Genomic DNA, 223,807 nt, shown 5'->3' with positions numbered 1-223,807 from the left:
CCGCACCTCCCCGCCGCAGATAAAGGGAAAACCAGGAGTGATCAGGGGAAAAGCATCGGTGAAAGCGGCGGGGACGGGACGGGAGCGGACGGGACGGGACGGGACGGGTCGGCTCGGCTCGGCTCGGCTCGGCTCGGCTGCGTGGGGGGCACAGAGCGGGCCGACCCCTCGGGCGTTCGTGGGGAGCACCGGGCTCCCCTCCCCATCCCGGGCTGGGGGCGGGGGCGGGTGCGCACCGCCCCCTCCCCTCCGCCGCGCTCCGCTCCGCCCGGTGCTCGGCGCCTCCCCCCTCCCCGGCTCCCATGGCGGGCAGCGGCGGCCGATTCGGTGCCGGCAAGCCCCGCCCGCCGGCGGTCCGGGGCCGGCCTCCCCCTTCCCTCCGCCGCCCCCTCCGCGGCAGCCCGCCAGCAGCGCCACAGCAGGCGCGGGGCCGGCTCGCTCCGCGCTGCCTCCCGCCCGCCCGCCCCGCCGCTCCCATGCGGGCCGGCGGCGAGGCAGAAGATGGCTGACTCGCCGGGGCACCCGCGCCCCTGCCCGCCCGCGCCCCCCGCCCGCCCGCCGCCGCCGCTGCCGCCGCCGCGCTCCCCCCGGGCCCTCCGCGGCGCCGCCTGCCACCACTGAGAGCCGCCGCCGCCGCCCCCCCGCGCCCCTCCCGGCCCCCCCAGAGCACCAGCAGCCATTTCATCTCCTCCACCACCACCACCAAGTAGGCGCAAAAAATGGCAGAAATGGAGAAAGAAGGGAGACCTCCCGAAAATAAAAGGAGCAGGAAGCCGGCTCACCCGGTGAAGCGGGAGATCAACGAGGAGATGAAGGTAGGTGCCTGTGATGGGGACGGGAGCGGGGTTCCCCCCCGCACCCCCGCCTCCGAGCATGGAGATGAAATAAGAAAGGATCTCTTGTCATTTTTTTTTTTTGTAGGATGCACTGAATGTGTCTCAACTCCGCCTCCTGGGCTGCAAACAGAGACGAATTCACAGGCTGCAAATCCTGTTCATTGACCAGCTTTATTTATTTTTTAAAAATAACTCTCTCGTTGGGCTTTTAAGCTCCTCGGGTGCCAATGATGAGCCTTTTTTTTTTCTCCTCTTTCTTTCCATAGCCACCCCCTCAGGTAGCTGCGAAGCCCTTAAAGTTAGGAAAGAAAGAGATCTCTTTTAAACACTGTATTTCTGTCCTTTTTTCAATCGCCAGCTGCAGCTGTGTAATTAAATTGTCAAAGTGAAACGTTGCGGTCTGAGCCGTGCATCAGTCTGGCACTTGAGACCCCTTTTCTCCCCGTGCCCCTTTCGCCTCCTCCTCCGCTGCACCGCTTGGCTCCGCGGCAGCGCAGGGGTGTCGCTGGAAGGTGGCATGTCCGAGGGCTTTTCCGAGGGCTGCCTCTCATGGAAGCGTGTATTCACTGCGCGGAGGGCTGTCCTGCTTGATAGGAACCGGTGCCACTCCAGCTGTGCTCCGGCGGCCGCTCCAGATGTTGGGATGGCTGCGATGGCACAAACTCGCTATTTTGGAACTTCTTTTGTCATTAGGTCGCTGTTCCAGGCTGGACCGGTCCTGTTTTTTGCGCCGGTTTTCCATGTCTGTTCCCTGCCTGTTTGCTGTCTCTAATTCCCCAAAGTTGGTAACAATGTATTGCTAGACTTCAGCTGAACTTGTTGTTAAATGCGCAGATAAAGTGACTAAAACAGCATAGTCTGGCTATGAGATAAAGCTGCTGAGATTTAATTTGAATATGTCATTTATTAAAAGGCTGATTATAAGTGGAAGACTGCCTGGAAAATGTCACTCGTTCACATAGTATGTATACCATATAGGCGAGTGTATAAATATGCATGATGCCTAGTGAAAATATCTTTGCTTTCCGGAACATTGATCTCCCCATATAAAATTAAACGGGAATGCGCCGTCCCCTCCCCTCTCCCCTCTTTAGCACACCAGTAATTTCGGTTAGGTGCCCTTTCCTGCCCGAGGCAGGCGTTCTCCTTCTTGCTGCCTGTGTATTGAGCGTGTACATGGGTCTGTGTGCACTTCAAGTGTGAATGTGGACAAGAGTAGTATTAGGGGTACAAACAAAATAATGTGCTGGTGCATCTCTGTGGAAACAAACTGTAGTAGCTTCAAGTCCAGAGGAGCGAGATCTTTCTTTGTGAGATATGTGACACATCCTATTTTCGGAGAGGGCTCTGTGCAGCCACTGGAGAGTCACTGCTCATTGTAATCCCACATAGTTTTGAGGACTGCAGAGGTCTGTAGTGCAGGGCATTGGCCCCTCAGAGCATCGCCTAATGCGATCTGTATGGATTGCAGCTTTTAAGTTTCATAGGTTCTAGAATTACAAATTAGCTAATTTTAATCAAAACATGTGAAATGTTATCCTGGCTGGATATAAAGGCTGACTGTGCTGGATCCTCTAGGTTTGTTTTGTTTACTTTGGCTGCAGGCACACTCAGCGGTTTGGGAGATAGTTGTTCTTCTACAGTATAACAGATGTTTGTCTGAAAGGGTGAGGAAGAAACAAAAACAACATTGTGTGAAGGAGAAAAATTACACAATTTTAAACTAATGCTTTGGTATTAAGCACTGGCATTAACCTTCGTGTAGAGAGTTTCTCTTTTTTAATCACGGCTAACTGCTTAAGGTTAAGGAGCCTCAGTATTTCAGCTGACTTAAAAACTAAAGGTGTATAGAAAGGACATTTTGAACCCATGTAGTTTCTTGTTGAGAGTGAGACAGCTGATGGCAGAACCTTCCATAGCCCACCTTTCAGCATAAACTATGCTATATGTGCTATGCATTTTTAGTAGGGCTGTTGGCTGCTGTCATCTAAGAAGGGAAAAAGAGGGGTGAGGAAAAAGAAGTAGTTTGAATTTTTGACTGGTTGAGAAAGTTAAAATCCTGTGGTGATCGTTTACCCTTGTTCTTTACTGATGAACTGACGTCTAGTTGTTCTTAATAAACCCGGAGAATACACAAATGTAACAAATTGGTTACAGTGTGCAGAATGTTTGCAGTGAGATGACAGAAGGAGCACAATGTGCCCTTGTGTAGGTTTGTATCTGTAATTTTCAAACAGGCTGGCTGTTTCCCTTCATCTGAACTGCTTTCATCTGGACCAGTGTAAAATAAGCTCTGGTAAGTAATCACAGCAGAGCAGAAAGAAAGGAATGTATACAGCAATAGACAGCCTAAGCTGTAAAAACTGTAACCTGAGTATCAGCAGCAGATCAGATATCAAGGCTTTAAGGTAGGGGAAATGAAAGAGATGAAGGGGAGGAAAAGACGAGAGAGGGAATGGAAAAGTCAGCTTGGAAAGTAAAGGAGAAGTAGGAGGGCCCCCTCAGGGAAATTTGGCTCAGGGGTTAGGGAATTTTATCATGGTGTACAGTGACCTACTCAGGTTTCAGCCCACGTTGGATCAGATTGCCTCCCTTTGCTAGCAGAAAGAAAAAGGACTGGTGTATATGTGATTTCTTTTTTCCCCCCTTTGGATAATAAAAAGGCCATTGGTACAAGTGTCTATTTTAAGTACAGTAAATTCAAGGCACTATGAATGAGCAATAATATTACCTCATCACAGAGACTTCCTTTGAGATTTGCTGTTTGATACAGTCAGATATTTACTCGAGAAGGATCACAACACCTAACTGCTTGCTTTAGTGTTTTCCAACAGTAGTGTCACAGCTTGGTTTTAACATGACTGGATGGATATTCAGGTTGCTCGCTCTTTCCTTATGCCAGATATTGAGTTACGTTTTTGTTATCGCTAACCTAATGTACACGATGGTTATAACAAATTTTAATTTGATACAATGTTGTGTGCAAAAAGTACATGACTCTGCACAGTTTTCTGATATTACGTTTCAATGAAAAATATATTCACGAGGAAATGTTTTGTTACACTGTGACCTTTACAGCCACTCCTTTATATTTTCTAGTTGTTTTTTCTTTTGTCCTCCTTCCTCCTTCAGATGAGACTTTCCAGTGTTTCTTCCAGAGGTAGCATTCACCTCATGCTCTGGAGGAAAAGCAGATGGTTATTCTGAAATTCAGCTTGGTGTCATTTTCACTTGCTGGTGAATAACAGAACACCTCATAGATCCAAACCTATTGTCATCAGGGAACCCACTACTGTTTTAAGACCAAAATATCTGTAAAAGTTAAATTGATGAAAGCACTTGTCTAGGCACAGTGGTGGATCCCCCATCCATCTCTCCTCCCTTATTTCCATTTGTATTTCCATTTGCCATCCTGCTGCCAGGAAGCAGTGCTGCTCAGGAGGAATAGCTAGGTGCTCTGCAATGCTGTGAGGTGAGGTTACATCCAGTACTGAATTGCACTGGAAGTTCTCCTGCACAGATGAGGCACTGTATCCATGTGTCTCTAGCAGTTGAAAGATAAGCAATTAATTGATGTTGTAATTTCACAGGGATGCTCCATGTGCCCAAGGAGTTTGCTGTCCATAAATATTCTCAAGAACTAATTTGTATCTAAAACTGGGCTTTGTTCCTGGTGCCTAGAGCTTAGGGCAGCCCCATCTGTTATCATTTAATAGTAAACTGATCAGAATATCTTTCAGTTTAGTGTTTAAATAGTCCCTGTTTGGCATTTGAAAGTACTACTGTCAGAAGGAGGAAAGCGGTGAAGCAGGCGTAGCAGCCGTGCGCCTGGAGCGAGCCAGTTTGCTCAGAGCGCTCGGAAGATTCCAAGGAAACTCCTCCCTTCTCTCCTGAAAAGCAAAAAATATCTTTGGGAAAGTGGAAAAGCAGACAGACTTTATCAATTGCATTATTTCAGGAGACCAAGGTTTTTCTGTGGAGTATGCATGGAAGTTTTGTGGGATGGCTGCAGAGGGGTTGCCTGTCTGCACAGGGAGCCTCACCTGGCAGGGCACTGCAGAAATAGTGCTTCCCCAAACAAAGTGGGTTATACAGAACCAAATGTACATGGGAGGACAAAGGAAAGTAAAGCATAATGGAATTGTTCTTTCTGGTAGTGTAAAGGTCTAATCACAGAATTCAGTATGGCAACAACATAAACAAGCAAAGAATGTGTGGGCTGGGAAAAAAGATCCAAGTTTGTGTAGTGCCCCTAGAAATATTTTTATTTCCTTGATGCAGTGAAAGTGAAAAGTGAATTTGTGGGACTCTGCACTGAGTAGGTTATGCAGGCAAGGAAATGGAGTGGAGCCACTATGCTTCCTCCCAGATCTGAAATAAACATTCAGCAGTAAAACCTCGAAGAAAATGAGTCTGACAGACTCATGCTCCCCTGTGTTTCCTGCCTCCATGTTTGCCAGGCCCCATTCAGTGAAGCCAGGCCTTGCCCTCTGTGAATAATGTTCATAGAGGAGGAAAGTCAAGAGATCTAAGATGGAAAGACACGTGTGGCATAGCTTGAGAATGTATTAATTAGCAAAGATTTGGGGAAATGATGCATTGTAATGTAAAAAAATCAAACTGTAGGTGTATTGTTACGATGAAATGAATCCTGAAGTGGGAATAAATGTGATTATATTTTTACTGCCTAGCATATAAGTCAGACTCAGAAAGGAGGGAAACTGCAGTCTAGCGCGTCAACACACTCTTCTTCATCTTTCAGGGAAATAGGGAGCAAATTCAAGTAGAAATACCAATGAGCATAGCAGTCAGTTATCCTGGCTCTTCCAGGAGGGAAGGTATTTTTCTGTAGTAGAAGAGTAGAGAAATCATACAGTTAAAACACGCAAATTCCACATTGCCCCACTGTAGTGATAAGTGCTTTGGGACTTAGCAGTGGGCAAAAGCTGGGTTGCCATCTCTTGGGAAGGAAGGGCTTTGGCTGTGGTGTGTGACTGGGGACAGCGGAGCGTTTTCGGGCCGGTTTCTTTGGCAGGCGTGAGCTGGTTGTGCCGCAGCCGTAGTGAATGCTCGGGCAGTCAGCAGCTGTAATGGTGCTCTGTCAGCTAGGGAAGAGCAGGAGGTTTGGCTCCTGTGGGATGTTAACCAACTGCCTGGGTGCACTGGCAGCTGCAGAGGGGACTGGTGTTTCCTCTGTGGTCTCAAAAATTTGTGTGCTTGGTGCCTGGCGTGGCAGAATGAGCACAGAAGGACGTGGGACTGGATGTGGTTTTCTTCTCAGCTCTGATGCTGACCCACACTGTGGGTGGCACCAGGGCTCAGTCTCTGTTTTTACACAGGGGACTGAGCATTGCCTCCACACCTGGCTGAAGTTAGACTCCATGCTGTACATCTGCAATGAAATCTGTGGGTCCCTGCAGGGGGGGCTCCTTTTGGGCTCAGTGGATATAAGGGTCCCAGCTTAGCAGTATGGTTGCAGACCTGAGATTTTACTGATTATGAGTAAGGTTTTCTCTTTGCACTAGTCTTTCACATCATCCCAGCCCTTTGGCACAGCTGTGGGAGTGGGGTGGCAGCCTCATCCTGCAGATGCTCCACATCCTTTTGGGGAATGAGTCTGAAAGTAAGCATGGACTACCTTAATGTCTCTGCTGTCCTGTTCCTGCCAGAGCTTTGAATTGCAGCTCCTTGCACATCTTCCATTGTTCATCCACACCTGCCTTCATATCTCCTTCCTAGTCTTTGGCAGGTCTATGATCTTGCAATTCCTCTGGCTCCTGTCTAGCCTGCTTGATCACAGCTGTTTCTGCTTTCCTGCTTCAGTATTGAGTCCACGTTCCTGCTTTTCTCAAGCCTCAGTGTTACAATTGTCACCATTCCTTTCACTAAGTCTTTGACACTTGTGCATCTTTCAGTGATGTTCTGCTCTGCATGTACAGGTTGTGTATTAATATGCTTTCTTCCTTTCCTTAGCTTCACCAAGAACTGGTCTTTGTCTCTCTTATTTTTTTCTTTTCTTCTTTCGCCTTTCCCTGCATTCGTACAGAGAAAAATTATCTAATCATTTGTGTATTGACTATTGCCACCACACTGATCTTTACAAATCCCATCTCGTTACCATGTCTTGAATCCATGTGTTTTGTGTCTATCATTGAAATGGAAGAAGGGGAAATACATGAAAACAATGAAATCGTAGTGGTCAGCTTCAGGGCAGTGGCTTCAGCATGATCTTAGCATAACTGTCAGGGTGTTAGACATCTCTGCAAATAGGTGGTGTGGTCAGGAACATATCTGAGGGAAGGTGATGTTGTTTTTTGGATACCCATCTATGCAATAGAGTCAGTGTGGAAAAAAACACTTCTCAGGTTTGACACTCAGCTTGCTGAGGATGGGGTCATGCTTTCCATTTGCTGTGAATAGAGTGTGGTGTAATGGAGCTCTGACTGTTAGTCACTGAGAGAATGGTATTAAGGGTGACTTGCATCATTGTAGTAGGTAAGATAAATTATGAAGGAGAATGTCTTAATTGTTTTCTTCTTTTTTTTTTTTTTTAAGTCAAAGCCACTCTTTTTGGGAAATCAGGGTAAAAGGGTGCTTACTTTTGTTATTGCTGGCATGCAACCTCATTGTACTCTCATTGAAGTTAATAGAAAAGACCCCATTGATTTACTCTTTTATAAAAGAGTCAGATCTCTATGATGAGTAATTTTGAAATCCAATGTATTTTTTGTTGGTATGAGTGTTCATTTTAGTGCATCACTTATCATGGATAGTTTAAATGAGATGTGAAAGGTACTTAAATTTCGTGCCATTGCAAACCCAGCCGTCATTTTGACTACATTTCAAAGGGACAGATGCATGTATGAATTTTCAGGAAAAAACAAACATATGTACAACCTTGCTTATGTATTCCTTGACAAGTAATTAGAAATTATTCATTGTCTGAGTTGATCAGCAGTGCAAATAAAACACAAAGCATCCACAGGAGGCAAATTTAGAGCTACTCAATTAATTTGGTTGCATGGGGTTTAAATTGGTAAGACTTTGTCTATTGGTCTCTACCTTGCTAGATTAGTCTCTAGGGCTGTGTCTCCATAGTTGAAATTTAGCAGAGCAAGGGAAGCTGGCAGACCTTGCCTTTGGGCCTCTGTGGGCCCTTTCAGGTCATTTTGGATGAGCTGCAGTGGTGAGATTTGACTCCCCAGGTCCAGGTAATTTTGTTATTGGTTTCCCATGGGTTACAAACAGGGTTAGTGCATTTGGCCTTTTCAATGCTAAGAGAAAAGTTTTCTCAAAAGCTGAAAGAAAAAAAAAAAAAGAAAAAGAAAAACAACTTCTAGAAAAATTTTAAATTTTGGTAGTATTTAAAACACAATACTGCATCATTCAAATTATTTAGGTAGTTGTTAGCCGCATTTGCACTGCATTGTACTCATTGAAAGCTGTAGTAGTGGCATAACTCACATATCATACTTATAATGCTGAGTCTAGAAGCAGAGGTGGGATAATGGAATATTTCCCAGAAATCTTGGGCTGCACAGGACAGCCACAGAATTGTGACTTCCATCAGATGGTAAGGTAAAAATGCATAGGGGAAAAAACAAAAGCAAATGGATGCTTTAGGAGTCTGCTCTGGGGTTTTCTTTTCCTGAAATGTGTTTGTAGCATAATTGCAGAGATGATACTCTTGGAAGAGTACAAATTGCTTGTGTTTATTGCTTATAGCTGCTTTACAGTGCTCCTTGAGTGACAGGAACACCTATGTAATCTGGTGTGATGAATGAGTCAGGAGCAGTGCAGCGCTCCGAGGTTCTGGGACACAGCGCCTGCTGCAGCTTTGAATTCAAAAGCAATTATCATCTGATTAATTTTATTTATTTGTTTAAATGACTGGAGAATTGCTGTGTTCTATCATTAGACTTTCTCCCACTCAAAAATTTAGCTAGAGCGGTTACTTGACAAAATCTGGCAACCTGCAAATTTGACGTTCACCATTTGTTTTGAATTGGTGTTGTATTCTCCTTATTCCTTTGCCAGAGTCCTGGGAGGCAGTGCTTATCAGAGGCATTAATTTAGATGTCAAGATCTTGGAGGAATAAGAAGTTTGGAATTTGTTCTAGGAGAGTATTAATAAAAAAAATTGCAAAAAATTACAAAAACCAAATAGAAAGGCTCTGTGTGTGGCTTTTTTGTTTCAACTTATAGTTGTCAGACTACTTGAAACTCGTTGCAATAATTCGTTAGCTGGTTTCCCTTGGCAGTTTCCTAAATCCATAAGCTGTGGAGCTCTGTGGCACTATTTGGTTTCAGAAAGCTTTGTTGCCTGGCTGCAGATTTCTTAACTTACTCCACTAAATCTCCTGGCCCAGTAATGAGCATTTTCTACAGAAATATTTTTGCCTCATGACCTAGAGGACATATTTTTAATAGAAATTGAGGGTTATGACAGTCATGTTCCATACTTTACATTTCCATACAAACATAAAATGTAACCACTCAGCCGCTTGGAAATTGGTTTGAAAATAAATACGGCAAAATTGAGAAAGGTTTTCTTAAACAAATATAAGAAACATTTGTATGAAAAATGATGGTAGAATGCTGTCACAGTGAAGAATCTTTAAGTGCTTTGACTATGCAAGGGCTTAAAACTGAGAAAAAATGTCTGCTGCGATTTTATTTGATTTGGTTCATGGGCACCTCAAGGAACTGTAATTGTGTCAGTGACCTGCTCCAGCTGAAAAGACTGTAACGCAGTAAGATTGATTAACTGCTGGCTGGAAAAAAAATCTTGGTTTTCTGTTATTCTCTTGCTGCAGTCTTAAATATTTTATGGCAACACAGACAAGTTTGTGTGAGGAATGTATGTTAAAATATTTCTGACATTGAATGTCAGAGCAAAAGTCATAAATTACTCTCCTTTTCATTTTCTTTAAATTACAGACATATGAGTCTCTGTCATAATTACATGTGCCAGTCGGAGATTTAAATGCGTGTCACTTTATGCACTTGAGTTATGAAATGAACATTTGTCTTTGAGGAGGTGGGCCAAACCTGACACTTCCTCATGTAGCACAGATATGGTTCGATTTATGCAGTCCTCCCTTCCTTCCAAATGGTTATTGATTACATAAATAAGTAGGTAATTTTTCTCTTTCAGAACTTTGCTGAAAACACTATGAATGAGCTCCTTGGCTGGTATGGTTATGATAAGGTAGAACTGAAAGATGGAGAAGATATTGAATTCAGGAACTACTCAGCAGATGGGGAAAGCCGCCAGCACATTTCTGTTCTCAAAGGTAACGAGACTTCATGTTTCTGTGTTTATGTAAAGAGGGATTAATAGCTCAACCTGTCTGATTGGTGTTGATTGCAAAGCATGTTCTGCTGTGTCTTGGTTGCTTTACATAAAAATACCTGAGAGTACCTTGTGGCACAGGGAAGCTGATAGGCTATGGGAAAAGTAATTTAACAAATTTGCTATTGGTGTATTGATATATTGTTATATATTGATATATATCTTCACAAATAATGCCTTTCATGTGTCAGTTGAAAGCCATGTGTCTGTGGTATCAACAAACAAACTACTCACAACTGGAGAAGGGAAGGAGTACTTTCTTAGCAGGGTGGCCTTGAGGAACCCTTTGGCTTCCCATACTAAGGCTGGTTGGCCTGCAACTTTTTAAAATATTGAAAGATTTTTAACTGGAATATTCACACATGTAGGAACAAGTGTGAATGTTCACAAAAAGCTTCTCATCCATGTTTGTACTATACTGTCTTCTGCACTGTGGTAGAAATTTGCCGTGGATGAAATTTGTTTGAGACATTGCTGAATCTTTGTGATTCAAAATGTAAAGGCTGAGAGCCCGTTGGTTTGTTTGGTCATTGTTCTTGCCTTCTGACTCCTCAGTCTCAGGGAATGGATAGGGGCTTGTCATCAGGGTAAGGAGAAGAATAGACAATTGCTGCATCTTGGCTTATCCAACAGGAATTTCTCAAAGGTGAGGTAAAGAGAGGAGGTTCCAGCAGCTTTTATCCACTTGGAGTGCTGCTTTTCACTGTGCTCATGGACAGCAGTGTTTGGGTTTTCTTTCTGATAGCCAGCAGCAGCACTGTGTTCAGTGAGTGTTGCAGTGAGTACTGACGCCAGAGAGACCAGTGCTGAGGGACAGATGGCTAGGAAAAAGGGGAAGAAATTAGAGGTAAGGTGAAACAACCTAATTGTGTTAAAATTGAATGTTTGCAGCTTGTTAGTACTATAACAACATTGGTGATCAATATTTATTTTTCATTGAAAATGTAATGTCATTAAGCTGTCTTTGAAGAAACTTGTGCCTGTGTAGTAATACAATTAATTTGTTTCTGTTTTAATAAATGCATCTTTTACTGAATGATTACTGGCTCCAGTCTATGCTTGATCAAAATTGTGAAATATTTTTTTAACAGGCACATGATACAAATCATGTTTTATGTACCATGTATGTCAAATGCCTGTGACAGATAGAAATTTTTGGTGTATACAGTTTTTGGGAGGGGAAAAAGCATATTTCTTGTTCTGAAAGATGGGAGAAGAGGGAGTCCCATGGCTGGGAGCTATTAGAGAAATTCTTAGAAATAAGAATCCAGTGGTGATTTGGGATTAAAGAATTAGAATAATAACTGTCATCATTTTATGCATGCTTTGCTGTGATTTCAATATTTTGTTCCTTTCTTTAAATTTCTTTTATTATTACTACTCATATTATTTATAGAGAATAGGAATTCTTTTATTCTTCAGTTCATGCTCCTTGTACTGGTGAAATCACAGCACACCAAGTGTGATCACCATGCAAACAGTAGAAATGAAGTACAAGAATAGGATGCCATTGACTAAATCAGGCATACTAAGGCTATACATGACAAAATAGTCCCACCTTTTACCTTCTGCAAAAAGAAAGTGTGAGTTTGATTTTGAAAAAAGAATGGAGCGCTTCTGAAGATTACGGGAAAGTATCAATTTCTTTAAAAGGAAAAATACCTTGGATTTTTGTGCACTATTCTTATATTAGGGTAAGTAATTTAATGAAGAGATTGGTGAAAGTATGTAAGGCCATTTAAGAAATTTATGTGTCATACTGTACAATGTGTTCTTTGTGTTTTACAGAAAATTCTTTGCCAAAACCAAAATTACCTGAGGACAGTGTTATTTCACCATACAATATAAACCCAAGCTACCCAGGGCTTGCCACAGGAAATGGACTATCAGACTCACCAGCAGGGTCGAAGGATCATGGAAATGTACCTATAATTGTCCCATTAATTCCACCACCTTTCATAAAGCCACCAGCAGGTAAATCCTAATGAACATGTAAAAATGGTTACTGTTATTGACAATGTCCTGAGATCACTGGATCCCGGTGTCTTAGCAAGAGGGCTGATTTCAAAATTATTAAAATCCAGTCACAGGGTACATTAAAAATGAATGGGAGAGTGGCTTTAATCACTTTCGTATTCTTGAAAAACTCCTGCAAATGCAATGACAACAACCTTGCATTGCTTGAGACACTCCTCATGCTGGATTATGCTCTCAGCACTTCAACAGCATTTGCTTTTAGGAAAAAAAAAGCTTTTGTTCTGGTGAATAAAGCCTTTAACTAAATTAATGGAAGATTATTAAATTAAAAATAGGCTGCATGGAGGAAACAGTGAAAGAGACAAAGCCATCAAATCAGTATCATGTCTTTATATCAGGTTAACAAGCTCATACTGGGAATACTGTCTCTTGATTCCCATTGAAATCCCTGACCGCTGTCTCTCAAGGGTTTAATATGATTTTGACTCTACCCAGGAGACTGCATTGAGACGTTTTACATTTTCATTAGATTTTTATCAGGAGTGGTTTTCTAACATGCCATTCCTCAGAGTTTGCATGAAAAATGATTTATTCCCCTCTGCATGCTGCTTACTGTAATCTGTGGAAGGAGCTCTTACGGCTACACCAGGGTGATTAATTGTTGTGTTATTGTTTATTGCTCCACACGGTGTGAAAATTGGTGAATCCAGATAGGAGCAGGCAGCATCCTGCTTCCATGGAAGTCCCTGGGTGCTGTTGTGGTTGTTCTTGAGTGACCAAGGCACTGAGGAATGCAGGGTGACATACAACTCCTACCCAAGAACATCAGCTCTCCACACACAGGGCCAAAGAGGTGCCAGCAGGTGCCAGGGTGCTTCTGCAGAGGCAGAACTGCTTATAGGATCAGGTCCCAAGTCACCTCTGCCCTTCGTGACATTGTCTAAAGGTAGCTGTAAAATACTGATTGATCCCAGAAAGTGTTTGCCTGTTCTTGGTCTTGTAATAGACTACAGTTCCCTCTCCTAAATTACTGTTATGCCATTGAGTTTTATCTCTAAAGAAGTATATAATATTCTATGAATAATTTCCAAATGTTACTCAATACGTGCTCATTGCCAAAGACTTTCAATCTATTTTATATGATATTTGCTAATTACCAAAGCTATTTGGGCCCATTCCTGCAGCCTTTACACAGCTAAAGATCTCAGGCCATATGGGCTGGATCCTCAGCTGTTGTTGATTTGGCCCTAAAGCTTTAATCAAGGGCTTGTGCCATCCCAAGCTATTTTCCCCTCCAATCTGAGTCACGAATGAATCCAGAATGCTGAATTTGTGGTATGTGAACACAAGGCTATAGCATGCATTGTGAAAATTGCCAGAGTTGCTGGATTTTTATGACACCAAATAAGCAGGAGGAGATTGAACTATGAAGTAGAAAAACAAATTACTGCAACAGTAGTTAAGTGGACACAAGGGAATCTTGGCCAAGTCAACTGCCTTCTGTTCTTTGCCTGTCCACCTACAACATATGATGCTGTGTTCAAATGTACCTCCAAGGGTAATGTGTAGAGAGTGCTTTTCATAAGTCTTTCCCACCTTTAGGTTTTTAATTAATTCATTAACAATGAATAATGTTGTTGTACCTGCACAGGAGACATGAATGCATAATCTCTGCCTCCTCTGACTTTATCCCATGATCGGTAATGAGCACTAGATTACCATGACTTCTGAGCAGATGAATGTATTTATCTCATCTTTGTTTTAGAGACCAAAGCTTGGGAGGATTGGAGGGGGAGGAGAATCACCACCTTTGTGGGATTTGCAACAAGCATGGGTAGTAATGGTTTTGTTTTACCTTAGGGTGTAGGTGCCCTAGCCATGATCACCCTGAAGAGCCTGGCAAGAAACAACTGGTAGGAAAGGGAGTACAAAGGCTCCAGGAGAGCCAGTGTGCGAGGCAGTGGTCTTGGCACTGCACTCTGACACCGTTTTGTGGGCACTACATCAAAGCAGAAAACTTCAGAGTGATACAAGGCCAGACAAGAGTAACTCTGGGGATGTTTTCTTGGAGTCCCTTGCAAGCAAAGGGGGGATGACTTTGGCAACAGCACAAAGGTGCTTCTTTGACTTGAGCAGGCAAATGATTAGACTCGCATCATTAATTAATAAGGTGAAGGCTGACATTTTCAGCATGGGGGACAGTCAGGCTATGACTGACCTGCCACAAAAGCATTTATCCACGTTTGAGTGGATAAATGAAGTAAGGGAGCAGAGGAGAGAGGCAGAAAGAGGCCAAGAGCAAGTTTCAAGGTTAAAATGCTGGGCAGAAAAAGGGATCTTTGCAGCGTATTTTGTGTGGACACACAGAGGGCAAAGCTACGTTACGGGCCAGAGAGAACACCAGGTAGTGATGTACTGCAGTGACTGGGAGGCTAAGAATTAGGATGTGCCCAGAGTTTGTGAATGGTGAGAAAAGCTTTTAGATATTGTACAGGGGAAAAATCTTCAAGACTTCACTATAGCTCAAAAGGGAGTGCCCACAGGTGAAAATGATACCTAAATCATGAACCTGAAGGACAGGAAAAATGGTGCAGTCCATCCTTATTGAGCGAATAATATGGAGTGAGCACTCAGGGAGAAATTATTAAGACTTTAATTCTTGCTGTATTGATCTTGAACAGAAGGGTCAGCATGAGTAAAGAGGTGTCAGAGAGACAGGCTGAGGTATTCATTTGGACAGGAGTGTAATGGTCTGAGTAGGATAAGCAGATCCATTGAATTATTAGTTGAATAATTTTGCTGATAGGATTCAATACAGGTAAGAGGAAGCAGAGCGTGGGGCGTTCTCACAAACCTGAAGAGCAGCAAGAAGGAAACTGTGCACTGACATAGCAATTGCAGAGGGAGAAAAGACAGTCAGGAAGCCAAGGGAGGCAGGATTTCTAGGAAGGCAAATACAATTCTTTATCAGAAACAGCTATCAGTTTGAAAAAGTGGAGGAAGGGGTGCTGATCCTAAACTGTCTAGGAAGTTGCCATTGAAGATTTCAGCAGACTAGATTTTCCTTGAGTGTGCTGGAAAGCTTTGAACAAGAGTCGTGCTTGCATTCATATTTTGTATGACCAGGCTAAAACCTTGAAGAGTTGACAAAATTACCTTTCTTCCCCTCATGTCTATTTTGCAATAAAGTGGTTTTTGTTTTGGTGGGTTTTGTTTTGTTTTTTGGGGTTTTTTTGCTTTGTTTGGGTTTTCTTTTAAATTTGAAAACCAAATAATTTTGAGCAGTCTGACTAAAATTTTATCTTCAAGCTGTTCAGTTTCTGCTTTAATCAAATGAAATGTTACGTTCCAATTTGCTTATATGATTCTGGAAAGAATTAGGGTGCTACTAACCAAATAGAAACAGCTCCAGTAAAGGCACTCTCTCCTTGCTGTACCTCATAATTAAACCCAAAGAAGGTTGAGTTTAATGCCTGGGCCCTATGTGGTGCACTGAGTATCTACAGACTCAGGTTATGGTGTGTCAATGGAGGATGCTAAATCCAGTCATGGGAAGCATCCACCAGGAGAATGCAAGTTACTTGGATGGGAGGCTGTCTGCAAGAGCACTCCCCTGATCTGCAGCACCAGCCAGAGAGACCACACTGGAACAGTGCCCAAGTCAAACATCACTTTATAAGTCAGCATCAGCCATCCAGCCTGCATCTAGAAGCATGTGAGAAGTCAATGCAGCCTCCAGAGTGTTGCTGTAGGAGTCTCCTTGTGGCTAGTAAGAGTCCATCTTGCCCAGCTGGTTGGCAACTCCATTTAGAGCTGGCTGCAGATTCTCAATGATCTTCAGGGTTAGTCTTGAGTACAGCCTCTTGCAACAAAGTGATCTTAAGATTAGTTCTGCTTGCTGTTAGAAGGTTCTTATTTCCTACACAGCAATGTAAAGAAGGCTGGTGAGGTTTTTTGAATTTGCTTGTTTGGTTGGTTGATTTTTTTTCCCATTTTAAAAGTCTCATAGAAATAGTGAGGAACAGCAATGCAATAGCCTGGAATGACCCAGAACTAAAAATCTCACCACAGTTGTGTGGGGTATATGGCCTTAGTATGTAGTGTGCAAACCTTCTGTAATTCTGCAGCCTTTAATGACAGAGTAAATTTGAGAGGGCACTTAGGGTGATTCTGCCCTTTTGCTCAGGCAAGTCTGGACAACTCTTGTTACCTGGGATGAAGGAAGGCTGAAATCAGGGTAGTCAAAGAAGAATGCAAAAAATTCTTTCAATGCAGGTGAGAACAAGCTGCCTCCTTCCCCTGGCACCTGCTGGAGGCTATGGTGTCTCAGTTTTCTCATTTCTTTGAGTGCTCTTTGATTTGTTTTATCTTGTGATCCTCATGGCAGTACATTGGTTGGTCTGTCCTTTGAGCATGAGGGTCGACAAAATCCTTCCCTTTCTTGCCTCCTCCTGCGTACAGCTGATGCACGGCATGTGCCGGCTGCTTGGAGCATCCCAAACCAGCTTCCTGCAATGCTGTGCTGCCAGGGGAGGTCACTGCCAAGGGACACAGGAGAAGGGGAGGCAGAAGGCATGATGACATGCAGTTTACCGAGATTTTCACAGAGGAAAAAAGTACAAGGGAGAAATAATGCTCCCTCTCAAGGTTTTCACAACATTTGGAGAAGGAAAGGGGATGTAGATCCTATAACCCACAGATGAATGTCTCAACAGAATGTTAGGTTCTGAATTATGACTGGAGTTGTACCAGAAGTTATCAGAAACTTGTGAAGGTGAAGGAGGACTGGGCTGGAGGAATGGTATCTGATGAGGCAAAATGTCTTAAAGGAGAAGCATTTCCAGTGCTGACTTGTAAAATCAGCCTGTGACCTAGGCTGGCAAAGAAATATCAGATTCAAATGATAAAGTAAGTATTTAGTTATTTTATAGAAGGAAATCCGTAATTTTCTGTGTTATGGTTTAGCATTGCTTTAGAATTAAAATTTATAGAAGATTTTGTAAATACAAGTGCAGATGAGTAACTTTGTGCAATATATGGGAATAAGCAGAGTTCCTGCCCTACAAACATTCTGGAACGGCCTGCTGTAACCTCTCTCAATATTTAAATAGCATTGGAGGAATCTGAAAGCATGAATGTATTTAGCAGGCCACTAAAAATTAATTCCAAGATCATCTGTCAAAATTTACTGAGGAATTGGATCTATAACTACAGTAGCAAGAAGTTTGATTCCAGGCAGAACCGAGTAGCAGTTTTCCTTAAGTAAAGACCACCATTATCAAATCTAGTTAGGTCTGTATATGAAGGAGACTTTCATTTTACTATGCTCTGGATCCCTCTTCAGTATTATTCTGTGCTCTGTGCTCATTTTACTGTGCTCTGGATCCCTCTTCAGAAGATACCTGAAGGTTGCTGGACAGTGTTACAATTTCTCTAACTGTAGATTTTGCCCTCTGGTAGAGATCACTGTAACAAATCCTATAGTCACTACTCTTCAAATTATTTCTCTTGTTTTCGGTTTGAAGCATCATCAAATTTCCAGTGATTGTAGGGTTATTACTGCCTGGGTTTTTAAATGCCAGTGGTTGCCAGGATGCCTGCCCTATCTAGCCCGCTGTTGATGTCTTTTGCTCTCTCTGGAGGGCCAAATGTTTCCTTTGTGCTAAAAAGAAAATAATAAAGTCCATGTATGCACCTTAATAGCATATATTCAAGTACACAGGGAGTTCCCCCTCTGTTAGCTGAAATAGGTGTGTTTTTTGTTTGCATGTTTAAAACTTGCCTAAATGCCAGCTTTTGTGTTGTGCATTCAGTCCCTTCTGAGCTATGCATAAGAACGTGCCTCAGCTCATGCATAGAAAATGTAGGCAGGCCGTGATTCCCCAAAATGACTTTTTCAAAAGGGGCTGGGACATTTTGCTTTATTGGCAGAGCAGTGAACTTGAAGAGACTGGTCCTTAAAAGGAAATGCATTGTAGAGGCTCTGGTATTTCCATAGTGATGGCTGCAGCAAGCTTTCTATTGTCAGGCCTATATTTCAATCTTCCTCTGGTAGTGACTTTTATAAGGTGCTTTTTGTACCTTAAGTTTGTCACATGCCCCATCTGTTTAGGGGATGAGCACTTAAGGTGATATCACAAGAGAATCTGCAGCAATGTCTCAGAAGTTTTGTTTCGTCACCTTTTTTTAGTTTGAGATTAATTTGGAAAAGCATTTCGGGTGTAAGAAAATTGACTGTAATGGTGCTTCTGCCTTGCTTGGGATCAACAACCTCAGGAACTACTTGGGGATGAAAAATCTGAATGCATGCTACTTGGTTTTTTTCAATAGTGATCTGGGATTTCAGGAGCAGCAGGAGAGTAACTTGGAATTATCCAATTCTGAAATCCTGGCAGGTCCCAGTGGAAACAGTGAGCCCTTAATGTTATTGCTGCAGATGCTCAAGTTAAGTTAAGATCTTAAGTCTTTTAAAAGGAAGTTTTGCAGCTTTTCATTAGAAAGTAACAGTGAAAGCAGTTAAAATATTTAAAGTTATATATACACCAGTGGATTGAGTGCAGTTCCCAGCTCAAAGTAAAAGGGCTATTATAGCTCCCTACCCAAAAACCTAGGATCCAAGTTGCCTGGGTCAGGGGGTAGGATGCAGCAAAGAGAGAAAGAGAAGAAAGTAGTTGTGGAGAAAAATGGCTTCTGATAGTGTGATGGAAGGAAACTCATGCTAGAGATGAGTTGGTTGGCTGGAAGACATGGAGGAGGGATGAGATTCCAAAATATTTTTTGTATCAGATCATGGATACAGCCAAGTCAAGGTACAGGTTTCAGAAAGGCTCACTCAGTTGGGGTGCCATAGTTGAGATCTCAATCTCAAACACTCCATCCTCCTGGTCTTCCTTCTGCATAGCACTGCTGTGGTTGGGCACCTTTGGGAGAGATGTTATCTTCTTGCCAGAAGAGTTGACTATCTCCTGCTGAATTTCTTGCAAGGAAATATGGAAAATAAGGTTTTGAAGTACCTGCCCTTGAATCATCATAATATGCAGAATTAGAGCTGTAGCTGCATTTAGTTTCACTCAACTTTTTGAAGGTGGAGTTAAAGTTGAAAATACATCTCAGTTCAAAACAGTATTAGTAGAGTATCACAACCTAAAACTTAGTAAACTGATTCAGGATTAACTCCAGAATTGTAGGGATTTTGAGGAACATTGCACTAAACACCATAGATCATGCTGGTTTGCTTAGATAAAGAGACAGAGCTGTTCATGATGGATTTACTCCATTGTACTCATTACATTTCTTCACTTCCCCCACCTGTTTAAATTATAGCTCCATATAAGATCGATTAGTGTAAACTGCTGCTCATTGGGTTTAAGAGGAACAATTTTCTGCAGCTCCTTCACATGGGTTTGAAAGGAAAAAAATTCCAAACATTCTGCTTAATTAAGACCTAAAGAGGCGGTGCAAACTTTTGATGATTAATTGAAGCATGCTTTAGACTGATGCATATTTAGTTATTATAATGTGATAATTTTATCTTGTTATACAAACTACTCCCTTTGGGAACATGATTTAACACTGCAAACACTCCGTGTTTATTGCATTGTTCATTATGAAAAATACACAGGATAAAAACCACAAGGAGATATAACTGAACAGTATCTGTGTGGTGGGTGCAGGGAGTACTCCTTCCACTTGTAATGACACAACCCAGAGGCAGAAAATCACAATATTGTAACTCCCACAATATCTCTCCCTGTGAAGAGTTGAGAACTCAGAAAAGTAGAGGCTGGAAATTTAGATCTTGCGCAGTATGTAGAAAGAATTTATCTTTCTATTACCTGGTCTAATTAGAGAGGACAGCAATATGTATGTTCTGCTGAAAGCCCTCCTGTTACTATTCAGTTGTGTCAGTCCCATCTCCTCTTTGTCTCACCTATGAGAGTGCCCATGCTACCTGTCATAAGTGTGACAGATCTGAGAGCATGCTAAACACTTTGCAAAAGCAGGTCATAAAGTTGCAGGCCCAGATGGAGGGGGAAAAAAAAAGCAGTTATTAAGAAGTATTTTCTTTCGCTTCAATATTATCTGTGCCAGGACTTGCAAGTGATATTTTTGTACTTTACAAACATGTGTCAGCATAGCTATATGTGTCCTAAAAGTGATGGTGAATGATCTTCATCAGAAGAGCTGCTCCAGTGGGAGCTCACATGATGGATGTAGGCATGGTGTCAGGATGAGCTCATGTTACTTTAAGCAGATATGCTAAGCTAGACTACTAGCAGAAGATTGACTATGAACAAAGGAGACTATTGCCAATGTAGTAAACTGGGATAATTATTGTGGAGAAGCTTTCTTAGTGCAGTTCTAATCAGGAAAAGATTAGAATAAATATTGAAGACAGATAACCAGTCTTAAACTACTGGATTTGCAAATTTCCTACTTCCCTGTGATCTCCTAGCAGCAAGTTCTTCTAGCTGAACTCTCTAGGAACAGGGATTTGATACATTTTCCTGAAAGCAGGGCAGGAATCTGGTAAAGTGATTTTCAGAGAATTCGGCCTTGAAAAACAAAGGTCTGTGAAAAAGTGAGAGGAATTTTATCTTGAATGGAATGCAAGATATGAATTTCTGGTTTCAGATTATTCCAGCTTGCATTTAGCAGATGACAGCACTTAAACCCCAAGACTCTGTCTTTTCTTATTTCACACAGTCTTAATGTCTTGAGGCTACGCTATTGCTTCTCACTGCTGGTAGAAATACATGAAGTAATACTTCTTGCCAATGTTGCAGTCCTGAATTTTGGTCGCTAAGCTTAATACACTGTAACAAAACCTGCCTATTAGTTCTTTTCACAAGGTCTGCTCAGATCTTTACCACAGCCGGTGTGAAGAAGTAAAGCACGCAGTCAGTCAGGTTTGGACCTTTATCATTGTCCCCAGCTGTCACCCACGCCCATAGGGCACAGCTCTGTACTCCCCCAGGTACCAAGCATGGCTTCCTTTCTCTGCTGTTCTTATCATCACTTGTGGCTGAAAGAGAGGATTTGAGTTTAGACCAAGTTTTCCTCCCACTGGGCTGGACCCGACTGATGGTCCATAGAAATGTGATCATGGATGTTTTCTATTTCACTTGATGAACTGCATTACAAAAAGTTCAAGTTTGAGTTGCATCAAAAGTTGTCTTAGGCAAATGTACACTTGAGGGAACAAAGATGACTTGAAAAGTGATGTGTTAGTGTCCTGTCCCAGCAAGTGTGTACTCTGAACCCTCTTCTGAAGTGCTGCTATTTCCTGGCTGCTTCACATGGCTGTACTCAGTTAATCCTTTTGTAGCAGTGTTCTTGAGTCTATCTAATTGAAGAGGCATCTAGTTCTATTATTGCTGTTACCATGAAATGAAAGGGATTAAATTGTTTGATGACTATTGTGGGAAAGGAGTAGAATAGAGAAATAGTTTGAGTTCTTTGTGTATAGCTAGATAATTTCCTTCCCTTTTCCCCTTCCTTCTTTCAAAATGATGACCATTTTGACTAACATTGATGATGCCCCCTGGATGTCACATATCACTTCTGGAAGTACATACAGTGGCTGGAAGTAGTAGTTTGTAAACTGTTCTCTGCTATTTTTTTGACCATCAAATCTATGGACCACTAGTGAAGCCATGCTGCTTCAAGGGATTCTCTGTGAGGTGGTTGTGAAGTTCTGCTGGATGGGACATGGCAAGACAGCAACCTGACACGGAAAGTCCCTCTCTCTCTCCTCTCCTCCCCTTCCCTTGCCAGGATGTATGTTAGAGGGCTTTGGTAGAGGGAGGTGGGCTGAACCTGACTGTCCTGCATAACACCTGCAGAACAGTGCAGAGCAGTGAATAACATGGCTTTTCCATGTAAATAGCTGCTGCTGGTAGCCTGTGTAATTAGAAATAAACAATTGTGTGGGACTTTCTCATCATCTATGGGAGACTGTTCATGTGAATTAGTGAACAGAAATTGAATGACAGCTGAGGTGTTCCCCCTATCAAATCACTCATGAAAGCCCCTGAGAATCCCAGTGGTGCATCTGTGTTTCCCCTTAAAAACTGTGCCCCAGACAAGCTAACCTGCTTCAAAAAGAGCTACTTCAGCACCTACTTTGCCAGTGAACTCTCTTTCAGCTCTGTAATATTCTTTTTTCATTTATGAGAGTTCCTCTCATCAGAAAGGAAGGCTATTAGAAAGGTATCACTGGTAGATCTTCTCTTTTCCAGAGATAAAATGCTTCTTATCAGTAGGGGAATATATGTTACTGTTATCTGAAACAAGAGTCTGCTGTCTGGTTCCTTTGATTCAGAGGATCTTCTGTTGTCCTGGTACATTCAAAGGGGCAGGTTCAGTCTGTAAGGAATTGGTTTATTATGGTGCAAAAGTAGCTGAATCAGGGTGCCTTTGAAAAAGATAAGTGCTGCAAATGGCTCAGGACAAGAATGGGGGAAGAGCTCTAGGTCTGTGCTGGAGTAGTTGGCACCCTGGACAAGACCAGTCTGCAGAAAAAGTGGCATGCAAAAATCACCACGCAGCACCCTGTGTTACAGCAGCCTGGTTGATGTTATAGCCAGCTCAGGGCAGGCTTTTTCACCCTAGAGATGGCTAGTGATAATTTTGGCCAAATTGTTTTGATTTCCCTTCGTGTTCAGTATATGAAGGTGCTTATAAAACTGGCAAATCCCACTCTAAAGGGTAAGTGATACAATACATTAAACACAAATCTGTGCTATAACTTGGCCTTAAATGTGGGTTTAAAGGTAGACAGTCTGATTAAAACTAAAAGGTCATTATTTTACATTGTAGAATTTTATTTGTAGCTGTAAATCATAACACAATTTGTGGAAGGAAAAAAGTTATTAAACTGGCAGTATTTATTCCAATAAGGTGAGTAAAATGCAGCACGTAGTTCTGAGTTATGATAGTCAGGGAAAAGAGCCAAATCACTCTGCTAAAAATTAGTTTGCCAATAATTTTACAGAACGATGACAGCGTAGCTTCAAAAACAAATCCTTTATAGGGAAATAGGATGGCCGCATGACAGAATCTCTAAGCTATGAATTCTCCACAGCTCATGGACCAGGAACTGCTTTAACAATTAGTCTCCAGGGATATTTTTTCCCAGAAGTTAGACAATGGCTGCTGTCTGTAACTGAAAGGTCATTCAGTATCACAAACTGGACATAAGAACTGAAGAATTCTGTGTTTTAAGTCAGAAAGATTCCTGCAAACTTCTTGACTTGATCTGTTTAGTAGGCTTAACTATTCACTGCTGTTGTCTGTGAACCTGAGGTGGGAGTGATGACCACAAAAGGATATTGCAAAAGGATATTTACATTAGTAAATAAGCTCTGTGGTATTTTTACATGCCAGAAGGCACACATGCCACATTTGTAACACATGTTAGAGACGAGCTTGAAAGAGGCTTGTGAACTCTGCCTGAATTAAAATTTGACCAATGAGGATAATGACTGAAAAGTAACCTGGCAGATTTTGCCACAGTGCTGCAACTTCTGCCTTGTTTAAGTCTATGTTTCTGTGACTGCTGAATTCACACAAAAGCTCCCTGTTTTGTATGCTAGTAATTTCAAAATAATACAGAAAAGGGGCGTTTTATGTTCCTTCTTATTTAGAAGAGGGCTTGTGTTAGAGACCTGCCTTGGCGCAGCACCTTCTGGCTGTGTTTTATCACCAGGTTGCTGAGCAGAGCATCTCAGGGACTCACTGCAGCAGACTGTAAGTAACAAGAGCAAAACAGCAATACCCACTAAACCTTCAGTCTTGGTTACTCGTTTAATAAAGTGTTGTGCGCTCTAAAGCGTGCTAAAAAGTTCTCAAGATTTCCAGACATTTTCAGCAGTGCACAATTTTTGGAGTTAATCATCTTTTCCAGCCATTTTAGAAGCTTTGCCAGGCTGCTGAGTCTGGCTGGCACAGGTCACTGGCTGCCTGAGGATGAAGCTGGTGATCACAGGCAGGCACAGTTCTGCTCTCTGACAGTGAGGGAGTTAGCAATAAGATGAGCTGGTGCTGCTTGTGTCTAAGAGTAAGTGTTGCAGATGTCTGAGGAAGGTGTTTGCATCTCATGTAAACATTGTTCTTATATTTTTGTTGTAGAAGATGATGTGTCAAATGTACAAATAATGTGTGCCTGGTGCCAGAAAGTTGGAATCAAGCGCTATTCCCTGAGTATGGGAAGTGAAGTGAAATGCTTCTGCAGCGAGAAGTGCTTTGCAGCTTGCCGAAGAGCATATTTCAAGAGAAACAAGGTAAGAGAAATAAGGAAAGATGTAACCTACATAGACATGGCTTTAATCAGGCCCAGCCTGAGTCTCATTTAGCGTCTAATAGAAACTCTTTTCTTTTGTTTTCTCTGTTTCACCTAGTCCCACCACTTTCCATCTGTATTGTCTGTTGGACTGTCAATCCTTTACTAACCTTCTTTCTTTCAGTTTCTCTCAGCTTGATACTTGGGTTTTGTGAGGGTCAGGAAATTTAAATACTAATAAGCATTAACATAAGACTCTGAATTTGGCCTTAGAGTCTCAGGATACTTCCTACATATACACAGCTAAGAGGGAGTATCAGAGAAATAGAATAGAGAAAGGCTGTGTATGACAGTGCCACCAAGTCCCATGGCATTGGGATCATGGCCAGTAGGTAAATGCTTTTAGGGCCTAAGTCTCAGTCCCATCACAGTATTGCACATCTTTTCACTGCTGCTAGTGAGCTGTAGTTTCATTGTTTAAAAGTATATAATTTTTAATAACTTATCATTGCTACAAAATTCAGACACTATTCAATTTTTGGGTTGGGGTAAGCAATGTTGGAACATCTACAGTAATGTGAACACCCCTCCTACTCAATTTAAATTTAACTCCATCTAAAATTAGAAGCAATCCTAATATTGAATGTCTACAAAAATTGCTGTAATCACTGAAGCACAGTGCCTGAAAATGCCCTCTAGGTTACTTCAGCAGCTGTTTTTCTGCAGCAGAATTTGTAACATGTCATTTAAAGAAAAATAGAGAAGGAACCCCTCAAATTTTTAGTTGTTAAAAAACTAACTGTATCCTTTTGGTGCTGAATAGTGTGAGCCTCTGGGTAACTTTATTGTCTTAGAAATGTTTATCAGTCAGAAAACTCTTTACATTTTGGCTTCCTAAATGATGCCATTTACCCTCATCCTTCAGGACATTCCAAGCCTGTCAAGTTCAAACTGACTTCAGGTCTCTAAATCTGGTCTTTTACATCTGTCATGATAACCAATAAGTACATATGGTTTCTAGACTTAAGATGCAATGTTATAGCAAATTAACCTCCTTTATAAATTTAGGTCACATCATCCTGCCAAAAAAAAAAAAAAAGCCTGAAGAATTAGGTTGCATAAATCAGTAGAGTGGAATTTTAGTGGCAGTCTTGGAGAATCAAGCTCATAGTGTCTACTGGAGCAGACAGGCAAGTAAAAGTCACATGAGTATTCTGTGAAGAGTGTTGTTTACATTCTTTTTATCTAGAAGTGTAGAGGAGGGAAATATGTGCTCCTTAGATGCTCCTCATTTGAAAATAAATCCGCAGGGATGTATGTGCATGTGCACATGTGCACTTCTACCACATGCAGTTCTGTGTGCCTTACAGTGTGCAGGGCGCAGTCCAGACACTCTGGGCTGACAGGATGCAGATCTCTGTCAGCTGATGCTCCTGTGACTTCCAGTCACAAATTTTCATGGATAAGATCCTTCCTAGTAATGGAGGCATTGTCAGTGATCCTGGTTAAGTGATCCTGTGTGACCAGAACTGATGAATACCAGATAATTTGGGAAACCTTGGAGAGGCAGATGAAAGGACTTGATGTATTCTTTCTCACCTACAGCTCAGATCCTGAAATAAGAGATTTAGATCTCCACTAAATGAAAATAAATGTGTGTTAACATAATGCATAGGGTACTTCAACCTTCTAGTAACCCATTAGTAGTAGAATTCAGTAATAGTTTATGACCATGAATTCAATCAGTGAGGCAGTATATGAAAAAGTTCCCTTTTACCTGACTTACTATTTATTACCCTGGTGCTTTACTGGAGGCCTCCTTGTTCTTGTATTATGAGAGAGGATGAATTAGAGCTTCACATTCTCCTTGGTTCCCTTTCCTACACCTCTGTTGACTTCTGTGAGATGCCAAATATTTCCATCAAGAAAGCTCTCTGTATTCATTATTTTGTATGTGTGTATAGACAGACAGACAGACACACACACACATATACAAATATATACAAATAAATACATATACACATATATGTATATAAGCACAATAGGTGTTCCTAATATTTTCATATACCAGCATATCCCAGTGAAATGTCCTATTATTCACTAAAAAGGTTTCAAACTAACAAAATGCCATGTGGGAGGACTTGGCAAAACATGGTGAGAAAACATTATCATGTTGATTGGCTCTGCTTCAAAGCTAAGCCAGTGAGTTAAATTATCTTTTTCTTTGGACCTGTGAAACCTGGAATTTCACAGGATTTGGCTGAGCAGAGGAAATCTGTAGCTGTCCCTTGCATGTATTTATGGCATTAGATAATCTGGGGACAGAATATTTAGGAAGTGCTCTTCTTAAATGAAGACAAGCACAGTAGAATTCAGCAGACCCTCACGCTTCTGGTTTTGCACTTCACCTGTTAGTAACAGAGTGGAGTCTTGAGGAATAAGATCAAAAGAACCAGGATGCAATAGTTTCAGATTTAACTGCTGACCTTTGCTCTGTTACAGCTATTCCAACAGCGTACCTGTCTTCTCCCTGACTCTAATGCTTATTTATGTATTTTAAGGAGTTATGCCACTCTACACTTTCTCATTTTTCAAACAGAGGAGCAAAACAGTCACGTTTCACCTGCCTTATGCATGTTTTAAACAGGGATCTCTGCCACAATATAGTGTTGTATTACATTAAATATGTACAGCTGCTGCATTTCTGGGAGCTGATAGGACTTTGTGGTCACTTTAAATAAAGCTTGAGTTTCCTAATGGATCACGTTAAGCAGTCTTCCCTCCCTCCCCTAGATAAGAAGTGCTGTAATAAGTGCTTGCCTCGGATGGTAGGACTGTTTAAGCAGTAAAGAATTAGTCATCACTAATGCCTCAAAACAGCACTAAGTAATGCTGTGAATTATCCATCCCTGAATGACAATTGCTGTGTTCAGAATGAGGACTTTTGTAATCATTCCAATAAAAAAAATCTTTTCCCATACACAGGGCAAATGCACATTACAGTGCTGCATGCCACAGATTCCCACCTGGGAGAAGGCTTGGCATGACCCCACCCTGAAGTGCCCTGAAAGGGCTCCACAAAGCCCTAGGCCAGCTGGCCACTGGCTGCTCCCAACTTCTAACTCATTCTCAGCCCTTTCCTGCACTAGGTTTGGCAAGAGCAGCAACACACTGGGATAAGCTGGTGCCTTCCTGGCCTTGGGAGCTTTGAACCCAAGGAGTGAAGTCTGAGGTGCCCATCAGGCTTTCCTGTCTTTTGTCCTGCTGGAGTCTTGTCTTTTTGTGCTCTGGAAGCTGGGCCTCTGTATCCTCTGCATCCATGCATAGCCAGGGTTGTCAGGGAGCTTCATGCCTGGAATGGGAAGTTTGTAATGAAGAAGTCTGGTGCAACCTTAAGTTGCTTTTCTTATAAGAAATGCAAATTTTACTCCAGGTGTTTTAAACAGAAACATCTATCCAGGTGTTTTAAAGTCATGACTGTTTAAAATTATATCAGCCAGCAGCCTTGCCTTGCAAGAATAGAAATATGTATGTTTTGAAATTATAAAGGCTCCCCCAACAGAATAAACTTACCTAAATTGTTAGTGATAAATGAACAAAAAATTGAGGCTTTTACCCTATTCAGCAAAACCCAAAGCATTTAGACAAGATCCAATTTAGAAAGAAACCTAAAAATAACACCACTGCCACCCCCAAACAAAAATAACCCAAATCTGCATTCCTGCTCCTGTTTGTCCAGTTTGCCCAGTCAAATGCACATATTGTAATAATGTATAATATTGTACATTGAATATTGTATAATGACAACCTGTTGTGTATAATAATACCAACTAAAAGGAACCATTGCTGGAAAAGCAAGCATTTGGGACTAATGTTAGTAGTACCCAAAGATATAAGATTTGGATGCTTCCTTCTCAGATTTAATTTTAGAGGCCAACTAATAAAATTTAAGTAGCAAAGAGTCACATAAGGGCAAAAAGCACTAGACCACCAAGTTTCAGAATATGAAATTTAAAGGGAATGGTTGGACTCATCATTTGATCCACTGAGTCTGAAGCTTGAAAAGATTAATTTTGAAATTAAATTGTTTGACTCAATGGGTCAGAAAACAAATTTATTATGACTAAACAGCCAAACATAGAACTAGAACTGACTTCAAAGAGGCTATAAACTCTGCTCACAGATATATTAAAGAGTAATTTACTTGATTTGACTAAGGCTTTGGAGACATAGCGACTGCAAAGTTCTCAGGCAGTATTTTATACTTGACCTTGTCCCTGCTTCATACTGCCTCACAATTAGGAAGAAAGATAGATGTTTCTGTTTACAGAGCAGTCCAATTTCATTCATGCCAATAAACAAAAAGGCATAAATCAAAATGTAAAAGTAAGCTCTGTAGCACCAAGAAGATGTAAACAAGGATAACCTTTTTCTCCCTGTAAAGTGTAGTGATGGGCAACACTGTGCGTTAGTAGTGCAGAGAGGGAGTAGTGCAGACAGGTTTAGGGTCCTTTATCTCATCTGTGTGGCAAAAGTGAATGTGAACTATCAAATGGAGCTGTAAGAAGTCATAGACATTTATTTAGTTCTAAGTTCTGTTGCATTAGGAAACCCCTCACATTTTCAAGCTATATTTAAACATGATAAAGAGCATGCAACGTCATACAGCTTTAATGCTCTTGCCTGCATAATTTTTTGGTTAATTAATATCTATCACTAAGTGATAATATGGACATTTAGATACAAGCATGTACTATAAACTGGGAGTAAACAGCAGCTCTCATTCCCCAGAATTATTACTGAGGATTGTCAGAGAAAGTTCTCTTGATTTCAAGCTTAATTGTGCAGCCTAACAGCGCATGAGAGATATTTAACAATCTCACTGTTAAGTCAATGAGTAATGGCAAAAAAAAGCCACTTTCATCTCTTCCTTATGCATCTACAAAATTTAATTTGTAAAGTGATCATTATTCATTGAAATTCAGAAAATTGCTTGGAGCAACTTGATGCAAATAATGCCCTGACCAAAAAAAAAGAAAGCTTAGCTGTTCCTTCAGCCTCCCTTTCTATAGTTGAAAAACATGGAGCTCTGAATAGAAAATCTGTTTCTCCTAGAGATTTAACTTGTGTTAATCAGGTGTTCAGAAAGGTCAGTGCAGAGCAGGTGTCCCACCATCTTTTCATGCAGTTGCCCATATTTGGTTCTGTGGAGCTGTAGAGAAAAGCAGGATTCAATAAATGGTTCACAAAGCGGCTTCTGCCGCTGCGGGTTTGCGTAGAACGTGCGTGCGTGTATTTGTGTGTGCACATCTGCGTGTGTGTGTGCGCCTATTGCCACAGCAGCCAATTGAAAAGGTTTCCTGCAAATGCTTGAAGGTAGAAGGGAAAAAGACAACAAACATCTCCATAGCTGTGATTGCTTTGTTGAGACATAAATGAGCGCTGATGAGTGAATGCAGATGAGACGCTGAGTCTGCAGGGGAAACAGCTCAAGTGTGGGGCACAATTGCAAACTTCTTTGAGGAACTGGCTGGAGAAGGAGGGATAAGGAGAATAACCTCATTCAGAAGATGTTTTTAAAGTTTGTGGAGGGTTGAAGGCTGCATATAGTGACCAAGAACCTGGAACAGAGACTGAAATATTAAGAAAATCCTGAGGTGTGTAAAAAATGTGTGGCATTGGTCAGAAAGAAGATTGGCATCATTGTCTTGCTGTTATCAGCTGGCCTGGTTATTTACAGGATGCTAAACCCAGAAATCTCATAGAATTACTTTCCTAAACCTGAGCTAGGATTTTTCATGATTAGAAGAGGCAAATGAAATTCCAAATTAACCCACTGAGGCCATCAGTCAGAATATCTCGCCACTCACCCACAACAAAGCAAAATGTATTGCCATTGCTAACAATGAAATGGGCAGCAGCACCTGACTGATGCCACCAGTTACTTAATGAAGGGATCTGGCAAACCCAGCGTGCTTGTCAGTTTGCAAACTCAATGGACATTTTAATGTCCATCTGCTGCCATTTAATACTATAAATTTGAATCAAATTCCCATTGTCTGAATTACTAGCAGGTATCCAATCCAATTAAAAGGCGTGTTCACTTTTAATTTTAACCACCATGTCACATTACATCAGTCGTGTTGCATTCTGGCTGCTTTGGTTCTATCAAGATGAATATGCTAATTACAGCTGCCTCTTGGGGGGCAGGCATTTGATTCAAACAAAGCTACCAGTTTATGCAAGGTGTCCTCACATCAGTTTTGGACAGCTTCAACGATTGCACTTTTCCTTTTTCCCAGAAGCAAGTTTTGTTTGCATACAGATGGTACAACAAAAACCACTAATTGTGTTAGGACTTGACTGGAAATGCTTTTAAGTTTCTTGCACACTGGGTGAATGCAGTTTAGAGCAATGATTTGGATTTAAATAGGTGTTCCAGCACCTTGGTATTGGAGAAGTGAAAGAAGTTTCTACCTGCAGAATGACTGAGGGAGAAATATGGCCGGTAGTCATTTTTCTGGAGGTTACCAAAAAGCTTTACTGAGGCTTTGAATCACATAGGGTGAATTTTTGAAGGGGATAGGAGAACACTAGAGGATAACAGACATTTCGCTCCTTTAAAAAGTCTGGCAAGATAGACTTCATGGTCTGCATCCATGGCATTTTTATATCACCAAGGGATTTTTGATTAAAGAGTTTAAATCAATAACAGTGATGCATTCAGAAAATGAGCAGATATAATACACACTGGTGCTTACTTTACCTCTGAACTCCTTTGGTTCCAACCTATGTGAGCTAGCCAATTGCTCAAAAAAAGATTGCTCTCCTCTGTTTCACATCTCAGCTCAGGTCACCTTAGATTAACCTTGGCTTTGTACAAAATTAGGCACCTTTCAGCTTTGTTTTCTCATGCTCAACACAGAATGAGCATCAAGAACAGTCCTTGTTCTGACAAAAGCTCAGAGTATATCTCCAAAGTGAATCCAATTTGCACAGACTATATTTGGTGCCACTCTTCCTTTTCCTAATGAACACATCAATCATTAATACTAATATGAGCTGGGCAAATAAAGAAATGCATATTAAATGTTTGTTCAAAAATATCATGACATTTGAATAAATTATTGCCTTAATGGCATCTGTTCATTTATCAGTCAGCTCATTAACTTAGGGAAATATTGAAAAGGAGGTTGAGTATTTTTTTCACTCTATATATTTTTATTTGAAAACCAAAATTAAGCAAATATGGTTTTCCAAAATGTGTTTGGATTAGGAACAATGTTGTGAGCAGCACCATTCGTACACACTTCTGAAAGGGTGTGCGGAATACAGAAATTGGAATTAGCGGCATAGTTTAACGAGGCAAAATTCCACACAGCCAGGGTAGCAGGGTGGGCAGAAGTAAAAAACCTGAGGGGCCCAGCTGAAGGTGGAAGGTAATTTCTAGTCCTAAAGTGCCTCAGGAGATGACATTGCTGTCACATTTCGCAAGTGGCACAGTAATTTGTGCAGGTGAGGCAGCAATTCAGTGGTGTTGCGACATTTCTTGTCAGCTGACAGTCTGTATTTAATCACTATTACACTCCCAGTGTGGCGACTTTCCTCTCCATCAGCCATAGAAATCTTGCAATAAATTCAAGGATGAAACTGAGTTCAGACCAAGGGAGTAAATCACATTGTCTATCTTTTTGGCCTCTTCTAGCCAGAAAAGTTTCATCTCCTTTAGGTTTGTTTGGAAACGTCTGCTGGTTTATGGGAAGACTGAAGAAACCCTTACACCCATTAACCTTGAGTCTGGCCTTGTGAGTTTAAATGAGGCTAGGAGAGGCCAAATGGATATAACTTATAATCTGCTGGATGAACAGGAAAATGTACTACTGGGGATTGTTAGTTGAAGTCAGTTTCTTGCCATAAATCAAGCCATGCTCACTGTGCAGGCGTTAAACTTGATGGAAGAATGAGGTGGGTTTTATAGAGCAAAAGTCTGAAAATGTAAAATGTCTTTCCAGTAGAAAATAGTTTCTCCAATAATGTTTGATCACTTGGTGACCAGATAAATTCAGTTACTGGCTGTGCTCTGTCAAAACCCCAAGCATTTACAGCTCACCTATTTGAATTTAAGTTGAAAGTAAACATATGTTGTGAGTTGTCAGACTTGATAGAATTTTGTATCTAAAATAAATGTACTCATCTGCTTAGTAATACTTAGAAACAGCCATTTGATGGGTGTGGAGGTGGGGAGCATGTGTCTTCAGATGTTTTTGGTTTGTTTGCTCTCCAGCCTAAGAAGCAGGAGGGCCAGACCCTGCCTCTGTCACACAGAAGGGTGGCAGAGATGCTCCGGCAGGAGCCAGTCCATTGGCTGGGATGAGGGGGAGACATGGCTCTGTTGCTGTCCATTTATTTCAGAAGCAGAGCAGAGCATCTCTCCAGCCTTTCTCTGGGCTTTGTGAGGGAAAGGGCCCTTAGTGCGGCATGGTAGCCTGGTGCAGCTTTCCTGGAGAGCGTGGGGAACCATGAAGGACTCAACATCTCCATGAGATTGAGTGATTTTCCTCTTACCGCATGGATGGATGCAGCACTGCAGTGTCCTGTATGCCTGTGGCCCTTCTCTCCCTTGAAATTCAGACTCTCAAATGAAAAGGGAAGCCTGTTGAGTTAGAAATCAAACATCTCAGTCTCAATAACTCTTATTATTTTTAATTTAGCCCCCAGGCTTTTGCAGTTGTGGTGCACAGTGCTACTAAAAATTAGGTGGAAGAGAGCTCCTAGAACTAGAAACATAAGTCTTAAAAGATTAATCTAGAGATTAAAGCAGCACACCGACATTTAAATATTTATGGGGAGAAAAGTTTGAATTATTTAATTGTGTAGTGTTGAAATAATGGTTGACTTTGGCTATTGTTGAATGGTCCAGTCTCATGCCTCCTTTTGCAGAAGCAATTTATCAATATCACTGCCTTGATAAGGCAGCTCCCTCTGAGTTTTGACTAATGTAAAAGTATTAAAAGAGAAAGTAGCTGTACTACTGAGTTCAGTGTGTGAAGGTGATAACTTCATCCTGAGGAAGAAGGACCAGGAGCTCTGAAAGAGGAGGTTCTAAAATACCAAGGAAAAGGGTTAAAACAGACAAGTTTTAAAAAGGGGGAGAAAAGAAGCATTGAATCTCTCTGGAGGCTATTTAAGAACACCATATTAGATGCACAGATGGTATGTATACCTCTGAGCAAGGAAAAGTAGAAAGGGGAGAGTAAATCTGGCATAGTTAAGTGAAGAAGTGCATAAGCTTAAAGGGTCACTGTCAACTTAAAAATCACACTTTTACTGGAAAATTTGTTACCTACTACTGTTACAAACAACACCTATGATTACTGTAACTGAAAGATGAGACAAAAAACTCCCTGTTTTTTTGTGTACTTTCTTTGGGCCTGATCCAGACTCCATTGGCATCAGTGGGTGACATCCCACTGCTTGCAATTAGCTTTAGATCAGGCCCTGCATATTTGCCCTGTACATTGTGTACATGCAATTCAATTATTTTGCATCTGGTCTGTTTTCCTATTGTTTCTGGGGTTTTCACACAGCAAGAGAGGAAAAAAACATTTTTTTCCAAATTGGAAGTGTGGTTGTTAAATGATGGAAATGCCACCAGGGTCCTAGGCATACATGTAGCAGAAATACCAAATGTTTTGCCTTTTTAAGACAAAACGCTTCCTTCAAAACTTTTGAAGACATGATCAATCAGTTGTAGCTAAAGGTTCCTGAGGTGGAGTGCAGAAATTATCTGAAATGTGCAGGTACCAGGCAGTATAGGAAGTACAGGAAAAATGTCTCTCTAGAAAACAAAAAGCCACCTGTAAGTCCCCTGTGCCTGTAAGCCATCCAGCCATGGCTCTGACCTCCTCTCAAAAAGTGGAACAGCAGAGAAACGAAATTAAATTTCCTATGTCCATCTTCACCACAGAGGATGATGAGGAAATTCCTGTCCCAAGGACAGTAACCACAGGAAATCAGAATGTGGCCTTATAACAGAAATTGAAGTCTCTTAGGATGAAGTTATGGACCAACTACAGCAGCTCGAGAGCAGTAAATCACCAGGAGCAGATGGTGCTCAGCCGAGTGTTCCTAAGGAAATAAAAGTGTGAAGCAGCAGAGATATTGACAAGGATCTGCAATATATCATTAAAACCAGCAACTGTTCCTGAAAATTTGGAAGCCTTTTGTATGGTGCTTAAAAAAACCAAAACAAAAACAAAAAAAGAAAAGGAGACATAAGGTTACTTTCTTCTTGAGCACAGGAAATGAGAGTTCCTAAATAATTTTTATTTAATTTGCTTAACAGCAGAATAAAGTAACTTCAGTTAGGCATGACCTGGCAGGTAGTAACATTGTAAAGAACAGCTGGGATATAATTTTTATACATAGCAGCTTTTAGACAGAGATATTTAGGTAGTTATTTGGACTCAGGATCATGTTTGCTGGATAAGATTGGTTGGTTTTGATGTGTTATTTGATGTCTATGTATAGTTTGATGCTCTCCATGGAAGCAGTGAATGCAGCATACCTCAGTTCATGTTTTCATAGGAAGCTGGACATTTAAATAAGAAACTGCTTGCGTTGAAAAGGACTCAAGTTTCCTGCCAAAAGAAAAATTACTTTATAATGCTGAGGAGTGTTTTTGTATGTGCTACACAAAATTTTAATTCAATTTTCTTGAGAAAAACTCCTTGTTTTTTGGGGAAAAATTGGATTTTCCAACAAAAGGCAGATACTCAATGCACAAACCCACTCAACCACATTCCTGTTTTCTGCAGTTGTACCACATGGGCAAGGAGTAAGAGACAAGTACAGAGGTTTTGCCCAGCAACCACGGCTAGTGTGTACACACACACAGAAATCAGCTGAGGGACGCAAATTAGAAGTTCTAATGGATTTGAAATTTAGTAAAGCACTTGAAATGGCATCTCATGAAATCTTACCCTCAGATTAATTCAAATTACTTTGGATATGAACACTGTCAAGTGGCCTGAAAACAGGCTCAAGGAATAAAGTAAAGGGTGGTGATAAAGAGCAGCATATCAGGTTGTGGATAGAGAAGTGCCAGGGGGACTTTCGTGAGGTTGGTCTTGTTTCATATTTCATTAATGCTCTCCAGGAGAGAATGGAGAGCAAGTTCACAAACTCTGCAGCTGATACTGAACTAGGAGGAGTTGCAGATACCAGACAGGACAGAAAATAATTCTCTGGAGGAATTAGAAATAATGAAGAAATCCAACTTGTACTTTTCCAAAAGCAAGATATTATGTCAAGGGGGGATAAAAAAGCAACCTGAAAAAAATATCCTAGGGGAATGAGTGAAGCTAGACAACAGCCTGAAGCTGAGGATAGGAGAAGGGCAGTAAGTTGGATGATGCAGATATAATGGTAGTTAAATGGGCAAGGGTCTGGGGTGGTGGAGTGTTAGGGAGGACAGTTGGGTGGTTGCTGTAATATGGATAGAACAAGGGGTGGCAAGATTTGGAGAGAGTTTGGATATGCAGAGTTCAGTGATGAGACAAATCAAAGATGCTTTAGGGAATATGAAAATGTTAAGCCTGTGGAGAAGGAGGAGAAGGCTGGACCAGAGGTTCATCTTTTGCAGTTTTGGTGTATAATACTCTGAGGTGTTAACACTTGTAGCTGGGGCATGAAATGAGCTGGTTTGCTTGGGACTGACTAAGCTGGGAAAAGCAAACACTAGTAAACACAGTGGCTGGCACTGGCAGGGGGATACATACACCATCCTCTGTATTTTCTGTCTCCTGCAGAAATGAAAGGATAGCATGCTCGGATTCAGAAGGAGTTATTAATTCCCAAAAGTACGCTGCCCATTTTTAGACTCAACTGTTACAAATAGTTAAAGGCCTGAGTGACAAGCCACTGAAATAAACAGGAGTGCTCTGTTTAGAGTAGCAGTTGAACTGGTACTAAAATTAAATGGTGTAGTTGCAGAGGTTTGATAAGGCTGATTACTGTTAGCAGAGTGTATAACTAAACCAAGTGAAAGGGCAATAGGAACCAAATATCATGCATGAGAGATGTTGCCCGCTGTGTCAGCCCCAGATGCATCCTATAACTGTGTAGACTATAGGATATTTTTCATTCCTTCCTTCAGGTATTGGCTGTTGTCAGCTGCAATTTGCCAGATGAGATGAACAAATGGGCTGATCACTGTGGTGAGACCCATCTTCCTAATCAGAGTGGTTGCACTGCTGGCGTAGCAGGCATGAAGGGCTCTGTGACACAATCCAGATCCAGACTGACGTGTCCCGTTTGGTTGGGCAAATACATAGCTGGTGTAAACAGCCACAACTTTATTAAAATAAACAGGGCTGCTTGGATCAGCAGTAATTTTGGCCCAAAGCAGGAGCTGTAATAGCTCCATTTAGTTCTTACTGGGTCTGCAGGAGCAGTAGATGTGGAATTGTTGTACTGGGGAATTTTTTGTTAATATCACTCAAATGAAAATGTTTTGTCTCACTTTCAGTTATTCTCAAGTCTCTCTTAAAAATTTTCAGCCTTCATAATGCAGTTGTCAGGGTCGCCACACTGCTCTTGTGGAGTATTTTGAAAATGTCAATATTTTCTAGTATTTGCTGTTGGTGAAAATATGGAAAGTGTAAAAGACTTCTTATAAAAAGACTAAGGCAGAATGTGAGGTTGTGTTCAATCCCACACAATAAGGGCTGTTTTTAAAGAAGGGTCATCTAGAGCTCTAATTCATTATATCTGGACATTTCAGCATGAAATGTAATGTGTAGCAGCTTCACTATGCCTACCTAACTTTTCCAAAGAACACAGTAGAGATATTACAGCATTTCACCTAGTTTGTAAGTTGTTTCCTAAAATTGATTTCCTAAGGACAGCTTACAGCAAATGTGGTTATTTTGAGCATTTTATTTCTTCAGTCCTGAATTTAGGTTTGAATAACTCAATAGAAATTTCAGAACAGAATATGCAATAGCATGCTGACCACCAGTTTCAAAACAAAGGAAGTATTCTGGTCTTATGAGTGTCAGGGGCAATATTTCCACTGATGTCAGTAGGATGAGAACTGAATCACAAACTTCAAGCCAGTGGTGGCATTACAAGAGGAAAAACAAGGAATTTGATATTTGTGCTCTACAACTGTAACTTTTTGCTGATAAAGCTGTATAAGGTATTTTAAATTTACCCTAATTTATATTAAATAAAATAAAGCTCAGGTTTGCCACAGTTAGGCTGGATAGCTCTTTATCCTCCAGTAGCCCAGGACAGGGTGGTATTGCACGTTTTTCCTCCTTTGCCATTCTGCCTTATCCTTTCCCTTGCTTTATAATATGGAACTTTTCTATCCTTCACAATACAGCTACCAAACTTTTAACCTCTCTTTGGCTATGTCTTCCTACATTTCCTATCCTCTTTCTGCATTTTCATTGGTGAGGTTAGGATAAGGTATGGCATTTTCTGTTCCCTATTGTGCTCTGTATTTGCAGCATGTCTTACATTGTCTTAAGGATATTTTCTTAAGTTGCTTTTTTTCATTGAAAGGTACCGAGGAGGGGAGATTCTCAGTTGTTTTTTCTCTGTGCCCTTAATGGGGTTTAACTTACCACCCCATTAAACAGTCATTTATGTGCAATTGTGATTGCTGGAATGTAGGTTGCTATTATTAATTATCTTTCCATTCTTGCTGTTACATTAATCATGTGAGGAGACATGGGCGTAAGTTTGGATCCAGCAGGATGACAACTTCTTGTTCGTGGTGATCTGAAATTCAACCCGTGAAGCAAGGAATGACTTTTACAAGTCATTTTCATGTTTGCCAGTTTTGAAGGCAGCTCTGTGCCATTTTGCAGTACTCCATGCTAATTATGACCCGTGTGGATTTAGGGATTTCATGAATAATACAAGAGAAGCAGGAGCAGTTGGGGAAAAAAAAACCACGCGGTTTCACACGTTGTTTGTGTCAGGGCTTGGTAATGGATTTACCCTCAAACAGAGTCAGCACTAAGAAGACATTCTGGCTTGCAGGGCCTCACACTGTGCACCAGGAGTCGTTTCAGTTTTGCACGCACGGCGCTCTGGCTGCTCTCCCTTTGTTTCCAAATCGCGCGTGCTCTGCCGCATACGTGTGCCCTCCCATATTCCTACAGGAAATCTACTTTCACGCCCAGGAGGGGAAAAGTCTGGCGTGTTTGCTGCGTGTTCCTTCAGGAAGCAGGCGAGCAAAGAGGACGGTACAGCTGTAGACATTCTGCACGGAGATAATCAGTGCCCCAGCAGGAGCACCTTCTCCACACAGCTGTACAATTCCCTTTGCTCCCTAGAAGGCACTGCACCCTACGTGCAGTTTCCAAGCTACATTTAACACAATTGCCCATCAGCACTTAGGAAGCAGTTACCACAGAAACCCAGCAGAGACCAATTAGTCACATGATTAAATTAATTAAAATAACCCAGGGTATCTGCCATCTTGCTTCTTTCTGCTATGCATAGCACATGACCCAGGCAGAGATGTAATTGGGTAGCATTATTGTGCCTTTTAATCCTAGAATCATCTTCATACTGTACTGTAGGTGGTCTTTGATTTTTCCTTTTCCACGGGTCTACATAAATCCCCTCCCAGAGATCCGTCTTATTCCCCTGCTGCAGAGACGCTTTATTCGTTTTCTGGAGATCTGTGTTATTACACAAAAAAAATTCTCCAGCCCCCTCAATAAGCCAAGTAGTATCGAATTTACAAAACATCAGATTTAACAACAGCAAGATTTGTTATGTTTGGGATAAGAGGATTTGGAAACATTTTGAATTGCACAGCTAAGACTTTTGGAGGTCTTTAATGACAGCTCTAACAATGCTTGCCAGGGAGAGCTCTGTAATATGTATTAGCACTTGACCTGAGAATTGTAAAGCACTAAGAAAAGACTGTATGTTGTGTCTTCATTTCACAAGTAATACTGTTACTGCAGTGGGGCGCATTTAAGTGGAACAAGCTGTCTGCCTTGTAATACTTCTTCCTGGGAAAGGCAGGCAGTTTGGTTTCCTCCCTCGCTTTTGAAACTTAGAAGCGCACAGTCATATTCTAACTTAGTAAATCAGTGCTTTGTCCTTGATCGTTTGGCTGCCCTGATAATGGCACCCCCGAATATCCATGTCAACTAGGGTTTTCCTCTATTGTGTCCGTGTCATACTTCTGCATGCACACAAATCATCTCTACCTGAAGTGGCATAAAACACAGAACATTGCAATTTCCATCTCATCAGAGATTTGCTGGTGACTGCTCTAAAGCTACCTTGATCCATAGCACCAAAAGAAAGGAAAAATTAATACTATTTCTGGCCCCAGAGTAGAGAGCAGCTTGCTTCTCCAAAGCAGATTCCATACAAACAGACTTGACAAAATAGCATGCATAAATTACACGGCCCTGATGCATTAATTCGTGCCTAACAGAGCAAGTGGCAACAACACTACATCTACAATGGATGGGTATAAGATGGAAGAAATGAAGACTGTGGGTTAATGTATAAATAATCAACTGTTATGGAATTTGCAAATATTATGGAAGAAAACTAGCAGGTTTTGCGTGTGCTGTATTGCTAAAGTGCCGTGCACAAACACATTTGCCAGGCTTAACTGGCTCTGAGTAGCCTGTCAGGAAGGATGTGCACGTTTGGCAGTGCTCAGGCACAGATGCTCCATATGAGATAGGGCCTGGTTGTGAGATGAGGTCTCTATCTACCAGAGTAATGTCAGTGGCAAAAGTGAGCCTCCACTAAGTCATAGCACAGTTCCCGAGGTGAAACAAGCTTTGTGCCAGGTATAATATGGGTCTGTGGTTTTATAGACATTATCCCCAGCTGGCCAATGTCCCCTGCATCCAGGACACATGCATGCACACACACAAATTACCAGGCATAAGTGACATCAGTGCTCTGTTTCAATTTTTCTTGTGTTTTACTTGTCATGATTTATGTCATGCATCATGGGCTGCTGCAGTGTGCACAATACCTGTGGAAAAGTTGACTGTCTCGCTGTGTTTAATTTTGCTATTTTTGCAGTAAGTGACAATAGGAATGCTGGGAAAGAAATTCTTCATGAGATCACCCTGGTTTACACTGTAGTAGTCCCAGAGAAATTGGTTTAATTATGTTCCCTTAAAACTCAGGTTAACTAGAGGCAAAGCTGGTTGAAAGATTGTAGGTGCAGCAGCCATGTGCTCTTGTTTCCAGAATTAAAAAAATGTCCCATAAATAAACTCATGAAAAGAATCATAATAAGAAAGCTTTCTGCTCTGTATTTAAAGTACTGTTTCAACAAATCTGCCTGTGAAGTTCTCAAAGCTTTTCTTCCTTTATAATACAGAAGAAAAGGGTTTTTTTCAAACTAGAGTGAGAAAAAGTTTTGACTGTGTTTTCTTGTCATGCTACATAAAATACATGTGTCTGAAAGCAGAGAACAGGCTCTTCTGTAACAGCTAAAGTGACAGCAAAAGCTGAGGTGGCTGTTTTGAAGTCTCCAATATAAATAGGAAGGGGAAGGGGTTTTCTTTGATGTGCAGGAGCTCTGTGTTCTTGATACAATTTTCTTGCTATGGTTTCTGGCTTCTCTCAGGGAACAGACAGTCCTCTTTATCTGAGTATTATGGAGGAGTGAGTTGTGATGGAGATATGGGTCCCTCTCCCAGCTGTCCTTGGAGTGGGGTTCATAAATGAGAGAACAGGGACTGAAGTGGTCAGCACATAGCTCTGTGCCATAGCTGCATTTGGGAGGGATGTGCCACCCTCTTCCCAAACCTGGAGAAAGAGCAGTTCATAGGGACCCTTCTGAGGTACAGCCACTGCTGCTGGAATGCTCCAGGAGCGGACAGATTAGAGGTAGGGATTGCAGAAAACAGAAGCACTGGAGACTAAAGGACATAATGTTTTGGTTGTGGAGGTATCGGGCAGGATCAGCAGGATTTCAGGCTTCCTTTGTAAAAAGGTGAAAAAATTATATTTGGCCTCTTTGAAATAAGAAAAAGGGAGGATATAAAAGGAAACTTGATGAAGTGCAAGCAATTTTGAAATAACTGAGTGGTCCAAACACACAGTGAATTACATGTGAAAATAAATGAGAGCAAATCAAGATAGCAGAATAATGTTGGTGGAATATTTTCTGCTTACCACAATAAGCAGAACAAAGAATAAAGAGCTGTGTCATAACAATTTGATTTTCCTAGATGTTGTAAACACCTCATCTTCCAGGAAGTGTGATGGGGCTTACAGCTAGACATCCACACCTGGGAAAGTCAGGTCATCTTTAGCTTTTAGTTTGAAGGCAGGCTGAAGCGAGTAGGAAGCTTGAGCTGAGTGGCAGTAAGTGATAAGCATTTGGCTTGCATGTTTTTAAACAGGGGGAATGGATAAAGCATGTACTCCTGAATCATTTATGTATGGATTTTTTTTGTGTGCTGGAGGACACTTAAGGTAGTCTTCAGAGCCTAAGTAAATAGTCTAATGCATTGCATGAGAAAGAGTGGCAATGAAAGAGAAATTCAGTGCTCTCTCAGTCAGGAAGAAGGTAATCTAGGTGATAGGAGGTTAATTTTGGGGGATTCCTTTTTGAAAGAAATCACTGCTGCTAGTTCAGAAAGAGCTGGTGAACTCACAGCAGTCCAATATCCAGGATTCATCTATTCCTAATCTCTTCACTCATTTGTATTCCTAAAATGGCTCTGACATTGAACAAGTTAGGGCAGAAATAACCTCCTGGAGGTCATCCAGGCATTTCCCTACAATGCAAGAGGGCTTGTTTAATTTAATCGTAGTCTATGATCATAGTGTTACTAGATAAAAACATATAAAATATAGTCTGAGAGACTGTAAGGAGGTACTTCTCTTTTGGTATATTTCAATAGCTTTCCTCAACTCCTTGAAGTTCAGAAGGTTTAAAAGAATAATGAAAAGTTCACAAACTTTCCCAGATTGTGTATGGAATTGTGGGGTTGAATTCTGGTCATTCTAATCAGTTTGTCTCCAGTGATTTCAATAGAGTAAGTTTGATTTTTTTTTTTTTTTTTGGAGCAGCTGTATTCACAAGTGGACCATTGCTTTAAGCATGCTAGCATGAAGGATGTTGCTGGTGTTCTTGATTAGAAACAGCATACAATTTTGGATAAATGTCAGGTGAGAACTATCTAACTAAAAGCTGGGAACAGATTCCTAGTCAGCTGGGATAAAGGAAGGTCCAGGTGATTTTCCAGTTTAGGCATATTCAGCTTGTTCTGAGGCCATTTGGAAAGGATCCAGTTTCCATATCCTCTGTGGCTTGTATTATCATTCAGGCTTTATTTGAACTGGAGGAGGAGTCATTCTGCTGATGTCTGTTTCTCAAGAATTGCTTTGTCTGAAGGCCCAACACTTTTTACTTCTCTCAGAAGCATTTCCATTAGTCTTGATTTCCTTGTCCATCCTTGTCTCCCTCCTGCCAACAGCTTCTGATTACTCCCTTGACTTTCCCTGTCTGTCATACCTGCTCTCTGTTTCTGCCCCAGCACTTCCTACATGCCACTGACACCTCCTGTGAATTCCACAGGAAATCACAGGAAAACTGTTTCTAAATTCCATATAACTAAGGCTTTTTTCCTCCCCTGGAAGCGCTACCTTGTCTTTTAACCTATATTTATGCAAATTCCTTGTGCTAGGAAGCTGTAGTAACTGTGTGCCTGTTACTGCCCTGATATTGCCAGTAGATTCATGATACAATGGCAGCACAACGTGGCTCTGCCTCAGAAGATGACTGCCACTGCAGGTGGCAAGGGGCAAATGCCAAATAGGTAATGCTTTTATGAATGTGCTTTCAACAGATTCTTAGTGGTGTTATTGTTTTCTGTAGAAAGATGACTGGTCCCCTGAGGAACAAATAGTGATTCATGGGAAAATTTTATTTTATGAATGTGATCTGTGGATTGTCATGCCCCTTATGCTTTCCAGCTGTCCCTTTTGCTTCCCTCTGGTCCCAAGCACCATGGCTGTACTTTTCACAACTCCTCCAGTCTAAATCCTGACCCCTTTGAAAGTCAAAGGTGGAAGTCAGATGGTTGCAGAAGGGCAGGATTTTAGCCCAGCCACTGAGCACATGCCAGTCCCACATTGTAGAGGGTGTGTGTGGCTCTCTCCTGGGGTGAGGCAGCAGTGTAGCAGGCTGAGTTAAGGGAGAGCTTGCCAGCAAGAGCCAGAGGAGAGGGTGAGGACACTAAACCAAGACATGTCAATGTTGTTATTGCTGCTTTTCTGAGCTACTTAAAACACCGCATGTCCTCTGTCAATTCCACTCAGATTAAAAACCATGATGGAATGTTCCTTTTTGTGCTTCTGAATGGGAAATCAGAGATTACTTAGACACCTAATATGTATCTGAAAAGATAAGTGGTTTTTTTTCCTCTCCTTTGAAGAGTATTGCAAAAAGAAACAGTTGTCATGAACTATCTATAAAATTGTTTCCTTCTCAAGAGAGTTTATTACCCTTCATCTTTCATCATCCTAAAATATTTACAGGTAGCATCTTCATTACCTTGAACATGCCTGCATGGTTGTACAGGCACACAGTGCACAGATGCTTAGGAGAGAGTCTCCTTAGTGCCCAAAGACAGGGATTTCTCATTTACTGTTTTCATTTCACTGCACCAAGCTGTGGAGCTGCAGCATAAGCAGCTTCGGACTTACTCAGCCTGCGATATTCAGCGACACACAGAGTTTTGACTGGTCACATTACATGTCATGTTAAGAGCCTTTTGTCTCCATTCAAGCTTTCTGAAACAAGACAAATTATGATATTTTCCTGTTAATTTCTGTTAATTTCTTTCCTTAATGAGTTTCATTAAAATCAAAGCTTCCGGAAGACTGAGCCATGACAGCTGTCTAAAGACTGTTTCACTTGCTATGGGCTGTTTGGGCTGAATAATTATTTCAGCTTTGTGAGGATTATTTCTTTAAATAAGAACAATGATTCTCTGTTTGGGAAGAGGAACAAATGCTTGGAGTGGTGCAGTATAATTTCATAGCTCTGTCTTGTAGTACTCAATGGCTTTAGGAATACCTGGGAAAAACACATCTCTCTCTGTCTGACATGTTTCTTAATGATTTCACTTAAGGATACAAAGGCAGCTATTTCAGCTGGCAAGAGAGAGAGGGTTTTGGCCTTTAATGAAGCAAATCAATTCTGCAATAGAGAGAAGGGCTTATTCTTTGCTCTTGCATTGCTGTGAATGTGACTCAAGAAAGAAAGAAAAATCAAGTCTTTCTGGCTTACCATTCATAAAATATTCCTATAAGTTGCAGGACTGATATTTTGATAAGATTATGGCAAATATTTCAGTTCTTTTATGTTACCAGCACTGTAAAATGTTAGAGATGCATTGTGTTTTCCACAGCTATTGCAATTAAAAAGACAAGGCTTTTACGAGATAGTTCAGTCTCTTTCCTGAACTGACCAATTTTTTTTTGACATGGAAATTCTTAAATCAAGGGGTGGGAAGATGGGAATTTTACAGTAGCACACTACTTCCCAGTCTGAACTGGACATTCACCACCTGTTTTCACGAGCTGTTGCACCAAATTCCTTGTCAGAGTTGCAGAAAACCCGGCTGGTTTGACGGAGCTCGTGTTCCTATTGTGAGTCTCAGATTTCAACACCCAAATAGTAGATTTTTGTTTGGGGAAAGTGAGCATACTCTGAGATTTAGGGACACCTTCTCAACTTCCTAAATCCTTGTTCCCTGACCCCAGTTTCTAATCCTCTGTCCTTCCTGGTGCTGATTTTATCACACTACTCTTATTCCTTGAAGAATAGAGGCTAGTGACCTCTGCTTAAAATGAGATTGTAGTTAAGAAAGTGGTTATTTAGAAAAACAGCACCTTCTTGTTTAACAAAGGAATTCTGCATGCTCTATGTGCTTCCTGTGTTGACCCAGATGGATCTTGTCCCTGTCAGTGTGCCTGGAGAATGACCAGATGCCTTCCTACCTCAGTAAGAATCATCAGGGTAATGGTCAAGAAAGCCTGACACGCAGATTTTTTATTACCAGGAGTGAAAATCTTTGAAAGGACACGGCTTAATTTTTGAGTCACAGGTTGATTTTATAAGACAGATAGCAAAGCACAACCCTGTCTGGCCTCAGAAAGCCACTGTTATAATGGAAAACAAAGCCGAGCGTATCTGATGCAGTAACTGTCAAAGGGGGAGTCTTTTGGAACTGGTCTGAGACAGCAGTCACTGCCTGATGGATACTCAGGACACAGTAGGGGTCAAAGTGTTTAAGGTAATTGTGAGCTGGCCAGCTGACAGCTGAAGATGTGCAGTGAATTTGCAGCTCGGACAGTTTCACAGGGAGGAGCCTCTCCCACCAGCAAACAGCTGCATATCAAGCAGAGGTGGGCTTCTGCCACTTTGTTTTGCTTTCTGATGTAGAAGAGCTGTAGCAGTCAGAGAGGTGCATGCTCTCATCAGGAGAGGAAAGACACCCACAAAGGCACTTGAAAGCCAGGTGGATGGTCCTTCACCACATGGGCCCCTTCTTCCATGGAGCACCCACGAAGGGAGGCACCCTACAGGAACACCACATCTGGGCAGCTCTGATGCAGATGGGCATTTGTAACCTGTCATCATCCCAGCTCTGGAATGAGGGAAAGTGTTTCCTTTGCTCCTCTTGCCAAGCCTGAAATTTCTGAAAGCACAGGACAAAATTAAGCAACCGATTTCCCTGGGGAAAAAAAATGGACCTTGTTTGCTTAACTTATACCCGGTCTTCTGAAAATCCAAGCTAAAGTGACTTTGTTAGAGGGAATTGCATGGGCTCTTGACTCCAACACTGTTGTATGAATCCAGAATCACACCAAAATTTCCTTCTGTCATGTCTTAATTGCTGTTGTGACATACAGTATGGGAAATTTCAGCAAGAAATTTCGGTTCCTCTTAAAACTTTCCTCTAAAGAAAAATGAGAAATAAATGAAAGGAATGAATGAAAAATATTAGCATTGTAAAATCAGTCACAATTAGACACTTTTCCCAGGAGACATGCTGTCTTTCTGGTGACTTGTTGGTTTGTTTTGCTTCAGTTCGGTTCTTTGCCTCTCTCTCTTTACTGTTTGATGACGTTTTACTGCAGAGACTTGATCTCCAACCATGAAAGCTATTTCAGATTTGCTGAGAACCCCACAGCTTCTGTGCCCTGGGAGCCTTGGAATGAAAGCCTTTGAGTGCGTGATGGGCTTGGCTCTGCCACTTTCTGCTCCATAGCTAAAAGTAGCTGGCATAAACATTTGCTGCCTTTCTTATTGAGTGGCGGCTTTTAGAAATGAGCCCATCTCCTGCATGTTACATGTAGCAAACGTAAAGGACCTGGGTGCTCTGTTATCAGAGAATTGTAGTATGGTTTGTTTTGGAAAGAAATTTCAAGAACATCCAGTTCCAGCTCCCCTGCCATAGGCAGGGACACCTCCCACTAGACCAGGTTGCTCAGGGTCCAGCTCCAACCTGGCCTTGAACACTCACAGACAGAGAAGGGGCATCTGTAGTTTCTCTGTGAAACCTGTGCCAATGCCTCATCACTCTCATAATAAAAAATTTCTGCCTAATATCCAGTGTAAACCTACCCTCTTTCAGTTTAAAGACAATCCCTCTTCGCATATGGAGAGGGGATACCCTTGGAGGGATGTTTAGAGTTTACACAAGTGTTGGTCACTTTTGCACATTAATTGCACTGCCCGATGCCCAGCCTGGCAGACAAATCCCAGATTTCTGTGCTTTCAGCCTCAGTGGGAGAATCTGGAACCCAGTTACTTTTAGCATATATTGTGCATGGATGTCTAGCTGCCTCTCAATGATGTGGGAGCACTTAATTGAATGTAATCCATGAAAGATTTATTCTCCTGATCAGCTTACTTGTGATTTTAGACTCATCAAATTCCAGCTGTTGCTTAAATCCTTTCAGCCATCAAGCCTGTCAAATTTTTTGTGAGTATTCCAGGTCTGTTCCCTGCCACAGCCTAGATATGGGTCTCCTATTAGTCTGTTTTGCATTTAAGTCAGTCCAGAATGACACAGGTTTTCCTGGTGTATATGGGGATGAGCAAGGATGTGGGGGGAAAAAAAAAGCGCAAGTTCATCTGATCTAGTTGATCCAACAAAGCTGGTTTAGAAACTCCTCTTCCTGTAGAACTTCTGCTTCCTGCAGTCATCTGTCTACAGCAACAAGCACCTGGTGACCAAGAGTGAGGAAAAATGATAGGAAAAGGAAATAAAAACCACATAGGCTTCTGTGAGCTCTTGCAGCATTTGACCAGCCACAGCCACGTGTGGCAGCTCCACCCTTTTGTGAAGCAACTGTTGTAGCTGCTTCACAACAGTTGTAGTTTTAGGATGTTTAGGATGTTAATTAACTTTAAAGTTTCTAATTACTTCGTGTGAGTGATGGAACTAAACCTAGAGATTCATGTTCATACATGCATTTATGCACACAGTGCGGCTGTTGTATCTTTTTCTCAGAACCAGCTAAAAAGAAATGGCATATCTTGGCACAGCCAAGAGTTTTTCTTCTTTTCCATTACTACATTCTACTTTCCATGTCCCAGAAAGACATAAATGTTGCCACATTCCACCTGTTACCAGGCAAGCAAGAGACTGGTTTTGGGTATATTATTATATTATTGAAGGTAATTTTGAAGGTCCTTTACAACTAGTAAAACTGTAGTATTAAAGTTTATAAAAAATGTGTCCAAGGCTAGTATTTTTTTTGTAATACCATTTTTAATGAAACATGTTTTAAAGGTCCTGCTCAGGGTCTAGAGAAATTAATTTCCTAGTATCTCCAGCTGCCCTTTCCCTTCCTGTTCAAATGCTTTAGGGAAAGTCTCTTAGTAGCTGGCAATATTCTAGCAAGCTCTCATTCCAGAAGTGCTGTTTTCTAGGATGCTCATTTGTAATTGTCTGAATTCCTCTGTGCAGCACTGCGTTCCTTAGATTGAGAGAGAAAGATTTAAACCCCTGCTGAAAGCCATCACAAGAGTGATGACATTTCTGGTTGCTTCACATATCTCTAGGAGTGCAATCTAAGTTGATTTCCTGGATGACCATGTAATTGAACTCAGAAATGCAGGTAAAACTGAAGAAAAGAAAACTAGGAGTCAGAGTGAAATTTATTTCTATTGTACTCATTATATGTGCATGTTTTCCTGTGGATATTTGTGTGTTTCAAATCTAGTTGTCTCTTTTTGGCTCAAATCAGGACATTCAAAGTTGTTGAATTTCAAGAGTGCTGAACTTTCTCACAACAGGCATAGATTCCTAGAATTTTTTTTGTGGTATGAAGAGACAGCTGGAAGGCCAGAAAAGCTGTGACCTCCTGGCTTTCAGAAGCCCTTCAATGATAAGCCTTTCCTAGAGCATGTATAAGAAGAAAAGCTAATCTGTGTCTGGTACTCTCAGGAGATACACACCTGTGTTTTACCCTTCCCTCTCAGCCAAAGTGTGGCTGTGTTTGCTGTAAAAGTCAAATGCAGCTCCCATCTCTGAAGTCTCTTACCCATCTCAGAAGCAATTTAATGACCCTTTTCTGGAGGCAGAAATGATAGCCCCAACTCATTTCCATGGGTTACTGTCAAGGTTTGAAAACAGATCCAGAGTTCCCATTTCCAAAATCAGTTCCTAGAGTCTGACTGCAGGGAGGCCTGGGTGTCTGGAAACTCCAGCTGAGGTCACCCTGCAGGCCAGACTCATGGCTGCTGGCATCGAGGCCATGGCTGCTGGAACTGCTCTCATATGGGAGTGCTTGTGCTGCTGTTGTTAATAGCTGATGAATGTGCCCTTCCAAGAGGCATTACACTCCTCCTGGAATAGTGCGTGGTTTTGACCTGCACATCACCCAGCTTGGTGACTTGTTCTGCAAAGAGTTATTTTTTTAAAAAAAATTTTTGCACATTCGTTGAACCTCTAGCTTTTTACATTGTGAGAGACAGTGGATAGTTAATGGATAGCTACTTTTGCTACTTTTGCTTGGGTAACAAAAATATGGGAGCAAAAATATACCGAACTTTTTGGTATCATAAAAATACAGCGTACAACATAGACTACTGTCACATCCATTGTCTCTCTTCTTATTTTAAGTGAGTAAGTCCTTGTTATTGAATATCTTATGTAAGAGCTCTTCCAAAACTCTGATTGCCTTTCACTGATACTATTTCCTCTGGTGCAAACCATGGCCAGGTTTTAAGGAGCAGTCTCCCATGAATTTAAAATAACTTTTGAAAAAGAAAGTTTACCCAGTGTGGACATGCAATTAAAGCCAATTGTTGAAAACGAACTAACATCAGCAGCTATTAGAGCTTGAGGCAAGAGCTTGTTATTTTTCTCTTCCCTTGCTTCTCTTTTATTTTCATATATTTGATAGGAGGAGGGGTGTTTGCTGTAAAATTAAGGGCCTTAAATTGCTCCTTCTTGTCTGTCTTCCCCCCAAAGTGTGACAGTCGTGTCCCCCTTCACTGTGGAGTAGTCAGGGTGTCACTGTTAGGGCTAGGGAAGAAGGCAGAAGGCACAATGCAGTGTAAAAGCCATGGAGCTGTGCTCCCACAGGAGGAGGCAGACTGGCTAAACGTGGCTGGGGGTTGTGTTTCATCCCCTGCAGGGTCAGCACCTGGCTGCAGGACTCCTCCAGTGACATTTGGGCAGCCCCCAGGGGCAGCTGAGTCACGAGGTGCCACCATGCCAGTGCTAGAGGAAGGAAATCTCCTCACAGCTGAGGGATGTGGTAGCAGCTGGATGAAAGCTCCCTGTGGGATGGCTCCTCCCTCAGCTCCCACTGACAGGAGGGTCAAGCTCCCCTTTTCCCTTGGGATCAGGTGGGGTCCTGCCTGAGAAAAAGAAGTTTCTGTGAGGAGCAGAAAAGGGTGTGATTCCCCTGGGGAGTGCCTGTGGAATGCTCTCCCACCATGAGGTGCTCTCCACATCCTCCAGGAAGCCCACCTTGAGAGCCCAGGCAGTGGAGGGGCTGGACAGGAGGGATTTTCCTCTCTAGCTGTGGAGCTCTCACAGCGTCTGTGGGAAGCAGCACAGGTCAGCCCTGAGAAGTCCAGCACTCAGCAGCATAAGGAATTCATTCCTGTGGGATCAGGAAGCAAGTGTGATGTCTCGAGTCATAGCTTTCTTGTCAGGGTAGTTCCTCTGTGTCCTAGAAGTGGCGTCTCACCTGCATTTTCCTCTTCTGTTTTGCTTACTCACCACACTTCCTCTGCCTACATGCACATATGGAGTCTGTCAGTAGGTAGGGAAGGAGATGTACTACCATCTCACCTAACTCAGCACTTCACAGAGATACATGTAAAACATCCATGGACACAGAGGCCAAACTCACTTATCAAACCTTTTACACACCCATTCCCACTGCCCTCAGGGCAGGTCTGTATATCTGGAAGGACTGGTAGCCCATTGCTCCTCAGATTCTCCGCAGGAGGGTGATACTGGCTGCTGCTGGGGACAAGCCTGAGCTCAGGCAGTTTAGATTTGACCCAGAGTGGCCATTCTTTCTCAGATTTAGATAGAGAGTCCCTGTTTCAAGGTTGTGCTGAAAAAAAGCCTAACCAGACATCTGCTTCAACCAGCACCTGAGTTTCCTGCCAGGTGTTTCCACTACCTTCAGCCCAATTTGCAGGGGGAGTAGAGAATGCAGGACTGATCCCAGCTTGAAAGCTGCTGTGCTGGGTGAGGAAGAGAGGCACAATTGCTTTTTGGCTCCTGCCTACCCGCTCCTTGAATCCCTTCCTAATGCAGGCTGCCTGCAAGCACAGTGGGGCACCAGGGGGATGATTTGCCTGTTTGCTTCAGTCACTGGGATTGGGAGTCATTGTCCTAGAGCAAACCAGCGATGCTATTTGTGACCCATGGCAGGGAAAGTCCAAAACATGAAGTTAGGGCTGACACTCCCTCTCTAACTTGAGCCGCTGTGCTTTTCATCACGATGCCAGGAGTTGTCAGCTGTAACTCCGTCTTTTTTTGGCTTGTGTCACAACCTAATAAGTTATAGGCCAGCTTCTCCTGTCGATGTTTTTGCTGCACAGAAGGCTTCACATTTTGTAAGCTTTTACAGCACAGCTGTGCTCAGAGATAAAACAGAATGTGTATACAGTACAGTATGCATTCAACTGATGCACTAGATTCTTCCCACCATATGTATGGAGTGGTGTGCATTTCACTCCGATACCTCACTGCCAAAACTGCCAGAAGCAAATAAACAAATGGCGGAAGAGAGACACCATATGAGGCAGTGCCAGGCACATGACCCAGACTTCCAGAAAGAGACCCAGGCTGCTTTCAAAGGTTTATGGTGCACCAATTTTTCCAAGCCTCACCTCCTGCCGTGTGAAATGTTCTGTCAGTGTATGCAGGTTGTTAAGGAGCGCTCACAGATTTCCCCTTCCTGCTCAGCAGCCGATGGTGCGGCTTCTTGTGCTCAATACTCTCATTTCACCTTTCTTCCATGCCAGTGATTCCTCATCAAGTTTCTAAACTGAGAGAAGGGAACAATGGAGATGTGCAAAACACTCTAATTCTGGAAGGAATGCTACTCTAAAAAGACAGAACACATGTAATTAGGATAATGAGATTAATAATATTAGTAACAATTTAACGGTTAATATATAAACAATGGGAGACAAATGGTTGTTCCAGCTCCTTCCCCACAAAAAAAGTCACTAAGTTGCATTTCACAGCATCGATGGTGAAGATGCCTGTAATAAACTGACACAAACATTAATTACATAGTTAGATGTAAGTAATTTAGATGGTAATTCTGTTCCTGGAACTCACACTCTGAATATGAAAAGATGATTCCTTGGCTTCTTTTCTCTCTGACCAGGCTGTTGCTAACGAAAAGATGATGGCTATCACCACAGTCCTCCTCTTGCTAGTTAGTACTGGGAAACACAGACAGATTTTCCTGTCTACTGGCCTCAATCTTATGTTAGGCTGAACATCTGTCACTACCCCAGTGGTTATCTTGCTAGCTCTGGCCTTTTCCTAAGCTTAACTTCACTCATGATTGTGTGAAAGGCAAGTAGGTGCTTTCTTCACTTTAGAGTATCTGTAGGCACAGAGAGAAAAAGTGTACTAAGAACAACAGAGGTGAAGCCCATTCCTGTGCTTTACAAAACAAATGCAAAGTGGTCTGGATGCAGTCAAGAGAATTGGGCCTTGAATTTTGATGGAATAAATTAGAGAATAGAAAATTATGTGAAGTTTTTCAGATAGCAGCAATATTTAGTAGAGTAAGTGTGCTTAAAGTGTTTATTTAGAGCTGGTTCTTTGCTTGATGCATTTGTACTTCCATGTAGAGGTCATAATTAGAGTACCAGTTTCCTCCAAGCCTTGCTGCCTCCTACTGCAATATACACTGGGAGCAAGACAGACTCCACATCTCAGCCAAACAGTGGGGAGCTTGTAGAGCTGTGACAGTGGATGATAGACCAAAGGCCATAGTTCTGCAGGTTTCTCCAAATTCTTTTTAGACAGAAACATCCTTTCAGCTGAGCCCTAAACTGAGATGGATAACTCCCTGTGCTGGAGACAGAAGAGGCAAGCATTCAGTTCACAGCCCGGGGGTGCAGAAACATCAGGAGTGCTTTACTCTCCAAATATTGCAAAGCCTACCAGGCTGCCTAAATTCTAGCCCTTGAATGGAGGCCTCAGGGGCACTCACGGTGCAAGGGTGTGATTTTGACAGTTCCCAGTTCTTCAACTGTGATACTGGCTTTGCAGAGGAGTGCCTATCTGCATCTTTTTTTTCCCCTGTTGAAGCAGTACCTCTGTTTTTGAGGAAAATGAGACACACCTGTGGCAGCAGACCTATGGCATAGGCCAGCAGCTGGATTTCAGCAGGCCCAGCAACACAATGGGTGGCACATTAGAGGTGACACTGAATAGTCCACAGAATAGTGAGGAAACATTAAAGGAGGTCAGGGCTGCAAGCAAGGCTATTGGCTAAGTATTTGCAATATCTACTGGCAAGTAGGAGCTATCTAAGGGGCAATCACATAAGAGCCTGGAATAAACACATGGAAGTTTTGAAAAGCTGACAGTGCCACCATGAAATGGTAGGGGTGGCATGTAAATACTTGTACATATGCCTGACGAGACATCCGTGCTAACTGGGAGTTTGCAGAGTCTGGTGAAGCCCTAAGGGATGCTTTTCAAGACAGGAGCTGAGAGTGAGAAGTTGAAAAGAGAATCATCGAATCATTAAGGTTGGAAAAGACCTTTAATGCCATCAAGTCCAACTGTCAAAATTGATCAGCGAGTCCAACCATCAAAATCAGGATTACAGGATTACATGGCAAAACAGGCAGACTTTTGCTGTCTGGTAAGGGGCCAGGTGAGTCGGGGCAGAGCCATTTGAGTGAATGCAGAAGACAGAAAAATATGTTTCTTTCTGTTCCTTTTTCAAGTGGAAGCATACCCATTTTTAAGTTTATCTTTAAGCATCAAAGTAGTATAATTTTTTCTTCTGTAATAGCAATGCACAGAGTTGAAAAAAAGGTGTAGTCTGATAAAACTTTGGGACTGAAGTAAACTGCTGGGAACAGTTAGAAGGGGATTACTTTAGATTCAGAAACCTGGCCAAAGATCTACTTGCAACCACTCCCTGTGGAAGATGGTAGTGAAGGGAGCGGGGAGGATGGAGGTGTTTTTCAGCACATTTCATCTTATTGTGACAGAAAGGAGAGCTCAGAATGGGACTTCTCAAATCCCAAGGCAAGTTGGGAAAATAAATTATAGTCGGTTGCCTCCCGTTGCCTAAAAAGATCTGTGTGCTCTGAGCTTTCTTGTGAGTTTGAAGAGATAGTTTCCTGGTTTTAGACATGATATATGTTGTTGGAATCCCTCCAAATGACAGAGGGTTGCAGTGGGCAGTAGAGAACACAGGCATGCCACTGTGATTTAGGAATAACTTTCTGCCAGTGTTGGGAGCAAGCTCAGAGGTGTTTGGGTTAGGTCCCATTTGTCAGTGGGAGCATGGCATCCCACATGGTCATGACTTCTTCTTGTTTAAAATGGAGTGGGAATCCTGGAAAAGGAGGGGTACTTCATTTGGACTATATCAGCTCAGTGCTCTGTGAAACGTTTTTGAAAGTAAAACTTTGAATAAAAGCCTTGAAAAAAGGTGGCAGGAGATGAGGAAGAAGTGCTGTGCCTGGTGTTAAACCCAAAGGCAGTGGCAATATTGTGACCTCAGTCCCTGACCTCTACCCGGGCTGCTGGGAATTAAAATGAATGGCCCTCACCACAAGGCAGGTTTTGCTTTTTTCCTGGTTGTATGTGCCACTATCCCACCTTTTATTGCAGCCATTCATCATTGGCAGAAAGACTGGGAGATGATATTAAGGTTGTAGAATATGTCTTTTGTATCAAAGCTTCCCGTTTCTTTTCACCCTCTACTTGCCTGTTCCCTGGCCTATATTCTGTTCCTGTTGGGTTTTGCCCCCCTCTCCAGACCAGTCATCCCTTGGCCCAGCTCATAAATGATTGCTTTAATAATATTACAGCCCCTCCATTTTCACGTGTGAATGACCCAAGTGACATGTGGCTTGTAATCAGACCAAGAAGAGATTTCTACCTTCACCCTTTAAAAGGCCACAGAAAATACAGAGAATAGGATCCTGCCTGTCTTGCAGAGGCCCCAGACAAGCATTTATGGCTGTTCAGTAGCTTGTAGACACTGCCTGTTTGAGGGAAAGCTTTACCAGCCACACCTGGCCATTGTTTTTCCTTCTCTGCATTTATTCAAAGCTTGGAACCATGTGTACACCACAAAGATGGGAATTGAAGAAAAAGAGTACATGTAGAATTTACTAGCTGTTTAAGTCTTATTGTTGCCTTCTGTATCGATCAAATCCCTTGCCTCTTAATTGGATATTGACTGTTGTGAGGCAAATAAGGCAGGCTGTCAGAGGGGGGAGGGATGGGGCACGAGGTTTGTCTTAATGGTATGTTGATCATGACTAGTCTATAAAAGCCAGCGGGAGAGGAGTTCATTAAACCAGCCTGCAATTGCTTTAAAAAAATATACTCTGAGTCAAGATGATTAATCATATATGTGACACTGCAATCAGAGAAAATCCGCATTGTTGCTCTGGTATTTACAATGCAAAAGCTTGAAATACGCAAATGCATGAAAACAAATTCACTAGGGACAGCTATCTGCTTGGTCTGTGAGCCTTAGGTAACCCTTACTAACATCTGACAGGGCTTTTTTTCTGGTGTTTGTTTTGGGTTTTTTTTTCTTTTATTTTTTCCTCCTTGGTCTTGTGTTCCGTCTCCCTGCTTCTCTGGCAGGCTCATTGGAAATGTGTGCTTGCCCTGTGCCCAAATCTGTCACCTGGACAGGGGAACCCATGTAGAAATGGCAGCAGTGACAAGGGACACTTGAGCTATCTGACAGTGAAACACACAGAACACTTTGGAAATTGATTTTATCTCATAAATGATAATAATCAGGGAATGTGAAGAGAGAGGGAAAGCTTATTGCCTATGCTGGTGTGAGCTCCCCGTTACACAAATGGGAGCTACTGGCAAGTCTGTCGTATATTTTCATTTCTTTCCTGGCCATATTTTAGGCTGGGTATTGGATATATTGCAATAACTGTCAGGCACGGTCCATTAGTGTCTCTGGATCAGGCCTGTTGTGAATCAGGAGGGAGATTAGCAGGATAGGCTCACGTTTGTGAAGATCCCATACAGCAGTGACTTGTTGAAAAAACGTTCAAAGGGACAATAAACAAAGTTTATTTCAAATTATTTCAACGTTATGTGTTTGTTATTATATTTATTCTTTGACAATTTGGAAGTGGTTATAAAAAATTTATGATGTGGTTAAAGGTTTGTGCAGTTTGAAAAATTAGCTTTTGAGGAAGCCACCTGAACACTTCTCACATATCACCGTGCCATGAAGTGTCAGAGAAAGGGTAGTGCAGTCCTGTGGAAGGCAGGAGTGCTGCCTGGGTATTGGCTGATAGGGAAAGGAAGAGGCCATAAATCTGGAATGCAGTAGGAATATGAGGCTTAATGCAGAGTTTGCACTTGAGAGCTTTAGGCAGTTCCCTGCTTGAGCAACTGGAGTGAGGCTGTACCACCTTATCTTGCATGCGGGCTTAAGTCACTTAACATCTCCAACCTTCTACTCCTCTTCCTACAAAAATTAGAAAAGCAATCCAGGGCAGTTGACGCTGATGGTTTTAATTCGGTTGCTCTTTCTGGATGTACTGGGAGACTGAAAGTGATCACCAGTTTTTTCTAGATATATTATGACCCTTGTAGAAAGGGCCATAAATGTACAGCATTGCAAACGGTATAAAAAGAAATACCCTAGTTTTGCCTGGAAGGATGAAAAGTCCAGCAGGAGATCAGAGTTCTTCTACAAAGTATATGAAACAAAACTGGGGGAAGGGGAGGAAAAGTTATATAGAATCCAGAAAGCTGAATGCATTTTTTGGTGTAATGTTTAAGTGCAGTAGAATGGAAGTTATTACTTTAGCAGGCACTATAGTAGTACTGTTATTAGTATTTCCTTTTGATCCACTTATAATATTCCTTACATTATAATAGAGTTTGCAGCTTGCATTTTAAACATAAACTGTGGAGAATTTTATACCATGAAATCCTGAGTGAAAAATTTAATACATAATGCTGGACCATTGAGAGCCATAGCCTGTGGAAGGCAAGCATTAAAAAAAAAAACAAAACAAAACAAAAAAAAAAAACAAACCAAAAAGAAGAAAAGATCCTTAAATAACTGTTTTTCAGATTTGCAGGCACATTTGTTTGGATTTTTTAGTGTGCTTCAGTTATGCAAGAAAGTGAACGTGACAATCCTCAGTTGCTTTGACGAGGATAATTTCAGAAACACTGCCCTATCATTCCACAGTTTGGCACCTTCTCCTTCTTTGTTGTAATGCATTTTTTCTGAGTTGGCTTTTCTCAGCAAAACTGCCTGTTTGTCAGGAGATTTTACATGTGTTCAGAAAAGGATGATGAAGTGGTGTGGGCTGGGTTTGGTTAGAATAGCAGGTTTGACCTGGTGACTATTTGTTTTTGAAGTCAGGGAGTATTTCGTCTGTCAGCACAGTGGAGAAGTTTGCAGGATATTCAGAATTAGTTATTTTCTCAGGGCTTAATCACACTGGCCTCCTGAAGTTGCTTCCATACCAAACTTTCTCCTAAACACGAGGACTTGAAATGTTTTTCTAATCCAGTCGGCCATTAGTGGTTTTGCATTCAGGTTTTGTATTTGCTTTTGAAATGGCAACTAAAATTTGAGCAAAGGTTGGAGTTTGGGTCTAGATTCATCACTGTCTGCCCTGAACATGTCCCAGTAAGGCAAGAGCAGCTGTGAGCAAGAGCTGTGACAGCAACAGGGAGCCTTGTCTTGCTGAGGATACCTCAGGCTCAGGGATTGAACCTCAGGCTCTGCTTAGGGACTTTGCGGGGTCATCTTTGCTCCTTCTTGGGGACCATATAACTTCCCTCTGGGAAAGGGACTCCACAATTCTGTGTGGTAATGTATGGGAGCCAGGAGCAGCTGAGTGCCAGGGAGAGATTTCAAGGGAGTCTATGGAGAGACCCCAGGCAACAAAATGGCAACAAAAGCTGTCTCGTGCAGTATGCCCTCTCCTCAGGGGCTGGGCAGAGCTGCCTGTGCAGTGCCAAGGTCTGGCTTGTCACGGTGATGTTGTTCTGCTGCTTTCTCTCCTCTGGTGCCTTCTTCCAGCATAAACAAGGGCTGGGTTCCTAACTGGAGTAATGGGTGGGGATGTGCACGAGTGTGTTGGTACATGTGCTTGTGTGGCATGTCTGGGGAGAGGAGAGGAGGCAGCAAGTCAGCAAAAGCCCTTCTGGTTTTCTTTTGCATGCTTAGTAAAGAAGTTACAAGAGGGCATATTCCCAGTTTCTTTTTAACTTTGTAGATCACCTCCAGTAGACAGATTGTCTCGCAGACCACTTCCCCTCCCCTTGGCGATCAAATAACATTCCTGTGGTGACTACAGCAGTTGCTTACATGGAAAAATAACATTAGGAAAGTATTTAATGTATTTTTAGCTGTCTTTAAATGCATTTTAGCAGCTGGAAACAAGGGGAGTTAGTAGCATGTGACCTGCAAGCTCTCCATAGACCACCACCAAGTGTGCAGAATGTCACTGCTGGTAAAGAGACCCCAGGCTGGAAAATGTTGGGTAGGGTGGTCATCTCTAACCTGTATGGTCACCAGAGGTCAGGCTAAAGGGATAACCTCAACTTTTGTGGGATGTAAATGATAACAACTTGATAAACAATCAGCATGACTTTAGGTCCTTTCTTTTCACTGATCTGAGTCTTGGAAGATTTTATGAAATCTTGTTTTGATATGTTTTCAAAATACCTGTGACTTTTTCAAAAAATCTTAAGAAGATTTTAAATGTTTGGAGTGGCAAAATATTACAACTGTAGAGATTAGTAAATAGAGTGCAGCTGAGAGAGGCAACAAGCAAGTAAATACCGCTTATTCCATCACTCTGTGATTCAGGAAAATCTTGAAATCCTTGTGAAGAGCAAACCTCTCATCAAACATTAGTGGGAGCTTTTCCTGAGGGAAGACTTTCTCTGAGCTGAGGGCTTCCTCATTCCTGTAACTGTGTGGTTGCTGAACCAGGGAATATCCTCTCTGGATCATCTTCCCTGGGCATGTTCCATTCCCAGCACAGGACCCTGATGCTGGGCTCCCCAGCCACCCAGCCCACAGCAAGCACATTCATATTTCTGGGAAAAATATACCCAGCAGGTGGAAGTTTAGTACTATTTTTACTATTGCTGGTACAGTGAATGTAAAGAGCATGATAATTGATTATCTGGGACAACAGAAATGCACAGGAACTAGAATTTCAAGGATTAGGGTCTCCCCGAGGATTTCCTTCGAGTTTCAGTGAAAGGAGAGATAACCTTTGTGGTGGAAACGGAAACAGAGCTTTCAGTTCCCATCTGCAGCCAGCCTCTGGAGACAATGGCATTAAGGGTGATGTGAATTTCCTCTGTTCATCGCCACGGGACAGGAGCCCCGACGCAATTATCTGCACTTCTATAGCAACGCCATTCAGCTCCTTGCAGCTTATTCTCTGTCCTAGCAGAGACATTCAGCTAATGCCTGCTGCCTTGAACGTATCTGGGGGTAACATTCCCTGTTTCATCTCTTTCAAAGGACATTTATGGAAATCAGGTGGCAATTTTATCCCGAGTAAGCAGACTAATATTCTGTCACTCTGCCTTACTCAAGTGACTGTTGCTCTTAATGTTAGGTGGTTTTGGTTAAGTGGCATTAGAGTTTTGTGGACTAAGCAGTAGGATTTTGTTGCAAATGCATTGTCCCATTTTAGTGGAAGCTTTGCATTAACAAGTTCCATCTTAATAAATTATTTGGCTCAACCTGCCTTGTGACTTATACTATCGAAAGATCCTGCCCTTAATATTAAAATGTAAGCACAGATTTCCTCTCCCAAGGCTAAAGCTGCATAAAAAGGCTTGCACTGAAGCTCAGGAATCCTCTGTCTGGATCAAGATAATTTTTCTCTGAGAATAAGGAGAAGCAAATATCCACGCTCATTGGAGAGGAGGAAATTCTGCTGTAGATTGTTCTTCCTCCGTTGTGTTAAAAAAAGGAATCTTGACAGAATATATAGTCTGTTTCCAAACTATTGGCATCTTTCACAAATATAGGCTGGCTGGCTTACGAACAAATAGCACAGTTTCTGTAGCCAAAGATAGTTGTCATCATGCACTTATTAATGAGCACACATATCTCTGAACATCAAATGCTGTGCTATTTTCAGAGAGATCCTTTCAGTTCCTGTTTTCTAGTTGGGTTTTTTAAATTTTTTTTTTCCTTAGCCTCCTGCCAGTTTCTTTCAAGGCTCAGTGGTAGAAAGCAGAGGTGAAAGGGACCTAGGAAAGGAGATGCTCTCATCTGTCCGGCTTCCCCACATCAGGAGCTACTCCATGCGTGTCATTCCTGGCAGATGTTTGCCTAATCTGCTCTTAAAAAACTCCAGTGATGGGGCTTTGACAGTCTCCTTAGGCAATCTGCTCCAGTGCTTTGCTGTACCTGTCATTAAGAAGGGCTCCTGATATCTAACCTGCAATTAAAGGCCATGATTTCCCACACAACCCATCATCAGGCTGACCTTACAGCCCAACCACCTCCACCAAGTCAGCTGCAGTTTCCTCTCTCGATCATCTTTGCCAGCACCGCTCCTTGGGCGGTGTGCTCTGCTCTGGCAGTAGCAGTGAGGTGGGGGGTGTGTGTGTGTGTGTGTGTGTGTGTGTGTGTGTGTGTGTGTGTGTGCCACTGGTCTTGCCAAGTGTCCAACCTGGTGTCCCAGAGGCTGGCAATGGGCCGGTTTCCCTCTCGGATCCCATACAGCTGACAGGAGGGCGGCTGTGTGCCAGTAGAGGGTATTGAATAGGAGAATCAGTAAATCCCAGGAGAGGCACTGCCACTGTGAAGTTGCAGCAGTTTTGCACTGATAAAACTAGCAGTGCTAACCATGGTTCCAGGCCTCAGAACATGAGCTGATGCCTTTTCTTGTCCTGGAACAAAATGTGCTGTGAGAGGAGTTGTTCCATATATTACATGTATGCATTCAATCACATCTAGCAGTTAGTACATACATTTTTTGATGAGTGTGTTCCTATAATGATTTTAGCAGTATTAAAGCTTTTTTTTTTAAAAAAAATCAGAGTGATCACAGATTTGGCTCAGTTTTTTTTTGCAGTTGTTTCCTTTTGAACAATAACATCCCACGGCAGCCAGGCCTGATGGCAAAGCTGTAGATGCCAGCTTGCTGTGAGTGAGATGCTGGGGAACCGAGGCAGTCACGAGGTGTGCAGCAGTGATTGAGAGTGGGTCAGTGTAGGCACAGATGCATCACAATATTACCATTGCAAGATAAATTCTGAGCCACTTTTTTGATATGCTTAGAACAGTGATGAACATTGTAAGAGTATTTCCTTCTGCAAATTATTTACAACTGGAAAATGGTAGAAATGAATTAATGGAAAGATACTGGAGAATTAGTCCTGACTGCTCAGAATAGGTGTTTTTTACAATGGAAACCAGCTAGCTAAATTGGGTGTATTTCTGCTGCCTGAGCAAATTTTGGCAGTATGTAGCTAAACAGGTTTTGAGACTAGGAAATTTTAGCGACATCCAAAATTAAGTACAGCAAGGTTTAGATCAGTAGGAGCAGGAGCATGTTTCTGTCAGCAGGGGTGAATAACCTTTGTGTAACTGGCAGTTTTGGTAAGCAGGTCAAGTTCAGTGGGGTTTGTCTCTGTATTTTGACAGATGCACTCCAAACACCCTGATATCCATTTCATTTTACAAGGTGTGTGCGTGCACCAAGACAACGCTCCAGAGGGTCACTGGCAGGTTACAATGTGCCAGCCATCACATGCACAATGCAGTGCATGGTGCCAAGATAAAATTTCAGGGGTCTGGGGGCACCAACAGCATTCAGAGCCCCACACAACACCTCTGCCCCACCAGTATCTCCCTAGCTGTCCCTCACTGAGCATCCCATTGGCATCTGTTTTCCCAGGCTGACAGGTCTCTTTCTATTTGTGCAAGGCATTTTTAAGGCATTCATCCCCCAGCTGTCTTCTAGATGACCTGGAAGAATTTCAGTGAGTTGCCCATATTCCTTCAAGGAGGAAAGGACAAAATTTATTTTCAAAATTTATAGAATTTTGAGGTGTGTTTTTTTTTAGAAAACCTGGTTAGATTTGAACTTTATATTCCACGCAGCATGGAGGTAGATTTATTGTGAAAGAGAGCTTTTAGTTTCAAACTAATAATTGGAAGAATACATTTAAATCTTTGTCAGTATAAAAGTGACTTCAGATGTTCAGGAATCCTCTTTCTTGTGGTTTTAAAGGAAAATTTTAAACATTTTTTACCCCACAACTATTGAGGGCTTTGAAAGAAAATACCCATAAACTGTTAGGAGTCATACAGAATAAAGTTTTTTCCTACTTCCCTTGTTCTTGTAATCATCATCAATTTTAGGTACTTCCCAAAATATACCTTTGGACAAAATTTTCACCATTAAAAATGGCATTTTCTGTTGGGCAAACTGTGCTCACACCCCATGGCTGACAAGCAGAGGCCCGAGTCAAGCCTGCTGGAGTCAAGGGGCTTTCGTTGAGGTGCAGACCCTGCATGTTTTCCTAAAAATCACCAGTGCTGTTAGGCCACATCTCCCCTTCCCCAGCCCATCTCCTCGGGGAGAGGCAGAAGCCTGTTTGAAGACAAACAAGTCGCAGAGCCTGCAAGGTGTAAATATCTTTCATAAATGCCAACGCTGAAAAGCCGGCGCGCCAGGCGTGTGACACGCGGTGACAGGCAGCTCTCGGCGCGCGGGGGGCGAGCGAGGTGCCAGCTCTCGCTGCCACAGGCACTGAGGTGTGCCCGGATTGCACCTGGGCATCCCCGGGCACCCCTGCCCCGGGAGCACACACGGGGCAGCAGCAGGGATGGGCGCAGAGCTGTGGCTCCTGGCCCTGCGCCCCTGCCCGCACCCCTCGCCCCCAGTACGGTCACCCTGCCTCTGCCCTCCTCCTCTCCCCGGCTTCTTTGGGCAGGGGCTGATTTAAATAGGTTGGCAGGGAGCCAGGAGCTCATCATTTTAATGCAGTGTAAAATGGAATGTGCATAATTATATGCAAGCCATATGTGAGGGAGACAGCTCAGCTGTGAATTTTGGGAGGCTGTGAGAGGGAGAGAGTGAACAGTCAGGAATCAGATGAGATGGAGCAGAACGGAGTGCAAGTGTCACTCAAATGAACAGTGTAATGAGCGTATTGCTGACACTCCTCCTTTCACCTGCTTCTCCCTTTTGCTTTAACTCAAAAAGCAGAAAACGCTCGAGATGAGAAGGGAAAAATACTATATGCAAGCAGGATTGGTAATGGGCTCTGGTAATGTCTCCATTTAAACTTCAGCTTTCTTAATTAACAGTGTAGTTACAAATAACCAGTAACTTTTAATGCATCTTTGTCATTAAATATTTTGACCGCATTTGACTGAAGGATCATTGTTCTCACTCAATGATTGCTCCTTTCAAAGCTTCACTTAAACATGGAGGGGGAATCCATTTATTTGTAATAGTATTACATGTAAATTATGAGTATGAAAGCTTTTATTTTTTTAATTTATTTTTTGGCCTTACTGTTAAACTGAAAATACAAGTACATCATCTAGGGATCGCTTAAGCATGTCAAAAAGTTTAAACGAGTACATATGTAATGTAATCCTGAAAAATGCCATGGAGTAAATTGAAACCCTGAGTTACTCAGTTTCCAGCTCAAATATTTCATTTTGGTTTTGTCTTTTGTTGTTCTAATTATTACTCCACAATGAATTTGCATGTTCAATCTAAGCTATGTAAGAAAACAGCATCCCAAGTTCTCATATCTAAAAGGTGTACTGACTATTTAAAGAAACTTTTTAATAATGTTGTATTTTGGGATTCCCGTCTGTTTTAATGATCTGAGCTGTTATGCTTTTAGCTATTTTTTTCCTTCCATTATTTGTAAGTCCCTAAATAGGCCATTATATTTCCCTTCAGGCTAGAGATGAAGATGGACATGCTGAAAATTTTCCCCAGCAGCACTATGCTAAGGAAACTCCAAGACTTGCCTTCAAGAATAACTGCGAACTACTTGTAAGAATAACATACTTACAACAAGTCTAGATTGTTACTTTAGCACAGTGAAAACCGTTTTTTTTAAAGGCTTTTGTTCATTATGACATACATTATGAAATATGATAGGTTTTTTTTTTTCACTGTTTTAGCGTTCTGATGCTAGTTCTGCTATCCGTGAACAGTTTAAGATCTTAAATTGCTTGGAAAATATCATATATTTGATGTCAGCACGTGAATGGCCTTGTCTTACTACCTTGTCTTGCACTGGTAAATCAGGGAGAGCCATGCGGGGAGTGGCTGGTGATGCACGGAAAGCCCCCCACCCCTTCCCCCAAGGCACCCCAAAACTCACTCTCCCATCCACCTTTTAGCTCTGCCTTGTTTTCGGGTGGCGGTGCTGCATTCCGTTCTGCTAACAGGCAGTCCTCCCTTCAGAGCTCGCCTGTTCCTCCCCTTCATAGCTGCATGCAACCCAGAGCATCCTTTCCTTTCCTCTCCACTCCTCTCCTCTCCATTCCTCTCCTCTGCTGTGGGGAAAGAGCGAAAGCCAGGAAAGCACTTACAGGGAGCCTGGAGTGTTTACAAGCCATAAGAGAGATGATATCAGCTGTGAAAGAATCTCTGTTCCAAGGCAGGGTTAATTCGCTGTTCATTTTAGCGTTTGCAGCTAGACAAGATTAAAAGCAAGCGGGAATGCCTATTATATTTCTATTAAATGAATCTGTTGGGACCTAATGTTCTTGATTAGCTTGCGAAAATTAGTGCTCCACCATGAGTTTTTCTGTTTGCCTAAAGTAAACAGAGGATGAATTGTCATACATTTAAAAGAGATTCATGCATGGCTTTCGAAAAGGGAGGTTTAGATACATCCGTAGGTCTCTCCCTTGCATTCCCCTTTATTCTCATCTGTACTTAAGTAAAATGTATCATTTGGCTAAATGGAAGTGTTTGTGGAGAGCCAGTACACGGGGGTTTTACTTTGAAACAACATTTCTTTTTTTCTGGTTGTAACCAGAGAAGAGGCGGGTGGCAGTGCAGGAGCAAGCTGTGGTTTATCTGCATTATTGCCCGTGCCTGCACCCCCAGGATGCCTGGCCAAGCGCTGCTCTGGGTGCCCCAGGTGCAACAGGCAGTGAAAGTTGAGCTGATGAGCTGATAACCCAGCACTGAAGCTGGCCTCCAGGTCCAGTCAGCTGGCCAGAGAAGCCCACAGCAGGAAGCAGCAGCTCAGGGCTGGTGGCCAGTCCCTGCTCCCCACACTGCCCAGAGCACAGAGCATCTTGGCCACTCCTGCACTACTGAGCCTGCGCCCTCCTTCCCCACAAGCGTCCCCTGTGTTGAGCCAGCCCTTGGTTAGGTAAAGACAATGCTTTTTAAACCCATGAGTGTCACTTGGAAGGTTCAGTTTGTTACCAGTATAATTCTCCCCAGCCAAAAGCAAGGTGACCCAGGAGATCTTGGGTCCTCTTAAACCCTTTGCGAAGTTCCTGGTGGTTTCTGGGTTAGCAGTGTTACATCCTAAGGAGAGGGGACTAGACAAACACAAAGGGTGGTTCCCTGGTGTACTCATAATTCCTGTGCCAAATAAATGAAGCTCTTTCTTCAAGGCCATGCTTAATTACTGTGCTGCTAATCAGGCCTGACGAACCAGCACAGCACACCAAGATGCTGCCAAAGTCAGTAGGACTTCTTGGTGCTGGAGAAACTTAGTAATAGAGACAACATGGGTATGTCATGTAATATTTCCATTGAAAATCTGCTTTATATTTAGTGCAAGCCATCAACGAACCAATTAACCCACTTTGTGCTATTAAAATCAAGCATTCTTTTAATGCCCAGTTGCTTATTCCTCTATTAATACGCATTTAAGTTTTTGCTTTATTATATCACCACTGTGTCTGGCAAAAGCTCAAGTCATCAAAGTTAGTCTTTCATGTGCTTTTTTGGACAAGTTTCAATTCTTGTTTAAGGAAGTAATAAAAGCAATTTGTTATAGTTTTATTTTTCCTATGCTATTGGAAACAAAATTGGCAGGGATGTAATCTGTACTCAATTTGTATGTGGAAAAAAATAGTAGGCAAATAATGAATATGTACCTCTGCTATCTTTAAAGATGTATTTTAGGAACTTTCAGTGAAAATATGATGTTGAGCCTAGGTGTGGGTGGTGGGGGAGCTAGTGTTATTTGTTGAAGGTTCTATGTGTTTCACTTAGAGGTAGTGTTATTCCTTCTACATTTTACTTTATGGAAACAATGCTATATTAAAATGTGCTCAAATTTCAAAAGCTAATTTCGCCAGAACTGGCCATCAAGAAACCTTCTTTCTCTTAAAGGCTACTCAGTATCCTTGAGAGAGGAGAAAAAAACCAAAATAAACATAAAAGAAAGGAGTGAGGACAGCTGATCCTCTAAAAAAATATTTTCCCAATGGTGAAAACTTACCCAGAATCTAACAGCACAAGTCAGATGCTGGCTGAGGGAACAGACGAGATTTTATAAATCAAAGAGAAACTGAAACTTGTTTATGCTTTTGAGAATGAGGAAATCCTTGGAGTTTTCTGAGGGCAGTTCAGAGTAAATAGAGTAATAGTCTGTCAGGTAAAATTGGAGGCTTGAGCTCAAAAATGCTTTTTTGCTTTAGGGTTCAGCTGCCATTTTCCAGTGAGGTTAGTTTCGGCAAAGGCAGGCTCCTCAGTTTGGGAAATGCTCCTGCTGGGAGAGTGCTGCCAGCCGGGATCCAGGGCTGGGTTGCTGCTGCTGGGTCTGCATGCCAGGGCTCTCCCTCAGGAGCCAGGCTACACTGGCTGAATCTTAACATCCCAGGCCACAGGCACACAGAGCAAGCTTTAACTCTTCAGTACTTGGAGAGTTTTTAAAGCATGGTAACATAGAGTATTAAAAATTTAATGTGGAGGATTACAAATTGTATGCTTTCTTCAGCGCTTACACACCACAAGAGCAGATAATTTTATGAGATACAGCTCAGCTTTTCTGTTTGGTTTTTGTCTTTTTTGAATGTGAGCAAGTTTGATAAGAAATAGAAGGAAGAAAGGTATAATTTAGGCAGAGGAAACCCCTGAAGTGTGTTCAGTAGTTCTGCTCATTAAGAAAAGCAGTGACAATTAAATATTCTGGTTAGTATAGGAAGCCATTTTGCAGTTATGGGATTAGAACGGGGAACTCATTTCCCAAGCTAAATCCATGTATGTTGTGTCCTGGGATTTGTTGAAGGGCACAAACCCCAAAATGGTTAAGATGCTCTAATCAATGAGCAGATCAGATTTTCCTTGAGGACTTCACAGTATTTTTGAGAATCATGTTGTCTAAAGTTTAGCTATCCATGCTAAATATTGGGAACTACATAAAAGAAATCTATTTTTAAAGAGCCAGGTCAGCATGCTGTCTTGGCCAGCCATCCATTCTTCTCCCATAGGCATTGCCTCAGGATTTCAATTTCTTATTCCATGAGTGGCTGGAAGCTTTTCTTTCAGGCACATCTCTTTGTTTCCAGAAGGAAAAGGCAGAATTTAGTCCCTGCTGTAAGCTGATTGTCAAGAAACAGTACAGTCCAGCTAACAGTGGATGTGGGGAGAAAGATGGGATTAACTGCCGAGAAAGGGGAGGCTGGAGTGAAAAGGCCAGCAAGGAGCCCACAGCCCCAGCTCTAGCCGGATGAAATTCCTGAGCCATTGCCTAGAGAAAGGAAAAATCCATCTGGCACCTACCCAGGTTAGTCAGGGTAGGGAGAGTCATGCTTGGTTGCCTTTTAACAAAAGTGGGAAAGAAAAAGCAGAAGTTCGTCCTTCCTCCCCCCATTTACTCAAATATTGAGTCAAGGTTTCAGATTGGCATGCTGCTGTATGAGGCAAGGAGGGTTTGATGGGTTAAGGAAATGAAACATCAGGTTGCTTTCCAGATAATTTGTTTATGGAGATGATGTGAGTACCACCCACTGCTGTGGGATTATATGTAAAGCAAACAAATAACCAAACAAAACATAAATATCCTGGGAAAAAATTCATTTCCAGTCCTATACCCAGTTGAATCCATGCTTTTCATGCAGAAAAATCCTCATCTTTTCATCTTTGAAATAAAAAAGTCCTGTTCCTAGTAGTTCTGCTCTGGGAGGATAAATTTGTGAATGCAGTATGAGATGAATTATAAGTCCTGGTGCTTGGAAGCTATTATGTAAAAGACTCAAAATAAAACATGCTTGCTATTGGATTTAATGCAAACTCACCTACAGCTAGTTATCTTTAATCATTGACAAAAAGAGGCAGAGAAAACTCTGAAAACACATCTACAATGGAAACATGAAATGCAAATTGTTCTTTTATGAACAAAAGGCCTTTAGGGAGGCTCTGGCAAAGCTGTGGTGAGCCAGAGTTACATCTGATGCTTTGCTTGAAGTGGTGTCACTGTGCTCTGCTGTTGCAGCACTAGAGGCAGAGTCAGGACAAGGGGCACATGTGGGGCACCCAGACAGGGCAGTGGGGATGCAGGCAGGTAACTTCAGAATTATGGCACTGAGATGTGGGAAAAATTTTGTACCTACTAGACTGATATTTGAAAGTACTGAGACTATTTGTGATCAGATGAGGCTGATAGGTTTTGGTGTTGTAGATGAGTTAAATGTAAACATGCATATTGATATCCTTTGAAGGCCATGAGAGCTTTGGTTTCAGAAAGTGAGGCTTAAATTCATTTTTTTAAGGTGCCTGACCTGCTTACTGTGCCCCAGTATCAAGCAAACCCACTCCCTATTAGTGCCTCAGCAGCAGAAGAAAATACCTCTCAGTCCATTTAAAATCACAGTGCCTTCAAAAAAGGACTGAATTAGGGAGAAATAGCTTTGCTCATTCTGTCCCTTACCTTTCCACCCTTTTTGTCTCTCTCTCTCTTCTTATTCATAGCAGAGTGGAGAGAGAGGAAGAAGTGCACTTCCTCCTGTGCTGTTCCTTGTTCTTCCCGCTTGGGTGCAAAGCAGCAGAGAGAAAGGGAGAGCACTTCCTTCATTCTGGCCAAGGATTGGGGATGTGCAGGGCTTTTGGCCTGAAAGCTGGAGCAGGAGTGCTGCCAGCAGCTCTGAGGGGTGCAGGGCCACAGCTAGCCTGTCAGGTACAATCACAATTCAGGAGGTGATTCTGCCCCCTTGGAGGGGCAGGAGAGGAGAGGGGGGAGAGACCTGTGACACCTTGTGGAGTTCCAGATCATAGAGCTACTGAGCCTGATGAGAGTTTAAAACCTCCACAGCCATGTTTAAATGCTGCTTCAGCATCAATAGATGCTTGTCTCACTGCTGGTGCAGTTTTTTGGTGGTTTTCTGATGGATTTCATCAGTTTCTTGCCTCAGTTTGTCTGAGGGTAACTGGTAGTCCTGCATCAGTTGCTCTGTGGCACATGCAGTGATTCGAGCAGATGACTGTGCAAAACCCCCAACAACCATCACTGGAGAGCCCACTGTGGGTTTCAGGGTCTTTGGATCAGGCACAGAGAGCTGTCAGAGTGGTGCTTATGGCCCTGGAACAAAAATATGGGGAAAAGAAATTGTAGCAGTGAATTGATACTGATGCTCTTAAAACCTCAGTAATCTTGGCTGCATGAAATCCAGCCTTTCTTGTGACTGAAATAACAGTGACGCTTAGGTCATATGGTGGATTAATTGCCTGTAGTGTTTCATTTTCAAAAACTAAATTGTCCATGAGCAATGGCAGAGTATTTTGAAACTAAACTCCCCAAAACCCCACTGAAAACCTTGCACTCTGTTTCTCTTCAAGTAAGGGCAACAAACCAGGAAAAATTATTCTGAATGGTTTTTTGTCTTTGATTGCCGCCAGGCTGAATGAAGGGCTAAGTGGCACTTGCATGTTCCTGTTGAGTGCTGTGTAAATGCACTGAAAAAAGGCAGCATTCAGACCATGGGCCTGTTTGCAGCCCTGGGGAGAGAGAGCCCTGACACCCAGCTCCAGCTGATCCTCCCTGCCTGCTGGCACAGGTAGGCACCATGGGGCACTGGGTGCCTTGGCATCTGTGCCATGATCAGCATCCCGCTGGGATAACATGGGATCAAACACAGAGCTGCAGCCTGCCAGCCACCCTGCCACACACTGTCCCCAGGAAATTATAGTCCCTGGGCCTGTCTGCACACATCTATTTACTGGGTAAGAACAAATGCAGCCACTGTCTTGCCTGGCACACAGGCTGTGTCCTTCTTGGCCCTGCTTTGTAATGATAGGTTTTTCTATCCCACAATGGAAGCGAAGCCATTCCTCACATTATGGTGGCATGAACTAGACCTGAGAGGTTTTCTGGGCTGCAAGAGACTTTCTAGAGGATCCTGAGAGATTTCCTTGGTCTTTCAGGCCTTCTGCTCCCCTTCCCCTATCCTGCACCACCATGCTACTTAAAGTATTAAGCTTTTTTTTCTTAACCCACACCATGTTTAGGACTCCACAACCTCTGATCCAAAGCCCAGTGAAAACAATAAGATCCCTCTTGTTCACTTGAGGTGGGTTCTGAATGACACCTTATGTTCTACAAACAAAAAAAGATGAATGACTACTTTGAGACATCTTCTCCTGTCTGACCAAAAACCTCAGCAGGCCAGCTAACAGATAATTTGAAATGTAGAAAACATGATCTTTATTAATAATATCTAAGCCGAAGGCTGACATCAGAGACCTGTTGTAGGAACCAATAGAAAACAAAGCCCCAAAGTCTGAGGTAGCAGATTTTCTGCTGGAAAGAAGATCCAAACCTCACTTCTTTTACACCCAGGGTTAGTGAGTGACCAGGACTTAGATCACAAAGGAGGGTGAGGGATTCCCACAGCTCCCACAGAGATGGGCAGGGGAGCACCAGTCACCCCTGGAGTGTCAAGGAGAGCCAGTGCCCAGCAACACATAAAATACAAGGTATGAAAGTCACAGGAGCATCAGGAAAGGGAAGAAGGAAGGGAATAAAAGGAATAAAATTCTCCTCCATGGTCAGGGATATGTCTTCCTCCCCAGGCAGGTTGGTACCTCCTGGAGCTCTACATAATCCCCATCTTTTCAACCCGGTGAGCCAAATTAAGGAGGATGATTCAAGGCTCTAAAGAGATGGACTAAAAGGTGTGATAGCGAGAGGGGTGGGCAGCATGGGAAGAGGGGCAATGGGAATAGGACAGATTTGGGAAATACTATGGCTACAGGCAGTGAGTGTTTGGCCTTCTGGAGCCAAGAGTGAGCCATATCCCCTTTCCCACAGCATCCATTTACATATGGGAAGCAACTTTGCCCCAGTGCCTCTAATTTAGCATTTTCCTTCATCCCAATACTGGAGCATTATTTTAGGATGTGGAATTTGACACTTTGTGAGCACAAGCATGCCTTTTCTCAAAAGGAGGCATATTTTTAATTTTTAACATCATTGTTATTATTATTTCAAAAGAGAAGCAAAATACATTTGTTAAAAAGGAAAACAATTAAAATCCCATTACAGCTCCTAATCTGTCATCTTCCTTCCCATGACAAGTATTAAAATTTTCATTAATAAATCTGCACTTACTGATGACCTCTGAATAATTTCTCTAACCTTAATTTATCCTTACTGCAATACTGTGTTGTATTACTCTAGTTTTACTCTTTACTTTCCTTATTTGATATGTTTATTGAAGTTACAATTTTTGTATTAAACCTCTTGTCACTAAAAAATTGATTTTTTTAAATATAAAAAAAAGCCTCACAATCTTTTTATTTACCACAAATTTAAACATGTAAAAAGTTAAAAAACTACTAGATGAAATTACATTTGTTGATTAGGAGACTACTTCTTAATAATGATTTCAATAAATTTTGAAGTAAAAAATCCTGGAAAAAATTGTCAGCCATTCCCCCACCCAAACCTCTATAAATTAAAAAAAAAAAAAGAAAGAAAAAAAAGAGGGAAAAAAAAAAGGTTCATATCTCTTGGGAAGAAAACCAGTTGAGAATTGTGGCTTAGCTTTAGGAAACTGGCATTCATAACCTGTGTCAGGCACAGCACCACCAGCCAGGCAAGGGAGGGGATTGTTCTGCTCTGCTCTGCTCTGCTCTGCACTGGGGTGGCCTCATCTCATGTCCTGTGTGCAGTTTTGGGCACCACAATATAAGAAAGGCATTAAATTATCAGAGTGTCCAAAGGAGGCAACAGAGATGGTTGAGTCAACCAGAGTCAGTTTTATAGAATGTTAAAGAATAAGGATGTATCTTGTTCTAAAGGAAGTGAAGTGTGATAAAATTAAAATTCACTGGACTTCCGTCCACATAAATTGGAAATAAAATTTCCCAAGTCATCACCCAAAGCTATAAATAAATATCTTTTTGAGGTCTGTGCAGGGGATGGAGATGGCTCAGTAGGTCCTGTGGGATACACTGGCAGCTACCTGGGGGGAACCATCCCTTGCAACATATCTCTTTGGTATCCAGGGGCTCAGGTTCTTTTTCCCCTCTGACCCTGGCTCTCAGTCATGCAAGGTGTTAATTAGAATGGGTTTTATTGGGTCTGAACAGGTGCCTACATTAACAAGTGTCACTTTTTGTAATGGTGCAGTTGTCTTAGGTCTCATCTTGCTCATGTGTTGTCGTCCCCCTGAAAAGTGTTTGAAGGCTTTGATCCTTTGTAGAGCCAACATACAGCAGTCAGAGAGTAGGGTTTTGAAAATCAGGAGACTGTATTCTTTTTATGTCTCAGAGTTAAGATCCAGCCAGTGGGAAGGATGGTTGAGAAGAGCTTGGCCACCCATTCAAGTAGACTGCAGGGATGTTTGGGGCTGCTCTGGGACATTAAGTGTCTGACTCCATCTCATTGGGAATCCCTGGGGCTGTGCAGAGCTTCCAGGAATGACATCCCAAGAAGGAAGATTAGTGCTGCACAGCTGTCTGGGGAAGATCTGAATGCTGGGAGCACATATCTCACAGCTCACTGTCTGTGGCAGACACTTTTTTTACATCTCAGCAGTGACGTGTATTATATTGCTTTTGGGATGGGAAGAAAAACCCAAAATATAAATCCTGCATTTTATTATAGAAGTTAATACCAACAATTACATAAAATCTAATGAATTTCAGTTCTCACTTAATTGCTTCTGAGTAGTTCACTTAACTTATTATAAAGAAGCAAGGACATATTCATTTAACAAGCAGCAGCAGCCTTGGCCTAGCATCTGCCTACATTCTCTTTTCAATTAATCAATTATAGTCCAATGGTGTGTAATTACACATTAAAAAAGTTATTGGATATCACAGCATGGCTGTCCCAGGGGGCTCATGAATACACTAATATAACACACCTGTAATGACCTGTTCTCATATCTGCAAATTGCTCCCATTTCTCTCTCTCTCTCTCTTGTTGCTAAATGAAGATGAAAGCAATTACCATTAACTTTTTGAGTCACATCTAGTCAATGAGAGAGAAAAAAGATCCCTACCAGCATTCATAATAAATCTGGCTGTTGGTACTCGGAATTTTAACAGTAGCAGGCATCAGGCTTCAAGGCAGTAAATGTGCATCAGGATTATAAAGGGTTGTGGGCATCCCAGGTTTGTTCTGAGCACATGCTACACCCGCAGACAAGAGAAACTGGCAAGGTGGAAGGTCTTGCCAGTTCACTTCCAGGCATAATTTGCCTTTCTTGGTTGGAATCAAACTGAACTCTAGAACTGATCCCTATGCAGTGGCTCTAAAGTCTTTGCATAGCAACTAAGCCGTGTTGCTGCTGTGTTGGGTTTTTTTCCGAATGCGAGAAAGAACAAAATTTACTATGTAATGGCAGAAAGGCTTTGGTTGTGCGAGAGGATACAGGCACCAGTGCTCTCTTGTTAATGCATAACAAATGAAACCAAGGAGAGACTCTTTATCTGCATAATGGAGTCTGACAGATTCTAAATTGGTGATTCAGTCAACTAAAGGGTCCAAAAACGTTCTGTGGAAGTGAGTTTTTGATGACTCCATAAGTCAAAAGGGAGATGATATCTATCAGCATTTTTATAAATGTTGTCTTGCACAGTGTTATTTTGATGTGCTGTTGTTTCTCACCCTGGGAAGAAGTGTCTGTTTCCCTACAAGTAGTTTGCTTGTTCTTGCTTTCATTTGCAGACCGGGGTCTTTCAGGTGGGTGTACATGCAGATAAAAGAACATCAGTATTTTGAGTACAGCTTTTTGCTTGTAGCAATCTGAAATATTCCTATGCTGTACACCTTTCCCCCCAGTCTGGCCCTAACAATTTCAGTGAAATCTTCATTATGCATGAGGTTGCTTCCCTGTTTGAAAACCATGCACATCTCCTTGTGCCTGATGTCTTTCAGGGTAGCAGGATAATCCTGTGGGATTCAGGTGATCAGATGTTGTTCTCAGCTGCATTCACAATAAGGTGATGGATGTTTCAGTCTGAGCTTCAGCTAGATCAACATTTCAGTCTGGTTTTCACCAGTGCCATGTTTCTTCCCAGTTCCACAGCACCCTTTGGTTTAGGATGTGGTTCCATTCACATGCCTGACTGGGGCATCTCAGTATTTGGCATCCAGGCTGGAGTCTCTTTCTAGGTCCAGGAAGGCAAGCACTTGTAGAGTGGGAATTAGGTGTTGATTTAGGATTGCTTAAGCAATGTTTAGACATGCCTGTATCTGCTCATTAACTAGATAAATACCTTCCATAGGACACCTACATTTTAGATACTACAGTCATTGGCTGAGCTGCATATTCCTGCATGTGTCCAACATCAGTCTTGCATGTAGAGCCACTCAGAGGGACTGCTTGTATGCTTGGAAGTTAGGTATCTGCTAACTTTATGTTTAGATATGTAGTGTACAACTTTTAAATGGGGATGCTGTTATTTAATTGCCTTTGCATGCAATTTAAGTTTGAGATTAAAATGTTAGAAGTGCAAAATGGTATCTCTTATTGAATGTTGTGTTATACTTCAAGTAGTGAACAACCACATCCCTTGGTATTTGAAAGGTTCATTTATTATGAGTTATTATCTGATGCAGGAGTAAACAAGTACCAATATACTTACAGATATTTAAGAACAACTTCACTGCAGACATAGTAACTGAAGTAAGCAGAGCTGTGTGTGGATCCCAAAAAGTGATCAAAGTGTGCATGTGGACAATGTTCTCAAATTCTGCTCAATGCAGAGCTTTGTTTATGCTTGGACCAAAATTAAATTTTGTGAGTTTTTTGTTTTGTTTATTCTTTTTTTTTTTAACCAGTGCCTGAATAATGAGCTTAAAATGTTTCAAACAAAGAAAGGAACACAGTTATAGTCTAGAGTTTTAATATACAATACAATATTCAAGTGTACAGGCTGGTTAAATATTCACCCTAAAGTACCTGACAGTTGCCTCTCCAGCTGTCTATTTTCTGTGTTTCTGATGGGGAGGAGGGTAATACTTCTCTCAGTTTTAAAAATTTGGTTTTAGCTCTGTTCTCCACTAGAAGCTGTAACTCTTTATATGTCACTTTCCTAATTGAGCGATAAACTCTATATTGTACTAATACACTTTATTATGAGGAATAAACATACTTCTTCTAGACAGGCAGAGGAATAATTGACCACCTGTGGCCTGTCCCAAATGAACATTACTGCACATGACGCTGAAATTAATGCCTCCTTAGTCAACATGCAAAGCAGTCATTTTCCGAGTGTTTTTTAGTGCTTGGGAAGGTAACACATCCCAATACATTTCTGCTTCATTACTACATAGATTCCTGACTGCCAAGGGTAGAAGCACTTGGTGTTCACCTGGCTACTGCCCCCTTCTCTCTCTGTTTCTTAGGCATTCAAACAGCAGCTTCATTTGTTCAAAACTTTGAGCAAAGGACGAGGTTCTGGCCCAAGCTAGGGATGCCTTTTCATCACTCTGGCAATAGAAAGAAGCCTCAAAAGTTGGTGCATATGAAATGCACTTAGGTGGCCCCTTTCAGCTGCCAGAGTGGTGTAAAGGAGTCTCAAGTAGATGACAATCTGTTCCAAACATAGGATTATGTAGTGCTGGAAGATAGTGCTAGAGACATTGTGCTGTTGTATCATTTTACCAAGCCATCAGGGCCAAAGGATGCTGAAAACTGAAATATTAAAGAGCCAAGAGATTGACTCCATAGATAGAAACGGTAAATGCTCCTCTTATCCATTATTTTTCACTTTGTATTTATAAATCTCTGGGATGGCATTTCATGTAAAATCACTGGATCCTTCAGGATCCAGTCTCTTGCTTAAACTGGAAGCATCCAGTACCCTGAGCAAAGCAAGCAGGTGAGATTCTCAGGTGTGCTTGTGCCTGCAGCCTACAGGGCTTTTCCCAGAGCATGTGCCCAGAGAGGAATGGGGCCTCAGCAGGGACAGGCACACCCTTACAGACACAGGGCTTGCACAGGGCCAGGAAAACATGTTCAGTTTTATCTTAGGCATATCCTATTTCTTCCTTTCCGAGAGATTGCAGGGGACTGTGTTGAGCAAGCACTGCTCTCCCCAGTGGCTATGCTTGCTGTATTGCCACAGGGCTCTGGCAATTGCCACTGCACTGCTCCTTCTTTGTCACCACATGATGCACATTTAATGAGGGGTTATACTCGTGTGCTTGCGCAGTCCAGCAGTCCAGCTTTAGTTCCCTTTTTCCTCCAGCACAAACAAGGGCAGAAACTCTCCCCAGCAGAAAGGCATGGCCAAGGACCAGATGAGTGCAAGCTGTCCAAAGTTCAAATGATATTAGCTCAAGACCATTGTGGTCAGTGAAAGGAAAGGCTGCTGTTGTGCTCTTTGAATAAATGAAGATATTAGTCTGTATTCATTATCAAAATCCTTCTGTTGGGATCTCGCTGAAATCTCAGTTGCCCTAAGTCACCACACAGCTGCAGTGACCTCTGTGTGATGGCTTTTCTCTCCAGTGCCACCCTGGTGAAATGTATTCCTTTGGTATCTCTGAACTGCTGATGGGAGCTCAGTTAGGGGCTAGGAAGAACACAGCAGCCTGCTTGGGAGAGCTGCAGTACCTTGCTCATGTATTTGGAAAGCAGGTTGTGCTTGTCTCCATGGAATTAACTATGATTCCACTATTCTTTCCCTTCAGTTCAGCTGTGTCTGTGAGTTTTGGGAGAAGCCCCTATGTAGAGGAGTTTGGCCCAATTACCCCCCTGTGTTGTTAGAAAAACCTGCTGGAAACAAATCTGATTAACACAGCAGAGAAAATAATTCAGTTGTAAAATGCTGAGGATTGCCACAAGTGCAGGTTGTGTGCAGAAGGCAGAATGTCTTTTTGGAGGTTTTTGGAGCAATAGAAGCTGCAGTTCATGGTCTTTGCTGGCTGGTTTTGGTTCCTGGGTGCCCAGCTAGCAAAATGGTGCATGGTGTGGAGAACACACTCTTTATTTTCAGAGTGCCTTTCTGAGTGGCAGAGTGACAGCACATCCATATCATGGTGCCCTGACACAGCAGGAGGTGCCACATCCCTCATGTGCAAAGCCCTGGTCCTGCACTAAAATCCATCCATGAAGGCAGATACTCACAGCAGAGGCATGAGGTGCTGTGGGCATGGGGATCTCCCAGTGCTCTCGGGGTTCAAAAACTGCAAAAAAGGCAAATCAAAAGCAGCCTGGACCTTGGTGAAACTTCAGGAACTCCATGCAGCTCTGTCATAAAAGGGGTTTAGAGAGTGCCTGGATTGTGGCTCTTGGAGGAAACCAGTAGTGTTTAGACTTCACATTTTATGTTTTCTCACTACTGTTTATTTCCTGGGTGGGATTTGCTCCTTTTTCATAGGTATTAAGACAATGCCCAAATGAGTTCTGGAAGGAGCCTGAGTTAAGGCAGATCACCCTGAATTGGAGACAGGTGCTTCATCTGAATATATATACAGTGTGCTTCATCAGAATATATATATATATATACAGTGAATACCTAGAAATGGCAAGGTTCTGTTAGTTCCTCCAGACAGTGCTTTGATTCTAAAGCACTTCTGTATCGTGCTGTGGGCTGGCACAGGGGGAAGAGAAAATCGCTTACTTTTCTGTAAATGGGGAAACAATGATTATCATGATCTGGTCTGAGAGAAACCACTCTGCAGTCTCTGTAGTTTGTTCTGCCTTTTAGACCATCTCACTCTTCAGTGAAGGCACTGGGGGCATTTTGAAGCTGTGCCTGTTGTCCCTTACCTGTAAGCACGACAGAGAAGGAGAACAACTGGGAAGAGATGAGAGAGAAAAGGGCACAGCCTTTTGGTGAGGTCAGGGAAGTGATTTCAGGTGTTTGTGACACCACATGAACCTTGTGTGGTTAGCTTCTTCCTAAGCATGATGTACCCTGGAGGATGGAGGAAATGGTAACAGGTAGAGATGTGGTGGAAGGAGTGAGAACTACCTGCAGATGTGGCATCTAAATAAATCCAAAGACAACACAACTATTTTTAGCAGAAGTGCAAACAGTGATAGATGCCACAGGGCTGCTGTCACTAAAATTTGTCTATAAGCAACATATTCATATTTAAACAAGTCAGCTTTGCACATTGAAATGAGCAAACACTGTGCTTGTTTGTTTGTTGTGCAGAAGCCATCAGCTTTCACTCCTTATCCCTTCACCATGGTGGTGATGCAGAGCCATGATGATGGATCATCTGTCTAGCTTATCTGCAAGGCCACAAAACATTTCTATCTTTTATGGCATGATAGGCTGTTCTCATGCAGCAGTGGAAAATAGAAATTTGGGGCTGCCCTTGCAAAAGTACCATCTTCTGCACAGCACTGCCATTCTGCTAAGCTCACTTGGCACAGTTTGTACAGCTAAGTACATCCATTGTGAGACCCGACACCTGGCTGTACATGAATAAAATCACACAAAATCAGGAGAGGATCAAGCATCAGAGAAGCTTTTGAGCGCAGGGGGCAAACCAGCAAGGATGGAGTTCCTGCAGTTTCTCTCCTGCTTAGAGGGGGCCTCTGTCACCTCTGGTATAAGGCCTCTAGCTCACACCAACATTATACTTGGCCAATTATCTTATTTAGGTATCTCATATATATTTAGGTCTTGAAAAAGGTCAACCACAGAGCATGTCTGGGCAGGAGCTTTTGAAGCTGTAGAGCTGGAAGCTTTTCTTCTAGCATTGTTAGAAAATAATTGCTTGTGAATGTCCAGGGATTTGAATTTACATGTTGGAGCTCTGAAAAGCAGGGCAGGAAGGTTTAAAACATTATTGAAACAGCTTCCACTGGTGTTACACTCGCTGCAGATGCTGAGCAGGGAGCAGGTGGAGCTCGTCGGTGGGCACGGCTGCTGCCCCTCCCCTGCCTGGGTACCCTTGCACTGGGATTCTGTCTCCTGGGCAGCTCCTCTTGTGTGTCTCCAGCACAAACAGCTCCTCTGCCCAAGGTTCATGCAAGCTGAAACATTTTTATTGAAAGTGCAGTGAGGCAGGGATTGTCTCTGTCGGCTGAGCTGTTTTCACCTAAGTGTACCTACTATTTTCCATTTAAAATTATTTTTGACCTTTGTTCTTGGTTTCCTGCTACTTGCAATTATTTTCTTAGGCTTCTCTTCCTCCACTGAATATCCCTCTTCCTCCATTACTTTATTTTGTTTCTTTCAATTTAACTATCTTCCTCAATTCCATGGTAAATCACGTAACTTTTTTTTACATCTGCTTGTTCCTGTAGTCTTTGGCTTGTAAGTGCTGTTAGCTGTGGAAAGTCCCCATCCCTAAATGTTTTAAAGCCCAGATGTTGCTAAATGTGATCTTTGCCATCTAAAAAGCCTGTCAGTTGCCTGCCACAGCTCACAGCTTGATTTGTCAGAATTACCAAACTAGGCGGGTCTCTGAACACAAGCCCTGAGTTCTTTGCAAGGAAGATTGCCCCAGTGCATGGTATTAGATCAGTCCTTAATGAGGTGCCTGTTCTTTCCTCAGCTCTGTTCCAGATATTCCCTGTGACCCCGGCCAAGTCACTTTATCTCTCTTTGTCTCTGCTTCCATTCATAAAATGAACATAATTGCACTTCTGGCACTCACGTGGAATTGCGGCGATGAATTCCTCCTGCTTGCTTTGCCTTTACCTCATCCCTTTTGTCTGCACAATTGTCAGAGGGGATAAAACGCCACCAAATCAGGGCTAGCCATGGTTAGCACAAAGCTCCGAGCAGCTGGCCCGGCCACTCGCCGTATCCCAGTAGCACTGACAGCAGAGAGCCAGATTTGTCACTGCACTCTTGTGTGCTTTGAGGAGCTTCCTATGCTCTCTCTGAATAGTGAAAAGAGATGTTTCCAAGGCAGGGTGCTCAGGAGGGCACAGTGGTTGTTGCAGGACAAAGGGATAAAATGGCTCCCTTTGAGGGTGTGCTCCACAGGATCCTTAGCAGAAAACATGGGGCCTTAGAAGAACCAGAAGGAGAGGGAGAGAGGCAAGGTGAACACCCCAACTGTAAAACCCATCTCTGGTTTTCCTCCCCGTTGTCCAGCCTCTTTCCCTTACCCCCCCCTCTTTAGTTCTGTGATAACAATAAAATAAAAGAATGCAAGGTAAAGGCATCTCAACAGCACTTTTCTCTCATACACCTGCATCTGAATGCTAATATCATTTAATTATTGTGAGGTTTCAAGTGAAGATGCCCACACACAAATTCAATACTGCATGCCAATTAAACACACGCCACATTGGCAATTGCCACCACTGCCAAGTGGTGTATTTTGGATTTGTCATCTGATTTATTGCCATTTACCTCACATGCCTCAGAGAGCATCACCTGAGTCAGGGGCAGAGAACCAGCCCTGTGTGCGCAAAGCTTGCTCTTAAATTTACACTTCACAAGATAGCAGCCAGTGACACAAAACACCTGTTTTTAAAATATAGCTGGGAGTGTAGTTTTGAAGCATTCTCTCCATCTCATGCAAGGAACACAAGGGAGGTATGACTTTTGGTAGACAGATGCATATCTCCAAAAGAAAGCAGTGCATACAACACAATTCACATACGTAACATATGTCGAAAGACCTCCAATGAGAATCCAAACTAGGCAGGGAAGAAAACCCAGCCTGCAGAAGTTTAAATATGTTGGCCAAGTCAACTAAGATCTGCAAGCTTGGGCTTCAGTAGCTGAGGACATACCTGCCTACCAAATAATAAGTGGGGGGCAGGGTGTTTCAATTTTTGATCGCTTCCTGGTATTGCATTTTTCAGTTCCAGTCAGTCAGCCTTGCATTTTGAGGTGAGCTACACAGTGCCAGGGAGGCATCCTGCCTTGCTGTGCAGTCTGGACACATTTATAATGTTTTCCTACTCTCCCAACCTGTAAAGTCCTTCTTTGAATACTGTGCACTGCTCACCATGCAAGCAGCTCATTATCCTAGGCATTTCAAGACTAATTTATAGGACATGTGGCTAATTTGCATAAGCCATCCAGTACACAGAACATGTCTCCACAATAAAATGATATGCCAAAATCAGGATTTATGTGAAAACATGAATACAGGGGGGAGGGGGAGGGGAAGGGACAGGAAGGGACACATACAACAACATTTTTAAGAAGCTGTTGTTAGCACCAATCTTTAAATGAATACCCCTGACAAAAAGTCACAGAATCCTGCTCTCCACCTACTGTATGTGAAGCTCCCATATAATTTTCTGCTTTGAATCTTGCTCATCTTTTTATTAAGTAAGATGGGTTTTGATCCTTAAAACAGCATTGAAATACGAATACTTGGCACTGTTTGCTTTGTCTAAAAAAGAAACAAAATCCCCCAAACTGAATCCAAATCGAGGGCTGCACATTCAGCCATCACTGCGAGGATCCTCGCACATCCACTGCTCTGATTATTACCTCGACACTGGAAACAGGAGGACTTGTAATCCTTGAAACAGCTGACATCTGAAGCACTGATTCTTCCTGTGCTTTGAGTTAGTCACTCCTTGATCTCTGTGCCTATCATGCAAGCCTGGCTTTCACTGAAACCTGACCTCGTGGTCCCTTCTTCTGCAGCCCCGTTTCTCTTCTGCCATTCAGAAATGTGCAGCTTCTGTCCTCAGGACTCTGAATTAGAGCTGCACAGGTCAAAGGAGCAAACAGGAGACTTGTCATTATTGGATCCAACACCTGCCCTTGATTTAGATGTTCTTGCATTGTTTTTTTTTTTATTTTTTAATAACAATAACTAAGTAAGAAGGTTGCAAGGTACTTTTTAAGCAAACCTTTCCTCTCCAAGGTGACACGGGCTTTTCATGATCTCTAATGCATGTCTGCTTCACCTACAGTACAGATGTTTTTGCTCCCTTCCTTGCAAAGCCAGCCTGGGATTTGAAAGTCAAGTTGAATTCTTTCTTCTCTCCCTAATATGTCTTCTGCCATTATGAGGCCTCTGAAGAGCACATTAAGTCCATATTTAGCCCTGTGCAATCTAATTAACTTACAGAATAACTGTGCAGGTGTAACAGAGATCTCAGTTTGATGGCAGCTTTGCTCCACTTATTATAATTGAAGGAACTGTTTGGCCAGCAGCATTTCTATTAGTAGTAATGCTATTTGAAAAGGAAATAACTTAGTTTTGGGCTGAATTTGTAGGAATAGCAGCTAGAATTGCATAAGTGAATGCATATATATCTGTTTACCTGCAAATAGAGGCTAACTGGAGATGGAAATCACATGTGTAATAAACATGTAATCCTGATGCCATTGCTACAAATTCATTTCCCACAGCAGAGCTATGGTTTCAAGCACCTATTTCAGTGCTCTATTGTTTTGGAGGTTTCAACAGTGTTGGTTATTCATTTTGGTGCATCACATCTAGTTCAGTTAGGGGGAACCTGCTGAGTGTTTAATGTCTGGTTCAGCTTGAACTACAAGCAAATAGAAGGAAATAATATGTTGAGGAAAACAAGGACTCTGGATAAAGATTTTTTTTCCCTGTTCTAGAGCCTGTTACTCTGTTACATGTATTATTCTAGGCTTTGAGATCAGTATTTTTTAATCAGACTGTACTCCAGGTTACGTGGAACTGACAGCATTAGCTATGAACATAGTGATTATTTTCAATAGGAAAAAAATATGCAGTTTTTCATTTCACTGTCTTGAATTGGTTTTTACTATTCTAAGATTTAAGAAGCACATTTTTATCCTCTGGGGATTTACATTTTCTTTTAGTGTTTTGATTACTTGTGAATAATTTGATAAAAAACCTCAGTGGTGTACAGCATCTAGGTTGGATTTGGCTTTTGACTGATCCCTAATAGCTGAAGTTACTGTGTACAACAAAAACATTTGTAATGCTGTCAGACAGGAACAATCTCTCTTCTGCAACTTGACTCAAATTTGTTATGCGTATAGCTCCGTGAAGTTCACTAGATGTAAATACAGATTAATTATTTAAAAAGTAATAGGAATGAATGAGCTTCCAAACATGTAGTGTTTAATTATTTAAAACCTGTAATGGAATTTCAACCCTCGTGCATACCTCAGATCTCTCGCTGTGCTTGGACAAGTGCCTGAGGTTAACTGGCATGTCCCCACCTCTTAGTCACATCCCCTCCTATAGCACAGGGTGACAAATGTGCCTGGTAGGTGTGAAGAACAGCCAATATTCTCAGTCATGTCTAATGGTAAATACACTGTACTTAACTCCATCTTCCTTTCCCTGCTACTGTGGTGCATCTCCATATAACAGCGTGTGTAGGAGTGCACAGTTGTAATGAGCCACAGAGAGCCAAATCCTAAAGTCAGAGTGTGAGCAAAGCCCCGCTTGATTTCTGATCCCAGAGGGAGGAAAGAGCCCCACAGGGATGCTGCACTTTGGTTGTTTGATGGTGGTGGATCAAGGCACCGGCTCTGTGTAAGTCACCGTACTGGATGTTGTACACACATGTGAGAGGACCTGATTCCCATTTCAAAACCCTCCTGCTCCAAGCAGGTTAGGCAGATCTGGGGAAGCCTTCTCCTGGTTGTAAAAGAAGGATCAAAGATACATACTGGAAATAAAGAACACAGAAACCTCCCAGCTTTAGAGACTTGCTTGGTCTCCTTTCATACCTCTGACAGTGGATGGACACAGAGTTCTGCTGGGACCAGTTCAGAGCCTTAGTTAGGTTCCTGCTGTGATCCACTCTCACGAGATGCCTACATCTATTCACAGACCTGAGCTGGGCAATCAAAATTAATATCTAAAATTGTGCTGTTTGCATTATTTCACTGCCTGCCCTTCTCCTTGTCCAAAGTTACTCAGCAGTTTTGTCTTTGCAGAGAATGACTAATGCCAACATGGCAAGTCCTATCTCAATGCTGTAGCTATGTAACCTTCCTTCTCCTACTGCTCTAAGTCACTGGATGAGGAGCACTTGACCCAGGATGGGTGTTAAAATAAATTTAAAAGAAAGCTCTTTAAAGAAAAACAAACACTTGAGTTGCATTGAACAAATGCACAGTTAGAAGTCTTTGTATGTGATGGCTGCAGGTCTTCATTTGCCAGCCAGGTCTCAGCAGGTCCGATGAAGATTTCGAGTGGTGCTCTACCCTGTGAAATCGTTGTCAGAAGTAGTTTTGTGGGAAGACCTAGGGGAAGAAAAAGGCTGGAGAAAGCAAGACAGACTGGGTCCTCTTTGAGGAGGAATCTAAAGAGCAAAGCATTATTGAGAGCTTTGCAGGGTGATGGTTTAAATATGTTGATTTCTTTTGTCCTGGTATGCTGCTTCCACATAGCTGCTTTGTCATGCATGTCATGCAAGGAGAAAATCATCTGCATGGTCTTGTAAGTATGAAAGGCTTTGGCATGATGCATTTACATAATAGAATCTGTGCAGTTGCAGTGTGCATCGTGCACCCAGGCAAGGAAGGAGTGCCATCTACAGTAACACAATGCATTGCTAAAGGGTCCTCTGTGATTGTGTTTTCTACTGAACAGTGCATCTGATGCCTTCTGCTGTAATGTACCCTCCTCAGTGAGAAATTAATCCTTTGTGCCAAATTCAACTCTCAGTTACATGATTCAGATTGAAAATCAACACTAGCTTCAGTGGAGTTATCCCAGATTGATCCCAGGACTGCTAAGAATAGATTTGATTTATGTAAATAGCTTAGTGTCAGGTACGTTCTAGTGCTAAACACTTTCCAAACAGAGGGATAAGTAAGACCTTTTCATCGGAATAGGAAAGATAATTTTTTCACTTCCATGCCTTACTTAGAAAGAAAGAGGTGTCAATCAGCAAGGAAGAAGGCACATTTTGCATTTCTTGAGAACCAGCAAATGTTTCGGGCCTGAGAAGAGCATCACAGTGGGCAAGCAGGGTGTGCGAAGGGCTGGCCCTCTCTCCCTCCCTCAGGTGTGGCACATAAGTAAAGCTGCTTGCTGCCCATCACCCTCACAGCTGTTGGCTCCTGTCAAAGGAGGCCTGGCTTCTCTGCAGGAATGTTCTTAGTAAAACAAGAGAGGCATTAGCAGAAGAAGACGACAAGGAAGTTTTCACACACATTAGTTCACCATATGTTTGGCTCTAGGCCGCAGTTTCAGCCCTTTGTAACTCCTCATTTATTATTTTCAAGGTCAGAATCCTGAAAAACCATGGTTTCAGATAGCTAGGGACCATAATATTCATAGTAAATCCTACTTACCAGAAACAGAGTAATCTTTTTATTCTCCTCTCCTCTCCTCTCCTCTCCTCTCCTCTCCTCTCCTCTCCTCTCCTCTCCTCTCCTCTCCTCTCCTCTCCTCTCCTCTCCTCCTTTTTCCTCATTTGAGGGATGTGCAGGCTGTTACAATCCCCATCTCTTCCATTCCCTGGCCTTTATTTCATTCTTCCTTGCTCCATATGGGAGTGACCAAGAGTAATACCCACAGTTGCTCAGAGTAAGCCTCTCTCCACTGGTGATTTTGTGCTAATTAGGAGGGGGAAGGGGAGCTGGGTCTGTACCAATGGGCCCTGGGTTTCAGCCAGATCAATGCCTTGCAGCAAGAGAAGTAGAGGACTCGGAATGTTTCCTCTGTGTGCGGCAGAGCAATTTCCCTTACTTGGCTTCGTCTTCTCCAGCCCCCAACTCCAGAGGAAATGGGAAAATGAATTCCACTCCCGGTGCCCAATCTGCAAGAGATGTGACATGTCTCAGTCCTGGGCTGAAACTGATGTGACACACGTTTCCCTGATCCAGGCAGGTTTTGGATCTGGCCCAGGGCTGTTCTAATCAAATGTGGTTTCCAGAGAGAGGGCTGCTTTTCAGACTGAGCATACTCTGGGACGCAGGGTGGTATGTACCATTACCAGCAGTTCTCAAAGTGTGAATCACACGCATTCAAATCTCAGACAGCTTTGACTCCCTTCAGAGTTCTGTAGCCTAAACCCAGCAACACCTCTCTTGGGAAGTTTTGTGGGATTTTTTTCATCCATTTTTACTAATGGTCAAGTCAATCTTTCCCTAATCAAGTCAATCTTTTCCTAAGGTAATTTTTTCAAGTTAGTGGCTGATGCAGTCCCTCTAGGATTTTTGTATGCTTGGGAAAGGTGGGGAAACATGCAGGGAGCCTGTGTCAGGTCGACTGTGAGACCCAGCCCGTTCTGCTGCAGCCTGTGTCACAGTTATGTATCTGTTACAGCACCTAATACAGCGTAGTGGGTCCTGGCCTGTAAAAATTATTGCATGAGAAAGATTACCATGTAATAATAAAAATTGAAGAATTGAAGATCTCTTAGCTATGTAGATAGGGGGAAAACACAAACACACACACACACACATACACACACACAGACACACACAGAGACACACAGAGACACACACACATATATAATATTTTTTTTTCAAAGCACCCAGAGTTTTGAATTCTGTAAGCTTCTTACAGAATTGCCTGTACAGGCGTGAATCAGAAGAAACAGCCCACCAGTCTGAGAGAGTTATGCCACTGTAAAATGGCAGTAGGTGAGGGGGAGAAATTGGACTTAGAACCCTTCATTACAAATAAAGGGTAATAAATAAAGATTTCCCTAGGTTTCAGATTGCACTCCTGCTTCCTATTCTATGGATTAATGAAATTTCAAATCTGGATTACAGTACTATTCTCTAGACCCACTAATATTACACTTAACTCTGAGTGATTTAATGACTGTTCAGTGGTGATTTTGGTTTCAGGTGAAGTGGTATCGGCCCCCAGCAATGCCTTAGGCTAAAAGCATCATATGCTAGCAAAAAACATTAACCTGCCCCTCAAACCTCCTCATTATTACATTTATAGTTCTGTCAACCAATCCATGAGCAACTGGAGTAGTAACAGGGGGTTTTATTGTTATTTTTATATTCTCTTGAATATAAAAAAGAAAATATACTGGGAAAAATACATGTAAGATATTACTAGATATAAATTCTAGCCAGATGGGTAATTTTCCACCTCACAATGTCTGCCATATTATCAGAATAAAGTTTTGATCAGAAAACAAGATGAGTGAACATGTTTATTCAGACACTGAATAAAAAAGCGAATTAATTAGAGAAGTAAATCTTCATCTGGCTTCTGAAGTCATCTGCAGACTTGGTTGCATGAGATTCCTACGGGTGCAGATTTCTCATTTGAAAAGATTTCGGTCAATACTGATTGAGCGTAGTAAAGTGCCCCTTTGATTTTTACCCTTAAGCTTTTTTTTTTTGCTTAACAGCATCTTTATTTCTCAAAAGAATTTGATAGAAGAATTGACAGTGTTGGTTGCTCCCTTTCTTTTCCCAGTTGCTGGGTTGGATGCAGGGAATGCTGCAGTGCCTCAGTTGCTGGGTTGGATGCAGGGAATGCTGCAGTGCCTACAGGCTCTCTTTCTCACTGCCCTTGTTGGCAGATGCTCTGCAGAAGAAACCTTCTGTGGTTGATGTTTAGTCCAGTTCTCCAAAGGAGAAAGGAGTGAGGGGTTCCTGGCATGACAGAAGTGCTGGCCCTGTTGTCAGCCTGGGCACTGATGGGACTCTGCAGCTTGGCTATCCCAAGGATGGAGGAGCTGCTCTGCTGCCTCCTGTAGCTGAACCTGTGGGAATGTAGGTTATACAAAAAGTTCTCCAAGGTCATGGGGGTGAATGTCCTCCTGAGGAAAGAAGTGCATTTCTACTCTCTGAGGAAGAGGAAGGAGGATATTTCCTAGTGCAATCTTCCCCTGCTACCCCAAAGAGACAATAGAGCCTGGACACTGAGGAAGTATTTCTAAACCCCAGAAACGTTTTTCCCAATGCCTAGCTCTGACTTCTTTCTTATGACTTCCTGAATATTCAAAGCCAACCCTTCTTGTCCTGTTCTCAAGGTGTTTGCGATGCTTTTCCACTGCTGATACCTTGCACAGCTTTAGTGATAGGAGTTTGATGAAGTTCATTTGTGTCAATTTTGGAAGAAGTCAAGCTCCTGCTGGGGCATTAACAGCTTAAGGATGATAAAGTAAAACCTCCTGTTATGGAAAGGCACAGGCTGTAGTTCACCAAGACTCCCAGCTTCGCCTACTCAATGTAGTTGTTTCTGTCTTCTGAGTTGTTTCCTATCATCATCTCAGGAGCAGGGAAGTTTGGGAATGCACATCATGAGAAGCGTTGGTCTGTACATCAAATGTTGAACATCAAGGAGACCAATGCCTACCTAATCCAAATTAAACTTCTTGACTGACCAGCAGATGTTTGCACCACTGCTTTGCCAAGCTGGCTTCTCATGGTGCCACCCAAGAGCTAAAGGCCATGAGGAGCATGGTGGTGGAGACACTCAGTTTACTCCACAGATCCCTCAAATTATGCTCACAAGGAAGGTGGCTACTGACACAGTTGCATGGTCTCCTGTCAGACTAGATTAAGTCTGGAAGAGGAACTGTTTCTTGGCCTTTTTGTGATGAGGCCTGATGAGAGTTCAGGATCTGAGTGTAGGACTTGATGGCTTGAACTGTGGTTTGCTCTGCCCCACAGACTATTGCATGCCCAAAGGCCAATATACTTGATGTGGGATGAGGTTTCCAAGGCATGGGAAACCCATGGTGTGCCCTTTTGGAAAGGACATTCAGACTGTGGTGTTCTTCAGATGTTTCTGAAATGTGTGAGACAGACTGTCTGACCCTACTGAGGGCATTTAACCCCCAGCTCTCTCTCCTGTTCTTACCCTCCATTTATCTTATGCATCACATTCATTTTATTTAGGACTTCTGTCACTGCTGCAGTGATGGACTTAGCCAGTACTGAAACAGCCATCCAGGCATGCCCTTTAATCTACTCTTGTATAGCACCCCTGTAAAAACCTTACATTAAAGATTTTAGATTTAAATGCTGCTATTGTCCCATTGTGTGTTATTTTAGCCAGGAACATTTCTGGGGAGAACTTCCCTTTTGGCAAGCCCCACCTCACAGTACATTCATTTTCCCTGAAGTTTCACCCATCATATTTTGGGCTTCACCAGTGGTTTTAGATCCAAAGTTCCTTCTGTGGTTTCAAAGCCTCAGACTGAAGGTGAAAACACAGAGCTCAGCTGTTTATATACAAAATCAAATATGTAGCCACTCTGATGAAATAAGACCCAACCTGGATTTCCATCAGGCATTAGCATAACTCACATTCATTTTTCTTGACTGGGAACATTAAAAAGCCCCCCAACACAAAGGAACCCAAGGGCTTTGAAAAGCCCTATGTTTTAAATACCACAGATGACAACTGCAATGATTCAAAAATGGAATCAATTTATCATTAGCCATTAATTACCAAATAACTCTATTTTCTCCTTATGCTTCATGTAGCTTAGACTTTTGCATAATTAGGATGAAAAATGGAGACGGAGTGAGTCTTGCATTTAAATGACATAAAATCAGTATTCACTCAGAAAACTGGTGAAGATTTTTGAAAGGACAAGATGTTCAGGAGGGTAACATCAGGGAAAGAAAAAACAATCAGGCAGGCAAGCTTTGGTATCTTTTTAACAGAGAGAAACTTGTCACAGGACAGTTTTAAGTTGTAGGCAACTGCAGTGTTCTGTTTTGTCAACTGTTTTTACACAAAGCTCCAAACATTGTAAAAATCTGTTTTCCTTCACACCTAGCATTGCTATGAGCTATATTGTAACCACATTCACAGTGTGTTAGAGCCTGCCTCGGGGTTCCTTCGCAGCAGGTTTCAGCTGGAATGATTCTTTTTGTTTTTTATAATAATCACTCCATTCAAATGGAACAATCAGTATAAAAAAATTATCACAAGACATCTTGGATAGAAAAATCTTGCCACAATAAACATGCTGAATGTTTTACAATAAGACATCAAAAATGGTGATCGAGGCTGGATAACTGCTTAGAGACACACTTAGGATTATGCCTGTTACAGTATTGTTTGACATTTGGTAGTGAAAGAGCATCAATTCCCAGTCATGACAGCTGGGTCTTAGTCATAGTTGTCTTCAAAGTAGACACTGTGAGCTGCCCTCCCCCTTCAGGGACAGTCTGATGCCTGCTGGGGACCTCCAGACAAAGCCCCCAGCCCCATGGGCCAGCACAGAGCGGCTGCAGTGCTGGACAGGCAGATCCTGCACACCCTGCCCAGCCCTGGCTGTGCCCCAGGCTGCCTGGTCCGTGTCAGGAGGAAGCCTGAGTGTGGGTGTTTTGGAGGAGGATCAAGCAGAGAAATGTGGGACACGCTGGTGAGCGACAGCAGCTCCTGGCAAGGCTGCACCCACTCTATCTCTTGGCGCTGGGTGCTGGCAGCTGAATACCTTTTGTGATAACTCAATTAGCTGTGAAAAAAGCACAACAGCATTAGGCTATTGTGCTGATTGTTGCTTACCTCTCCAATGAGTTTGTCATTTTCTATCCTCTCTGGGTGGAACACATTATCCCCCTCTTCCTCACTCTGACTCTATTTTTCTGAGCATGGTTGTGTCCTTCTGCAGATCTTCACCTGCCCACCTTCTCAACTGGCATGGCAGTGTGCCTTCCTTGCTCTTCTTCATATTTGTCTTTTTCTGAGCCAGGAAATGCTAAAAGGGAACTTTAATTCCTTGGAACAATTTTTGTGTCAAATCGGTGTGTGTGCTAAGAACTCAGAGCCTGATGGGGGCTTTGGCTCCTGAGGGGCTATTCTGCAGCAAGTTATCCTCAGAAGGTGAGCAGAAGAGGAGGTGAAGATTGATACAGACCCAAACTGATGTTTGCAGGAGGTCTCAGTCTAACCCAGAGCTCCACTGGGGCCAGAGCTTCTCTGTGCTCACAAGTGTTAGATACATTAACGCTTGAGGTACAGCTCTTGCCCCAAAGTTTTTCAGTTCTTAATCAGGCAACAGACTGCAGAAACAGAGCCATTTGCAGGATTAGCATTGCAGGTGGGCTCTATGAGGGGATTACCTTTTAGGTGACCTGCTCTGAAGAGAAGCCTTGTTGATGGATAAATGGAGAAAAGAAGGGAGGCTGCAGATAGCCACATTGCCCAACAAGCTTGGGGAGCTGTTGAGGACAGCAGAGAGAGGTTTCATGCTCCTTTGGAGTCAGTTGGCTACATAGTCCAGCAGGACACATAGATCTAGGTTTCTTTCCTTTTGATTGACCGAATTTTCCCCTGGTGTTCTGCTGGGAGTGCTCACAGCCTTGCAAGGGGGCCTGGGTCTCAGGGTGCCTTGGTGTCCGTGCTGCGGCGGCTGCTGGGTGCTCTGCAAAGGGTGTGACTGAGCTGTGTGCTAGAACACTACTGTGACTCATTTGGCTGTGTGCTAGAAACCTCTGTATGTGTGTTTCTAGCCACTTCCTAATTTCTAGATTTTTGCTGTGTCCAATGTTTGGCAGACTTCAAAAATCTTGAGCCCTTGCAGAAAAACATATGGCTGGTGTGTTGGGTTCTCAGTGGGCTGCAAGGCAGGAGGGAAGAGGGATTGTGTCCTCACCTTGTGGCTGTTGGGATGGGGTGGGAGCCTCTGCCTCCATGCCTCACACATCCTGACTGGGTGGCAGTACTGGAAACTTCAGGCATCTTCCCAGACCTTTCCAGGACCAGTCTGGGCTAAAAGGAAAGGCAACCAGGGCCAGAACAGGATATAGGAAATGTGCAGTGGTGTTCGTGAAGTCAGAACATATGCCTGAATGTATATAAAGAGACAGCACTTGGATACCACAGTGAGAAAAGGAAATAGGAACTACTCAGCAAAGTAGAATACATGGATTTTATGCCAAGAAATGAGTCTTTGATAATCTTCAGCATCTGTTCAGCATCTTTGATAAAATCCTGGTCCTCAGATGTGATTCAACCCTCACTTGTGCAAGGCAATGCCACCCCAGTGGCATTGTCCTGAGCAAGGAGAGGAGCTTTGTCAGTCACCTTCTGGTTCTGGAGAAGCTGAAAATGGCACGTCTTTGCCCTAGTGACCACTTTCTGTTCTCTTGCCAAGCTTTACCATGGAGCTGATAGTTGTCCAAAGCATTGTGTAAGAGGCACAGGGAATCTTTCATCACAGCAGGGTTTTTTCCATTGCTGCTTGTTCCTGGTTTCTCTAGGGCTGGTGTAAATACCTCTGCAAACAGGTTTTGCCAAGTGTATTTCTTAATGAAGTAGTGTCTGATACTAGATTATTCTTCAAAAGTTAGTGGTGGACTGCACCAATGTGTGAACTTTGTGCCTGCATTTGACAGCCAATTGATTTAAGTATTAATTACCTGGTGCCTGGAGTCCAGGCCCTTTTGGGCACAGCAGGATCCTGTGTTGTGCCTGCGAGGCAGCCTTGTAGCCATGTCTGGACTCCACTTTGGGTGTTTCTATCAAAATAAAGATATGGATGCCAACAGGAATGGCCTTATTCCCGCTCTTTGTATTAGAGACATCTGAGCATTACGGGATCCCTCAGTGCTGGCTTCCTCAGTGTTCCCATTTCGGGCATGAGCTGTGTTTCTGCTGATGCAGTGTCTTCTGAGTTGTCTCCTGGTGTAGGTTGCTGTGTGTTTCACAGGAAAGCAGATAAATGATACCAAGTCACTGAGCTTATAAGTAGCATGCTGGCAACCTGCCACCAAAATATAAATACATTAAATGTACTGAAGGAATGTTCATTCTGTTGTTTAGCCTTGGATATGCCCCAGTTAGGTAAATTTAATCTTCTTGAGGGTTGTTGCACTGCAGCTGAATGAGATAGGCCGTTATCTTAATACTGATCTTTCTGTCATTCAGGATTCATGTTCTGGCATTCATGGTGTGAAGTGTGCTTCTCCCAGAGCAGTCCTAGAAGTGTTTTCCAAGAGAGATGAAGGTGTATAGGAGATCTGTTAGCACCTTGCAAGTTTTCACCCTCTTATCTTATAAATGTTCATGCTTATTGTCAGTGACACCACTACTGGTCCAACCTCCTGTTGGTAGAAATGTGCAAAATGGTGGCTGTGCCTATGTTTTTTAGGAAATGTCTGTAACTCAATCTCACAGCATTTATTTTCTTCCTGGGTGTTTCTCCTGCAGCTCCTTCCAAAATCCCTGTCCCTGTCTCTGCTGCTGTTGAGATTGGGAACAAAGCTCTTGATGACTCCAGGGTGAGCAGGGGCCAGGGTTAGGCAACAGACCCAAAGCCGATGGATTGCATTTAAGAGGAGCCTCTTCATTGTTTTCCACTGGTGCTGGGTCAGGGCCTCCAAATGTGATCCTACAGCATGAATGCTTGTGACTAATCCCACTGAAACCTAGGGAGCTGCTCCCATGTGTGAGCACTCCCAAATCCAATGGGCAGTGTCAATAAGCACTCTGCAACAGTTCGGCTCTTCTCTTGGTTGTACAACGAAAAGAAGGAATAAGGCAGGAAAAGGGAAGGAAAGGGAATACATGAGCAGAGAAATTCTGAGCTGGTTGTGAAGAACAGTGATGTTCCATACAGAATGCAAGTACTTAAACAGATAAGACATCAGCTGTGTGTTCTACAGATAAGAAAATGTTATTTTATTGAATGGAGAGATATATATGTTTTACCTATCACATCTGAACTAATCAGTGTAGGCTTTTAGAAGAAATCTGTAATTACTTTGAGCACATCGTTAGATGTAAAATGAATGATATTGCTGCATTTTATCACCTTTAGTGATATAGCCATTTGTATCATAAATTCATTGACCTCATCTTAAATGATCAATTCTGTAAGACAGACTTGATTCATTAATTCTTAAGTGATATTTTTTTTTTCTCCTTTACTAATTTCCTCATTGTTGTAGAGACAGTTTTTCTGCCTTTTACTATGGTATTGTGAGGTGTTGTTACCTGCATATTACCTGCATATGAGTCCCACATTTTTATACCTTTTGTCTTAACTAAGCAGCACAGACTGATTGCTTATGTAAGTAAAAAGAATGAGAGAAAAAACAAAAGAAAATTATGAAATACATGAATGTAGAAGATGGACGTTTTAGACTGATGTTGTAGCTTCAACACTTTGAGATATTGCATTAAATCAATGAGATAATTATGGAATATTTGGTCTGTGCGGGGTATTCAGAGGAATAGATTTGCTGCCTTTAATTTCTCTGGCTTTAATTAATTTTATCTAGTGATAAAATATACAGAAGGGTATGTGATCAATATGTGAGTGAGGCAGAGTTTCTTGTTCCTCACCGAATTATTGAAAATTGGAGAAATCAGCAGAGAATTTGTAAGCAGGATTTCTAAATATTTTACCAAGGAAGAGAAAATATTTGTTTAGCCAGGAGAGACACAGGAGCCCACTGGAGATAAACAAATCAATTCAGCAATAATACAGTGGAGTGTTTCAGTGAATTTTGCAAATGCTAACAAATAAGATTAAATTATTAGAAAAGATGCCACAATTTTTTGTGGAGCTGTATTTCTCTTTCAGTCCCTTTAATTAAGGTCACGGATGGGGCTCTTCCTAGAAAGAGAAGGAGACTGGATTTACTCTCTCATATTTCTCAGGCGCTTCTTTGGCAAGGGGTTACAAGGTGGTTTATTCCTTGTCCCAAAGGAAGGGCAAGTCTTCACTGCAGATGCACCTGAAGTCCTGCTCCATCCCTTTCTGCAGGCACCTCTGAGGCCACTCTCCTCCTTGTCTTTCCACTGCAAATAGATGGTGGTGGGCCAGGGTGGGCTTCATGCTGCCCCAGCCTGCCTCAGGAGCTGTGTGGGAGCTCCTGGTATCTCTTTGTACATCTCCTGGGGTACATGTGGAGTCTCTGCATCTTTGCCCTTGGGGCAAGAGCATACTCTGCAAGCAGCAGGAGGAGTGTGGTGGAGTACATCCTGATTCCATGCATGCGAAATAGATAGCATTTTATGGCTACAGCAGTGAGTTCTCACTCAGAAATAACTTTAAGGTAAATTCAGCAGTTCTACTGAGTTAAATGTATCTTATTACCTCATAGTGTAGACTCACAAATTCCCCTTTTGTCTGCTTTGAAAACAGTGACAAGCCAGAAAATTTCAGGAGGTTGATTACAGGATGGTTCCATCATGTGTGCTGCCTTGCCAGGTGGGTGGCAAACCCACAGCCATGCCAAATGTGCAGGATGGTTCAGTACCACTGCTGTGTGCTTGCGCTATTTGCAGCACAAGCTCCAGGGCCGTCTGTGATGGCCCCTGAGCCTTCCTGTGGAGGGCTGATACCTGATAAAATCCAGGAGCTATTGGAAGTGGCATTGTCCCCTCTGCCCTGCTTGCTGCACTCCTCCTTTCCCATCTGCCCCACGCCTGGGGGATGCATGCACCATGGCAGTGCAGGCATTTATCCCAGCACTTCTGTGCATTTCACAGCCTTTTTGCCCACACATTTCAGGGTGTGACAACGTCACTGTATGTTCAATGCAGGGCTGGACTTGTTTGCACCAGGAAATTTCCTTTTTTGCCACGGGGCACCATGCTGGAAATACAGCCTTACTGATGCCACATGTGCCAAGCAGCACCAGCAGCCCCTCTGCTTTATCTCACAGGGCACAGTGTCTGCATGCCCAAGCTAAAAATCTGGGTCCTGCATTCACAAACTTCAGGGCTGACTTAGGGGTTGCTGCTTCTCGACTGATTATTTAGCTTGATTTAAATGTTGGGATAAGAGAGAGGAGGGAGTGTGTGCCTGTGTGTGTGAATGGGGAGGGGAGCAAGAGGGAAAGAAACAGTGACCTGGCAGGGTATCCAAAAGGTGGAGGAGTTAAATGGGCTAATAGCCATAGCATACCGTGTGTGTGTGTCTATATACATTAAAGATATATTACTGAAAACTCAAGAATGTCGCCACTGTTTATATTAAAGGAAAGCTGAGAGTTAAATGAGATGGGTAATCAGATGCCCAGCATATGTTGTTTTGAATTGTTTATATGGCCAATAGTTATTAAAATTAATTATCCTTTTAATGCAGTCTTTTCACAATCATAGTCTTCTTTGGGGTTTTTTGTGTATTTTTTTTCCTCTGTACAAAAGATAGAGTCATTTCAAAACAAGCTAATGTGGGCTATTTGGAAAAGGCAGAGCAAACAATACCAGGATATATTATGACATGGTCATAGGCTCAACATGCTGATAGAAAGCACCAAAAATCTCTGTCAGTGGAGTATTTTGAGAACTAATGTAAATGACAAAAATGGGGGGGTTTTGTGTGTGTAAAATTCTGTCAAAAAAGTGAGGCACTGAAAAATCTGACATCTGTTTATCTGTTTATAGCTATGGCAAGATTACTCATATTAATTCTTGTTTAAAATGCCATATGAAGGAAAGGCATTTGTGCAAACAAGAGTCATATTTGAATTGTAGATCATGTCTTCACCATCTGTGAGAGCTGTTGGTGTTGCAAAATTAATGTGTTAATGAAATCACAATAATTTCTCTGAAGTAATGGATTCTGAAGCCTAGAATGACTATTTTTTGAACTTTGGTGTCTAGTGGTTTACAACTGGGAAAACCTTTCACAGCTTAATTAGTTCTGCAGCCTTATTTTAAAAAAAATTGGCTGTGCCTTTACCACACCAACAGCAACACAAAAAAAGGATTAAATGGAAAGCAGAGAAACAAAACAAAATTGAGCCTGCAATGCAAACTTTTTGCCGTAGTATTTGAGAGTTGCTGAACAGGTCCTTGCTTGCCAAGAAGTTTTACTCAAAGTGACTTGTACACAAGAGTGGGCAAACATCTCAGAAAATAATTCCAGCTTGCTGAAACATCACAAATTGGGACTATTCGAACCGTACGCAAATATCCCAACTTTTTCCAAGTTTCTCCTTGGAATGAAGGGCAAAGAATCAGTGATGGTTTTTGCTTTGTGATGCCATTTTGAAATATCACACTCTTTCCAGCCTATTATTTGATACCCTTGGTAGAATACTAAATGTTACTGTGGGCTGCAGTTTAGCAGAGAATGGTTTGCATTCATTTCCAGCAATTCTGAGTCCTTTTCCAGTTCTCGCACTCCTTGTGTAGCGTGGCATCTCAGATGGCACAGGCGTCTTAGATTGCCACCAAGGAGTGATCACAGCCATACTCATATGGACTTTGTATGCTTACATATGCATGTTATAACAGTTTATGCCAGCTGAGGATTCTTTTCTGTGCTTTGGGTTTAAGATGTGTAAAGCATCATGTAAGGTAGAACTGAGATCATGGGAGCCAGAAAAGGGAGTGGCATTCAATTCATTAATATGTTGGGGGCGGGGGGGAAAGGTGCAGTTTTCACAAATGCGACTTCTTTTTTTCCTGTTAGAAAAATAATGTGTTTAGCAACTGAAAAATTACTCTTAAAATAACACTATGAAGAGAAGATTGCTTTTCTTACCTGATTTGATTTTATTACTGTGTTGTAGGTATGTGACTGGTGTAAGCACATAAGACACACAAAAGAGTATCTGGATTTTGGGGACGGGGAAAGAAGGCTTCAGTTCTGCAGTGCAAAATGTCTCAATCAGTACAAAATGGACATTTTCTACAAAGAGACACAGGCCAATCTTCCAGCTGGACTGTGCAGTACATTACATCCTCCAGTCGAAAATAAAGCAGAAGGCACTGGGGTGCAGCTGCTGACTCCAGATTCTTGGAATATACCGCTAGCAGATGCTCGGAGAAAAGCCCCATCCCCAGCGTCTGCAGCTGGCCAAATTCAAGGCCCTGGACCATCAGTGTCTACCACTGCCTCTCCGTCTGACACTGCCAACTGCTCTGTCACTAAAATCCCCACGCCAGTTCCCAAACCTATTCCCATCAGTGAGAATCCAAATATTCCACCAGTTTCTGTCCAGCCACCTGCTAGCATTGTGCCTCCAATTGGTGTCCCTCCTCGCAGTCCTCCCATGGTGATGACAAACCGTGGGCCAGTTCCTCTGCCCATATTCATGGAACAGCAAATTATGCAGCAAATCCGTCCACCGTTTATTCGTGGGCCACCTCACCATGCCTCAAATCCTAACAGCCCTCTGTCAAATCCAATGATTCCTGGAATTGGTCCCCCACCAGGTGGCCCCAGAAATATGGGTCCCACCTCTAGCCCCATGCACAGGCCAATGCTTTCCCCCCATATCCATCCCCCCACAACACCTACCATGCCTGGGAATCCTCCTGGCTTGTTGCCACCTCCCCCTCCCGGAGCTCCTTTGCCCAGTCTTCCTTTCCCCCCTGTCAGCATGATGCCAAATGGTCCTATGCCTATGCCACAGATGATGAACTTTGGATTGCCATCCCTCGCCCCACTGGTGCCACCCCCAACTCTACTAGTGCCATATCCCGTCATTGTCCCTTTGCCTGTTCCCATCCCCATTCCCATCCCCATCCCTCACATCAACGACTCCAAACCCCCCAACGGCTTCTCCAGCAATGGCGAAAGCTTCATTCCAAGTACCTCCAGCGAGACGCCTGGGGCAAAGCCAACCAATAGCTCTTCATCCCCTCGAGAGTCAAAGCAAGGATCATCCAAATCCTCTGACTCATCACCGAGCTGCTCAGGCCAGTCCCTTAATCAAGCTAAAGTGCTTCAGGAGCACAGTAAAAATGAAGTTGTTGATTTAACTGTCAGACCTAGTAGTCCAGCGAACAGTAAATTTGGTTTCCCCAGCGTGCTACAGGGTCCACAGGACGGTGTGATAGACCTAACAGTGGGCCACCGGTCTAGGCTGCACAATGTCATCCACAGGGCTCTGCACGCCCAGGTGAAAGTTGAACGTGAACCTAACAGTGTTGTAAATTTGGCTTTTGGTAGCTCAGACAAAAGGAACTGCAGTGACTGCAGGGACAACTGCAGCCCAGTTGACTCAAAAACGTTACCGTGCAGTGACGGAGCTCACTGCTGTCCCGTCTCCTTGGCCTCTGGCACGCCAGGACTGGAAGCTGGTGCAGCGGTGTGCAACGTCATTGTGAATGGCACAAAGAGCACAGAGGGTTCCAAGAACCCGGAGCCGCCCCAGGAGCCGAAAAAGCCCCAGTCCCCAGAGGAGCTGGCGGTGAGCGAGCTGGAGTCCGTGAAGGAGAACAACTGCGCCTCGAACTGCCACCTCGAGGGAGAGGCTGGCAAGAAGGCTGGGGAGGAGCCCCTGGCTGGGGGAGACAAACAGGACCCGAACCTTAACAATCCAGCAGACGAGGACCACGCGTATGCTTTGAGGATGCTGCCCAAGACAGGCTGCGTGATCCAGCCTGTGCCAAAACCAGCAGAAAAGACTGCTATTGCGCCGTGCATTATCTCAACGCCAATGCTCAGCACAGGGCCAGAGGATCTGGAGCCACCATTGAAAAGGAGGTGTCTCCGAATTCGAAATCAGAATAAGTAAAGGTTTGTGTAATCACTACTACCTTCTGTGTGAATAGAATTCAGTATTTTCAGGTGTGAGGGCAAACTCATGTGGATATGGCCTTCATGAAAGAGAAAGATACAAATTTCAATTTATGAGCACTGTCAGAAAACTACTGGTATTTGTGTTGTAGTATTGTTTTTTGTGTTGTATTGCATCTGTACTTGTCAGTACTCCATTCATCAGCAGCCTCATTACACTTTTGGTCACAGAACATGTCATGATGGTTCTGGCTGTGAAGTTATTGTGCTGTGTATGTCAAAATCAGTGGTTTTCTGCCTAGAATATGGTACAGGTCTGGGCCATTAATCTGCTTACTTATTCCAGCTGAGTTACACAGCAGCTCAAGCCTTCACGAGCACTGAAATTGCCCTGCAGCGTAGCACAGAGCCAGATGACCCAGCAGCTTCCTGCTAGCTCAGATCCAATGGACTTAGCAAATGGTCACCTCCAACCATCTCACTTTGATCTGCCTCCACACTGCACCCTGGCTTTCCACTGAGCTGTTCTCGAGAGACTGAACTCCTCTCCATGGGCTTTCCTTTCTGGAGTATTGGTGCTTAGGGACTGCCTGCTGTTTGGGACCTGCCCACTATAGCTTATTGCAGCAAAACCTCTGCCATGGGGCTTTACTGCCCTTCCTGAGGTATCTGCCTTTGGTGCAAGTCTCCCATCTTAAAAAAGCAGCTGAGATTTGCCCCAGCCCAGTGCTTGGTGTATGTTTGTGGCTCCTGGTAGGGCTGCAAAGCAAGCCAGAGATTTGGGTATCTCCACCACCCTCCTTGGCTTGTCCGAGGACAGTGCTCCATATGCAGAAACCTCTCATCCTTCGTTTCCAATTTCCAGCCTACTGAATCCCTCTGATAGCATAGCACCTTTGTAAAACTCTTTGTTTAGTATGTGTCTGATGTTTCAAACCTGCGAGTGAGAAACTGTCTAATGAATCTTCCCTGTCTGACCATGCGAGAACGGCTCTGGCAGTCACTCTTGGACCACCTGAGCTGGGACAAAGCCCCTCCACAGCTACACATCCCACACTCACACAATCAGACCAGGTTTCCTCATTGGCTCGACCCCAGGTTTTCCACATCAGAGTTCTCAGATATCCCAATCATTATAACAATTTCATCGTGGTGCAATAAATAAATAACAAAACAACAGCTCGATCTGATGCCTTTGAGTAGGGATGCAGAGCAAAGGAACCCTGGGCTTTTTTTCCTTGTATACCCTCAGAGTCTAAGCACAGGGAAGCCTGGGAGTTGTTGGGGGTGTGTGGTCACCCTGTGTCCTTTGTTATGGAAAGGATCAGTGCCCATTCCGACTCTCTTGCCTGGTGCTCAGGCTTGGGCTCTGGCCCCCCCAGAGCTCAACCTGCAGCTGGCACTGCAGCTGCACGCTGTGCTACCTGCACTGAATATATTCCTTAACAAAACTAATGTAATGGAATTTATTTAGATTCACAAGCACGAAGAGCTTCTTTCAGGAAAAGGGGAAATGGTGGGTGTTGCAAGAAATCTGTTCAGCAGTAAAATACTGATGCTTAGCCGGATGTGGCTTGGTGACATGCCAGATTTCATTACAATCCATGGAATATTCTGTAGCCTCCAGTAAATCCCTGTTCCTAGTAGCACAAATAATGACTGCGGTGGTGTTTGGCACCTACAGCCACAGATAGCAGCAGCAGGCTGTGTAATCTGGGCCATTGCAGTATCTCCCTGCTCCATCAGTGTGGGCTAATTGTACCATCAAAGATATATAGTATAGCCAGGACTGCCTTCTCATTTGTTAACACAGCCTTCCCTGTGCTTGTTGCAGGGCTGGAAACATTTCTTCCCTTGATCACCAACAGTATTTATTTATTTTCTTCGGTGGAATATAACCATTATTCTTTGCTCTCAGCATGTGTTGACGCACATAAAAGATACACTAATAAGAAGAGAGGACAACTATCACATTCTTGGACTAGTAATCAGCATATACAGGCACTTGAAAGTCAAATTAATATTTAAATCTTTACACACTCCTAGGTCCTATTAGTGGGGATCCCCCTACCCACCCCTGAGGTATGGTATGTATGTCCCTCAGCAGCAATATCTTTATTGCAAACCCTTGTGTTACTTTTGGAGCCTGAAAGATTCCCTTCATAAATGTATGCCTGCTTTTACCTAGGGGTAGTGATTTGATCTAGTGAGAAGGCCACTATTTGGCTGTGTCCTTTTTATTAAATTTTAATAGGGCCATGGTTAACCCTTTCCTACCTCATTGAAGCTCCTCATAGCTGCTTATTTCAAGACAGTGCTAGAAGATTTGCATATTATGTGCTTACTCTGTAGTCAAAGACAGGCTGGTTCTTAGCATCTATTTCTGCTTGCCTGGACTATCCAGGCTGCAGCAGTGCTGCCTCTTCAAGGTCCCAGTCCCAAGAAGAGTTTAGTAACATTCAAAGCCAGAGCCTAAACCCTCAGAGAGAGTTCTGGCTTCACTGAGTAATGTGTTTTTGCCTGTTGACATGATTATTCATGACATCACAGATAGTATTTGAGAGAGAAGGTTGGCAAACTGAACAAGCTGCATTAGAAAGACAAGGATTCTTTATCATTCAGTTACTGTCCTCAGCCCTTTGTATTCTCTAAATGTCAATAACTGCCACTGTGATTATCCTCAGGAATAGCGATTTTCCCTTTCATCCTGAGTTTTTCATATTTCTTTGCCTCAGTGTAAGGGTTGTCTTACAGGAAAATTTTCAGGTTGCCAGGCAAGATTAATCTGACCCAATACAGACATCTGTAACAAAGATGCAGCTGAGCTAATTGTCTAAATTCTCTCTTTAACCTAGAGAAGCAGGCACTTCAAAGAGACAGCTGAGCTCATCCCAGAGTCAACAACTATGACAGCTCAAATGAATTGTGCCCTAGGAGTGCCTATTTCTGCCTGCAATGAGGTAAACTTAGGGTGACTGGCACAGACCTAGATTTCCACACAGACACTGGAAGTTAAGAAGCCCAGCCCAGGTGTCTGCCATACCCCTGGGGCTTGTGGAGTAGCATAGCACGGCATGGTGATGGTTATTAGTCTGTGTCCATCCCCTCATTCCTCCAGGAAAAGAAAAGAAGTAGCCTCTGTGCAGAAGATATTGGGAGACCAGAGTCCCTAAGTGCTCCAAGGGAAAGAGGATATTCCAAATACCCTGCAGAAGTAAACAGCATGGTAACCGTCTCATTCCAGTGGGTACCTCAGTGAAATGCGGGTGGGTTTTGAGCGCCTCAAGGCACGCACGAGTGATTTGTGCAGCTCTGATGATTAATTTGAGGTGAGGACTCTGTGGTTTCATGAAGAGCCTTTCTTTTGCTATTTCAGCATTGCTGGTCATAGCCAGTCTGGGGGAGCAAAAGGGCTCTGCCTTAGATTTCTGCCCTCCCTGCCTGTGAGGACTGAGCCTGTCTGTGTCTGTGCAGACGAGAACATCAGTGTAGCCTCTTGCACCCGCAGCCCTGAGCTTTGCCATGCCCATGGGTTAGTTCCTCCTGCCCAGGCCTCAGGAAGCAAGGAGATAAAACCCTTCTTCTGCAGTCCAGTTGTGGGGAGGATGTCTTAAGAGAGACTCCAACCTCATAGAAATTCTAATAAATTAGAAAGAGGATAGAAGCTGCACTAACAAGTGCGTTGATTTGGGCCCTTGGAGGTTTGTATTGATAGCGCTGGCTACACTAACCTGGGAGAAAAAAAGTCCAGCCAGTTGTCTTTTTCCCTCTTGCTTCTCACCTACTTGAATTGGAAAATCTGAACATATTGCTCTAATGTGCAACTTTTCCTGGATTTTATTTTCCATCAAATTGTGTGACAAGAAGGAAATTAGCCAAATATTTTTACGCTAGAGTTCTGGACAGACAGATTGAATTCATGTAACAGCAACATGGACTCTCTAAAAAGGAATCAGTGCAAGCGTGACCTTTTTGGGCAAGTTGCCAATTTCTGGATTATTTAATGTACCAATTACTTGATTATTGAAAGTGCTAATCAGCAACATAATCCTTGATGTGAAAGTTTAGTTTCTCCATCAGGATGTGGACTGTCAAGCTGTTCTAACTTGATGCAATTTGAAAAACTATCAAAAGATGTCTCAGTGCCAAAGTCCTGCTATGATAAAGGAATGAAGCTAGGAAGAGTATTCTGTTGAGCGTTATATTCTCAAGTTTGAGCAATGTGAGTTTCTAAAATTAGCAGTGTTAGTGTTGCCTGCCTACATGCTTTATGCCCTGGCGGGATCAGTTTTTACCCGCTAGCTTTGATGTCAGTGTTTCCTAAAGCAAAGAAATTAAAACACTGAGGTCTGCTTGGATTTAACATGATAGTTATGTTAAACTAAATGAGAGAACGAAGTGGCACATGCTAAACTCACAACTAGCTTCTGTGTGTGCGTATGTGTGTGTGTTGTGTAATCCTGTGTTGGGGACAGAGGGGTCAGGAAAGGAAAGAGTTTTTCTGCTTGTGACAGCAGAATTTCTTCCAGAAGTAATGGAAATAGTAGGTGTATGGCCATCTACAGAGCCAACCTGTATGTCTCGGGGTCAGCATCTGCTGAAAGTGAGAGGCCCAAACCTTCAGCTGTCTAGTCCGTGCACTGTACTCGTAAAAATATACAGCATGCAGAACACTCAGTTCAGAGCAGAAGTAGTATATATCCCACTTTGAGCTCCTCTGCCCATAATGGTCCAGCACAAGATTTCCTACTCTGGTCTGGATTCCTGAGGGAAGGAGCATAGCTATTGACCTCCTTGGGATTTTAGATCTCCTCTGTCACTGTGGTATCTATCTACCAACATCTTTCTTACCTCTGCCCAGATTGCTCTGACAAAATTTGACCTTAAAGATGTAGTTGAAAATAGTTTTTCTGTATTTGAACACATTTCTATGCTAATCATCTTTGTTGACATGGTACTACAGGCTAGAGCCTTAGCTAATTTTAACTGGATATAGTTCCACTGGTGCCAAACTAATTTAAATCAGCAGAGTAATTGGACTCATACACTTAACACCTACTCTTCTGCTTCAGAAGTTTTCCTTCACCTGGCTTCTTATGAGCCTACAGAAATTTTCCATTTATCCAAAGGGGTAGAGGAGAGACTTTTAACACCACAAAGCTTTAAACACATTTGCTTGGAACTGAAGCTTTGCCCTTGAGAGCTGCCTGGCTCTGGCAGTGTGATCTTATGTTTCAAAATTGCCTGTATACCTTCTCAGGTATATTAAATCAGAAAAAGAATTTCCCAGGAAAAAAAAAAAAAAGGAAAGAAAAAAAAGGTTCTCAAAATAGTGAAGTATAAAATGACATACTTCCAGGGTAGCTTTCAGCTCCCACATCTTGCTGCCGGGGTGTGGGAGTGCTAACTTCCGTCTCAGTGGCAGTAAATAGCAGGCTCGTGGTACGCTGCCATAGATCACTGCACACTCTTTGAATCAAAGGAGCAAGTGCTGATTTCTGATGGGCTCCTCCTGCTTTTCTATAAAACCTCCTAGGGCACATGTTTCAAATATGAAATCTGATTCTTGAACTCAGTTTAGAAAATAACTACACCTAGTCCGATTTGTAAAGGTAATAATCATCTAGGGCTGTTGGCAAACAACACACACGGACAGAACTTGACAGCCAGAAAAGGCATAGCTCTATTGACAGACCCAAAGAAATCTGAAGAAGCTATGACACCTACAGACTGTAGCCTACCTGACTGCTCCCAGGACCTCAGACCACCAATTTCAAAGATAATTTTCGTGTTTACTTGCCATTATTAGTTTTAATTGTCTTATGAAATTAAAATCATTTGAACTGAAATAAGCACCATGCATTCCCTAAGTTGGTGCAACTCACATTCATATTGAAACAATGAGTTGCTCATAATTCTTTGCCAGGCTTTAAAGACCGTTCAGGCACGTTCATACTTACAAGGTCTAAAATGCTCCTCTTATTTAAATTGGTTCAAAGTGGGTTTGACTGCACTGAAAAGTGTTAAGTGTGAAACAGCCCTACGGGGAGACTCGAGCTCTTCATCAGCCTGTCCTTGTGCTGTTGAGCTACCAAAGTCAGTGGTACAGGGAAATTTTATGGGGGTGGGGAGGAAAGCACCACTCATAATTAAATACAGAGTCCCTAACAACAAAGACCATAGTAAAACAGACTCCTGTAAAAACACTTGTAAAAACATCATCTAGACATCGATTGCCTTGACATGCAGGGGCCAAGATGCTGGATGGCATGTGTCTGATTGCCACTGAAATCTGATGAGGAGCCAAGCACCTCACAGCCTTTGTGAATCTTGACTCTGAAACACCATGGCCAACCTCAGTGCGGAGCAGTGAGCTCTGAACAACTGTGAGAAGATTATAAACTATTTAACAGCAATACCTGAAAGTGGGAGAGAAAAGAGCAAAACACTTTTGAGGACTGTGGTTGTAAAAAAGTTGGACATACTCAAGCAGTGAGGTATAGATTTTAAATAAAATTAAATTATTGTTTGAAAAAACACAGTGGAAGATTGAAGAAAAGTAGAAACAAAGCTCTTTGAGCAAGAAGTCAGGCAGAAATCAGACAATGGCAAGCAAGACTTTCTGAAGCAATTTTTGCTTCCAGATTACCTGCTGAGTTTCTCCTGTTGGTCCCATAAAGGTAAGCACGTTTCTGGCTGCCTCCACCAGTCAAAGCCTCACAGCTGAGACCTCCTAATAATGACCTTATTTACATTATTTTGATAATGAGCTGCAGTGCACTCGCAGGACTGAAAGTTGTCTTTGGAAACGTGTGCGGTCATCTCGTGACAGCCATGAATTGGAGTAACCTCTAACATTCTGCAGAGCCCTCAACTATTTAATGTTTGCTTCTACCATGAAAATTACAGCTGATTAAATATCTGGGCTTGATCCTGCTCAGTGCTGTGTGCACTCAGTGCTTGGTGCCTCTAATGCAAGCTGAAGGCCCCCGGCACTTTACAGCTCGAGGTCCTGCCTCCAACTCCTTTGCGTGGCTTTGCTTCCCCAGACACAACTCTGGTATTTGAAAAGAATGGTATTCCTGTACAACATGTGTCTCAATTTGTAATGATATCCGCCCTGCAGCTGGCTTGCTTTTCCAAGTGTTTCTGAAACATTGCTGCCTTAAATTCGAGCCAACCTTCAACAACAAATTATCTAAAGGCAAAGAGACTGAACTGCATTTGCTGAGAGGACACCCCTACTCCCTGCTGTGCTCCATCTTCCAGTCCCAGCTTTGGGCTTTCATGCCGTGTAATGTAATCATCTTCTATGAAGGCAGATATTAAAAAAAAATAAATTAAGAAATAGGGGGTTTCGGGATTGAGTAGTGTTGAGTGACATAACTATGGAATTCTGACCTCTCTGGAAAGATCTGCATCCCATCATCAGGTGATTGATATTGAAACCTATGGTTAAGGCAATTTTCAGCTATTTATTTGGAGCCCACGTGCTTAAATGCAAAACTTTGTGTCGTCTGCTTATGCTCCACATATTTATAAGGTTTCATGAACTACTTGTGCTGCCACTTCTAAATTCCTTATCCAAAAAGAGGAGAAAAAAAGCCCCTTCCCACAGGAATTCTCCAATTGAGAGAGTCTTTGCACGACTAGAGAGGATACATGACAAAGTCACTGAAAATTTGAATTGTGACCCTAAATTTGAAAGATCAGCTAAAATGCCAATTCAGTTTTATTTGAAGCATTTTGCCAATTATTGCTGAAATGGTTGGTGGTAAAAACATTGTTCCGGTCTTCTTGGGGTGAGAAATAGAGAAAATCTAAACCTGGGCCCAATCCAGGTTTTTCAGTGCCCAGTTCAGTGCTGAGGATAAGGGAGATGCCCTAAGGTATCTGGCACTGCACTGAGGTCTGTGCCAGGTCTCACCCACTTGCTCCTTATGTGCTCTGGACGAGCTTTTCCTCTTCTTTCTCCCACAAGATAATCCATGTGACATTTTTGCCACCTGAGCATGCCCCTTTGCTTTTGGATGAGTCTGCATCTGCTGTTGAAGAGACTTGAAAACAACCACAACAAGGGCTGTGAAAACCAGGGAGAAACCCTGTGAGGACAGTGCCACACATGCAGTCCTGGATGGTTATGGACAGTGGAGTTGTTCATGGGGAAAACGGGAAAATGTTGATTGCTTCGTGATATAGGATGCTGAAACTTTTCACTAAGAAAAAATTTCATTGCTGTTTCAGAAAGTTTTGTTATTGTAATTGTTATAATTTTGTGGCCCACAATAACATTTCAGGTTAAAAAGCCAGGCCCAGGTGTAGCCCAGGTGAGAAGGACTCTCTCAGGGAGACAGGCTGTGCCTCAGCAAAACACCCATCCTCACCATCCTCCTTACCACCACCAACAGTTAAACTGCCTTTCTCTGGCTATTTAACTGGTTTTACTGGAGAGATCAGGTTGAATAACAAAATTGAGAAGCACCTTGGAATAGTGGTTTAGACTCACAGGAGACTGCCAAAATGCAAACTGAAGTTACTGTTCTGATTCAGACAAAATCAGAGGTTTAAAGAAGGGTTATTGAATCACAGTGGTTGCCTGTTTTCAGGAAGGGAGAGTAGAAGCTGTCTGGATTTGGTTTACCTTCTATTTCAGTTTTTCACTTTTGGGGTTTTTTTTTGTTTGGTACAGTTTGATTTTTTGGTTTGGATTTTTTGGGGGGGTGGGGGGGGGGTTGGTTGCTTTCTTGTTATTTTTTTAAAAAATATCTTGCAAAATTTCAACTTTATCCCAGCTTAGAATGGGAGAATTTGTTGATAACTTGGCTGGGTTTTTTTTTTTCAGAGGAAAATCATATCTTCTGCCACATCTGCACACCAGTGGGGCAAAGCACACTACTCACAAGGCTGGCAAACACACTGGTGCTGTACTGACTGGGGGAGACTGGGCTGCCTTGCTGTTGTGGAGATACACCCAGATACAATCAGGACTGGCCCTGGCAGGCTCTTTGGTCTGCCATAGGAGTCACTTCCAGTGTAGAGATTAGAAGTCCAAAACCATGATGGCATTTTCCTCTTTGCATGATCCATGTACATACCTCAGAATGTCCCAAAATATAAACCAGAGACCCCTCTGTCAGTAGTAGCCTGGAGAAAATGGTGCAACAATTCATAGACTTGGGGGTGTCTTTACTACTTCCTCTGCCTAGGCACAGAAGGCAAACCCCAGGGCTCTTCCCCAGTGTATTCCCTAAAGTCACAATGTTTGCTTAGATTGCAGCTCATGTTTTGGTAGAAGGGAGAGCTGAGTTCCACAGGTGACCCAAAGCTGAGGAGGATCTTTTTAGCTTACAAGGTCAGAGCAGAAGGAAACCACTGTCTTTGAAATCCAGCATTGATGCTTAAGGACTCAGCTTGTTCTCCCATTTGAGCTAAAAGCCTTCCCTGACTTTTGCAATGTGGCATCCCTTCCATTAGCTCATGGAAAGATAAATCATAGAGTATTCAAAGGGGAAGGTTTTAATGAAGAAGCTTGAACTGCTTTAAGAATTGTAAAAAAAATAAAATTAAAAATTACAGAACTATTACAAGTAACAGATGATTCCCGAGTGTTTCCAGGGCTGAGCTTGCTCCCATGCTGACTTTAGCTGCACTATTGTGGTTTATCTTCAGAGCAGTTTCCCTGAGAAAATAATTGCAGTGCCTTTAGTCTAGGGCCATGCATGTCCCAGATGAACGAGGCCTCTTTTAGCACATCAGCATTCATTGTCTGGGTGAATTAAGTGCTGTGCTAAATTATGGAAACTCTGCCATGCCAATCCACATCAACGGTTGTTTCAGCCTCCCCACCCAGTCTCTAATTTTTCCTGAACAATAAGATGTGAATCTGGAGACAGAAATGTTCAATGGGGCATAGAATGACAGGGAAGCAACCATGGAAAAAACTGTGTGTGCATCTGGATGTGTGTATGAGTCCAAAGCCATGTCAATGACATGGCCCCTCTGAGGGAGCAGGACATGGCTGGGGAGGCCACTGTGGAAAAGCAGCTCTTTCTGGTGGCCATCAGGAGCATGCTGCCAGCTTGGCTCCTGGGCAGTGCTGGGAGCAGATACTCAGGGATCAGTGCTGGGGTGTGGGGGAGCAGAGGAAGGACATCTCTCCACAGCTGAGCCACCCAGCTCCTCAGCATGGAGGGGCAGGGAAGTGAGGAACACTTCCAGTATTTGGCTCCACCAGGCAGGACCAAAATTCCCACCACAGAATAAAGGGCTGTAGCTTTGCAACAGCACCTGGAAATAGCTGGGTAACTGCAGAGAGGGAGCAAAGAGTGGGGAGGCTTTGCCTGAGCTGCCAGATTGACCTGCCATGCTCTAATTCTGTGCTGCTCTGGGCAAGGACTTAAATCCTTACATGTCGGGCATCAGCCAAAGAGGAAGCTCTGTGTGGGTGAGTGCAGCCTGTGTCACAGCTGCCAGTTGCTCAGGTCTTGACTAACAGCCATGCAGGGCACCAGTGCAGCTCTCACCTGTTGCACGAGAGCACTGCCTCACTATCTGAGCCCACACAGATGAACCTCCAAGCCACCTGCTTGAGCTGGGTCATCATCCAGTTGAGTTATTCTCCTTCTCCCCACATTAACAATAGGGCAGAAATGAGCCTTCTTACTTGTTCTCTTTCCCTCATCTTTTCCATGCTGCTTCCTGGGTTTGAACTACAGCCTGCCTCTAACTTCTAGGTGGTCTTCCAGCCCAGGATCAGCCCAGGCCTACTTGACTTTGGAAAGCAAGCAAAACCCAGTCTGCTTACCTCAGCACAGCTCACATAAGTTCAGCTCCATGGCTTTACCCTAATGAAAATTATTTTGTGGTTGATTCAATTTTTCTATCTGATCAGCAATATTTGATGTGTGTTGAAGGCAGGTTCAGCTAGGGTGAAGAGCATATATCGCTCTTCTGAAAAGTAATTTGGGGTTTTTTGGGGGAAGATATAAATAGCTGACTTTATTGTGCTGGTCATGCACGCTAGTGCTGGCACGAGGTATGTAGCATTGAGCTCCCAAGCAGTGATGACTGGTGTGTTCTCATTTCTTTACAGAACTTTGCCTGTGATGCCTGATATGGATTTTTATTTTGTAACTGGAATGCTACAAAGATGCATTCATCAAACGAGATTACTGCCATATGAGCCAGTCAACAGGGAAGGTCCTTCCTGCCCTTCTGCACACCCTGTTACACTAAGTCCATCTGCACCACAGGAAAACAGACAGAACTGACACAGCTCTGCTCCAGGCAGAAAGCATCAAGAGCCACTGAACTTCTTTATGCCTTCCCTCCCAAATCCCTTATTGGTCTGTGCTGTCCATGTACTATGAGACTGGTTAGTGAGGAATGGAAATTCATTTCTGTTGATGTATGGAAAGAGAGAGCAGTATGAGGTTTCAGACATTACAGGTTTAATTTTCTCTGCTTCTCTTTTGACACCAAGACTTCAAGCCAAAAAATGTGACAGAAAGCAGTCATGTGCCTCACCTTAGTAGGTGGATAGATCCCAATTCTCAGTCTAGTTCTTGTTCACAGCTCTCTATACACACAAAGAAGCTCATCTCACTGGGCACATTGCCTGAAAGCACAAACGTTACTCCTTAACCTAGATATCCTGGTCTCCATGCCATGGAAGTTTATGCTAGTCAACATATTCCATGTGCCTTCCAGTCTCTGCTGTAAGGAGGGTGGACCTTTGGCAAGGGGATCAGGCACGTTGTTGAGAGGGATTGCAGAGGAGCCAGTGTGAAGGGAGATGGTGGAGCAGACTGAGAAGGGAAGTGTGCCCCAGCACCAAAACTAAGGCTGATAAGTACTGCAGAGTTTCAGTCCAAATCTGTAGGGGACAGCAGATCCTGTCCAAGGAGATAAAGTCTAAAGCTCCCTGTGTAGGAAGACAGAGGGGACAATCACTGCTAGGTAGCTAATGTGGCCAGCTGACGAGGGAATCACTGGTGCATCTCCCAGTATCCCCTAGAAACACTAAGACTCAGGAGCTTATACCTGCCAGGGTGTTGCTGATAATTAACTATAATTATATCAGCTTCCAGCTTTGTATCACAGGAATTTCTCCATCTCCCTTTCCAGGGGCCTTGGAGGCTGCGTGTCCCAATGGCCCTTGAGGCACGAGGGGCCGGCGAGGCCGGAGCAGTGGGCTTGTGCCTCGGCCTGGCTGCCTGCCCAGCGTGGGGCCGTGTGGGACCTGAGCTCAGGCAGTGCACAGCCTGCCTGCACTGAGCCTCCTGCCGCTCTCCCTGACCCCCTCTGCTTGTCTGCTTTGCAGGAGCGCTCACTGACAGGGTACCTTGCATGGAGAAAGGGAGCAGAGCAAACCACGTCACTGCACCGAATGACACCAGCTGGTCCACTCACCACCCCTCCGGCTGAAAGTCCAGCAAAGAAAGAGCTTCCTGTCATGAAGCCCCCGAGGAAGTCTCGGTCCCATGGGTGCCTTTGACCCAGAAGACAGCACATCATAGATCCACACAGTGTGCTCAGCATTCCTGCAACCACCCCTCTTCTCCTCTTGGAACGCTTTTTCCTCTTCGTTTCTTGCTGGGGGGATTTTTCACCCGGGTTTCAAAAACCACATGGACCAACATAGGTACTTTTCCCTCACTGACTTCGAAGTTCAGATATGTGAGACTGGACAATGATACGGATTTTTTTTTTAATTTTTTTTTCCTTTGAAAAACTGCTGTGGTTTTGCTGCTACACTAAGAATCGTGATTTGCATTGTATGGTTTTGGACCTATTCAAGTTTTGATGGGGGAAAGGGGTAATACTGGAGTAGCAACGCTTCAGAGTCATCTCTGTCCTACCCATGATGCACTTTTAAATGAAGAGTTAGAATATTTTATTGGCTAATATACTTTCCTTGTTATTTTTACAAAGGCCACCTTTATCCTTTCTAATGCCATATTTTCAGTGTTACACTTTTATGGCTTTTAATTTTTGATTTGACAGATGTAAGAAGCAGCATGAATAGTTTATACTGTGGTTTTTCAGAGACTGAATGCCAAGAGAACTCAGTAAATGTTTATTCTTCTCAGCTTTCTCTTTAAATTCCCCTAAATAGCGCCCCATTTGGGAACAGAGCAAGAGTGTTGAACTAAAGACCAAAATTCCCTCAAGGTGTAAAATAATCTGAGGGGAATATTTGCTGGGCGTCACGAAAGACTTGGATGAAATTTCAACCCTGATGGTTTTCAGTGATCCAGGAAGGCAGTGAGACAATCTCTCCATATGCATAGCCCTTTCATGATAATTAGAATGGTATGGACAAACCAATGAAAACAAGGGTAAAGTGAGAAAGATCCCCCATGATTCTGTTTCACTGTTTGCTTTCTCCTGTCATGGTTAAGAGAAATGTGCAATTTGATCCTCAATCAGTGGGTGGAGGATAACAGGGTAGAATTTACTTGTGTGCACTTGTACAGTTGTAGCCAAGAGTCCAAAAGTACACTAGAGCATGTTATACTGGCACTGAATTGGTAAGAGAGTTGTGGAGTATCCCATTCTGACAAATAAAAAAGAAAAAAAAAAGAAAAGAAAAAAAATACAAAAACATGTAAAAACCCCACAAAAAATCAAAAAGAAAGAAAAAAAAACTTAAAAAAAATTTCAGATCACCTTGTGATTCAGTGTAACTGTTTACTAACTCGAATAAAGCAATTGTTCACTCTTGAGTGTTCAGAGTACACCTTTTCTATAAGGCTGCTGCGGGGAAGAGAGGAGGGAGCAGTGTCTCTGTGTCAGCGGTGTTGGGAGCAGGGCAGCAGAGTCAGTTGAACAGAGCCTTGTAGTGATGGTGCACTATGAGCACTATGTATATACTGTATTTCTATATTTTCCTTTGTACAGATTCACTTAAGTCAAGCTACTGTTTTACAGGTGCTCCTTATTTATTAGAGCTGTGAAAGCTTGGAAATCACACCGGGCGAGTAAGCTCGCTTTTTAAAAAAACAAACAAACAAACAAAAAAAAAACAACAAAAAAGAAAGGGGTGGGTGGGGGGGGAATCCAACAACTTCTGAGTCTAGGGAGAGAGCTCAAAGACATTTTGATGAAACGTCTTCAAGAGAGCAAGAATCTGAAGCACCCTCAGCGTGCTCTGCTTTCCTTTCGGTCTTGCAATGCTTTTCTCTCTCCCTGACTGGTGTCAGATTTATTAAAACAAAATAAATCTCCAAGAAAAAAATGCACTTAAATGTGCTGTTGTTTTATTTTTCTTTTTTTCCCCCTCTTTGTGCATGCAGTTATTCATTCCTATACCTGCCTGGTCACAGACAAGAAGACCCCTGAGTCTGAAGCCACAGAAAAATATGTGTAAGTTGTTCTTGAAAGCTGTATCTATGTCCCTTCCATCTTCATGCCTCCCTTGACACTTCTCACTTTCTGCAGTGTTTAAGGCATGGGGAGAAAAAACCCTGCACTTAGCACAGTACAGAGTTAGGTCCTGATCTTAGAGAAGATCCCTGGATAGATGCAGTGGCTGCAGCTTCATTGATTTCGGGAGGATCTGTGCAAACACACTTTTCTCACGCTGCCTCTGGGGCAATGTACAGGGAGTATTCTGCCTACCTTTTGTGAGGATGGGGCTTTTCTATGCATGAACTCCCCCTGAAATCAGAGGTTCTTCAAAGGACCAAACTCCTCCCAAGTGCCCCCAGACCTCTGCCACAGCTGTCTCACACAACAGCGTTTGCTTCCCAGCTCTTGGCCAGCACAGCCAGCGCTGCTGATGGAGGGCTTGGAAATGTCCGGTGAGCTCTGGAACTATTTGACTGATTTCATTAACCAGCCATGTAAGGCAAACAACAACAGCCTAAGCACGCCTGCTTGGAAGGGCATGTGGAGTGAAGCTTGTCTCCCTAGTAAACAGCTTGCTGCATCTCTATTTATTCATCTGAACTTGGCTATAAAATGAAGGCCGTGTGTATTGATTTTGCTTTTGTCAGTGGTCCAGAATTGTTAGCACACATTTTCACTCTTCTGAAAAACAACAGACTCTTAAGAGAAATCATTCTCTCTGGTGAACTGGTTTTCTTTTCCAGAAATGGAATCAGCTTGTCAAAAATCATCAGGACAGCAGAGGTAGAGAAAGTGATCTAGGCTAGAGCTGGCTTCACATGTTTCCAGTGATCATGAACTTGCCTTAGCTTTCCTGAGAATTTGCTCACCTTATACTTTCTTAACATCTTACCCCAAAATTCAGAATGCGAACAACTGCTTTGAACAGCTGAATCGGTTCATTGTTTGCTATTGAAAAAATATCTCCAGCTGCATATATGGGGAGAAATATCCAAGAATACATAAACCTTGAGGAAAATGCAGACCAAATGGTACAATACATTATTCAAGAGAAACCTGCTTTATTTCTGAGGCCAAATCCATCCCTTGTACGATGCCAACAAAATGAATGGAATTACACAAAGGATGTAGAGGTCCTTTGCAATTAACAGGAGCCCAGCAAACACTTGCAGATCGGTGCTCTCCTGCTGCTGACATTATTTATTGAGCACTAAGACCTCATAGCCAAGCCAAGCTCTTTCCTGGGGAACTTGCCATCAAGGAGCCAGACAAAGAAAATCCTGTGCACCAGGAGATACAGGGGAAGGTTCCTGCATGCAGCAGCCATGGCTCCAGCCCTTACACATGGGTTTGGGATGCAGAGACTGTCTCCATCAGCAGGGCGAGGCGGCTTTGCCTCGGGTCTCGGAGCAGCTGGCTGTGCGTGCATCCCTTCACACTGCCGGGGCAGAGGGGAGTTTGCTGTGATCAAGCTGCACGGGGCCTTCTGCTAGCACTGAATTCTTGCTGTCAGTGAGAATTTTGCCCTTGTGATAAAAGGGGGTCTGTGTACTGCAAGCACTCTGCATTAATTTCCTCCCCTGTTGTCTTAGATGATTTTGAGAGCTTTATTTTTTTCAGAACTACTACACATGACAGTTTTTTGAGTGGCCTGATTCCGTGAATAAGGATGTCCCTCAAAATGAAAACAATTTGTGCTTTTTCCGTGCTAAATTATAGAAATAAATTTGCTTTGTTCAAATAAGTGCTGTGAGCCAAATCTGCGAGGATGCTTATCCAAGTGAGATATCCCATTCTGAGGTCCATATTTGGACACTCAAATCAACACTCAGCCAAACACATGCATGAGGCATTTCAATGCCATTTGGAGTGTCCATATATAGAACTGGATGCCCAAACTTCATTGCCTTTGTTTTAAAAATAGACCTGGAATATAAAGACATCATTTAATAATAACAACTATGACAAACATTCTGTGTGCAAACTAAGAGCAAATTTGCTGATGCTGGTTCAGGTTGATTCCCTTGGAATTGCTCTGGATTTACAGAGGTGCAACTCGGAAAAGAAGCAGTCTCTTAAGTTGTTTTGCCTTCCACTCTCACTGGAAGTTGACTTGATATTCAGGATCTGTGAGTAAGGAAAGGTGGTACTCAGTATCCACACATGTGCAGCAGAGGGAAAGAGAATCCAGAATTGAGCTGAACCTGCTTCACACTGAACATAACAGCTGAGATGTTTTTAAATGGGGAAAACAGCTTTTCATAGGCTTACACACATTTTAGTTGTCATTTATGTGGTATTGAGCAAAGAAATGCATTGCTACCTTGAGCAATACTGGACATTTTGCACGAAACATGGGAAGCACCAGCAAAACATGGAGAGCTGTGAAAAAGCACAGCAGAACAGCAGCTTCTGGATGTTTGCTTCCAGGAATGGTGGGAGCATGGCTCCTCAGAGGTGCAATGGATGCTGGCTGCAGGGCACTGCAGCCCCCCAAAGGGGCACAGGGTATCTGATACAGGGGCGCCCCTCAGCCTGACGTGTTGGCCAGTCAAGACCTGCTGGGACCTGAAGTCCTGTGACAATGTGAAGAACTGGCCCAGCCACAAGGAAGAAGAAGAAAATGGTAACTTAGGCCACTGACACTCTCTTTTCTCCAAGCTGTTCCCTGGTCTCTAAAGCACCACCTATCTGCTGGAGCAGGCGTGTCCCAGCCACTTCACCCACTGCCCTATTGAAATAAGCTTTCCAAGCATACTCAAGACACAGAGAGGCAGCCAGATGCCCAGGAACTTTCCTTGCAAATGATGCAAACATCTAAAAGTTGTGTGTCCCTCCATCAATAGTCCAGGCACATGACTGTCACCAGAGATGGGGCAGCATCACCTGCTCCCTCTTGGAGCTCTGTGACATCTGAGAAGCCCATGCTTGCTGCAGGTGGAATCCTGCCCCAGGTGGGAAGGAAAGTTTGTTAGGGTATTATCTGCTGATAAGATAATTGGGGACAGAGATATGTTGTCATTCTCTGCTCTCAGCAGGCCTGCTTTTGAAGGAGCTTGCTGGACATATTTAGTAAAAGAAAAAGACTTGTGAAAGAGGAAATGCTGCCTTCTTTTCCAGAAGAGTGTTGTACTCTGGGGGTTTGCTGAGGGACCAGGAGACTCAGCTTCACACCCTTTCCTCAGCTGAAGGAATCAAACCCACACAGGCACATGCAAAACAAATTGTTGAGAGAGGCTGTTATCCCTTCCCATGTCCCAAGCCAGAATCGATGTGATACAATCTGTCCTGGCTGGTCTACTGGGGCACAGGTTATGCCAAGAAAGGCAGGAGAGGTTCTCTTCATTTTGCAGGGAAGAGACACAAAGATGACATCCACAGTGCCAGGAAGGGGAAGCACAGTCCTCCAGTTAGTGCTTGAGGCTCTCTCCTTGAAAAAGGGCATCTGCTCCTCCTCCCAAAAGGGCTTTAGAGTTGCTGCATTTACAGTGGGCCATTACAGAGCCCACTTCTGAAGCAAAGGAAGCCTCTCCCAAGCCAGGTCCAGGAGTTGACTTCAGTGTGCTGCAGCCCCGCTGTCCTCCATGCTTCCTGGGCCCTCAGCACAGCAGCACAGGGAGGGCAGGCAGCCAAAGGGCTCGCTGGGGCAGCAGCACTGGCAGCATCACCCAGGCAGCTCTGGAGCAGGGCAGAGTGTGCCAGGCTGGCAGGGCTGCCCCGACACGTCTGCCCCACATGCGCTGGGTGATGCCGGCCCTCATTACCTGCCCTCTTCTGAGCACCTCAGGACAGAGATGGAGTTTCTCATCCTTGCCAAAGGACATTTAGTTCATGCATCCCAGTGGCTGTCATGGTCTTTGGCATGACAGACCTTATGTGAAATGCAATGTTTGGACACACACACGCACAGGACTCAGGAGCAGCTGGCTGTAGAACTCCCAGGTATCTCCCAAAACTCATGGCTGAGCAGGGGCCCGAGTGCTGAGCACAGCTGGATGCTGGGGGAAGCTCCCTGTTGCCTGCACACCCTCACTGGAGAGCCAGCAGGATGATTTATGGGCAGAGTCAGGTAGAGGAGCTGACACAGACGGGTCAGAGAGGATGGGTGCCAGCCCACAGGCTTATTGTCGGTCGACATCCAGGGAATGAGGTGGGAAGAGGGGGGAGCATGAATCGAATTGCTTAATAACACGAATTATAAAATCATTTCCTGTGTTAGGGGTTAGGAAAGAGAGCACAGGACCCGGAGATCTTCCAAACAGAAAACAGCTTTTGTTAAGGCTTTTGGCCTAAGGAGTTTGAGGAGGACTGGGGGGGCGGTGGGAAGGGAAAGTGCTGGCACATTTTTGGCTGGAAGCCTCAGACAACATATTTTTTATTCTAGTCTTTATTTTTCAAAATAAAATTATGGCAAAGAAGCAACAAAGAGGGGGGAAGAGGGTGAAATTAGGAGGAACGGTACCCAAGTATATCCCACTTCTTTCTGTCCCTGCCATTAAACACACAGGGTGTCCTTTATTATATACAGTAGCGGGATTAAGCCAGCAGCCCAAAGGCTAGGAATGCAACAAGATCCTTCTATACTTATTGATCCTTTTTAGTTTTTTAGGGAGATTGTTTTCATGAAAGTTTAATTCACCTTTTCTAGCTTTTGAGTCTAACTGCCACACATTTTATCCCGCTTCTTTGTGAAATGCTAAATCCATCGGTAGGTTTTAGTTTTCCTGGTGTAACTTTTCAGAAACTGTATATCTGCATAGCAACCCCACTGCAGGCAGCTTATGTCACGGTATCACATGTCAGAAAGATGAAAAGAACTCCAAATCTGAGCTGCTCTGCAAACTTATGTCCCCCGTTCTCGGACATATATCTTCTGTACTTAATATAAGTGTCAGGAAGGCAACTTCAAGGCCAGAGAGGTGCAAAGTTTTATCTCGGAGATGACAAAAAAAAAAATTACCTCAATTGAGCCTTATGCGGACAGTCAAGTGAGAAACAAAGATTGTCTTTTTCCTCCTCTCCCTATTCCCCCTGACCCCCACCTCCTGTGTCCCTGTTGTCTGCTTCCAACTGCAACCTGAGCCTGAATCCTGAGCCCAGTGTCCAGATTAGAGATTGTTGACTCAGATTTAGTGGTGAAACTTGAGCCAGGCCCTGTTGATGGCATAGCCTTGAAGGAGCAGGTTTACTTCAAGCCAAAAGAGAGATTACATGTCAGACGAGAGCCTGCCTTTTCTTTATCACAAACTTCCTGATCTCCCTCTGTCCTAATAGTGCGTGTGTGTCCCCTGCCTTGTGCCCATTTTCAATTCCTTCTATAGGGTGTCATAAATCAGGAAATTAGCAAGTGTGTAGCTGCCCTTTGCCACAGGCAGAGACAATGAGCTTGCTGTGTTTTTAACCAGTGCGTAGCACTTAACATAATCAATGGAGAGCTACGTGCAGAAAGGATGAAAAATTTGGTCTCGGTCTGACCACTTACAGGGTATTTCTCATCACCCAGGCAAGCTGCTTTTATGAGAATATGACATGCCCTGGAAGCTTGCTCTCCATTTTGCAGGAGAGTCATTAAAAGAAATCATTACATGTTTTTTTTTGTTCCTTGGCACACACGCTGCTTTTCCTTGGCTTCTGATTTCATCCATCTTTCAGGCGCTTCGTGCCTTTAGTAATTTATGTGCAAGATTTTTCCAAACCTCCAAATGTTTTTCCATTTGGCAAACTGTGGAAGCCTCCACAGAATGTAACTGTAGAGTTTTCTTGTACTTCAAAACATGAGCCCTGTTAGCACAAAGATGCATCTAATACTTGTAATCCTGTACATAAAAGCTATAAATTCATCTAAGACAATCAAAGACATCATTCCTTCTTGTGAGCCTTTACCAGCCTTGTTGCTGTAACCCCTTACTTGATACATGGAAGGAGAATTTCTCTACGAGCATTGTTGTTTTCTTTAACTATAGTTTTTGGAACCTTTATGGTGCCATATGGAGAACTATTTTATTCTGCTGCTGGTAGCTTTCTCAGTACAGGCTATAAATTAGATAATTTTCCTTGTGTCTGATAGCCACACACTATCAGTCAGACACATTTGCTCTCACAGGAAAATCCAGGAGAATTGAAAAGAAAGAGATAATCTTCCCACCATATAGAATCTAGTGGAAATTTTTATTCCCTACTCTAATACTTATAGGAGTTGAGTAAAAAAAAGTACCATGTATTTCACTGTCCATTAAGCTCACAGGTTTGTAGACTGCTTTTTACAGAAGTCTCCTCACACTGCTCCTGTCCAGCCCCTCTGTTTTGACAGGGATACACGCTGGCGGATACTGTGGCTGGGCTTTCTAAGGGCCCCCAAGGGGACCAAGAACCCCTATGCATTTTGGGGAGACTTAAGGAGGTCGCCCAGCAGGGCAAGCATGACTTCCAGAAGCAGTTGGGCTGCCATGAGTTGCAATCTGGGCTGCTGTGGCTTTCTTTGGGAATGCAAACCCAAGGGGAGATTCATTAAATGTTTTTGATAATGCAGTCCAGTGAGTGACATCCCCGAAATAGCAGGGTATGTAACCACGAGAAAAGAGATCTTTTTTCAGCCATCTATGCTCCTGGGAAATTATCACACACTGAGGAGCAGGAACAGTATCCTTGCTTTTATGTTTATTTTCAAAATCCCTAAGTAGTTTACAAGGTTGCACTATAAAATACTTTCATTTGCTGGAAGTTCCAACTGGACCAGGTTCCTGAAAAAAGAGTCTGTTTTGCCAGTAGATATTGGTCCAGTGCAGACCTAATGTATTATTTACACAGAGCTGTGCTCCATCCTTGCCTTTTCAGCATGTACTGCCCTGCTTGACCTGGAAATAAATTCTCAGTGAGACTATAGAATAACTGGTGGGATAAGTAGCTTCAACAGTCCTTCACCCAAACTCCTGCATCTAAACTGAATTTACATGGGAAGAACTTTATATACTTCACTTAAAAAAGGACATCTCTGTTGTCTGCCAGTGCAAATCCCCCAGAATCAGTCTGAATCTACCCTGGAACAGGAGAGAGGTGAATCAGACCAGCAGCAGGGACTCCTTTTTTAAAGAAATGATGCTGAACACTGAGAGCTTTGACAGTCCATTTCTCTCTTAGTGTCCATCTGTGTCAATCCAAGGAAAGTGGAGGGAAGGGTCAGTGGAATTCTTCCAGGCAGCACTGCTGGGATGGAGAGCAGAGTTGGTCTCTTACACGTCATTCCTCAGACTGCCAAGCTATGATGACATTTCTCTGAGACACACATGACATCCACATTAATGGCTGAAGATGTCATTGCAACCTGAGCTACTACAGTGAATTTATTGCTGTTATATCACTTTCAAATAAACTATTCCCTAACTAAATGAAATTAGGAGTACTTTATCCGTGTGGGTGTGAGGGCATATTTTCTTCTCGTAATTTCCTTCCTCTGAAGTGACTCTAGATTTTGCTTATCTTAATGGGTTGATAAACTAGCACGCCTAATTGTCAATATGCATTAAAAAATACTGTCTAGGTGGTAAGGGAGAGAATGCGTGGAAAAGACCAAGGTGACCTGGGCACAAGTATGTGCTTTGCCCAGGCTATTGAGCTGCAGCATTTTACCATTTTCACAGCTCTTTTTTAAACCTAGTTTTTGTTTTTGACTGGCTGAGTGCTTTCCCTGCTCTCTCAAACTCCTCTGCATTGCATCCAGCTTGCTCTTCCAGAACTGATTGACTAGTACAGCAGGTCACCACCCCTGCTGACATCAGCCAGCAAGCCGACCATCACCCCAGCAGATGTTTGTGGTTTATAGGCCAAACGAGAGCCCCGCAGACCAGTGAAATACCAGCACCACAGATGTGGAGCCTGGCCACTCCGCACGAGCAGCACAAAGCCTCCTCCTGCCCAGCCGGGCTGGGACTTCCAGAGGAGCAGAAGGTCTGAGAGACTAATTAGCCTGCAGAGCCAACACGCTGGCCTATGCTCCATCATTCTGATCGGCACAGAGTCCTCTAATGAAACGCCACATGAGTGAAGTCAGATGAGGCCCCTCTGTAACTTCACCTCGGAGTCTGGCAATCACCTGGGTTCATGATGTTCCCCAGGATGTGCCAGCCAGCTCTGCCAGGCTCTGCCACTCGCCCCAGCTGGGCTGGGATGGCCAGCCAGACTCATTACCGCAATCTGACTGCTCCTGTACTCCAAATGAAAAGTGGGGACATAAAACCATGACACCTCCGGGAAAAAATGTCTTTTTTTTTTCTTTTTTAGCTACAGACGCTGCTGGTAATTACTGAGGAAAAGAAAGACCAGCAGCTCTCAGCAGGACCCCAAAGAGATGGAGGACGGCACAGCCCATGTTCAACCAGCCTCTTTTGTGCAAAGCACATGCTATTTCTCTGATGAAAAAGCCAAGCCACGTTCTTGCGCTTTCTCGCAAGAGAGACACAAATGATCTTTGGGGTTAATATCGGCTTCCGAAATCTCCGAGGCGTCTTGCGGCTCGGATTGCCGCCGGAGCTTCGGGAAGGTGTGATTCAAAGAGAAGGCGGGGGAACAGCAGCAGTGCTGAGACCCACGCCCAGGCAGAGAGAGACCCCGAGGCCGCGTCCTGCTGCCGCAACGGGCCTTTCCCCACGTCCCGGTTCTGACGGAGAGGGGCGGGGGTGCCGAGGGCCGGGGGATGGCAGGGATGCTCCCTGAGGATGGATCAATGAATGAGCGAGCGAGCTCAGGAAACCCGCGGGCTCCCGGCGAGCGCGGCCATCCCCGCCCTGCGCCGCCCCCTGCCGGCCGCTCCCGGGCACGGCGGCTCCCGGCGGGATGTGCCCGGGATCGGGAGCGGACCGGGATCGCCCCGCGCCCGTCCCGCCCGTGCCCCGGCCCCGCTCCGGAGGGACCCGCGGCCGCCGCCCGGCGCTGCCGCCGCCCGGGGCCGCCGTTCGGGCCGGCAGCCGCCGCCAGGGGTCAGCCGCGCTCCGGGCAGGGCCCGCCGCTGCTGCGCCCGACGGCGGCTCCGCGGGGGGCGCGCCCGGGACCCGGGGACGGCTCCGAGCCCGGCGCCCCCTCCGTGGGGTGATGGATGGCGAGCGACGCCCCTGCAGCCCCTGCTCTCAGCGCGGCTCGTAAGCCGTCAGATGTCGGCCGTGAGTGATGCCCGGGGCTCTGCGGGGTCCTGCGGATATGAAAATCTCCGCGCTCAGGGAAGGTCCATCGAAGATGCGGAAAAACCTAGTCGCGTCAAAGGCATTGAGATCTCTGAGTGTTTCACGGAAGCGAAGCACTTCAGAAGGAATTAGAGACCCGAATGTTGTCAGAGTGTGAGTGGCTCAGCGGCAGAAGGGCCACTGTAGATACTGGGACCAGGACTGCCATGTTTTGAGCTGGCACACAAGTCCACTGGCCCTGGAACCTCATCACACCGAGGTTTGTGGGGCTGTTGGGTTCTACACCCGCTGCGGGCAGGTGCGTCTCTTGCAGGGCTGCTGTAATGCTCCAAAGGAATGACATTGCCAAGGTCCCTGCCAATGGATACCTCTCATTCCTGTCGGCAGTCCTGCAGGCTTCTCTTCTCCAGGCCTTGATTGCCTGCTGGGAAGCCATCACACAGGATCTGGCAGCTCCAATAAACCTGGAGTCAGTGAGCTGGTAGATTTTGCCAACAAGATCCAACAGTTCTTTGTAAAAATTGAGTGGCTCTGTTGGAGACCAGTATACATCATACTTTAAATAAGTCTCCTTTTATTGGTAGGAGGCAGGAAACAACAGAGTGATTAACTTATTCCTAAAGTATATGCTTAACTCATGGAAACAGAGAAGCTTTCTTCCTTTTTTTTTCTGCTTTGTGCATAGTTATTTATGATATCTACTGAGGAGCCAGGTCCCAAAACAGTGTTCCTAGTCCCCCAGGTAAAGAGCAGGAAACTGATTTCTCACCTGTTCTTCATTATGAACTCTAGAGCTCATTGCAGATTGACATTGGCTTCTACTGTGTATAAACTTACAGCCAACCCTTTGCAGGGCTGTGAGCGGTCAAATGATGTCTCAGAAAATGCTTGGTCTGCACCTGGAAATGCAAACCCTGGAAGGGAAGGCAGAGCACATTTAAAAGGAAATGATCCCATTCTGCGACTGTATCTGATCCAAAGGATCCTTCAGATGTGATGATTTCTTGGATTAGCTCTGTTAAGCGCACATGATGTCAGGATGATCCCTCCATGGCTCTCCTTTAGAGTTATGGCCGTGGAGCAGAGGGTGGAGGCTGCTTCCCCCATGTATGCTCCGCTGCAGCTGGAGGGCTGAGATGGTGTTTTTGACAGAGGATTGCTCTGGATTGTGCTTCCACGTAACTGCTTTTATACTCTGCTCTCCAAAGTACTCAAGCACAGAGAATGCCTCACTGAAGAGGTTTCTTATTCTCAAATAAGAAGGCATATTCAGACTTCCTGCAGATTATATTCCACAGAAAAACAAAAACAAAACCAAAGAGGATATATATAAATAAGCCTTCTTGTAGGATGCCCTAAGTCAGATGGGGTGTGCAAGGCACCACAACCTTAAAGAGAGAAACTAATAGAAAAAAATTCACTTCAGGATCAGAATTAACCTAAATTGGATGTAGAAAACAACTTGAAAGATAAAAAGAAACCAAAAATTATTATTTCCTAATGTCCAAAGAGTTATTATTGTAAATGTGATCAGAGAAAAAATAGTTATTTCCACAGTTCAAATAAAATTACGAAAGGGGTGTAGATCTTTAAACATCTTTAAAAAAAAAGAAAAATTATTTCATGAAATGGGATTCCCGGGCCAAATTGAATATTTTTCTGCACTTTTTTTTTTTTTTTTTTTTTTTTTTTTTTTTTGTCCAGGAATCCTTTTTGAAAAATTACGAGAAAGATTTTGGGTGAAGAGTAGTGACACTGTTTCTTTGAAATATTTTACTACCCCTGTCCTGCCCATGCCCTTGATAGTCCCTTTATTTTTATGGCTTTCCCCACTTTTCCTGACTCAGAGGGGAAGCAGACCTGATCTTGCACAGCAGGCAACGCTGGGGGAAATATTGCTGTGACCCCCAGGCCACCTGCTTACAGGTGTGTGCATCTTCACGGCTGTTTCTAGGGCAGGCTCCATCCCCTGTGGAAGAAACCCTTCCTCAGCAGCTGTGGGTAGCTTCAGAGTGCTGGAACAGAGCACGGCTAATGAATTGCCTGTTAATGCCCCATCCATGCTTATGACAGCTAGTAAAGGCACTGGTGACAAGGTAATTTTTAATAGGATGAGCAGCGTGTCAGAATACTAATAAGGCACTAAAAGAAGTGATTTCCAGGGCAGTCACCTCATTGCTCAAGTGAAAGAGGGGATAATTCCCTCTGGCCCTTTCCTCTGAGCTCCCAAGGACTGTCACCTATAACGATCCAAATTCCACAGCTTTTTCTGAACTACTACTTAATTGGGAAAGTACTTCAGAGGAAAAAAAGGAGACAATTCTGCAAGCCACCGAGTTTCCCAAACCTCACTGAGCTTAACTTAAGCTTTGCTTAAGGGTTCAGCTAGACTTGGAGGTTTCAGCTAGTTAAGGGTTAATTATTTGTGTTGTCAAAACAGTCCCTGCCGGTGACTGAGCCCCTCAGGGTCACAGACTGCCTAGAAAATAGGAAAAAACAATCCAAAGACCTTGTTGGCACGGAATAAGATGAATGCCAGCCCCTACACACAGACTGGCACAGGAATACTGTGTAATAGTGCATGCTGTGGTTGAGTTGGACCTGCTTACCTGGACATAACTGTGGGGCAAACAAATGGGTACTGAGGATGGGTAGCAAAACCAGTTGGAAGTGTGAGAAGGTTTACATGCAAAGGACAGGCAGATGGATACATCTCTCCTTGCAAGGAGAGAATCACAGAACAGTGGCAAGAGGGGTAGGTTAAATAGTGCTACTTACCTTTCACAGCGTGGAAAGAAATAGAGAAGTCAGTATGAGGATTTCTTAGCATTGCATATTAATTTGAGGATACCATTGCCACCGTACTTCAGAGGCAGAGGGACTTTTAAAAGGATAACAAGTTTACAAAAAGATAAACACAGTTAGCTTTTCCAGAGCACAAGCCAGCTGCCAGGGACTGGCAAAACACCTGGGTATATCTGTGGTTTTTTGCATCTTCTTCTGATGCTTGCATTGAGGGCATCAGGGAGTCAGTCAGGGAGATGCTACACTCCGAAAAGGACTTGGAGCTCCCAGGCAACTCTGCCATGGCTAAGGCAACCACTTGCACACATAAAAACCAGACAAGTCAATCCTTTGAAAATAAAGCAGTAAACCCTGAAGATACACACGCTCAGTTGTTGGCATTTTGTGAGCCTTGTGCTCTTATTTTTTCATCCACTGGTGCAGTAAATGCTGGGTGCAAGATAGGATAATATTGGCAAGGTTATTCCCTTGTGTGGTAGAGAAACCATCACATCTTACCTGCTGGCAGGAAATGTATCAAGGACCACTCTGCAGAAAAATGCTGTCTGTTGTAGATCACTGGCTTAATAATGGAAAAGAAACACACTGACCCTCGGTCTGGAAAAGTTACTACATTTTACTGCAAATGTGCCTGAAATACATTGCAAAAATTGTGTCCCGGTCAGATTTCTTTGGAAGAAACATTACAATCCTCACTTCTGCAAGGAACCAGGAACCCCACCAAAATCAATGAAACCATTCACTTTAAAAGCTTATTAATGTGAGAGCACGTTTACTTTACAGGAACCAGCAGCAAGAGTCCTCTCTTACCAACCAAAGATTTATCTACCACAGGAGGATTTATTGCTCTGAAGCTAAGGTTGAAACATGTATATCTGTATATCCCTGTAATTACAGTATGTGTCCTTTCAATTGCTTCATATATCTTAGAGACTCTGAGTGGCCTGATAGCTGTATGTCAGCGAGATGTGAACTGATCCTCTAAGAGCCTTTGTGCTTAAATGTAATGTTTTCCAAACACTTGGCATCACTGATATCCCTGGTTTTAATATTAGTATCATCCTGGTCACAGGTAGGGCTGTTAAACAGTAGCCAGTCTGCCTTTTACAAATGATAACTGCTTTTTATTAATATTTTACATTTTCCTCTAACCTCTGCCAGCAGCCCCAGCTGTTTGTTCCAAACCTCTCCTGGAAGCTTTTAGCCCTGACTTGGATTAGCTCTGCAAGAATCACTGTTGCTGTTTGGTTCATCCTGGGGGAGGAAGGGATTTGGAGGAGGAGGAGGAGGGAGTGAGGCAGAAACGAGCAGTGAAGCAGGGGAGGCAGCAGCCTTGTGTCAAGCAGCTTCTAACACAAGAGAAAACTTTCTCCACCCATAGTAGAGGATCCTTTACCCTTTCTTTCCCATACCTCAGTTATGTTGGATGGAAAATCAATTGGTTTTCTGGCAATCCTCAAGCTGTGGGGCCAGAAGCTTCCCTCTTTTAAGGGGACAAGACGAACAACACACAAACAATCTTTGTTTTTACTATATTCTTCCAAATCAATGATCAATTGCATTTACAGAGCAAAACTGGCAGCTGTCACCACAGGTCTGACACATTGCTGATTGATAGACACCAAAAAATCTGTGTATATCAATATAAACCAATACTCACCTGTCACCACCCAACCTGGCCTTGTGTGTTTGCAGGGAGGGAGCACTCACTACCTCTCTGGGCAACCTGTTCCAATATTTCACCACTCTCATTGTAAACATTTTTCCTTATATCTCATGTAAATCTATCCCCTTTTAGTTAAGAACCATTACTCCTTGTCTTATTGCTACAGGACCTGCTAAACCTGATAACAAAGTTAGTTCCTGTAGCTTTCTCATAAGCCCTTTAGGTACTGGAATGTGCTCTGAGGTCTCCCTGGAGCCTTTTCTTCTCTGGCTCAGCAACCCCAACTATCTCAGCCCTCTCAGTGTTCATGTTAGAGTTCTCCAGCACTCTAATAATTTTGTGGTCCTCCTCTGGACTTGCTCCAACAATTCTCTGTCCTTCCTTTGGAGACTTGGATGCAGCACTCCGGGTGGGGGTCTCACAAGAACAGAGTAAAGGGGCAGAATCCCCTCCCCAGCCTCCTGGTCACAGTTCTTTTGATGCAGCTCAGGGCACAGTTGGGTTTCAGAGCACAGTTGGGTTTCTGGGCTGTGAGTGCACGCTGTTGGCTCAGGTGCAGCTTCCCAGCCGCCAGAACCCCCAATTCTTTCACCACAGGGCTGCTCTCAGTCCTTTCCTCCCCCAGCCTGTATTGACACTGGGAGTTTTCCCAGCCCAGGTGCAGGACCTTGCAAAGTAATGAGGAAAGCTCTTTTATTTGAATTCTTGAAATTGAGCAGAGCTGTAAAAGTCTGGGCCAAAAATTAATTATTTTATGTGACAAGTACTAAATCATTATTTTGGTTTTATCTGAAAGAGATTTTCAGGGAACAGAGTCACAAGTGATGATGAGTAAAGTGCTGGTTGGGTTTTTCTCTCCCTGAAAGCCACTGGGACAGTGCTGTGGAGTTTCAAGAGTTTCACAGTTCATGTGGATTGCCAGTGGGGTACAATATTAATTGGACTTTGATGATCCTTGGGGGTCATCAAACCTTCCAACTCAGGATATTCTATGACTCTGTAACCTAGAGCACTTTTACTTCTGCATGTTGCAAGCCAGCCAGCAATGCAGAACACACCACGAACCTTTCTCAGAAACACCAGCTGGTCACCTAGAGCAAATGCAGAGCTTCTGGGGGCCAAGGGTGCCTACTGCCTGAACTGGACTGGATGGACATGGTGGAGCTCTGTTTCCTTGTCTGGGACTGCTGTGGACAGGCTGTGGTGGCAGTGATCTTGGTGCACCCTTTCCTGCTTGGCTGGGGCTGCACTGAGGCTCGCGCTCTTGGCCTTGCAGGGTCAGGGGTGCCCCGTGAGGGAAGGTGAGCCAGGAGCCAGGAACTGTTTGTCTGAGCCTGTTGGGAGTCCACAGTTCAGCACACAACATCTCTGTCTCCTGTCAGGCCAGGCTGAGTGTCCTTTCCATGGAAACTTGGCGGGTGGTAGGATGGCAGGTCCAGGGAAGCTGGCCAGAACTGCGCTGCTGGTGCTCAGGGATTACCAGACAGGATTATTGCAAACCAGGAACGCGGAAAGCTCTTGTCCTGGGCAAGTCATTGTGGCCTCTCACCCCAAGGTGAAGGGAAATAAATCCTGAGCAGAAATAACATTCTGATTTACAGATGCAAGCCCCTTCCAACGTGGAACATGGCAGCTTGAGCAGCTCTCTCTGTCTCAGGGGCCCAGCCTGCCTGCAAACCACAGCAAGGTCAGGGAAGGCCCTCTTTGGGTTAATTCCTCTACCCCAGCCCCACTTCAGGAAAGTTTTCATTAAGGCTGGAACGTTGGTGACAGCTATAACTGAGGCTGCCAAAGTTTTTTCCATTATGTTATATCTCCCTGTTTTCACTTTCTTGCAACTATCCAAAAGTTTCACCTAGAAGGCTGAAATTTTCCAGGCCTCCTCTCTAGCTGGAGGTGAAGGTTTTTGTGGAAAGTTGGAAAAAAAATAAAAAGAGAGGGAAAAAATGGTTCTGCTCTTTTTGAAACAGCAACATCCAGGCAGAGATTGTAATTTAAGAGAACAAAATTTAATAAAAGCAAACAGTGCTATTATGTCCTCAGAAATTACTGACACTGAACTTTGAATGAATCACCAAATAATTTTTTTAATATTAGAAGATATAACTAATTTTTACTTTCCTTTTTTTTCTGCATCCTTTCCTATTAGCTCAAGGCATCTTCAAGCAGTGCTGCCTGCCATGTGCTGCTCAGCCTCCAGCTCCCTCTTCTCTCTGTGCTCAGCTCCAGGCTTGACACAGGCTCTGTGACCTGAAGCTCCTCTCAAACCTCTGAGTCGGATCCTGGATGGCTCCTGTGACCAGCAAGGCTCTTCCCTCAGTGCTGAGGATAGGTCTGGTGAATGTGGGAAACCTCTGTTGTGCTGAACTCTGTGTTGTGATGAGCGTTTAACTTGCAGAATTCTCCATGTGAAGCTTTAATTCAAGCGTCCGTTCTGAGCCAGGGGTGGGCTGCAGACTGTTAAACCACATGGCCATGTAGCATGAAACTGCAGGTAATAAATTTACAATATAAAAAATCAATTAACACAAATAGTGTTTTTATTTGCAGCAAATGTAGGTGCTGGGATTTCTCTGGTAAGCAAGCAAAGCAGAGAAATCTGAAGCTAAGTAAACTGTAGCAATTGATCATGCTTTCTAATTCAGTTGACTTCTTAAACTGGGGAGTCTCTCACTCAGATTGCTCATTTGAAATTGGTTCTGAGCTAAACGAGGGTTGCAGTTCTAGGTCCTTGCAGCTGGTGTGTGGAACTGTACAGTTGGCTTAAAATGAACCAGTTCGCCTTTGAGAACCCCTACTTCACACTTCTGTGCAAAAGAAGCAACCAGTCACTTCATTAACCATCAAAGGAAACACAGAGAGCACCATTTGTTCTAATGGAGGAGTTTTTTTCCTTCTAATATCACAGATTGCCTTGGAGATTTGCATACTCTTTTGGGTAGTTTTTCTCTGGAGAAGGGGGAAGACCACTGCTGCCCATGGCTACTGTTGGTGCTTCTTGTTCCCAGACAGTAACAAGACAGGGTTTGGCTGTGAAGAACCCTTCTCAGTCCCTGCTGATGGGGAAAGATAGAGCCAACAAAAATACCCAAGTCAATAAAATCAGGACCAAGTTGAAATACTTCAAACTGGATTAAAAAAACACTGGAGACAGCTTCATGTGTGGAAATGGAACTTTAAGACCTGGAAATTCAGAGGAAAACCACCCCCTTCCTGTCTTCCCCATCCCTGCAGTCAGGTCTCAGTTTGTTGCTTTCAGATGAAGGTTTTCTTGCAACTCAGCTGGGCTAGCTGACTCTGTTAAATGCACAGGATGAGATTTGTCATTTCAGAGCAATACTCAAAACTCTTTGATCTGACTTTCATGCTCCTGTCCCTGCACAAGATGCCCCTTCACTTGTGTGTGAAGGTTGAGATCTTCCTGAAGCTTGCTGAGAAGAAGCATTACAGACTAGGGCTCATCTTCAGCTTTATGCTCTCATCCCAGAGTCAGTGAGCTCTATTTGCTGGAGGAGGTACTTTATTTCAATTAAGATTCATAGCCTTAAACCCCCTGGAACCAGAGGCGAAAATATTTTTTTTCAGAAACTCAGAAGAGCCCAGTCCTTCCAAGAGACAGCCTGGTGACGTGGTAGCAGGTCTTTTATTTGGCAGCTTGGTGGCTAGATGGCTTGTTGAGGTGTGGAATATGCCATCATAAATTTACAGCCCCAGTGAAGTTCACTGTGCCTAACTTTAAACTTGTTAAAAGCAGTTAAAACTTCAGGTGGATGCCAGCACCTGAGAAATACTAAAAATATTCATTCAGAGAAAAATTGTTATTAAGTGCTGTGTGCAGGTTGGTGCACTGAGGTAAAACCGAGGGGACTTGATAGAGTTAACTTAATATTGATCTTCCTTGGCAATAGGGAGACAAAAACTGAGAATTGCAGTGGAGGCCACTTACAGCCTTCGTATTGTACAGCTGAAACAGAAAATTAGTTCCCAGCTTTCTAGGCCTGTTTCCTGGAACTTGAATTTCATGGCTGTCAGCATTTTCCAGTTCAAGGCAGAAAACTCCTAGCTGACATTTTGTTTCCTAGACAGTGATCTTGAAGGAAGGATCCACCAGGAAGCAGACTTTCTGGTGGAAAATACAAAGTTGTAAGAGAAGAACCAAGCTGTTCTAAGTGAGGAGAGCAAGGGACAGGGAAGCAATGATTAATACAAGGTTAGCTGCTAAGTGAAGGAAGGGTACAGAGGTGCAAGCAAAAGTGGGAAAATATGTGCAGAAAATGCAGAAAGTAGAGCAAAGCCAAAAAATACAGAATTCCACCCAAAAGGAAGCTGTACATGTCTCTAAGAGAAAGCAGAAGATGTGTTAACAGAGATGAAAGTGAAGAGGAAAACACCAGCCATCACCAGCCGGCATCATCTTGACTGAGAAATTCACAGGCAAGCTTTTCAGTGCCAAGAAAACACAGCACCAGGGATTCAAAAGGCACTTTGGTATCAGGCCCTGACCCTCTGGTCCTGAGCACTTCTTGACTTCTGACAGGCACTGCTTGCTCCAGTGAGGATATCACGGAGTGCACAACATATTTTGTCTTTTCCTGGACCACATATGATTCTCCTTCAAAACAACTGTTGTCTTTCAGCTTTTTCCCTGTGGCAGAAAAACTTCCCTTGAACCAAAGCACAATATTTCCTGTCTGCTGCCCATACACCATTCCACCACGTCTCCTTCCCCAGGAGATCATGGCTTTTTTCCATGCTCCAGAAAGTGGCTGCCCAGCAGCATTGGAAAAAAAAAAGGAGGTTTGGTTCCAAAATGGGGAAAGAGAGGGGAATAGGGGAACACCTCCATCAGCACCCACAGTGAGAGCTCCTGCCTGCACCCACCCAGGCACAGAGGCTGAACAATGTGCTCTGCAGGCCAAGCAACATCCACCAGCCTTGAGTGGGAACATGCTCACTGCTCTGGGGTTGGCATGTGTCTGCCTCTATATGTGCACCAGTCCTATGCAGAATTAGGAGTGCAGGGCAAAATCCCGCTCTTACCAGCAGCCCAGTAAGCCTGAAGTTGCTGCTGAAAGTCATGGAGGGGTGTCAGTCACATAGACACTTTCTTATTGAATAAGTGGACAGCAAAAGTGAGGCTGCCATGTCCCTGCAAACCTCATTTGGCACTGGAGGGAGGAGTTTTGCCTAAAGCAGCTGACTTTTGCATGACTGTCTCTAGAAATGTAGATAAAGAACACTTCACACTGGAAAAAAGCCCTGCTGTCAAGTTAGCTATTGGCACTCTTCGTCTTCCATTTCCAAGCAACTGGATGGGCTCTGAATTTGGCTGTGTCTGGGATAGGGAAAGCAGTACAAAAGGGACTGGTAATTAAGGAGTGCCTCCAGCTCTCTAACCATAATAAAACACATTTTTGTACTCTTCTTTAGACACTGATGGCAAAGATTCTACTCTCTTAGTAAGAGAGTTGAAATCTGGACTGATGATTGCATCAGTGGAAAGAAGCCAGACTTGCAGTGCTGTAAGCGAGCAAAAGATCTGGATGGCAATAAAGCTGCAGCATTATAATGAAAGTTTTCAGGTTGTATTCTTTTTAATTTTGTCTTGTGATTTCAGTTCTGATTTCACTTACATCAGGCTATGACTGACTTTAGAATGCCTCTCATGCTACCGCAGCATGCCTCAAATCAAAACTAAGCATCCATGGTTTCCATTCCTCTCCTAGATATAAATTTCAAGGTGGCAATAAATACCAAGACAAAAAAGATATGTAATTTTAGTGACAGTGGAGCAAATTGATGCAGAATGTGTGTGACATTTTTTCAATTTTCCTCTTGTTTTTCCTGATGGTGTTTTGTGCTAAACATTACATTTGCAGACGCAGAATTTAAAGAACACTTTATCTTCAGCGCTGAGAAACATAACATGTAATTTGCAGCTTCAGCCAAGAGTGATGTCCTTATTAGTAATGGGAATTTACTGATTAACTGCTGTTAGCAAAATATCATCTTCAAACCCGTTAGTCTCAAACTGGCAGCCACTCTGTCGGCAGGAGCTTTTTTATTTCATCTCGGGGGAGTTCTGTAGAAATATTTCTCATTTAAACAGCTTTAGCCTCGGCCTTTCAGTAATTTTTATGGTCTCCACTAATAGGTTAACAATTGGTTAAGAGCAACTATCAGCTTAATGTCAAGTCATTCACAGGGAAAAGTTCAAGGAGAGAAGTAACACTATTTCAAAAGAGGGCTTATTTTTGAACAAAAAGCTCCCATCAGTTTAAAAAGCCAGAGGGATAACAATGAATGCAAGAGAGAAATGGAAAAATCAGCACTGGGGAGGAAAAGCAGGGGATCTCAGTGGGACCAGAAGAGGAGTGCCAGTGTTACTGGGTGGGAGGTGGAGGTGCACCAGAGTGCCCTGTGCTCTTCAGAGGCTGGCGTGGAGTCACAGGGAGCGTGTGTTTGTGGGCTGGGGAGAGTTTATGCAGATTTAGTCGCTGCTGCTTGCAGCTCTCCATGGGTGCCCCAGGTCCCTGCAGCAATTCCCAGGTTCAGAGAACCCCAGAAGGCAGCATTGTCTTCTTACAAACCATCACAATCAAGAGAAGAGAGTTCCTTTACCAATTCGTCCTACTGTTTTTCTGTTTGCATGTTTGTTTCAGCATATTCCCACTTTGCTTACAATTCCTGTCTTTCCTATTTTCTCCCAGTCTCAAGCAGTACCACCAGTTCCCAGTCTCTCATTTATGTTCAGGCTTTAGTCCATTCTCCTACCAGCCCGTCCCTCAGACCCAGCTCTGCAACCCTGCTCAGGATACATCTCCTTCATGCTCTCTAGGTCCTAACAGAGCACTGAGCAAGTTTTCAAAGGACATGTAGAGCTCTTGCTCTATGCTTCTGTGCCAGATGTCCAAGTGGCCTACACACAGCTGGGCAGGGAAGTCCTGCTCAGCTGTTGGTGGCACGAGTGCAATCAAGAAGGCACTGGCAGATAGATGAGTCCATCAGAATGAGTCCCATTGCTGGGGCATGAACAGGGCGTGGTTTTGCCTCCCAGAGCTCTCATACAGACGGATCTTGGAATTATTTACAGTGCCGCAAAAGTGCACACATTGCCTCCAGAGTAAATCTTTGCTGAACTGGAGATCTCTGATCCTTCTCCTGTTGGGCAGCGTGAGGCAAGGGCATGGGAAGCAACTCCCATCTCCCAGCAGTTTTTTCCAGCTTAATAATTCATCATGTCTGGACATAATTTTTAACCAGAAGTTTTCTTCACAATAGCAGCATATGAAAATCCTTCCTAGATGCGTTAGTGTTGATTGACATGGCAAAGTTGGGCAGGCTTTCCTTCCAGAGATCTGAAAAACCTGGAAATACCCAGGCATATTACACTCCCCTTTTGCCTGGTAGTACCAGATAAACAGTCTGTGCAGAGGGCTGTGTAAAACATCATCACTTTCCATATCCCAGCTCTTGGACCAGAGGCTCCTGACAGATGTGCAAGAGGCAGACAGCTGCATGAGCAAGTGACTCCTACGGACTTGTATAGGAAGAGTTCTTTATGGGAAGGACATCACACCAGGTAGCCAGGGGAATTAAAACAAAATAAAAATTTACATAATAGTTACAGAAAGCATCCAGATATTTTGTTTTCTTTGCATTACCAGTTTTGTCAATGGTGTTTTGCTGTCTCCATAGAGTGCATGTATATATTTTTATAAACACATCTCTATAAGTATCTAGACACAAACACACACATGTGTATATATGTATATATTCATCCATTGCCCAAAGTCTAAATCATGGTCTGTTTGCTGTGCAAGGTAGGAATGCTGATGTCTTATTTCCTTGTGTGATTCCTTGTGGAGCTGGGATGTGAGGCCCAGCTGGGATCTTTAGACAGAATAGTAAATGAAAGTGCCTCATGGTCTGTGTTATTCAGTGATCTTCAAGATCAATGCTGGCTTCCTAAAGTCCAGTCTACTCTATACACTTCTCATAATCAAAGGAAGGAGCTTTCTCCCTCCCCCCATTATTTATTACAGGCAGTGTCTGAGCTTCAAACTGAGGCCACAGAGCCCTTTGCAGACACATAAACCAGCGATGAAGTTGAATTGCTTCACCTCAGAAACCAGGCTCTAAATGACTTCAGACTGCTTCTAAATATATTCAGTCAGAAGGAAAACTTTCTTCTGGCTTTAAAGCCTGGAGATAAAAGAACTGTCTGGTGAAAAAAAGGCAAATTTCTCCTTGTCAGAAGAGCCAAAATGCTGCACTTGATTGTTTAAGGGCACAAGGGAAATACATGGCTTAAGTCAGGCTTGTTGTATGCACTGGGACCTAATTCTGTGACTCAGAATATGAGCATCCATACCAGGCATAGGAACCTCTGGCCATCAGCAGGAGTTGGCCCAGGGCCTCCTGTCAACTCTGCCAAGGCCTTTGGCCTCTCAGAACTGGCATATGTACTTTCCTGCCCTTTCTACTGCCCCTGGAATAGCAGCACAGCCACAAGCCACAGCTGGTGATGAGCAGCAGCTGGGTTGCTGTGTGTCTCACAAGCCTTCGTTTTTGGTCTTAGCCTGCAAAGGCATAGCATGAGAAGAAACATCTTTAAAACATTTTTTTTAAGTCTACCTTAAATTCAAGATTCATGAAGAGAGTCCAGAATCAATGAAATCAAGGGGTGTCCTGATTCATCTACTTTTCCTGCAACATTAGTGTTTGCACCTGATTTCCGTCTGTTTAGGGAGAGCAATAAGAAGATAGGACCCAAAGACTATTATCCAGGGTCTGTACTCACTTTCACTGACATGGATGGCAAATTGACTTCAAGGGAAACTTCATCAGGCTGTAGATTTGATAGCATCATGGAGAAAAATGTAATTAAAGGGCAGAAAAGAGGGGAATCATCCAATGCAATGTATTTCTTGGATAGCTAGAGCTGACTCTATGTAACAGGGAAAGCATTTCTTATTTTCTAGGAGAAGATTTTTAATGATATTTGAGCTGAGATTTTTTGGCTGTTTTTCAGGCTTTTTATTGAGACATTGCTAGAGTATTCCACTAGCTGCTAGAGTATAAAGGGGGCAGATCAACCTTGAAATATTATGGTCCTGGGGACAATTCTTGCTCTTGTTTTCTCCCCAGTGTAAATACAGAATAACTGTAATGACTTCAGCTGAGCCACCTCAGATTTACATCAACACAAATGAGAGCAAGGCATGCCCATGCAGGGGCAGCATGAGGGATTGGGTGTCTGCCTGTGTGTTGTGCCCTTGCCTCAAATTGACACCCCAGCCTTAATTCAGTGGAGAACCCAAGGAACTGCTTGCCCTGCAAATGAGCATTGGTGCTGATGTATTGCAGTGGGGATTTATTGAGAGGCTGGCACCTCAGTATCCACCTCTTGTTTGCATAGCAGAGAAAGGTGAATAAATACATGAGATTAGCCCTGCACCGGGCAGGATAGGAGGTAATTCTGGCATTAGGAGAGCTGCAGGCTTAGCCTACGTGAGCATGGTAGGTAAAAGTGCTTTGTGTGTTGAACACAATGTACATTGCAGATACATAAACACTGAGCCCAGATCCTTATTTAAAAAATAAGGTTTATTAGAGAAAACATACATAGAACCAAGTAAATCCAATTCTTTATTAAAAAATACAGAAATAATTTTGCAATAGTAAAAGAAAGTACTGGCTTTTTCTATGAAACATAAATCTGAAATTTTAGGACCTTTTTACCTTATCACAGCTGGTCCCCTTCCACACTACATTCTTAAACATACTCCATCAACTTGTGAAACCCAAGCAAAAGTCTGTACAAAATTAAGGGTACAAAATTAAGAACATTTAGACCAGAAATACTCAGCTTATTTAAGATGCAAACAGTATCATAAAGCACACGGAACAGGCAATATACAGCTATACATTGAAACATGCCTCTAAATAGTGACAGAGAATCCACTAGAGGGTATAAATTGCAGTTAATAAAGAACAATGTCTGAAGAAATAGAAAAAGAATCACAGTTTGACACTATATTTGGTAAATGGCTGCACATGTACTGAAACACTGTACATACAAAGAATGATTATATTGGTCCCACCCATACAGAACATGCTAAAATAAGTTTTTATTTGGCTCAGATGCATGAATATGTATGAGGTGTACTCATGGTGGGCAGGTGCATATCTGTGTACATACATCAGACCAGTGCATACATACACGTGGAAAGGCACACACCTCCACAGCTGAAGACAAGTCACTTCCAAAAAACCCTTTGAGGCAGGGTGACAGCAATACTAATACACTGTTTGTCATAATCCAGCCACTCCTGGGACTCTAGGCATGTTGTCCCCACTTGTAAGTTCAACATTCATTTTACCTCATCTCTCCCAGGTTTGCATATTGGCAAAGTGAATACAAAACTGTCGAATATAATGCAATGTTCACTGTTAGAGATTAGTCACTGAGGGAGGATTTGATAGCTGAGAAACAGCAAAGTATGAAAGGGTTTGCATTGTTTTTCCAATAAGTGGAACTAAGGGGCAGATGATTTTTCCCAGACAATTGTTAGAATCGTATGGTAATCCCGGCATAGTTAACAATTTATCCTGTATGTCACCTTTAGTAAGATTTTTTGGTCAAAAATGGAGAAGGCTTGTATTAAGAAGAGCTGTAGGCATCTAAATCTATGTAGGCATCTAAGCAACCCAAATTGTTTATTATCTCCTGACAATAAGAGAAAAATAACGTTGAAATATGGTGATAAGTAAAATGAGCGGACAGCAGAGTGGACATTAGGCTTTCCAGAATCAGAAATTACCAATGTTCAGCATGTTGAATATTCAGCTTGAGACAAAGCTCAAGACTTATGGCAATGGTACAAATGTTCAGGCTTGGCATGGACTGGCACAGAACTGCATTGCTGCATGGGGGCCTTGAAGCTGCTCACAGGCTAAGATGCTTTCTTTTTCCTCATTGAAAGAAAGCAAAACAAAACAGCACCAAGGCAAAGATGTGTAAAAGATGAATACAGCAACCCTGACTGCTCTTTTGTCAGTGAGCGTGCCATGGGTAGCCTTGCACGGATGATCTGGATTTATACCAGCATCAGGAAAGAAACAGCAAGGAAGATTTACATGCTCAAACACCCTGTAAAGCTGTGTGGTGCTATGGACTGGGGACAGGGGTGGGAGAATTCTGAGAGGAGTTGATGTGGTCTTTTCTTTCCAAGGGGGCACTCAGGCAGCATCACTCCTGTCATGGCCCATGGGGCTGCCATTGACAATGCTGTTCTGCCAGTGTAAATAAACAAATAAATAAATAAATAAACCTCTCTGCCTTTTGCCAGCGGAATAGAGTAGGAGTCTGGTGACAGCAGCATGGTAGTGCCAAGTAAAACCACACAGGACAGTGAAAGAAGGGGGACAATCTGAGCCAAGGACTTTTGAAAGTCCTCAGCCTTACACACACCTCGCATCGAGTCACAGAATCGTAGAACAGAATCATAGAATAGTTTGATTGAGTCGTCAGCATCGTTCAAGCCCATAATCTTATCATGACAGCATATTTTTAATAAATAGGAAATCTAGTTATTTACATTCTATTTTGAATATATAGTCTGGCAGGTGAAGGAACCCTGGTGAGCTACTGTATGCACACTGATTTCTCTGTTATGAGAACAGTCACTGACAAGAAATCTGTGCCGTGTGCTGGACAAGCTCCTGTTATCTCCTTTGGGATTTGCATGAGAGCAGTCACAAATGTGTTTTTTTAATGATATGAGATGTGAAGATGTGCCTATCAACAGTAAGTGGTATAGGCTGTAATAAATTTGGGAGTGCCAGAATGCAAGTTTGAACTCTTGATTATAACCAAATTGCTTGTCTAGTCAGGTTTGACTCTCTCTAGCAGATATTGTATATGCTTGAAAAAATGAAAATAATTATATCATCCCTTGATATGTGATGCCTGTTTCAAAATATCCACTCCTAAGGTGGTACAGTAGGAGGAAAGAGCTGCCATTCACCATTCAAGGTTAGTAGATATATAAACAATTCCAATGTTATAAAATATCTGCAAGATATGATGAAAGATGCCCTACCTATATAACTGCTGCAGAAATGGAGGCTTATCTTGCAAATTACAGAACATTAAAAATCAAAGTTAAGACACTTTGAGCCCAATTAGCAATACAAAAGCTGATAGCTGTACACACATCAGAAAAAGCCCTGTACATGCTTCACTAGCCCTGGAAGCTAATGCTGAGGAGTTGGAAGAGAACTCAGAGCAGCATTTAAAGAAAAAAAAATTAAAAGTGTGAGCAGGAGTTGCTCTGTTTTGTGGCCTGATTTAAGGTTGCCACTTTCCAGCTGGATGTAAATGGTTCTGCTCTCATCCTTGCACTGTTTGGAAGCAGAGACCCAGAGCCAAGATCTGATCTCATTCCTACTGGTAGAAGTTTGCAGTAGCCCCACAGAAGCTACAGCCATTACTGTAAACCCACATTTGTGTGCAGCCATGCATGCTCTGCCCTGCACTATTGCACATATTTCAGTATGAAGGATGATGCTGTAAATATTGAAATGCCAGTTGCCACACAGATTTCTTTCCCATCCTCAATACAGGTTTACAAGCCTGGCCTTCCCTCACTGCTGATTTTGTCTATCCCACCACCACCTTCCAGCTGGCCAACGTCACTTCTCCTCTTCCTCCAACTGGATGATTCTTTCCTACCTTCTGTTGCCCTTATCACTGGCAATGGGCACCTCTTCTTTCCAACCAACTTTCTGATGCTGGCTGAAAGCAAGCTGGACCTTCTCCAAGCCTGGGGAAGCGATGCTGGTGGCTCTGTACACATCAGTGCTCACACCTGCCTAATGGTGTGCCATTCCCAGGTCCAAGCCTGCTCCATGTGGCCATCAGCAACAGGGTGGGAGCCAAGGATTCATCCCAGTGAGCAGTGTAACAGGGACTCTTCAGAACAAGGAGAATTTTAGCAGCTTGAATATCAATAGGCAGCGCAGGAAAAGATGGGAGCTAGAGGGAGAAGCTGCACTTATCCTTCATAAAAGTGCTGAGCCTTTAATGAGATATTTATTGCAAATAGTCATCAGCCAACTAGTTAAAGACCATTCTCAAGAAGTGCCTTTCATGCTGCTGAATGAAAGCAGCAGAAGAGTTTTTCTATGAGATAAAGAGTGTGTCAAAAAGTGTACAGACAACCTAATTCAAAGATGTCAGTGCATGGTAGTTTCTGTCACTGTAGAACTGGTACAAGATTATCCTGTAAAGGGCACTTGATTGAAAGGAAAGAAAGGGTTGCAGAAAATTAGAGAAAGAGACAGGGGAAATGGAAGAACAGGGAAGAGCCAAAAGGTAGAGAAGGAATTGTGGCAAGGGTGGAGGAGACACGTGCATGGTTACTGAGAGAGGGAAAGGAAGGAAAGGAAGCAATCCTGCAGGAATGGAACTGGGGAGATAAAAATGAAACTAACTACAATGGGAAGATAGGAACAGAAAGGGGTGGGAAGCTCCAGGGGAAAAGACTAGATAAGAGAGGAAGACTGAGGTGGAGAAGAATGAGTGCAGGGCAAAGGACTAAGTGACCTTTAAAGGCCCATATGGGTGTTATTTTTCAGATTCATAAGGATGTAATTAAGGGCTGTGTGAGGACACAGATGTGGACAGCACTGGGAGAAAAGCTAGAGTAAAGTGAGAGTAGAGGGTCTTGTGGCTAAGGCACTAGACTCAACCAGGAGGCTTGGGTTCGGATCTCTGGCTTCACCAAAGGCCAAAGAGTGTTGGGAAGGAGGCAATGATGCTCACCTTCATGGAAGCTTTGCTTCATTATTCTCAGTGTTCTGCCATTTTCCACTCACATCATTGTGGGAAATTCATGCCATTTACTTCTATTTTTTTCAGCATTTATCGACAATAGGAAACAAAAACTGTCTCCAGGAAATCCTTCTCCTTAGGTTGTCTCTCTTGCTCTACGAAGCTGTCAAGTCTCCAAGACAGGCTGAGCACCTCACAGTATCCCTGCACAGCATTGGACACAATCCTTACATGTCTTTGTGACACAAATCCTGATGGCAAGTTTTGATAACAGCAGCCAAACCAGCTTGCATTTAAATTTCAGTATTGTCAGAGGACAGGTCTATCAAATGAGATACAGATTTTGTTTAAACTGATAAAAATGTCTAACAGCCCTACTAAATTTAGAGTGTCAGTAACTCTACTATAGTTAACACTTCCATTCACAGGGTCAGTGAAAGACTGGAATCTAGGTTGGCTTCTTGTATGTACATAGACAGAGTAAGCAAAAGATTTTTTTACTGCTAGGTTTCTGAGAGGCATAAAATGAAAAGCTGGGCATGTTGACCTGCTACACAGCTGTGGCTATAGCTGATTTCTGAAGTTTTGTGCCACAAGATTAAAAAATTTAAAAAAGGAAAAAAAGAGATGTTTTTCTTTAAATACTGACTCTTACCAAGCTGATCAGAAACTTTCTGGATGCTATGGCATATTAGAAGAACCATGAAGAAGACAGATAGTTTTGAGAGACAGTCATTTGGTCTGAGTGGAACCTGGACATGCAGATCAATTCACTGCACTGCCACTACAGCAAATGCTCAGGGCCATAAAACAGGAAACCATCAAAGTGAGGGATGATATTAATCACTAGTCTTTCACTAGCTTGTATTCCCTTCAATTCAGAAGTTATTTTTCTCTCCTTCTACATTTCAGCTGGAAGACACTGAAACCTGTGAAACTGCTCCACCCTGAAATGTCCTCATTCCTGTACCACTTGGACTTCAGATTTTTGCTACTCTTCATTCTTTTAGAGATGTCTGACAAAATAGAGTTGGTTGCACTCTCAAAGGGCAGCATGATCTCACTTTTATACAACACCAAGGGAAGACACTGGGTAATAAAGACATGCTGCGCTATGCAGGGCAAGTTCAGTACAGACAGGGCTGCCTGGAGACAGGGCACAAACTCCCTGGGAACCCCAGGGAAGCCGGGGGCTTTCCCATTTTTAAAAGCCCCTCCTTCCTGTCCTTCTATTGCTCTGTCCTTCCAATGCTCTGTCCTTCCATTATTTCACTCACTTCACAGCCTGTCTGTGCAGCCAGGCAAGCCTCTCTGAGCAACCCACAGACACACATTCTCCCCAAACACTGCTTTTTGGCAGCTGCCCATGGAACAAGAGGAGCAAGACTCTGTAGTCAGAGATGGAGTCTCTTCTGAAGCTCTTTGAGCTATTCCCGTCCGATTATGGCACTACCAAGAGACTTGACCATTTGAAGTATGATGAAGTGTGGTGGATGCTGAAGGAGCCAAAAGTTGTGGGTCACTGAGACTCATTTTGAAAAGTTTTATTTTTAAATTCCACCTCAGCCTTTGCCTCAGGAACATGTGGAAATCTCCCAGTACAGTCATGTTCGGATCAGTGCAAGTTTCTGCCCAGTGGCACAGCTGAAATCCTCAGGGCATGGGCTTTGGTTTGCTCCAAAGTGGAAAACCCAAACCACCTTCCATGATACTCATAGCTAAAATGCAAAGCTAACAGGAGAAGGTGTTGGGGTCAGGTAGAGGTGCAGCTGGAAGAACTCTGTTCCAGTGAGCTAGCAGCTCTCCTGGGGAGAGGGGGCTGGCCAGCAGCGGTCTCTGCTCTTTGTAAGAGAGGATGGAATAGCTTGTTAGGCTCTGGTTACTATGGAATATGGCTGAAGCTTGACCTGCTTTGTGAGCCAAGCCCCAGTCTTATGAATTCAATAGAAAAACTTTTGCAGACCTCAGTGGGACCTGGGTTTGGCCTAACATGCTTTATTTAGAGTCTTGAGTGAGGGAAACATTTTTCTTTAGATTACAGTTGAAGGATTCTTGGGTTTCAGCTTAAGTCTTATGGTGGCAGGGTATTGCACACTCATATTTCTTTCTTTTTCTTTAATAAATCACTTTTCTCCTGTGCTTAGCCTCTGACCAAAACCTGTCTGCTTGAACTGCAGTAAACCTGGCTGGTCAACGACATCTTTGCTGAAAGCAATCTGCTCCAACCACACCATGCACGCACTGGCTGACCCCCAGGCTGCCACATCCCCCCCAGCCCCAACCCCTCTTGCTCCAGGTACCTGGTGGGGAGCAGAGGCTTTGGGAACGAAGGGAGACAGAGACTGTAAATACATCTTTCTGTAGCTGCACTTCTGAGGCACAGGGATTTGCTGGAGCTGGGGCCAGAATGAGCGAGCTGTGCTCGAGTCTATCGGATTTGTGAAGTACAGATGTGATAATTCTGCTGCAACCACAAAAGAATTTACAACAGGAAGTGTTGCAGCTGTTGCTTATTAGCATTAGTACAAATTATGTGAAGCAAATTGTTAGCAGTCATGTTTCCATGATATTTAACTCATGGCAGTGAATAAAAGTGATTCTTTCTCAAGGAAAATTTTAGATTTCCAAGGGAATCGAATTCCAATTGTCCATGAAGGAAGCATGGATTGGAGAACAGCATGCAACTCCTTCAAGGCATCAGAGGCAGTGTGTGCAGCTACATGTTTGCCTTCTCTGGTAAAAATGTGTGAATTTAGGGCCATATTCTGGAAAGGAGGAAAATCCCTATAGCTCCATATGACCCAGTTGCCAGTGGGAAGGTGTGTGGGTGTGTTTTAACTTTACCTCAGCCAAAAATCAGCACATTCTGCCCCACAGTGGAGCTGCTGAGTAAAGTTCTGCCCACAGAAGTGCCTGGAAAGGGAAGGAGGATCTTGCTGACCTGCTGTTTCCCTGAATTTTTACCTTCAATGTGCTTGTTATGACTTTCTTCCCTAGCAACCCCAAGCCTGCTCATGTGGAAGCAGCCTGTGCCAGCAGAGCAGTTCCCTAACACAAGCTCAAGAAGGTGGATTTGGGGACAAAATCCACACTGCAACAGACTGAATGTGCAATGACTGAAGGTGCTGACTGAAACATTGGGGTGTAACCTGCATGTATCTGAAAGGAAAATCCCCCAGACCAAATCCCTGGGCATGACCCCTCTCTCCAGCCAAACCAGTTTCAAACCAGGGGAGCAGCTGATTTTGGTCCTTTCATGCTTGCTGCCTTGCTGGATCAGCCAGCAGAAGGCAGTCCTTTCAGGCACCTCCCCTGTCTCCCTCCTTGCTGCTTTGGGAAGAAGTGAGGGAGAACTCTGGCTCTGTGGAAGGAGGCTGTAGGTCGGAGAGGGGAAGGACCTGAAAAGCATTTAATTTTAATTAATAAAAAGGGGGCATTTAATTCTTGCCTCCCTTTCTGGTGCAGAGGGAGGATCAGCTGTACCCAGGCAGATGTCTGACCCTGGAGATGCTCCTCTATGGGGTGAGCTGAGGGGTCATTCACAGGCTGCTTGAAGGACCTGGGGGATCTCCCTCGTGGTGTCTTTCTTTCAGACAAAAGCTATTCAAATGGAAAGAGTAGGCAGGCAAATAAAGAAGGCACTAACTAATTAACTGAGAGTTTTGGGTATGTTTTGGGGCAGTAAGAGCTGACAGACTCCTCCCTGAGATTGCTCAGCCCCCTAACAGTGCAGCCAGTGATGGGGGTGCTGCATCCATGGGCAGGAATGAGCCATGGGGTGGCTGTGCCAGGGCAAGAGGAATGGTCTCCCAGGGCTGCTGCAGCCAGGACCAGGCTTCAGAGGAGGAGGATGGGTGCTCCTGCTGCTGATCCAACAGCGGCATTCTTCCCACACAAAAACTTTATCAGCCATTTTCTTGTTGTTGTACTAATTATTGCTGGTTTTGCTAATAATGTTCCATTTAATCTCTCACAGCCATCCATTCTTTACAAAGGCTCGAAGTGTAACTCATGAAGACTGCTGACAAGCTATAGAAATCCAGCCATCAGTTTAAGGCCAATAACAGCCCAGAGTGATGCTTTACATGCCCGTCCCAAGGGTGCCTGCCTGCATGAATCACGCTGAGCAAAGCTGCTGACGCTGCAAAGGCTGCTGCTCTCCTCTGCCTGCCAAGCAAGGCAGTGGGCTCAGAGAGGTGGAGGCATTCCCAGAGGCATTTCTTGAAATGCAATTAGGTCTGGCTGGGAGGGAGGCATTTGCTGGTGCGAGAGAAGAGGCAGGTGGATGGGAAGCAGCGAGGCTGGCCAGTTCTGGCAGCTGGGGCTGAGCTGGTCAGCCACGGTAGATCCAAGAAGATGGTGTGCCAGGGAGCACTGGCTCTGTGCTCCCAATATCCTGTAACCACCACTCAAGCACGGGAGGAATGGTCCCCAAGTCCTTGGACTTCAACTGCTTGCTTTTTTAAGGAAAACAATAAAGTGAAAGCTTACAAAGAATTGAAACTGCCTGGAGCAACCAAAGTGCCTTTTGATCCAAATACAAGTGCTTAGAAGAAGAAAAGAGGCACATGTGTTGCTTTTAAAGGTATCACACATCCACCCACCTGTAAGGAACAGTTAAAAAATACAACTGGCTGGCTAAAGTCTGAAGGGAGAGCTGTGAAAGGAATAGCAAGCAAAGTAAGTTCTACAGGCAAAGTTTAAAGCAGCAGCCAGTGGAGAAGCAGCTGACATGCATACTCTCGTTCTTTAGTGCCTGTTCTGAGGAGACAGCCTGACCCCCTCAGCACAGCAGAGCTGCTTAATTACCTTCTCTGACAAGATTTGAAAGATAAAAATTAGGTACAATTTCTATATTACAGCGATTGCAATAATGTTTGTCTCCTAATTGCCTCTCAAGTGAAATAAAACAAAACAACGTCATGCAATGAGGAAATTTTGTCATGAGCATTACTTGCATGTAAAAGGACTCCACTAACTGCCTCCCCTGTGAAAAACAGAACATTAAATATCATGGCCTGGACGGTCCTTGATGTATCTACAGGTGTGATAGCAAACGAGATGGCACCACTGACTGTGTGTGTCAGGTGCATACATGAAAACCATCTCAGCATGTTAAATCATGTGCATGAACATCATTTCCACCACGGAGTCTCTTCACACTGTGTTGGTATGGTCAGCCCCCTCATCTGTAACATCCAGAGTAGGGGCAGGGAGTGGAGGGAAGGGGTGAGACACAGAACAGGGGTGAGACACAGAACAGAATCAGAAGGCTTCTTGATGAGGAAAATCTAGCTGTGGGCTGTGGTTTTCCCCCCTCACTCTCAGAACAAAATGTGAAGCTACAGATCCTCCAGGAAAACACAATCAAATGCAAAAATATTCTTGGAACAAAAATGTTCCACTTCCAAAATGTCAAAATGATGTTTTGACACTACTGAAAGCTGTAGTTTCAGTTAAATAGAATTTAATGTTAGAAAGTGACATGCTTTTATGAAGAGTTTTGATTTTGACAAAGTGGGATTTTCCAGCATTGAAGCCATCTGATAAAGTCTAACCAGCTCTGATTACTGATACATTACAGCAAGGTGGGGTTTTAAGTGAAAGAATTAAAATCCCATTTTGAGAAATGGAGAGAGGTTACCTAAATTTGTAATTATGAGGGGAAAAAAAGATTGTTTGAGGACTCTCTGAAGAAGATGTTACTAATACAGCAAGATTTTTACATGTTTTGGGAATGTAAGAGCAAAAAATTATCTGTACAGGTTTGCTGTTGATGGAATGTCACCTCTGCCTCAATCAGACAGCTGACCATAGAGATTTCCATTCTTTATACCACAGACACAAAATGATGTAGATGGGTGCTGTATTACAAGCATTGGCACGTTTAGGGTTCCCTATATTACGTCACTCAATGACATATATGACTTTTCATTTAACACAGTTCCTCAGCTATTCCTATTTAGGGTATTTCAGCATGCAGAGAGGATTTGCTGAAAGCTGGTCAGTCCTGTAGAGATCCAATCCTGCAAATTCATGACAAGTTTTTTGAATTAGGAGACCAGTCCCCAGGAGTTTAGTGAAAGTCTTGTAGGATTTGGTTTCTCCTACTTTTAAGGATGTCCAGGAGCACACCTTTGAACGGGTATCTTTTTGTAGGAGTTCTACTCTAGCAACATGCATCAAGTTGAATTTTATTTCATGAGGTATTTTTGGAAACATTCTTTTCTACATAAACAGGGTCAAACAATCTTGCATACTATCAGGACCCTGTTTCTCAGTGAAGTTGAGCTAACAAGCTCTAAAATCACCTGCATGACTTACAAACACTTGCTACCTCTCCTGTCATGCACTAGGGGTTTGAGCTGTATGGATGTGTCCCTTCATAGTCATCCTTTGTGGATGAAAGCAAGGACATACTCATTCCACAGATTCATACACATTCCTCAGCCTGAGACCTGTTTTGTCCCCCTCAGTTACATGGAGTGTCAATAAGCACCTTTTAGATTTGTATAAGAGGCAGAAGTGAATTTTTAACTCACTTGAGAAAGTCCAACACATCTGTCTGTACTGAAAGCCACAGCATAGTCAGGAACCAACCCTACAGCATTTGTCCTGGGCCTGTGCAAAGTGCACAGCAGGAAGAATCACACCCAGCTTCCTTGTTTTTTAAAGATGCAAACAAAGACAAGCGCAGGAATTCAGATTTCTCCTGGAGTGGCACAGAGTGTGTGGCAGACAGGCGGCTCGGGGAGCGGAGCTGACAGATGTGTGCGCCAGACACCGTGGGAGCCATCCATCCATCCATCCATCCATCCATCCATCCATCCATCCATCCATCCACCCGTCCGTCCGTCCGTCCGTCCGTCCGTCCATCCATCCATCCATCCATCCATCCATCCATCCATCCACCCATCCATCCTCCCTGCCTCCCCACCCCCCCTCGGGGGGACAGGAAACATCCTGCCACAAACACTCCCTGCGTTCGGGCTCCTCTTGGATGGATTATCTGCAAACGGCGGCGGGAGCATCCCGCTGGGAGCCCGCGATTCCTGGGCGGTGTTTACGGACGGGCTCGACAGGAGTCCCGACGGTCAAAGCCCGTCAGACTCAGAGCACCGCAGCATCAGAGCTCAAGCCTGCTAGGGCTGCTCCCTCTAGCGGGATAAAGTTCTTCGGCTGGGGGAAAAGCCTTCCCCTCCCTCTTTCTAAAAGTATTTCTTCTTCTTCTTTTTTCTCCCCCCCTTTTCTTTGTTCTTGTTTCTTTTTAAGTGAATAATTCAAGTTTTGCGGATAGTGCAAGACACGGGGCAGTTTCCATCAGACAAAAGGTGACCAAAGGCTGCACTTTTCCAGCCCTGTTTAGGGTAGAGCATGGTGCCCAGGCAATGCAGGTCAGCGATTACTCCTCAGAAGCGACAAGCGAGGGACTCTTGGTTTGTCTTCTAGCAGTCCTATGCATATGCTGCAGCTGTGTTTGGTTTTGATTTCCCACTTCTGGTTACAAAAATAGGACTTACTATAATCATAATAATATTAATGATACAAAATAATTATTGTAATTATATACTTTTTGGCAAATTATTAACACAAAGCAGCCCAAAAAGATCCCACTGGATTAAAAAAAGGTGATAACACACAAATGTTAAAAAAGACAAAGTCTTTGATAAAAAAGAAGGAAAAGCAATCTGCAAATGAATGCATTTCTGTAAGGCAACGTTACCTTTAGTCTTCCATCTAGATTTAGCTCAGATTCTGTTGTTCAAGAAATTATTAGAACTTGGCTTGCTTGAGCTTATCAATGTGGTAACAGAGTTTCAGTGCTGGTCCCAATTTCAGCCCCAGGTATTTCATGATCATGTCGCTTTTCAGCAGTAACAAAGCATTGCCATCAATTTCCTGGTTTCAAAGAGAGGAAGAGAATCAAAATGTGTTAACCCCCATTTAAGTGCTGTGTCCTGACACATTAAACAAGGTGAATTAAAAACAGCGTGTCATTTAGGGTAGAACTACCTGAAATGTCATGCATTTTGAAATTTCATTAAAAAAATTGAAATCTGAGATGTGATAGGAGAAAGCCATGAAGGAAGGTTTAATTAAATATTACTTTTTATTCTTCAAGGAACTATAAGATTAGTTTAGGTTTCCAATTTATTTTGCAATTAAAAGTAGAATTTTTTAAAATCAGTGCTGCTCTAAGTGCAATTCTGAGAAAAGCCAGTCAGCCTTGAGAGAAAGGCATGAATGATGGAGACAGCAAAGGATGTAATCATATTAAACTGCTAAGAGAACACCTCTGGATCTCAGTTTCAGTTTTGTCCCCAGCTGTTTGTGGGTTTCACATATGCCCAGTACAATTATACCCAGTGTTGCAAGTGTATGGTATATATGCATGTGCGCACATATATATATATATATATATATATATATATATATATGGTTTTTTCTCAGATTCAAGAGAGCAATAACTTGCTTATTTAATTGCATTTATTATTAAATTTGCTAGATTTTAATTTAACTCTCATGTAAATGGAGTAAATTGCCGCCAAGCTCAGCTGTTTATCCCAGAACTGTTGGCTTTAAAACCTTTTGAAATTATGAAGTACTACTGCAAAAGAAGCCTGAACCCACAGTGAAACAGACTCTCCTTTACTATGGGCTGTAGACCCATGCTTTCAGCTATACTGTTCTTCCTTGGACCCAAAGCCTGTCTGTTTTATCCTGAGTCTATCAGTGGATCTGCCAAAAAATACTGCCTATTCCCACAGCTTCCAGCACATTTACACACTTGGAGTGTCAGAGCTAAAACATCACAAGTGCTATGTGTGTGTGCAAACACATACACAGATACACACACACCAACACTGTCTACACTGTGTTCTAAGGTTTTGATGGCTAGATCTTTCCACTGTGATCCATTGCCTACTTATTAAGCAATGCTATGGATCCTAATTTGCCCTGATCATTATTATTCCATTCACTAGGTGATTTATCTGATGAGCAGTTAAGGTCACTTTCTGATTAACTCAATCAATTAATGCTCCTCATTTTGCAACCCCCACTCTATCCATAATAGAAACTCTCTCCACCTCCCCGCTCTCCTTGCCATTATTTTAAGGAAGCTAATGTAAAGTGAGAATAAGTGTTACACATAATTACTATTTGCATAAGAAATAAAATAAGAACTCCTTTAACTGTGGTGCCATAGGGTAAAAACACTGTCAAGGGTCAGGTGTGGAGGCAGCTGCTTCTAAATGTTGAGTTCAGCATTTTATTATTTCCATTATTATTACTGTGTAGGGGTCAAGATTAAACTCCATGACAATAGTATGCCAGAGGGAGCATTCATATCCAATTAAATAGCCCATATTAGCCATTTCCCTGTGCAGGTTCTTGGCTTGACTTCTTTACAGTATTACTGTGTCAGCCCTTTTAAAAATAATTTTAAGAAAGAAGACTTTGATAACGTGGTTCCCACATGTACATTAGCCCCAGCAGATTTTGAACCAGGTCTGGAACTGGTAACATTCAGTGCCATCAGGGCTGCCTTTCCCCTCCTCCATTTCCTTTCCCCCTATCTTTCTGCCAAGTCTTTCCTGCTGATGGAATCTCCATGGGATCTCACACGGTGCTGCTGCAAGGTCCCTGGCCAGGGCTGGGGCTCCCTTCCGTGAGCCCAAGAGCTCCATCAGTGATGAGCTCGGCTGTCCTTGGCACACAGCCCTGCTGACAGAGCAGGGAACAGTCGATGGGAGGTGCTGGAAATTTCTCAGTCTTTTAGTGGACACTCTCAGGAGCCACCTGTGACAGAGCTCCTCAGGTGTCTTCCAAGAAGCAAAGCTTGTGCTCCTGGTGGGAAGAGCAGACAGAGCCAGGACATCCTGCAGCACCTTTTGGGGCAGTGAAGGATGTGGGCTGTAGGCTGGAAGAGCTGGCTCTGAGGACTGAGGTCGACACCCAAATGGCCGGGTAGAGCAGTAGGGAAGCACACTGCCCACGTTCAGGATACATTCTCCAGCTGTTTTCTTCCTGCTGGTCCCAGCAGCCTCTCTCTCCCAGCTCAGATGAGCTGACTGCCAAAGCAACTATTTCGGGTGATAGCTGGGCCTTGTCAATGACAGTAAGTCCTTCTAAGTAAATTATGCACCTGCTCCATGGAAAGATTGAACATACAGGAAGATATGGCTGAGGTTAATGGACTAATCACTTGTCTCTCACCCCTGGGGTCTTTGTGCTAATCCAGATGAGGTTTGAAGGCTGAAAAATTGCAGGGATATATATAACTCAAAGGTGTAATTGAATTGAGTTGTGTGGCAATCATACGCAGGTTCTCACACCTATGGCATATTTTACAAGGAAACCAATGATAAGTAGAGCCCATGGGTGCTGGGTGTGCAACAAAGGATGACAGGGACAGTCTTTAGTGGCAATTTAGCTTGATCTCTTTGGTCGCAGAGCAGCTGCAGTATCACGGCATTCTCCAGTGCAGCTGGCCCATGACTGCCTGGAGCGTTCCCAGGCCCTGCTGCTACATAAAAGCTCACTTTGCTACAAATGGGAACTCGACAAAATTAGTGCTTTTGCACTCTCCATATTAACAATAAAAACTTTAAAAGTTGGGGGTTTTCCCTTTGGAATATACCTGTATGCCTCAGACCATGTAAATTCTCACTCCCTTGCATGAAGATTTTCTCTTGATGCACAGCCCCTTCTGATATTGTCAGAAACTCATTTTATAGCAAGTTCCTTCAAGTCTGAAGGTGGCTTGTTTATCTGCCTGGTTGCCCACGTGACCAATATAGGCCATGCTTTCATTTTCAGCTTATAAGGCAGAAGGCAGGAAAAGCAGGCCAGCACCTAACCTGTACCTGCACATTCGGCCCTACACTGCTGTGCCTGCTGCTGTTCTCATCCCACAGACCTGTCTACAGAATGGCAGATGGCCCCAATACCTTCCTAGGGGGAGCAGACACCAGGACCTCTGGTCACCTTCATTTTCAGCTGCCCCTCAGCCACCTTCTCTCCTGTATCTGGAAGCCCTGGAGGCAGAGTGTAGCTGGAAGTGCATTTACCTCCCTCAGCTCTCATCCCTCAGCTCTCATCTGCAACTCCACAGCCCCACTTGTCTCTGCTGGCACAGGCTCAAGGAATGATCAAGCCCTCTTGTTGTCTCTGCAGCACTGGGTGGGCTGGTCAGCACTAAAGGCTGGGGAGCAATTCTCATTCAGACCTAGGTCCAGGCACTTACATGAAAACTTATGACCCCCAGCCAAACACAAACAAGTCACTTCTAGGGTAAAATCCATTTTTCATAGCCAGACTGAATTGATTAAGGAGAGATGGGGAAGGCAAAAAATGCTAATAGATACATTGGTGTCAAGTCCATATACAGCAGCAGAACAAGAAACTCCAGATCAGGCAAGTCTCCCCTTTATTAATTAAGGATAATAAAATTTCCGTCACTGGAGGTTATCCTCACAAAAGCAACTATCATATCCTCTAGAGAGTCAGCAGGTATGTTAAATTTGGTTATGTAGTTACATAATACTGAGGGGGAAAAGATTAAAATATTGGCTGTTTTGGGTTTCTTCTGCTAAATATCTAGAGACACATAAAAAATGCTCTTCAGAGAAGAATCATATATATCCTGAGAAAAAAATTGTCATTGAAACGAGGCTTTTTTGTGCCAATCTGACAATGAAAAATGAGCACCAGATCCTCAGTGCTTTCTCTAAGGCTTGGCATAGAAACAATTTATGCTGAAGTAGCTGGGAATAAACAGTGAGCATTTTCTAAAGACACTGTTATGGTTTCCCCATTGAAGTATAAATGAATAGAGTAGCATAATATAGCACAAAATAGAGTGGAATGGAATGGAATGGAACTGTTTCAGTTGGAAGGCACCTACAATGATCTAGCCCGTCCTGGCGTTTAACGACCATGTCAAAGGATAAGTGAAATTTCTTCAGCCCAAACCCTCCAGAGGTGCTGAACTCCTGGCCAGGCCCTGCATTCAACCTGGTTGAGGAAGCCCTAGGCAGCTGAGGGGCTGTGTGTGACATGTGCTGGCTGTCTCTTGTGACTTAAATTACCTAGAGGTGGTAACAGTAGCCTTCTACATACGTGTTTTCTGAAGAGCTCCACATGAGGGCCTAAAGCTTGAGGGTCTGCATCCTTCACAAACCACACCACATCCTCCACCGTCCAGGTCAAAGGATTCTTGCTTGATGGCCGAGCTGCATCTTGTCGTTCAGGTGAAGGACTTGAGGCTACGGTACAAAAAGCCCACAGCAGCATTACAATGGCATGCAGAGGTTTCCTCACTTTGGGATTGTGAGTGTGCAGGGCTTTGGCAGCCTCACTGCAGCCCTGGACATTGGATCTCTGAGTGTAAGTACTGGCCTGAGATGGTGGCATAGAGGAAAAAGGGGACTTGCAGGAGTTTCCAATCTGATTGCTTATTGGAAGATATGATCCCAGCTGGTGAAGTGTGTTAAAAATAATGAAACCCTTCGGTCCCTGCTGGAGAAGGAAAAATGTGCCAGCTGCCAGGCTCTTAAACCAAGCTGCCCCTGCTGTCTGATCTGCCGCTGTAGGGATCTTGGCTCAAGAAGACACTACACTCACACCTGGAGAGAAAAGTTCTTCAGCACTAAACAAAGGAGTTTGCCATTGAATGTGAAGGCTAGAGGATAAAATCAGAATTTAGCAAACACGGTTTTTAATTTGCATTCAGATATTCATACTTCTTTTAGAGCTTAGCCGAAGGTTTCAGTCCGTATCTTCCTAATCTTAGACCCTCACAGAGCTGATGGTCCCCAGTGAATGCCAATTTGGGAAGTTAGTAAAACATGTGAAGATGAACATTGCACATGTGACTTTTTAATGGTATAACCGCTCGATGATTTAAGGCGACTTCAACTTGCTGTAGCTTTAAATCAAGTGAATAAAGGCACATTGGAATGAAAGTGCATTTATGTTTTTATTCTTAGTCTCTGCAGAATTATAAATCTCAATCTCCACCTGAATATAATTTGTACCCCCTCTTATCCTGCTTCTTACAACCAGAACTATATTATGCTAGGCTATAGGAAAGCTGTTTCCATTTGTTTATATCCTCACCAAGCAAACTTTGCATTAGTAGGCAGCAGCACACAGATGCATTAAATGTTACTTGCTCACATCTGCTCATCTCTTTCTGTCAAAGCCCAGTTTTTAATGAGAGAATTGCAAATGGAAAGCAAGTACATGCTGCAGAATACCAGAAATCACACAGAAGAGTGTGTGTAGAGGGAGATCACAGACACCTAAACTAGAGCCTGGAAATGCCCCAGGTAGCCAAAAGGCAATCCCAACTGCTGAGGAGAGAAGGGATGAGCTCTCCAGAGAAACACTGAGCTTACAAAGACAGATGAGACATGTGATAATCTCCATGCATGACTCCAAACTCAATCCTAATGCATGTGAGTAAATGTGGGTTTGGGACTTGTGTAGATTGTCTTTCCATTGACTTCAATAGCACTCTGGTGATTTATATTAGCTGAGACTCTGCCCATATACACCCAATAATGGGTTTATGTGCATATTTGTCCTTTTTCCCTTGCCACCATGCTCATCTTACAGTATAATGTAACGAGGTGTATTTGCAGTTACTCAGAATGAACTCCAGAAAGCAGCAGTGCTATGAATGTGCAAATCTGGTTGATGGCTTTCATAATGAGATGAGATGTAAATATCATGATAATTGCACTCTCATTTGCTAAGTCACTGTTCTGGATACAAAGGACAAGGAACAGCCGCAGGTCCTTTTAATTAGACAGCAAGGACTGGTGTTTGTATGGACTCAGGTGACCCTGGGCTCTGCTCACAGAATAAATGCAATACACAATGGTACAGACACCATCTGGAGCCTTTGGCATGAAACAATGAAGACAGAGAGTGCAAAACAACAAACAGGGTAGTCTTGGCCAACCCCTGGATCATCAGTAACAATGAGGAACTCTGTCAGGGACAAGTGGGAGAACTGGGACTTGTCTTGGAGGCACAGGGGTATTTCTCCCCTTCATGGTCAGTCGATGGTTTGGATGACAGCTGATGTGTGGAGGCATTGGGCACTCCATCACCTCAAACCTAAGGTCAGGAAAAAGACCAGGCTTTAGCAAATTAGTCAGAAAATAGGGGGAGGAGAGAAAGGTTTGGCTGTGAAAAAAAGACTGCAGAAGTTTCTCTGCTACTGCCACAACGTGGTCAGGGTAAATGTGCCACTATTGAGGAGAGTATTTTTTCCCTTTAATTTGTATAAATGTAAGGAAAGCCCAGAGGACTTAGCCTGGGATTTACACCAGGAACAGAAAGGGCAGCCTGCAGCCCACTGACTCTTGCCTGCAACCTGCCCAGGAAAGGGCAAAGGGGAGCAGAGAGCCCCAAGTGCAGCTGGGAGCCTTCACAGGTATTGGAAGTATCTGTAATAAAAGGAAGGGGGATGAGAAGAAAAGGTTGAAATGACAGGGGGAGTCTATTCACTCCTTTGCAATCTAGCAATCAATAGCATAAATGTGATTTCTGAAAGACAAATGACCTTTCTAAAGAGACTGCATGGCTAGAACTCTTCCAGACCCTAGCAGGTGAAGATAACCCTTTCAAATCCATGCCAGAGGGATAGCATAATATCAGAATATACAAACAACCATTATGTGTCAATACTAATTCTTAAAATACTTTATGTACCTACCTAGTATCAAGTTTTGGATTCTTTGCTGCTTTTTCATGAATTAAGGTGTGTTAATTTACTTGTGTGAAAGAAGCTACCTTTAAATGTTATTAATAAAACTGAGAAACCCCCAGTTTGCAGCAAAATGTCAGGTTTTAGCTGATGAGTCTGGAAACAATCTGGTTTTCCATATATTTTATAATTTATTTTTCTGATTAATTTATTTGGCTTTTTAATTTTGTAGTTTACACATCTGAGTGTAATTTCTCAATTTACAAAAGAAAATAGATCATTTCATGTCTACACAAAGGCACGGGGTTTCTTTCAATAGCATCACTTTGGTGAAAGATTATATGAAGCACAAAAGTGTTTGATGGTGTCAGGGCAAGTGCTATACATTCTTTTCATATCTGAAGGTATTCACACTTAACCTAAGCATTAGATAAATGAGGAAGTCTCATGTCTCCTGGGTATCCTATGCCATCCTGTCATCAGAATTAATCAAGATGATAATGAATACTCAGATTACAAAGAGATGGGAGTGCTTGCGACCAATAATTATTTTTAGAGATCATAATCTAGGTCAAATCCAATTTCCTGTTTTTGACAGGTGGCAAAAATTTGTCAAATTAATGGAATGAGATATGGAAATTTAGGTAATCAGAGGGAAGCACTTTCCCCTCCTGCCTCAAACGATATTGGGGAAGGACAGTGAAGAGGTTCCTCTGCAGGGGAATGTCTCCAGGCATCCCAGTCAAGACCATTGCCCACACAGAAACAGCTGGAACTACCAGGTCAGTGGCAAAAGTTGAGTGAAGCTGGGAGAAAGAGGTGGCCTGGCTCAGTCTGAGTTTTCACCCCACGCTTTTCTCTGCCACTCATCTCTGGACCCTCCTGAGAAGGAGAATGGAGACGGAGCCAACAGCCAAATGGCTGCAGAGGCATGACAAGGAAATAAAATGCTAAAATGGAGTTAAACCTGCAAAAGAAGGAAAGACAAATAACAGACTCCCTAAATATGTTCTTGGCAAACAAACAGAGCCCAGAGGGAATACAGTCATTGATAGATAAGAGTGGAAAGGGAGTGACAGATGAACTTTAATATTGCTGCAGGCCTAAATGATTTCTTTGCCTCAGGGGAAGGGGGTGGGAATGAAATTTTAAAAGGTTCTCTCTGATTGCACTGGAGCAGATAATAAGGAGTAGCAGATCTACTGAAACTAAGCAGAAGTAGCAGACCCTCAAAGGTGCAGAGAAATGGGAATTATTTTAAAAAACAAACCACCCTCCACTACAAACAAGGAAAGGAGGAAGGCTTTAAGATACTTTTCTAAAAATCTAGGGCACACCAAGCAGGAGAAGAAGAGATGCATCAGACTAGCAGGGGACTGGGAGAACACAACTGCAGGCTGTTTGGGGCAGGGCAGGGTGTTGACTGGCCACGATCAGCAGAGAGCTCTGCAAAGAAGGCCAGGCTCAGCACACCTGCTTGCGCTGGCCGGCGCTGGCAGGACCTGTCGGGCACCACCTGCCTGGTGTCCTCGCCTTGCAAGGTGTCCCAGCAAGTCCCTGTCCCACGGGGCGGCAGCCGCTCCCGCGGGCAGCACCGCGCCGGGATGCAGCATCGCCAGGAGCAGCCAGCGTCCACCTGCACGGGACGCGGATATCAAATATTTATCCGGGCTTTTCTTGCTTTGCCTCCCTTTTGTAGGTGAAACAAAAAGGCAGCCTGCTTTCAGACTGAAATGTCCTCAAAAATTAGCAGGCAGGCTGTATTTGCTGAATACGGTGCTGAGGCTCACAATGCCATCAGCAGCTCCTTTGCCTTGGGGCAGTACTGGATCTGCCCCCAGTGAGCTGCTTGCAGCATTATTCTGGAAAAAGAGAAATTTCAACTCCCATGCCCCCAGATGTTTTCAGAAAGTATGTGTACTAATAAGCAGGACTGCCCCTTTAACAAAGACCCTCAGGTGAAAATAATTAACTGCTAATACTGGATAATAAAATCTCCATAAAAATAACAAGCTACAGGGTGAGGTTAAGGTTATTATATTGTGGTTGAATACACAATTCTTCATACTTGGGATAAAGGCTTTGTCTGTTATGTAAGCAAGCTTTGAAAGGTTTATGATGTCCTTGACCATTCCTTCCCCAATTTAAAAGCTTCAATTTGGCAAATGATGACAGGGAAGTGCATGTTTATCTGTTTGCAGCCCCAACTGGCTTTCTGAAATGAGATTTTTTTTTTACATCTTTTTTACAGAATTTTTTAGCATAATCAAGGAGAATTAGGCATCAAGCTTCCGATCGCATTAATGAGAGCTTTGAGGTTTAATCTCATCCATTCCACTTGAAAGACATGTTCTGCTATGCACTGAGATATGGTTTATGATTATGGCTTTTTCCATGATATTTGCCCACCATGATAAATAAGGCAAGCTGTTTTTCAAAACTATCCATAAATAAACAGGATTGGTTTGAGGTTTCAGAGATAAATTCTTCCTCTTTTTAATGAGCCTGTCTCTGCCTCATAAGTATACAAGCTGAAGAGGATAAGGACAGAGACAGACATGCTCCACTTACTCATCTTTCTTTACTTATGATTCAGCAACATATAAATTATGCCTAGAAAGAAGAAAAACACATTCAAAGATTGTTAGGGACCTTGGCAGCAAACCCTGTATGGGTTTGCATGTAGGCAAACCCTACACCCTACCTCTACTCTATCACCCATGGTAGACCCTAATCTACAGTGGGTGATATCAGGACTAATAAATGCCTAAAAATTAGGAAAACCTCAACAACAAAGATGAATCCGAAACCATTTTAATGATGTTCACTACATGCATTTCTGTTTTAGGAAGCCTTTAGTGTAGAGCTGGCCAAATGACCCAGAGACCTCAGAGGAGCTAGGCTATGCAAGTGTCAAATGACTGTCACATAAAAATTATTAAGCTGTTTTGGGATGAGTTCTGTTAACCCCAGGTAGTATATATAGCAGTTTCAAGTCAATTGTGACTGCTTCACAGGCACTCATGTCATGGATGCCTGGTTCAAAACTATTCTCTCCCTCTTTGCTCCTCAAAGTGCTTTTAGTGGTTTTAAGCCAGAGAAATACAGGAACCTGTAAAGCCTGTTGCATGACCACTCGATGACTTTTTTGTTGATCTAGTTCTGGAAAAAAACATGAGCCCTATTTCAGTCTTCTATTTTGTAAAGACTGCAGATTTTCTGGGAAGTCACGAAAAGAGAGATGGAGGTGTCTCCTGAATTTTAGCTTCCTGCTTGGCACTACGTAGAGGTTTCACAAAACATTGGCCAAGACTGGGAAACAGTGACATTCAAAGTCTAAAACAAAAACGGAAAGCAATGCAGCTGAACAAGCTTAAGAAGCTCTGATTTTAAGCTTCAGTCCCTTGAACATAGTTTCTGTCCCCTGATACCAAGGGTTTTCTCCACACAACACATTCTTAGGCACAGAAGTTCTGTGTATTCTGAAAATTCACAAAGTATTCAGTAAGTCACCTAGTGATCTAGCAGAAAAAAAATCTGTGGAGGGTTACTATGTATGAATCTACCACCTCTGGTTGAGGTGATCACTCTTTGTGCCACAAATTCCTGAGGGCAGAGAGGGATGCGCCACCATCTCTGCAGTTGTCCCTTTCTTTGGGGCACGCTGCAGTTCCCTGCTGGAGACAAGATGTGTGGCTAGACAGACCTTTGCTCTGAACTGCCCTGGCTCTTCATTTGTGCTACAAAGGGACAATGACTGATCCCAGAATGATCAAGATTTTTAAGGCAAATAACTATCAACATTGTTAAATCTTGGCTCCTCACAGCTGCCAACTATAAAGCTTGGTGAAAGGATCCCAGTTCTGTTAGGAGGCAGTAAAGAAGTGGTGGGAGAGGGGTAAACGAATTCTCTGCAAAGTGAGCCCCTTGTTCTCCCAACACCTGATGGTGCCAGCCTGAGAGGCACTGAACAAGATCTGAAAGAAAATGGCTTTTCATTTCCTTTTCTCTGTAACTAAGGCCACCAGTTCCCACCAGTTCCTAGTGACAAACTTTTACAAACTGTTTGCAGAGTATTTCTGTACTATCCACTTTGCTTTGATTAAAGTTGACTCTGTAAGTAAAGAATGAGATAATTACGAGAACCAAACACTTATCAGTGGTCTTTATAATAGACTAACACAGAGCTAAACCAGGGAAGCAAGTGTGTAAAAATAATAGCAAAGTCAGTGATAGTTTTGGGTGGGTATTGAATATCTAAGAAGGCAAACCTAGATAAACAAATAAACACAGGGGGAAATACTTGTAATACCTATTCCAGAAGAATAATGTTCTAAAATATTAAATAGTGAAAGTTCAGGAACAAGAAATAATACAGATGTTGGGGAGGTGAGGAATGTGAAAGAATTAAGTAAAGATTAAGCAAAGGATACTAGAAAGAGGCTCTGAAATGGCTTCCAAACAAGAATATGCAGAATCAATGGAATCTTCCAAGGGAAATGCAAGGGCAAAAAGACAGAGTATTGAGATAATGGTAGACAAAGGGGCTAGGGGAACCAGTAATCTTCTGCAAATACATCAAGATTTTAAAAAAATAGTACTAGAGTGGCAGTAGATTCCATTAATACATGAGGAAGGGAAAAAAATTAATGACTTTAAAATGGCTGAGACATTCAACTCCTTTGTTAGATCTGTCATCAGAATGAAAAATGCACACATGAAGTTTGAATAATTAGTAAGGGGTGAAGACACTGTTGGCATCACTACTGATAAAGACCTGTTGACTGAGAATTTGGAAAATGCAAACAAAGTTAACTGAAGTTCAGTGAAATAGCTAACCCATCTGATGAACTTGGGTAATTTCAAGATGAAAAAAAAAATGTGGCCACCAGGAACTGTAGTAGAGTAGAGCAACTGCCCCAGCAAATGTTAAGTGAACAAAAATACAAAGAAAGGGAAGAAGAATCATCAAATGCAGTGGTTTCCATAGTATTTCTTGAATTTGCATATAAACTTCTTGTGACTTTGCTTCCTGAAGAATAAAAGAGGCTTAAGCAATAAGCTGAATGATTTTTAAAAACATATGTTTTGTTGAGGAGTCTTTTTCAAGCAAAATCTGGCTTGGTATGTAATTAAAGGGGCAGGAGGGGCACAGAGCTAGGAAGCAAAACCTCTGGGTAAATGCTTTGAGGTAGGCACTAATATTTGGGTTTGCTCTGCATCACCTCTTGTACACAGCTGGTGTCACACAAATAACAGGAACCTGCCTGTAGGTGGTATAAATTTTTGGGAGGATTGCCTTATATATTAGTGTCTTTAATGCTGATAATAACAGGTGTGATTGCCACACAGTTATGTGTAATGCATATGTTTACATAACAACAGCATTAGAAAACTTCCACCTTTTTATTTAATGGGGAACAGACTGATTTTGTGTTTACACAGGTTATTATTTCCCCTTCTAGATGGAAGCAGGAGTGGTCTGGATGGATTCCATCACAGAACCACCTTACCAATTTTCTTGGGAATTTGGGAATGAGTTAAGACTGCAGAGCACAGCAGCAGCACAGCAGCACACATTGCTAAATGGAAGGTGGTACATTACCACTTCTTTGGTGGTTTCCTTCAAGATAGGCGCCATTCCTGGTTGGGCTGGAGGTCTGGTGCCGCAGCCCAGTAGCTGAGGAGCCCCCTGAAGCCATGTGGGCAGGACGATGGCTGCAGGAGGAAGAGGAGCCTCCAGCAGGGTGTCCGTCTGCAGGACTCTGGCGCACGGTGTACAGGGAGCCCGCGGAGCCCAGCGCAGCGTCGGCAGGATCCGCGCTGTACGGCTTCCTGCTTGGAGCATCGGCCAGGCAGTCCTCAGGTATGACTGTCTCTGCTCAGGAAGACCAGACACAAAACAAACATCAGCAAAACAGAAACCTTTTTAATTCAACCCTTGAAAAAAAAAAAAGTTTAGCCAAAATTCCCTCTTTTTTTGGTCACAAAGTGCAACTCCATTACCAGCTTTCTGTACAGACAACTGTCCCAGGAGAGGTCCTTGCTGAGAATGAATAAACAACCATTCAAAGTCAGTAGAGTCAAAAGAGTGAAACCATGGCTTGATATGAGTCATCTGTGTCGGCTCACAATATTATTTTCTGTAAAATCCTGGGCCACTTAGCCCAGGTCCAATTGGACTCATGGTGCTCCTCAAATACACCAAGACCAGAGGATTGAAAGGAAGGAGACAGGGGAAGACAACAGGACAGGCAGTTTGTTAGGTTCAAAATGCCTGGCAGCCAGTAGGAAGGAGTGAAGGTAATAAAGCAAAGCATTCTGGCTGCAATTACCAAAATTAATCAGAAGCATCCTCAGCTGCAGACATCCATCAGGCCCAGTATCCCACAAGGATACAAGCTTGATGACTGATGAGCACACCCAAGGTTTTTCATGGACAGTTCTTTGTTATGTGTTATGTGTGAATCACTTGGATCTGACTCAGGTTCAAACGTGCCAACATCGTAGACAACTGCAAACCATTGCTGTGATGGTTCCTGTCCTCTTCATTGCAATTTTTACACTATGTAGGAGCAAAATACCATCTTTTCAGAGTTCTGGCAATTAACCAAATTCTGCACTTCAAGACCTATTTTGGAGACTTATGTCTTACACTCCCTTTTGCTTGTCTAACACACGGGCATGAGGCAGGTTTTGCAGCACACAGGTATTTTTTGCCATTTCCCCTCACATTTAGGCTCAGGTTTGTCACTGACACTTCCATATCTGTGTCACTGACTTCCTCCTCCAGTTTACTCATATCTATGTCTTTCCTATTTGCCTTTTTTTTGTCTTCACAAAACATGGCCACAGGTCTTCCTCCTCCTTTTCCCCACTACCATTCTCCCTACAAACCAGCTCTCCTGTCCCCCAGCCCCAGTATCACTGCTGGGATACAAGCAGACCCTTTGGAAACCTCTGTGAGATCCCAGCCTTCACAGAGCCCTGCTGGCAACCTGCACTTCAGAGATTCCCACCGGGTGTTAACACCTGGCAGGCAGGGAGCCCCTAAATTAGGGAAGTGCCTTCCATTGCCCCATAATATTTTTCTGAGCTGTTGAAAAGGCCACTTTCCTCATCATGAGCACTCTCCCTCCAGAGACATCTGAGCAGGGTGAAATTTCCCCCACGGTGTCGCACATCAGCTCCCTGGCCTGAGCAACACTCTCCTCCTGGTGTGTTCTGCAGCCTTATTGAGTAACAAGAAGAATTTGTGATGTAATTTATGCCATAAGACACAAACTCCATTCCTAATAGATGTTGAGGCTCTATATAACAGAGTATTCCTTTTTACTTACATTTTCACTCTTTTTCTTAAAAAAACCAAACAACATTACTTGGCAGATGTGTACAGTAGTAGATGGTAAATGAACATGATTTATCTCAACAATTCAAATACTCAGGAGTTGTGCCATGATATTATCTTGGCTTGTGCGTCAGGCCACAGCACAGGTTTTTGTTACATTGTTCTATTTTATTGCTTCTTTTAAAGTTTTGTCCCATTCAGAGCCAAGGCTGAACTCACCATAAGGCAAACATCAAATTTGAAGGAAAACTGCAAATGTGAAATTTCCTCGCTTTTGGGCATTTGCCTTTGTGACTGCAAGTAACTTTCCTCTAGCAAGGCTTTTTTCCCTTGGATGATTTGGATTCTTACAGCATGCATTCAGGTGTCCTGCTGCTTTCTGCCAGGAATTTCTGAGCTTGATTCCCATACAAATACAGATAGGGTGTAATCCAACTGAATTCAAGGGAGTTCAGATAACATAATACATAAGAGAAATGGGAATCAGATACTCTGAACCTTTCCCCCTAACCTCCAACAGATGCCAAAATTATATAGCAATTGAGCTAAATACCTTGCTTTTCAAACTCCTCCCAATAAACCAAGGAAAATCCAATCAAGCCTCCTCATTCAAAGGAATTTAATTACTGTGTAGAACACTTGCAATAAAAGCCTCTTATGCATAAAGAAGATGGCTCTTTCTGCTGCATCCTGCCTGCACTGCATGGAATAATTATGCCTCTTGTGAATCATTACCTCTTTATTCCAGGAAAAGAATGCTCTTTTAATATGATTACAATATGAAGAAGACATAGACTATCAAAACAACAAACAGCACATTAAAAGAGCCCTGCTAAATAAACAGCATATATCTTTTATTGCCATGGATGTAAATTACTCCAAAATTTTTGAGCAGACACCAGGGATTTTTTGATGGATGTCAGACTGTCTCAACAGCCTGTGTGAAATAAGACATGCACAGATATCAACTCCCTGTGGAAGGGAGAACACCCATGAATTGTGTACAAGACTAAAACAAGGAGCCAATCTCTGTCAGATTTCTTCCTAACTTTTCTTGATCTAGATCAATTTATTCCACATCTCTGCTTTGGGCTCCAGAATGGGAATGATGATGCCTATTGCCATGGAACAAACCAGAGCCTCCATTCATTACTCTATGAAACATCCCACAGTGGAAGGTGCTCTGGGAATTTGAAAAGTTGTAATAATGTCTTCATGGGACCAAGGGGAGCAGGGGCCATCTCAAGTGGCCCATTGCCCAAAAACAAAAAACCCTGTGGAAGCTTTTGTGTTCCTGTTTTTCCAGCTCTCTGTTAGTTTGCACCACAGAGAAGCTGCATGACTTGAGGTTCCACTGATGATGTGCATAAAAAAAATTCTGCATTTTGTAAGCTCCCAGAAAGCCTTGTAAAGTGTATAGCCATCACAGCTTCTAATCCCACTTTGGCCAATTAGGAAAAAAACCCACTTTTTTAAGACAATAGAAGAAAATATAAATTTCTATTGGGGTTGAAAATGCAATAGTTCATAAATCTGTAGCTTAGCCCTTCTGTATTCTGACTCACTTTCATATTTTATTTTCTAGGTAGTCACTCCCACATATTAGTGAGAAACTAGTACACAATGCTTTAAAGCAGGATTTATGAGAAAGCTGCTTTGAGCTTTTGCTCTGAGCACAGCAGTCTCTGTTACAATTGCTCAGCACCCTGAGATGCTTAAGCCATTTTGGCAGTTTTCCTTTCCAGGAATGGTCCACAGGCAGCTGGATTGAAAAGCCCAAAGCTGTTACATCCAGCACACCTTAAAATGCATCAAAGGAGAGAAAAAAGCAATAGTTGCCTTCCCAATTAAATAAATGTGCATTTCTTTTGCTGAGCTTCTTAAAAGTAGCAGTCTGTCAGATTCCTAGCCAAACTCCTGAAGATGTGTGAGCTGAGAGTTAAAAGAGCCTGAGAATGTGCAGCTAACATCCCATCTCTGCTGCAAACCTGTGGAGTGACCTTGGTCAGGTTATCTGTCATCTCTGGACCTCAGTTCTCCGTTAGGATGAAGGAAAACTCTTGTTTTGTCTCTCACTTCTGTAAAATGTTGAGCTCTTTGCCCCAGCAGTACTCATTTGCCACTGTGGAGTGCCACATGGATGCATGCTGCATGTGTGACTGCAGAGCACAAACACTGGGCCTCTGGTAGCATCTGGGAATAGAGACACTCCAGGAAGACAAAAGAATTGACTCTCATTCAACATGAGGAAAGCAAATGAAATTCAATTTCAAGTCAAGCAGGAAATGAAGAATAGTATATACCCAGGAAAGATGATCTCTAGCTGACCTTTTCCTGAGCAGATCTAATCTCTTACTTTTTCTTCCACATCTTAAAAAAAGCCCAAACTTAGTTTGTTAGAATCTCTCCCACAGGCAAAATCTCTTTGTACACTCCAGAGACACTCTATTCTGCCTTCTCTGCTCCCAGGCCAAACATGTCTTGCACCACTTTCCTCACCTGCTGCTGCTCCCACATCACTGCTCGTGTTACATCTTTCTCTCCCTTTTCCTCTCTCAGCCTCCATTCCCTTATACCCCCCATGCTTCTCCCTCTGTTCTTCCCTGTCACCCCCTCCTACTTCTCTTCTGCCACATTGCCAATATCTTGCCTTTATTCTAACACTGCTTTCCTGCACCTATTCCCTCACTCTTTTCCCATTTTGCCAGTTATATCCCTATCTCTCTTTTCTACTTTCCTTCCTCCCACACATATGATTTTCATAGCCATTTTCTCCCCTGGCTGTTCCCCTTCCACCCATCTCACACTTTCATTGATCCAGATTTCCCTTTCCTGGTACTCCCATGCCTTTTGCTGAGTTCATCCCCAGATTGCTGCTTGGATAGCAGAGCCCAAGGTCAGGGCAGTGAAGTGGGACCAGAGTCCCTTTCCCAGGCCATATGTTGAGGCCATGAAGTGGCTGCATCTGGGTGAAGGCTGCCTGAGGCACTGCTGGAAACCCACACTCCCTGCTCTGAGCCTGCTGGACACTGATTCCCAAGCCAGGAAGGTCCCCTTTTACACACCAGTAGCTTCCCAGGACAGCTGCCCTTCCTTCCAGGACAATACTTTAAAGTCATTTCATAACCTTTTACTTTACCACCTGCAATGCTCCATCATTTGTATTTTCTTTAATTAAATTTCCCATTAACTTCTTTTCCTCACAGTCAATACAGATTTATTTCTGTCTTTTTTTTCTCTGCCCCCACTATTCCTTTTCTGTGTCGTCTCCTATTCCTCACATCATTTAGTGATGGGCTTTGCCCTCTGACCCTTCCCTGTACCTTTTAAAGTGCTACCATATATTGTCTATAATGGGCTGACCAGATGTGAACTCCATATTTTAAGCAGCATGATATCATAGCTTCCTCAGACCTCTCCTTTCTCATAGCCAGGGACAGCCTTTTTTCATCTCCCAGTCATTTTGAGAGGAGCCAGCCACAGTGTCAAAATCCTATCGAGAGGCTCCTTCTTTGCATGGTTTTATCTTTGCCTGTATTTTATAGTTCCTGAGTCCAGCTCCTGCTCCCTGCTCAAGGATGGCATTTGCCCTGTTGGGGAGGTGGGAGGAGGGAGGGAGGAGTGGGGGAAGGGGGGAGGGCACAGGTTTGAGCAGCAGCTTAGAAACCCTGCATCTCAGCCTTCACAAAAGGAAAAATAGAAGTGGGGAAACGCAAAAAGCAAATGCTGAAATGCAGGAGGAAATCCTTCAGATGAGTTTAACTATCAGTTCGATCTAGTGTAAGCCAGACAGCGAGAGAGCAGAAAGGTATAAACAGTATTTGAGATTGTGAAAGATATGCCTTGGCTCTGAACTGCTATCTTCTGTTTTAAACATCAACTCTTAAAAGATTTTAAAAGAATTTTTTCTGTTCCTTCCAAACAGCCTCACACATTTCAGTCCAGCCAGGAATGTACCACGGCCCTTATCTTCCCTGCAGTTTGAGCCTGCATGCATCTATCTAAAGATAAGAGTCTCCTGTGATAGATTAAGACTTTCCAGCTCTGGCTGCTGTGATTTACTCTGGGATTACAGCACCAGCCCATTCCTTTTAGCTCCGTTGCCCATCCAGACATGCAGCACAATGAAAATATGATGTCACCCTTAGCAGATGTTTCTGTACCGTGTCAGCACCACTCTCTGGTGCATGCATCTGCCCCCTACACAGCTGAGCAAGGACCAGGCCTTTTCCACACCAACCCGTGGCTGGACAAGGAAAATATTACAGCAGTGACATCTGGTTTGTGGCAGCAGAGCCGAGCCACTCGCTGCCTGCCGGGGCGGAGTGGCACGGAGACATCCCCAAGGAGCCACAGCATCCCTGAGGCTGCTGCAGAGATGCAGGGAGGGAGCAGGCAGCCCAGGGCACCCGCCAGCAGCGGGCCAGGGCTGTCACGCCTGCGGTTTTCAGTCTACGGGAGAACATTTGCATGGGTTATAGGAACACACAGTTGCATCCACAGGGGAAAAAAAAGGGAGGCTTGGTAGTCAGTCAGAACAGGAAAATGTAAATATGCCTCATTCACTTGTGAATGCAGATATTATGAACACTGAAACTATGGTCACACTGTGGAGATAAAACCTGAAATGAATTCTCCAGGGTTTAGTCTGAGGCTTTACTGCACCATGTATCATCTAGCTGTGTCCTAGCTGCTCAAAAATATTTTGCAGTAACTGAAATTCTGAGTCCCCTAAGGAGAAGCTGCCAGTCAGTTAACATCAAGAATCTAAATTTTTTAGAGACTTTTCCAAAATCCAATGTTGTCCTGATTAGTTCTTCAGCATAAGCAATTTTTTTTTCATTATTTAAACAATTTCCCTTGAGTGCTTGCCGCCCAGACAACAGCCACATTGTGCTTAATGCAGTAGAACTAGAGAATGAAACCAGCTGGGAACAGATCAACATGGTTTTATTGTCCAAACTGAATAAAAAGGTAAATTCAAATGCTAGCTGCTGACAAATATATTAGATTAAATAATAAAAGGTGCTCGTGTGAATAAATAACCCATTGAGGAATTTTTTCCATTTTCAAAGTGCTTGGGGAGGATTGAGTAAATGCATTTTGTTACAATAGAGAGGTTTCAGTCCTATGTTACAGCACAGGCAAATTGTTTAGGCACACACACGAGTGCAGGCAAAGGGATTTCAATGACACAGGGATCTAGGCTGTAGTAAAAGTCTTCCTTTGGTCTCTTCCACCTGATTTCAGACCTGCTCCTCCTCTCTCTTCCCTCCTCCCTTGCCTTTATGTTATACCAAAGTGTACATCATGAAAAGAAGATTTATCAGGGCTGTACAGTTTTGTGTCTCAGCACAGCAATGGTTCTGCCATGGCAGAGGGAGGTGGGAGAGGCTGCGATCGATCTTTTCCCTTTCCAGCTTCTAGCAGTAGCTGGAGGGGTTTTTCTGTCAGGGTAGTTTATAATGCACTCTGTATCCCTATAAATCAGCATTGATAGAAGTCACAAAAAAGCTGTATACAGAATAGACTAGATGAAAATGACTGTGTTATTTGAAAATTTCAAGGTATTATATACTGAGATTCTCTGCAGATGAAGTACTTAGTGCATTTCTGTTTTGCTATCACCATGATGAATGTCCCTTAATCATATTGCTTAGTACTGGCTTAAAATATTTAATGGTAATTTTTTTATTGTTTGAAAAACAAATAATCTGAGATACAAGAAGTGAGATGTCTACAGCAAAATGCAGTGACTGCAAAATAAGCTGTGTTTGCTCATTAATAAATATAATATTCTCATCCAAAAATTGGGTAGAATAGTACATATAAAGCATGAGCCTGTGCACATGTTTGTATGCAGGTATAAGATCTTTCATAAAGTCTTTTCTTAATTTCTCCCTGCCCAGTACTGCTGCTCTGCTGAACTTTCCGATATTTCTTCTGCCATATAACATATATGAGCCCTGAAGTCTTAGTTCCCCTTCACAAAATCTTTCTTTTCCTGTCTTCTTTGCTTCTGCTTCTGACATCTCTGGCTGCCCTCAATCCCAGCAGCTAGGAACTCGCCAATTCCCCTTTGCTGAGCATTTTTATCCCCACATCTTTCCATGGTCCTACAGAGCCAGCTTCCCCCCCATCACTGTCTGTGCCATGTTGCTGGGGAGCTGGGCTCACCTTGGGTCTTCATCCTAGGGGGGATGGTGTCCCCCACCCTGGGACTCATCCCCAGCCTCACTGCATTTTCCTGAAATCCAGCTTCTCTGATGAAGACCATCAGGCCGCTGCCACCTTTCTGTTTAAGTAATTTCTGTACCTTCACCTTTTCTCTTCCAAGAAGAAACCCACCTTAAAGTACCTGATTCCCTTCCCCAAGCCACCTTTTGCAGCTCATTTTCAGTCAGAGGATGTAATTCTCTTGCCCAGCTGCTGGTGGTGCAACTCCTTGTCTTGCACCCTGACCTTGCTCACTGCTGTCCATGGCCAGCACAAACACCAAACCGCATGTCACTACCAACAATTTGCTGCTGGTACTCTCTCAATTGCTTTAATCTCCTGCTTTGCACTCATTTTGCCAACAGATTAATGTTCGTCAGGCAGATGCTGCATGTTACTACTTTCCTAAAGGCATTTTGATGTACTCTGTATAATTACTGCAAACAAATAAATCCTAAGGAACTGGGGAACCCTGTTGATTAAAAAGTGGCCAAGACTTTTCAAGAAAAAAACAGTGGATGATTTCCATGGAAATGCCACTCTGTGTGGGTTTCCATTTGTTGTTTAGTGAACTGGGAAAGGATAGAGAGAAACAGAAGGTAGATAAAGACAGATGAGGGAGGGATGACGATAAAAGGCTAAAAAAAAGACCAACATGAGGAATATGAAAAACTGAGCTGAAAACCTTTTGCTTGTATGAAGAACATACAAGCAAAAATCAGTAATGTCCTGTGGAAAAAATTCTGAATCTTGTTTGAAACCTGTCATATTGAAGCAGCCTAAATACCAAATTCCCTTTCCCCACTTTCAGCTTCCTGCCATGGAGGTGCAAGCCCAGGCCTTGCCATAGGCACCACAAACCAGGCAGTCCCAGAAGCAAGGGCCCTCTCATCCAAATTCACAAGCAGAAGTTCCCCTTTCTTCCAAAACCTTTCTTGTTTTACTTAATAAGTGCTGGATCTTGAGGTTCACCTTTTTTCACACTCGTATCTTTGAAAATCAGGTGAGTCATATTGATTTATGCTTGCAGCACTTGCAGAGGTTTCCCACCCCCAGTTCTGGCTTGTGGCCCACTCATCTGACTGCTTGAAATACTGGTATATTGGATCACAGGTATTTGGATAAATATTTTAAAAGTTCAGGAATGAAAATTCCTGTTTCAACTTTAATTTAAACTATTTAAAATAAAAGCCTGGATTTCTAGCTTCAGATATCTCCTAGAGGAATCATATACCTCTAGGGAGAAGGTCTTAACCATTTAAAACAAAGTTAAAGCTAAACCTGGAGCTAAAACAGAGTAACAATCACATAATTTACCTGACTAGGGCTCTGAAAGTGTCTGTGCTTTCTCCACATGACTGCTTGTAAAGCTTGAATTAAATGCACATACCCAGGGGTATTCTTTTCTGTAGTGGATATGATCTCATCCATCATGCTTCATGCATTTATACCCATCATTTCATCCACTTTCCTTATGATACCCTTTGATATGGAGAAATAAAGCATCCTTAAATTCTATTTCATAGCTTGGCTCTCTTTCCTAACCTCCATGGCTGCAGCCCAGGCAATATCCAACACTGCTGGTGTCTGTGCCACGGCACTGAGCACATCCTGGGCTGAAGGACAAAAAGGCCTTTGAGCTTTTCCCCACTCAGTGCTGAGAGCAGAGTGCCTACCCCCCAGGGGTAGCTTTTCAAAAGGGATGAACTTCCTTGCAGCCCCTCAAGTCAGTGAAGGCAAAACAGCCCAGCAGAATGTGGGAAGGAGGATTTCCCTGGGGCTGGCTGCTGAAGAGATGTCTGCTAACAGCTCCATTGCTTAGCATCCACAAAGAGATACAGTTTCATAAACTTAAAGGAAAAGAGTCTTCATTTGTGAGTTAGCAAACAATAATCTCACAACTTAAAGGTCAGAAAGTTCAATTTATCCAATTCTCCCAGTTCTATAGAGTCCAGGCAAAATACACCACAACTGAATTTTCTCTCTTCCATCCATCTCTTATTTTTCTTTCTGCCAGGATTTGCTACTTAGTGTTCATCAGGACCTCAGTACCAGGGTCCTTGGTTGGATGCCTTGCCTTGTGGCCAGTTGTGTCAGGTGGGGAGGGAGAATGCAGACAAAGGAAGGAAGGAAGGAAGGAAGGAAGGAAGGAAGGAAGGAAGGAAGGAAGGAAGGAAGGCTATCCCAGCCTTTCTCAACTGTAATGCAGGCTCTGCCATCAATCCAAAAGCCCCAAAGACCATATAAACTTTTTATATTACACTTTGTTGTGGCTGGATGTCTCTGCTCCCTCTTTAAGAGTGACCTTAATGTTTTATTTATTGTTTAAAGGATAATGATCATGGTAGAGGAATATATGAGGCAATAAATGGCCTTTGCAGGTAATTAAATGTTGAGGAGCACTGAAGCTATTGATAGCCATAAAAGCCATTTATTCTGAGTGTGCTGAGAAGCCAGGAGTGCTGTTCCTCATAGCATGCAACAAGACAAGATTAAACAAGCCATGGTACTACAAAGGGGAAAGCCAGCATTTTTCTTACTCTCTCAGGGCTTGAGACTTCTGAGCTGCTGTTTATTTGGTGCTTGCAACAGAAAATATTGATTGTAATAATATGTGGTTTTCTATCATATTATTCCTTTTTTCCTAGCTGTTTTAGAAGGGCTCTGCACATGTTGGCAAGAATTATTGCCCTCCTTTGACACGTACTCAAATAAAGGCACAGCAGGGAAGAGTGGCTTGCCCACATAGTCAATAGCGAAGTCTCTTATAAAAATCCAGTTCCCAGGCCAGTGTCTTGCCTACTTAGCCACACTCCTATTAAGCTGGTATGACAAGCATTGCTATTGTGCTTGTCATACCAGCTTTTCAAGGGCTTGTGGATAGGAAGAGCCCACCTTCCTACAGACAGAGGCACTAGCATCCTGCTGTGCTTCTGCTCCATGTAGATCCCTACTTCCAGCCAGTGCCACCAGAAGAGAAGCTGTTCTCCTGTGGATAGTGGAAGAAAACTCCATATGGTTCCAAATTTGGCTTGGCCCTGGGGAGAACAGCAAGGCTGGGGACCTTATTCACAGACTTTCCCATTTCCCCTGTGGTAAGTATAATACAGGGTGGCCACCAAAGTTCTTGCTGCAGTTTTGCTGCAGCCACGTGCAGCCATGATCTGTGTGGAGACATCAGCATTATAACAGCACAAAATAGCCAAAACCCAAGGTTTGGGACAGAAAGAGCAAGGAAAGGATTGACTGAAAAGGAAAGTGGATGTTTATCAGACTTAATGCTTCCCACATGAGAGAAACTTTTTCCATTTCTGTGCCTACCACCAGGTTACCATCAGAAGTTTTTTAGTAAACATGGTTTCCTCTGAAGAATAATCTGATATCTCATAGGTGCATGTCAACAGTGTGTAGGTGTCCTAGAAATGAAACTTTCACATGCTCCCATCCAAGCCTCCATCAGCTGAGCCTGAGACAAATGGTGAAATCTGAATGCAGAGTGGAGACACTTTACAGGATCTCTGTTGGCTTCCCATCATTTAGCCCCTGTCCCACTTCACAGGGCTTTCTGCACAGGTCACCCAGGTCTTGCCGTCATTTTAGCTCAGATTGCTCTACTGTTCCCATGGAAAATGTTGGGGTGCAGGTCCAGAGGTGCTTTGAACCCAGGTGCTGTGGTGACAGGTAACATCTCAGGATTTGCCGTAATGCAGACCAGAAGCTGGGCATTTCCCAGGAGGCGTGGGAGTTACCCACGCTCCCACAAATCACTCTCAGGAGCCAGGAAGTCCCTTCACAGCTGAGGAAGAGCCCTGGGCAATGTCCCATGTGAGGCATGAGACAGATGAGGGCCCTTGGCAAGGCAGGCAGAGCGTGGGGCTCAGCTGCAGAGAGGGTGATGCACAGCCAGCAGGGCTCATTGCAGAGGCCAGCTCTAGGCACAGCCTGATGAGTGTTCACTTCCTGGGCATGTACAACACAGTTGTAAGTGAGATGTGCATATGTCAACAAATCCCACCTGGCCTGTACACAGCCATTAGCATCTGGCAGCTTGCTGTGAGCACAGGTGAGTTATGGCTTAGGGGCATGTGCTCTGGGGCAAGGTTAAGAGGTGACTCCTGTGTGGGGTAAGTGGATTAATATGGCTGGACACGATGCTGGCTTCTCCTCTCCCTTCTGATGGTGTAAATCAAGGGTAACTGCACCAAAGTCAATACCTGGATTAGATTCATTGGTGCAAAGGGGCTGAAAAGCACATGATTTTAAAAGAAAAGACATCTCAATTACAAGATGGGGAACAGAAACAATGAAAAATGTGGCTGCTTTGTGTGACTTCCTATGGTGTTTTTTCTGGCCCTGCTCCTTCCATAAGAGCTTTACCCCAACAGGAGCCCTCACAGACCCAACTGCAGCAGAGCTCCTACTCATCACTGGCCCTCCCTGTCTCTGTACTGTGGGGAAGCCCTGTCTCTGCTCTGTGCAGCAGAGGAACCCCCAGGCTGACCTTGCTGCAGAGAAATGCTGGCTCCTGTGGGGATGGAAGGAGATTTAGGCAATGCAGCATTAAACACAGCCTCAGTGCCTCAATCCAACCTGCCTTAAACACTTCCAGGGATGCAGCTCCCACAGCTTCTCCAGGCAACCTGTTTCAGTCCCTCACCACTCTCACCATAAAGAATTTCTTCCTCATGGCTAATTTAAACCTACCTGACTAGCCCAGGCTGCCCAGCCCATGCTGCTTCTGGGGGGCTATTGATAGCACACGCACACCCCACCCCACAGTGGGAGACCCAGGAGAGAAGCCTTGCCTACACCCACATCCCTTGTCTAGTCTGAAGCAAAAATAATGTTTTGCCCATCCTCAGTGTCTGGGGAGATCCAGTGAGGATGGTGGCAGGGAGATCTCCATTGGAAATTTGTGGGGGTGGAGATGCTCAGAGTGTAACAGCAACTGTAAAGACTATGGTTGTGGAATTGCCTTCTCTCACACACAGCCCTGCCGTGAGAAAGTAAATGCAAATGTTCATGCAAATTAAAATGCAAATGCAAACGCAAATGCCAGGCCCCCTGGGCTGCACTCCTCGGTGCTTCTCTCAGAAGAATTCAGCTTGCTGCAAATGTCCTAGTGGAGAGGAAAGAAAAATACTGCTTTTCAGTCTGGGCTCCTGCCTTTCTTCTCCCATGTGTAAGAGTGGCAGTTGGATTTCTCTGTACAAAAAGGTGATTCCTGCACAGTGTGCACAGCCCTCTCCTATTTTGGTGAGCAAAGCACACACTGAGGGTATTCTTGGTGAACAAGTGATGCAAAAATCGTGATTGTGGACACTAAAACATCTTTCTCTTATCTGCCAGCATGAATCTGCCATTAAATTGAATGCATGAAAGAGTGTCCTCCCCAAACACCCACAGCATTGTTAATAAAAGAAAAGGAAAAATTATTTAAGTCAGGAGGAAGACTGCAGGTGAAATGAAGGCTCATGCCCATAATTTACATCTTCCTTTCTTTCTAAACCAGCTTTTGCAATGCCATAGTAAGGCCCCAGGGCAGCTTTCCAGCCTCTGGTTTTAGATGGGGCTGCAGGCATGTCCCAGCTCCGTGGGGGCTGTGTGGGGCCAGCACCCTGTCCCAGAATACGAACGAGAAGGAAGCTCAGAGCTACCATCCATCTGGGAGCTCAGCACTGCTCAGGGCAGCTGTCCCTGAGGACCACCACCATCCTTGGATGCATCTGCCTCATGCCACAGCTCCTCCAGGCTTTGCCCCACATGGTCAAGCACTAAGACAGGTACCTTGCTGGTCCCAGAGGGTTTTAAGCCAGGAGAAACATTCCTGCAAGTAGCAAAGCCAACCACTTAGCAGTCACAACTCATTTAGGTTTATACTCATGGGTGGAGGTGGCAGATTGGGGTTCAGGCTGTCTGTGCTACAGTTAATAATGTGTACCTCAGGTTTGTGCTACCATAATGTCCTGGCCCAGAGTTTCTCTGCTGGGCCACCTCAACACAGTGGTTCTCACCCAAACTGAACCTCCTCTGCAGCCACTGGGAAAATACCACAAGGAAGCTCACTGCCTCCCTCTGGAAGGGTCCCACAGAGGCCTGCAGCTCCCTATCATACACAGCACAGCACAGCACTGTCATAGTCATATTTTCTGGAAAATCCCCTCACCTAGGATTTTGTTCCTGCAAAGCTGAGAAGCCTCAGAGAAAAAGAAAAACAATAATTATCTGATTTGCTTCTCCTGTGTTTCGCTCCTTTGGAATGAGTTTGGAGATTGCTCACCAACAGGTGGTTGTTTCATTGGTTTCATGTGAATTGTTTTGACTCATTGACCAATCAGGATCAAGCTATGTCAGACTCTGGAGAAAGAGTCACAAGTTTTCATTATTATCTTTTAGCCTTCTGTAACTATCCTTTCTGTATTCTTTAATATAGTTTAGTTAGTATTCTTTTATATAATATAGCATCATAAAATAATAAATTAGCCCTCTAAGAACATGGAGTCAGATTTATCTTTCCTCCCTGCCGCAGGACACCCCGCAAATACAATACAGCACCAAAAACAGGACAGTCATTCCTTCAGCTGGATTACATCTTGAGCCAAGGTGACCAAGCAGCCTACCTGCCTCCATCCGTGTGCTTTCACAGCCCTCGGGGCTCTCTGTGCTGGCACTGAGCTGCTGGAAGGGCTGGTTGCTGAAGAGATTGTCACACAGCAGGCTGCGACACAGCTTCTTCAGGAAGCGCAGCACGTACCCAATGCTGTTCACCACCAGCAGGCTCTGGAGATGCTGCTTCCCCTCAAAAGAAGCTGAAACTGGAAAGCAAAACAGGAGCAATTCAATACCTGTGGGTGCATGGCAGAAGGGGGAATGAGAGCAGGGGAAATAATTTTACTCAAGTATTTGCATGTCAAAAATATTTTGCAAAATTACCCTGCCTGAAGCGCACAACAAACTGGAAGAGCTTAAGCAGCTGAGTTTGGGTGACCCAGACCACCTTCCCCCTGGAGGGCTGAAAGATGCTGACTGGCATGGCCAGCAGTGCAAGGTTTTCTAATATATGCATCCACCTGAAAATTGTGTTGTGTGATTAGAAGAAGGCTATCATGATACCCTGGTCTAAGGAAGGGCAGAGAAAGTGATGTGCAGTGATCACCAGTAGCGATGGGTAGGCTGACTTCAGCAGTACCCAAGGTTATAAATGATAATGAGGAGATAAGAATTAAAGGCATGGTTGTGAAGGAATGAAAGGTACCAGGATTGTACTGAAGAGAGAGGTAACAGCTTCATCGTTGATCTTTATTTACTGTGTTAACTGCTTTTATAGGCAAGGGAATGTTGGCAGTTGTGGTCAATCCAGAATTCAGTAGAGAATGAGAAATCTTGCATTAAATTGGAAATGATTGCACAGGAGGGGTGGGTCAAGAAATGGCAACAGGGTCTGCTGGCAGGAGACCCCAAGTCCCAGAGAGAAGCCAGCAGCAGTCTGTGCCGGCACAAAAGAGATTTTGTGGATGCTGTAATCTGGCAGACACCATCAATGGAGAAGAGGCCTGGGAGATTGCACAGAATGGGTTGACTGATTTTGACTTCCGTGGTGGTAAAAATGGGTGAAAAAAAATCTGGAAAATAAACATATAAAATGTTTAGAAATCCATAACTCTTTGAAGAGGCTCAAAACAACCCGGTGGAACAAGAAATGATAATGCAAGCTTACCAGATGCCCATAAAACAGCAAGGTGACATGAAAAACTCAGATATATTTCTAGAAGGTGTGGAACAAAACATTTCCAGGAGTGTTAAAAGCACTATACAAAGTTCTGGAGAAACCTGAGATGGATTGATGGATATCATTCTGGTCATACAGGTTGAAGAAGGGTGAATTCACACTTGCAGAAGTGCGCGGGCAGACTGCATTGATGTTTGGGGGACAGAAATTTTCCCTGTGGTATTGCAGCCACCACCATCCTGCTATGTGGGACTGTGCAAGACACCTGCACTCCTTTCACTGGTGCAGTGATCTTCCGCACCTGAAAGGAACTGTGTATTTCAGCCTAGCAAGATGGGGGTGGCTCTCTTACAAACATATTTAAGGGTAAGAACAGGGCAATTAAAATTCCTGCGTAAGCTTGTCATGGGGGCGTACTTACCCACGAATCAAAAAAAGGGCATAAAAGCCATGGGAGGGGTGTCAAAACAGACCCACCAGGATCAGTTGCAGCAAGACACATTCAATTCAACAGATTTGTAGGGAGGATATAGCTGCCTGAAGTCTTCCACCTGGAAAGTTCTTTCCCAATCCTATAGTTTAGCTCCCATCACTACTAACAAGAAAAAATTGCAACATTAGACTTATAATTTTGGGGATAACTTCAGAGATTTCCTGTTGGCCTGAGCTGCTGTGAGGGATCGTGCTCCACAGCTGGTTGAGCATCTGTGAGCCAAGCCATGGGAAGATTGGAAAGCCCCTGACAAAACTCATCTGCACTGCTGGGAGTGAAGTGCAATTACAGAGCCACGCCATGACTAGGAGGCCATTCACCCCTCTTTGATGACTAGGAGAACCATGAAATTGGGAGAAATGTTGACCAGGTGCTTTTAGTTCAGGTGAAGTTGAAGCTGAGCCAGCTCAGAGGAGCTGAGACCAGGGATTTTGGCAGGCTTGGTGCATAATATGACTCTCCCGATTCTAATGAAAGTCATATATGCAGCACAGAACTAGGCAAAAATGAAACTTTGCACTGAATTGATTCAGTCTTGTGTTTCTGTGAACAAGTCTGGATCATTCTCAGAGTATTTTTGGTGTCCCTTAGGGAAGGCACACCTGTGATTACAGAGAACTTGAGGAGAGGGAAGAAGCAAGATTTATATGCTGCACAGAGGGCCAGAGCTAGGGCTCCCACACAAGAAGGTCCCAGTGGCACAGCTGAGCATCTGCAGTCCCTGTGAAACTGATTGGACTTGCAATCCTTGGCTTTGTGTCTGTGCCTGACTCATCTGCAGCAGCTCATTGGAGAGTGCTGATCCCCTATTCCCATCATTGTTTCACTCCCACTGCATCCCCATATGCCAAAAGAATGTTGTGACACAAAACACTTGCTGTGATAGAAGAAAAGTTCACATTCACACTGAGAACCAGGCCAGGGGATCCATTGTGGGACATGGGAGGTTCATCAGGACACAGCAAGAAGTGCCACTGCAGGAAGACAAGGAGCTGCTGGGAAGCTCCCCTTGGTCTTTGATTCTCTCTGATATATTTGTGTAGACTCTGTGCAGTCCTGCTGCATGGGGAATTGCTGTGGGACTTTTGCAATTCCTGCAGCAGAGAGCAGGTTTGGCCCATGAGCGGCAGGCAGGGCAGCTAAACTCCATTAAAGTTGTCCTTTTGTGAAACACAGAATCATCAAGTTATATAAAGATTTCAGCTGGAAGGGACCTTTACAGGTCACTTAGTCCAACCCTCCTGCAATGACCAGGGACATCTTCAGCTAGCTCAGATTGCTCCAATACACATCCAGTCTGACCTTGAATATATTTGAGCTTGGGGCATCTGAGTTTGGGGCGTCCATCCATTGTTCTCTGGACAACCTGTTACAGAGTTCTGCCACCCTCATCACACGAGGCACGCATGTGTACTTGTGGTAGCAATGTGTGTCGTGAAGTGGGCTGGCATTTCTGCCCATGCTTGAACGGCTGCATGGAAACAGCTCTCAGCCCTGGCCTCAGCACTGTTCCAAAGAGTGGTAAGAGGCACACTCTGGAGTGCACGTTCCTCACCTGAATCACCACTGCAATACCCTGTACCAACATTCTTTCATCTGACACCGAGGTGATTCCTGCAGCAGGTCATTTTGCAAAGGCATAAGTGATATTCAGAGCTGGTTGCCATCATGGGACATCCAGGGCAGTCAGGATTAGGGAGCATGTTCAGACTTCAAGCACTTCCCTACTGTGCACAAACCCCTTACCTGACACCATCTCTCCCCCGTAGCCCTGCCTGAGGAGGGAGAAGACCACCTTTTGCTGGAGGGCACAGTCGATGCAGGCTTGCACTGCCTGCTGCAGGGCTGCCGACGGCCGCTCGGGGCCAAAGTGCTCCGGCAGCTGCTGCACCTTTCTCCTGTCCAGGTACGGCCCCAGGTTCGCTTGCTTGTTGACATAAATGCAGACTGTAGACATAAAATCCCAACAAGGTTATTGCAAAACAGTCCTGGGAGCATCCTAGGAAATGCTAGCATTCTACATTTCTATTCATTTCCCAAGTTCTTCCTTCACTGGTGAATTGTTGTCACTTGTGATGGCAGAGCCAGACTTCCTTGTGCTAATGACCCATTGCCAGAGCAAAGCAAGCTGAGTTTAGGTCTAGCTCAGTGTCACAGGCTAGGATAAGCTACATACATCTCAAAAAGCTCCTATATATGCCTAGGGTTTGCTGTCTTGAGTCCACTTTGTCCGTGAAACTTGTGACCAGAAAAATGTTTTGGGAGTGCAGAGCAGTGACTAGCAGTGGTGACTTCACAGCAAGGAGGGAATGCCAGCCTGAGGTGTGTTTTCAGATTATTTTTTTCCTTTGTTTTTAGACTGGTTCATTGAGAGCTGCTATGAGAAGCACTGCTCTGAGATGACTTTTGTAAAGCCTTTGGATGATTTCTTCTTCAAACGCAGCTGTAATTTCTGGAGGGTTTTGCTGCACAGTGCCGTGGCAGAAATCTGGTCTTTGGGAGCTTCCTAACTCTCCATGACCAACCTCACACTCTACAAACTGCATTAAGTTGAGGGAAAGTGTACATGGTGTGCAGAGCTACATTTTGGGACTGCAACAACGTGCCTGTGCTGCAGAGGGGTCCCTGAGGGAGTCTGCCCCAGCCTCTCCACAGCCAAACCCTGCACGCCCCCTCTCATAAGCTGCAAAGGCAGTTTTTCTATTTGCCATCAGGCCTGCCAGCAATAGCCCCAAAAATGAGTGTTCTCCTCACTACCATGAACTTATTTTAAGCTTGGCTGAGGCTAACTGCATCTCAGGGGAAGCAGGGATAGAGCTGGGTAACTAAGGGCGACTAAGACACAGCCTGAAGTCAGGCTAAAGTGAGACATATTATAATAGCTGGCTGAGTGTGCTCGAGCTGTCATCTCTCAAACAATATAACATTATCTTCTGACAGAAATCAGATATGTGACAAAAAAACCCCATCAAGCAGAGTGGAGGACATGATGACAGCTGTGTAAAGTTGGAAATAATTTACAGTTTGCATCACCATAATGAAAATCTAGTGCAACTGTCACAGTGCACTCTGCTCCCCCATCTTGCAGGGACCAGCAGAAGGGGCTCAAGCAGTACATCCAGGGTAAACAGGGGGATAATAGCAATCATACTTATCATTACAGTGCTTCACAGCTTCCAAGTGCCAAACAAACAAAGGGACAGTGCACTGAAAATACGGCAGCAGCATGCAGGAATTGCAGGGAGATGTCAGAGTGCAGCTTTCCCAGAGTGCCACACCTTGACAAATCTGCAGAGTGTGGTCTCTGTGTGACAATCCACTGGTTTTGTCGGGGCTCAGCTGTGGGAGGGACTCTGCAGCTTGCAGGCAATGTGCTGAGTCCCCCACTGCAGAGCCAGGCTCCCTACAGTCCTTCTGAAGCAGAGAGGGGGGTAAAAGCTGGCTTGAACTTCCCTTCACCTCCTGCCAGCCCCGCTCTGGTGGCAACCTGCATGCTCTGTAAGGAGGAAAGGTGCCAGTGGCATGAGGATGGTGGGCTGACCGAGGTGTGGGGCACTGCCTGAAATGACCTACCGAGCCTTTGCTGCCACCCTGGTGGTCTGGCAGGGCTGCAGGACTGTGCCTCCCTGTCCTGCTCCAAAAGCAGCCCTGGGCACAGCCTCTCAGGGCACTTCCACCCACCCTGCTGCTGTTTGCCAAGTGCTTTGCAGACTTTGCGTGTGAAGGGATAAACGAGAATAAAATATATTATTGTCGTTGTTGCTGGGTTTAGTATCATTCTGCCACCAGAGCAGATGGAAAACTTCTCCTCTGTGCATCCCAGCTAAGAAATAATGGGATTTATGTGTTGTGTTTAGATTCTAATGTTATCTAATCCATTTCTCTGCTGAAATCTCAGGGTAAATCAGCTGTCTTGTTGATTTTCTTCTCATTTACATCAGTTTAAAAGCCTTGACCTACCTTACTTTTGGTAATATAAACAAAAAGAAGGAGTAAGACCGTGTTTTCTGACTAGATTTGGAAATGACCATGCCTGCTGCTGTGACAAGGCATTGGGGTTTTTGTGCTGGCAGCCCTGCCTACAGTCAGACCATGGCTCCTCCATTCTTCTCCCCACAGCTGTAACAGATGTTTCATGTTCACACAGGGATTTAGGTTGATCACTGCAACATATTAGATGGGGTGAAAATGTTAGGTATAAAATGGAGCATTCATGGGTTTTTGATGTTCACATGTCAAGAGCAATGGGACTGACATCTCCACTAAACTTGACACACAGCAGTCAAAATACAATCTTGCAGGATAACTCTGCTCCTTGTCACTGGTCACTAGACTAATCTGCAAACACCCCATTTTCATGAGCTCCCCCTGCTCTGGAAAGCCCAGCATCTGGCTGTGACATCTGGCTGTCAGCTCGTGGCTCCTGCTCACCCCTTGGCCAAGGAGCACTTGAGGCTGAGTACCTGTGAGAGCCTGTGGGGGGTCTGAGTCGGGTACTGTGGCTGCATCCTGGGGGATTGAGCTGATATCCGGCTCCGGCGTGCTCCTCGGCGGAGAGATTGCTAAAGGAGTCATCAGGACACGAGATTTCAGCTGCAAAAAATAATGAAAGTATACACAAGATATTCCAATTTTATTCTATGGATGTCACGCCCCATGAACTCCCACTCATTAGCAATCTGCTATTGCATCACTTTCTCCAGGCCAGAAGATCCATCCTGCTCCCAGGAGGATACTGGAGCCTGAAGCCTGACTGATTTGCTGCAGACAGCAACGCCTTAAGCTACAGGATGCAAATATTATGCCACCCACAGGGTAGTTATTTACACCTGAGCAAATTGAGCCTAACACTCCAACAAATCAGTGCAATGGCATTTTACGAGCCATTTCATGTGGGTGTAAACAATGCTCCACAACTCAGGAACAGGGGGTCTTTAACTGCATCATAATTTAGGGCCAAATTCTGCTCTTGGTGGCAGGGCTGTAAATCTTGTATAAATCCAGCGGCACCAAGAGGCTACTCTGGGCTGACACCCATGTAAATAAGCTCACACTGTGGTCCAGATCGTGCTATTACCAGCTAGTAAATGCAAACTGCTGCGCTGCTGCACCCAGTGAGCTTTGCAACCTGCAGCCCAGCTTGGAAAAGAGAACCATGATGTGAATTTGTGGTGCAATATCACTATGTGTTTATGCTGCCAGTACCTGGCAACATCTCACCAGTCAAATGATGATCAGGTCCTCATATTTAAAAAGGACTGAAGTGATGGATGTGACCTGAAGGTACCACTCTCGTTTTTCTTTTGGTGAGAAGGGAAGTAGGGGGAAAGCAGAGAGCCAAGCACAAAGCTTGCTGGTTTCTATATTTATATGTCCTACACCAAAATGTTCTTCTGAGAGGTATTTATTTCCTTTTGTTGTGTTTCAATGGACAACGTACAAAGTATATTTTAGGTAGAAATGAAGTCAGACAACTGCATCCAAATCAAACCTTGAGCAATCCCTGATGGAGAGTAGAAGTTGCTTTGGATGAAGACCTTTGCTGTCCCTGACTAGGAATTACAAATGTCTAAAATAATTGTCACTGTTTCAGTATAATGATAAAACTAGAAAGCTGGGGAAAGGAGAGGAAAGTATGTAGGACTTAGGAAGATCTAAGTTAGTTTTTACCACCACCTCCCCTGGGGCAGGCTAAATCCTTTTGTTTTCAGTCTGAAAGAGGGAAAAATAATAAATAAGTGGATCTGGGACAAGCTGTGGATTTGACCTCCTGCTGTATGGCAGTTGTACAGTATGAGGGACCCTGAGCTGGCCCCTGGTTAGTGCCATTTCTCACTTGCCTGTGTTGTCCTGTTTTTGTAGAGTTGTCTTGCCTTCAGATTGGGATCAATAATGACCAGCAACAAAGTGCTGTCAGTTTCTTTTCACAGAATCACTGACTATGTTGAGTTGGAAGGGACCCACAAAGATCATCAAGGCCCTCCACAGGACCATCCCCAAGAGTCACACCACTTCATGCCATTCCCTCAGGTCCTTTGCTGCTCACCAAAGAGAAGAGATCAGTGTCTACCCCTCCTTTTCCCCTCATGAGGAAACTGCAGACTTCATTGAGGTGTCCCTTCAGTCTCCTCCAGGCTGAACAAACCGAGTGACCTCAGCTGTTCCTCATATGGCTTCACCTCAAGGCCCTTCACCATCTTTGTTTTTCTCCTTTACATGCTCTCCAATAGTTTAATATCTTTTTATATTGTGGTGCCCAGAGCTGCCCCCAGCACTCGAGGTGAGGCCGCCCCAGTGCAGAGCAGAGCGGGACAATCCCCTCCCTTGCCCAGCTGGCCATGCTGAGCCTGGTGCCCCCAGGACACCACTGGCCCTCCTGGCTGCCAGGGCACTGCTGACTCATGTTCCACTTGTGATTGACCAGGATCTCCAGGTCCCTTTCCACAGCACTGATTCCCAGCCTCTCATTGCCCAGTCTGTCCATGTATCCATCCCAGGTACAGAATCCAGCACTTTCCCTCACTGAAATTCATATGGTTGGTGATTGCCCAATCCTCTGATTTGTCAAGGTCTCTCTCCTGGGTCTCCCAGCCCTCAAGGAGGGCAACAGCTCCTCCCAGTTTTTTATCATCTGTGACCTCGCTTAGTGTCTTTCCAGTCCAGCATCCAAGTCATTTATGAAGATGTTGAAGAGCACAGGGCTGGGGATGGAGCCCTGTGGGAAACCCATCAGTGACAGGTCACCAGTCCAATGTCACCCCATTCCCTGTAACCCTTTGTGCCTGACTGGTGAGCCAGTTGCTCACCCATGGCATGATGTGTTTATCCAGCTGTGTGCCTGACAGTTGTCCAGAAGGATACTGTGAAAGACAGTATCAAAAGCTTTACTTTTGAATGGGAAGAGAACAGAGTTTCAAAAATCAAGGTCTCCATCCAGTTTGGGATTTATTCCATCTAAGAAGGTGAGAAGCAGCATGATTTGTTACATTCTAAAGCAATAAGTCAATTATTCAGTTTTCTATGGCAAAGTGGGCTGGCAAAGTGAAACTTTGGGTAACCCCTATGTTAGGCTTCTGGGCTGTTTTTGATCACATATATATGTACACATACACAAAGAATGTAAATGTACATATGTGCATTTGTACACACTCTGTATTTATTATATAAAATAGATATGTTTATAGAGAGATGTGCAGATATAGAATCACAAAAGCATTTAGGTTGGAAAAGACTGCTTAGATCATCGAATCCGATCATTTCCTAACATTGCCAGGACCACTACTATACCATGTCCCTAAACACGTACATATCTTTTGAACACTTCCAGGTACAGTGATTCCACCATTCCCTTTGTTCCCTTTGCTTGAACACCCTTTTAGTGAAGATTTTTTTTTTCCAAATATACAATCTAAACCTCCCCTAACACAACTTGAGGCCATTTACCTTTTCCCTATTGCGGGTTGTCTGGGAGAAGAGAGCTACAACCTCCTGTCAGGTGGCTGTAGAGATTGAAAAGGTCTCTCCTAAACCTCCTTTTCTCCAGACTAAACAACCCCAGCTCCCTCAGCTGCTCCGCATAAGACTGATGCTCCAGACCCTTCTCTGGCTTTGTTGTGCTTCTCTGGACAGGCTCCAGCAACACTTGTATGCTTTCACTCTTACATTTCTCTATATGGATACTATTTTTGAGACAGTACACCTGACAAATTCTGCTTCACTTACATGTTGGCTCCCTAATATCCTTACTGGCTCACGTTCCTGTGGTCCCAAACAGAGGCACCAAAGTGCCCTCTTCAGCCCCTGACCCTCGTGAGTGTGTGCTGCCCCACCAACGCTGTGCACTGCCTCACCAGCATCATCAGACCTTTTTCTCCTCCTAGATCTTGGAGGCCCAGGCAGGCTTACATTCAAGAGCAAAAGAGCAGAGGGCAAGGTTTGTGTAAACTCTGTCGTGTGGAAGCCCCTTTCTTTGTGGAAACCCCCGTGTTTTAGTGAACATTTTACTGCAAAATTAATTGCAAGAAAATGTGCTCTACAGCCTCTGGGTAGAGATAAATGTCATTTTATTAGGGGTAGTAGAGAACTGGCCTTTGTTAAATCAAAATGAAACAATGCCTGATTAGTGCAAGAGATGGAACACTAAGCAAACAACAGCTTAGCTGCCTCCTGGCCACTGAAATCCTGGGTAGTCCCTCAATATAATGAAGGAAAAATCTCAAAGTATTCCATTTAAAGATGTCTTTTCTTGGACTGAGTCTTCTCTATGGAAAAGCCAACCCAACCGCCAGCTGACTGACTGAGAGCTTGCCAGTAGAAAGCACATATGTGTGAGAGTCAAAAAAAGCAGTGAAGAAGAGGGAAAGAGAAGGAGAAAAAGAGACAGAGGAAATCTGTCAGAGCACATCGGGAAATCCTTGTGGTAAGGCATTGGAATCAACTTTTGACTATCAAATGTTGTGAGTTTTAATATGTACAGCATGAGATGCAAAAGTGGTCGCTTTAAAACAAGATCTACAACCAACCCCCCACTCTTATGGGCTTTCACCATGGAAATGGGATCAGGGAAAGATGAACAGGGATTTTGGGTAGGAAATAAATGTGTCTACTTTATCAAAGTCACCATGAATTAGATGCAGAGAGAGTGGGCTTTTGTGCCACTGATGCTGGCTACAAGTTTGTTTGAGTATGCAGTGGCTGGGGACTCTCCTGAGCCCTGGAGTTTTTATTACAATCTGCACACCTCTTCAGAGAAGCCAGGATTAATCTAACTGGTATTTATGTCATTTCCCACAAAAAAAAATGAAAGAGACTGAAGAACATTTGCCAGGCAACTTTTTATTTCTTTCTGAAGATCTCTGCCAGCTTGTATAATACATAGGAAAGTAACATGATGAACCTCAATACAATTTCCCTGCAGTTTTCCTAAACTATTTAGATGCAGATTCTCATTTTTATGGCTCCCTGTTCCCCTGTACCTGTTGTCCCTTGTCCTGAAAAAAACAATTGCTAGAAAAGGCTGGGATTCACCCCATCCCCATGGGTCTTTGTCCTTCCAGAGGGCAGAGGCACCTCCTGGGCAATGAGAGCTTTTGCTGTCAGAGAGAGAACCATCTCCAGCCCCTGCAAATGTGCACTAAGGTGAGTGTCTGAGCCAGCCTGGTCCTGCCACGTGGATTTCTGATGGCTGCACAGAAGGTTGCCATTGAACATACACCAGGGAAGCACAGAGCTTCCGAGCGCATGTTTTGGGGTCCGTGGCTCTGTGCACTTGGCTGTGAGTGAGGACACTCATAGCACAAGCCCAGTCACTGAGGGTGAGAGGGGAGGTCAGCTGGCAGAGGCAAGCACTGTCCAAGGTCTTTCCCACCTTTCCTTGTGTTGTGCAATAACTTTCTTCTGCACAGCAAATGATGCAAGCGAGTCTACACACAGCCTCCTACATCCCATCAGCGTTTCACAGAGAATGAGGCAGGTAACCTTGACAGGAGCTTATACAACCTCCAAATCCAAGGCTGTATCACAGGACAGGTGAATAAACTGGACACTTTAAGGTTGCCTGTGCAATCTCATTCCCAATGCATCCAAATCCTGACTGCTTATTTGTCATCATTAGCATTGACTCCTAGGGCAGCAGGGTAACCTGTGCCCCGTAATGGAGCTGTCACTCCACACGTGTGACACTCGCTGCCCACCCCACCCGGCTGGGCTGGGCTGGGGCCACCTCCCCAGGTGGGAGCTGCACTGGTTGCACAGAGGGACAAGCTGCCCTCGAGCTGCTCAAAGGCTGCCATGGCTTTGCTGCCCTCTGGGAGGGACGTGGTGGTGTGTGCTGCAGTGCTGCCCCATGCATGTCCCTCCATGTCCTCTGACAGGGCAAATCCCTGCAGGGTGCTAACAAACCCTTCCCTCTCACAGCCTTCCCAGACAGCTCTTCAGGGCTGCTCTCACTCACAGCCACAGAAATAAAACCCATCCATCCACTAACCTCCTCCCCTGGCTGCCAGAATAGGCTTTATCCCAGAGATTTAGACAATCAGAAAGAATATTTTATTTTGGGGAAATGTAACATTTTATGGCAAATAGCTCCACATAAGGTACAAAACGGTTTTTGGAAAAACAGCTGATGAAATTTTATAGCCAAAGCTGTGAAAAAATAAACAGGATAGCAAGGAAAAGACTTTTCTTGGTGATGAAGTGTGATGAAATGTCATTTCAGGAAGACATAGATATTTCCTTTAATATCAATGAAAACAGGCAATGGGTCACCTGTCTATAAAGAGCATGTGATTGAAAATGCCTGTTATTCACATCTTGGTCAAAATAAATTTAAATCTAGGCTGTAAATTCCGAGTTTCTTAAAAATTCAGAAGTATTTTTCCATCTGTTCTGTAACAATTCAGCTCTCTGGCTGCTATAAAGAATTTGGTCGTCTGCCATTTGGGCAGGGAGTCATTTTTTAAAATGAATTTAAGTCTTGTGGTATCTGAAACTCATACAATTATCGAGCTAATTAAATCAAGCTAGAGTTCCCCATCAAAAAATGTAATTTTTGACTCAGGCTGAGGAAGTGCTTTGGATGGAGAGGGGCTCACTTCAGCTGAGCACACAGCGTACAAAGGCGCCTCATGGAAAACATTGCTTTGGTGTGTGAATCCTACAGCTCAAATCAACCAGGCCAGGTGCCATGGGTGCTGCAGCTCATCAGTGTCAGCCCCATCCACCTGAGCCACTGGATATAAAAGGATGCCTTGTTATGTGCCATGCTTGCCAAGAAGGAGCCTCATTTCAGATCCACTGCTGAAGGAGGGATGCTGTTGCCTCCTCACCAAGTGCCTGGGGACAGAGAGGAGGAATGTGTGGTACCCAGCAGGGATAAAGTGTCCCTTTGGAAGAAGTGGGGGACACAGCAATCAAATGCTCGGCCACGTAGGTCCAAAGCACAGTGTTACTGCAGCATTTCCAGGAATTTAAGTCTACCACTTCTCCCCTTTATATATGTGTGGTGATTGGTGAAAGACTTTTTTCCAGGTGGATGGGTACATTTGGGATAGCATGGAACATATTCCTCAGCATTTTTTTTGGTCAAATTACAAATCAAATGCAAATGCATGAGCAAGAAGTTGGGGTCACCAAGACAAGCAGGGACAGAAGGGACAGGGTCTGAAAAACCCTGCATACAAGGTCATTGTTGTATTTGGCAAATCACTGAATCTCAAACCTCAAAGACCCAATTTCAGCACATCTCCAAAGTATTATTGTCCAGACTGGATGGTTTTGATCTGAAGAGTCTGCAAGTCACCCATTTACTAATAACTAAATTACTTGAAATAAATATGATATATAATAAACTTGATATAAGAAATACCTCTAGTAAAGCAATTCAGATATTTCCATCCTGGAGTTTTATCCTGATATGGAAGTGAAAAAATAAAAAGTATTTCCATATCCCACATTTTACAAAACACTTGAATATTTGTCCCAGTCTTAGCTTGGAACTCTATTTTGGAGTACTGTTAGACAGAGGTTAGGGGAAAGGAGGGAAAGATAAAGATGAGGGTAGCCTGCTCTAGATTAAGCTCAAGTCCAAGGCTCACAGCAATCAAAGAGTTGGTCCCTGTGTCCAGAGCTCAGCCAGCAGCACCATGCATGGGATGTTGTTGCCTGCTATGAACCAGGAGAGCTCCATGGAAGAGCCAGGCAACACCCCAGACAAGACCTTCTCCAGGAAGGCTGGGTCAGCCTTGTGCATACCATGATTGTTTTATTTGCTTTTCTGTCTTGAAACCACAAAGCCAAGCAGCTCTGATTTTCCAACAGTCTGCAATTTGCCCTCCTTGTGCAGCACTCTGCATGTCTGTGCCAGTGCCCATTGAAAACAAGGAACAGGCATGGCAAATGTGCACAGAGCCCCGAGCTGGCTGGGGACGGAGAGATTAACAGAGCAATCTGCTGAACACACAAGACCCCTTACTAAGCTGTGGCCCAGTTTCACTCCCCAGAACAAATTCTCCTTCCCTGAGCATTACAGTTCCATTTTTGCCTGGTGTGAGGCATCACAGTGGCACTGCTCCCACTGGTGCTGAGCCCACTGCAAGTGTAGTGGGAGAGACCCAGCCCAGCAGCAGCAGCAGAAGGGTTTAAGGCACTAAGGGCTCCTGGCTTTCTTTAGTTCTGTCTTTGCCCCAGGGCTGCACAGAGAGCTGGGCAGGGAGCAGACAAATAAAGTGAAATACCACTATTTTTCTCAAATGCCCCTTTTTTCTTTTTTCCTTTGCAAAGTAGCTTTTCTCCCTCCCCCTCCCTTTATTTCCACTCTCCTTCTCTGTATTCTTTTCCTTCTCTGTTCAGTTTGTTCAATTTCTAATCACTGTTAGTGAGAGAAAGTGAAAAATGAGAAACCCTTCCCCAAAGGTGTGCAGCCATCCCACACAACACTGTGGAAAACATTTTCAAACAGACCAAATTAAAATAACTTTAACCTTTGGGAAAACACACATGGTGTGGTTCTTGGGGTGTCCTGTGCAGGACCAGGAGCTGGGCTTAATGATCCTGATGGAGCTCCTTCAACTTAGAATACTTTATGATTCCGTGATTTTTTTTCACCAGCTCAGGTAGAAGAGAAACCATCTTCTCTTTTGTTTTGTTTTCTTTCTTTGCATTGCTCTGCCCCAGACTTGCACAACTTTTCCTCTGTTCCTGCATTTCAGCTGAAATTCCACAAGAAAATGCATGAAGACCACCAGGAGGTGGAGAAGGAATGTGAAAGCCATGCATCTACCTTGTGCCCAGGTTTTCTCCCTCTCTTCTTTGGGATCTTCATGCCTGGCAGAGCACTGGCAGGTGCTGAGAAGAGGTTGTGAACAGCCATTTTGATGGGTGCTGGCTGGAGCGGGGGCCGCCCTCGCTTCTTCCCTGCCATCCTGGGGGACTGCATCTCCCCAGCAGCCAGGCTGGGGTCCAGGCACAGTGGGTGGTTCATCTGCCCTAAGGAGACAAAAAAAAAAAAAAAGCAAACCAACTCTTTATTTCATTTTCATTTTAGGTTTTTGGTTTTTCTTTCATCCCAAGGCAGTTTTCTCGATGCTGTCATTTTCCCTCTTACCATTGCTCACAAAGCAGCAAGAAACACACCACAGATGTGTGACCCTGGGTGGGATTCACCTGACCACAGCCTTATCTTCACCTGACCACAGCCTTATCTTCACCTGACCACAAAACTCTGATTTTTCCCATTTCCCTCTCCTGACCATGAGTACAGTAGGGAGAGTTGCTCAGGTTGTGAGGCTTCTATTGCAGATGTCCAAGAGGTGAATCCCACAACCTTGGGGATACCACCTCGACCCTGCATCCTGCAGATAGGTGTGATGAAGGCTTGATCTTGCAGCCATCAGTCAGAGGGGTTTTGGAGTAATAATCTCCTAAAGTCCCTGCCAACATGGTTTTTCTCACAAATTCTGTGGTTCTGCAAATCCTGCCTCACCTCGAAAATAGTACCAATACCAGAATGGACTTCTCTCCTCTTCATCCACAGCCCTCCTGCGTGGGGAGGCTGGGCTGGGCCATGAGGTAGCCAGGACAAGGCAGCCATATTAGAGGGTAATTGCCAAACTTTTCCTCTCTGCAATTTTACAGCATCTGTTACCACGCATGTTAGTAGTGGGCTTTTGGATCTACTCCACCAGCACAGTTACTTCACCACAACTCCATGCAGCTGCTGAAGTTGAGCATGGGTGATGGAGTGGAATCTGGTCCATTTTCCTCTGCCCAGATTTTAATAAAGAAAACAAATATGCAGCTATATGCACAATACCAAGGGAATATACAGCATCCTTCACTGCTTCTAGTAAGGGTCACCTAAGAACAAAGGTTAATTAAAAAAAAAAAAAAACAAACATCTGAAGCAATATGTTTCCAAATGTTGTTTTGTCCAGGCATTTGATGTCCTGCATATGGGCAGAATAGTAGTCCCAGTCCTGCCTGCATGCATTGCCAGACACAAAGGTCCAAACAATTCTCATACCTCTATGATAAACCTTGCAATGGCTAATGTTATCAAAATTGTGCCCCCTCAGGCCAGTGATAATGGAAGACTCCCTGTTTTCTGGGGGTTTTTTTCACAGAGCAGGCTCATAGCTCTCTCAGCTTCAGAGAAAACCTAAAGATGTGGTTCAAGAGCATTCTCTGCATAAAGTAAATAAAGGTTTGTTTATTACTACAACTAAAATTTTTTACACAATCTATAAACTATAAAACCTACAAATTTCCCAGAGCCCTACAAATTTCTCAGAGCACTTCAAATGTCACAATTTCAGAGCCCAGTGTGACCAAGCTGATGTTGCTGGGAATGAAATTGGGATTGCTCATTCACGTGGTAGGAAGGGTACCACTTGATAGGGGCCTCTGGGGCCTATCTGCAGCTGGGGGCTTCTTTGTTTCAATGGCAAGTATGTTATGCCTAGTTAAAACTCTGTAAGTGTGACTAACCAAAAAGAAACCCACTTTTAAGGTATTATCCATATTATCCAGTTTACACAATCTCCAGTATGATAAAAAATAGAGGGCTCCCAGCCCTACCCTCCAGTAAATGCATTTATTTGCAATATCTTAAAACCTTTGTGTTTTCAATAATGCTAGGGACATCTGCTCTGTTCAGATAGATCCACTATATCTTATGGGACTCCTAGATTGATTATAACTTCAACCCCACCTGCTTAAACCTCTCAAGCAAACACTGAATGTCAAACATCAGAGCCGAGCAAACGTGCAGTGCCTGATTTACCACACTGTCCAGAGCCACTGTGATTGCTCTCACTCTCCAGGCATGCTCAGCCAGCTCGGGAACCCCATGAAAGCCTGCCATGAGGCTTTGTTTTTTTTACCAAAGAAAAGTCTCACAACTTTTTCTTTCACTTGTGACTGCAGAGAGTGTCCTTTCAGGGTTAAAATAATCAGGCTTGCCACAGCAGGAGTTAAATGGAAAGGCCCAGCTTCTCCTGAACATCACTGCTTTCCTTCTGCCTTCAGCAGTGCTCATTTTGTTCCCTGTAGTGGTTTCTGAGGGACACCCTCAGTGTCTTTTCCACCTCCCAAAGCAAAACATTCCCAGCATCTTACATTACAGGCTGTCTGCAGGCAGGCAGTTCAGCAGGGAAAGGAAATGCAACAATTACACTGGATTTGGCACCAAAACCCACTGACAGCCCAGTGCTGCAGGCTCTGCATTTCGGTCTGCCTTAAACAAAACCTGGCAAAGTAAACCTTTGCAGAGGACCTTGGGGGAGGTTGAGGAAGACAGATCCAGCCCAGGTTTGCTCCCTGCGTGAGGAAGGGAGTGGTTCCTGCAGAAGGGGCCACTGGTGGCCATGGGACTGTGAGACAGAGGCTGTGCTCCTGCAGGGGACACCACGCTGCATTGTCTGTTTCACATTCTCGTCTGATGGTAAAAGTAGCTGATGGCACCTCAGAAACTCTGAGTTATAAACCCCCAAAACAAGAGGTACTGACCCAGAGCACTGCTTTGTCAAAAATGTTGCTTTCTTTTGCAACTGGTGAAGTATTAAATGTGTGGTGGTCAGGAGACACAGTAAATTTTAACAATCACAGATGTTTGTGTTCTTTCTGCCCTCCCAATATTCGTGACCAATTTGGCCAAACCTCTTAGACCTCCTCACCACATGTGAGGAGCTGACACACAAAACCCAGATGAACTGTGCACAACAGGATCTCAGTGTAACATACTTGATTTGATACAGCAAAGACATTGTCAACTTCGGCATCCAAGCTGTTGTAATTATATTTTATTACAAGCCCAACCGTGACTTGATTCTCCTTTCTCGTGTGCTGAGGGAAATGTGAGTGCTTTTGGTGGCATTTGTTGTCACACTGCTGCAGATCCTGTGGGGCAAAGGTGCTCCCCAGCAGCAGGGAAGGGCAGCAGACACACAAAAACTGCTCCTGCCTGACCGTGAGGGGTCACAGCAAGACCTTCCCTGGCAGCCAGGAGGAAGCTCTTGGGCAGGCTGGAAATACACACAGTCAAATTGCAGGCTGGCCAAAGAGGTCAGAGGGACACAGGGGCTTGTCTGACTGCCCCCAGCAAGGTCAGGGTGTTACCTTGGAACGACTTTTCTGGGGCAGCTCTGGCTGCTGCCACAGCCTGGGCTTGACCCACAGCTCAGTGCTGGAAAGCTTGGTGGGTTCAAGGCAAGTCATGAGAGTTTGATGAAATTTAAGGGCAAATTCAAGGAAGCAAATTACAGGCTACTAACAAAGGCTCAGGAAAGCACTGTAGTACAAATAGCTGGGGAGAATGCTCTGGGAGGGAAATCAGTGTATGTTTGCCCTGTCCTTGTACTTTTCCAAATGTGCTAGCTTTTGGATGCCCAAGGATGATGCAGCTTCAGTCTGACCTGGGCCTATCAGTTTTGCATTCTTAGGTTAAAAATAACAGCAGGAAACTGCATTTATGGCTTGTCATCACTTAATGCAGGGCTAGGCACAGGGTAACCTCTCCTGACTTGTCTCACAAGCACTGTCATTTGGAAATACAATTTCTAACCCTGCCTTCCTCATTGCCCCACCAGGTCCCAGAGAGGAGGCAGCAGGGAAACACCTCTCCCCACCTTGGCAAGCACTGCAGGAAGGGTGAAGTCTCAACCCCCCCTGCAGCAGAGGTTCAGCTCTGACTTCAGATGTTCCTGAGGAGCACCCTGTGCACAGCAGTCTGCCCTGTGGGATGCCAGGGGTGGGGAGAAAACATTCCCTAGGCCAGTGCTGAGCTGTAGGATGTTTCTCACGGCCCATGCTTTGCACCACGCACACCTTGCACCACGTGTTGCTCTGTGTGCTGCACAATTAGCAGTGCAGATTACCGTGCTGGAAGCTACAGCTGAGAGCAGAGAGAGCCACGGTGCATTTCCTCCCAAGCTGAGTGTTTTTGATGGACTGCAAAGATCCATTCTTAATAAAAATAAATGTCTGCAATAAATGCAGCTTTTAAGCTGCACTTCAGTAACTGCGAGGACTGAAGGTAAAAATACCACATTAAATTTTATATCGGTAATTCCACAGGATGATCATTTAAACTTGGTTTATACCAGGTCTCATGCAAACCTGTGCCTGGACAGGCACAGGGATGACACACAGGGAAGGAACCAGCAATTCCTGCTGTAAGCCAAAGGAGCATGCAGGGGTGCAGTCAAGTAGAAAATGTGCCTGTTCCTCAGCAGCTGAAGGAGATTGCCCTTCCCTCCCCTACACCCCTTGCTCCCAGCTGCAGAAAGACTCTGACCTGTCAGCATTTGCAGCCCTGCCTCCAACTTTTGGCTCCCGCAGAGCTTTGTGTCTCACTGATCTGCATACCCAACAGTGGTATGTGGAATGGGGAAAAGAGATAAACTTCTTGTGATCTTGTCTGTCTTTTCTTCAGATGCTGTTCAGGAAAGCATCTTTGTGGGGGAATATCCCATTGTTAAACAAGAGGGAGGGGATACCTTTCAGTCAGTAACATGACTATTTTCCCCTTTTCTCCATGCACAGCAGGGCAGCCCTTTGACTGTGACCGCTCAGAGATGATGGTCTGAGGAGTAGGTGAGCAAAAAGAAAAGCACTGTCAGATCCAGAAGCCAAGCTTTAAACTTGCCTGCTCCTCCTGGGGAGTATTCAGGGACACGAGACATTAGACATCTCTTCGTCGTGAATACCAAAGCAGCAGCGCAGAGTACATGAAAGGTAAGGGTTTAGTGAAGCAGACAGTAGGAATTTTTGCTAATAAAAGCATTGAGCCAATATCCTCTGCATGTCTGTATGTGGTTGCCTAATGACCTCTCACGGTGAACACCCATTTCACCATTGCTCAAAGAAAGGTCAGGATAATTTTTATCTGTGGCACAAAGTTCTTTTACAGTGATTTGCAAACGACTTCTCTTTTCTTGCCTGTTGCTTTGGGGATTGAAATGAGAAGCTACTTCTCTGAGGGACTCTTTTGCTCATTTTGACCCCAGGAAGAGAATTTCTGCATAGAACTCCTGACACTGTCTAGCCAACAGGATATAAGTAGACAGGCCTATTTTCCCAAATCAATCATTCAAGAAAAAACCCAGACACAAATATCTGTGCTAGCTGTGGAAACCAAAAATGGGATTCATCCCATCTAATTTCAAACCCCAGTTTATCTTCATCTCATTATCGTAGCCTCTGGTCATTTTAATGTGATACCCTGTGTTACATTAACATACATGTGCTGAAATATCTCACACACTTCAGGTCATCTAAGTGTTGAGATATTTCCATCTAAGGTGCTACAAGATGACTATTTTAGACAATCAGACTTAGTAACAGATTAAGACACCCAAATGCCTACATTCAAACACTTGAACACAGAGGTCTCCATGTGTGCTGGATGTCTGACATCCCATGGTGTCAGGACAGATGTGGCTGGTATGATTGAAGGGGTGGGGATGTGACCAGATAGAAATGGTTGAAGGTGTCCAGATATAAATGTAGTTTGTGGTGGCTCTAGGGTCCACTGATCAGGTCCAGTTTGTCCCTTCCTTGTAGACATCTGTATTGAGGTGTCTTAAACCAAAATTTTTCTCATTTCTGAAAGTTGGGTTTAACTTATCTATTTTATACCCAACACTAGGGTGAAGTTTATGTCCTATGTGTACTCGCTTCTTCTAATTATAAAATGAGTCCAGAAAAACTCAAACTCATGAATCAAGATATCTACAAGGCCCTTGTGAATTCTGCACTTGGTGGCTCACGCCTGTGTGCAGTGGGCAGTTCTGTGTTGTCCTGTGCTCCTGGTTAATAGTGCCTTACATTGCAGAGGAAAGAATTGCCATTTTGAAAGTGAAAACTCAAGCTTCCTGGGTAGGAAAGATGAGATTCCTGGGTTTGTTTCAGCCTCCTTGTCAGGTTTAAGTTAGGAACTTACTATCCTTTCAGTGCCTCATTCTCCCACATGTCCCACAGAGTCCCCTCCAGGGGCCAGAAGCCAACCAGACGTGGAAAGAAACTTTCCTGGGACAAGGGCAGCTGATTGCAGGATTCAGGCTCCTCACACTCGCATCACCCATACCCAACCACTGCTACATGTTGTTTCTCCAGCAAAAGTGAGCAAAATATTTCAGTACCCCTCATTTGAATAAATTAATATGTTTCCTCCCATAGTTCCTTGAGTGGTTTGGTTTTGCCAGCTATTTTATGGTTTAGGCATTTTCAGAAGCAGTTTAGAAAAGCTGAAGAAAATGCAAACACATTTTCTTCCTGAAGGCACTCCCAAGAGGATTGATCCTGAGGTATTCAAAGAGATATTTGTGAGTTTTCCCTACATAGAGCAGTGCTACAGTGAAAAGTGTACACAGATACAAGAGGGGTGAATGTATTTATGTTCAGGACTGTAAAAACATGGATTTCTAATGAGCTGTAGTCTCCTGTTGGAAGTGGTAGCCCTGTATCATCATCTCCTTGCAGCACAGAAGAAATTTAACTCTCCTTGATAGAACTGAAAGTAGTTGCACTATCCAAAACAACATTCAGTGGCGTCTGTCACTGCATAGACTCTGTGTATCTTACCCTGGAGCTACTGTGTCAGCCAGGGACACTGTGGGAGACGACAGTTTTCCCTCAGTGACATCACTTTGTACCTGAGATGCGCATGGCAAAAAGGTTCATTTATTTAGTTTACTTTCCTGAAGAGTAAGACTTCATGTTTTCCCAGACTCATGCTCTCCTTCACTCCTCACATGACTTTTATTGCTTTATTTCAAACAGACCTGATGGAGCACAAGAGCAAGGAGTGCAAAGGCTTGCAGTTGTAGTGGAAATGTGTAAAAGATGGAGATGTGAGACCCCAGTTGTGCTCTTACAAGACAATGAGAGCAGAATACACAATATAAAAGTTTGATGCTGGGAAAAAATCTTGTGAGACCTGACACCCTCCCAGACACCAGAATCAGCAGCTACAGGTCACCAATGTCACCATCTGTAGAAACCCAAGCATCCTTGTCTCCTCTGCTCAGGAAACCACGTGAGGCTGTTCCTATAAATGCTGTGGTTGACTTTGTGCCGGCCCCGTGGGAGCTGAAGGAGGTGCAGCAGCCGGTCTGGGCATGGGTGGCATTCTGCTGGGTGGCTTTCACATCTTGGAAATTGGCACATTTCTCTTTGCAGGTGCTTTCAGGCCTTTGCACCTGCATGTCTGCAGCCTGTGATGAAGGTTACCCTGCAATAGCAATTGTACGTCACTTTGTTAAATAATTTGCCAGAGGATCCAAATCAAACAGAGTTAAAGCAAGGAAACACCCTTTTACACCTGCAAACGTGTCTCAGTGAGCAGAAACCCATCAATGTGTCTGCCACAGGTGCTTTTCTGGCTGCTGCAGGCTCAGGAGTGTCAGAAGGGGTCCTGCAGCAGGCTTGCTCTTCAGGTGCTGAGAGCAGGTCCTGGTATTTTCAGTCGCTGCATTGGGGTGGGAAAGGACTGGGCAGCAGGCAAGCAGTGTCTGTGCTATCCTGCCCTCTTCTCCCTCTCAACATCCAGTGCCTTAATGAAGAGACAGGGAGCTGGTAGGAAAAAACCACAGGATTCTTCAAAATACAGACAAAAACTGTTGATGATGTCTGCACCTTCTTTTGTTACTAAGAGCAAAAGAAAGGGAAAATGGTTCCCAGTGCCTTCTTAGAGCCTGATTATTTTTTTTAAGTTAAATTCATCAGCAGTGACAGTGCTGTCCTTGAGGAGGCGTTCTTTTGAAGGATAGCACCCTGGTGACAGCAGGTAGAGCAGTAGCTGCATGCCCCTTCTCACTCAGGTTTGCTTAATGAGCCAGAAGAACCTGCAAACCCAGGCGAGAATGGGACCCCCAGGAGCAGCCGAGGCCAGCCTCGCCTCCTGATCTTGCCTTTCTTCATTTGGCCTGACATTTTTGTTGCAGATGTGCAGCCTGTAGCAGGGAGTTGGGGGAATGAAACTTTATGGAGAGTGAGTGAGTACAGGCAGAGCACAAAAGGAAAGATGTGAAAAATGGATGAGCGAGGCTGTGAGAGTGGCAAGGGTCACTCTGCAGAGATGGCAAAGGCAAATGTGCACAAAGAAGGGACAAAGCAAAGGCAATTCCTTCCTTCTCTCTCTGTCTTATGTGGGGCTAGTGGCCCCACCTCTGATATTGCAAAGAAGCAAGAAGAAATACAGCAGGCTTGGTGTCCAGCCTTGGTGAGCTGCAGGCGTGGGAGGGGCTCCACTTGCAGATCTTTGCCTCAGACTGTGGTTTGCCATTTGCAAGACAAGGTCCCAGAAAAACAACTTGGATCCCTCCCCTCATTGTCCTGAGACTTCCTGCCTCAACTTCTGTGTATGCACAGGTGCCATTTTGTTTTGCTAAAAAGACCCTCTTAAAATCCCCTTTCCTGAAATCCTGGGAGTGGTAAAATGGGCTGCTGAGGGATCTGTCCAGGAGCCGTGCAAAACTCCCTCTGGGATCTTGGAGAGGCAGGATGGAGAGCTAAGGCCAAGGGCTGAGTATTATAAGTTTGGTATTTATGATACAAATAAATGCTCCTGCAGACTTCCAAGCTCTGCTTGCCAGGCCTTCCTATCAGGCTTCCTCCACTTCATTTCCTCACCTCCCCTGCCTGATCTGAGCATCCTCCCCTTGGTGCTGACAGGCTGCAAAGTCTCCAAGGAGATAGGTCCTCTCCCCCACTGCCTCCACAACCATTATACTCCTTCTTAGGTGGCTCATGAGACCCTGAATCCATCCCCAGCATCCCTCTGGATGTAGGGATGTGTAATGGAGGGCTGCTCCCTTCCCAGGTTGCAATCAGCCTCCACCTGCTTCTCTGCCACCCTGCCTTTGACCATCTGCAACTGGGACTGAGTGAACTTTCCAGTGACTGGGAGGACTGTAACACAGAGCACATGATTCCTCTCTCCCTGACCTACCAGCTGTAATTTCCAACACCAAGATCCTCAACTTTCAGTTTTCCCCAACTCTAACCCCAAGTGCTGGAGATGCAAAGATGTCTGACAGTCTGACATTAATTAATTAATTAATTAATTAATTAATTATATGGCACTGAGGCTGTGATTCTGAACCAGCAATTTAATTTAAACTGGTCTGATCCCTGAAATCATCTGTAATTAGCAGAAAGAATCCCTAGAACAGAAACTGGAGTCAAGTTGAAAAATTCCCTGTCTTCCCCAGATTCAGATTAATAAGAAATACAAGCAAACTTTATATGGTAAAAGAGAAAATTGCCATGATGAACAGCTTGAGGCGGTCTGGATGTTTTGTGTTGGCATTTATTGCCTCCTGTGCTACTCTCAGTGGTTTACACACTGCCATCCTGAGTTACCTTGGCAAGTAAGTACATTTCTAACACAGAGACAACCCCTGTCCTGAGTAGAGTTGCCATAATTCCCCATTGTGAGCTCCTTTCTTGAGCTCATAATATGGAATAAAATCTCCATTTTTCCTTCTTTCACAAATTATACCTACTACGTGAAATCACCAGGGCTAATGTGCCTGTTTTGGGAAAAAGATGTGGAATTCTCCCATCTTTCCCACTGAAATATGCCTTGCAGGCAGTCCCCTGCTTCTCCAATTGCCCACAGATGTTATCCCAAGCCCTGGGGTGCTTGGCTGACGTGCCCAGCCCCTGCTCCTGCACCAGCCCATGTCCTCCTCCCATTCCCCCACCAGGAACAGCCAGCCCCCGACTCTGGCAGGGTTTCCCGTGCCTACCACAGATATCTGTCCCAAGAAATAAATTAGCCCCCTAAATCTGAAGAACTGATATTACAAAAGTCAGTAGGGAAATATCTTTTTTTGGGCAGAGGGCAGAAATTTCACACATTTCTCACATGAAGTTAACTTTATTCCTTAGGGATCTGATGTACTTTTATATTACATTTTGAGAAATAATACTTATAAAAGATTCATAGTTTTCTGGCATAAACTGGAGTAGCTCTTACATTTCTGTCTTTAGAGATTTCAGGGACCATGGATTCTGAAGATGCTGAAAGCTTCCACTTCCATGCATGAGAGATACATTTATATTCAAATCACATTTTGGCATTTTAATTGGACAGCATGAATAAGAGGATATTAATTTAATAATTTAATAATTAAGTTCAGGAATAAGAAAAGCATGTGCATTACTGACTAGAGCCTGCTGTGTTAACCTGGACTGTTTGAGAACTGGGTGGTCACCCCAGTGCCACTGCTTCCCACTCCAGCAGAAAAGCTCTGGTGCCTCAATGATCACCTGGCAGGCTGGCAGAGGGTACTGGGGAAGTTTCAGACCATCAGCTGTGATTGTTTTGCTGGCAAAGAACCCCTTTTGGGAAGGTGAGTTCTGGCCACTCCCAGGCTGTCTGCCTGGACACTGGATCTGTCCTTGGGGGAGGCTGCAGGCGGCTCTCAAAGAGCAGATTAGATACATCTGGAATAAAAGCGTCCTGGGAAACTGCAAAATATTCCAGACCTAAGACTGAAGCATGGGAATATCATGCAGCAAGTTTGCAAGGAGCAGCTCACTGTGACTGGGGAGCAAAGCTTTGCTAACTGGGGCTGATTGTTAAAGGACAAGCACTCTAAAGTTCACCCCTGATTGACTATACCTGTAATTCATTTTCTAAATAAATATATAACCTTGACTTTTCAGAACTGTTTTGAACCATTTCCTTCTCCAACTAAGCACCATTTTCTGTTTTCTCAATGATTTTTACATTGTGTTTGGCAACAACCCTGTTTTCATCACCTAGAAACTCAATATTCAGTGTAAAACCTCTCCAGCTGGCTCGTGTGTCAGAGCCTGCATACCTTCGGCAATAGAATCTGCAAAATTGTACTGATTAAATGTCTGCTTTTGCTGCTATTTAAAAAACACACCCCAGATGAAAGGTGCCTCTGAATGAATTTTCAGTAGGTTTGTGCTTGCAAGGGCCTGTCAGTAGAAGGCACCCTTCCAAACCTGATCCAAGAGCAGCTAACAGGAAGCTTCCAGACATTTTATGGAACCAGAGTTTGGCCCCTGTGTAACCTGACAGTGGCTGGTGAGAGCAAACACAGAGCACTAGCAGAAGGCATAAGTGCTCTTGCAGTGCAGCTTAAACCTGTGCAACAGGGCTCTGTGGGACCAGAGAGGAACTTGCATTGCATGCTCAGACCCTGCACACAGGGATTTTTCCTCACCATTGAATTGTTTACTGGTGCTCAAGGTGTCACTGTTTTCATATTTTCTATGTCCATAGCACCGAATTGGCAAGAGATCTCTAGAATGGCAATGTCTTCCATTCCTGGCTCCATTTCTTCTTACTAAATGGGACAACAACTCAGGTAGCAAAGACAACTCCTCACAGTTCCATGGAGATACCGGGGGCTGCCAAGGAAGAAATGCCTTCAAGCACAGGCTGAGGCATACAGCAGCCTGAGGCTGACAGCAGCCACCCAGGGCAGCAAATTCTGAGGGACCACAGAGGTTTCCGTGCTCAGAAGGGTCTCTAGGAGCTGCTCAGTGTCTGAGGGCTGTCCCACTACATGGATCACCAGAGGAGCAACACACAGAATTACTGGAGGCACCTGCCTTCCTCAGGAGACCTCCCTCCACCACCTGCCAAGCACAGTGGGCACTCGGCGAGAAGGGCTCGGGTGCCTGCACAAGCCCTGGCCAGAAGGGTGGACTGTCCTGCTCCCCCATCACCTGAATCCCCTTAATCAAAAGCCTTCATAAAGCCCCTCCATGCCCCAGGCACGCTGCTTCTCTGCAAAGTCATTTCAAAATTGTTCAATAAAACATTTCAGCTTTTAACCTCTTTCTTCTGCCAGTGAGAAAACACAAATGAATATGAGACAAATAAAATATCTGCAGGTCATAGTCCATTCTGCCTGCCCCTCTGCAGGGGATGCTAACAGTGGATGGAGGTAAGTCACCCTTTTTTATGGTTTGTGTGTGTGACCACATAATTTATGAACAGATCGTAAGCTCTTTGTGGCAGTGTGTGAGACAACTAGTATGTATCTCTTCATGAAATCTCTGTGATATTGCAAAGGAAATGAAAAAGCAGATTGAAAAGTTTCTTACGTCTCTTGAAAATCCAAACCAGTCTCTAAATGTGAATCCTGTGTGTTTCAGATGCCCACAGTAGTACAGGCCAAATGGCCCACTGCAAACTCCTCCCTCTGCACCTTAAAGCCCAAAATCAGATTTACTCTCTTGTGGCGTAATTCACATGGGATCCAATGCAATCAATGTCATCATCCCCCAAATTCTTTGTCAGAAGCCATTTTCTCTATTCAAAGTTTATCCTATTTTCCTTGCAAGTTTCTCCCTTATCAGGAGGCTGTGGCATGGTGCCATCCATAGCACATGATGATTAAAGCCTCCTGAGTACCTGGAAGAATTTTAGACTTTATTTGTTTAATTTTCCTCCCACTTTCCTCTAATTTTACATTCCCTTATGGAGTCTCCTGGCCTTCCCAGCCCATCTTTTCTCCTCTGATGCTTAAAGGAACCTGCATTAACCAACCTGAGCAGCCCCCTCTTGCAATCACAGGCAGCATGACCAGAGTGTCAGGCATTTCACTGTCCCAAAATTAGCATAAGAAACTGGCATATGGACTGTGACTGTAGGCAAATGTGACCTTTTCAGAGGCTGACTTTATTTATTTATTCTGCTGCCATTTATTTTTGAGTTAAATAAACAAACAAACAAACTGAAAAGTCAGGGATGTAGTGCACTGTCTCCTGGACCTACTAACAATAAATAATTACAATACCTCTGACTAGCAACACTTCTTCATGGAACAGTAATTAAGATTGCAGTCACAGCCTGGGACACAGGCTGAGTACACAGCAAGACCATCATTAGCTTTTCCAGTTCCTCTGCACTTTCATTGAGGTGGTAAAGGGCCAGACACGAGTGCCCCCATGGTTGTATATGTTCCTGCATGCTGGCCCTGATGGGAGAAATAACTGAGTGGCACACACAGCCCTGTTTGCCACTGGACCTGTACATCACATGTTTCTATAACCTCACATCATTTCAGGGAAAAACAGCTCGTGTGAGGTCTTAAAGCACACAGATGGGCATGCATGGCAATTTTTGCCTGCTCTGAAATGCTCTCTCCCTCTCTGGCCTCAGGGACCATTTCCCTTGGCACAGCATCCCACAGGGTTTGCTGTCAGCTGCACTCTTTGAGTCATGCTCTGAGTGCCCCCTGAGCACACCTGAGAGGGGCTGGAGCCTCACTTCTTTCTTCTCCCAGCTCCCTGCCTGCCCTGAGGCTTTCACCCAGGCAGGAGGATGGGATTCTGTGTGCTCATCATCCCCTCCGGATGTCCCTCTGCATGAGACCCCTGTACCTGCAGAGCTAGACATTAATGAGTTTGAGAGAACACACCAGCTTCCAAATTAATTAGAATAAATCATCCACCAGAAGTCTCAATCAGTCCTGCTCTCCTCATTTCAGAGAGGAGGCTGCTCTGGCATGCCTACCTCCACATCACACATCCCAACCTCCCTTCATTTTCTCCTCATCACACAGCAGCTTACTGCCTACCCAGGTAAATAAATACTGCAGCACAGAATCACTGAAACATTTAGGTTGGAAAATACCTCAGAGATCATGGAGTCCAACTGCTAACCCAGCACTGCCAAGCTCACCACTAAACATCAGCCCTTCCCTGGACAGACCCTCTTGCTCCACGTGTTCTGAGCTCCTGGAGAGACAAAAGCCCTGGCACGAGGTTACTGGTAGCTCTCCTGAGCAGATCTGTCTCTTTGACAAAGACAGATCCCTGAGTTTCTTTGCCATCTCAGCATCTCAGGTCCCTGCTGTCGGCAGAGGCTGCCACTGCTAAGCATGCAAAAATAATGTGTAAAGAAAAGAAACAAATCATGATTTGTGCAATATTGTCTCCCAGCTCAATAATCTCATTTAATTAGAAATCAGAGGTAACAACCATGGCAGGTAAATTTAATATATTGAAGACTGAAGGAATTTCACTATCTCTAATAATCTAGTTAAGAAAAATGTCCCTGAAGTTGCAGGTTTCTCCCAGGTGCCTCTCCCCATACCACACAGCTCCATCCCAAACTACCCATCCCAGAGGACTGGCACAGGCCACCAGCACATTTTGTGTCTGCTGCAGGGTGCCCTGACACACCCAAGCTCACGAGTGCAGGTATAGAAGGAACACAAACCTGTGGTCAGCCAGGGTCAGGAGCAGGCTGAAAGAGCAACACTGTGGTCAGTCCCATCAGCCTAATCACTTGATTCTTTTTGTTCCAGAGCAAATTTACCCTCATCTAGTCAGCTGTGAATAAGAGAAGAGCTACATTTTCTGGCTTTTTAGCTTCACCCAAGAAACACATGTTCTGAGAGGCAAGGATATTTGCACAGGTTTAACTTCCATGACCCGATGCCACTACAGCAATCCCAAGAGGAACACAACATGTTAACACATGTCCAAAGGTTTTTGAGCTGAGCTGGGGCTGCAGCAGGAGTTGCACCCCCCAGGCACACTGCTGACTTTCACACATATGGAAAAGGTGGAAAAAAGCCATGCAGAGGGGGAACATCAACAGTTGTTTTCCCAGAGCACACCCTGCCCACGCCTGCAGCCTCCCCAGTGAGGCAGGACCAGTCCAGCAGCCCTGGGGTCTCCAGGCAGGCAAAGCAGCAGCAAAGCTCCCAATGCACAGGGAGCTTTTTTTTTTTTTTTGTGGGAAGGGAGACAAACTACACCACACACATGGGTAGAGCCCAGCCATGCTGCTCACTGACCTACATGAATGGGACTTCCCAGGTGAGTGAGTGAAGGCAGGAGAACCAAGCCTGACAAAACCTGAAGGGACACTGCAGCCCCTCCTGAAAGGTAGCAGCATTGGGGCACACAGCAGAGCCTTTTGTTGGGAAATGGGGAGCACTCCCAGCCACATTGGGAGCTCCACAGAGACAGAGACATCTTCTCCCAGCTCTTGCCTTCCATCAAGAAGAGCTGCCCTCACTCCCATGCAAAATACCAGTTCAGCCAGGACTTAACCCTGAAAATCTTCCCTCCTCTGTGTCCCATTGAAGCCTGAGGGACTGCAACCATCTCCAAATGTGTGCCAGCTCAGAGGTGGCACAACAACCTACACAAAAAGCAGCATCCTCTCTTCCCACACTTTAAAGAAAACTACTCATATATCAGCACCAGAGCGGTGGTTTAGATTGCTCAGCGTCCTCTGGAATAACTAAGCAGCAGTGAGTAATGTGTATTTACATACATTATGGTCTATTCCCCCAGTGGAAGGCGATTTGTGCAGATAACTTCCATTAATGTTAAAGGGAGTCACTCACATAAATCCTTGGCACATTAATGGCCCATGAGCCTCCTCTGTGTAGTAGTTCGTGTTGCTGCATTTAGCGAGCGCGATAGGAGCACGGCCAACTTAATATGCAAATAAATTCAAGTATTTACTGAGCCATAAGAGATAGTTACCAGGCACATCTCATTCATCCTTTACGGGCAAATAGATGGAGGTTGCCAGATTAAATCGGGAGATAAATGCTACAAACATTTTTTTTGAGGCAGCAGGGTACTGAGTCTCCACATATACATAAATAATGATCATAAACAGTTTCTTGAATACATCTCCTCTTCTATTTGTTTTTACTCTGTGAGCGTCTTTACTACACATCTGCACTGAAGCACCATTTGTTGCATTGCTGTTGTCTGACAGTGGCACAGGAGTCCCTTCAGTCCCTCATGGATAGAGGAGAGCCATGCACCGTCCCTGCTCACTCACTCACCACCTCCTCGGCAGCTGCACAAGCTGCAGGAAGGGAACACTTTCACTTTTAACAAATGGGCCACCCACTACAACTCCCTTTTTCCCAGCACCCTTCCTTTATTGGCACCTGGTGCAGGAAAGAAAGGTGAAACTTTTTGTGCCGTTTCTTCTCACAGATGTTCTCTTGAGAATCTGCACTGGACATTTGCAAAACAAGAGCCCTCACCAGGTCTGTACTTTTCAGAGGCAGAAAACAGACATCTTCTGTGGGAAACAGATCTTAAAAATGCATCAGATGCAATATTACTGAAGTCCTCCTTCAGTTCCCTCTGCATGATTTTTTAGATGCCATGCCAAATGGATATGTCCTCCACAAGATATTTCTTCCTGGGGTTAATGAATGAAATAACACTGATTCACTTCGTTCTTTCTGATGGAGAACGAGGAAAAATTCTCTATCTCTATTCAGTTCAATAGGAAAGTTCCCATGCACATGCAAGCTCATGGAAATATGCAGATACATTTATTAAAAGGCCTTATCTACCATTAGACTCCACAGCCTCTGCTGGGCTGCAATCCTATTGATGCTGTGGGGTTTTTCATAGGAGTCACCAACAAACCCTGAAGTGATCCTGGAATCCCTGTGTTGGCTCTGGGCTGGTGTATGTCCCCAGGCTTTAGAGCACAGCATTGAGTGTGTGCAGGAATTTCCCTGCAGAGCAAGAGCCAGGCACAGTGGAAGCTCAGCTCAACACCAAAAATTATAGCAGAGACAAAAGAAAACCTCACAATCTCTCAGGTTCTTTAATATGGAACCCCTATTTGTAGTGTTGCCCTTTGGATTTGTCCTTAGCTAAAATCCCAGAGCTCTCTTTTGCCCTGTTCAGTGCCTGTGTCTCCTTTCAAGATCTCATCTGGGCACCATCTCTGGCCAGGTGGGAACACCTCTCCTAATCTTTTACTCCTGCCTCCAGTCATGTTTCTCTCCCCACAGTGTCCACAGGTGTCAATGGCTGCAAACCACTGATGTGTACTTTGGAAATCACGTTGTTTTACACACTGATCCTGTAAAACAGAGGTTCCCCAGAAGAGCCTCCACAGCTGCTTGCAAGGTGCAGTGCAGATCTCGTGGCTCAGGTCTGTCCATTCTGCCCCAAATCCAGGCTGCTCTGGGGGGCTGGGGAGCAGCAGGCACCCAAGAGATGACTTTGGCAAGGGGACCCGAAGTGGCAATAGGACACCCAGCAAACAAGACCAGCGGTGATCCCTCATTCTCACCTTTCCTTTCTCTTGCCTTGATAGACTGAGTGTTGAGTGACACATTCCCTCTGGCTGTGAGTTTATAGAGTGCCTAAACACCCACTGGAGCCTCTCAGGATGACAACTACCATAATTTTCAATAAATCTGCCTGTGATGCACGACAAGGTCTTGGATTCAAAACTTGCCTGTCTATGGTCTTTCCTGGCAGGCAGGCAGGAAGGAATCATTGGGGGCCAATGCTGCTTACAGGCTTTCAGGCCAACAAAGACTTATCCTGCATTTTGGGGACATGGTGGTTTACATGTGACTCACAGTTATCTCTTCCACTGAAACCTCAGGTGTGTGACACCTGCTGGAAGATGGGCTGAAACAAGAAAGCATCTGCACCTCCCGCCAGGTAGAACACGATGCATCTTGTGGTGCCTCCCTCACACAGGTGGAAGCATGGAGAGATGAAGGCAAGCCCCATAAGAAGGTATTTACCCAACAGAGAGGCAGGGCAGTTCTTAGAGACTCATCCCTCAGCAAAAGGCAGCTTGGGCTCATGTGCTGCTGGTGTCTGAGGAGTGTCACAGAGAAACACAGCTGGCTTTTCAAACCACTGGAGATCACAGGGGATGTCACAAGGATGCCTATTGCTGCACATGCTGTGGCATTAACCTCCTGTAGCTGTCCCTGAGAAAGCAAGGCTTGCACAGGTGCCAGCAGAAGTCCAGCAATGGAGCAGCTGCTACTCCCTGGCGCTCTGAGCTGAGGTGGGAGCAGTGTACAGAGCCAGGCACTGCTTCAGGTGCAGCACCAGCTCCAGCTGCCAAGGACAGTGTATCTCTACCAGCTTGTGTCTGGGCTAGAGCTGAGGTGCCTTGGCCAGCTGCCCATCTCCCAAACCACAACCCCGGAGCTGCAGCATGGTGGCAGGAAGGCAGGCAGTGCCTGAGTGCCAGGGCAGGGTTAACAGAGGGGTGACACAGGGCCTCCCCCTGCCTGTGCCAAGTGCAGCCCTTCCCTGCTGCAGAGCTGTGGGGGCAGCCAGCGCCCGTGTGTGGGGCAGTGGGAGCAGACCCTCTGTGAGGAGCAGGGTAACCACAGCACTGCGAGCAATTCGGGGCACAACTCTGAATGCTCCTGCTCAGTCACACCTGACACAAACACAGGAAATGCCAGCCAATACTCCTGGGAGCCCCATGTACAAAAATACTCGAAGCAACGAGAGCAACAGCTGGGCCTGCAAAAGCTTTTGTCACTCTGGCATTTCGAGCGCACCGGCAGCTGTGCGTGTGCCAGGGAAGAGGAGCAGGAAACCAGACACACATTCCTGGCTGCCCTGCCAGGGATGTTGGAAAGGAAACTCCAGCCCTTGTGTCTCACACTCAAAGTGAGCAGAGTAACAAACTCCCACAGGGGAAAGGGGAAGGCCAGCATTTATAGCATCATTTCTTCTGTACAATGAGAATCTCCCCTGAAGATGAGGGCAGTATAAACTGCAGGGCTACAGCAAACTGTTCAGTTCAAGAGGAATTATTCATCCTTCAGTGGAATATAATTACACATCCAGACTCTCTCTGGGCAATCCTTTATTCAAGCCAAATTTACACTATTTCCTAAAGGGAACAGTCAATCTTAATGAATGACTTACAGGTTCATAATCTTTAATAAGACTTTATTAAAAAATTACATCAGGAGTTTAGAAGTTTAATAAATTTTGACTTCACGTTCACTGCACATCACCTTTTCTTTTGTTAATTTTTTCATTCTCATCAACAGAAGAATTTGGTGCAAAGGTGCTAACTTAGATTATAAATTCTTTTCAATTTTATTTGTCAATAGCAAATTAACCAGTACCTTTAGTGCACCAATATATCATGATTGTGTTCAGCAGAGCAGCGTGTAATCTCCTGACACACAATTTTGAATCAAGTTTCTTTTCTAATATACAACAAAATAAAGAGAAAATTTTGCTTCCTTTGTACAGGAAACCAATTCCTCATGAGGCAACTTGTTATGACAGAATTAATACATGTAATTAATTCTTCCCTCCAAGGTGAGCCTGGAATATTTTTCTTTGCATAAGTAAAGCAATTATTGTTCATTCTCACTGTGGAGAGCCATCACCTGTTAAACACTGTAGCTGCTCATAATGGTCAGCTGGAGAACTCAGCTGGGAGTGTTTTATATAAATAAAGCTGACTCCTCCTTTGCACCATTTTAAAGCTGTAGAAGAAGTAGGGCAGGATTTTAGGGTACTGGGGTATATTTTCTCTTTGTTACATTTTTTTAAAGACACCATGTGGCCATCAAGTATAGTTTATGAAAGTGAACTAAAACCCCCTGAAGAAAACAGAGCTTTGCTGACTTCAGTGTTACCAAATATAAACATTTAATTTCTTTCAATTTTCAACAGAAATCATTGCTGTCTTGCTCTCATCAATTATTTCCTGAAGGTCTTCCTTACCCCAAAATGTGCTTTTATCCCTTTTATTGACTTGCCAGGTGTGTATGGATTCCCAGCCATTTGCAGGAGGAGAGCATGCCTCTGCCTCCAGCTGGAAGTACCCTGGGGGTTTCCAAAATAGTGCTAGGTACGTGGGCTAGCCCTAGTGATGTGAGTTCAGTTCACTGCAGGGAGGGACCCCACTGAGAAGGGGTGACACTGGGGAATTCAAATCCCAGAATCATGGAATATCCTGAGTTGAAAGGGACCCACAGGATCACTGAAGTCCAGCTTCTATGATTCATCTTAAATGAGCTAAATTATCCCATATTTTACTATTGGGTTTGAGCTGGCTCCCACCAGAGCTGGGTGCTGGGCAGTCCAAGGATGCTGAGAGTCACCAGCATGGCCAGGGATGAGGAGGATGGGTGCAACCCCACTGATGCCCATGTCCCAGCAGAGAGGCCCTTGCCCAAGTGTCTCCCTACAGCAGGGCTGGCTGGGGAGCGGGCAGGAGTCCAGCTGGCAGGGCTTGCCTGTCTCCTGTCACCAGGATGGGAATGGACAAATGTTCCACACCCCACTTCCTCATTCACCCCACAACCTGACCTCTCTTGCTTTTTTCCTTTTCTTTAGTATTACCCAAATTTGAGGGAGGGAAACATGTTGGGGAGACATCTCTGTAAGGTCACATCTCACGCTACTGAACCTCTAGTACCACAATCAAGTTCTATATCATGTTTCTCTTTAAAAAAAAATTTAAATTATGTTTAACAAAACCCCAAATCTTTGTGTCATGCATGGAACTAAGGGAATGGCTGAGGGAAAGCATCTTATTGCATTTTCTTCTTTCTAGGTCCCATAGCCACTGTCTAGCACCTGTGCAGTCATGTCTCAGCCCTGCAGGTGAGAAACCTCATGGCAAGTCACTGAATACCCAAGAAAGAAAATTGCCACTTTCTCCCCACCCTTTTCCACAAGACACAAGGAAGTATTTGACTTAAACATTTCCAATAGACAGAATGACAGAAACATCAGAATTATTCCACTCACCAACAAAGCGTTTCTCAAGGTATACCTTCTGCAGAGTTCTGGTTTAATTCAGCACATGTACTTTTCCTCTTGGTAGGTTTTTTTCCCGGTCCCTCTTTCACACTCAGTCACTGAAAAACTCGTGCCCCTAGCAGTCTTTCTAATCTAAAGAGCAGGTGTATCAGCTAACTAACTTTTATGATGGGGCAGAGGGGCTCTGCCTGACCAGGAAAATCAGTGTGACATCTGAATTAAAATACAAAGTCACCTGCAGCCAGAGAGAACTGGGAGGCGCCTCATCTAAATAAAATTACAAAACCTGAACTTGCATATCTCCAAGCCACGTCCTCAGCTGGTGTCAGATGAGGCTGGAGCCAGGGAAGTTATGCTGATTTACACCAGAGGAGATGGAACCTGGTGTGCTGAGCTGCACCAGGGACCGGCAGCACGGTGGGGAGGAGGGTGCTGTAAGTACTCCTGTAGCACAAAGACACTCTTCAGATTCAAACCCTGCTCCCACAAAAAACACCATCCCTTTCTCTGCTTTACTTCCCCCATTGTGCCTTTATTCAATTTGAAAAGCCCTTGTTCTGTCCTTGAGAAAAACGTCTTCAGAAGCCTCTTTGAAATAAACCCAGGATCAAAGAGCGATCCCCCTCCAAGCAGAGCATTCAAGCAACTTTCCCTCCGCAGCTCACCGGGTTAACTTTACTCCTGCCACAAGCCCCGCATGCACCAAACCCCACAGCAACTTCTTTCTGCCAGAGCACTGCTGTCAGCCGAGCCCCAGGCAAAGCAAGCAGCCCCCACAACCCTCCAGCAGCGATGGAAAGGTGGAATTACCCACTGAACCACCCCACAGCCCTCCAGCAGCGATGGAAAGGTGGAATCACTCCCTGAACCACCCCACAGCCCTCCAGCAGCGATGGAAAGGTGGAATTACCCACTGAACCACCCCACAGCCCTCTCCAGCAGCGATGGAAAGGTGGAATTACTCACTGAACCACGCCGGGCTTCACCCTCAGTCAGCGAGCGAGACTGCAGGGCTGGGGAGGGAGCACAGGGCTGGCCAGGTGCCTGCCCCTGCTCTGTCCTCCCCCAAAGTTAGCTTTGAAACACCTGGAAAGGCAGACACGAGCAACTCCGCTCAAGTGTGCTCCTCAGTGCCTCTCAGAAGCTAGAAGCCTGTTGGTCTCGGAGGAAAAACCCAGCCTGCAAACAGTATTGCTCCCTCCAGGTTTCAGTTAGACGTAAAAATTCAACTTAACAGCTGGTTTGAAGATATGAGGAGATTATAATTAAACTCATTGCTCTATGAACTATACCAAAACCCCAGAACACGTGACATATTTACTGCCTGCTACATATATTGCAATATAAGTTGCTATTAAAATGGAAGAGACATTTACCTTGGCAGCAAAAAAAAAAAAAAACAAAACAGACCACTTAGATTCAGGTTTGGAAGAGCCCAAAGCCACACTGCATGCAGAGTGCCCTGTAGTCAGAAGTCTCCACTAACTCACACACTCCCCCACACAGACACAGACACTGCACACGCTGGCAGCACGGGCTGCTCTCTGCCTCTCTCCCCACAGGAGCTGCTCCCAGGGCTCTGGAAGGATGTGCCTTGGGGAACAGAGTCTGCAGCTGAGGAGCTGCAAAGTTCACACATACACACAAACAGAACAAGAACTGCTCTGACAAGGCTCAGCGACAAACACCAGGCGAACAAGAAGAAGAGGAAGAAGAGGAAGAAGAAGAAGAAGAAGAAGAAGAAGAAGAAGAAGAAGAAGAAGAAGCATGCTTTCCCCTTACCTATTTCTTAGGCTAAGACACTGAGCAGAGTCTTTAGAGAGCCTGGGCATTGGGACCCAAAGGACAGAGGACTTTCAGCACAGTCACAAGGACCCAGCAAAAGCCATCTTCTCCCTGTCTTTTAGCACAGTGTAAGTCTCCAGCAGCTCAGCTCTCCAGCTGCAAACATCTCATTAGACTAATGCATTCAGCACAGGCAGAAAACTCAATTTACCATAGCTACAGCAATGAATTTCCATTACGATGACAGCTTCAACCACATCATGTCCGGATAAGCAGCCAACCACTGCCTTTTAAAGAACACACGCATTTCGCACGCAGAAGACGAGGCCTGCGTGGCGGGTTTCCTTCCCCTCTGCCACCAGATTGAGAAGGAAAATTGCCATTTCTTTTTTATTTTTGGAAACTCTGCAACCTGAAAGGTAGAGACACTTGGACTCTTCCTGCCCCCTCTGCCCCCCCTCAGAACAGCCCTGTCTTTTGCAGTACGGTGCGCTGGGCTGCAGTGGGAAGAAGGGGTGTTTGCAACATTTCTGGTCTCACTACCCCTCCTCTGTTGCCATGGAAACCGGAGTGTAGCATCAGCCCTTTGTCCCGCTCCTGCAGCAGCCTGGCCCGATGCTGAGCTTACGTGATGTGCCACGGATGGGGAGGAAGGAGCAGCCACTTGGTTTTGATAATTTCCATGGAAATTGGGGGAATGGTGGCCGGCATCTTTCTGCCAGAGGCACTGAGGGTATGTGCACAGTGTTGCTCACACACACACACACACACACACACACATGCACCTGTACACAAACTCCCAAAGTCGGCTCTGTGGAGAATCTTACAGGTATAGCCAGGCAAAGACATCCACAATATACAGAAATTGTATAACTAGGTATGGCTGCCATGCCGTGCTGCTTGGGCAGAATGCAGGACTGGATTTTCATTGTGTTGCCAGTCACTCATCACAGAAAGTACCAATTCCTCCCTTGTTTAGCAGCCCTTACCACCAAAAAAAGAAACAAGAAGAAACAAAAAAAAAAAAAACCCAAAACCTAAACAAGAAACCATGCGACAATAAAATTCTGTAGTACACATGAAAAATAACAGTTGTAATAATCCTGCCACGCTCCATTGACTGTGCCAGATCAAATTATCCCAGCAAAGGGGTTTGTCACAGTTGTTTGTGTGTGCTGCACAGCTCCCCACTGCCCACTTCACACGCTTACATATATTGTTACTCAGTATTCATGGCAAGCCAAACGTGCTTCTCACCTCTCTCTCTTTCCAGTCCCATGGATGCCTCACCAGACAGGGCTTGCAGTCATGGCCATTGTTTCTGCCGGTTCTGTGGTCCCTGCACACTGCTTTTGTGATAGTTGGGCTGTCCGGTATTTACGGGAGTTACTTCTGACTTGCCACCACAAGAGATGAGATCAACATTTAGCCTGTTTTATTTACCAAGGAAGAAGGGGAAAAGCAGAAAGCAGAGATCCTGGGCTCTCTGCTTTCTCTCATTTGCACCAATAAGAGCCAGAACTTTTCTGGTGCCCTTCCCTGTCAGTGGGGAGAAGGGCCAGCACCTACTGTGAGCCAGGTGAGATGCTCCAACTCGTTCCAACAGTGCCTTGCAAGCACAAGGTCAGGAGGATGGCCATGGTATTCTTTGTTTCTTAGAGTCATGGTTAGAGAAAAACTCTCTGCATTTAAAGAAAAAAAAAACAAAGTTTGGTATATCCAGGAGAATCAAGGCTGCATTAAGTTGTTTTTTTGGTGTTTTTTGCTTGCATTGCTACAAGCTTGACAGATTCTGTAGGTGTGAAAGATATCTTATCAGCAGAGAATTGGAACAACTGTTTTCTGTCTTCTGTGAGTGGTGAACGAAACCCGTGGTGCTCACAAACACGCTAATAACAAAGCACACAAATGTTCTTCATCCCAGCCTTCATCCTGGCAAAGACCTGTAATCCCTCATTTTCCCTCTTCTGTTTTCTTTGTTTGTTTTTTTTTTTTTTAAACAAAATCAGGGTCAGTGGGCCAGCACTCATTAATTCCCTTACCAGAGTAAAAATGGAGGGAACTGGACCACCAAACAAATTCCTGTTTTAAGTTCCCTAATGGGATAAATGGGGAAAATACTAGTAATTATGAAAAATTGTGACAAAATCCTTTAGAAATCCTTCTTTTTCTTGTAAGGCATTTAAAATTTTGAGCATGAATCTTAGCCATTCCTGTCATTTCCCACAGCCTCTGCGGATCCATTGCTGCTGTGGCTTGTCACACCCGGTGCTGTTGTTTGTGTCACACCACGTTACCAATGTCATCTAGCACGGGCAGGCTGGCACAACCTCACAGCATGGAGGCATCAGCTGTGGCCTCTCACAAAAAATGCCATATTAATACAATGGAATGCAAGAGAAAAATGCTGGGGAGGTGGTTGGGAATTTTGCTTTCTCATCACTGCTGCTATTAATGCTGTGTATAATTTTGCAGCCAAAAACCAAACCAGACCTCAAACCAGCCAATTCTCCACTGCTTTGGGAGCAAATGTTGCACAGTGAAGGACTGCAGAGTTCATTGGAATATGCTCTTTGCAGGGCTTGTTTGACAGCCTAGAATTTGAAGTTTAATTTAAAGAGTTGAATTTTAGTTTAAAACACACAGCTGGTCTGGAGAGCAGCTTAAATCACAGTTAAAAGCAAGGGTGCATGAGATAGTGTTGGGGGGATGGTTTGAAGTGTTTGCATCTGCTGTGGAGTCTACTGCAAGGCTCATTCCCTGATCTCAGGCTCCCCAAGGGGGTGGAGAGAGAGGAGCCAGGGATGGAGCTGAGGGAGAGCTGTGCCCTGGGGTGCAGGGGAGCTGCCTGCCTGTGCTCCTGTGGCATGTCCACACAAATGGCACAGCCACGGCCACACACTGGTGCCTTCAACACAAAGCTGGCCCCTCCACGGAAAGGAGGTTCCCACCACCCTCCCACGTGCAGAGGGACACTCCTGACTGTGGGGTCAGGGGAAGGGTGGCTGGAGGAGGTAGGGGAGCTTTAAATTGCTGCCCAAGTAAACCTGCCTAACCAACACCAGAAATGTGGTTGGGCAGCGAAATCACTGGTCCCATTTCCAAATGAAAGTGAAAAAGGTGATAAAGAGGTGGTGGGGAAAAGAAAAGGTTGTGCTTACATGAGGCACTGGTTGTCACCCAGCCCCAAAACCATTGAAACACTTTCTTCTGTAGGCGTAAGGTTTTCAGATGAGGATGGCACTGCAGGGAAATATTAAGGGTCTCTGCACACAGAAGCAGGCAGTAGCAGAGCAAGGAGCACAGCTGAAGCCTCCTGCCTCCTGTTACTGCTTCCCCAACTATTTGAGCCACAGGTCACCATCAATCTCCAAAATTACTATTATTTTTAAAGCAAATCCTATCCACACTCTTTTCACCAGTATTCTGATATTTGTATTTCACCCATTTTGTACTGATTATATTTCAACCCTTCTTTACACTGCTTGTCTTCACAGCCTTCTCTGAGGAGGAACAGATCCTTGACGTGGAAGTGAAGCTTTTGGGGCAGGTGAGGGACAAAGGACCAGGGCTTTAATGACCAGGCAGGAGGCAGGCCAACATCCAGGGCTGGGACATGGGGCATTCAATGTGGCAATGGGGAAAAGCCCCTTATCCCCAGGGTAATCCCTGCCACTCCCCACACAGATACCTTGAAACAGCCTCAAAGAGGCACAAAGAGCTACCAGCACTAGCCCAAATAATTTCAGATGCAAGACAAACCTGGCCAGGGACAAACTTGTCCAGAGTGTGGGTTCTGCCAGGGAGGGATGAGTGCTACAGAGGGTTGTCACCCACTCAGAGCCATGCTGGATCCTGCCCTGATCCATTGCCCCTTCCCAGCCTGTGGCTCCCTAGCACAGCCAGCCCATAGCCCTGTGATGGGCACAATGGCACACATCGCTCTCCATCCTCCACCAGCATTAATGAACTCACACAGATTCTCATTTTATTTCTAGCATTACCCCATAATTTAAATAATTTGATCCTTGAAACAATTACATTCAATTACCTTCAGACTTCCATGAAATCAGAAAGCATTCAGAGTAAGTGAGAGAGGAATTTAAATGTCCCAAAACAACACAAACGTGTGCAGGCCAGCCCGCTGTTGGGGCAGGTGATGGGGCAGGGCTGGGGCTTGGAGCATGTCTGCACCCGGCTGCAGGGTGGCATTCACCCTCCTAGTCACTGCAGCACACAGATAGCAGCAGATCTTTTGGGGCAGCTGCCGGCCCAGGTGATGCCCTGCATGTGATTTTTTTCCCTGCATCTTTATTAGGCATTTCAGTTTAACAAGATTTTACCCTATAAATCTTTCCGGGTGATGAATCAATCCCGCGACCCCCGCCCCGACCCTCTTCAACCCTGCCACGCTCGCACAGACACCGTTGGCTAAGTTATGATGGAGTCCGGTTTAAGGGAATGAATTTAAACAATTACCTTAATTACAAGAGCAGTATCAGCTTTCAAGAAAGAGGGTCTCCAGGGAGGACAGCTGCTGAGAAGTCATTTAGATGCATGAACCTTTGAAAACAGCGGTGAGAGGAGCTGCGACTCCTGCCCCGGCTGCCATCGCTCCCTGCTCCCACCCCAGCTCCTTCCAGCTTGCCCAGCAAAGGAGGCGATGCGGGATGGCAGAGCTGGGGCAATCAAAAAGCACCACAGCAGCCGATAGTCACGCCCTGCCCAGCCCGGTCCTGGAGGGCACCTTTTGTTCAGGCTCGTCCCTAAGTGGGAGCAAAGCCCCAGAGGCTCAGATGCGCTCCGGCAGCCAGCTCGGGAGGTGAGCCGAGCATTAAGCACATGCCTGAGGCAGAGAAACCCCAGATTGAAGCCTGAAAGCAGCCGAGATGAGCAGGAAACAGGAGTGCCATCGTGCTCATTCCCCCGCCCCGCCCAGCCCGTGCCCACTGCCCAGCCCACAGCCCCTTTACCCCGGGATGGGCTCCGGGCTCCTCCAGCCCTGGAGCAGCGGCCCCTGCAAGGTCACCCAGCTACTCCCCACCCCAGCCCACTGCTCGCTTGAGGACATGATTATTTCCCAAATCACTAAACATCAGGAGCAGCTTTGTAATTTGCTTGGTTCTTTATTACATTTATTGATTTTAAAATATTTTAACTGCTCGTTTATTGCTGTGGTAAAGAGCTCAGAAAGGCAATAAAGTCACACCGCATCCTTAGTGATAAAAGAAACAATCCCTTGAGCTGCCAAGATCGTGCCTTCTCCTTCCCTTCTGAATTTATTTCAAGCAAAAAAAAAAAAAAACCTGTGAGAGGAACTGCAACCAAAAGGGCAAAATCCCACGCAACCAGAGTGGGTAGGTAGAACAAAGTGAAATAAGCTGTGGCCCAAACAGCAACCTGCTGCAGGTAAAAAGCAAAGAAACCTTATTAATCCCCAAGTTTAATGTGCTTGACACACGTGGTCATCCATTAAACGTTTGTTTATACAACTCAGGTGACTCCCCACGGGCCATCCCACTCGGGCCAGTGTCAGCAGTGGTGCATAAACAGAGGTGAGCCTCCAGTTCAGAGCAAGCAGCTCCCATCGATGCTTGTCGGGGTGTAAAACACAAACTTGCTGATCTGCAAATATTTAGGAGCCCTGCTCTCCCCTCCAGCCTTGGGCCCACTTTGCCCCTTGTACATGTCACCCTGGGGGATTTGGTGCCATCAGCACCTGGACACAGCTTCCCCCGTGCTGTGGCAACCCAGCAAACTCCCCTGTGCAGGAGCAGAAGGGGCAGAGGGATGGCCCCTCATGGACCCATCTTTGAGCATCTCTCTCAAATAATTTTTCTCATTTTCTGCAGTAGAGATAACTGGGTCTGAGCAGTAATTTAAAAAAATCCTGCAGGTGAGGGGTTTTGTTCCTTGGATCACTCTTCTGTTTCTGCAGTCATTTCCATGCCAGAGGCTCCCCAGGCACGTAACCAATTAAACACCTCCAGCCTGGCAGCTGCCAGCAGCCCCCTGCTCTGCAGCAAGAGCCCTGGCCAGCAGGGACATTCCTGTGTGAAGCACCCTGGATTTCCTGGATCAGCCTCATTTCTGCAGGAGGGCAGCACAGATATCTGTGCTCTGCTTCCCTGAGTGCCTGGCCCTGCCCCACAGAGGCAAAGCCCGAGATGCTGGGATGCCCCTGCTGCATGGATGTGAATAAAAGAGAAGGAATGGCAAGCTGCTCTTCAGAGGAGGAGCTGGGGGGAGAGGGGTGTTCTCCCTCCCCAGCAGCTGCCACAGTGCATGCCATGCCCTTGGGTGAGCTCTGTCCCCTCAGGCTGGGGCAGGATCACATCCTCTCCAGCCTGCAACCTTCCTTTAGTCTTGGAAAACTGCTCTGGCAGTAGGAAAGCAGATTATATTCCCCCCCTGCCCACCACCAAAAAAAGTCACTTCTGAGAGCAAGTTAGCGTGGATATTCTGAAATAAACCATGTCAAAGATGTTAATGGGCACTGCATGTCACACCTGAGGGGATTGAAGGCCAAGAAACCCATTCCCAGGCAGGGATTCAGTCCCTGAAGTCTGTCATTTAGCACTTATTAAGACTCCTGCAAGGAGGAAACTGTGCTTCCACCGGAATCCTCCACAGCAGCTGCTGCCCAGCCATGTCACAGGGAAAGCTGTTCTTCCCAGGAATAAACACTTGCTCACACACCAGAGAGACAGGAAAGACAAGGTGTGATGGTGCCATCTCCTGCCTCCTGCCAGAGGAGCACTGTATGTCATTAGCAGGACGGGCTCAGCTGCCACCTTCAGCAAAGCTCATCAGAGAGAAAGACATTAGTAGCAATTTCATACAACAAAATTTATCAAATGTCCAAGTCCAGTAGGTTTTATTTTCCTCCACAGCAAAAAGAGCAGTAAAGATATATGTCTCTATATAAGCTATGTTTGCATACTCCTTTTCCTAATTCAATAAAAAAATAAAATCAGTTGCAATCCAAATTCACTGTAATTATCTCTGTTTTTCTCTTGGCAAGTGCTATTTTTAGTCAATACACATGCATAGCCATACTATGGCATAGCTATTTTTTAAATTACATATGCCAGCATAGTTTATAGATTTTAATTTGCCAGGGAGTTGGATAGCCATCAGCAGTCAGGAGCTGCATGTTGTTTGCATACAAACTCAGTCGAGAAACTTCCCCACACAGCATCTGCCTGTAAAACTGAGGAGGGGCAAACCCTGCCCGGGAGCCAAACCTCGGGACAGTTTCGAGCCTCTTGAAGCAAGGGCTCAAATTTCACAGCTCTTGGGAGGGAAGGGGAGCCTGGCTGGAAGAGGGTACATCAGGGATGAGCATGGATCTAGGAGCAGAAATGCAGTGCTACCCTTGCCAAAAACCTGACTGATGGGCACATGGGACAGGGCAGAGCACCCTCTCTAAAATGTTACTGTTAGCTTTACAATCCATTGTGCTAATTAGATTTATTAATAGGTTTCATTACCAGTGATAGTTCTGTTATTGAACTGAATGAAAAGTATAAACAATTTTGGCACAAACCACCACAACAAAGGCCATTTTCTGCTCAGGCTGCATCTGCTTGTCCCCAGGAGGGAATACAGAGATCCTTCCCTCTGCCTAAACACACGGGAGGTCAGTGGTGGTGGGGAGAGGCACAGGGTGCCCCAGCACAAGGGTTGTGACACCTGTGGGTAGAGCCAGGCACCAGGGCTCTCCTGAAATGCAGCTGTGCCCAGGCAGCTGTGGTGCCTACATATTTTTGCCTCTCTAAGGAAAATGGCACCATCTCTGAGCCATACACTAATTTCCTTTAACAAAAAATAATACTAGCAGAGATCAGAAATAAACCAAAATTTTAGCACTCACCTTCAGAGGACAATCTATATCTGGACTTTATTTTACTGGGTGGTGGGGAAGTACTTTAGCCCTCAATCACCTCAAAGTCACATGAAATCCAGAATCCCAGACCAGACTCTGCTGTCCTCCATCCACACGTACCTCTGCAGAGACCTGTGGGATCCTGTCACAGGTGGGCAGGCAGCTGAACTAGCAAAGGTGATCTGAGCTCCTCAAGTGACCTCTGCTGTATGCCCGAGAAGGCTTCTTCATTTTTTCAGACGTGGAATAGCTGCCAACCAGAAAAAAAGGGGAAACAACCCCACCCAGAACCAAAACATACTTCCCAGTGGTATTCTGAGCTGGCTGATTAATTGCTTGCATGCTAAACTTCAGAAATCATATTGTGATTATAAAACTAATCTAATTTTAGTTGTGATATTGTTCAAATAAAAAGCTTGATTTTAGGGTTTTCCTCCTATTTTCCCTCTGCTATTTTGACATGTACTTCATTTTTGAGGCTGGCATGATGTGCATACCAAAAGCCTTGCCTGTGTCTAACAAGCTGAACTATTTTATTATTGCCTAGCCTGCAACCTCACATCTACAGAGACCTGGCTTACAAAGGCTGGTGTCAGCTTCCACATCAGTGCCCTGGTAGTGTTTAACACTGAGCACTAACATAAAGATTCAAAGCAGTGTGGTGATTAATTGCTGTCACTCCTGCGAGTCTCCCAGGCTCACATTTGACCAAGAGGTCCATGCTTCCCTTTAAAGACACGGTGGGGTTTGAAGAATCTTGCTCTATTTTTTGTTTTAATGGGCTTTTAGCAGCGAGCACAGGAGATGCTGTGCTGGGCAGGGCTGTCTGGGGGTGTGCAGCCAGCTGGGGCTCACCCACTGCTGCTGCTGGGCACTGACACCCAGTGACATCCCACAGGCACCACTCAAGGCTTCAGATTTGGAAGAAGAGGTTAGAGGTGCATTGTGCAAGGATAATGTCAGCATTGATGCTGCAAGGAGGCAATGGACTGCACGGACTAAGCTGTTTTCATCCCAATTAGTTCTCTTTTAAGCCTTCTACTTCTGCAAGCTCATAACAAAGATGATCCCCCTGACCTTGCCAGCCATCCCTCTCTCTCCTGGTCTCACTGCTCCCACAGTGCTCAATGCAGCACCCTGTGTTGCTGTGTGCCTGGCAGAGCCAGCTCCTGTCACTGCAAGGGGCACAACATCACTGCACCTGCACCCAGCACCCCCATCCAATGCCCCCTTTCCCAGAGACAATCCTTCCCGTGGTGGGGGCCACCATCCTGACTTGCATGGCTGCCAGGCAAGAACCACAAAGGGGAGAAGAGGTTCTCCACTCATCTGTAAGAGCCTGGTCCCTCCTGTGACTGGTTCTCAGGATGGGGACGGGCTGGGGGACGAGCAGGTGACACAGGCTACTTGCCCCAGCTGCCCTGCCTGATCACCTCCCAGTCTCACAAGCTTGCTGAGAGGTGGGACAGAAGGATGAAGAGCCCTGTATAGTCATCTCAGTATTTCAAAAGAAACAGTAACTTTTAGTGTACATACTATAATTAATTATGAATTTGAATGCAAAATATAAAAGGGCAGCTTTGCGTGTTTTGAATGAACTCCTCAGTCCTGATTGAATGAAGGAGGTAAAAAAAAAAAAAGAGATCAAATACACCTAACAAATCTACATCAGGAGGGAACCATAAAAAGATACAACCAAGATAAAACCTTATGTGGGGAAGTTAACTGTGAAGAGTAAATCCTCATAACTTCAGGAAGAAGTACCTGTATGAGCAGCCCCTTCTGGCCCAGGATGTTAGAGAGAGTGAAGGATGCAAATGAGGTTGCTCAAATTGCCTTGCAATGGGGGGCTGACACCCACTGTCCTGTACATGAGGCCAAGAGAGCAACAGGCTCTTGGGAATCTGAATTGATCCAGGGGACCTGCACAGCTGGGCCGGAGGGGTGGACCAACAGCTGGCTGCAAATGAAGCAAAAGCTGTCTCATTTCAAGGGACCAAACTGATTGTCATCTGGGCCTCCAAATCTCACCACCCTGTCATGGTCTGTCTCTATTTTACAGCCATTATAACCTAATCTCAGCCAGTGTGATTTACACATAGTAATTAATGAGCTTCAGTGGTGAGGAAATTGGTCATTCAATTTGAGTTTAATTTACTGCATGCGCACACATTAGGAAGCACAAATTCCATAGCTGTGATCTGGGCACAGAGAAAGGGTTGTGTGCTGGGAAGGAAAAAATAAAACACCCAGTAAAGAATTCACCACTGGCCTGTCACATCTCCTGCTCTGCAAGTCTCCCCTCAATGGGAGCATGACACACAAGTAAACCTGGACATCTCTGTTTGGGTG

General features: G+C 44.1%; 2 protein-coding genes across 3 annotated transcripts; one reads left to right on the top strand and one right to left on the bottom strand.

The window, feature by feature from the left end:
• Positions 1 to 644: 644 nt before the first annotated feature.
• Positions 645 to 112,305, top strand: SOBP (sine oculis binding protein homolog). Of its 2 annotated transcripts, XM_054279876.1 has the most exons (7): positions 645 to 815; positions 9,994 to 10,132; positions 11,980 to 12,165; positions 24,301 to 24,452; positions 64,149 to 64,244; positions 97,941 to 99,895; positions 112,218 to 112,305. In XM_054279876.1, the coding sequence occupies exons 1-6, from the start codon at positions 720 to 722 to the stop codon at positions 99,891 to 99,893; spliced, it is 2,622 nt and encodes an 873-aa protein (XP_054135851.1). In that variant the 5' UTR covers positions 645 to 719; the 3' UTR covers positions 99,894 to 99,895; positions 112,218 to 112,305. The 2 variants fall into 2 exon arrangements, with proteins under 2 accessions (XP_054135851.1, XP_054135852.1); XM_054279877.1 differs by lacking the exon at positions 64,149 to 64,244.
• A 37,162-nt stretch (positions 112,306 to 149,467) lies between these two features.
• SCML4 (Scm polycomb group protein like 4) lies at positions 149,468 to 191,188 on the bottom strand. Its single transcript, XM_054280465.1, has 7 exons — positions 191,018 to 191,188; positions 182,703 to 182,832; positions 179,986 to 180,186; positions 176,638 to 176,832; positions 162,059 to 162,331; positions 153,855 to 154,000; positions 149,468 to 149,630 (listed from the first exon to the last, which is right to left on the bottom strand). The coding sequence occupies exons 1-7, from the start codon at positions 191,171 to 191,173 to the stop codon at positions 149,505 to 149,507; spliced, it is 1,227 nt and encodes a 408-aa protein (XP_054136440.1). The 5' UTR covers positions 191,174 to 191,188; the 3' UTR covers positions 149,468 to 149,504.
• Positions 191,189 to 223,807: the final 32,619 nt, after the last annotated feature.

The sequence above is a fragment of the Melozone crissalis genome, unplaced genomic scaffold (assembly GCF_028551555.1).
Source record: "Melozone crissalis strain CALT ecotype California unplaced genomic scaffold, PUWL_Pcris_2 ptg000027l_1, whole genome shotgun sequence".
Lineage (NCBI taxonomy): Eukaryota > Metazoa > Chordata > Aves > Passeriformes > Passerellidae > Melozone > Melozone crissalis.
Note: the sequence above shows the minus strand (reverse complement) of the source record. Positions and strands in the feature narration are given on the sequence as shown.

What these genes read in the sequence shown, in the direction of transcription:
- SOBP (XM_054279876.1), top strand. Translation starts at nt 720, where the DNA reads ATGGCAGAAATGGAGAAAGAAGGGAGACCTCCCGAAAATAAAAGGAGC. An exon ending in CATATTTCAAGAGAAACAAG is followed by an intron (nt 24,453 to 64,148) that starts GTAAGAGAAATA and finishes ATTTCCCTTCAG; the next exon opens with GCTAGAGATGAAGATGGACA. An exon ending in AGAATAACTGCGAACTACTT is followed by an intron (nt 64,245 to 97,940) that starts GTAAGAATAACA and finishes ACTGTGTTGTAG; the next exon opens with GTATGTGACTGGTGTAAGCA.
- SCML4 (XM_054280465.1), bottom strand. Translation starts at nt 191,173, where the DNA reads ATGCAGTCCCCCAGGATGGCAGGGAAGAAGCGAGGGCGGCCCCCGCTC. An exon ending in GGAGAAAACCTGGGCACAAG is followed by an intron (nt 182,833 to 191,017) that starts GTAGATGCATGG and finishes TATTTTTTGCAG; the next exon opens with CTGAAATCTCGTGTCCTGAT. An exon ending in TGGAGCTCTTCAGAAAACAC is followed by an intron (nt 149,631 to 153,854) that starts GTATGTAGAAGG and finishes CTTTGAAACCAG; the next exon opens with GAAATTGATGGCAATGCTTT.